Genomic DNA, 283,754 nt, shown 5'->3' on the forward strand with positions numbered 1-283,754 from the left:
AATAAATAGAAAATGGTAAAATTATAAAAAAACCAAAACAAAAACAAATCTACAAGCAAACCGCTCCTCCTCTGTGGCCTCAGCTCCCCGCACAGTGCAGTGGGGGTGCAGGCTCCGGGTACCCCCCGGGCACTGCCAGGACACAGCCCCTGGGGGTCCAAGCCCAGCCTCTGTGCCAGGGCCGCAGCGTCCTCGGGGAGAGGGCCCGCCGTGCGCCCGTGGCCTGTGTCACCACGTGCCCTGGTAAGTGGAAGTGACGCCTCCTCAGATAGCACGGTGGCTCTGATAACGCTCCGGCCGCCTGCCACCCACTGGCCTCAGGCCGCCCGGAGGGCAGGACGCAGGGCACAGAGAGAAGCCACATGGCCCCCTGGGCCTTGGAGCGGCCGGGAATCAGGACCAGAGATGGAGAGAGACGCCGTCCCCTAGCCCAGCCCGGCTGGTGTCCTCACCGCTGTCTCCGGGAAGTCTCGGGAGCCACAGGTGGGGTCTCAGGACGGCTGATGGGCTCTCGGATGGCGTGTGTGTGCATGTGTGTGTGTGTGTGTGTGTGTGTGTGTGTGTGTGATGGGGAGGGGGTGCCTCCTCCATCCCTTAGTAAACACTCCCAGTGTCCCGCCCACACCCCCTCACTGTCACTCACTGTTCCTGCCAACGCAGACCTGGCCCATCGGCTCCCTCCTGCCAGTCCTGCTGCTGGAAGCCTTGGTTTTGGGGGGACTGGAGGGTGCTCAGCCCACACACCTGGCTGGCTGGAAAAGCTGGCCGGAGCAGCCTTCACGGGTTAAATACCCCAGCTTGTCGCCCGGGAATGGGCCGACCAAGGCACGGTTTATGTTGCCTCCCAGAGGCCCCCGCAGGCCGCACGCCAGCTGCCCACAGCCGGAACTGCTCCGCATGTCCCCTCCACTCATTTCCTTCCCTTTCCTGCCCCCCCCCCCACTCACCCACCAGGGCTACGAGGGGGCCGCCTCCTAAATCAATGACCTAAATTCAGTGCTTGTTTCAGGTTCAGCTTCTGGAGGAATCCAACATCAACCACCTCAACCAAAGACACCAAACCCAACCAACCATTGAGGCCGCCTCTGGTGCTGTTTCGTACATGTTTCTGGAGCACCAGCTGTGGCACAGATGATATTGGGCACGGTCCCCATGCTGGTGGGAGGGCACACAGACAGCTGTATTGGACAGATACACGAAGTGGTAGAAAGGCGTTCCCTCTGTTGCAGGAGGTAGCTATCAGGGAAGGCTTCCCAGTGGAGGTGACATCTGAAGCTTTGAAGGATGAGCAGGAGCTCTCCAGGTAGACGAGAGGGAGAGGAAAACAGCATATTAAAAACCCAGAGGTGTCCCGAGGCACAAAGCACCCAGGGAACTATTAGTAGCTGAGTATCTCCCGTGTTGCTAGAGAATAAAGCGTAGTTTGGAGGTGGTACAGGGTTTGCAGAAAGAATTAAAATAGCCAGAGAGATGGTTAAACAGACAGGCGGAATCTTGTCTGAATGGCTGAAGGAGCTTAGATATTATCTAGGAAAAAATTAGAGGATTTTAAGAAATTGTGGGTTGTCTTTTTCTGATTGCTGACGTGTCACATGCTCATTGTGCCGGCGTTGTCAGGTAAAGAGAAGGACAAAGAAGAAAATAAAATGACCTCAAATCCAGGCTTAATTAAATCACATGGAGGAGTCGCTGTCTCTCAGGGGTTTTAGGCAGAAGAGTGAGGTGAACAGACTTGAGTTTCAGAAAGAGCTCGGGCAGCTGGTGAGTGTGATGTGGCTGGGAGGCTGGGGGAGGTGGGGGGGGGGCGGTCTTCTGAGGGGACACAGCTGCAGTGGCAGCGCGGGGCCACACGGGGCGTTTGGAAGTGGGGGTTTCCCCAGATGGATGGGGAAGGGCCTAGAGGGCAGGAGGGGAGCGTGACTACTGAAGAGATACTTTTTTTAAAAAAAAAATACTTCGAAGGTGAGAGATATTTCTTTTTTTTAAAAAGTAATCCTTTCTAAATTTTTGACATTTCCTCAAAAAATTAAAAATGGAACTCCCATTTGACCCAGTAACCCCACTTCTAGGAATATATCCCAAGAAACTAGAAACACCAATCAGAAAGGACATGTGCACCCCTATGCTCATAGCAGCACCATTTACTAAGGTTTGGAAACAGCCTAAGTGCCCATCAGCAGATGAGTGGATTAGAAAACTGTGGTACATCTACACAATGGAATACTACGCTGCTGTAAAAAAGAAGGAATTCTTACCATTTGCAACAGCATGGATGGACCTGGAGAGCATTATGCTAAGCGAAATAAGCCAATCACCAGAGAAAGATAAACATCACATGATCTCACTCATTTGTGGACTATAATGAACAGCATAAACTGATGAATGAAAATAGAGCCAGAGGCATAGAAGCATCGAACAGACTGTCCAACTTCAGTGGGAAGGCAGGGGAGGGTTGGGGGTGGGGGATGGGTAAGAGAGCAACCAAAGGACATGTATGCATGCATATAAGCCTAACCAATGAACACAGGACACTAGGGGGGTGAGGGCAGGTGGCTGGGGGGAGGTCAGTAGGGGGGAAAGGAGACATATGTTCTACTATTTCTAATACTTTAAGCAATACACAAAATAATAATTCTTTATTGTTGAAAGTATTACATATGTCCTCTTCCCGCCCCCCCCCCAAGACCCCCTGCAGCCTGCCCTCCCCCTTTACCATCCTATTGTCTGTGTCCATGGTTATGCACATATGCACACAAGGTCTTTGGTTGATTACCTCCCACCCACCCACCCTCCCTCCCCCGCCTTCCCGCCGAGATTCTGTACCCTGTTCCCTGCTTCCATGTCTCCGGATCCACTCGGTTCATCTGTGTATTTTGTTACTTTGATTCCACATGTGAGTGCGATCAGGTGGTGCCTGTCTTTCTCTGATGGATTTATTTCACTCAGCACGACCCTCTACTCCTGGAGAGACTCAGTGTTTCCATCCATGAACTGGTGGGAGAGCCAGGCGCCAGGAGCCGAGAGAGCTGCATTCTCCTCTCAACCTGGTCACTTCCAACCTGCGGGACGTCCGACGGGTCCCCTGAAGCCTTGGACCTGAAAACGGAAATGAGATTCCATTCCTGCTTTGCTCACGGGCTCCTCAGCATAACCCCTGGTCAAAGGAGACTTTCCTTGATCCCAGGCTCTCCCGAAACTTTGCTCATTTCCTCCCTGGGCCTCCTGCCTCCCATCATTAGCCCGCAGAAGGCCAGGACAGACCCATCGCCCCACTTCTCCTTCCTCTCCTCCCTGCACACGCCCCACAGGACATCTGTGAAACATGCCCTAAACACCCCTGCACCCCACTGATCCGTTCCCTTCCTGCACCAATTGATGCCCCAGTATGTTTGGGGTGCGAGGCATACAGTCCAAGTCCCTGCCTTCACGGAGCCCGTAGGCCACCCCACAGGACACGTATAATAAACAAGCAAACATAAATTCGGAGAGTGATGTCATGAGGGAGTACAATAGGGTGATGTGATGCGGGGGGGGGGGGGGCGGGTATTTGAGATCAGGCAGAGGAAAGCGCCAGCATAAAGGTCCTGGTGTGGGTCTGAGCTTGGAATGTTTAAAGGTCAGCAGGCCTGGGCTTCTAGAAATGCCCACCCGGCCTACGTAAGTGTTGTCACTTCTTGGGTCACCACCCCACCCCTCACTCGCTGACTCAGCCTCACCAACTCCCAGATCCCTGGGGTCCCAGCCAGTCCTGAGGGGAGCGTGGCCATGGAGAGATTCTGAGTGTTTCCATCCATACCCTGGTGCAGGGGCCAGGGGCCAAGAGAGCCGGCTCTTTCTCATCTCAACTGGGTCACTTCCAACCTTGGGGCTTCAGAAAGGTCCCTTGAATCCTCAGACCTGAAAATCCTCCTCATTGGATTAATGCAATCGGCCCCTTACCTGGGGCGCAGGCTACATCACCAGCCCGGGTCCTCGCCTGGTGCGGCCAGAACCAGCCAGCCTGGGCGCGCCCGCCGCCCGCACCTTCAGCGCTCCTCCAGCGCTCCTCCACTGACAATGACCGCTTCCCACATCCCCACTAGCCAGGACGGTTCAGGTGTGAAATAGGTAATCTGCATCCGTCTGATGAATGAATCAATCAGTGGATAAATGAGTGAGTGAGTGAGTGAATGCCAGGGCTAAATGACTCACTCCTTTACTTGCTTAAAGGCCGCCTTCTCAAATTCTCTGGCCAAACAGCAACCCCACCGCCCCACCCACAGCCCCCCCCCCCCCCTTCCCTGACCCTGCCCTGCCTTTCCCCACAGCCAAGATCTCCTTCTCACATGCCAGGTCGTGTATTTATTTATTTATGACGCTTCTCGTTTTCCGCTGTCTCCCCCTGACAGGCTGTAAACTCCATCGTGTCAGGGATCTTTGAGTAAGTTGCTCACGGCTGTATGCCCAGTGCCTGGAACACAGCAGGCCTGTGTAGGAACAGGAGCGAAGGGGTGAATGAGCGCATGAAGAGATGAGTGGCTAACAGTTCTCAGCCTCCTACAACAGGAGTCTCACCCCCCAGCGCCTTGCTCGCCTGCCCATAACAGACACAGGACTAAGGGCCTGGGCTGGGCCCTTTCGACCCAGGCCGGCCAAGCAAAACCCACCCCCAGGCCTGCCGGCATCACTTGGCCATCCTAGCCACTGAGTTTTGTTGTGGGGAGCTGATATAGGGTTAAGCCTCCGGACTGACCTGTTGGTAAAGTCACAAACAATTTCCAGCTTAGAGGGCACAGTCCTCTTAGCATAATTAGGCTTGACCCTATGAGGCTCTCTAGATCTTATCTGGGAGCTCATGGGCTGAGGGAAGTGCAGGAAGTGGCCAAAACAAGTGAAACTCACAAGAACTGTGTAACTATGGAAACCACTACTTTGTTTACCTGTCACTATAAAATCAAGGCTCAGTTTGCCTGGGGATCTTCCTCTGTGGCCTCAGCCAGGCACAGGGAAGATCCATGGAGACTAAAGAAAGCTAGAGAGTTCTGAACGCTGTCTCCGTGTAAAACAGTCTTCGCCGACTCCATCCACACCTGTGGGAACCCCTGGACCGCTGGGGCTGGCCCCCAGCATCTGGCGCCTGAACAGGATTCCCCTAGGTAAGCCCCACCCCCCACTCGGGACAGATAGGACTCCACCATAGGGTGCTGTGGACCCCCCTATAGAGGATAAGTAGGGCAAGAAGGTGGATAGTACAGAACTTAGGTTGAGAAGATGTGCCATACTGATTCTAAAGGAAAAAGACTCTGTATTGATCTTTAAACACATATGCTTGCTAGCAGAGGAGTTAAGGTTACTCCCAGTCAGACGGAACGTTTTATTCAAGTGTGTCCATGCTTTTCTGAGGAAGGAAAGGTGCCGGAAAGGTAAATGTAGAGGCATGGGAGGAGGTAGGCCCAAGGAGCCTTATCCTTAACCCCACTGCAGCCTTTCCACCCCGGGAAAGTGCAGGATTGGAAAGCTCTCCCTGGGGTGATAGATCAGGACTCGGGTAATAGCGGAAAGCGCCAATCCTACTCTTAAAATGGACACAAGAGAGCATTTGGGGTTTTTCTTTTTAATGCCTGTTTTGGATTGAGTAAGTGGATTTTACCTAGTTTTAACATATCAAAGTTAGCTCTTGACACAAAAGTAAAAACTAACAGTTTGGCTCGAAATTGGGGTTTTGTTTTGAGGGGCTGAGGCTCGGGGGTGGAGCCAATTCACGGTAGAAATGTGAAGCTGCGGCTTTTGGGGTTGAAGTGGGAAGTTGTGAATACAGAGGAGGATGTGTGTTTATATATGGTCAGAATTCCATCAATGTAAACCTTTTCTATAAAAACAAAAAAGGGGGAGAAGAATGTTATATGTTAAATTTTTAAAAAAAATACATTGCAGAGGGTTGTCCAGCAGCCAAAAGGCATCGGGCCTCCTGGGCAATAGCCTCTGCCGACTTAGCCCAGTGGAAGGATGCAAACCAGACAGGAGTTTTACCAGATCCAGTAATGATGTGGGGAAGAGGTTGTGTTTTGTATCTTTCCAGAAGGAGCAGCCTCTGCCTCCCTCCTGGGGACCGTCACCCCTGGGAGGCCGAGTCAGCACACCTGACCAGTGCCCGTCTGCAGCAGATGTGCAGCCCTGAGCTGGAACCACCTGCCCATTGGAAGGATCACATGTGCCTCCTTTTTGTCTGTCCTTATGTCCCAGCTTTGCCCCACATCTCCTTTCCTTTTTCTTTTTTTCTTAATCTGACTACTTGTTTGCTGATTCTTTGGCCTTTCTCCTTCTCTCCTGAACACAGCCTTTCCTAGAATCTCTCTACCCTACTCTTCCAGGAAAGGCACCTCCCTTTTCTGCCATGACTGGGAGTGTCTGGTGTATGCCCCATATGTGGAGTTGTCTTGTACCAAGAGCCTGACATCCTGGGCTGAGAAAGCCCTGTCCCAGGCCCACAGCTGTTGCCTGAGTTCTCTGTTCTTACTGAGGTCATGGTGGCTGGTACCATGGATCTGTCTCTCACCCAATGGTGAGCTGGACCCTCCCTGGAGAAGAAACCTGGGTTCCCCAAGATATGTGACCAGAGCCGGGGCCCCACCAGCAGGTGAGGGGAACCCAAGGCAGGTGCTGGGCGTGGAGGCCACAGGGGCATAGGCTAACAAGGAGACAGAACTGAACCGCACATCATCCTGCTTGGCCCCAGAAGATGGCTGGTTAGCCAAAGACGGGTAAGATTCCTCAGGGAGGAACGACCTAAGACAGGCACAGTCGCAGAGGGGGACAGCAGGAGAGAACTTGGGGGTCAACAGAGGTAGGGCACAGATCCTCACCCCCCCCCCCCAGTTATGCAGGGGCCTGAACACTCGCCCCTTCTGAGGGAGGTCTCCTGCCCCCATGGCTGCTTCTCGCTTCCCACGCCCAGCTCAGATCGGGACCCAGATAACAGAAAGAGACTTGGCCCAGCTCAGATCGGGACCCAGGAAAAGACAGAGACTGGCTGATAGCAGCTGCCCTCTCACTGCAACAGGACTTGTTTCCCATTTCTACCTTGGACCACAGGGAAAGGGGCAGCTGAAGGAAAGGGCTGTGTCAGGATGCTGCCTTCTTTATTTCTTCTTCCCCTTTTTTCTAAACACTTCCATGCCTTGTAGTTCTTTTGCTTTCTCTTCTTTTTCTCTCTACTACCCTCCATCTCCGCCTCCTCCTCCTCCTCCCCAGTATCATCCATATCAGCTGACCCAGAGGGCACAGCTGACTCCTCCCCAGACACCGACACCACCATCAAACGCGGCCCTGATGGACCCTTTGATCCAGCCATACAATGCGCTGACACTTCAGGAAGCCTGTTGCCAGCGACGCTGCCCGCTAGCCAGATCAACAAGGACAACCAAGCCACCGACTTGGGGTCAGCTGAAGAGGTTAACAGCTGAGGCCCAGCAGATGGTAGAAAAGCAAGAAGTGGAAGCGACTCTCTCAGCCAAGTCGGAGGACTCTGAGTAAATCGGCAAAAGAAACTTTCATTTGGTAGAAAAATGTTACTGTGGTTTGATTTCTCACTTATTGCTGTTTTGCATTGCCATTGTTTTATTATTCTTACTAGTTTTAAAAATGTTACGTTCAAGTTTTAAAATGTTTTGGGTTTTGCATGGGCATTGTTTTGTTATTGTTTTAATAGCCAGAGTTTTGTTCTTGATGCTTAAGTTTGATGCTTAAGTTTTATCGTCATTATGATAGCTTAAAAAAAACTCTCATTATAGTAGCTTAAAAAATAAAAGGGTGAGATGTGGGGAGCTGATATAGGGTTAAGCCTCCGGACTGACCTGTTGGTAAAGTCACAAACAATTCCCAGCTTAGAGGGCACAGTCCTCTTAGCATAATTAGGCTTGACCCTGTGAGGCTCTCTAGATCTTATCTGGGAGCTAATGGGCTGAGGGAAGTGCAGGAAGTGGCCAAAACAAGTGAAACTCCCAAGAACTGTGTAACTATGGAAACCACTACCTTGTTTACCTGTCACTATAAAATAAAGGCTCAGTTTTCCTGGGGATCTTTCTCGGTGGCCTCAGCCAGGCACAGGGAAGATCCACCGAGACTAAAGAAAGCTAGAGAGTTCTGAAGGCTGACTCCATCCACACCTTTGGGAACCCCTGGACCTGATGGGGCTGGACCCCGGCATTTTGTTGCGGGAGAAATTCTAGCAAGGTAGTTTAAGAGGCCTGCGACGGATGGTGGAGCTGGGATTGAACTGAGATTTGCTTTTCTGGGCCCCCTCTCAGAAGCGACTAGCCAGCCCGCAGCTCTGGGAGGCCCGTTCTCCCCGGTGGTAGGAATTCAGAGCCCGGTGCCCCAGGAGCCGCGTGTGGGACTTCAGCCTGGTACCCCAGGAGCCGCGTGTGGGACGTAGGTGCGTGCTGGAGAGGGAATGCACACCTAGCTCCGCAAGTGGCGGGTGTCCGGGATAACGCCACCTCCGGAGCCCGCGCCGCGCCCCCGCCCCTCCCCATCCTCGGCCACGCTGTCACTCTCCATTAGTGCTAACAGGCTCCAGACGAAGCGGCCCGGCTCGGGGTTAATGCAATCGGCGCGTTACCTGGGGCGCAGGCTACATTACCAGCCCGGTCCCCGCCTGGCGCGGCCAGAACCGGCAGCCTGCGCCCCGCCGGCCGCCCCGCGTCTCCTGCGCTCCCCGAGCGCCACGCGGCGGAACTTGGGCCCGGCCGGCGCCCCACAACCGAGGAAGCGAGGCGGGTGCCGGGCGGGCGGGCGGGCAGGGTGCACGGCATCCGGGATCCCGTCGCTGCCGGACACGTGAGTGCGCCCCGCTCGCGGGACCCACTGGATGGGCCGGGGAGACCCAGGCTGGGGCGCGCGGAGCTAGAGCGCCAGCGACTTGGACGTGCGGAGGCGCGCGCGTCCGCGGAGGCTCCCGGGGCTGGGGGAGGTGGCGCGGCCCGAGCTGGCGGGGAAGAGGGTACAGCCAGCGGCACCGGGCGGGTCACCGCCCTAGGAAACCTCTGCCTTCGGCGCGTCCAAACCCCGTCCTCTGGGACCGAGAGGGGGCGACCGAAAGAGGGAAGGGCTGCCAGGTCCCAAGCCGGACCTACAGGGCGGGCAGGAGCGGTCTCCGCCTCCGAGTTCCGGCACAGCCCCCCGCGCCACCACCTCTGTTTCCAAATTGTCCCAACAGACGCGCGCCCTTTCCTGGGCGCCCGCGTCTGCTCAGCGCACGCGGAGCGAGGTGTCCCCGGCGATCTCGGGCGGCATCGGGAGGCGAATGGCCCCGTGACCACATCTTTTCCTTTTCTCCGCGCAGCGCCTCCCAGGACCGCCGACGGCGCGGCCGCCCGCCGCAGCCATGCTCCTGGCGCGGATGAGCCCGCAGGTGCAGCCGGAGAGCGGCGGGGCGGACCCCGAGGCCGCGCAGCCCCTGCAGGCGCGCAAAGCCGCGGAGCTGCTGGTGGTGAAGGAGCGAAACGGGGTGCAGTGCCTGCTGGCGCCCCGCGGGCGCGAGGAGCCGCCCCGGGAGACCTGGGGCAAGAAGATCGACTTCCTGCTGTCGGTGGTGGGCTTCGCGGTGGACCTGGCCAACGTGTGGCGGTTCCCGTACCTCTGCTACAAGAACGGCGGCGGTGAGCCCTGCGGGCCGGGGGTGTGGCCTGGGGAGGCTGCCTGTGCAGCAGCGGCTGGGAGGGGGCTGGGATACACACCCAGGGGAGAGGAAGCGCACGGGCAAGTTTGGGGCGCAGGCAGGGACCGGGCAGGGCTCACAGAAAAAGCATTGGAGTTCCCGGTGGCAGAGGGAAATTGAGGCATGAACTTGGACAGGGACCAGCGCTTGGCTGGAAGGAGGGGATCGGGCACAGGTTGGGTGAGGATCCCTGACGTTTGATGGTCCACAGGAAGGGGGTGGAGATTTGGAAAGCTCTGGAAGGGGCGCTAAAGTGCACAGCAGGTGACAGCCAGGCACAGGGGGGTCCCTAAACCCAGCACCCCCAGCTTGAGAGAGGACCAGGCTTCCTGCATTCCTGGGACAAAGAGAACCCCACTCACAGGTGGTGTTGTTTGCCTGGAGGGGCCAGAGGGCACAGGCTAGGAGGGATTGGGGACTGGGATGGGGTCTGGCACCATGGCAGCGTGGAGGGGGCCCGGGGCCTGGGAATACAGCCAGGCGCTCTCCTCCCGCTCCCTGCTGGGGGACATACCCCCCTGCCCTGGGCTGAGCGCCTAGAGACGAACTGCAGCCCCACACAGGATACCGGGGCCTTTGCTCCTCCGTGCCCAAACCACTCATCCTGCCCCTTTTGCTGGGATGAGCTAAGGGGTGCCCTGCAGAAAGCCCGGGGGAAATGACGCAGAGGCAGAGGTTGGTGCAGGGAGACCCAGGTCTGGAAACCTCTCTATCCACTGGACCATCCTGCCTGGCAGAGGAGCTGGCTCAGGATTCCAGGGGGACAGAGGCAGTTTCAGTCGCACTGTAAGTGCGTACCCACACGTGGTATTTTGTGGAAGAGCCACACTCAAGGGGCCAAAGAGCCGCATGTGGCTCGCGAGCCAGGGTTTGCTGACCACAGCCCTAACCCGCGCCATCCAGCATGACCTCACACTTGTCCCTGGGCAGTGGAGGGCTCCATCATGAGTCAGCAGTATCCATGGGTTCTTCCCAGGGAGCCCCAGAGCTAGGCTCCGTTGGGTCCTCCAGATCATTCCCCCTCCCCGCCTGCCTGCCAGGAGCTGTAGCTGCTCAGGGCTTCGCTGCAACAAGTTGTTTTCATTGTTCTAAGTGTGGAAACCGAAAGCAGCCGGGTGGCCAGGTGGACACATCGGCTGGATGGACATTCTGGAACTTTCCGTGGCACTGTGTGCACTGGCCGTGGCCACCAGCACCGAGTGCCTGCCGTGTGCAAGGTGGCATGCCAGGTGCCCTGGGCACAAGATGGAGCACAGATTCCCTTCTTATAAAATATTTTTTTTATTGATTTCAGAGAGGAAGGGAGAGGGAGAGAGAGGTAGAAACATCAGCGATGAGGGAGAATCATGGATTGGCTGCCTCCTGCACGCCCCCCACTGGGGATCAAGTTCACAACCCGGGCATGTGCCCCGACTGGGAATTGAACTGTGATCTCCTGGCTCATAGGTTGGCAATCAACCACTGAGCCACACTGGCCGGCAGGTTCCCATGTTGAAGGGACGTGATCGGGAAGCCCCTCGCCTAGGCTGGCTAGCCCTGCCCGCAGCCCATCCCGACTTGTTCGGTCATTTGTCTGTTGACACCTTGAGAGCAGAGACCGTGGTTTGTGTATTTCCGACGCCGAGATAAGGCCTGGATGCCAGGACTGTGGTAGGAGGTGCCCAGCAAACGTCTATGGGATGAATGCGTTCATACGAGGACCTTACGCCTCTCCAGGAGGAGCAGACCCGCTGTGGGCTGGGGTGAGATCAGGAGCCTGGTGCTAACGCCCAGCCATGTGCCTCTGGGGGACGCAGCCTGCCTCCGGCTCCTCATCTGTCAAATGGAAACCATGGTGCTCAACTCAGAGCTTGTTGTGAGGACGGAGTGCGCCCCAGGGAGCCAGGCAGGGAGGATGGCCTCTGTCCAGGTCGCGGTGCCTCCTCGTTGACATCCTCACGATGACCTGGGTGATGGGTGGCAGGGGGTGGGGGGCAAGCACTGCTGCGGGAAGCCTGGAGAGGGGGGGGGCTGTGGGTGGTGCTCAGCTTCTGGGAATGGGAGGGGCATGGTCAAGCCTTGAGGGGTAGAAGGAGATATTCTAGTTGATGGCGAATGGAAGTGGGGTCACTCAGAGACACGCGTGAAGGCTGAAGGACAAGCTGGGAGCGGAAAGGGTGCAGAGGCAAGTCGGGGCCTGGCTGTGGAGACCTCGGGCACCAGGCTAGGGTGGGGAGGTATCACCCGTGAATTTCCATGTCTGGCTGGGATGCCCCTGGTTGGCACAACGCAGCAGGGCAGCTGCCGTCTCCGAGCCCAAGGTGGCTCCTTTCCTAACTTACTCCTCACCCAGCTCTGTTACCCCGGGCATGGCCCTGCCCCTCTCTGAGCCCAGGTTCCCCACTGCTGCTGGAGGTGAGCTCAGAGGACCCCCAAGGTCCACCCCTCTCCTGGCCCAGCGCTGTGCTCCAGCCCGGACTCACCGCCCTGGTCCTTGGCAGCCCCTGGTCATTCCTCTGGTGCCGGGACTAACACGGTGACGCTCCGCGGCCAAGGGTCCGTGGCGTCTCAGACGGGAGGCCGCTGTGCTATGACAGAGGTGCCGTAGGTCCGACCCCCGGCTACTATCTCCTGCATGACCTGCTGGGAGAGATCAGCCCAGTGGCCTTCCTGTGGGCCAGCTGCTGGAGTACAGGTGTGTGGGAGGCTTCCGGTTGGGGAAAGGCACTCGAGAACATTCCAGGGCTCCATCACAACCTTCTCCAGCAGGGAGGCAGTGGGGCTGTCTCCAGGGTTCTCCATCCCCCCTCGGCACCTGTGGGCTTGGGCGTGGCCTGTTCCTGGGAAAGGACCGGGCCAGTGGGCTGGGCCCCGGCATCTTCCTCCCTGCGGGGGGCGAGGCCACTGGGAACCATCCTTTGCAAGTGGCTGCTTCCGTGGGACAGGTCGTGTCGACGGCTCTTTAGGTTCAGACAGACCTGGGTCTGAACCGGGCCTGACATTTCTGGGAGATGTGGCTTTGGACAAGTCCCTCGTCCGCTCTGGACCTCAGGTTCCTTGTGCAGAAAAGCAGAGGAGCTGTGCCTCCCTGTCGGTGAGGTGTCATGACAGAGAATATACACAGGACGCCCCGCACCGCGTAGGAGCTCGGTAAACGGAGTTGTTACGCTTGGTGTTACTGGTCAGTGATTTCTAACCACGGGCTGGACCCAGGAGCAGGGCGGGGTCCTGCCTTTGGAGGGAGCAGAGCTGATTCTAAGGGGACATTGGCGAAGGGAAAATGATGGGAGCAGTCATGCTTGGGCCTGGGGAATTATTCATTATTCATTAAGAATGGAGGCTGGGCGTCGCTCTGTATTCTGACAGCCTACCCCGTCTCACTGTCGTCTCCTCGCCCGGAGAATGGGGACTAACGTTCCCTCCACCATTCATGCGGCCCCAAATGGGGTTCCCCTCCTTTCCCAAGTAAGTTCCAGGTCTCGGGTACCCACAGCCCGATAGGGACTCTCTTGGCCAAAATAGCTGGGGTTGTTGAGGCCAGGCAGGAGGTGGTGGCCGGTGCCGGGGGCAGCAGTTTGCAAACTCAGTGCCCTCACCACTGGCCTGGCCGTCAGGGTGCTGCCTACACCCGGAGCTCGGCAAGCAAGCTCAGTTCCGATGCCCACGAGCCAGCCAGCTGGGGTGCCCTTCATCTGACAGGTGTGCAGCAATGAGACGCGCACTGGGGGCTGGAGCTGGGACCTGGGGTCGAGGTCACCAGCATGATTTGGCCCGTGGCTCTGAGCTGGCCCAAACGTCTAGGGGGGCCCTTCCCAGCAAGATGGCATTTCACGGGCATCAATGTTACCTCCTACCCTGCGGTCCCAAACCCAACTGCCTAGGTCACCGCATGAGGGGAGGAAGGCCCGGGGCTTTCATTAGCTGCGTGTAAGTCACTGCTGGCATCCGTTTGTTTAACCAAAAAACATTTACAAAAAGAATGCCCATCGTGTGCCAGGAACATCAAGATGATGGCCTGCAGTCCAGTTCTGACATTGTCTACTCGCTGTGAGTGGGGAACCCCACAAGGCCGTCCACACTTCAGGTCCCCGTCGCTAGCCGGCTGCGTATCGGGGCTTCCCACCGTCCCATCTTCAGATTTGATCATTTGCTTGAACAGCTCAGAGAACCCAGTAAAAACCACGTATTTACATTTACCCGTTTATTAGAAGGGAGACCGATGAGCCGCCAGATAAAGAGGTACATGGAGTGAGGTCTGGAAGGACCCCAAGTACTGCAGCTTCTGTCCCCAGGAAGTCGGGGTGCGCCAACCCCTGGCACGTGGACATGTCCGCCCACCTGGGAGTCCTCCCAGCTCTGTCGTTCGGGGTTTCCGTGGCGGCTTCATCACCCAGACGTGGTCCCTATTCCGTCCATCGCCAGCCCGTCTCCTCTCCAGGGGCTGGGGGGCTGCCGAAAGCCCCCAATCTTCTAATCAGGGCTTAGTCTGTCTAGTGGACCGTCACCATGCAGCAGCCCCCCGAGCCATTTCACCAGAACAAGGGACACTGCTACCCCCAGAAAATTCCAGGGGGCCTGGGAGCTCTGTTAGGCCTTCCTGTTACCCACATCTCGGGAGAGAGTGCAAGGGATTTGGGAGCGGAGAGCAAATACATACATTTCTTATTATGTCACAGGGGCCTGCCCTGGGCCCTGGGCCATAGAGAGGCCCTCCCCCTCCCCGAACCCCCTGCTCTCCCCTCCTACTCTTCTCACACAGTCAGAGCCAGGCAGGCCAGCCCACCCAGAACACTGCCTCCCGACCCACCACACCCAGGTACCAGGACCTTGGACTTCCCTGCCCAGGCACCCCACCCCCTCCGGCTCCCCGTGGCCCTTTTGCCTGGCTCCTTCGCAACATGGACTGTGCGAGACGCTGGCTCAGCCCCAGGCCCGAGGGGAGGCCGGGGCCCACTCTTGGCCCACTCTCCGCAGAGGCTGTAGCCTGGCGCCTCTCTGGTTGGAGCTGAGGTGGGGAAAAGGGGGAGCCAGGCAAACGGGGCTCCCCAGTTCCGCCACTTTCCAGGGCGGAGACCGATGGAGAGCTGCCGGCTCCAAACTGGAACTTCACACTCGCTCCATGGCCAAGGTCTGGTCATCAAGACAGGAGGGGAGAGCGTGTTTCATTTAGCAGCTGTGGCCTGGCGCGTCCTCTTGCATCTGTAGCCTCGAGAGCCTTTGTCCCCCCAGCAGGGGCCCGGCCACCAGCTGGAAGCAGCTCTGTCTTCTCTTGTTACCTTACTCCCCTTGCACTTGGCCTTCACCGTGCCCTGGGGATGTGCGGAGCGGGGAGAACCCAGCTGCCCCCGGCACCGAGCCGGGTTTTGTTGGGACTCTCGTGAAAGCCTTGGGCAGAGGCAACCGGGGAGCAGGGCTGCAGGCACCCGGGCGCCCGGAGAACAGCTCTGGGGCGGCGGGGGGAGAGGGGGGGGTTGCTCCTCCAAATACGAAGGTGTGGCTGGAACTCAGTTCGGGGAATCGTGCCCTCCGTAGTCTGGGGAGCTGGTCCAGCTTGGTCTCAGGGGACCCTCCTCTCCTCCTCGCAGCCCCTCCCTGGTCACACTCCCTCCCCCACCCCTTCATTCCCCACTGGCCTGGGCCCTCGGCCCCCTGCTGCCCCCCTCCCTGGGGCCTGCATGAAAGGGAAGGTCTGTGCTTATAGAAGTTTGGCAGACTCCCCTGTGGCCTCCTCCTGGCGCTTCACAGCGCGCTTGTGTGTCGAAGGCTGGGAGGTCCTGCGAGAAACAGGTCTGTGTTGCTTTGATTAACCCAGATTTTACTAAATTTGATGACGGACGCTCGTTATGATATTACCACGGCCACTACGGTTGTGACTGCCGTTGTGATGATTTGCACTAATCGCCCTGCGTACCCCCTACGTGCCTGCCACACAGTCCCCCTCGGGGAGTGGCGGGGCGGGGGGGAGGAGTGAGGGCCCTCGCAGCTCTGGGCCCTGGTGCTCCGTGGGCTCAGGCCCCGCCTCTGTCCTGCAGGTGCCTTCCTGATCCCGTACACGCTGTTCCTCATCATCGCCGGGATGCCCCTCTTCTACATGGAGCTGGCTCTGGGCCAGTTCAACCGGGAAGGGGCAGCCACGGTGTGGAAGATCTGCCCGTTCTTCAAAGGTAAAAGATGGGGCTGGGGGCGCCCGAGGTTGTCCAAGAACCTGCCCCGGGGGCGGGGGGGGGGATCCGAGGCGGACAACTCTCCTGTGGGATCCGGTGCGCGCGTCCATGCACAGTTACCTGGAGGGCATTGGGTGTTTCAGGAGTAGCTTTGGCCCAGAGCAGGGGTGGGCAACCTTTGTGTGAGTGCGTGCCAAAACCAGCAAAATCTCTGACTCAAAATTCTTCTGCGTGCCAACCCTAATTTTTTGAGAACATGTTACGCCTACTTGATATCTCTTAAGGTGTACGTATGTGAAGAACTTTGAAGAAATAATAAAATTCATTCGAGCGACAAAAACACAGTCTATGATGATGAAAAATACATTTGTTTTTTAATTTATACATGTACACTGATAGTCCGACAGAAAACTTCATGACTCCGTTTGACGTTATCAGTGGGACTTTTGCTGCTGCATCACTGGTGACAGAGATATTACATCAGGGTTATATTTCGTGACCTTCAGAGATATGCACGAGCTACTTTTTTCGCCCATCAGGCTACTCCTATTACAAGACTTAACAAAATTCATCACTGAGAACACAGATTCGCAATTGTAAATGGAAGATTATAAGAGAGGGTTTCGCGTGCCAGCAAAAGTTACTGGCGTGCCCTGGTTGGCACGCGTGCCAAGGGTTGCCCACCCCTGGCCTAGAGCGTCTGCAAACCCGACTTCACAGTCCAGCCGAGTGACAAGAGGAGGGCGCCCCTTTCGGGAAATGCAGACGTGTCAGAGGTACCCAGCACACGTACCACCGCTCGCTACTCTCCCTGCCCTGGTGAATGGGTACATTGACCACAGAGCCGTCCGGGCTCAGCCAGCAAGCTGCCTCGCAGTCCTTACCACAACAGCCACAGCGAGTGGATCGCAGCTGGGATAGAAGAGGAAGCCCGCTGGCCTTTGGGACTTAGGGCGCATCTGGAGGAAGCGGCCACAGCAACTGCCATTTCTTGGCCCCTTTGAGGCTGTGAGAAGGACGTTGAGTAAGAATCAGTCTCCCACGCACAGCTGAGGGAGCTGGGCCCAGGGGCACCGGGCACCAGTGTGACTCCTCGAGCCTCTTCTCCGCTGTCGTGTGTCTCTGAGTGCCTCCTGTGTACTCTGAACTGTAGGTGACACAGGCTGGCACAGGACGCTCACAAGACATGAGTGCATTCGTTAGGAACTGTTCTCTTCTTTCCAGAAACCCCACTCCAAGTGGCTCGGCTATAAAAGAGAATGTATTGGCTGATGATTTGGTAAAGTCCAGGAATTTCTGGCTAGCTTCAGGTACAGCTTGATCCAGGTTCTTGAATCATTTATCTGGAGTCTCTCCCGTTCCTTCTCAAGTCTTTTTCATCAGCGTTAGCATCACTCTCAGGCACACTCTCCCTAAACACTCTCCCTAAAACTGGCCATCAGCAACAAGATTAAACGCCACCAAGTTGAACAGTGGCAAAATAAACCAAAAACATCCTTATGTCATCATAGCTTTATTCAAGGTCCCAGAAAGGACTCTCATTGGCTTGACGTGAGTCATGTGCTCCTCTATCAGCCAATCACTGCGGCTGTGGGGAAGCAGAGCTCTGCTTGGCCAGGCCTGAGTCATGTGCCTACAGCTACAAGAAGAGCGTAGGGATGAGCTTCATCAAGCCTTATAAGATAAGAATACTTACGGCTTCTCTCTTAAGCCATGCTGAGCAGGCAAAAAACACGTCTACGGGGGGCAAGGGCCATCGAACCAGCCCTGTAGGAGCTCCTGATACGTTCAGGAAGATGAGGGCGCATAGCACAGGCAATTGCAAATAGGACCCCGAGAACACGGGCTGAAGTTCTGGCCAGCGAGGGTTGGTTTGTGGGTCCCCAGAAGCAGGTCCTGAGACAAGGGCTTCCATGTAAGGAGTTATTTGGGGAGGTGATCCCAGGAAACCCCACAAGGGGAGAGGGAAGGGGAGGCAGGCAACAAGCCAGCGCCCCCGCGGGCCGGGGGTCATCCCCACGCCTCAGCGTTCTCCTGCCCAAGGCGAGGGAGCCGGGGCACTTAGGCTCCAGTGGGGACGTTAAGGTCCTGGCACCCCTGCCTGCCCGATGTGCGGGCCTAGGGGACTCCATGGGCCAGAGAGAGCCCTCGGGCAAAGGGGTGGTGGGTGCCTAGGAGATACAGATGGGGCTGTGACAATGCGACAGAAAAAGAAAGGTGTGGGTCGGGTGGTGCAGTGGTTGGAGTCGGCCCTCTCCCCCCCCCCCCCCCCCCCGAGGAGAGCTGGCTCTGGGCCGGGCCTGGGGGAACCCTGCTGAGCCCCCTGCCTCCCACCCAGGAGTCGGCTACGCCGTGATCCTCATCGCCCTCTACGTCGGCTTCTACTACAACGTCATCATCGCCTGGTCCCTCTACTACCTCTTCTCCTCGTTCACCTTCCGCCTGCCCTGGACCGACTGCGGCCACCCCTGGAACAGCCCCAACTGCACCGACCCCAAGCTCCTCAACGCCTCCGTGCTGGGCAACCACACCAAGTACTCCAAGTACAAGTTCACGCCGGCCGCAGAGTTTTACGAGTGAGTCCTCCACCCGCGTCCTGTCCCCTGTGCTGGGCGGACCGGAGCCAGACGCTCAGGAAAACCACAGGGGGAGGGGGACACGCCGGTCATCCTTCGCGATGGGCACTGCCCTGGGCGAGGAGCTGAGGGTACAGCCCTGGACAAGGCGGTGGGAGGAGCGCGGGTTCTGGTGCAGGGGAGTGGGGGCGGGGAGACAGTCCCCGTACACGTCCCCCAGGCCAGCTGTGAGCAGAATGTAGCGGAAAAAGATGACACCGTCAGCGCGGGGCTGAGTGGAAGCAGAATCTAAGGCTATTTTAGCAGCTTTCCGCTCTGCAGACTTCCCCTTCCCTCCCCTCCCCTTCGCTCCCCTCTCTTGTTAAGCCCCCGCCCCCAAGCTTCATAGCTACCATGAGCCAGGCACCAAGCATCCCTTCCCATCCGAGGCCCATTGAGTCTCCACAGTTCATGTTGGTGGTAATTATCCCCATTTCACAGTTAAGAATGTGGAGGCCCAGTTTTTAGGTACGAGGCAGAGCTGGGACCAGAACCCAGGTTGTCCGCTATTCTCCTCACCCCGTGCACGGGCCGCCCTCCTGCCCTCCTCATCCTGTCATCGGGATGTATTGGGGGCAGGTGTGCAGGACCCTGTGGGTGACAGGACTCCATCCCGCGCCTCCCTTTCTCACCTGGAGTCTCCTTTTGTGAGCTCCCAAGTCACCAAGCCACGGCTGCCTCTGCATTTTTTTTTTTTTAATGGCACATGTCCCTGTTAGCCAGATGTTTCTGCTTTAAAAGCCATCCCAGCTCCGTCTGGGGACCAGCAAGCAGGACTCGGAGTGCCAACCCTGAGGAGGTTAGTGGTTGCTCTTTCCTCAGCGCCTGCTGGCCAGCGCTGTTGCCATCTTGTGCTCATTGAGGCTGAGGGATTGCACCCATCATCCAAGGAAACAAAACCGCTATTCTCTGCAGGCTCCGCGCCCGCAGCCAGACAGCCGGCAGCTAAAAGCAACGCTGAGGCTCAGACCTTCCTCTGTCAGAGGGCGCCCTTGGGGAGCACGCCGGGCAACCAAGAACTCTCCCCCTGCCTGATCCTGGGGCGAGAGAAGGGAGACGCCCCCTCCGCCCTACCACCCACCAACCCCCAAGCTTAAATGTCAAGTGAGAAATGAAGCCCATTTGGCCCGCAGACTGTGGAAAGCCTGGACCGCGTACTTCCCGATTCACTTTCATTAACTTTCTGGAAAAACGGCAACAAACCCAAGCAACATGTGCTAACAGCCCCCAAGGCCTGGGCCTGCTGGAGAGGGGGGAGGGGGTTGCATTCCTTCTCTGGGGAATTAGCTCGGAGTCTAGCATTTTATCCCAGGGGCCTGGCAGGGGGCATTTCTGCCACCCGATTGGAGGCTAGGGGCTTTCAACATTTAGCCCATAGAGCAGTTCGAAGCAGAATGAAGTCAGACAGGTCCAGCTGCTGATTCCGGTTCTGTCATTTTAGATACGTTCAGTGTCTGCCATCCTCCCCTTTTTATGTCCCCCCTCCCCCCCTTGCTCTCTCTCTCTCCATAGGAAAGGGGCCTAAGTCAGGGCATCATTTCTGAGTTGCGACCAGCAGGATGAGAAGTTTGCCAAGCAGACAAATTGGGCCGGGAAGCGTGTTCTGGCCCAAAGCGCTGAGCGCCTAATGTGATTAGGGGATGACAACTGGCTGGCCGCTGCCAGGAGCCACAGGCAGGGTGCGGTGAGGGAGGGGCTGCCCTGCACCCGGGCCCACCGCGAAAGGCCTCAGATTCTGAAAGGCTGACGTTTTTGTGCTGCAGACAAGGATTTCGCAAACTCGAGATTTTTGACATTTGGGGCTGCATCATTTGATGCTGGGGGTGAGGGAGGACCGTGCTGGGCACGTTGGGTGTGTAGCAGCATCCCTGGCCTCTGCCCACTAGATACCATGGGAAGTCTCCCATGTGACTGGCCGGTCCCATAGGGCAGTCCTGGGCACAGGCTGGGATGGACAGAACAGTCCCCGATGGTGCCGGGCTGTGGCCAGGCAGCCCAGGGCCCGTCTCCCTCACTGTGCACCTTCGGGACTGGCCAGTGGCCCAGGCCTTGGGTGTCCTCCCTGACGGATGGCGTCTTCCCTGGCCCCGTCCCCGTCCTCCTGGCAGGCGCGGCGTCCTGCACCTCCACGAGAGCGGCGGCATCCACGACATCGGCCTGCCCCAGTGGCAGCTCTTGCTCTGCCTGATGGTGGTGGTCGTCGTCCTGTTTTTCAGCCTCTGGAAAGGCGTGAAGACGTCAGGAAAGGTAACGCCTCTGTTTCGCGTTCAGTCGGCCTCAAAACAATTCATTTTTTCTCGATGCAACTGTTAGTCAGTGAAAAGAGAAGGTGGAACGGGACGCGCAAAGCCTGGGTTTGCTCCCAGCTCCGCCCCCTGTCTCCCTGGGAGACCTTGGACAAGTCCCTTCCCTTCCCCAAGCCCAGGCTCCCCAACAGGAGGTGGGGGCCTCAAGCAGACCAAGGCTCCCACACGTTTCCACCCAAGCTCCTCTCAGGGACCTGGGGACGGGACACCCCAAGGGCCTTGGGGTCAAGCCTGTTGGTCGCCGGCCACAAAAAGCGACCTGTTGACCTGTATTTGATGGACCTTGAAATTCTGGCCTGACGCTTCATGCACATGTTCCCTCCTACTTATGGCTTCGCTATAAAGCCAGTCATTCCCCCTTCGGAATTTTTTAGTGAAAGAGAATGCTCTACCTTCCTAATGCCGCTACCCTTTAACCCTTTGAGTGCCAACCAATATCCTAGGAACTATGCTAAAATTGCCAAGGCATTTTTGCCGATTTTACAGCGGTTTAGGAAAAAAAAATTATGAATCGCAAGTAAATGAAGTTACATATTCAAAAACTTAAGGAAACCTTTACTACATTGACATATTTAGCAATATCATCATCACTAATAAAGGCAGACTTAGAACTGGACGCCATTTCGAAGCTTTGATAGCGCTCCCGGCACTTTTGGCGAAAGACAGGAGGAGCGCGATTGCGCTCCCCGGCACTCTAGGGGTTAATACAGTTCCTCATGTTGTGGTGACCCCCAACCATAAAATTATTTTCGTTGCTACTTCATCACTGTCATTTTGCTACTGTGATGAATCATCATATAAATATCTGATCTGCAGGATGTATTTTCATTGTTACAAATTGAACATAATTAAAGCATAGTGATTAATCACAAAAATAATATGTAATTATATATGTGTTTTCCGATGGTCTCAGGCGACCCCTGTGAAAGGGTCATTCGACCCCCAAAGGGGTCTCCACCCACAGGTTGAGAACCGCGGGGCTAGTTAGTAACAGAGTGCGTTGCACACAGTGTAAAGGAAGTGCTGCCTGGCGGACTAGGTGTTTTAGCAGAGCATCTATACGTCTACGTGTATTCTGTCTCAACGCAGAAGGTATTTCGTACCATGAGGCCTCATGGTCACAGAAATGTAAGAGGCTGCGTCAGTGGAGGAAGGAAATTCTTTCTACCGAGAGGGTCTGCAAAGACCCCGGGGAAGGTGGCGTCTGGGCTGGGTCTCTAAGGACAGGTGTAGGTGGAGACAGGGTAGAGGGAAGGGGTTTGCAATGGGTGGAACAGCCTGAGCAAAGGCAGAGGTGCAGAGGTCCAGGCCTGTCTTGTCCGGCCTCTCGGTGCCTTTCCTGGGCAGCAGGGGAAGGGCTGTCCTGGCCTCCGCAGGTGGAAGAGCTGAAGGTGTAGAAGCCTCACTATTGCCGCTGGCCTGGGGGCGGGGGGGGGAGAGGCGGGGCGGCACCCCAGGCTTCTAACGCTGCACCCTAGATTAAGTCCCCTCCAGCCATGCCGGAGGGGTAGAGCCTGCCCCACCCTGTTTAGCACTTGGCCAGGGCAGAGCGTGAGTTGTCTGCGGGGAGAGCGATGCTGAAGGGAGAAGGAGCTGAGCGTGCTCGGTCCCTCTGTGCAAAGGGACTTCCGGAGGAGTCATCACCCGGTGGGAGTCACGAGGGTGGGGCTCCCGCGCAGCCCCCCACGTGGAAACACGTCAACAGAAGCCACAGCCCCCATTTGCGTCAGGGCCCCAGCCTGTGGGGAGGGGCTGCACATAGGACATTCCTGTGCCTTGTCTCTAATTGTTTTCGTAAACCTCTGGCTCCGGAGGCAAACAAGAGCGAGCCCTGCTTATTCCTTCCAGATTGCTTCTGGAACGGAGCTTTCCGTAGCTGCCCCACAGCACGGAGCAGCCCGAAATGAATTGCACATGTTCACACTTCCTGCCTTGGCGCGTGCAAGCTCCGTGCCTGGGAAGATGTGTGCTCCATTGCCCACATGTGGGACGGTGGGGGGAGGGTGCGCTCTGATCCAGGGAAGGAGGTTCCCCCAGACCACACACTCGGTGACCTTGACCCATGGACCACCTCAGGGCAGAGGGTGCAGGTCTGAGTCAGGAGGTAGCCCCCAGGGAGCCGGGCTGGCCCTCCGGGGGTCCTGCCTGGATCCCCATCTCACAGCCCTTGGCTGACCTGGCCCTTAGCAGCCACAAGCCTAGGAAGCCGGAACCTACATGTGGACCTGGAAGATACTTAGGGACCATCTGCGCCCATCTGCTTGTAGAAATGGGGAAATGGGGGCCGAGAGAGGGTGGGGGATTCAGAGTGGTCCTTAGCAGGGCCAGAGTTAAACCTGGGTCTCAGATCTACAGGTGAGTGAGTGAGTGAGCATGAGGCCTGGTGGTCAGACCGCCTGGGCTGGAGTCCAGGTGCTATCACTTCTCCTGGGTGACCTCACGGTGAGTGATGCTCCCTCGGCTTCAGCGTCTCCAGCTGCAAAGTACTGATCGTGCCGGCCTCTGGGGCTGTTGGGATGATGGAGCCAGGGGCCCCCAGTGCAGGGCTGGCAGAGGGAAGCTGCTCAATAAATGATCCTTGTCCCTCTTTGTCCCTGTCATCAGGCCCCTTGCCAGTGCTCAGTGTGGTTTTTTTATATTTATTTAAAAATATTATAAATATATATATTTTTTAATTTTTTTATTGCTTAAAGTATTACAAAGGGTATTACATATGTGTCCATTTTATCCCCCCGCCCTAGACAGTCCCCCAGTCTCCCCTATCCCCCAGTGTCTTATGTCCATTGGTTATGCTTATACGCATGCATACAAGTTATAAATATATTTTTATTGATTTCAGAGAGGAAGGGAGAGGGAGAGAGAGAGAGAGAGAAACATCAATGATGAGAGAGAATCGTGGATTGACTCTCTCCTGCACACCCCACACTGGGGATCGAGCCCACAACCCGGACATGTGCCCTGGCCGGGAATTGAGCCATGACCTCCTGGTTCATAGGTCGACGCTCAACCACTGATAGCCACGCCGGTAGGGGCATTTTGGGGGATGGGAAAAGACAGAGCACCCTCTCCACTTCTGGCAAAGTAATGGGGTCAGGGAGAGAGAAAGCTGGACCAATTCAAAGCAATCCTGAGTTCTAGCGTCTTTAAAGGAAAGATCCTTTTTGTTAACGTTTGAGTTCAAGTCGTAATCCTAGCCAAACCTTCTCACTAATTTGTCGGCACAGGCTGGCCTGGCTGGCTTTAGTGACCCTGGGACCCCGTTACGATGAAGAGCATCATTTTCGTAGGAACGATGAATGGGCTAAAATATTTACAGCTCAGCATTTTTTTTTCTCTCAGCCCGCCACTGTCCACCACACCAACCCTTCCCACCGTCAGCATTTTCTTAAGTAGCATCAGTGCGTTCCCCTCACCCCATGAATCTTAGGATGCCTTCATTGTTAGTGCAAATGTCCCTGAACCCCAGTTCAGGGGATCACCAATGAGAAATCACTAGAGGTTTGTGCCGCGCCAGCACGGCCAAGGGTGAACCCGAGTGGGGCGGCTGAAAGGCTTAGAAAAGGACAGACAAGAGAATGAAAGCTGGGTCTCGGTGGGACGCTGCTTCTCTGAGAGACAGCGATGCCGCCCACAAGCCGTGTCTTTATTTTATAGCAGATGCCACGAGGCAAAGTAAGGGTGTGATCAAGATGTTTACAACCTTCTCCTGGGTTTCAATCCTACTCAACTACATGCACCTGAACTCTATCAAGCCCACATCACTCAGGCACGTGGGGCCACGTGTTTGGACCGTAGGTGCAAGCTCACAACTACAGCTGTTGGCTATCATTGTGCTGGGAGGGCCCTGCCCTCCAAGCTGGGACTTGCACGTGGCCACGTGAGGACTGTGCCCTCTCATCAGTCCAAGGCTTGAACCTGTCCAAACACTGTAGCTTGTATCATCTCTGTCTTAGGGGAGACCTTAGAGGTGACCTTGGACTTCTCAACCTTTAGTGCTCATAAGAATCACACAGAAGGCTTGTTAAAACTCACATGCCCAGGTCCCTCCCTGAGAGTGATTCTGTGGGGACGAGGCGGGAATTGCATTTCTGACCTAGGAGTTAGGCCAATTTGGGAGAATAAATCCAGGATTGGTGTGAGGCCGTCCTGGGTGCTGTTGCTGCTGCTGGTGCAGGGGCCTCACCTTACGTGGTTGGCAAACTGCGGCTCTTGAGCCACATGCGGCTCTTTGGCCCCTTGAGCGTGGCTCTTTCACAGAATACCACGTGCGGACGCACGTACAGTGCGATTGAAACTTCGTGGCCCATGCGCAGAAGTCGGCTTTCGGCCTGGGCGAGTCTATTTTGAAGAAGTACCGTTGGTATTTGGCTCTGTTGACTAACGAGTTTGCCGACCACTGCCTTAGGCGATCCTTTGCCTCACGCCTGGATCCGAGCAAGGCTTACACACTTGCAATGACAGGGACCTCAACCCCTTCCCGGGCAGCTCATTTCCTCCTTAGAGAGCTCTCTTCGTTAGAAAGCTCTTCTTTTTATGGAGCCAAGATCTTCCTCATTGGGAGTATCAGCCATTGAGTTCGGCACCCGGGAACCATGCAAATTCTAACCCGTATCCACAGAAACACAAGGGTGGAGAAGAATTGGGATTTGAGGGGATAGAGAGCAGGGCCTTCCCCTGGGCCTGATGACTCTTGCCAAAACCAATGGGCCTCTCATTGTTCTTTTCATCTCATGCTCAGAGAGAGACTACGTCTGGCTTCCCGTGGCCAGAGAGTCACTGCAAGTTGCAAATCTGGGAGCAGAGGAGCCTGGGGTGGGGCTGACCCAGCCCAAAGGCCCCCTCCCCTCACCCAGCGTGCAGACAGGGCGCGTGTGAGCATGAGCGAGCTATTGGCCAAGGATCCAAGAGCCTCCCCCTCAACACAAGCTCTTAGGCAGCAGAACGCCCCTGCCATCGATTCTGAGAACTTTCAACAAGCCTCCGATCGTTGACTTGGAACACGTGTGCATGGGCAAAGCTTCTTGATGCCTGACTGCAGTCGGGGTCAGCTTAGTCATGCCCTGGTGTGTTCCTGGGGAAACTGAATCCATGTTGGAGCCTCAGGCATGGCCAGTGCAGGGCTGCCTCCAGACCCCAGGGGAGATTCCGCAGTCAGACTAGGGATGTGGTGTTCTGGTGGGTGGAGTGGTGTTTGGCTGGGCTGGGTGGTGGACCTGCAGCTATTGACATGAGTTGTAGGGGAACACAGCAGTTAGGACCCAGCGAGGATATCTGAGGGCGCTCCTTGCGCCTGTCACCGAGGAGTTAGGCCAGTTTGGGAGAATAAATTCAGGATTGGTGTGAGGCCGTCCAGATGCAATGACTTCACTTTCTGAGGCATGTTTTCCTCCTCCTTTGTTTTTTGGCCATTTGTTCTTCTTGTTCCTATGCCCCTGGGAGAAATCTAAAGCCTGTGTCTGCAAAGACCCCCCATGTTGCAAGGGAGGGATGGGGAAACAACTGGATAACTTGAACCAGAGGAGCCTAATTCCTCTATTGATTCCCTCAGAAGATATAAACAACCACTGATTCACTTAATTACTCCGAGTCATTTGTTTATTTATTCCTTTATGCATTGGTTGACTAACTTAGTCATTCACTAACCCTCTGATGTATTACTGACCCACTCACTCATCTATCTACCCACTCAACCATGTACTCACTTAACCATCCAGCTATCTGCTTAACCATCTACCCAACCGTCTATTCAACCATCCATGGCAGGTCGTGTGGATCACGGCCACGCTGCCTTACCTGGTGCTGTTCGTGCTCCTGGTCCATGGCATCACGCTGCCCGGCGCCTCCAACGGCATCAGCGCCTACCTGCACATCGACTTCTACCGCCTCAAGGAGGCCACGGTGAGCGCCCACGGGGACCACCGCCCGAGGCCAGGACTGGGGAGGGCCCTCGGGGAAGGCAGCCATAGGAACTCTGGCCCCAGCTTCCTGTCCGGGCTGTGGCTTCTCCACCTGACGGTGCGGGTTGGATTTGCACCTGCAGGTCTCCACCAGCCCGCCCATCTCCGATGGCTGGGATTCTGTGGTTCTATTGGGGGGCCTTTGTAGACCCCTATTTTCAAGGGAATGATGCTCTGTCCTGGGGGTTTACCTCTACCCTGTGCCATGGCCCCCCAACCTACCTAGACACGCCAGTCCTATTTCCATCTCTAGTCCCCAGTGCTAGCCTTTGCCACCAATCCATGATGACCGTGTCGGGGGCAGCACTAGCCACAGGGACACCTAGACCCTCCCCCTCCTCCCCACAGAAGCCTGGACAAGATAACCAGGCATAGAGGCCGGGATCTCTCTAGCACAGTGGTTCTCAACCTGTGGGTCGTGACCCCTTTCGCGGTCCAACGACCCTTTCACAGGGGTCGCCTAAGACCATCCTGCATATCAGATATTTACATTATGATTCATAACAGTAGCAACATTATAGTTATGAAGTAGCAACGAAAATAATTTTATGGTTGGGTCACAACATGAGGAACTGTATTTAAAGGGCCAGAAGGTTGAGAACCACTGCTCTAGCACAAGGGCCATTTGGGTGTTTATCACATCATTCGCAGACCATACAAAATTATCAGCTTAAAATGTAGCCTGCTATACTCGGTCAAACACTTGATTACCTCACCCCAATGCCTTGGCAGGGCCAGACCAAATGATTTCGAGGGCCTTATGCGACCTGTGGGCCGGACGTTCCCCACCCCCTGCTCTAGCACCTCCCGGTCTTGGGTGGTCATGAGGAAGCTGACCCTGGAGGAACTTCATTTAATGTCCTGATTGTAAAGAACGTTAATACACTAGCTGTTCCGGGCTGTGTAGATGGAGTGAGGGCAAAGGGCCACGACCCTCTCAGGAGTTATGGAGATGGCATCTTCAGAAAGGGCATATGCTTCCTGGCAGCTCATGCCAGCCCACACAGGGGTGACTCCTGGGGCCGGTGGGGTTTTACTTCCATCTTTTGAGTGATAACAGCACATGGCTGGAAGCCTGGAGATCTGAGCCAGCTCCGATCGGAGATCTGCTGCCATCGCCATTCGGACCTCATTTCCCTGGGTCTCAGAGCATCCCTGAGGGTCCTACAGACTGCCCCCCGGGCACCCAGTCATCCCACTCTGTCTAGTCCTAGAGGGGCTGTGAGCTCCCAGGTGCCTCCTCATGGAAGCAGCGGGTGATGGCTTTTGTCTGCTCATCTCAGGTATGGATTGATGCTGCCACTCAGATATTTTTTTCCCTGGGGGCTGGATTTGGAGTCTTGATTGCATTTGCCAGTTACAACAAATTTGACAACAACTGCTACAGGTAAGAGCCTTCTCGTGGCTCTGGAAAGCTCTGAATCTGGGGATGGACGGTGGCAGGGATGGGAGACGGGGCTCTGGTCTGGGACAAGTCAACCTTTCTTCTGGGATTTCTTCCTCCGTGAAATGACCACCTGGGTGTTCCTGAGCGCTGACATGGCCAATGGGGTCCTGATGGACTCATTTCCATTCAGGGCACCTCTGATGAAGCAGATGCTGGGGGAGAGGAGGAGAAAGCGGGAGCCACTAGTGCTGGGATGCGGAGCTGGGACAGAGGGACACTGCGTGGCTTTCAGAGCAGGCAGCACTGTCTGTCTGTCCACCTGATGCCCAGGCAGGCAAGGGTGGGATGTCTAGGCTGGTTGCATGAGTGGTGAGTGCCTGGTGGGGCATCAGAGTCCGCACGTGGGTACACATGGGGCCTCCATCGCTCTCTGTCAAAGGCTGAGGACAGAACCACACCCCTCTAGGACTAGACAGAGTGGGATGACTGGGTGCCCGGGGGGCAGGCTGTAGGAAGGCTAAGGAACTGGGTGATCTGCCTTCTGACGGGGGATTAGCGAGAGCATGGAGGACAGTTAGGGCTGTGACAGGCAGAACGGGATGGGTGGCATGCATATAGGGGTTGCCATCCCCTCCCAAGCAGCGCCAGGCAGGTGATAGCTTGTGGCCAGCAAGTTGACTGGTCGACTTGTCTGAAGAGTGTGTCTCAGGGGCTCATGGAACACGAGCCTGCAAGAAAGGTTGGCTCATCTTAGCTCCCAGGTGCCTGGGTGAGATGTGGGGAGACACTGGGGAGCCATGGGAAGTCGGCTGAAGGGGATGGTGACTCAGTTCCCCGACAGGAACTTGATTCCAGACTTTGGTCTCGGAGTATCTCACCCAGAAGCTGTTGACCTATCCCTGCACCTGCAGGTCCTCACGCAACGAGGGCAGGGCCCTGGGGCCCACGGGCCTGCAAGGCCACTGGAGACATCGGAAGCTGCAGATCCCATAGGTGGCCCAGTGGTCCCTGAGCAGTGTCAGTGACTTGAACTAACAGGGATTCTTCCCCCCCAGGGACGCCCTGCTCACCAGCACCATCAACTGCGTCACCAGCTTCGTCTCGGGGTTTGCCATCTTCTCCATCCTCGGGTACATGGCCCATGAGCACAAGGTCAACATCGAGGATGTGGCCACTGAAGGTGGGTGGGCAGACGGAGCACGCGGGGGAAGCGGGGCTGGGGAACTCGCCTCCCTCTGCAGGCTGTGGGACTGAGGGCTGGACGCGGAGGTTTCCAAACTGCCCACGTGACGGACCCTCTTGCAGTCTGTCCATGGGAATCCCAGGCAGTCCTGGGCCCTGCGGGTGTGGCAGGACCGCCCTCTGAGTGCCTTGCAGCAGGACAGCCTTGGGAGCATCCGCTCTGTGCCAGCAGCCCCCGTGCTGAGCTCTCGACATACCTCCATTCAGTTCTCCCGCGTGATAGTGTGAATAGACCCACTTTAGAGATGAGAAAGCTGAGACCCAGGCTAAGTTGCCCCAGGTCACCCAGCTGGCCAGGCCAACCCAGGGGCCTGTGTCCTTTCCTCCTGCTTCCCATATTCTCGTGGCCACAGAGAAGCTGAGGCCTGGGGTGGGGCTGCCTCTAGTGGCCCCGGAGGAGCTTGTGAAGTAAGAGGCTTGCTCAGGGCGGGCAGGAGGAGGGTGCGAGGCGCTGCCCTCTGGTCTGGCTGCTGGGGGCCTGCCTCCCTGGTGCCTGGTGAACTGCAGGCCGGGGCTGGCCTCATCTGTCAGCTCACACAGGACGGACCAGGTGCCACGGCCTGGCCTGGGGCCCACGGGGCCTTCGAACGCTCTCGGCCCTCCTGCAGCTCAGACCCCCCTTCCCAGCAGTGCTGAGGCCTGGGTGTTTCTTGCAGGAGCTGGCCTGGTCTTCATCCTGTACCCGGAAGCCATCTCCACCCTGTCGGGGTCCACCTTCTGGGCTGTCGTGTTCTTCATCATGCTCCTGGCTCTGGGGATTGACAGCTCAGTGAGTGACCCTGCTCAGGACCCGCCCCCAGCACACACACACACACACACACACACACACACACACACGCAGTACTCAGCCTGAAGTCCCCCCATTCAAACTAATTAGCAGTCCGTCCCAGAGGCCCTATTTAAATGCAGACAAGGAAGTGAGCCCTCACTCAGAAAGGCTGTCGGATGAGACCGCCTGCCCTCCTCAGAGACCTGTGTGCTCCTGTAGGGTCAAGCCTGGCGTTTGCAAGAAGTCTCAGAGCAGGGCTGGCGGAGGGGTTTACTCTCTCTGCCTGTCCGTGGGGACATTGCGGGGCAGGGTGCTGAGAAGGGTTCTGAGGAAGGAACCCTGATTTCCCTGAGCAAATGCCTGCCGAGGGGCGAGAGGCAGGCCCGTGGCTGAGCGTGGTGCCTGCGTGCACCTGCCTGCCCTCCCAGGCTCGGTGTCACTTAGGCAAACATGTGATTGTGACTCATTTGAGGCCATAGAATACATGTGCACGTAGCTGTGGGCTAGGAGACGCCTTCTCGCTGAGGGTGGAGCTGGAGGTGACCAGTTGGTGGCCAGAACCCCCAGCGGAAGCTCTGCCTGAAGTTCCAGCTCTGGGGGCTCCCCGCTGGGGGCTGTCTCCTCCAGGAGACCCCGTTGGCATGCAAATACCTTGCCTGGGGGTTGGGCATTTTACTTCATTTAAGCTCTTGTGGGCTCATCAGAACCCCCGGGGCTGAGCAAGGGGCAGGAGACAGGTGCCGTCGATTAGGGGAGACGGCACTAGCTAACTCTGCACCACCACCCCCGTCGTGTCTGAGTCCTGAGTTTGGTTGGGAAGGGGGCAGAGTGGGTGAGAGGCTGGGGAGAGGGCAGTGCCTGCTGATTTCCCCAGAGCGGCCAGGCAGTCGGTGGGAGACCGCGGGAGGCCCCAGGGTGCCCCCTCCTTCCCATGCCCACCCTGCCGGGCTCCCTGCAGATGGGAGGCATGGAGGCCGTCATCACTGGCCTGGCTGACGACTTCCATGTCCTGAAGCGACACCGGAAGCTCTTCACATTTGGCGTCACCTTCGGGACCTTCCTCCTGGCCCTGTTTTGCATAACCAAGGTGAGCGGGGCTGCGCTGGGTCGCCTGGAGCTCGGGTGCTGCTTTTCCCTGCGGTCAGACATTCCCAGCCTCCTGGGTGGGGCCAGGTGAGCTCAGGGCAGGGCCAGGCACCCTCAACCCCGTGGCCCGACCCCTAGGGGGACACCCCCCTCTGTCGTCTCCCACCCCTGAGCCTGAGGACCTCCAGGCACCCCTGGTGTGACAGCAGCGAAAGTCCCTTGACACCCACCTCGCTTTTTCTGGCTGAAACACCCACCCTCAGGCCCGTGACTCCCAGGGCCTTTGTGGGGACACAGATACGTAACATCAGCACAGTAGCACCCAGCCCTGTCCCCCGCGTCCTCACACGGGGCTCTGAGCGAGGGGGGCAGGGGCCGGGGCTGGGTGTGTGGTGATGGACGTAACCGTCGGTGGCCACCGCCAGCCGTGGCCTCAGGCGTCGTCCCTCCCTGCCCAGGGCGGAATCTACGTGCTGACGCTGCTGGACACGTTCGCGGCGGGCACCTCCATTCTGTTCGCTGTGCTCATGGAGGCCATCGGCGTCTCCTGGTTTTACGGTGCGTGCTGGGCCCTGCGCGCCTGCAGACTTCTCGCCCGGGCGCGGAGGGCCTTCCGTTGCCATGGCGGCCCCTGGCCGGTGGCTCGTCTTTGCATGAACCCCCTTCAGCAGGTGCTGCAAAGGCCCGAAGGCATCCAGTGTCCACTTTGAAGGAGGAGCTGGGGGGGGGGGGGGGCGTGTGGCTCCGCTGGCTGAGCCTCATCCATGCCCTGAGGTCACTGTTCCGTTCCCGGCCAGGGCACGTGCCCGGGTTGGTGGCTCTATCTCTGGGAGGGGTTGTGCAGGGCAGCCGATCAATGTTTCACTCACACACACACACAAAAAAAATCAATAAAAAATATTTAAAAATAAAAATAAGTCAAGGGGAACTGGAGGAAGCGGCTGCTCCACAGGTAACTCATTCTAGAGCAGTGCTGTCAGATCCAGCAAAGTGAAGGCAAGGGCCCAGTTAGACTTGAGTTTCAGATCAAAGCTCTGTGATTGTGCCAGTGTATGTCCTAGGCCAGTGATGGCGAACCTTTTGAGCTCGGCGTGTCAGCATTTTGAAAAACCCTAACTTAACTCTGGTGCCGTGTCACATAGAGAAATTTTTTGATATTTGCAACCATAGCAGAACAGACTTATATTTTTGATATTTATTTTATACATTTAAATGCCATTTAACAAAGAAAAATCAACCAAAAAAATGAGTTCGTGTGTCACCTCTGACACGCGTGTCATAGGTTCGCCATCCCCGTCAGCCGAGGCCGTGTCCACCGTCTGAGATTCAGACGCGGGGCCTGTGCTGCAGCTGGCGCCCGACTCTGCCGGGGACGGGAGAGGCGTTACCGAGCGCCCACGTGTCGGCACCGTTCCTTCCCCGCGTGGCCCGTCCCAGGGTCTGTCCTGCTCGCAGTCTTTCTTACGAATCGGAGAGAGATTTCGGTGTGAACCTGGGCCCCTCCACCAGACTGAACTCAGGGAAGTCTCGTGTTTAAGAGCGTGCACAAGAGGGGAAGACCAGGCTTCAGAGTCAGGCTGACCTGGGGTGTGGCCTGGGGCGTGTGCCTGCCCCTCCCAGGGTCCTGTCTCCCTCTGAAAAATGAATCGGAGGGCACATGGGTGACACTCTCCGTGAGGGTGTCCTCTCCCTTGGTCTAGCAGGGCACCCATCCCCAGGAGTAAGTGCCAGGGGTGGCCTCGCTGCCCTGGGGCGGGGCCCTGGGGGTGGGCAGCAGGGGTGGCCGCGGTGACAGGCCTGTCCGTGTGTGCGCAGGGGTGGACAGGTTCAGCAACGACATCCAGCAGATGATGGGGTTCAAGCCCGGCCTGTACTGGAGGCTGTGCTGGAAGTTTGTGAGCCCTGCCTTCCTCCTGGTGCGTAGTTTGGGGGCGCGCATCCTGGGGAGGGTGCTGTGTGGGGGTGGGGTGGGGGTGGGGGGCATCCTGGGTTCTTGGGGGAGGAGGTTCTGGGATACAGAGCCCTGCTCCGCGGGCAGGACATGGGGACGCTCAGGCTGCTGACACCATGGGGACGCCCACCCCCGCGGGTCTCCAGCCTGGGCCAGGGCCCCGGTGGCTGTGTGCCCAGCCCAGCCCAGCTTCAAGGTCACCTTTCTTTCTCACACTCCTCCCTCCCGTTTCTCCACTCCTCCCCTCCCTCCCGCTCTCCTGCTCTCCCCACCCCCCCTCCCCAGTTTGTGGTGGTGGTGAGCATCATCAACTTCAAGCCACTCACCTACGATGACTACATCTTCCCGCTCTGGGCCAACTGGGTCGGGTGGGGCGTCGCACTGTCCTCCATGGTCCTGGTGCCTGCCTACATCGTCTACAAGTTCCTGAGCACCCGGGGCTCCCTCTGGGAGGTGAGCTGGGGCCCGAAGGGGGGGCGGGGCGCGGGGGACAGCATGGGAGGGGCATGGAGTCATTCCTGTGGGGGTGAGAGGGGAGGCTAGGGTCAGATGGACCCCCCACACTGGCCAGTTGGGTATCCCCTTGAACCTCCATTTCCACACTGGCAACCTGGGGACAATGATCTTGAAGGAAGAGAGAGTGCTTAGCACAGGGCCCGGCACAGGGCCAACATTCTACGCCTGTTCCCGGCCACCATTCCTGTGGGACTTTAGGGCCAAGTAGCAGGTGGCCCTTATCTGGAGGTGAAAGGGGGGACGCTGGGCCCCGGGGAGGGTGTCCTGGGCCTAGCTGAGGCCTCCCCCTTCTCCAACCTCTCCCAGAGACTGGCCTATGGCCTCACGCCGGAGAACGAGCGTCACCTGGTGGCCCAGAGGGACGTCAGGCAGTTCCAGGTGGGTGCAGCCGGACCGCTCGTGGGGGGGGGCGCTGTGTGCTGGTGGCCCTGGGCAGGATCCCACGCCCCATGCCAGAGTCCCGCAGCAGCCGCGGCCATGGCTCCCGGGGGCCTGGCGTTCGGTCGGGGTGGGGCTGTCCCCTGCGCCTGCCGGCGTCCGCTGGCCTCTGCATCTGGGTCCTGGCCTGCACCGGCCACAGCTCTGCTGAGCTCTGCCTGCACTGAGTTGTCCCCTGGGAGAGACACCAAGCTAGCTGAGGGCGTCTTATGTTGAAGGAAGTGCTGTGAGCACATCAGTGACGGGGTGGCCTGAATCCTACCTTTGCCCCCTCAGAAACGTGCCTGCCAGGGGCTGGGGCGGGTCCCAGTGAGCTCCCTGCTGCAGACACGCTGTGTGACTTGGGCACGGTGCCTTTGCCCTTTCGGGGTGTTGGTGGCCATGAGGGGATCAGCCTGCATGTCCTCGGGGTCCTGGAGGGAAGGGGTGGTTCCTGCTTCCCCTGTGCTGCTCCCCAGCTGGCCCTGGGTGCTCCCCCCACCCCCGCCCGCCCCGGACAGACACTGAGGCCCGGTCTTTCCGCAGCTGCAGCACTGGCTGGCCATCTGAGCCCGGCCCCAGGAGGAGGGGGAGCCCCGCCCGCCAACGTCCAGGTCCAGGCGCCCGCTTCGCCGCCACCCAGACGCTGTCCGCTGTCCGGGATCCCTCTCCCGGCAGATGCTCCCCCGCCCCCCTTCCTCCCGTCCCCGTGACCCATGATTTTGTGACCCGGTTTTCCTTCGCCTTCTGTTCGTCGGGCCCCGGGGCTGTGAGCGTGGACTGGTGAGCCTCGGGGAGAAGAGGAGAGGTGGGAGCAGCAACGACGACTTCTGTGGAACCCCTTGGGTTGGGGGGACGTCGCACTCAATCAGAGAGCCAGCCGGCCCCAGCGGAGCCCACGCCTCGGGCCGAATTCCCCACCACGTCTGCTTGTCCTTTGGGCCAAGAAGAAACCTCGGTCCACCCAGTTGAGGGGGTCAGCCACCCCCCCAAACCCGACCAAGACGCCTGCTGCGTTAGGGGTGGCCACACAGACCCTCCGTCTCCTGCCCCCCACCCTCACCCCAGCCGCCCTCTGGTGTCTGACCCGCGGTCAGGGAGCTTGCGTGTGTCTGTCCCGTCATGAAGGTCCGTGGAGAGATGCTTTGGGGACCTCAGACAGAAACCTCACCGTGGGTTTTCACTCTGGCTAATCTGGGTCTGACAGGTGCCATCTGGAACATCCTTCCGGCCCCTGGCGGTCAGCTGGTCCAGAGCCACGGCTGTCACGGGAAGAACACAGATGAGCCCCAGTGAGCCGCCTCCACAGGGGTGCCAGGCAGGCCCCCTAGAGGCCACACGAGGCCTCGCTCTGCTGGGCACAGGGGGCCCGGAAACCCACCCGGGGCTCCTGGGACCTTGGGGAGACTTGAGTCAGGAACCCGGTGAGGCCAGACAGGTGTCTTACTACGGACCCTCTGTTGTCCTCCCAGGCCAGGTGGCGCCCGAGGGTGTCTGTTGATGTATTGTTCCCTGGAAACCCCACCCAGCGTGGACCACGGGTCTCCACGGATGGGGGGGTGGTCCCTGAAAACTCCCTTTGTCTCTCACTATGGACGACACTTGGTACATGGAGGGCAGGCTGGGCCCGGACACATAGCTACCTGGTTAAGGGGACCGGATTCTGGGTGGGTGGAGCAGGTTGGAATTTCCAGGTTGGCTTCCATAGCGACCCGCAAGTGGTGCCCTCTGGTGGCGAGGGTGGTCAGTTCCAGCTCGTTGGGAGAAATGATGGGTTCCACTGGCCACGCCCGATGTGGGGCTTCTGCTTCTGGGTTGAGTCTCTTGCACCCGTGTTGGAACTCTAGACTGGCGGGTTGTTACTCTGATGCTGGGAGTCCCTGTAGCAGAGTCTTGGGGAGAAAAAGAGGCCACTTTACTTCACAAACCTAGGGAGGGTGTCGCGAGCCGGATCGTGCTGACTGTGGAAGAAGGTTCTATGGGAGCCAGCTGGGGGCAGGGAGATGGTTTTCCGCGGAGCCAGGGTCGTCGGGGCATTCTTTAGGGGGAGGGGGCCTTTTTCTGCCAAGGGCCATTTGGATATTTACATCATCCGTGGGCCATGCAACATTACCAGCTTAAACATGATGTCGCAGTGAAAAAGTCCCCAGATTTAGTCCTGCCTGAGGTTGCCTTGGCAGGGCCAGACCAAATGACATGGCCCGTGGGCCGGAGGTTCCCCACCCCTGCTTTAGAGATAAGAGGGAAGTCGGGAGACTTTCGATCTTTCCATATAGAAACTCCAGCTCAGTGTCAGGCAGCCCAATGGCAGGGGGAGGTGGGGGGAGGCTGGGAGCATCCAGCGGAGTGGACAGTAGGTGGAGGCCTGGGGGACGAGAGCAGGGTGGCCTGTCACTGACGGGGCCACGAGTGACTTCGAATCCCCCCAGGAAGGGCCATTGCTCCCTGGCTGTTACAGTGATTTCTGCAAACACACTTTCCCCCACATCGCCTCCCATCCGTCCCACGAGGACTGCAGGGCTGGCTTCTGTCTCCCCATTTCCCAGGTGAGAAAACCTAGGCCCGACGTTTCAGATTCCCAGCGACGAAGGCGGACCCGCAAGTCAGACGCCCTGCCCCTCAGCCCAGGGCCCTCGGACATTCCCTGCCCCGTGGGGCTCACCCACCCTGGGCTGTCCTCACAGGCGGACAGAAATGCGGTCAGGGGGCCAAGGAGGGTTTCTGAGCAAAGGACAGGGTGTTGGGAGAAGGGGGGAGGAGAGCGATGCCATTTCTTCCCCTCGAGCGGGTGGCGGGGAGGAAGGGATGACGTGGCTGCTGTCTTTTGGTGACAAGAGCAGCTCTGGGGCAGTGGGTGCGAGAGCGGAGTCTGCTTGGCTGAAATGAAGGGTCAGGGAAGCCGCGTGTCCGAACAGGGTGCCTGGAGGGAGAGCGCTTGCAGCTTTGCCGCCTCTGCCTGTGGCCCCTCTGCCTCCAGACGTGTCCCCCAGGCGAATCGGTGATGCGGTGCTAGCTTAACCCACGCCACGGTGCTGCCTCGCTGCGGAAGCTGGCTCCCGAGCCTGGGGTGGGGCAGCAGAGGCATCCGGAAGCCCTTGGAAGTTCTCGGGGAGGCGTGGGGAGACCCCGGTTCACCCTCCACCCCCGCGTAATGTGCTTTCTCATGAGTAAGGCTCAACTTCTTCATGCCCCCCCCCCTTTTTTTTGATAGCAGAGGTTACCCGGGATAAGGGTGCTCCTGTGTATTGTACATGACACTTGATACTTTACAAGACGTTTAAAGAATTATTTTCCACAAAATGTACAATATCTGTTCAAGAGCATCGTGGTAACATCTCCTCACAACGTCCAGATACTTGGCGTCCACCTGTCAGCTGGCCTTCGCTCCAGATGCCGGGGAGACTGGAGTGGCCCGCTCGTGCCAAATATCCTGCTGGATAGACATCCCCAAAGCTGCCTTAATTCTCAGAGGGGGTTCCTGCCCGGGCGGGAGGATCCATTTTGCAGCCCTGGTAACGCGAGGCTAAAGCATTCTTACCAAAGAAGTCATTTCTTAGCCAAGAGGCCCCCTCGAGCTCATTTCATTTATTTATTTCCTTTGAAAGCCCTGGGATGGAGAAGAACAGAGGGAGTGTGGGGTGGCGGAAACGGCACAGCATTGAGAGTTGCAGCTGACCAGCTGGGTTCCCGGGAGAGGGGGTGCATTTTAAGTTCTTTGCCCATAAAAGCAGGTTTGGATCAGATAATCAAAGGTCCCATCCAGTGTAGAAAGTTTCATGCCTCCCTGACAACGTTCTTGTGCTCAATTTACAACGAACGAAGCCCGTTGCTTATGATAGAACTTTCCAGGATGATCTGGTGACTTAATAACCTGTGGAGCAGAGAAAGGTCAGACATCTGGCCTCCAGAATTTTGTTTGCTTTTTTTTTTTAGACATTCAGTACTTTCTCCCGTATTTCTTCGCCTGATGCCAGAAACATTTGGTATTTGAAAAATAAAATCCAACCCTTTTGTTTTGAGGACTTTGAAGGAAACCCGTGGCCGCGAGTCCCGGGATCCACAGGTCTGTGGCTACGGCCACAATCGAGACGTGACCAAACTACGGGTGCCCTTGAACGTGCTCTCGGGGTGCCCGCCCTCGCCCCTCTGTTTCTCCACTTCCGTGTAAATAAGGACCGTCTCAGTGGTGCCCTCTCTGTGTCATGGACTGTTCCGACGTCATGCAGATTTCTATGTCTGGTGTGGGTTTATTTCACAAGCTGTTCTCTTCATGGAAAAACAACTGTATAGATAATAAAGGATATTCCTGTGCCATGGATCTGCTAGTGGCGTTCTTTCTGCCATGAGTGTAAAATGCTATGAATTGCTGAATTTTTCTTTTAAAAAAAGATTTTTAAAATTGATTTTGAGAGGAAGAGAGAGAAAAATCGATGTTTTTAAAAGAAAAATTCAGCCCTAGAAATGGAAAAAGCAAAACTAGATAACTAAGCTGGTGTCACTTGGTCTGCACTTTCCATTTAAATATAAATGTGCCCATCTCAGAGCGAGGAGGAGCGGTCTAAGCCCCTTCGGTGTCTCGCTCCAAGGGCTGTAAGAAGTTACATGGGTGAAAGGTGGGCCACTCTGACCAGAGGCTCTTCTGTACCAGCTGGGGGCTGGCCAGAGACAAGCCTCTGTGATTCATGGCAGAGGAGAAGCCCACGTGTTTGCTAATTAAAGGCCGATGGGTGTGTTCGCCTCGTCCAAGGTGCTGACTGATGCTCCTCAGGTCTCAGTCCTGGGGATCCTTGGCTGTGAGACTGGGGTGCCCCCATCCTCCCTTTGAACAAGGCTGGGCAACTTGAAGAATTAGAAAGAGAGCAACAAGAAAAGCCCAGAGTGAGCAGGAGGAAGGAAATAAGTGACATAGAGACCAAAAAACAACAACAAAAAATCAAAAGATCTATGAAGCCAAGAGCTAGTTCTTTAAAAGGATAAACAAGATTGATGAACCTCTAGCCAGACTCACCAAGAAGAGAGAGGACCCAAATAAACAAAATCAGAAAAGAAAGAGGTGAAATAACAATAGACCCCACAGAAATACAAAAAATCATAAAAAAAAAATACTATGAGCAATTTTACTCCAACAAACTGGTCAACCTAGAAGAAATGGACAAATTCCTAAAAAAATACAACCTTCCAAAACTCAACCAGGAGTAATAAAAAAATATAAATGAGGCCGATAACTATGGAGGAATTGAAGCAGTAATCAAAAATCTTCCAACGAACAAAAGCCCAGGACCAGATGGCTTCACAGGGGAGTTTTACCAAACATTCAAAGAAGAAATAAAACCTATCCTCCTCAGACTATTCCAAAAAATTCAAGAGGAAGGAGCACTTCCAAGCTCTTTCTACAAAGCCAGCATCACCCTAATCCCAAAACCAGATAAAGACACCACAAAGAGAGAGAATTACAGGCCAATATTTCTCATGAACCTTTCACCTTTGACCCTTGACAACTGACCTTTGACATTTGGCTCTCGTCCTTTTGACCTCTGACCTTTGGCTCTTGTCTTCTGACCCTTGACCTTTAAACAATAACCTTTTGCCCACTTGGCCTGATATCTGACCTTTGACATCTGACATTTTGGGCACTTGACTTGACCTTTGACCTCTGACACCCGACCCATTTACGTAGACTTCTGACACTTTATCTTTGACCTCCAACCCTTGACCTTTGACTCCATACAAACCAAACAGAAAACCTAGCCCTAACCCAACCCCAAACCACTAAACCCTAAACCTAGCCTGAGCCCTAGGCAAGCTGGAGCCCTAGACCTAAAAACTAAACCATAACCCTAACCCTAGCCTTTTACTTCTGACCTTAACCATTGACTTCTGAACTCTGACCTTTGACCCATTTCCATCAACCCGTGACCTTTGACCCCAACCTTTTACTTCTGACCCTTTGACATTGAGCCTTTGACCAATGACCTTATATCTTTAATGTTTACACTCACCTTGAAATTTGACCTTTGACTTCTGAACTTTGATCTATGAGCTTTACTCTCTGACCCATGACCCTAACACACAAATCTAACTGAAACACTAGCCCTAGCCCTAACATTAAATATAACCCTTGCCCTAACCCCAGCCCTAGCCCTAACAGGCAGTCGCTGCTATCTGGGCACTTTGCTGGGAGTCTTGGTCTGGGGTTACGGTCCTGGCTCCACCCCTGAAGCAGGTGTGGCTATATGGATGCTGAACACACGAGGGCAGCAGAGAATCACCCTCAGCCCCATGGGTGCCTCTGGCCTTGACTTTAGAGACACGCCCAGATAAGGCTTTTGAACCCATGCCCAGTGTGGGAAGAAAGGATAGCTTCGCACTTAAGGACTCAGACTCTGGAGCCAGACTGCCCAGGCTAATGTCCCAGCTCTGTCTCCCGGGGCCCAGCTTCACAGGCGTGACACCCAGCAGGCACACAGGGACCCTCTCGCTCAGAGAGGCTCCTCCATTGCTTGTCACCATCTTAATAATTTGTACAATAAGGGTGTTTTTTTCGTGGTTTTACTTTTGCACAACAAATTATGTAGCTGGTCTTATCTGTCACTAGTTGAATTTTCTTGGGCCTCGGGTCACTGTGAAGATTCTTTGAATTAATATGAAAATTTATTATGAAGACACAATCTCAGTTACTATATTATTACAGCATTTAAAAATATAATCGCCAGATTACCGAAGGCTGCCGTCACATCCACCTTGTGATGAGCCACCGACCGGCCATCTGTCAGTCCATCCACCTAGTCCCACTGCCAATCACTGGCTGGGGGACCATAAAAGTGAATCTGACCTTGGTCCTGACCCTGAGAAGCCCATGGTCTAAGAGCCAAGCCTCTGGTCACTGGCTAACACACCTTCCTTCCCATTCCTGGTGCCAGTGTACAGGTGAGCACAGGTGAGCTGGCAGCCACAAGGACTGAATTGCTACAGCCACCAGGGTCTGAAAACGGACTCCTGATCCTGCAGGTACCGGCTGTGCCAGCTGTGTGACCTTGGGGAGGGCATTCCTCCCGCTGAGCCCCATCTCATGAAGATAAACACTCTTCCTGCCCTAGGCAGTTTGGCTCCGTGGATAGAGCATGGGCCCATGGACTGAAGGGTCCTGGGTTTGATTCCCGTCAAGGGCACGTACCTCTGTTACAGGCTTGATCCCCGGCCCTGGTCAGGGCACGTGTGGGAGGCAACCAATTGATGTGTCACTTTCACATCAATGTTTCTCTCTCTCCCTCTCCCTTCCATTCTCTCAAAAAAAAAAATCAATGGAAAAATATCCTTGGGTGAGGACTAACAAAATAACCACCTCCCTGCTCCTGGCTTGTCAGAAGACGGGGAGGAGACATGGGTTGTGGACAGGTTGGATCTGTCACTGGGGGCTGTGTGTGATGGCTACCACCAAACTGAGGGTCTTCGAAGGGCGTCCCCTCTCCATGCCTCTGCTCAAAGCCTCGGGCCTCTCCCGGCTCCCGGAATGAGGGGCAATCTATGTCTGAAAGAGCTGGTTTCAATCCCTGGAGCTTGGGGAGCGTGGAAAGCAGCTGTAGGCAGGGGCAGAGGGACAGGTGGTAGGGTGTGGTCAAGAGGACAGTGCCCTTCCCGCACGGAGGGGGTCCCTCTGGGGATGGCCAGGCAATGCGGTAGAAAGAACCCCATCTTAGGGGAAGGAGGCCTCAGTTCAGCTCCAGGAGTTGAGACAATGACTCTGGGAGACTGGGAGCCAGGTTCTTGCCCTCTCTGGGCTCCCTGTGTGCCCATGTAGAGGTGGTCAGTGGCCACCTTGCTGCTCTTCTAGCTTGAGTTCAGTAGGAGATACTGCCAATGCTTGGCTCATGTCCCCTCTGTGCTCAATGCCCCCCCTCCCCCCACTACACACACACACACACACACACACACACACACACACACACACTCTTGGCTATACTCTACGGGCACCTGTGACTCTGCCTGAGGGCTTTCTCCATGGAGCAGAGCAGAGAATCCCCTGATGAGTGATAGTGTGACTGTCCCAACCATCCCCCAGGAGGATGGGGTAGACTCCAACCAAGACACAGACACTGACTTGGTCACCGAAAGAACATTATTTCCAAAATTCAGGCTACAGGTGTAGAAGCTCCCCCTCTGCGGTCTCTGCCCACTCCCACCAGACACTAAGGTACCTTTTTGGCCATAAACACCTTCTGTAGAATTACCCCTAAGCTCCCCATATACTAGAGGCTGGATGGGCCTCTCCTTCACAGGTCAATATGCTCTGTTTGGGGTGACATCCTGGCTGTGTCCTGGGCAAGGAGCTTGGTGAAGAACGCCACTTCCTCATCTTTCAGCTTCTGGGCTGCCTGGGTGGGGACGCCAATCTGTAGGTACCCTTCCTTCTGGTCATACACGGGCCAATGGGGCAGCCCCTCCCCGTTGGGGTTTCTGGAAACAGAAAAAACATCAAATAGAAAAGCCCCAACACTACTGTGTGGTCACAACAACTCCCAGAGATTTGCAGGGACACCCCCCACCCCCACATACACACACCAGCTTCATCTCTCCCAAAAGACTCAGACGCCACCAGAGGCAGGGACCTCCCCATCTCCTGGGAAGCCGGTCCCTTTGAGAGCTCTCATGTCACAGGTCTCAGGGCCAGGAGTTTGACCATCAGTGTCAGAAGCTACCCCTCCCACCAGATACGCCCTGCCCCTCCCCAGCCCTGCCTGGCTGCTCACCCATTCCGAGCGAAGTTGGCCCAGAATTTCATCACCATCTTGCTGAGTTTGATCTCCGATTCGGAGGCTCCGTCTGGAGGGAAGAGGAGGAAAAGTCTTTGCTACTCCACGTGTGGTCGTGGGCCGGCAGCAGACACACCACTTGAGTGCTTGTTGGAAATTCAGAGTCTGAGCCCCGACTCCACACCCACAGCGGTGAGAGCTGTGTTTTAAGAGGACACTGGGTGGTCCGTGTGCACTGGACTCTGGGGCGGTGCTGATGGAGGCCTCAGCCCAGGGCTGCAGTCACACAGAGGCCTTGCTGTTCTCTGCCCGCCCCCCACCCCCCCCCCTCTTCAGAGTGGAAAGGCCACGCCCAGGGGCTCCCCTACAGCCACCCGCCTCCCAGGATTGTCCTTCTGGGGTGTGTTTTTGATCTCAGCCACCCACTCACATTCTCATTGGATCTGAAAAATAATAGAATTGCAATGACCCTAAGCAGTCATCCGGTCAGGATATGGCACTGCTGTGTCCCATACAGGCCTGAGGTGGGTCACACGCAAGTGGTCCATCTCTGCTGATAGTTACGGTATTAAAGACATTTAGGATTATGACCCTTTAGAGAAAGGTTAACACCTTATAATTCTAGCCTTACTCTGACACTCTGATAGACCCTTGTGAGTGCGACCTGACTGGGGACATTCTAGCCCGTGAGCAGGCCCTGTCTTACTGATGCCCACTGTGCACGGCAGAGCAAGAGAGAGGGGACCTTTGTCGTTCAAAATGTCATGGTGAATTCAGGAAATGAAGTCTCAGAGAAAAGAAGAAACCTGCCCAAGGCCACCAAACCGACCCTGACCCCAGACCCCCTACCTCCAAGGGCCATCACCTTTTAAAAATGGAGCCCCGAAGACTGAGAAGATTTCATCCCCGTGGTCCCCTATCACCGTCTTGGGCCTTGTGGCTGCCGAGAAGCTTGGGCGATACCGAAACTCATACATGTAGGTGGGGGCGCCGGCATCTGAGAAGACATGATTGACGCACGTTCATTTTACCCGTTCCACACCTGCATGGTGTCTAGGCTTCCGGGGGCCCAGGCACCCAGGGAATTAGTGGCACACCTGGGTACTGAGCACAAAAAAAACAACGTGAACAGCAGCTGCCCATGTGAGTGCCTGCGGTGTGCTGGACAGTGTCCCGCACTTGAGGGATCCGCATCATGGACACATGAGATTCTGCAAAGTCTCCTGGAATGAAGACTAGGTGAAGAGGGACCCTAGAAAAGGAAGGACCCAGAAGGAACACCTCCTCGCTAGGTGACCTCACACCCCACCCACACAGCTCTGGGTCAATGCCATAATTCCCGTGATAGACCTAACACACAAAGGGATGGACAAGAGCTGACCACAGACATGGAATTCTCCAGAACACCTGCCCCCACACCTGCCACTGCTCACCCCTTTGGGCTTTGCTGGTTACAGACAACACTCCTGATCCTATGCTTGGTTTCACTCCTCCCCCGGCTCCACTGGATTTGACCTTGGAAATCTTCCAAGACACATCTCCAAGATTAGCCATCCAGCCCCACAGACCCCATCATTCCAGGTGAGGAGCGCCTGTGGTAGATGCTGTCGGTGCCTCGCCGTATCCCTACTTCTGGGCTTGCCAGCCCGGCTTCACCTCCAGCATCTGGAGCTCTTGGCCTGAGGTCTTCAGCCAGCAGAGACCACTCTGCCCCTAAGTACAGCAGGCCGGAGCCCTAGGGAAGCAGCCACCCCTTGGGAACAGCCTTTAACCAACAACTCATGCAGTTGGAGGCTAAGTACCCCAGCTCCCTCGTCGCTCAGGATGACCCTGAGACACGTCTTCTGCTGGGCCCCAGAGCACCGGCTCCAGGTGCCCACGGGGCACACGTGCTGGACCGTGCAGCAAGTTTGGCTCCCCCTCCTTCCCACGCCACTTCTCCACTCCTCTCCTGGTGTCCCTGGGGTCACCTCCAAATAAACTAGCGGCATTTGGAACCTTTTCTCAGAGTCTACTTCTGGCAGAAACCAAAACAGGACAGCGACCCATCCCAGGCCACATGGAACCAGCCTCGGAGACCTGTCTATGCTGAGGGGTGGGCTGGTGGTTGGAGGCAGGTGGGTGGTGTTGGTGTCCCTTCCTGTCCAGTCTCTGGGACTCACCTCTGTGGCCACGCGCCACAGTCACAGCTGGGACACCAAATACCAGATCTCCCATCAAATCCAAGAAGCGGTCTTTCTTTTTGACAGGGTCGTCTGTCCCTCCTAAATACTTCTCAATGACCGCTGGGATCAGTGCCTCAGGGATGTTCTGAAACGGAACCAAGAGTGAAAGGGGCTTCCACCCCGGTTCGGCGACACGGCTTCTCCCGCCAGTGAGCAGGGCTGTCAAACCCTCCCTCCCGCAGTGTCCACAGTGATGCTCTCAAATCCTGTGCAAACCCACCCTCCCCCAGTGGGAATGTAGGAAAGGCCAAAAGTGGGAAGAAAACCCTCTGGCCCCAGTCTACATTCTGCCATTTAAGTGCTCAGTGACCGGGGGCAATCCCCTGTCCCTCCGCGGGTCTCAGCCCATCCCAGGAATTCCCTAGACACTTACAGTGTGAGAATTCAACAAAAGTGACGTGGCCGTCTTCTCATCCAGCTTGCCTTCAGAGATCGGGTAACCTATCATCTATTAAAACACCGGGTTAGCAGTCGTGACTCATTTGGGAACTAACGGGAAGAATCAATCTGACCAAACAACCAAACCAATGCAGGCTGGGAGACAGCTTGTCACGTCTTTACGGGCAAGGTCTCTGATGAACTGGGCAAAACCAATGAATAAAAGGGACTTGTATCCAGAAACTCAAGGAGAGTGAAGAAGATGAAGTAAATGTTAAAAGAAGCCGATTCAGCCCTCTGCAATGTAATGCAAGCTAGTGTTGAAAGACAGAGCCCTGGGGGATGACACAGACCTCACAAATACCCCGCACATCTAAGATGACCCAGGAAGCCGCCATCCTGTCATCATGGCTTCGTTACTTCAACATAACCTTTGAAACCGGGCTCAGGTGAGAAGTGCACAACAGCTCTGCACATAACCATCCCATCCAAACCTCCGCTCTAAGAGCCTTGACCAAACTCTAACACTGCTCCCAGCAGCATAGGCTGGGTCCCTGGGTGACTGATCCCAGCCCCCTGAGAAGGCTCTGTGCAGCCAGGAGAAGGCACTGTTTGCTCCAGCCAAAGCCTGTCTCTGCCCTTAGAACTGTACATCTACCACCCAAGCTGTCGCTCAAGGACCTGGGAGCTGTCCCTCCAAAATGCAGACATGCAGGGGATAACTCTGCTCTCTCTCCCGATCCCTAACTTCAGTGGGCACCTCGCTGCAACTGACACCCCCGCCTGCTGACATACACACAGGAGAGGTGTGCTTCTCCTCCAGATAAGTGCCACTTCATAATCCAGGGGCCTGGTCTCATGGCCAACCCCCCATCACCCCTGCACGGCAGACTTTACAGGGCTCCAGCCTTGTGCTACAGGGTTTGAGTGGAGTTCACACTGGATCTTACCCCTGCTGCAGTAATATAACTGAATGAAACCTGTTCCTACCACTTCCACTAGTATCCGGCTTTATCTCTGTCAGAAGGGAAAGCCCTTCCTAACATTTAGAAGTCAATTTTACCACAAGAGGTAGGAAGCTGCTCTGACTCTTTCTAATTGGATGACAAAGAGCATGCCTGGAGATTTATGGAGAAACTGGAAAGCATGGAGCCCAGGGGGAGAGGCTGCAGGGCCTCAGGCCTTACTCCTGAGCTCCCCTCCTTCCCAGTGCTCAGTTTCTCCATATGCACAATAATTCTCTCTACCAGCACCGACCTTCCAAGGTTCATAGACTGGAGACAATCAGAGTTTGGTAGTGGGGGCCCCAGAACTTCACCACCCAGCTATCAGTTCGGCCATCCATGGAAGGTTTCCATGGAAATGTCAACTCATGAAGAGGGAACAGCTGCCCTGGACCCCCAGGCGTCGCTGGGGGGGTGGCGGGGGGAGGAAGAGATCCTCTGATCAGAGATGGGAGGCTGGTAGGATGGGCGCAAAGGCAGGTCTCAAAGGCCCACACAGGCTCACCATTGGAAGAATCCATCCGAACTCTTGCTGGTTGATTCCGACGATGTACGGAACTGTGTTGAGCTGCCTTTCAGCTAGAAGCTCCTCCGGCATCTTCGGCAGCAGCACTCCATCAATCACAGAGGACAGGAAGGGCTGGCTCTGGGAAGAGGACATTACAGTGTCCATGCTGCCCTCACCGCTCGCACCCACGTCCTTCTCTCAGCTCGTCTGAGCAAAGCCAGCTCCACACACCTGTGTGCCTGTGGGCCGTGGCACAGAGCTCAGGGTCTAACAAAGCAGCTAAGTGTGTGACCCCAGGGGATTAGCAGTGGGCAGGTGATGGGGGGGATCTCCCTCAAATTGAAATATGTAAAAATATTATGTTAATATTTGTGGTTTATATAAAACCTTAAGCTTGAACTTTATGTCTATCTATATGTATCTCTCTCATGACAGTCAATTCTCATTATTCACGGTGGTTACGCTCTGTAAAGTCACTGTGGACTCTGAGTTAGTGAACCCTGAGCCACGGCTCCCAAATCCCACTGTGTACACCCAACCCACCAGCAAACTCCATCCCCAGTTCCCAGTTTCCTTTTCTCCGAAACACTAGCCATCATCAAACACACTCCATATTTTATGTGTTTACTGTACTCCCTCTCACTCCTAGAGGGCCGGGAATTGTGTCTGCTTACTTTGCCCATGTCACTGGTCTATCCCTCCCCTCCTCCACCCACCCGCACTCCCACTCCCCGCTCAAAACTCAGGTTCCAGCACGTAGTACTCGGTGCTAATGAAATCTTTGCTGAATGACTAAATGCATTTCATTCAATCCTCAAGACACCTTCTAGGGTAAGTGCTACTGTCCCCAGAGAGAAAGCAGAGGGGGTAGGACTGGGAGACGTTGCAGAGGTAAAGGCATGGGAGCCTGGTGGCCCTCTGGAAGGTAGGAGGAGAGGAGGAAGGAGAGGGGAGGATGCTGTTGGAGTTTCCTGCGTGGCTGGGAGCAGTGTCCTCAGGACTGAGGCTCCTGGCTCCCTTCCTGGTGACCCTGCACATAGTGGCTAATCAGCCCTGCAGCCTCGCAGGAGATCTGGGCTCCTCTGTGCAGGCTCCTGAACCCCTGATGCAGTTACCTCCCTCTCCCCGAGGTGGGAGTTTCTAGTGCAGCCTTCTCCCCGTGGGAGCAGGAAATAAAAAGAAGAAAAAATGTAGAGCCCAGCCAGCCTGGCTCAATGGTTGAGTGTCGACCTATGAACCAGGAGGTCACAGTTCAATTCCCAATCAGGGCACAAGCCCAAGTTGCAGGTTCAGTCCCCAGTGTGGGGTGTGCAGGAGGCAGCCAATCAATGATTGTCTCTCATCACTGATGCTTCTATCTCTCTCTCCCTCACCCTTCCTCTCTGAAATCAATAAAAACATATATCTTTTTTAAAAGAAAGAAAGAAAGAAAGAAAGAAAGAAAGAAAGAAAGAAAGAAAGAGAGAAAGATAGAAAGAAAGGGAGAGAGAGAGAAAGAAAGGAAGAAAGAGACAGAAAGAAGCGAAGAAAGGAAGGAAGGAAGGAAGGAAGGAAGGAAGGAAGGAAGGAAGGAAGGAAGGAAGGAAGAAAGAAAGATAGGAAGGGTGTAGACCGAGCCCAGGAGACACAGAGTTAGTGACGAAGAGCACTGGACCGGGAGTCATAGGAACAGGCTGTGGTCCGACATCTGGTCCTCCTGGCTGTGTTACCCAGGCAGGTCACTGCCCCTCTCTGGGCCTCAGCAATATAAACACAAGGAGTTACTATGCATCCACAGGGAGCAGTCTTTCATTCATCTTCAACTGGAGCTTAAAGGTGTCAAGATTTGAAACGTGTGACCCAGAAACCAAGGGTCCTTACCTCTCGGGGGTCTCCATGTAAATCAAGACGCAAAAAATTCTGTGAAAACAAAGGCAGGGGATGTGGGTGAGAGGCTGCCTGGGAGAAAGGCCGGTCTTGGTCAGCTGCCGCCAAAGGTATCAGGTTCTCCCTCCCGGTGCCGCCCTGACTGGCCAAGAGGAAGTGGGCAGGACATTGGCTCCCCTTGGCATGAGCTCAGGGTCTAGGTGTGGGGAGGGGAGCTCTGGGGAGGATTTCTGTTGCGTGTGCCTGCCCTGCCCTCCATCCATTTCTCCTTCTTGTTCCCCAGGCAACAACACCCGCTTTTTAAGGGGGCCTCCCTCATCCTCACTCCATGAGTCCAGACATGTATAGAAGACCTGGGTGCTCCATCTTCCTGACCACAGAGATTAACTCATGGATTGGCACGGGGCCCATGTCAGGACAGTAGACATTACCCCAAACTCTTGCTAGAATTATTGGGAAAGGGGGTTTCTAAGCAGATCGGGTATATGTCTAGACTAGAGTGTTGCCGTTGCCTTGAACCACCCCAGGGGACCAACCTGCCTGAGAGAAAACCAACACTAAGAGGCAAAAGTTGAGGGGTAGAGACAGATTCTCAATACTAGATGTGTGCCTGGGTCCAGCCATGCCTGAAGCCATCCACTCCTGAACTTTTCAGTCACCTGAAGGTTGTGTGACAACACATTCCTTTTTCTCCTAAAGACACTTTGCAAAGAGTTTTCCCATCTTGCATCAGAAAGTTCTCACTCATGTAACCTCACTGAAATTCACCCCACCCCTTGCTTCTCTCTGTATGTGCTCAACACTACTGTGCTGGTTGTCACCCTACATGGTAGCTAACAGGTCTGACTAGTAGTAGAAACTAACCAGTAGGGTCCCTTCATTATGGGTTGTAATTCTACAGACCAGGTGTTTATGGGGTATGTGTGTGTGTGTGTGTGTGTGTGTGTGTGTGTGTGTGTGTGTGTTGGGAGAGTGGATAAACATGGAAAGACTTCCACATGATCCCAGAAAGTCTCAGAAGGGTAACATGGGTTCTCTGAGTTTTCCCCAAGTGACCAGTCCTCCCCTTAGAACCTTACAAGCTGGGTCCTCTTGTGCCACGTGGAATCAATGTGTCTCTTTCCAGGCATCAGGAAACAGCTGTGTTTTAATTCCTTCAAAACACTGGTCACCTTTATTGAGTCTGAGAAACCGGAACCCAAGCCCTAAGGCTGCCCTGGGTTCAACCCATGGACACAGAGTGGAGCTCCACGTGAGAGGCCTGCCTTGGGGGCCCAGGAATGTCTCCGGAAGCCCATAGGGTCCAAATAGCAAGTGCAGGGACTCAGGTTACTTTTGGGCTCACACTCACCCCATCTTTGAAAAAAAGGGAAGAGTTCCCATTGGCCCTAGATGCTATATTCTCTGGGTGTCTGTCCCTGTAATGACCCATGTCATAGCCCCCCTTCAGTCCTCTAATGTCAACTTCTCTGTGAGTTATCCCTAATGATTATAATGAATGATTCTCTTCTCTGTACTCCCACCACATTGGCGGATGGATGGATGAATGGATGGATGGCTGGATGGCTGGATGAATGAATGGACTGATGGATGGATGGAGTGATGGATGGATAAATGGATGGATTTGGTCAATACATGGAATATGGGTGCACTGGATGGTTGAGTGGATAAAAGGGTGATAACTAGTATATACATGATTAATGGATCATTGATTTTAGAGGGATGTATGGTGAAGTAAAGATATATGGTGGCTGGATGATGCATGAGCGATTGATAATAGATAAATGAAAGTTATGGATAGATTGGTATTAGGATGAGGAAAGGATATTGATGAAATGGATATATGTGTAGAGGGATAGACATAATATGATGATGAATGGATGGATGGTCAGCCTAGGATCACAACTGAGGCAGGGTCTCAGAAAATCTAGAACCTTGAGCCACCACTGGGTCATAACTGATCATTTCTAAATTAAGCAATAATCATTTTGACAACCTTTCTGAAATCTTTGTCCTTGATATCCCCCTTCCCCACATTCAGGATGGTAGTTACCTCTAGGAGTAAATAGTGTCTAATTTGTTTAAAAATATATCTCTGAAAATAAGAATGGCGCCATAGTACATTTTGACCGAGCTGGAGGATTGTTACACGATTGACCACTATGTTAGTTTTTGACTTTGCTAACATTTCAGGCATTTCATAATAAAAGAGAAGAAAAGAAATTCCCTATTTAGGTTGAGAGGTGCCATTACTCCAGAGAGGAGAGACCCTGACTCGGGCAGTGTTTCTGGGACAAGGAGGCAGCTGAGATGTTAAAGCCTGAGGCCAAGTTCCCAGGGCGAGAATGGCGGGGGGGGGGGGGGGGGGGGGGCCTGTGTGGAACATGAATGGAGGCACCTACCACCTTCAGCAATGTCTCCAGGAGCTCCTCTTCTGACTTCTGGCGCAGGCAGTGCACCATGACCGCTGAGGTGGTGGTTTTACAGCCGGCAAATGTAGCAATTTTCTGCAGAAATCACAGGGACAGCAGCATTCAAGAGCCATGTCCCTCCTGTCAACCAGTCGATGTTCCATCCCAACCTCAACTTCTAAAGGCAGAGGGGCGGGGGGGAGGGGGGTGGTAGCAGACATTTCTCTGGACCAGCAGGCGTGGGCCCTGGGCCTCAGTCATGCCAATTCTGACACCTCTGTGCCAGTTTCCTTCTCTCTCTTAAAATGAGCCAAAGGCTCTCAAAGCCGATGGCTGCAGAGGGGCAGCTTGGAGTGGGCTTTAGGGCATGGCGTCCAGAATCCCAGTGTCTGGTTTCAAATCTCGGCTCATCCTCTCACCAGCCTTTGGCCTCTATCTAGCAAAATGTGCACAGTGCGGCCAGAGAAGTGACACAGAGAGAAGAAAGCAGGCTCTTCCATGGTGGGTGTGGAGAGCGTACATTAAGGGGAGCTTGGGAGAAGGTGCTATGAAGAATAAAAAGCCTTAAATTCCCTTTGTTGGCCAATTTCTAGTTCCTGTGTGACAGCAGAATCTGCCCCATCTCTGCCACCTATTTCCTCTCAATAAATCGCCCCTTTCCTGACCTAAGCCTGGCCAAGTGGACTTCTGCTGTTTACAACCAAAGAGTTCTGGAAAACCTCAAATTCTCACCATCTTCGTTTCCTCCCCTCCTCTCTACCAGCCAGCCCCTTTCAACCTGGAGGCTGCCTCCACTGAGCCACGAACCAGGAAACCACTCTCACAGCCCAACTAAAACGCTCCCACCCCAGACCCCCATGGGCGCTCATCAGCAGACCCCACCCCTCCCCTGCCACCCGTTGGGCTCCCTTCCTTGAATCCCTAACTGTCTCCAGATAAAGACAAAGTCCTCCCCTGGGTCCCAGGCAGCAGGGCCCCTGCCAATGTCCCCAACCTCAGCTCACTCCAGGTTCCCTCTGCTCTTTCTGCTCTGGCCTAATCAGTCTCTCTCTCTGTCTCTCTCTCTCTCTCTGTCTCTGTCTCTCTCTCCCTCTCTCTCTCTCTCTCAGACACTTCCTCCTGCCACAGGACATTTGCACACGTCCCTCCCCTTCCTCGGACATTCATTTCTCACCAAGCACATTATGCTCTTCCTGGGGATCTCATGTTAGTGATCACTTTCTTCAGGGAGCCTTCCCCCTACACCCTGGACTAAGGGCTCCTTCTGAACTCTGTCATGATGTTAAGTACCTCTCCTTCCTGCTCCTGCCATGGCTGACATTGTATGACTGTGTGATTATGTAGTCGTTAAAACGTCCCCTTCATTAAATGGAAGCTACACAAGACTGCTAGGTGTCTGGCTGTATCAAAATTATTTGTTGCCCGGCCAGCATGGCTCAGTGGCTCAGCGTCGACTTATGAACCAGGAGGTCACCGTTTGATTCCCAGTCATGGCACATGCCTGGGATGAAGGCTCGATCCCCAGTGTGGGGCCTGCAGAAGGTAGCCAATCAATGATTCTCTCTCATCATTCATGTTTCCATCTCTATCTTTCTCTCTTCATCTCTGACATCAATAAAAAATGTGTATATTTTAAAAAATTATTTGTTGAGGCAACAAATGAACTGACAAATAAATTCTCCAAGAACCCAGCCTAGTCACAAGGCCCCTCGGGGAGAAACCACTCCAGGCCCATACGTGGCCAGGGGCAGGGTCCCCAGAACTCAGGCCCTCTGAGAGATGACACGTGGTGACAGTCCACTCCCCACGCTCTGTCCGGAGGCCCACTGTGCACACTCTGGGGAGTGTGGTCCCTGGACAGTGATGGTGCTGGCAGGCCAGTCAGGAGCCTGAGTCCCCGCTCTGCCCTGATGCCTCGCTGACCTCGGTGAGGGGCCTCTGCTCTCTGGCCCACTTTGCTCACAAGTAAAACTGGGAGGGAGGGTGAGGTGTCTCCTTGCTGCTCCACTCAGCCATTCTTCTGGGATGATCTGGGTGTGCCAGCTGAATCCCATGGCAATGCAGGCCCCCGAGGACTCCAGGGGAGCAGAGCAAAGGGGGTCAGGGCTGCCCAGCATGAGACCTACCTGAGCTGTGTCCTTGATATCTTTCCTGACCAGGGCAGAGGTGATGTACACGCCACTCTGGGAGATGGCCCGGTGGAAGAGATTCTTGGCCAGGGGAGATAACACCTGGGAGGGGGGGAGCAGAGACAAACAGAGTTGAGGCTCATGGGGAAGGGTCTTCAAGAGCTTCCCTAGCTCCATCCTGGCCCATTCCCCTGGGCTCAGTGGACATAACAGGGCCCCGCCTGGCCTGTTCCCCAGGCTGACCCTGAGGCCCTATTTTTGTAAGAAAACCTCAGCTGGTAAGAGCCAAAGGAACAGAGCAAGGAACACAACAGGAAGTGTGAGGCAAGCGCCAACTGTAACCATCAAAACTATCTGAAAGACAGTTTGGCAATTCCTGGTAACACTTTCAAGACAGACTTCTGAGTCTACATTTCCATTCCTAAGAACTCACCCTAAGGAAAGTGATCCTGGAGGCACACGATGACGTCTAGGGGTGCCCGTGCTGCTCATGATGGGGAACGTGGGCAGGGACCCCAGGTTCCAACATGATGGCATTGAGTAAATAAGCTACTTTTTAGTTCTTACCATGGAATACTATGAAAATAAAATTATGGGAGAGCTCTTCATGGTGAGGAAAATATTTATATAAGATTGTAATGTTAACAACTTGTTTTTTTATTTAAAAAATCGTAGATAAATGATAGCCAGCTAGATAGATAGATAGATAGATAGATAGATAGATAGATGATAGGGTGAGTCACCAAAAAAAGACTAGAAAAGTAAGGGTCAACATGTCCATGGTGACGATCCCTGGGTAATAACATTGTAGGCCCACTTCCTTTCTTCTTTGGGCGTATCTGTACCTCTCCTCTTTCTCCCCTTCACAAAATGTAAAAGCTTCCTCTGAGTATTTAACTATGAAAGCAAACGTGTTTTAAAATATGGTAGCAGCACAGACACTCTGCTCAGCTCTGAGGCAGATGGAGGGGTTCTGGCAGCTCCCAGCGCCTTCTCATCTGGTTCTCCGTCTTTGATTCTCTCCATGTCCTCTCCGGCCCCATCTCCCACACCAGGCTCCCAGGTGTGTCTGTGTCCCCTGTCCCATCCCCACCCCTACACCCCCCTCCCCTCCCCTCCCCCACTCACTTGCTTCCCCCAGCCCAGCTCCCACCAGCGTTCACAGAGACTGCCTTCCTCCTTCCTGGGTGTGAACAAACCACAAGACCCCCTGTTCTTAGTGAGTGCTCATGGCCTCCTGACATGTGGGTCTGGCTTGAGGCCCCACAGCAACACTCAGTCCAACTCTCACAGCTGCCTCCTCTTCCTCATAATTTATACCCACCCTGCTCCCCAGGAGAAGTGAGGAGAGTCCTCATGGAGAAGGGATTAGGAACTCAACCAAGTCAGGAGGAATGTTGCAGGCTGGGGCTGGAGATGATTATGGCCCCAGGATGCTAGCGGAGCCCTAAGCTCCTGGGGGAGAGTTGGGCCATTAGGTTTCCACTATCTGCTCTGTGCAGAGGAGGGCCAGCCTTGAACCCAGGTCTTGTTAATAAAGGTCAGTGGGTCTCCCAGGGAGCCCATCTGTACCCACATCGGGGCCAGGAACACTTACAAGAACAGAGACACTTTCACCTCCCGCAGACTGTCCGAAGATGGTCACGGAGCCTGGGTCCCCTCCAAAGTTGGCAATGTTCTCCTGGACCCAGCGCAGTGCGGCCAGCTGGTCTAAGTGACCCCAGTTGCCCCGGCTGTGTTCATCCCCTGTGCTGTGGGTAAGAGAATGGGGGGAAAGGGAGGTAGAGTCATCATGGCGGGATTCCCAGGACCATAGCTTGGGCTAGGGCCTCTAGGTGAGCCCTCCACAACCCAGACTCACAGGTGTAGCATTGTTTGTTTAGCTCTCCATTCATTCACCTGGCATGTACTTACTGAGTATCTGCTATGTGCCAAACACTGTTCTAAGAGCCCGAAGCAAAATAGGCAAAATCTCTAACTACACGGAGCTCACACTACAGATCGTCAACAAACAAACAGGTACATATCTACTTATATAAAAACCCTGGGTTAAGTTCATCAGGAATGGGTCTGGCGACCAAGTGGAAGGAAGTCAGTCCTGCAGGAGTTGTCTTGGAAACAGCTGCGCCCTCCCCCGAGTTGTTTCCTAGAGCTGTTTCTGGTGAGGGTGGGGTTTGAGGCAAGAACCCACCCTCGGAACATGTACCCACTGAATCCTGGGTCGATTAGCCAAGGGCTGCGCCCTCCCTGAGCTCTTTCCCAGACCTATTTGGGTGTAACATCAAGCCAGAACCGTGACCAAGCAGAAGGAAGTCAGTCCTGCAGGGGTTGTCTTGGCAATGGCTGCACCCTCCCCCGAGCTATTTCCAGGAGATGTTTCCAGTGAGGGCGGGGTTTGAAGCAGGAACCCGCCCTCGAAGTGTGGACCCACTGAATCCTGGGTCCTTTTGCCAAGGGCTGTGCCCTCCCCAGCTGTTTCCCATGCGGCCTGAGGGAAGAGCCCACCCTCAGAGCACCAGGAGCACCCAGCAGCAATCAGTCCTGGGTTGCTGAGGTGGAGGCCACGGCGTGGTAGAACTCTGGTTCTGGCCCATCAGGGGGCATGGCCGACCTTCAAACCAGACCCTGACAGTAGAAAGGAGGGAGCCCCATTCCTCACAGAATCCGCTGTTGGATAGCTTGCTGTCAGTGGCCTGCAAGCCAGGAACCCCATTCTCCTGCACCCCAGACCCTGACCACAGGGAGGAGGGAGCCCCTTTCCTCAAGAAATCAACAGGTGGCCAGTTTGCTGTCAGGGGCCTGCCAGCTACCAATCCTATTCACCTGCACCCTGGCCCCTGACAGCAGGGAGGAGAGAATATGTTTAAAGACCAACTACTGGAAAAAAGTACCTCTGAAGCCAAAAGAAGCCATTGTTGGTAACAGAAATAGAGAGTTAGAAACATTGATGAAAGAGAAACATTGACCAACTGCCTCCTGCACACTCCCCACTGGAGATTTGCCCGCAACCAAGGTACATGCCCTTGACTCCGCACTGGGGATGTGCCTGTAACCAAGGTACATGCCCTTGACCGGAATCGAACCTGGGTCCCTTGAGTCTGCAGGCCGATGTTCTATCCACTGAGTCAAACCAGTTAGGGCAATTAATTCCCTTTTAATGTGCACAAATTTCGGGCACCAGGCTACTAGTAAGAATATAACACCAGTTGGCAAAAATGCTCTCAGGATAAATCAAACAGGGTCAGGGAAAAGGCAGGGGTGGGGCAGTGGGGTCTTATTTCAGATCAGATGTCTAGGAAAGGCTTCTCGGAGGCAGCCGCATGGGAGTAGAGATCTGAATGAATGAGCACAAGAACCTTGCAAATATCCAAAGAAAGGAATTCCAGGTGACAGAGATAGCACGTGAAAAGGCCCCAGGGTCCAGTGAACAAACGTGTGAATGCAGAACATGCAGCCAAGAGAAGGAAGTATTTCAAAGAGGTGTGAGGGGTCATGTGTGGATGCTGCCATGGTTGGGCCCACTGATCGTGGGTCACTGGAGACCTCCACCAGAACAGTCCAGTGGCATGGTTTGAGTAGAAACCTGACTAGTGTAGGGAGAGGAGAGACTGGAAGGAGAGAAGGCATGAAGAGCTGATGGAGCAGTTTTATGTAACGGGGAGCAGAGAAACGGGGAGGGGGGGCAGTGAAAGAGATGAAGAGTCTCAATGAGGGCATTGCATGCTGGGACATGACTCCCCTAATACCCTCCTCCAGCCCTACAGGTCTTTCCAGTGAGTGTCCACCCCACCGCCTGTCCATCAGCCATCGCAGGATCCAAGGTCCAGGGACCAGTGCATTGAGAAAACCTACCAGTAACTGCCCTAAGGAACCCTGGCTCCTGTCTGCATGGAGATTCCATGGAGAAGACTCCAGCCTTGGCTCATGCACATGCCAAATGCGGAAGCAATCAGGGCGAGTGACCATGACATTCCTCCTGGGAGGTCTTCCTAGGGAATCAGATGCTCTGACACCTCCCATCTCCAGCCACACGTTCCATCACCTGAAGCATTCACCGAGCTCCCGCCCAAGTCTGCGCTTCCCTCCTTCCCCATGAGAGGGGAGGTGTTGAACCTGCCGCTCTAACTGCTGTGCTGCTGTCATTCCCCAGGTGTGCCGTGTGCTGTGGCAGCACAGGTAAACAGGAGGTGAGCATTTCAGAGGCGGGAACATTTGAGTTGGGCCTTATGGGATGCATAGGAGTTGGTCAAGTAGAACCGGCATTCCAGGCAGAGGGAAGAGCACATGCAAAAGCTCAGAGGCAGGTGGACCAGCAGGGTTGGGAAATGAGACAGTGTGTGGAGCCCAATTATAAAGGGATTTGGACGCCTTCCTGAGGAGCTGACATGACATGACACAGAGCTGGGTCCTGCCACCCTCACTTTAAGGGCCCATGTGCTGTGCGGAGTCCAATATCTTACCTGAAGAATCCGCAGATGCCCAGGCGGTACTGAATGATCACCACCACCACGTTTTCATGGGCAGAGAGGGGCAGCCCGTCATAGGTTGATGCCCCGCCCGCCACCAAACTTCCTCCATGGATCCACACCATCACCTGGACAGGGAGGAAGCAACCACACAGGTCACAGATTGGAGCAGAGCTGGGAAGGACCTCCAAGGGTTGTCTGGTTGATCAGGACTGAAGGAGGCTGTTCTCTGAAGCTCATCAGCCCCCAGCAAAGGTGAGGCAGGCAATTGCTCTCCTCCCCACTCCCCCAGCCAGGGCCAGGCCACCCCCCACCCATGCACCTGGCTGCCTCTGCCTGTCTCTCCAGCCCCAGTGCTGCCTGCTCCCAAGGCTCTTCATGCTGAGAACAGCATCACGGGAACGGCCGAGGCCAACGGGGTCATCTTCCCCCAACACTCCCATCATCCTCATGCCTGGGCCCCTCACTGTGCTCACCACACTCTGCCTGGGCAGCCCTTGAATTTCAGCGTCATTAGTCACCTCTGTGCGGTGAATTAAAGTCCTCTCATGTGTGTGAGTGACTATCTCAAGAAGCATCCATGCCCCCAGTGGTATCTCTTGCTCACATCCCTCCCTCTGCACCCCAGGGACTGCCCCCAGCAGACCCACCCCCACCTTCAGGCTGCCCTTCTCTGGGCCTCTACCTATTGAGGAAATGCTGACTCACTGGGACACTGCCCTAGCCAAAGACAATTAGGAAGGGAAATTAGCCAAGAACATCTCAGATATTTAGGCAAAGGACAAGAACAAAGGACACTGCTTCTTGGACTGCCCCGACTCTGCCTCCACACCTCTGTGCCACCCTGGGACACTGGTCAGAGCAGCATCTTTGCGGCTGACAAACACCACCCTTTGGCTCGATTTTTCAGAGAACCCTTGCCCTGGTACTGCCTACCGGACTTGGTGGCCTTGCCTTCCTGGTTTCTTTGTCTGTAAAAGGAGGGTTGGGGTGTTGCCTTCTCGGTGAGGTTCCTTCAAGCTCTAACTTGACTGGAAAGCATGCCTTAGCTTCTCTGGCAATCAGATTCCTAACCTTGCAACTATCAGTAGTCACACTTCTCCCTCTGTTCGCATGAGAGAACATGGAAAGAAGTGACGATAGGTTACAGATGTAAAGCAAAGTCCCCGGAGGCACCATGACTATCGCTGGGGGAAACTGAGGGATGGAAAACATGTGTTTCTTGGGGTCACATGGCCTGGCCAGGGAGAGCAAAGGAAGCCCAGGGCCCCTGAAATAACCATGGCTGGGATACTCCCCCCGACGCTGCCTTCCTCCTCCCCAGTCCACACCAGGAGATCGCTCCTATATGGAATGCACACCTTACCGGCAGCCTGCTCTTCCTGCTCAAGTCTGCGGGAGTGTAGATGTTTAGGTAAAGGCAGTCTTCAGAGAACTTGAGAGGAATGTTCTCCTTTCTGTTGGTAAAGAGCTTGGAGAGCGCCTGGGCCGACATGGCATCTTGGGAGCACCTTGGGGAGGTGTGTGGAGGGGGAGAGAGATATATTCAGGTTCAGCTGGAGCTGCGCACAGAGCCGTGGCCTGGGAGCTCTGTGCCTATGCAAAGCTGCTCTTACCAGAGAGAAGACGTTGAGTGGGTAGGAAGCCATGAGCGGGGGCCCTGGGGCTCACTAAAGCCTCCCAGCATCATGTATAGCGAGAAGGTCTGGCTCCTCTCATCGTCCTGGCAATTTCGGATGCACCTGGTCATGGACAGGAGTCTGCCTAGCTACTGCCCACCTGGGCCATGGTCGCCCTGCATACCCTGGACGCAGCCCAGCTCTGTACTGGGCTTCCGTGGAGGGTGCAGTGGAGCCATGCAACTCCACTAAGTAACCCAGGTGGTCGAGTCCACAGGAAACTCCCATTTTTTTCAAAAGCACTTAGTATCCTATCTATACTAATAAAAGGGTAATATGCTAATTAGACCAAATAGAATGGACATCGACAAAGCTGCAGTGGCTGCGAGGGCTGAGGAGGGCCAGAGGCTGGCAGTGGTTGAGGGGCACCCCTCCCCAGTGCACAAATTTTTGTGCACCAGACCTCTAGTTCAAACATATTACATAATGTATGTATTAATTTGCATATTGTTATCATCTCTCTCTCCCAGCTGGAACACAAGCTCCATGAAGGTAGGAATATCTGTTTCCTTCACTAATGGAGTCCAGGAGCCTAGAATATGCCTTGCACACAGAGGTGCTCAATAAATACTTGTTGGATAAAAGGCTCTAGTATGCTATGGGAGTTCTGGAATTTGTTGTTGTTGTTTATAAATATATTTTAATTGATTTTAGAGAGGAGGGAAGAGGGAGAGAGAGATAGAAACATCAAGGATGAGAGAGAATCATGGATTGGGTGCTTCCTGCACACCCCATACTGGGGATCCAGCCAGCAATTTGGGTGTGTGCCCTGACCGGGAATCAAACCGTGACTTCCTGGTTCATAGGTTGATGCTCCACCACTGAGCACCACTGGCTGGGCTGGAATGTTTTTAAGGATCTACCTTATCTTAAGGATCCAGAACAATGGAGAAGGCACTCAGAAGCGTGCCTTGGCGCTTGCCCACATCCCTTTGAGGCAAACGTTCCACTAAAAGATGCCAACACTTACATAGGAGGGTAGGAGGTGGTGTTCTTCACGAAGGACCACGGCTCTGCAGGCTGCGGAGGAGCAAACCTCAGGGGTCCGAGCGGCGGCTTGGCAAAGGGGACTCCCAGGAAAACGGCCACGGGCTGTGCAAAGCCTTCTAGGCTGACATACTCCCCCAGGACCTGGCCCTGCACGGTGTCCACCACAGGTGGTGAAGGTGGGTGCCCTGTGGGCGTGGAGAGGAAATGAGGACACACCCGCGGTGAGAGGTGGGAACTGGACTCCAGGTGGGTCTTGCCCCAGGTGACCCTGAAAGAGTCCCCTCAACTCCTAGGCCTCCATTTCTTCTTACATCAAAAAGAGAGGAGGTGAACCGGCCTTCCTAACTCATAGGGTCCTAAGGAGCCCGTGGGAATTGGAGGAATCACAGCATCAAGTACAACATCAATGCAAGGAGAGCTGCTGGGTGCAGACAAGACATATGGTTTCCATGCTTAGGAGCCTCTGGAAAACATTTTCCATTGAGGTGCTGGTGCTGAGCTACAGGAGGAAAGGGGGAGCAAGAGGCAGCCCCTCTTCTTAGCAGCCTGGACCTTGCAGGGGGAATGAGCCACATGCACACTGGACCCTACTGCTGGGAAGGAAGAAGGAAGGGGTGGGTGTCATGAGGGAGGTATCTGTTAGGTGTTACAGGAACAGAATAGGGAGCCAGGCCTTCTGATTGGTGGCCTCATGGAGGTGGTGCCCTTGGTGCTAGGACTTGTGGGGAAGACTGAACAAGGGAACATGGAATGGGGCGGGTGAGGTTGGGGTGTGGGGGAGAGACACCACAAGGCAAGACCTGCCCAAAGAGAGAATGACTCATTGGGCCAGAGCGATCTAAGGAGAGTGGAAAATTATCCCGGAATGAGAAGCTTCATGTCTGAAAGGGCCTCGTGTGCCTGGCTAGGGGTCTGGGCTTTACACAGTGGGTACATGAGCAGAGCAGCCATGAATATTCTGGAGAACGAGAGAGCAGCACGGTGGGCGTGACGAGGTTCTGGTGGTTCTGAGCAGGGTCACCGAGGGGGGAGAGAGTCCTTCCTCACTGGGCTGAATTCACCTCCTGCAGCCTCCTTATCAGCCCTGGTTCTACCTGCCATGGACCATCCTCAACTCGCAGCCAGGATGGGCCCTTCCTCCCATCTCCTCTTGCCCATCCCCGCAGCTCCAGTGCGTTCAAACATTCCCCTTCGGAAATGGTTCCTAGCCTCTCAGCCTCCAATGGCTCCCCTGCAGGTCCTGACAGAAGGCCAACATCTCGCTCAAAGTGTGTGGCCAGAACAACAGCAGCAACAACAAAAAGAGTAAATCAAATCCGGACTTAGAAAACTCCCCAGTGACACTGGAGACACTGTTATGCAAAGGAATGTTACAAAACAGCACCCAAGGCTCTGGTCATGAATAGCCAATCGCATATTAATGGGCCGTTTAGGTTGTTCTCCTTTGTTGTGGTGGCTAATGATTACAATGAGCATGGAGAGGGACTTCCTTGGAAGCGTGAGCCTCAAGCTATCAAGGAGTGGTGTCACTGCAGGTGATGGTTTTTCTATGCAGTTTCCAAGTTTTCTGCACTGAGCATAGATTCCATTGTATAATTAGAAGGATTTTTACGAATGAATACAGTGATGTCTATATGGAATGCTGCAGAAGGGCGTGGCCCCTGATCAGATGTGGGCGACACTGAAGGGAAAGAAGCTGAAAGAGCTGCCCCAGACCCCGAGTTCCGTTTCAGACAGGTGCAGGGGAGAAGTCAATGAACTACTGGGTGAGAAGACACCACAGGAAGTGAGCCCTTCAAGACCGGAAGAGGCCAGGTGAGCAGCCCGAGTAGAGTCATCTCCCTGAAGGTGAAGGTGCAAACCACGGATGTGTGTGACGTCACTGAGGAGGCCAGTGGGAGAGAGAAGAGAAAAAGCTGCAGAGAACGCACAGGGGAAATTGTGGCTGAGGCTGAGTGGAGGGAGGCGGGCACCCTGGTGTGGGCAGGGTGGAGGTGAGCAGTGTGGAGGCCACGGGAAAACGGGTGCCACGCGGGCTGAGTGCTTCAAAGAGGGGAAGGAGGGTGACGTCTGAGAAGAAACCAGACTTGATAAGAGCCTGGCCTTTAAGAAGTCAATGATAACCTTCAAGAGACATGAAGTGCCCAGCAGTCCAATTGGCCAGGGTGAAAAAGAGGGTGACTGGTTTGGGAGACCCATGCAGTAATGGTAACAGCGGCAGTTCCCACGTATATTGTAGGTCATGTTTACATGCTGGGCATTTCCTGTGTATCAGATGGGCATCCCGGTCCATTTAATCTTCCCCAGAATGTAGCCCACGCATGTCAACCTCATGACCGGTGTCCTGCGAGTTGGACATGCTTGATGTAGCCCTCAGGACAACTGGTCAGCATCCAGCAGTCTTAGGAACAAGGTCCTGGTTCAATTGACTACTGATTCAATTTATTTAATCCTAACCTGACAACATGTTTGGAGAAAGGAAGGGAGGCAGGGAGGGAGGAAAGAAGGGAAACATCAATGTGAGAAACATCAATCTGTTGCCTCCTATACACGCCCTGACCTGGTATTAAACCCACAACCCAGGTATGTGCCCTGACTGGGTATCAAACCTCAACCTTTCAGTGCACAGGACGATACTCAACGGACTGAGCCGCCCCAGTGGGGCTCAATGGATTATTTAGACCGAGTTTTCAATCAAACGGAACACAATATCTTGGCCTCAGTTATGTTTTAGCTCCAGACCCAGGAAAGCGAAACGATCCCATAGAACAAATCCTCACCATGTCTTTTATTTTCTGTTCTGAGACATTGACTGACATCCCAGGTATGGCTGACTCTGGAGGGACTGCCCCTGCCCCTCTCAGAGTGAACCAATTCCTACAGATAGTCATCAAATTGCCCTTCTAGCATGCCAGAGTCTGTACCCCTGCCTCCCCCTCCCTCAATAGCTTCTCAGGCTACCACGCCACAGCCACTATTTTCCTGCCCTAATTACTTCAGGGCCAGATCCCTGCCAACCTGGCAACTGCCACTGAAACTGGCTATTTACATAGCTTGCCCTGACCTGCAACCACCACCAAGACTCTTGCCACACTCCCTCCCTCCTCCGTCTCCTGTCCTTCTCGCTGTTTACCTTGTGGCAATCATGGTGGTGGCCCCCTCTGCCTCTTGGAAACTGAGAGTAACAACCTATTTTCTCAATGAAGTGGCTCCTGATCTGCAGGCCCTCCAGCAGTTTCTATTAAAACAGGACACTTTAAAACAACCCCTTCATTAAAGGATTCTTCCGTGGCACTTCCTTCAACCCCAAAGAAACAACCCATTTCATCCTCAGGAGAACCCCTCTTCCTCCCCCCACCCCCGCCCCCAGGGAGGTGTACCATCATCACACATTTAAGAGAAGGATGTGCCCTGACTAAGGACACACACGCCCGTGGAGTCGATGTTAATATGCTGCTAAGCCGCTCTCCACGATTTGGCCACATGTGGACCAATAAGCGGGAAAATAGATGAGCACCTGCAGGTCCTCGTGCACAGGGGCGAGGTGAGCGGTGGTCCGTCTCCACGGTCCCTCACCCCTGGGTCTGCTGCAGACTCGGGGATGCACTCCCATCACACTGTTTCGGAACCACACCCATCACAGTTTTGCCCAGTACACAGCTCCCCACCTCGCACCAGACACGGATTTCCAAATGTGCCCCCCTCCCCCCCTATTTGTATTTCAGAAGGACTCACCCCACGCTGTGCAAGCAGTCAGGGAGCTCAGGACCAGAGCCAAGCACCGCATCGTGGGAGGACAGCAGCTCCTGGGCCACAGGTCTCCTCTCCTTGCAAGTGCCTCTGCCTCCATGGGCTGTGGGCCCGCCCCTCAGCTACCTGTCAGCAGCTCCCGCCCCACTGCTGCCCTATCACCTAATCAGGATGCAACACAGAAGCTCCTGTTCTCCTAAAGACTTACTTAGGGCACAGCCAGGGCCTCTAGGCCACGCCCACCCAGAGTTGACCCTCTTTCCCCTAAACACCCTGGGCACAGCTCTCAGGTTACCTGATTGTCAAAAAACTTGTTACATTAGGGTTTCTCATTGGACACTTCAACCTGAGCGGCAGTGAGCTCCTCAAGACAGCAGACAAGGGGAGGCGGTGGTCTGGGGGTCCTCCCAACAAGGCTGCAAACTTTGTGAGCAACTCTCAGCCCCACAGCTGCTCACCTGGGGAATTTAGGACAAATCTCTTAGATTCCCATTTGGTGTGTGTGTTGGGGGTTGGGGAGCGGGGAGGAGGTGGTGGTCAGTCCCCAGAGGTAACTGCTTCTATAAAGATTGCAGTTTGGCTCAGTGGATAGAGGGTCAGCCTGAAGACTGAAGGGTCCCGGGTTTGATTCTGGTCAAGGGCATGTACCTCCGGTTGCAGGCTCCTCCCTGGTCCAGACCCTGGTTGGGTTCAGAGGTAGGGGGCAACCAATCGGTGTGTTTCTCTCACGTCAATATTTCTCTCTGTCTCTCCCTCTCTCTTCCACTCTCTTTAAATATCAACAGAAAAATATCCTCGGGTGAGGATAAAAAAAATTAAAAAGAAAAAAAAAAGATTGCCCTGGGGTGGGGTTCCTTAATTTATCAGGGGAAAAACACGGGTCATGAAGCGCACCCGGGTAAAGAGCACCCATATCTCTACCCACATGGGACAATCTGGGTTGTCCTCTAAGCAGAGGCTATTTCTAATCACGACACCACACACACACACACACACACACACACACACACACACACACACACACAAGCACGGGCCTTTGCAACCTGGGAACACCGCCTGGCTGCTAGCCTCTGAAGACTGTAGGGTGCTGTATCAGCATCTTCAGAGCCCCAGGGTGAATTATTCTTCTGGTCCCACTGTTCAGCCACACCAGGGACACCAACCCGTTCTGCAAGGGCAGCCGCCTCCAAACCTCGCCCCGTTCCCGCCTGGCTCAGAGTCCTCTGCAGAAGGGATGGGTGAGGCTGGAGTCTGAAGCCAGACCTCAGCGTGGCTCCCATGCATAAGCCCCCTGCCTCACGTGAACGAGATGCAGTGTTTCTTGTGTCAGTGGGAGGCGGCTGGGAACACAGCTTTCCCTTGGGGAACTCCCTCAGGTTTGCCGTGTGGAAATGGATTATCCGGAGAGTAAAATCCTAGGAATTGACCTTAACTCCTAAGCTGCTGGACAATCTTAGGAGAGAAGACACCCCCAGGGGCTCCAAATGAGCCTCCCAACCCATCTATGTCCATCAATTTACTCAACAGATATATACCGAGCATGCAAGCAAGCAAGCACTGGACAAGTGTGAGCCCATGAGCTACTGTGCCCTTCATTTGGCTTTGTCCTTCACTTGGCTTTGCCCTCTCATCATGGCATGAATCGGCACAGGCTTTGTGGTGGAGAACAGGGCACAGGCAGACCAGGGGTTGGGGGGCCCACTGGGTGACACTGGGGGTCCCTTTCTGGAGAAAGAGAGGCTCATGTACCATCCCCTCCAAACCAAAATTCTGTGGATCTAGAATTCTGTGACATTTTCCAGTGGAGCCTAGAAGATAGGCAATGTTTCTGGAACCTCAGTTATTTTCATATTAACATTCCGTTTCTGCCATGTCAGCTCACCATCTGTACTATTGCTAGCAATTTCCCTCCAGTGTCTTTTACTTTAAACACTCATTCAACACGAAAATGTTACATCATGGCCAGACGTGGAAGACCTGGATCACTTGCCACAAATAAAGGTGAGCATGGAAGGTGTGTCACTGCATTTTAAAAAAGTAAAATGATGGCAAACATAAGAAGAGAATAATAAGTAATAACACCGCTAACTGATTTACAAAAGTGCAGACCCGAATAAGTCACCCAATGGGAAAAGTGGACGGTGGGCGGTCAGTAACATCAGGGCAGGGACACCTTGTCCACCACCATGACCACCAGTTTGGGGACCAGGCACCAGCCTGATCAAGGGTCACCCTTTCTGCAGCCAATTCACTGAGCCTCAGGGAACCAGATAAGGCTTTTGAACCCATGCCCAGTGTGGGAAGAAAGGATAGCTTCGCACTTAAGGACTCAGGCTCTGGAGCCAGACTGCCCAGGTTCATGTCCCAGCTCTGTCTCCAGGGCCCGAGCTTCACAGGCATGACACCCAGCAGGCACACAGGGACCCTCTCACTCAGAGGGGCTCTTCCGTTGCCTGTCACCATCTTAATATATTTTACAATAAGGGTGTTCTTTTGTGGTTTTATTTTTGCACAACAAATTATGTAGCTGGTCTTATCTATCATTAGCTGAATTTTCTTGGGCCTCGGGTTGCTCTGAAGATTCTTTGAATATGAAAATTTATTATGAAGACACAATCTCAGTTACTATATTATTACAGCATTTAAAGGTATAATCGCCAGACTACCAAAGGCTGCCATCACCTCCACCTTGTGATGAGCCACCGACCGGCCATCTGTCAGTCCATCCACCTAGTCCCACTGCCAATCACTGGCTGGGGGACCATGAAAGTGAACCTGACCTCGGTCCTGACCCTGAGAAGCCCATGGTCTAAGAGCCAAGCCTCTGGTCACTGGCTAACATACCTTCCTTCCCATTCCTGGTGCCAGTGTACAGGTGAGCACAGGTGAGCTGGCAGCCACAAGGACTGAATTGCTACAGCCACCAGTATCTGAAAACAGACTCCAGTTCCTGCTGGTACACTCGGCTGTGCCAGCTGTGTGACCTTGGAAGGGCATTCCTCCCACTGAGCCCAATTTCATGAAGATAAACACCCTCCCTGCCCTAGGCAGTTTGGCTCAGTGGATAGAACATGGGCCCATAGACTGAAGAGTCCCGGGTTTGATTCCCATCAAGGGCACATATCTCTGTTGCAGGCTTGATCCCCGGCCCTGGTCAGGGCACGTGTGGGAGGCAACCAATTGATATGTCACTTTCACATCAGTGTTTCTCCCTCTCCCCTCTCCCTTCCATTCTCTCAAAAAAAAAAATCAATGGAAAAATATCCTTGGGTGAGGACTAACAAAATAACCACCTCCCTGCTCCTGGCTTGTCAGAAGACAGAGAGGAGACGTGGGCTGTGCACAGGTTGGGTCTGTCACTGGGGGCTGTGTGCGATGGCTACCACCAGATGGAGGGTCCTCGAAGGGCGTCCCCTCTCCATGCCTCTGCTCAAAGCCTCGGGCCTCTCCCGGCTCCCGGAATGAGGGGCAATGTATGTCTGAAATAACTGGTTTCAATCCCTGGAGCTTGGGGAGCGTGGAAAGCAGCTGTAGGCAGGGGCAGAGGAACAGGTGGTAGGGTGTGGTCAAGAGGACAGTGCCCTTCCCGCACGGAGGGGGTCCCTCTGGGGATGGCCAGGCAATGCGGTAGAAAGAACCCCATCTTAGGGGAAGGAGGCCTCAGTTCGGCTCCAGGAGTTGAGACAATGACTCTGGGAGACTGGGAGCCAGGTTCTTGCCCTCTCTGGGCTCCCTGTGTCCCCATGTAGAGGTGGTCAAGTGGCCACCTTGCTGCTCTTCTAGCTTGAGTTCAGTAGGAGATACTGCCAATGCTTGGCTCATGTCCCCTCTGTGCTCACTGCCCCCACCTTCCCCCCACTACACACACACACACACACACACACACACACACACACACTCTTGGCTATACTCTACGGGCACCTGTGACTCTGCCTGAGGGCTTTCTCCATGGAGCAGAGCAGAGAAGCCCCTGATGAGTGATAGTGTGACTGTCCCAACCGTCCCCCAGGAGGATGGGGTAGACTCCAACCCAAGACACAGACACTGACTTGGTCACCGAAAGAACATTATTTCCAAAATTCAGGCTACAGGCGTAGAAGCTCCCCCTTTGTGGTCTCTGCCCACTCTCACCAGACACTAAGGTACCTTTTTGGCCATAAACACCTTCTGTAGAATTGCACCTAAGCTCCCCCAGATCGTGGAGGCTGGATGGGCCTCTCCTTCACAGCTCAATATGCTCTGTTTGTGGTGACGTCCTGGCTGTGTCCTGGGCAAGGAGCTTGGTGAAGAACGCCACTTCCTCATCTTTCAGCTTCTGGGCTGCCTGGGTGGGTATGCCAATCTGCAGGTACCCTTCCTTCTGGTCATACACGGGCCAATGGGGCAGCCCCTCCCCGTTGGGGTTCCTGGAAACAGAAAAAACATCAAATAGAAAAGCCCCAAGGTACTGTATGGTCCCAACAACTCCCAGAGATTTGCAGGGACCCCCCGCCCCCACCACCCGCCCACAGCTTCCTCTCTCCCTAAAGACTCAGACGCCTCCAGAGGCAGGGACCTCCCCATCTCCTGGGAAGCCGGTCCCTTTGAGAGCTCTCATGTCACAAGTCTCAGGGCCAGGAGTTTGACCATCAGTGTCAGAAGCTACCCCTCCCACCAGATACGCCCTGCACTCCCCAGCCCTGCCTGGCTGCTCACCCATTCCGAGCGAAGTTGGCCCAGAATTTCATCACCATCTTGCTGAGTTTGATCTCCTCTTCGGAGGCGCCGTCTGGAGGGAAGAGGAGGAAAAGTCTTTGCTACTCCACGTGTGGTCGTGGGCCGGCAGCAGCCACACCACTTGAGTGCTTGTTGGAAATTCAGAGTCTGAGCCCCGACTCCACACCCACAGCGGTGAGAGCTGTGTTTTAAGAGGACACTGGGTCGTCTGTGTGCACTGGACGCTGGGGCGGTACTGATGGAGGCCTCAGCCCAGGGCTGCAGTCACACAGAGGCCTTGCTGCTCTCTGCCACCCCACCCCCCCTCCCTCTTCAGAGTGGAAAGGCCACGCCCAGGGGATCCCCTACAGCCACCCCAGCTCCCAGGATTGTCCTTCTGGGGTGTGTTTTCAATCTCAGCCACCGCTCACATTTTCATTGGTTCTGAAAAATAACAGAATTGCAATGACCCTAAGCAGTCATCCGGTCAGGATATGGCACTGGTGTGTCCCATACAGGCCTGAGGTGGGTCACACGCAAGTCGTCCATCTCTGCTGATAGTTACGGTATTAAAGACATTTAGGAATATGATCTTTTAGAGAAAGGTTAACACCAATTCTAGCCTTACTCTGACACTCTGATAGACCCTTGTGAGTGCGACCTGACTGGGGACATTCTAGCCCATGAGCAGGCCCTGTCTTACTGATGCCCACTGTGCACGGCAGAGCAAGAGAGAGGGGACCTTTGTCGTTCAACCTGTCATGGTGAATTCGGGAAATGAAGTCTCAGAGAAAAGGAGAAACCTGCCCAAGGCCACCAAACCGAGCCCTGACCCCAGACCCCCCTACCTCCAAGGGCCATCACCTTTTAAAAATGGAGCCCCGAAGACTGAGAAGATTTCATCCCCGTGGTCCCCTATCACCGTCTTGGGCTTCGTGTCTGCCAAGAAGCTTGGGCGATACCGAAACTCATACATGTAGGTGGGGGCGCCGGCATCTGAGAAGACATGATTGACACACGTTCATTTTACCCGTTCCACACCTGCATGGTGTCTAGGGTTCAGGGGGCCCAAGCACCCAGGGAATCAGTAGCACACCTGGGTCCTGAGCACAAAACAACAACAACATGAACAGCAGCGGCCCCTGTGAGTGCCAGCGGTGTACTGGACAGTGTCCCACACGTGAGGGATCCGCATCATGGACAACTGAGATTCTGCAAAGGCTCCTGGCTTGCAGACTAGGTGAAGGGGGACCAGTAGAACAGGAAGGACCCAGAAGGAACACCTCCTCTCTAGGTGAGCTCACCCATCGCTGACCTCACACCCCACCCACACAGCTCTGGGTCAATGCCATAAGTCCCAGGGTAGACCCAACACACACAGGGATGGACAAGAGCTGACCACAGACATGGAATTCTCCAGAACACCTGCCCCCACATCTGTCACTGCTCACCCCTTTGGGCTTTGCTGGTTACAGACAACACTCCTGATCCTATGCTTGGTTTCAATCCTCCCCCGGCTCCACTGGCTTTGAACTTGGAAATCTTCCAAGTCACATCTCCAAGATTAGCCATCCAGCTCCACAGACCCCATCATCCAGGTGAGGAGTGCCTGTGGCAGATGCTGTCGGTGCCTCGCCGTATCCCTACTTCTGGGCTTGCCAGTCCGGCTTCACCTCCAGCGTCTGGAGCTCTTGGCCTGAGGTCTTCAGCCAGCAGAGACCACTCTGCCCCTAAGTCCAGCAGGCCAGAGCCCTAGGGAAGGAGCCACCCCTTGGGAACAGCCTTTAACCAACAACTCATGCAGTTGGAGGCTAAGTACCCCAGCTCCCTCGTCGCTCAGGATGACCCTGAGACACGTCTTCTGCTGGGCCCCAGAGCACCGGCTCCAGGTGCCCACGGGGCACACGTGCTGGACCGTGCAGCAAGCCTGGCTCCCTCTCCTTCCCACGCCACTTCTCCACTCCTCTCCTGGTGTCCCTGGGGTCACCTCCAAATAAACTAGCGGCATTTGGATCCTTTTCTCAGCGTCCACTTCTGGCAGAAACCAAAACAGGACAGCGCCCCAGCCCAGGCCACATGGGACCAGCCTCGGAGACCTGTCTATGCTGAGGGGTGGGCAGGAGAGACAGTGAAGTGGGTGGGGTTGGTGTCCCTTCCTGTCCAGTCTCTGGGACTCACCTCTGTGGCCACGCGCCACAGTCACAGCTGGGACACCAAATACCACATCTCCCAGCAAATCCAAGAACCGGTCTTTCTTTTTGACAGGGTCGTCTGTCCCTCCTAAATACTTCTCAATGACCGCTGGGATCAGTGCCTCAGGGATGTTCTGAAATGGGACCAAGAGTGAAAGGGGCTGCCACCCCGGTTGAGCGACATGGCGTCTCCAGCAGTGAGCACGGCTGTCAAACCCTCCCTCCCCAAGTGGCAACGTGGGAAGAAAACCCTCTGGCCCCAGTCTTCATTCTGCCATTTAATTGCTCAGTGACCTGGGCCAATCCCCTGTCCCTCCAAGGGTCTCATCCCATCCCGGGAATTCCCTAGACCCTTACAGTGAAGGAGAAGGACTGCCATAAGAGTGACGAGGCCGTCTTCTCGTCCAGCTTGCCTTCAGAGATCGGGTAACCCATCATCTGTTAAAACACAGGTTAGCAGTCGTGACTCGTTTTGGTACTAACAGGAAGAACCAAACTGACCAAACAACCAAACCAATGCAGGCTGGGAGACAGCTTGTCATGTCTTGACAGACAAGGACTCTGATGAACTGGGCAAAACCAATGAATGAAAGGGACTTATATCCAGATACTCAAGGAGAGTGAAGAAGATGAAGTAAATGTTAAAAGAAGCCGATTTAGGCCTCTGCAATGTAATGGAAGCTAGTGTTGAAGGACAGAGCCCTGGGGGATGACACAAACCTCACAAATACCCCGCACATCTAAGATGACCCAGGAAGCCCCCATCGTGTCATCATGGCTTCATTCCTTCGTCATAATCTTTGAAACCGGGCTCAGGTGAGAAGTGTACAACAGCTCTGCACATAACCATCCCATCCAAACCTCTGCTCTAAGAGCCTTGACCAAACTCTAACACTGCTCCCAGCAGCGTAGGCTGGGTCCCTGGGTGACTGATCCCAGACCCCTGAGAAGGCTCTGTGCGGCCAGGAGAAGGCACTGTTTGTTCCAGCCAAAGCCTGTCTCTGCCCTTAGAACTGTACATCTACCACCCAAGCTGTCGCTCAAGGACTTGGGAGCCGTCCCTTTGAAACACAGACATGCAGGGGATAACTCTGCTCTCTCCCGGTCCCTAACTTCAGTGGGCACCTCGCTGCAACTGACACCCCTGCCTGCTGACATACACACAGGAGAGGTGTGCTTCTCCTCCAGATAAGTGCCACTTCACAAATCCAGGGGCCTGGTCTCATGGCCACCTTCCCAACCCCTCTGCACAGCAGCTTTTACACGGCTCCAGTCTTGTGCTTCAGCGTTTGAGTGGAGTTCACACTGGATCTTACCCCTGCTGCAGTAATATAACGGAATGAAACCTGTTCCTACCACTTTCACTAGTATCCGGCTTTATCTCTGACAGAAGGGAAAGCCCTTCCTAACATTTAGAAGTCAATTTTACCACAAGAGGAAGGAAGCTCCACTGATTCCTTCTAATTTGATGACAAAGTGCATGTCTGGGAATTTATGGAGACACTGGAAAGCATGGAGCCCAGGGGGAGAGGCTGCAGGGCCTCAGGCCTTACTCCTGAGCTCCCCTCCTTCCCAGGGCTCAGTTTCTCCATATGCACAATAATTCTCTCTACCAGCACTGGTATTCCAAGTTTCTTAGAATAGAGACAATCAAGTTTGGGGGAGGGGGCCCCAGAGCTTCACCACCCAGGTGTCTGTTGGGCCATCCCAGGAAAGGTTTCCATGGAAATGTCAACTTGTGCATAGGGAACAGTTGCCCTGGACCCAGAAGGGAAGGGTGGTCTGGAGAAGGAAGAGATCCTGCGACCAGAGATGGGAGGCCGGTGGGATGGGCGTGGAGGCGAGTCTCAGAGGCCCACGCAGGCTTACCATTGGAATCATCCATCCGAACTCTTGCTGGTTGATTCCGATGATGCACGGAACGGAGTTGAGCTGCTTTTCAGCCAGAAGCTCTTCAGGCATCTTCGGCAGCAGCACTCCATCAACCACAGAACACATTACGGGCTGGCCCTGGGAAGAGGACATAACAGTGTCCATGCTGCCCTCCCCGCTCACACCCACGTCCTTCTCTCAGCTCGTCTGAGCACGGCCAGCACCACACACCTGTGTGCCTGTGGGCCGTGGCACAGAGCTCAGGGTCTAACAAAGCAGCTAAGTCTGTGACTCCAGGGGATTAGCAGTGGGCAGGTGATGGGGGGGATCTCCCTCAAATTGAAATATGTAAAAATATTGTGTTAATATTTGTGTATTATATAAAACTTTCAGCTTGAACTTTATGTCTATCTATATGTACCTCTCTCATGACAGTCAATTCTCATTATTCGCGGTGGTTACGCTCCGTAAAGTCACTGTGGACTCTGAGTTAGTGAACCCTGAGCCACGGCTCCCAAATCCCACTGTGTACACTCACACCGCCAGCAAACCCACCCCCAGTTCCCAGTTTCTTTTCTCCGGAACACTGCCATCATCAAACACACTCCATATTTTAGTTGTTTACTGTACTCTCTCCTCACTCCTAGAAGGCCAGGGGTTGTTTCTCCTTTCTTTGCCTGTGTCACTGGTCTATCCCTCCACCACATCCACCCACACCCACCCCCCGCTCAAAACTCAGGCCCCGGCACGTAGTACTCGGTGCTAATGAAATCTTTGCTGAATGACTGAATGCATTTCATTCAATCCTCAAGACACCTTCTAGGGCTGTGGTTCTCAACCTTCCTAATGCCGCAACTCTTTAATACAGTTCCTCATGTTGTGGTGACCCCTAACCATAAAATTATTTTTATTGCTACTTTATCACTGTAATTTTGCTACTGTTAAGAATCATAATGTAAATATCTGTTATGCAGGATGTATTTTCATTGTTAAAAATTGAACATAATTAAAGCATAGTGATTAATCACAAAAACAATATGTAATTATATATGTCTTTTCCGATGGTCTTAGGTGACCCTTGCGAAAGGGTCGTTCGACCCCAAAGGGGTCGCGGCCCACAGGTTGAGAACCACTGTTCTAGGGTAAGTGCTACTGTCCCCAGAGAGAAAGCATAGTGGTTAGGACTGGGAGACGTTGCAGAGGTAAAGGCATGGGAGCCTGGTGGCCCTCTGGAAGGCAGGAAGAAAGGAGGAAGGGGAGGGGGAGGATGCTGTTGGAGTTTCCTGTGTGGCTGCGAGGAGTGTCCTCAGGCTGAGGCTCCTGGCTCCCTTCTTGGTGACCCTGCACATAGTGGCTAATCAGCCCTGCAGCCTTGCAGGAGATCTGGGCTCCTCTGTGCAGGCTCCTGAACCCCTGATGCAGTTACCTCCCTCTCCCCGAGGTGGGAGTTTCTAGTGCAACCTTCTCCCCCTGGGGCATTTTTGGGAGCAGGAAATAAAAACAAGAAAAACTCTAGAGTCCAGCCAGCCTGGCTCAGTGGTTGAGTGTTGACCTATGAACCAGGAGGTCACAGGTCGATTCTCAATCAGGGCACATGCCCGAGTTGCAGGCTCAGTCCCCAGTGTGGGGCATGCAGGAAGCAGCTGATCAATGACTGTCTCTCATCACTGATACTTTTATCTCTCTCTCCCTCTCCCTTCCTCTCCGAAATCAATAAAATTATATCTTTTTTAAAAACTACTAAAAAGAAAGAGAGAGAGAGAGAGAGAGAGAGAGAGAGAGAGAGAGAGAGAGAAAGGAAGGAAGGAAGGAAGGAAGGAAGGAAGGAAGGAAGGAAGGAAGGAAGGAAAAAAGGAAGAAAGAAAGGAAGAAAGAAAGAAAGAAAGAAAGAAAGAAAGAAAGAAAGAAAGAAAGAAAAGAAGGAAGGAAGGAAGGAAGGAAGGAAGGAAGAAAGAAAGAAAGAAAGAAAGAAAGAAAGGAAGGAAGGAAGGAAGGAAGGAAGGAAGGAAGGAAGGAAGGAAGAAAGAAAGAAAAGAAAGGGTGTAGACTGGGCCCAGGAGACACAGAGTTAGTGACGAAGAGCACTGGACCGGGAGTCATAGGAACAGGCTGTGGTCTGACATCTGGTCCTCCTGGCTGTGTTACCCAGGCAGGTCACTGCCCCTCTCTGGGCCTCAGCAATATAAACACAAGGAGTTACTATGCGTCCACAGGGAGAAGTCTTTCATTCATCTTCAACTGGAGCTTAAAGGTGTCAAGATTTGAAACTTGTGACCCAGAAACCAAGGGTCCTTACCTCTCGGGGGTCTCCATGTAAATCAAGACGCAAAAAATTCTGTGAAAACAAAGGCAGGGGATGTGGGTGAGAGGCTGCCTGGGAGAAAGGCCGGTCTTGGTCAGCTGCCGCCAAAGGTATCAGGGTCTCCCTCCCGGTGCCGCCCTGTCTGGCCAAGAGGAAGTGAGTAGGGCACTGGCTCCCCTGGGCATGAGCTCAGGGTCTAGCTGTGGGTGGGGGAGAGGAGCTCTGGGGAGGATTTCTGTTGTGTGTGCCTGCCCTGCCCTCCATCCATTTCTCCTTCTTGTTCCCCAGGCAACAACACCCGCTTTTTAAGGGGGCCTCCCTCATCCTCACTCCATGAGTCCAGACATGTATAGAAGACCCGGGTGCTCCACCTTCCTGACCACAGAGATTAGCTCATGGATTGGCACGGGGCCCATGTCAGGACAGTAGACATTACCCCAAACTCTTGCTAGAATTACTGGGAAAGGGGGCTTCTAAGCAGATCGGATATATGTCTAGACTAGAGTGTTGCCGTTGCCTTGAACCACCCCAGGGGACCAACCTGCCTGAGAGTAAACCAACACTAAGAGGCAAAAGTTGAGGGGTAGAGACAGATTCTCAATACTAGATGTGTGCCTGGGTCCAGCCATGCCTGAAGCCATCCACTCCTGAACTTTTCAGCCACCTAACGATTCTGTGACAACACATTCCTTTTTCTACTCAAGACACTTTGCAAAGAGTTTTCCCATCCTGCACCAGAAAGTCCTCACTCATATACCCTCACTGAAATTCCCGGATTGGAGAGAGTGCAGGTTGGGCTGAGGGACTCCCTAACCCCCATGCACGAATTTCATGGACCGGGCCTCTAGTAGTGTAATAACCCTCCAGCTTGGCCAAAATGTACTATGGTGCCATTCTTGTTTTCAGAGATATTTTTGAATATCCATCCGGTGGCTCGTCCCTCTCCCAGGCTGCAGCCTGGCTGGTCCCCACCCCATGGTTCTCTCTGTGTATGCTCACCACTATTGCGCTGGTTCATGCTACACTATAGCTAATAGGTCTGACTAGTAGGTAGAAACTAACCAGTAGAGAACCTTCATTATAGGCTGTAGTTCTACAGACCAGGTGTTTATGGTGTGTGCGTGTGTGTGTGTGTGTGCGTGTGCGTGTGCGTGTGCGTGTGTGTGTGTGTGTGTGTGTGTGTGTGTTGGGAGAGTGGATAAACATGGCAAGACTTCCACATGATCCCAGAAAGTCTCAGAAGGGTAACATGGGTTCTCTGAGTTTTCCCCAAGTGACCAGTCCTCCCCTTAGAACCTTACAAGCTGGGTCCTCTTGTGCCACATGGAATAAATGTGTCTCTTTCCAGGCATCAGGAAACAGCTGTGTTTTAATTCCTTCAAAACACTGGTCACCTTTTTTGAGTCTGAGAAACCGGAACTCAAGCCCTAAGGCTACCCTGGGTTCAACTCACGGACGCAGAGTGGAATTCCGTGCAAGAGGCCTGCCCTGGGTGCCCAGGAATGTCTCCCGAAGCCCATAGGGTCCAAACAGCAAGTGGAGGGACTCAGGTTACTTTTGGGCTCACACTCACCCCATCTTTGAAAAAAAGGGAAGAGTTCCCATTGGCCCTAGATGCTGTATTCCCTGGGTGAATGTCCCACTGTAGCTTCCCTGTAATGACCCTTGCCATAGACACCCTTCAGTCCTCAAATGTCACCTTCTCTGTGAGTTATCCCTGCTGATTATAATGAATGATCCTCTTCTCTGTACTCCCACCACAATGGCAGATGGATGGATGGATGGATGGATGGATGGATGGATGGATGGATGATGGATGGATGAATGGATGGACTAATGGATGGATGGACTATGGATGGGTAAATGGATGGATTTGGTCAATAGATGGAATATGGGTGCATTGGATAGTTGAGTGGATAAATAGGTGATACCTGGTATATACATGACAAATGGATCATTGATTTTAGAGGGATGAATGGTGGATATAGATATATGGTGGCTAGATGATACATGAACAATTGATAATAGATTAATGAAGTTATGGATAGATTGATATTAGGATGAGAAAAGGATATTGATGAATTGGATATATTTGTAGAGGGATAGACAGATAATAAGATGATGAATGGATGATGGTTAGCCTAGGATCACAACTGAGGCAGGGTCTCAGAAATTCTAGAAACTTGGGCCATCACTGGGTCATAACTGATCATTTCTAAATTAACCAACCTTTCTGAAATCTTTGTTCTTGATACCCTCCTTCCAAATCAGGATGGTAGTTACCTCTAGTGTCTAATTTCTTTAAAAAAAATATCTCTGAAAACAAGAATGGCACCATAGTATAGTTTGACCGAGCTGGAGGATTATTGATCATTATGTCAGTTTTTGACATTGCTAACATTTCAGGTATCTACACTGATAAAAGACAAAGATGCTAATTGACCGTACCTTTGCCATGCCCACCAGCCAGTCAGAGCTACTATATGCAAATTAACCCAACCAAAATGGCGGCTGGCAGCTATGGGGCTGGAGCAAGCAGAAGGCTTGGTTGCCCTGGCAATGGAGGAAGCCAAGCTTCCTGCCTGCCAGAGCTGGCTGGGGCCTCCGCAAAAGGCAACAAAGTTTCAATCATAAAAGCTAAATAAATCCCAGATACCTGCTTCCAGCCAGCCTCCACTGGGAGCTTGGGTGGCTGGGGGCTGTGGCCAGCCTATAACAGCCATCAGCCCCTCACCCAGGCTGGCCAGGCACCCCAGCAGGAACCCCCACCCTGAAGGGGCAGTGGTCAGCCTGCAGACAGCCATCAGCCCCTCACCCAGGCTGGCCACATCCTCATGGGGTAAAGGTCCCTGCTGGGGGGGTTGGCCAGCCTGAAAACAGCCATCAGCCACTCACCAAGGCTAGCCAGGGGCCCAAGCAGGACCCCTTTCCCTGAAGGGGGTGAGGCCAGCCTGCAAACCACCCTAAGCCCCTCACCCAGGCTGGCCAGGCACCCCAGAGGGGACACTCACCCTGAAGGGGGTGTGGCCAGTCTGAAAATGGCCCTCAGCCCCTCACCCAGGCTGGCCAGGCAGCCCAGTGGGACCCCCACCCTGATCCGGGACACACTTCAGGGCAAACCAGCCAGCCCCCACCCAGGCCTCTTTCCTCTATAATAAAAGGGTAATATGCAAATTGACCCTAACAGCAGAGAGACTGGGAATCACTGGTCACTATGACACGCACTGACCACCAGGGGGCAGACACTCAGTGCAGGAGCTGCCCACTGGTGGTCAGTGTGCTCCCACAGGGGGAGTTCTGCTCAGCCACAAGCCAGGCTGTCGGCTGCTGGTATAGCAGTGGTGGGGAGAGCCTCTCCCGCCTCCTCAGCCGCACTAAGGATGTCTGACTGCAGCTAGGGCTGCTCCCCGCTGGCAAGTGGACATTCCCCGATGGTTCCCGGGCTGGCAGAGGGATGTCTGAGTGCTAGATTAGGCCCAATCCCCCAGGGAGCGGGCCTAAGCCAGTAAGTGGTCATTCCCCAAGGGGTTCCAGACTGTGAGAGGGTAGAGGCCGGGCTGAGGGACCTCCCAAGTGCACAAATTTTTGTGCACCAGGCCTCTAGTTTCATAATAAAAGAGAAGAAAAGAAATTCCCTATTTAGGTTGAGGGGTGCCATTACTTCAGAGAGGGGAGAACCTGTCCCAGGCAGTGTTTCTGGGAAAACGGGGCAGCTGAGATGATAAAGCCTGAGGCCAAGTTCCCAGGGTGGGGCAGGCCTGTGAGGAAGGAGAAGGGAGGCCCCTACCATCTTCAGCGACGTCTCCAGGAGCTCGTCCTCCGACTTCTGACGCAGGCAGTGCACCATGACCACCGAGGTGGTGGTCTGACAGCCAGCAAAGGTAGCGATTTGCTGCAGAAATCACAGGGACAGCAGCATTCAAGAGCTGTGTCCCTCCTGTCAATGAGTTGATGTTCCATCCCAACCTTAACTTCTAAAGGCAGCAGGAGAGGAGGGGGAGGGGGAGTGGGGGGGCGGGGGTAGGGTTGCAGATATTTCTTTGGACCAGCAGGCGTGGGCCCTGGGCCTCAGTCATGCCAATTCTACCACCTCTGTGCCAGTTTCCTTCTCTCTTAAAATTGCCAAAGGCTCTCAAAGCCAGATGTCTGCAGAGGGGCAGCTTGGAGTGGGCTTTAGGGCATGGCATCCAGAAACCCACTGTCTGGTTTCAAATCTCGGCTCATCCTCTCACCAGCCTTTGGCCTCTATCTAGCGAATCGTGCACAGTGCGGCCAGAGAAGAGGTTGAAACAGAGAGAAGAAAGCAGGCTCTTCCATGGCGGGCGTGGAGAGGGTACATTAAGGGGAGCTCAGGGAGAAGGTGCTATGAAGAATAAAAAGTCTTAAATTCCCTTCGTTGGCCAATTTCTAGTTCCTGTGTGACAGCAGAATCCTACCCCATCTCTGCCACCTGTTTCCTTTCAATAAATCCCCCCTTTCCTGACTTAAGCCTGGCCAAGTGGACTTCTGCTGTTTACAACCAAATAGTTCTGGAAAACCTCGAAATTCTCGCCCTCTTCGTTTTCTCCCCTCCTCTCTACCAGCCAGCCCCTTTCAGCCTGGCGGCGGCCTCCACTGAGCCACGAACCAGGAAACCACTCTCACATCCCAAATAAACGCTCCCACCCCACTCCTGTGTGCGCTCGTCAGCAAAGCCTAACCTGCTCCGTGATGCACTCCCTTCCTTGGATCCCTATCAGTCTCTAGATAAAGACAAATTCTTTCCCGGGATCCCTGGCAGCAGGGTCCCTGGCAATGTGCCCAACCTCAGCTCACTCCAGGTTCCCTCTGCTCTTTCTGCTCTGGCCTAATCAGCCTCCCCACCCCCCCACCCCCCGCCCCTCTGACACTTCCTCCTACCGCAGGACATTTGCACACATCGCTCCTGCTTCCTTGGACATTCATATCTCACCAAGCAGGTTACTGCTCATCCTGAAGATTGCACATTAGTGATCATTTTCTTCAGGGAGCCTTTCCCCCTACAACCGGGACTAAGGGCTCCTTCTGAACTCTGTCATGATGTTAAGTACCTCTCCTTCCTGCTCCTGCCATGGCTGACATTGTGTAACTATGTGATTATGTAGTTGTTAATCAGTCTCCTCCATTGGAATGGAAGCCACACAAGGCTGCTAGGTGTCTGGCTGTATCAAAATTATTTGTTGCCCGGCCAGCATGGCTCAATGGTTGAGCATCCACTTATGAACCAGGGGGTCATATGCCTGGGGGGCATGTTCGATACTTAGTGAGGGGCCTGCAGAAGGTAGCCAATCAATGATTCTCTCTCATCATTCATGTTTCCATCTCTCTCTATCTCTCTCTCTTCTTCTCTGACATCAATAAAAAATATGTATATTTTTAAAAATTATTTGTTGAGGCAACAAATGAATTCACGAATAAATTCTCCAGGAACCCAGCCTAGTCACAAGGCCCCTCGGGGAGAAACCACTCCAGGCCCATATGTGGCCAGGGGCGGGGTCCCCAGAACTCAGGCCCTCAGAGAGACGAGATGTGGTGACAGTCCACTCCCCACACTCGGCCCGGCAGCCCACCGTGCACACTCTGGGGAGTGTGGTGCGTGGACAGTGATGGTGCTGGCAGGCCAGTCAGGAGCCTGAGTCCCCGCTCTGCCCTGATGCCTTGCTGACCTCGCTGAGGGGCGTCTGCTCTCTGGCCCACTTTGCTCAGAAGTAAAACTGGGAGGCAGGGTGAGGTGTCTCCTTGCTCCTCCACTCAGCCATTCTTCTGCAATGATCTGGGTGTGCCAGCTGAATCCCAGGGCAATGCAGGCCCCCGAGGACTCCAGGGGAGCAGAGCAAAGGGGGTCAGGGCTGCCCAGTAGGAGACCTACCTGAGCTGTGGCCTTGACATCTTTCTTGACCAAGGCAGAGGTGAGGGACACACCACTCTGGGAGATGGCTCGGTGGAAGAGATTCTTGGCCAGGGGAGATAATAGCTGGGAGAGGAGTGGAGATGAAGAGAGTTGAGGCTCATGGGGAAGGGTCTTCAAGAGCTTCCCTAGCTCCATCCTGGCCCATTCCCCTGGGCTCAGTGGACATAACAGGGCCCCGCCTGGCCTGTTCCCCAGGCTGACCCTGAGGCCCTGTTTCTGTAAGACAACCTCAGCTGGAAGAGCCCAGGGCACAGAGCGAGGAACACAACAGGCAGTGTGTGGCAAGCGCCGACTGTAACCATCAAAAGATCTGAAAGACAGTTTGGCAATTCCTGGTAACACTTTCAAGACAGACTTCTGAGTCTACATTTCCATTCCTAAGAACTCACCCTAAGGAAAGTGATCCTGGAGGCACACGATGGTGTCTGGGGTGCCCGTGCTGCTCATGATGGGGAACGCGGGCAGGGACCCCAGGTTCCAACATGATGGCATTGAGTAAATAAGCTACTTTTGTATTCTTAACATGGAATATTATAAAAAATAAAATTACTGGAGTGTATCATGGTTAGGAAAATATTTATGTTAGACTGTAATGTTAAGGATGTTTTTTATTTTAAAAAATCATAGATACTTGATAGATAGATAGATAGATAGATAGATAGATAGATGGATGATAGGGTGATTCATCAGAAAAAGACTAGAAAAGTAAGTGTCAACATGTCCATGGTGACGATCCCTGGGTAATAACATTGAAGGTGACCTGCTTTTCTTCTTTGGGCGTATCTGTACCTCTCCTCTTTCTCCACTTTACAAAATGTAAAAGCTTCCTCTGAGTATTTAACTATAAAAGCAAACGTGTTTAAAATATGGTAGCAGCACAGACACTCTGCTCAGCTCTGAGGCAGCTGGAGGGGTTCTGGCAGCTCCCAACGGCTTCTCATCTGGTTCTCCGTCTTTGATTCTCTCCATGTCCTCTCCGGTCCCATCTCCCACACCAGGCTCCCAGGTGTGTCTGTGTCCCCTGTCACATCCCCACCCCTGAGCCCCCCTCCCCTCCCCTCCCCCTCTCACTTGCTTCCCCCAGCCCAGCTCCCTCCCGCGCTCACAGAGACTGCCTTCCTCCTTCGTGGGCATGGACAAACCACAAAACCCCCTGTTCTTACTGTGTGCTCATGGCCTCCTGACATGTGGATCTGGCTTTAGGTCACACAGCGACACTCGGCCCAGCTCTCACAGCTGCCCCCTCTTCCTCATAATTTATACCCACCCTGCTCCCCAGGAGAAGTGAGGAGAGTCCTCATGGAGAAGGGATTAGGAACTCAACCAAGTCAGGAGGAATGTTGCAGGCCTGGGCTGGAGATGATTATGGCCCCAGGATGCTAGCGGAGCCCTGAGCTCCTCGGGGAGAGTTGGGCCATTAGCTTTCCACTATCTGCTCTGTGCAGAGGAGGGCCAGCCTTGAACCCAGGTCTTGTTAATAAAGGTCAGCAGGTCTCCCAGGGAGCCCATCTGTACCCACATCGGGGCCAGGAACACTTACAAGAATAGAGACACTTTCAGCTCCCGCGGACGCTCCGAAGATGGTCACGGAGCCTAGGTCCCCTCCAAATTTGGCAATGTTCTCCTGGACCCAGCGCAGTGCGGCCAGCTGGTCTAAGTGACCCCAGTTGCCTCGGCTGTGTTCATCCCCTGTGCTGTGGGTAAGAGAATGGGGGAAGGGGAGGTAGAGTCATCATGGTGGGATTTCCAGGACCATAGCTTGGGCTGGGGGCTCTAGGTGAGCCCTCTACAACCCAGACTCACAGGTGTAGCATTGTTTGTTTAGCTCTCCACTCATTCACCTGGCATGTACTTACTGAGTATCTGCTATGTGCCAAACACTGTTCTAGGAGCCCAAAGCAAAATAGGCAAAATCTCTAACTACACGGAGCTCACACTACAGATCGGCAACAAATAAACAGGTTCATATAAGAACATAACACCAGTTAGCGAAAGTGCTCTCAGGGTAAATAAATAGGCTCACGGAAAAGGCAGGGGTGGGGCAGTGGGGTCTTATTTCAGAGCAGATGTCTAGGAAAGGCCTCTCAGAGGCAGCCTCATCTGAGTAGAGATCTGAATGAATGAGCACAAGAACCTTGCCAATATCCAAAGAAAGGAATTCCAGGTGACAGAATAGCACGTGCAAAGGCCCCAGGATCCAGTGAACAAAAGTGTGAATGCAGAACATGCAGCCAAGAGAAGGAAGTATTTCAAAGAGGTGTGAGGGTCATGTGTGGATGTTGCCAAGGATGGGCACAGAGCAGGTGGGTCACTGGAGACCTCCTCCTCCACCAGAAGAGTCCGGTGGCGTGGTCTGAGTAGAAACCTGACTGGTGTGGGGAGAGGAGAGACTGGAAGGAGAGAAGGCGTGGAGAGCTGATGGAGCAGTTTTAATGTAACGGGGAGCAGAGAAACGGACCGGGGGGTGAAAGAGATGGAGAATGTGAATGAAGGCTTTGCATCCTGGGACATGAGTACCCTATCGCCCTCCTCCAGCCCTACAGGAATTTCCAATAAGTGTCTATCCCACCTCCTGTCCACCATTCATCGCAGGGTCCAAGGTCCTGGGGCCGGTACATTGAGAAAACCTACTAGTAACACTGCCCTAAGGAACCCTGTCTCCTGTCTCCAGGGAGACTCCATGGAGAAGATTCTAGCCTTGGCTCATGCACGTGCCAAATGCGGAAGCAAACGGGGCGAGTGAACACGACATTCATCCTGAGAGGCTTGTCCTCTGGAATCAGATGCTCTGACACCTCCCAGCTCCAGCCACACGTTCCCTCACCTGAAGTATTCACCGAGCTCCCGCCCAAGTCTGCCCTTCCCTCCTTTCCCATGAGAGGGGAGGTGTTGAAACTGCTGCTCTAACTGCTGTGCTGCTGTCATTCCAGAGGTGTGCCATGCGGTGTGGCAGCACTGGCAAAAAGGACGTGAGCATTTCAGACGCGAGAACATTTGACTTGGGTCTTCAGGATGTATAGGAGTAGGTCAAGTAGAACAGGCATTCCAGGCAGAGGGAAGAGCACATGCAAAAGCTCAGAGGCAGGTGGACCAGCGTGGTTGGGAAATGTGACAGTGTGTGGAGCCCAATTATAAAGGGATTTGGACGCCTTCCTGGGGAGCTGACATGACATGACCCAGAGCTGGGTCCTGCCACCCTCACTTCAAGGGCCCATGTGCTGTGCGGAGTCCAATATCTTACCTGAAGAATCCCCAGATGCCCAGGCGGTACTGAATGATCACCACCACCACGTTTTCATGGGCAGAGAGGGCCAGCCCGTCATAGGTTGATGCCCCGCCCACCACCAGACCTCCTCCATGGATCCACACCATCACCTGGACAGGGAGGAAGCAACCACACAGGTCACAGATAGAGGCAGAGCTGGGAAGGACCTCCAAGGGTTGTCTGGTTGATCAGGACTGAAGGAGGCTGTTCTCTGAAGCTCATCAGCCCCCAGCAAAGGTGGGGCAGGCAATCGCTCTCCTCCCCACTCCCCCAGCCAGGGCCAGGCCACCCCCCACCCATGGACCTGGCTGCCTCTGCCTGTCTCTCCAGCCCCAGTGCTGCCTGCTCCCAAGGCTCTTCATGCTGAGAACAGCATCACGGGAATGGCCAAGGCCAATGGGGTCATCTTCCCCCAAACACTCCCATCATCCTCATGCCTGGGCCCCTCACTGTGCTCAGCATACTCTGCCTGGGAAGCCCTTGGATTTCAGGGTCATTAGTCACCTCTGTGCGGTGAATTAAAGTCCTCTCATGTGTGTGAATGACTATCTCAAGAAGCATCCATGCCCCCAGTGTTATCTCTTGCTCAGATCCTTCCCTCTGCACCCCAAGGACTGCCCCCAGCAGACCCACCCCCACCTTCTGGCTGCCCATCTCTGAGCCTCTGTGTATTGAGGAAATGTTGACTCACTGGGACATCTCCCCAGCCAAAGATAATTAGGAAGGGAAATTAGCCAAGAACATCTCAGATATTTAGACAAAGACAAAGACAAAGGACACTGCTTCTTGGGCTGCCCCTGGCTCTGCCTCCACACCTCTGTGCCACCCTGGGACACTGGTCAGAGCAGCATCTTTGCGGCTGACAAACACCACCCATTGGCTCAATTTTTCAGAGAACCCTTGCCCTGGTCCTGCCTACCGGACTGGGTGGCCTTGCCTTCCCTGATTCTCTGTCTGTAAAGGGAGGGTTGCGGTGTTGCCTTTTCGGTGAGGTTCCTTCAAGCTCTAACTTGACTGGAAAGCATGCCTTAGCTTCTCTGGCAATCAGATTCCTAACCTTGCAACTATCAGTAGTCACGCTTGTCCCTCTGTTCACATGAGAGAACGTGGAAAGAACTGACGATATGTTACAGATGTACAGCGAAGTCCCCGGGAGGCACCATGACTATTGCTGGGGGAAACTGAGGGATGGAAAACATGTGTTTCTTGGGGTCACATGGCCTGTCCAGGGAGAGCAAAGGAAGCCCAGGGTCCCTAAAATAGCCGTGGCTGAGACACTCCCCCACCACGCTGCCTTCCTCCTCCCCAGTCCACACCAGGAGATCGCTCCTATATGGAATGCACACCTTACCGGCAGCCTGCTCTTCCTGCTCAAGTCTGCGGGAGTGTAGATGTTTAGGTAAAGGCAGTCTTCGGAGAACTTGAGAGGAATGTTCTCCTTTCTGTTGGTAAAGAGCCTGGAGAGCACCTGGGCTGACATGGCATCTTGGGAGCACCTTGGAGAGGTGGGGGGAGTTGGAGAGAGATATACTCAGGTTTTCTGGAGCTGCGCACAGAGCCGTGGCCTGGGAGCTCTGTGCCTGTGCAAAGCTGCTGTTACCAGAGAGAAGACGTTGAGTGGGTAGGAAGCCATGAGCGGGGGCCGTGGGGCTCACTAAAGCCTCCCAGCATCATGGATAGCGAGAAGGCCTGGCTCCTCTCCTCGTCCTGGCAATTTCCGATGCACCAGGTCAAGGACAGGAGGCTGCCTAGCTACTGCCCTCCTGGGAGATAGTGGTCCTGACACCCTGGACGAAGCCCAGCTCTGGGCTGGGCTCCCACGGAGGGTGCAGTGGGGCCATGCACCTCGACCAGGTAACCCACGTGGTCCAGTCCACAGGAGCCTCCCATTCACTCGAATGTGGGGCCTGGGACAGGTCAGGGGTGAAATATTTGCAGGGCGACATCAGGAGAACTGCTGCAGCCCCAGGTTTCCTAGGTGACCTTTGGTGACAATATGACAATTGGTGAGTCCTCCCCGTGAGTCTGGCATTCACTATTCCTGGTGGCCAGGTAACTAGACACACCTGGGAACTGAGAATTTGCCAGGTCCACACCCCAAAGCACTCCCACCCACACACCTGCTGGCGCACCCCACTCTCCAAATATAGCAAAGTCCAAGTCAGGAGAATATAGAGTTAGTACCTCTGATCCCCATCACCTGCTTAATTTTTTTAAAAATATATTTTATTGATTTTTTACAGAGAGGAAGGGAGAGGGATAGAGCGTTAGAAACATCAATAAGAGAGAAACATCCATCAGCTGCCTCTTGCACACCTCCCACTGGAGATGTGCCCACAACCAAGGTACATGCCCTTGACTGGAATCAAAGCAGGGACCTTTCAGTCCACAGTCCAATGCTCTATCCACCAAGCCAAACCAGTTAGGGCAGCTGCTTAATTTTAAAAAAATTTTTTTACAAAGCACTTAGTATCCTATCTATACTAATAAAAGGGTAATATGCTAATTAGACCAAATAGAACGGACATCTTCCAGATGTCCTTCCAGACAAAGCTGCAGTGGCTGCGAGGGCCGAGGAGGGCCAGAGGCCGGCAGTGGCTGAGGGACACCTCTTCCCAGTGTACAAATTTTCGTGCACCGGACCTCTAGTTCCAACATATTACATAATGTATGTATTAATTTGCATGGTGTTTATCATCTATCTTTCCCAGCTGGAACACAAGCTCCATGAATGTAAGAATATCTGTTTCCTTCACTAATGGAGCCCAGGAACTTAGAACATGCCTAGCAGACAGTAGGTGCTCAATAAATACTTGTTGGAGAAAGGGTGCTAGCATGCTGTGGGAGTTCTGGAATTTGTTATTGTTGTTCATAAATATATTTTTTTGATTTCTGAGAGGAGAGAAGAGGGAGAGAAAGATAGAAACATCAAGGATGAGAAAGAATCATGGATTGGGTGCCTCCTGCACACCCATACTGGAGATCAAGCCGGCAATTTGGGCATGTGCCCTGACCCGGAATCAAACCGTGACTTCCTGGTTCATAGGTTGACGCTCCACCACTGAGCCATGCAGGCTGGACTGGAATGTTTTTAAGGATCTACCTTATCTTAAGGATCCAGAACAATGGAGAAGGCACTCAGAAGCGTGCCTTGGCACCAGCCCGCATCCCTTTGAGGCAAACGTTCCACTAAAAATGCCAACACTTACATAGGAGGGTAGGAGGTGGTGTTCTTCACGAAGGTCCATGGCTCTGCAGGCTGCGGAGGAGCAAACCTCAGGGGTCCGAGCGGCGGCTTGGCAAAGGGGACTCCCAGGAAAACGGCCATGGGCTGTGCAAAGCCTTCTAGGCTGACATACTCCCCCAGGACCTGGCCCTGCACGGTGTCCACCACAGGTGGTGAAGGTGGGTGCCCTGTGGGCGTGGAGAGGAAATGAGGACAAGCACGCGATGAGAGGTTGGAACTGGACTCCAGGTGGGTCTTGCCCCAGGTGACCATGAAAGTGTCCCCTCAACTCCTAGGCCTCCAATTCTTCTTACGTCAAAAAGAGAGGAGGTGAACTGGCCTTCCTAACTCATAGGGTCCTAAGGAGCCCGTGGGAATTGGAGGAATCACAGCATCAAGTACAACATCAATGCAAGGAGAGCTGCTGGGCGTGGACTGGACATATGGTTTCCATTCTTAGGAGCCTCTGGAAACCATTTCCAATTGAGGTGCTGGTGCTGAGCTACAGGAGGAAAGGGGGAGCAAGAGGCAGCCCCTCTTCTTAGCAGCCTGGACCTTGCAGGGGGAATGAGCCACATGCACACTGGATACTACTGCTGGGAAGAAAGAAGGAAGGGGTGGGTGTCATGAGGGAGGTATCTGTTAGGTGTTACAGGAACAGAATAGGGAGCCCGGCCTTCTGATTGGTGGCCTCATGGAGGGGGTGCCCTTGGTGCTAGGACTTGTGGGGAAGACTTAACAAGGGGAGTTGGAATGGGGCAGGGTGGGGTGGAAGTTGGGGGGGAGAGACACCACAAGGCAAGACCTGCCCGAAGAAGAGAGAATGACTCATTGTGCCAGAGCGATCTAAGGGGAGTGGAAAATTATCCTGGAATGAGAAGCTTCATGTCTGAAAGGGCCTCGGGTGCCTGGCTAGGGGTCTGGACTTTACACAGTAGGTCCATGAGCAGAGCAGCCATGAATATTCTGGAGAATGAAAATAAACTCCAGATGGGGCCTGGGCTGTCAGGGTATTGATGGCCACAGAACTGTGGGTCCAGGAGCCACAGATAGTATAACCATGCAGAAACTTTATTTTCCTTAATCTGGCCTTTATTTATTTTTTATTGATTTTAGAGAGGAAGGGAGAGGGAAACATCAATGATTAGAGAGAATCTTTGACCAGCTGCCTCCTGCATGCCCTCATTGGGTATCAAGCCTACAACCTGGGCATGTGCCCTTGACTAGGATCAAACCCAGGATCCTTCAGTTCACAGGCCGATGCTCTATCCCCTGAGCCAAACTGGCTACGGCTGGCCTTTATTTTTTCCCCCCTTTGATTCTAACTGGCCTTACCGAGCACCCTCACTCACTCAACTTCCCTCTCCCTAGCTCAATCATGTAGCCGAAGCATATCAACCTCGTAACCGGTGGCCTGTGAGTTGGACATGCTTGATGTAGCCCTCATGACAACTGGTCAGCATCCAGCAGTCTTAGGAACAAGGTCCTGGTTCAATTGACTACTGATTCAATTTTTTTAATCCTCACCTGACAACATGTTTGGAGAAAGGAAGGGAGGCAGGGAGGGAGGAAAGAAGGGAAACATCAATGTGAGAAACATCAATCTGTTGCCTCCTATACACGCCCTGACCTGGGATTGAATCCACAACCCAGGTATGTGCCCTGACTGGGTATCAAACCTGCAACCTTTCAGTGCACAGGACGATGCTCAACCAACTGAGCCGCCCCGGTGGGGCTCAATGGACTATTTAGACAGAGTTTTCAATCAAATGGAACACAATATCTTGGCCTCAGTTGTGTTTTAGCTCCAGACCCAGGAAAGCAAAATGATCCCATAGAACAAATCCTCACCACGTCTTTTATTTTCTGTTCTGATACATTGACTGACATCCCAGGTATGGCTGACTCTGGAGGGACTGCCCCTGCCCCCCTTAGAGTGAACCAATTCCTAGAGATAGTCATCAAATTGCCCTTCTAGCATGCCAGAGTCTGTACCCCTGCCCCCCTTGCTCAACAGCTTCTTTCTCAGGCTACCACGCCCCAGCCACTATCTTCCTGCCCTAATCACTCCAGGGACAGATCCTTGCCAACCACCACTGAAATAGCCTATTTGCATAGCTTGCCCTGACCTGCAACCACCACCAAGACTCTTGCCACACTCCCTCCCTCCTCCGTCTCCTGACCTACCCACTGTTTACCTTGTGACAATCATGGTGGTGGGCCCCCTCTGCCTCTTGGAAACTGAGAGTAACAACCTATTTTCTCAATGAAGTGGCTCCTGATCTGCTGGCCCTCCAGCAGTTTCTATTAAAACAGGACACTTTAAAACAACCCCTTTACTTAAGGATTCTTCCGTGGCATTTCCTCCATCCCCAAAGAATGAACCCATTTCATCCTCAGGAGAACCCCTCCTTCTCCCCACCCCACCCCCAGCCCCACCCCCAGGGAAGTGTACCACCATCACACATTTAAGAGAAGGAGGCGCCCTGACTAAGGACACACACGCCTTTGGAGTCGATGTTAATATGCTGCTAAGCTGCTCTCCACGATTTGGCCACATCTGGACTAATCAGTAGGGGAAATAAACAAGCTCCTGCAGGTCCTCGTCCACAGGTGTGAGCTGAACGGTGGTCCGTGCGCCTGCCGCGTGCCCAGCGGTGGTCTCCACGGTCCCTCACCCCTGGGTCTGCTGCAGACTCGGGGATGCACTCCCATCACGCTGTTTCAGAACCACACCCATCACAGGTTTGCCCAGCACGCAGCTCCCCCACCTAGCACCAGACACAGATTTCCAAATGTGCCCGCTCCCCCGCTATCTGTATTTCAGAAGGACTCACCCCAAGCAGTGCAAGCGGCCAGGGAGCCCAGGACCAGAGCGAAGAACCGCATTGTGGGAGGACAGCAGCTCCTGGGCCACAGGTCTCTGTGCAAGTGCCTCCGCCTCCAGGGGCTGTGGGCCCGCCCCTCAGCTACCTGTCAGCAGCTCCCGCCCCACTGCTGCCCTATCACCTAATCAGGATGCAATACAGAAGCTCCAGGTCTCCCAAAGGGCTGCTCCGGGCACAGCCAGGGCCTCTAGGCCACGCCCACCCAGAGTTGACCCTCTTTCCCCTAAACAGCCTGGACACAGCTCTCAGGTTACCTGATAGTCAATCAACTTGTTACATTAGGGTTTCTCCCTTGGACCCTTCAACCTGAGCAGGCAGTGAGCTCCCCAAGGCAGCAGACAAGGAGAGGCGGTGGTCTGGGGGTCCTCCCAACAAGGCTGCAAACTTTGTGAGCAACTCTCAGCCCCACAGCTGCTCACCTGGGGAATTTAGGACAAATCTCTTAGCTTCCCATGTGGTGTTTGGGCGGGGGGGGGGGGGGGGGGGGAGGTGGTGGTCAGTCCCCGAGGTAACTGCTTCTATAAAAATTGCCCTGGCCCGAGCCAATTTGGCTCAGTGGATAGAGCGTCAGCCTGCAAACTAAAGCGTCCCAGGTTCGACTCTGGTCAAGGGCATGTACTTAGGTACCTCCGTTCAGGCTTGGAGGCAGGGGGCAACCAATCGATGTGTTTCTCTCACATCAATATTTTTCTCTCTCTCTCCCTCACTCTTCCATTCTCTTTAAATATCAATAGAAAAATATCCTTAGGTGAGGATTAAAAAAATTAAAAAGAAAAAAAAATATTACCCTGGGTAGGATTCCTATCTTTTATCTAGCAGGGAAATAAACACAGGGCATGAAGCTCACGCAGATAAAAAGCACCCATATCTCTACCCACATGGGACAATCTGGGTTGTCCTCTAAGCAGAGGCTATTTCTAATCACACCACACACACACACACACACACACACACACACACACACACATACACACGCGCGCGCATGCGCACACGGGCATTTGCAATCTGGGAACACCGCCTGGCTGCTAGCCTCTGAAGACTGTAGGGTGCTGTATCAGCATCTTCAGAGCCCCAGGGTGAATTATTCTTCTGGTCCCACTGTTCAGTCACATCAGGGACACCAACCCGTTCTGCAAGGGCAGCCGCCTCCAGACCTCGCCCCGTTCCCGCCTGGCTCAGAGTCCTCTGCAGAAGGGATGGGTGGGGCTGGAGTCTGAAGCCAGACCGCAGCGTGGCTCCCATGCATAAGCCCCCTGCCTCACGTGAAAGAGATGCAGTGTTTCTTGTGTCAGTGGGAGGCGGCTGGGAACACAGCTTTCCCTTGGGGAGCTCCCTCAGGTTTCCCGTGTGGAAATGGATGATCTGGAGAGTAGAATCCTAGGAATTGGCCTTAACTCCTAAGCAGCTGGACAAGTGTTAGGAGAGAAGACACCCCCAGGGGCTCCAAATGAGCCCCCAATCCCTCTATCTCCATCAATTTACTCAAGAGATATATGGCAAGCATGCACGCAGCAAGCACTGGACAAGTGTGAGCCCATGAGCTACTGTGCCCTTCACTTGGCTTTGCCCTTCACTTGGTTTTGCCCTCTCATCATGGCATGAATTGGCATAGGCTTTGTGGTGGAGAACAGGGCACAGGCAGACAGGAGTTGGGGGGCCCACTGGGTGACACTGGGGGTCCCTTTCTGGAGAAAGAGAGGCAGTGGGTGGCTCGTGTACCATCCACTCCAAACCAAAATTCTGTGGATCTAGAATTCTGTGATATTTTTCTGGAACCTCAGTTATTTTCATATTAACATCCCATTTTCTGCCATGTCAGCACACCATCTGTACTATTATTAGCAATTTCCCTCCAGTGTCTTTTACTTTAAACACACTCATTCAACAAGAAAATGTTACATCATGGCCATACGTGGAAGACTTGGATCACTTGCCACAAGTAAAGGTGAGCATGGAAGGTGTGTCACTGTATTTTAAAAAAGTAAAATGATGGCAAACATTAGATATCCTATCTAATAAAAGAGAAACATGGTAATTAGCTGTACATCCGCTACCCTTCCCATTGGCTAATCAGGGTGATATGCAAATTAACTGCCAGCCAAGATGGCGGCTGGCAGCCAGGCAGCTTGAAGCGAACATGAGGCTTGCTTGCTTCAGTGACGGAGGACTGCAACGTTCCCCGCCTGCCTTGCCGGCCTCTGAGCTTGCAGTTTGAAACATTGTTACAAATATAGAAACTAAACAAAACCCCAGAAACCTGCTTTCAGCCAGCCGGGATCTCAGAGCTGGAGTTGAAACCGTGTTTCGATTATAGAACCCAAACAAACCAGACACCTGCATTCAGCAGCTGAGGCCTCAGAGCTGGAGCCAGAGCTAAAGCTGGCCCAGAATAAAAAAAAAAAGAAAAAGAAAAAAAGGAGTGGTTGGGAGCTTCAGTCACCCACCAGCCTGAAAACAGCCCTCAGCCCCTCACCCAGACTGGCCAGGAACCCCAGTGGGGACCCCCACCCTGAAGGGTGTGTGACCACCTGCAAACAGCCATCATCCCCTCACCCAGGCTGGCCAGGCACCCAAGCAGGACTGCCACCCTGATCCAGGACACACTTCACGGCAAACCAGCCGGCCCCCACTCATGCACAAGGCCTCTATCCTATATAGTAAAAGGGTAATATGCCTCCTGGCACCGGGATCAGCGGAGCCAAGAGGCCTCCCAGCACCGGGATCAGCGTGACAGGGGGCAGCGCCCAAACCCCCTGATCGCCCTGCAGCTCTGTGTGTGACAGGGGGCGGGGCCACAACCTCCTTATCCGCCCTGCTCTGTTCGTGACAGGGGAAGGTGCCTCAACCCCCTGATCAGCCCTGCTCTGTGCTCGATAGGGGTAGCTCCCCAACCCCCTGATCGCCCTGTGGCTCTGTGTGTGACAGGGTGCGGTGCCACCCCCCCCACGGGCCCTGCTCTGTGTGTGATGGGGTAGAGCCATAACCTCCCCATCGGCCCTGCCCTGAGTGTGACAGGGGGCGGCATCCCAACCCCCTGATCCGCCCTGCTCTGTGTGTGACAGGGGGCGGTGCCCCAACTCCCCTATTGGCCCTACTCTGTGAGTGACAGGGGGGAGCTCCTCAACCCCCCGATCAGCCATGCTCTGTGCATGACAGGGGCTGCACCTAGGGATTGGGCCTGCCCTCTGCCACCCGGGAGCAGGCCTAAGCCAGCAGGTCGTTATCTCCAGAGGGGTCCCAGACTGTGAGAGGGTACAGGCTGGGCTGAGGGACCCCCTCTACCCCCCCCCCGAGTGCACAAATTTTTGTGCACCGCACCTCTAGTCTATACTAATAAAAGACAATGATGATAATTGACCATACCTTCGCCACAGCCACCAGCCAATCAGAAGAGTATGCAAAATTACCCAACAAAGATGGCAGTTAATTTGCATACACAGGTGCCCAGCGAAGACTGAATACAGTGTAGAAGGAAGCCAAGCAGTGCAGAAGGGAGCCATCGACAGAGAAGGGAACGGATCGGAGGTAGCAGAGATCAAAGTGGAATGAGGCAGCAAACATGGGAGGGAGCGAAGTGGCAGAGAAGGGAGGGATTGAGGCAGCGGAGAGGGGAGAGAGGCGAAGCAGAGGACACAGGAGGGAGCCGAGGCAGTGGAGATGGGAGGGAGCCGAGGTGGCAGAGATGGGAGAGAGGCGAAGCAGAGGATATGGGAGGGAGCCTATGCAGCCGGGAAGGGAGGGAGCTGAGGCACTGGGGAAGGGAGGGAGCCGAGTTGGTGGAGATGGGTGGGAGCCGAGGCAGAGGGGAAAGGAGGGAGCCGAGGTGGAGGGTAAGGGAGGGAGCTGAGGCGGCGGAAATGGGAAGGAGCGAAACAGTGACAGGGGAGGAAGCGAGGCAGTGGGGAAGGAAGGGAGTGAGGCAGCGGAGAAGGGAGGAAGCAAGGCACTGGAGAAGGGAGGGAGCCGAGTCGTCCGGGAAGGGAGGGAGCCGAGGCAGCAGAGAAGGAAGGGAGCTGAGGGCAAAAGCGGAGAAAGAAGGGAGGGAGGCAGCAGAGAAGGGAGTGAAGCCTGCCTCGGTGGGCTTCACTCCCTTCTCTGCTTCGCTCCAGTCTCAGGAAGCCCTATTCTTGCAGGAATCTGTCTGCAACGGGCCTCTAGTGGACATATAAGTAATAACAACGCTAATTGATTTACAAAAGTGCAGACCAAAAATAAGTTACCCAACAGGGAAAGTGGATGGTGGGTGGTCAGTAACATCAGGGCAGGGACTCCTTATACACCACCATGACCACCAGTTTGGGGACCAGGCACCGGCTTGATCAAGGGTCTCCCTTACTGCAGCCAATTCACTGAGCCTCAGGGAACCAGATAAGGATTTTTAACCTATGCCCAGTGTGGGAAGAAAGGATAGCTTCACACTTAAGGACTCAGGCTCTGGAGCCAGACTGCCCAGGTTAGTGTCCCAGCTCTGTCTCCAGGGCCCCGGCTTCACAAGTGTGACACCCAGCAGGCACACAGGGATTTTCTGTTGCTTTACGACTTTGCTTGTCGCCATCTTAATATTTTTTTACAATAAGGGTGTTTTTTGGTGGTTTTATTTTTGCCACAACAAATTATGTACCTGGTCTTATCTGTCACTTACTAGTTGAGTTTTCTTGGGCCTCAGGTTGCTGTAAAGATTCTTTGAATATGAAAATTTATTATGAAGACACAATCTCAGTTACTGTACTATAATAGCATTTAAAGGTATAATCACCAGATTACCAAAGTCTGCCATCACCTCCACCTTGTGACCAGCCACCGATCTGCCATCTATCAGTCCATCCATTTAGTCCCACTGCCAATCACTGGCTGGGGGACCATGAAAGTGAATCTGACCTCGGTCCTGACCCCGAGGAGCCCATGGTCGAACAGAAAAGCCTCTGGTCACTGGCTAATACACCTTCCTTCCCATTCCTGGTGCCAGTGTACAGGTGAGCACAGGTGAGCCGGCAGCCACAAGGACTGCATTGCTACAGCTACCAGGATCTGAAAACAGACTCCTGTTCCTGCAGGTACACTCAGCTGTGTGACCTTGGGGAGGGCATTCCTCCCACTGAGCCCCATGTCATGAAGATAACCACCCTCCCTGCCCTAGGCAGTTTGGCTCAGAGCATATAGCATGGGCCCATAGACAGAAGGCTCCCAGGTTTGATTCTCGTCAAGGGCACGCACCACTGTTCCAGGCTTGATCCCCGGCCCTGGTCAGGGCATGTGTGGGAGGCAACCAACTGATGTGTCACTTTCACGTCGATGTTTCTCTCTCTCTCCCTCTCCCTCCCATTTTCTCAAAAAAAAATCAATTGAAAAATAACCTCAGATGAGGACTAACAAAATAACCACCTCCCTGCTCCTGGCTTGTCAGAAGACAGAGAGGAGACGTGGGCTGTGCACAGGTTGGATCTGTCACTTGGGGCTGTGTGCGATGGCTACCACCAGATGGAGGGTCCGCCAAGGACATCCCCTCTCCATGCCTCTGCTCAAAGCCTCGGGCCTCTCCCGGCTCCCAGAATGAGGGGCAATGTATGTCTGAAAGAGCTGGTTTCAATCCCTGGAGCTTGGGGAGCGTGGAAAGCAGCTGTAGGCAGGGGCAGAGGGGCAGTTGGTAGAGTGTGGTCAAGAGGACAGTGCCCTTCCCGCACGGAGGGGGTCCCTCTGGGGATGGCCAGGCAATGCGGTAGAAAGAACCCCATCTTAGGGGAAGGAGGCCTCAGTTCGGCTCCAGGAGTTGAGACAATGACTCTGGGAGACTGGGAGCCAGGTTCTTGCCCTCTCTGGGCCTCCCTGTGTCCCCATGTAGAGGTGGTCAAGTGGCCACCTTGCTGCTCTTCTAGCCTGAGTTCGGTAGGAGATACTGCCAATGCTTGGCTCATGTCCCCTCTGTGCTCACTCCCCCGCCCCCCCTTCCCCCCCCCCCCCCACTGCGTGCGCGCGTGCGCGCGCGCGCGCGCGCGCGCACACACACACACACACACACACACACACTCTGGCTTCTCTCTACAGGCACCTGTGCCTCTGCCTGAGGGCTTTCTCCATTGAGCAGAGCAGAGAAGCCCCTGATGAGTGATAGTGTGACTGTCCCAACCGTCCTCCAGGAGGATGGGGTAGTCTCCAACCCAAGACACAGACACTGACTTGGTCACCGAAAGAACATTATTTCCAAAATTCAGGCTACAGGTGTAGAAGCTCCCCCGTTGTGGTCTCTGCCCACTCCCACCAGATACTAAGGTACCTTTTTGGCCATAAACACCTTTTGTAGAATTACCCCTAAGCTCCCCCATATCCTAGAGGCTGGATGGCCTTCCCTTCACAGCTCAATATGCTCTGTTTGGGGTGACATCCTGGCTGTGTCCTGGGCAAGGAGCTTGGTGAAGAACGCCACTTCCTCATCTTTCAGCTTCTGGGCTGCCTGGGTGGGTATGCCAATCTGCAGGTACCCTTCCTTCTGGTCATACACAGGCCAATGGGGTAGCCCCTCCCCATTTGGGTTCCTGGAAACAGAAAAAACGTCAAATAGAAAAGCCCCAACGCAACTGTGTGGTCCCATCAACTCCCAGAGATTTGTAGGGACACCCCCCCACCTCAGCTTCATCTCTCCCAAAAGACTCAGATGCCCCCATAAGCAGGGACCTCCCCATCTCCTGGGAAGCCGGTCCCTTTGAGAGCTCTCATGTCACAGGTCTCAGGGCCAGGAGTTTGACCATCAGTGTCAGAAGCTACCCCTCCCACCAGATACGCCCTGCCCCCCCCCCCCCAGCCCTGCTCTGGCTGCTCACCCATTCCGAGCGAAGTTGGCCCAGAATTTCATCACCATCTTGCTGAGTTTGATCTCCTCTTCGGAGGCGCCGTCTGCAGGGAAAAGGAGGAGAAGTCTTTGCTACTCCACGTGTGGTCGTGGGCCGGCAGCAGCCACACCACTTGAGTGCTTGTTGGAAATTCAGAGTCTGAGCCCCGACTCCAGACCCACAGCAGTGAGAGCTGTGTTTTAAGAGGACACTGGGTGGTCCGTGTGCACTTGGGTTAGCCTGGGTCGTCTGTGTGCACTTGGGTTAGCCTGGGTGGTCCGTGTGCACTTGGGTTAGCCTGGGTGGTCCGTGTGCACTTGGGTTAGCCTGGGTGGTCCGTGTGCACTTGGGTTAGCCTGGGTGGTCCGTGTGCACTTGGGTTAGCCTGGGTGGTCCGTGTGCACTTGGGTTAGCCTGGGTGGTCCGTGTGCACTTGGGTTAGCCTGGGTGGTCCGTGTGCACTTGGGTTAGCCTGGGTGGTCCGTGTGCACTTGGGTTAGCCTGGGTGGTCCGTGTGCACTGGACGCTGGGGCGGTGCCCCACCCCCCCCCTCCCTCTTCAGAGTGGAAAGGCCACCCCCAGGGGATCCCCTACAGCCACCCGCCTCCCAGGATTGTCCTTCTGGGGTGTGTTTTCGATCTCAGCCACCCACTCACATTTTCATTGGATCTGAAAAATAACAGAATTGCAATGACCCTAAGCAGTCATCCAGTCAGGATATGGCACTGCTGTGCCCCAAACAGGCCTGAGGTGGGTCACACGCAAGTGGTCCATCTCTGCTGATAGTTACGGTATTAAAGACATTTAGGATTATGACCCTTTAGAGAAAGGTTGTCTCTAAAAGATCATATTCCTAAATATATTATATTTATAAAAATATGAGCTTTAAATAGATAGATAGTTGGGTAGATACACAGAGGGATGTATGTTAGCCATGATTGAAGGTTAACACCAATTCTAGCCTTACTCTGACACTCTGATAGACCCTTGTGAGTGGGACCTGACTGGGGACATTCTAGCCCGTGAGCAGGCCCTGTCTTACTGACGCCCATTGTGCACGGCAGAGCAAGAGAGAGGGGACCTTTGTCGTTCAACCTGTCATGGTAAATTTGGGAAATGAAGTGTCAGAGAAAAGAAGAAACCTGCCCAAGGCCACCAAACCGAGCCCTGACCCCAGATCCCCCTACCTCCAAGGGCCATCACCTTTTAAAAATGGAGCCCCGAAGACTGAGAAGAGTTCATCCCCGTGGTCCCCTATCACCGTCTTGGGCCTCGTGTCTGCCGAGAAGCTTGGGCGATACCGAAACTCATACATGTAGGTGGGGGCGCCGGCATCTGAGAAGACATGATTGACACACGTTCATTTTACCCGTTCCACACCTGCACGGTGTCTAGGCCTCCGGGGGCCCTGAGCACCCAGGGAATTAGTGGCACGCCTGGGTCCTGAGCACAAAAAAAAAAACAACGTGAACAGCAGCTGCCCTTGTGAGTGCCACGGTGTGCTGGAGAGTGTCCCACACGTGAGGGATCCGCATCATGGACACCTGAGATTCTAAAAAGGGTCCTGGAATGTAGACTAGGTGAAGAGGGACCCTAGAAAAGGAAGAACCCAGAAGGAACACCTCCTCTCTAGGTGACCTCACACCCCACCCACACAGCTCTGGGTCAATGCCATAATTCCCGTGATAGACCTAACACACACAGGGATGGACAAGAGCTGACCACAGACATGGAATTCTCCAGAACACCTGCCCCCACACCTGCCACTGCTCACCACTTTCACTTTGCTGGTTACAGACAACACTCCTGATCCTATGCTTGGTTTCACTCCTCCCCCGGCTCCACTGGATTTGAACTTGGAAATCTTCCAAGAAACATCTTCCAAGATTAGCCATCCAGCCCCACAGACCCCATCATTCCAGGTGAGGAGCGCCAGTGGCAGATGCTGTTGGTGCCTCACCGTATCCCTACTTCTGGGCTTGCCAGCCCAGCTTCACCTCCAGCGTCTGCAGCTCTTGGCCTGAGGTCTTCAGCCAACAGAGACCACTCTGCCCTAAGTACAGCAGGCCAGAGCCCTAGGGAAGGAGCCACCCCTTGGGAACAGCCTTTAACCAACAACTGATGCAGTTGGAGGCTAAGTACCCCAGCTCCCTCATCGCTCAGGTGACCCTGAGACACGTCTTCTACTGGGCCCCAGAGCACCGGCTCCAGGTGCCCACGGGGCACACGTGCTGGACCGTGCAGCAAGCCTGGCTCCCTCTCCTTCCCACGCCACTTCTCCACTCCTCTCCTGGTGTCCCTGGGGTCTCCTCCAAATAAACTAGCGGCATTTGGATCCTTTTCTCAGAGTCCACTTCTGGCAGAAACCAAAACAGGACAGCGTCCCACGCCAGGCCACATGGAACCAGCCTCGGAGACCTGTCTATGCTGAGGGGTGGGCTGGTGGTTGGGGGCAGGTGGGTGGGGTTGGTGTCCCTTCCTGTCCAGTCTCTGGGACTCACCTCTGTGGCCACGCGCCACAGTCACAGCTGGGACACCAAATACCACATCTCCCAGCAAATCCAAGAACCGGTCTTTCTTTTTGACAGGGTCATCTGTCCCTCCTAAATACTTCTCAATGACCGCTGGGATCAGTGCCTCAGGGATGTTCTGAAATGGAACCAAGAGTGAAAGGGGCTGCCACCCCGGTTCGGCGACATGGCTTCTCCCGCCAGTGAGCACGGCTGTCAAACCCTCCCTCCCACAGTGTCCACAGTGATGCTCTCAAATCCTGTGCAAACCCACCCTCCCCCAGTGGGAATGTAGGAAAGGCCAAAAGTTGGAAGAAAACCCTCTGGCCCCAGTCTTCATTCTGCCATTTAAGTGCTCAGTGACCTGGGGCAATCCCCTGTCCCTCCGCGGGTCTCAGCCCATCCCAGGAATTCCCTAGACACTTACAGTGTGGGACCTCCACAAGAGTGACGTGGCGGTCTTCTGGTCCAGCTTGCCTTCAGAGATCGGGTAACCCATCGTCTGTTAAAACACCGGGTTAGCAGTCGTGACTCATTTGGGAACTAACGGGAAGAATCAATCTGACCAAACAACCAAACCAATGCAGGCTGGTAGACAGCTTGTCACATCTTTACGGGCAAGGTCTCTGATGAACTGGGCAAAACCAATGAATGAAAGGGACTTGTATCCAGAAACTCAAGGAGAGTGAAGAAGATGAAGTAAATGTTAAAAGAAGCCGATTCAGCCCTCTGCAATGTAATGCAAGCTAGTGTTGAAGGACAGAGCCCTGGGGGATGACACAAACCTCACAAATACCCCGCACATCTAAGATGACCCAGGAAGCCACCATCCTGTCATCATGGCTTCGTTACTTCAACATAACCTTTGAAACCGGGCTCATGTGAGAAGTGCACAACAGCTCTGCACATAACCATCCCATCCAAACCTCCGCTCTAAGAGCCTTGACCAAACTCTAACACTGCTCCCAGCAGCATAGGCTGGGTCCCTGGGTGATTGATCCCAGCCCCCTGAGAAGGCCCTGTGCGGCCAGGAGAAGGCACTGTTTGCTCCACCCAAAGCCTGTCTCTGCCCTTAGAACTGTACATCTACCACCCAAGCTGTCACTCAAGGACCTGAGAGCCGTCCCTCCAAAATGCAGACATGCAGGGGATAACTCTGCTCTCTCTCCCGGTCCCTAACTTCAGTGGGCACCTCGCTGCAACTGACACCCCTGCCTGCTGACATACACACAGGAGAGGTGTGCTTCTCCTCCAGATCAGTGCCACTTCACAAATCCAGGGGCCTGGTGTCATGGCCATCCCCCCATCACCCCTGCACGGCAGCCTTTACAGGGCTCCAGCCTTGTGCTTCAGGGTTTGAGTAGAGTTCACACTGGATCTTACCCCTGCTGCAGTAATATAACTGAATGAAACCTGTTCCTACCACTTCCACTAGTATCCGGCTTTATCTCTGACAGAAGGGAAAGCCCTTCCTAACATTTAGAAGTCAATTTTACTGCAAGAGGTAGGAAGCTGCTCTGACTCTTTCTAATTGGATGACAAAGAGCATTCCTGGAGATTTATGGAGAAACTGGAAAGCATGGAGCCCAGGGGGAGAGGCTGCAGGGCCTCAGGCCTTACTCCTGAGCTCCCCTCCTTCCCAGGGCTCAGTTTCTCCATATGCACAATAATTCTCTCTACCAGCACCGACCTTCCAAGGTTCATAGACTGGAGACAATCAGAGTTTGGTAGTGGGGGCCCCAGAACTTCACCACCCAGCTATCAGTTCCGCCATCCATGGAAGGTTTCCATGGAAATATCAAATCGTGAAGAGGGAACAGCTGCCCTGGACCCCCAGGCGTCGCTGGGTGGGTGGCGGGGGGAGGAAGAGATCCTCTGACCAGAGATGGGAGGCTGGTAGGATGGGCCAAAGGCAGGTCTCAAAGGCCCACACAGGCTCACCATTGGAAGAATCCATCCGAACTCTTGCTGGTTGATTCCGACGATGTACGGAACGGTGTTGAGCTGCTTTTCAGCTAGAAGCTCCTCCGGCATCTTCGGCAGCAGCACTCCATCAACCACAGAGGACAGGAAGGGTTGGCTCTGGGAAGAGGACATTACAGTGTCCATGCTGCCCTCCCTGCTCGCACCCACGTCCTTCTCTCAGCTCGTCTGAGCACGGCCAGCACCACACACCTGTGTGCCTGTGGGCCGTGGCACAGAGCTCAGGGTCTAACAAAGCAGCTAAGTCTGTGACCCCAGGGGATTAGCAATGGGCAGGTGATGGGGGGGATCTCCCTCAAATTGAAATATGTAAAAATATTATGTTAATATTTGTGTTTTATATAAAACTTTCAGCCTGAACTTTATGTCTATCTATATGTATCTCTCTCATGACAGTCAATTCTCATTATTCACGGTGGTTACGCTCTGTAAAGTCACTGTGGACTCTGAGTTTGTGAAACCTGAGCCACAGCTCCCAAATCCCACTGTGTACACTCAAACCACCAGCAAACTCCATCCCCAGTTCCCAGTTTCCTTTCTCCGGAACACTAGCCATCATCAAACACACTCCATATTTTATGTGTTTACTGTACTCTCTCCTCACTCTAGAGGGCCGGGGGTTGAGTCTGCTTTCTTTGCCCATGTCACTGGTCTATCCCTCCCCTCCTCCACCCACCCGCACTCCCACTCCCCGCTCAAAACTAAGGTTCCAGCACGTAGTACTCGGTGCTAATGAAATCTTTGCTGAATGACTGAATGCATTTCATTCAATCCTCAAGACACCTTCTAGGGTAAGTGCTACTGTCCCCAGAGAGAAAGCAGAGGGGGTAGGACTGGGAGACGTTGCAGAGGTAAAGGCATGGGAGCCTGGTGGCCCTCTGGAAGGTAGGAGGAGAGGAGGAAGGAGAGGGGAGGATGCTGTTGGAGTTTCCTGCGTGGCTGGGAGCAGTGTCCTCAGGACTGAGGCTCCTGGCTCCCTTCCTGGTGACCCTGCACATAGTGGCTAATCAGCCCTGCAGCCTCGCAGGAGATCTGGGCTCCTCTGTGCAGGCTCCTGAACCCCTGATGCAGTTACCTCCCTCTCCCCGAGGTGGGAGTTTCTAGTGCAGCCTTCTCCCCCTGGGAGCAGGAAATAAAAAGAAGAAAAAATGTAGAGCCCAGCCAGCCTGGCTCAATGGTTGAGTGTCGACCTATGAACCAGGAGGTCACAGTTCAATTCCCAATCAGGGCACAAGCCGGAGTTGCAGGTTCAGTCCCCAGTGTGGAGTGTGCAGGAGGCAGCCAATCAATGATTGTCTCTCATCACTGATGCTTCTATCTCTCTCTCCCTCACCCTTCCTCTCTGAAATCAATAAAAACATATATCTTTTTTAAAAGAAAGAAAGAAAGAAAGAAAGAAAGAAAGAAAGAAAGAAAGAAAGAGAGAAAGAAAGGGAGAGAGAGAGAAAGAAAGGAAGAAAGAGACAGAAAGAAGCGAAGAAAGAAAGGAAGGAAGGAAGGAAGGAAGGAAGGAAGGAAGGAAGGAAGGAAGGAAGGAAGAAAGAAAGATAGGAAGGGTGTAGACTGGGCCAGGAGACACAGAGTTAGTGACGAAGAGCACTGGACCGGGAGTCATAGGAACAGGCTGTGGTCCGACATCTGGTCCTCCTGGCTGTGTTACCCAGGCAGGTCACTGCCCCTCTCTGGGCCTCAGCAATATAAACACAAGGAGTTACTATGCGTCCACAGGGAGCAGTCTTTCATTCATCTTCAACTGGAGCTTAAAGGTGTCAAGATTTGAAACTTGTGATCCAGAAACCAAGGGTCCTTACCTCTCGGGGGTCTCCATGTAAATCAAGACGCAAAAAATTCTGTGAAAACAAAGGCAGGGGATGTGGGTGAGAGGCTGCCTGGGAGAAAGGCCGGTCTTGGTCAGCTGCCGCCAAAGGTATCAGGTTCTCCCTCCCGGTGCCGCCCTGACTGGCCAAGAGGAAGTGGGCAGGACATTGGCTCCCCTTGGCATGAGCTCAGGGTCTAGGTGTGGGGAGGGGAGCTCTGGGGAGGATTTCTGTTGCGTGTGCCTGCCCTGCCCTCCATCCATTTCTCCTTCTTGTTCCCCAGGCAACAACACCCGCTTTTTAAGGGGGCCTCCCTCATCCTCACTCCATGAGTCCAGACATGTATAGAAGACCTGGGTGCTCCATCTTCCTGACCACAGAGATTAACTCATGGATTGGCACGGGGCCCATGTCAGGACAGTAGACATTACCCCAAACTCTTGCTAGAATTATTGGGAAAGGGGGTTTCTAAGCAGATCGGGTATATGTCTAGACTAGAGTGTTGCCGTTGCCTTGAACCACCCCAGGGGACCAACCTGCCTGAGAGAAAACCAACACTAAGAGGCAAAAGTTGAGGGGTAGAGACAGATTCTCAATACTAGATGTGTGCCTGGGTCCAGCCATGCCTGAAGCCATCCACTCCTGAACTTTTCAGTCACCTGAAGGTTGTGTGACAACACATTCCTTTTTCTCCTAAAGACACTTTGCAAAGAGTTTTCCCATCTTGCATCAGAAAGTTCTCACTCATGTAACCTCACTGAAATTCACCCCACCCCTTGCTTCTCTCTGTATGTGCTCAACACTACTGTGCTGGTTGTCACCCTACATGGTAGCTAACAGGTCTGACTAGTAGTAGAAACTAACCAGTAGGGTCCCTTCATTATGGGTTGTAATTCTACAGACCAGGTGTTTATGGGGTATGTGTGTGTGTGTGTGTGTGTGTGTGTGTGTGTGTGTGTGTGTGTTGGGAGAGTGGATAAACATGGAAAGACTTCCACATGATCCCAGAAAGTCTCAGAAGGGTAACATGGGTTCTCTGAGTTTTCCCCAAGTGACCAGTCCTCCCCTTAGAACCTTACAAGCTGGGTCCTCTTGTGCCACGTGGAATCAATGTGTCTCTTTCCAGGCATCAGGAAACAGCTGTGTTTTAATTCCTTCAAAACACTGGTCACCTTTATTGAGTCTGAGAAACCGGAACCCAAGCCCTAAGGCTGCCCTGGGTTCAACCCATGGACACAGAGTGGAGCTCCACGTGAGAGGCCTGCCTTGGGGGCCCAGGAATGTCTCCGGAAGCCCATAGGGTCCAAATAGCAAGTGCAGGGACTCAGGTTACTTTTGGGCTCACACTCACCCCATCTTTGAAAAAAAGGGAAGAGTTCCCATTGGCCCTAGATGCTATATTCTCTGGGTGTCTGTCCCTGTAATGACCCATGTCATAGCCCCCCTTCAGTCCTCTAATGTCAACTTCTCTGTGAGTTATCCCTAATGATTATAATGAATGATTCTCTTCTCTGTACTCCCACCACATTGGCGGATGGATGGATGAATGGATGGATGGCTGGATGGCTGGATGAATGAATGGACTGATGGATGGATGGAGTGATGGATGGATAAATGGATGGATTTGGTCAATACATGGAATATGGGTGCACTGGATGGTTGAGTGGATAAAAGGGTGATAACTAGTATATACATGATTAATGGATCATTGATTTTAGAGGGATGTATGGTGAAGTAAAGATATATGGTGGCTGGATGATGCATGAGCGATTGATAATAGATAAATGAAAGTTATGGATAGATTGGTATTAGGATGAGGAAAGGATATTGATGAAATGGATATATGTGTAGAGGGATAGACATAATATGATGATGAATGGATGGATGGTCAGCCTAGGATCACAACTGAGGCAGGGTCTCAGAAAATCTAGAACCTTGAGCCACCACTGGGTCATAACTGATCATTTCTAAATTAAGCAATAATCATTTTGACAACCTTTCTGAAATCTTTGTCCTTGATATCCCCCTTCCCCACATTCAGGATGGTAGTTACCTCTAGGAGTAAATAGTGTCTAATTTGTTTAAAAATATATCTCTGAAAATAAGAATGGCGCCATAGTACATTTTGACCGAGCTGGAGGATTGTTACACGATTGACCACTATGTTAGTTTTTGACTTTGCTAACATTTCAGGCATTTCATAATAAAAGAGAAGAAAAGAAATTCCCTATTTAGGTTGAGAGGTGCCATTACTCCAGAGAGGAGAGACCCTGACTCGGGCAGTGTTTCTGGGACAAGGAGGCAGCTGAGATGTTAAAGCCTGAGGCCAAGTTCCCAGGGCGAGAATGGCGGGGGGGGGGGGGGGGCCTGTGTGGAACATGAATGGAGGCACCTACCACCTTCAGCAATGTCTCCAGGAGCTCCTCTTCTGACTTCTGGCGCAGGCAGTGCACCATGACCGCTGAGGTGGTGGTTTTACAGCCGGCAAATGTAGCAATTTTCTGCAGAAATCACAGGGACAGCAGCATTCAAGAGCCATGTCCCTCCTGTCAACCAGTCGATGTTCCATCCCAACCTCAACTTCTAAAGGCAGAGGGGCGGGGGGGAGGGGGGTGGTAGCAGACATTTCTCTGGACCAGCAGGCGTGGGCCCTGGGCCTCAGTCATGCCAATTCTGACACCTCTGTGCCAGTTTCCTTCTCTCTCTTAAAATGAGCCAAAGGCTCTCAAAGCCGATGGCTGCAGAGGGGCAGCTTGGAGTGGGCTTTAGGGCATGGCGTCCAGAATCCCAGTGTCTGGTTTCAAATCTCGGCTCATCCTCTCACCAGCCTTTGGCCTCTATCTAGCAAAATGTGCACAGTGCGGCCAGAGAAGTGACACAGAGAGAAGAAAGCAGGCTCTTCCATGGTGGGTGTGGAGAGCGTACATTAAGGGGAGCTTGGGAGAAGGTGCTATGAAGAATAAAAAGCCTTAAATTCCCTTTGTTGGCCAATTTCTAGTTCCTGTGTGACAGCAGAATCTGCCCCATCTCTGCCACCTATTTCCTCTCAATAAATCGCCCCTTTCCTGACCTAAGCCTGGCCAAGTGGACTTCTGCTGTTTACAACCAAAGAGTTCTGGAAAACCTCAAATTCTCACCATCTTCGTTTCCTCCCCTCCTCTCTACCAGCCAGCCCCTTTCAACCTGGAGGCTGCCTCCACTGAGCCACGAACCAGGAAACCACTCTCACAGCCCAACTAAAACGCTCCCACCCCAGACCCCCATGGGCGCTCATCAGCAGACCCCACCCCTCCCCTGCCACCCGTTGGGCTCCCTTCCTTGAATCCCTAACTGTCTCCAGATAAAGACAAAGTCCTCCCCTGGGTCCCAGGCAGCAGGGCCCCTGCCAATGTCCCCAACCTCAGCTCACTCCAGGTTCCCTCTGCTCTTTCTGCTCTGGCCTAATCAGTCTCTCTCTCTGTCTCTCTCTCTCTCTCTGTCTCTGTCTCTCTCTCCCTCTCTCTCTCTCTCTCAGACACTTCCTCCTGCCACAGGACATTTGCACACGTCCCTCCCCTTCCTCGGACATTCATTTCTCACCAAGCACATTATGCTCTTCCTGGGGATCTCATGTTAGTGATCACTTTCTTCAGGGAGCCTTCCCCCTACACCCTGGACTAAGGGCTCCTTCTGAACTCTGTCATGATGTTAAGTACCTCTCCTTCCTGCTCCTGCCATGGCTGACATTGTATGACTGTGTGATTATGTAGTCGTTAAAACGTCCCCTTCATTAAATGGAAGCTACACAAGACTGCTAGGTGTCTGGCTGTATCAAAATTATTTGTTGCCCGGCCAGCATGGCTCAGTGGCTCAGCGTCGACTTATGAACCAGGAGGTCACCGTTTGATTCCCAGTCATGGCACATGCCTGGGATGAAGGCTCGATCCCCAGTGTGGGGCCTGCAGAAGGTAGCCAATCAATGATTCTCTCTCATCATTCATGTTTCCATCTCTATCTTTCTCTCTTCATCTCTGACATCAATAAAAAATGTGTATATTTTAAAAAATTATTTGTTGAGGCAACAAATGAACTGACAAATAAATTCTCCAAGAACCCAGCCTAGTCACAAGGCCCCTCGGGGAGAAACCACTCCAGGCCCATACGTGGCCAGGGGCAGGGTCCCCAGAACTCAGGCCCTCTGAGAGATGACACGTGGTGACAGTCCACTCCCCACGCTCTGTCCGGAGGCCCACTGTGCACACTCTGGGGAGTGTGGTCCCTGGACAGTGATGGTGCTGGCAGGCCAGTCAGGAGCCTGAGTCCCCGCTCTGCCCTGATGCCTCGCTGACCTCGGTGAGGGGCCTCTGCTCTCTGGCCCACTTTGCTCACAAGTAAAACTGGGAGGGAGGGTGAGGTGTCTCCTTGCTGCTCCACTCAGCCATTCTTCTGGGATGATCTGGGTGTGCCAGCTGAATCCCATGGCAATGCAGGCCCCCGAGGACTCCAGGGGAGCAGAGCAAAGGGGGTCAGGGCTGCCCAGCATGAGACCTACCTGAGCTGTGTCCTTGATATCTTTCCTGACCAGGGCAGAGGTGATGTACACGCCACTCTGGGAGATGGCCCGGTGGAAGAGATTCTTGGCCAGGGGAGATAACACCTGGGAGGGGGGGAGCAGAGACAAACAGAGTTGAGGCTCATGGGGAAGGGTCTTCAAGAGCTTCCCTAGCTCCATCCTGGCCCATTCCCCTGGGCTCAGTGGACATAACAGGGCCCCGCCTGGCCTGTTCCCCAGGCTGACCCTGAGGCCCTATTTTTGTAAGAAAACCTCAGCTGGTAAGAGCCAAAGGAACAGAGCAAGGAACACAACAGGAAGTGTGAGGCAAGCGCCAACTGTAACCATCAAAACTATCTGAAAGACAGTTTGGCAATTCCTGGTAACACTTTCAAGACAGACTTCTGAGTCTACATTTCCATTCCTAAGAACTCACCCTAAGGAAAGTGATCCTGGAGGCACACGATGACGTCTAGGGGTGCCCGTGCTGCTCATGATGGGGAACGTGGGCAGGGACCCCAGGTTCCAACATGATGGCATTGAGTAAATAAGCTACTTTTTAGTTCTTACCATGGAATACTATGAAAATAAAATTATGGGAGAGCTCTTCATGGTGAGGAAAATATTTATATAAGATTGTAATGTTAACAACTTGTTTTTTTATTTAAAAAATCGTAGATAAATGATAGCCAGCTAGATAGATAGATAGATAGATAGATAGATAGATAGATGATAGGGTGAGTCACCAAAAAAAGACTAGAAAAGTAAGGGTCAACATGTCCATGGTGACGATCCCTGGGTAATAACATTGTAGGCCCACTTCCTTTCTTCTTTGGGCGTATCTGTACCTCTCCTCTTTCTCCACTTTACAAAATGTAAAAGCTTCCTCTGAGTATTTAACTATGAAAGCAAACGTGTTTTAAAATATGGTAGCAGCACAGACACTCTGCTCAGCTCTGAGGCAGATGGAGGGGTTCTGGCAGCTCCCAGCGCCTTCTCATCTGGTTCTCCGTCTTTGATTCTCTCCATGTCCTCTCCGGCCCCATCTCCCACACCAGGCTCCCAGGTGTGTCTGTGTCCCCTGTCCCATCCCCACCCCTACACCCCCCTCCCCTCCCCTCCCCCACTCACTTGCTTCCCCCAGCCCAGCTCCCACCAGCGTTCACAGAGACTGCCTTCCTCCTTCCTGGGTGTGAACAAACCACAAGACCCCCTGTTCTTAGTGAGTGCTCATGGCCTCCTGACATGTGGGTCTGGCTTGAGGCCCCACAGCAACACTCAGTCCAACTCTCACAGCTGCCTCCTCTTCCTCATAATTTATACCCACCCTGCTCCCCAGGAGAAGTGAGGAGAGTCCTCATGGAGAAGGGATTAGGAACTCAACCAAGTCAGGAGGAATGTTGCAGGCTGGGGCTGGAGATGATTATGGCCCCAGGATGCTAGCGGAGCCCTAAGCTCCTGGGGGAGAGTTGGGCCATTAGGTTTCCACTATCTGCTCTGTGCAGAGGAGGGCCAGCCTTGAACCCAGGTCTTGTTAATAAAGGTCAGTGGGTCTCCCAGGGAGCCCATCTGTACCCACATCGGGGCCAGGAACACTTACAAGAACAGAGACACTTTCACCTCCCGCAGACTGTCCGAAGATGGTCACGGAGCCTGGGTCCCCTCCAAAGTTGGCAATGTTCTCCTGGACCCAGCGCAGTGCGGCCAGCTGGTCTAAGTGACCCCAGTTGCCCCGGCTGTGTTCATCCCCTGTGCTGTGGGTAAGAGAATGGGGGGAAAGGGAGGTAGAGTCATCATGGCGGGATTCCCAGGACCATAGCTTGGGCTAGGGCCTCTAGGTGAGCCCTCCACAACCCAGACTCACAGGTGTAGCATTGTTTGTTTAGCTCTCCATTCATTCACCTGGCATGTACTTACTGAGTATCTGCTATGTGCCAAACACTGTTCTAAGAGCCCGAAGCAAAATAGGCAAAATCTCTAACTACACGGAGCTCACACTACAGATCGTCAACAAACAAACAGGTACATATCTACTTATATAAAAACCCTGGGTTAAGTTCATCAGGAATGGGTCTGGCGACCAAGTGGAAGGAAGTCAGTCCTGCAGGAGTTGTCTTGGAAACAGCTGCGCCCTCCCCCGAGTTGTTTCCTAGAGCTGTTTCTGGTGAGGGTGGGGTTTGAGGCAAGAACCCACCCTCGGAACATGTACCCACTGAATCCTGGGTCGATTAGCCAAGGGCTGCGCCCTCCCTGAGCTCTTTCCCAGACCTATTTGGGTGTAACATCAAGCCAGAACCGTGACCAAGCAGAAGGAAGTCAGTCCTGCAGGGGTTGTCTTGGCAATGGCTGCACCCTCCCCCGAGCTATTTCCAGGAGATGTTTCCAGTGAGGGCGGGGTTTGAAGCAGGAACCCGCCCTCGAAGTGTGGACCCACTGAATCCTGGGTCCTTTTGCCAAGGGCTGTGCCCTCCCCAGCTGTTTCCCATGCGGCCTGAGGGAAGAGCCCACCCTCAGAGCACCAGGAGCACCCAGCAGCAATCAGTCCTGGGTTGCTGAGGTGGAGGCCACGGCGTGGTAGAACTCTGGTTCTGGCCCATCAGGGGGCATGGCCGACCTTCAAACCAGACCCTGACAGTAGAAAGGAGGGAGCCCCATTCCTCACAGAATCCGCTGTTGGATAGCTTGCTGTCAGTGGCCTGCAAGCCAGGAACCCCATTCTCCTGCACCCCAGACCCTGACCACAGGGAGGAGGGAGCCCCTTTCCTCAAGAAATCAACAGGTGGCCAGTTTGCTGTCAGGGGCCTGCCAGCTACCAATCCTATTCACCTGCACCCTGGCCCCTGACAGCAGGGAGGAGAGAATATGTTTAAAGACCAACTACTGGAAAAAAGTACCTCTGAAGCCAAAAGAAGCCATTGTTGGTAACAGAAATAGAGAGTTAGAAACATTGATGAAAGAGAAACATTGACCAACTGCCTCCTGCACACTCCCCACTGGAGATTTGCCCGCAACCAAGGTACATGCCCTTGACTCCGCACTGGGGATGTGCCTGTAACCAAGGTACATGCCCTTGACCGGAATCGAACCTGGGTCCCTTGAGTCTGCAGGCCGATGTTCTATCCACTGAGTCAAACCAGTTAGGGCAATTAATTCCCTTTTAATGTGCACAAATTTCGGGCACCAGGCTACTAGTAAGAATATAACACCAGTTGGCAAAAATGCTCTCAGGATAAATCAAACAGGGTCAGGGAAAAGGCAGGGGTGGGGCAGTGGGGTCTTATTTCAGATCAGATGTCTAGGAAAGGCTTCTCGGAGGCAGCCGCATGGGAGTAGAGATCTGAATGAATGAGCACAAGAACCTTGCAAATATCCAAAGAAAGGAATTCCAGGTGACAGAGATAGCACGTGAAAAGGCCCCAGGGTCCAGTGAACAAACGTGTGAATGCAGAACATGCAGCCAAGAGAAGGAAGTATTTCAAAGAGGTGTGAGGGGTCATGTGTGGATGCTGCCATGGTTGGGCCCACTGATCGTGGGTCACTGGAGACCTCCACCAGAACAGTCCAGTGGCATGGTTTGAGTAGAAACCTGACTAGTGTAGGGAGAGGAGAGACTGGAAGGAGAGAAGGCATGAAGAGCTGATGGAGCAGTTTTATGTAACGGGGAGCAGAGAAACGGGGAGGGGGGGCAGTGAAAGAGATGAAGAGTCTCAATGAGGGCATTGCATGCTGGGACATGACTCCCCTAATACCCTCCTCCAGCCCTACAGGTCTTTCCAGTGAGTGTCCACCCCACCGCCTGTCCATCAGCCATCGCAGGATCCAAGGTCCAGGGACCAGTGCATTGAGAAAACCTACCAGTAACTGCCCTAAGGAACCCTGGCTCCTGTCTGCATGGAGATTCCATGGAGAAGACTCCAGCCTTGGCTCATGCACATGCCAAATGCGGAAGCAATCAGGGCGAGTGACCATGACATTCCTCCTGGGAGGTCTTCCTAGGGAATCAGATGCTCTGACACCTCCCATCTCCAGCCACACGTTCCATCACCTGAAGCATTCACCGAGCTCCCGCCCAAGTCTGCGCTTCCCTCCTTCCCCATGAGAGGGGAGGTGTTGAACCTGCCGCTCTAACTGCTGTGCTGCTGTCATTCCCCAGGTGTGCCGTGTGCTGTGGCAGCACAGGTAAACAGGAGGTGAGCATTTCAGAGGCGGGAACATTTGAGTTGGGCCTTATGGGATGCATAGGAGTTGGTCAAGTAGAACCGGCATTCCAGGCAGAGGGAAGAGCACATGCAAAAGCTCAGAGGCAGGTGGACCAGCAGGGTTGGGAAATGAGACAGTGTGTGGAGCCCAATTATAAAGGGATTTGGACGCCTTCCTGAGGAGCTGACATGACATGACACAGAGCTGGGTCCTGCCACCCTCACTTTAAGGGCCCATGTGCTGTGCGGAGTCCAATATCTTACCTGAAGAATCCGCAGATGCCCAGGCGGTACTGAATGATCACCACCACCACGTTTTCATGGGCAGAGAGGGGCAGCCCGTCATAGGTTGATGCCCCGCCCGCCACCAAACTTCCTCCATGGATCCACACCATCACCTGGACAGGGAGGAAGCAACCACACAGGTCACAGATTGGAGCAGAGCTGGGAAGGACCTCCAAGGGTTGTCTGGTTGATCAGGACTGAAGGAGGCTGTTCTCTGAAGCTCATCAGCCCCCAGCAAAGGTGAGGCAGGCAATTGCTCTCCTCCCCACTCCCCCAGCCAGGGCCAGGCCACCCCCCACCCATGCACCTGGCTGCCTCTGCCTGTCTCTCCAGCCCCAGTGCTGCCTGCTCCCAAGGCTCTTCATGCTGAGAACAGCATCACGGGAACGGCCGAGGCCAACGGGGTCATCTTCCCCCAACACTCCCATCATCCTCATGCCTGGGCCCCTCACTGTGCTCACCACACTCTGCCTGGGCAGCCCTTGAATTTCAGCGTCATTAGTCACCTCTGTGCGGTGAATTAAAGTCCTCTCATGTGTGTGAGTGACTATCTCAAGAAGCATCCATGCCCCCAGTGGTATCTCTTGCTCACATCCCTCCCTCTGCACCCCAGGGACTGCCCCCAGCAGACCCACCCCCACCTTCAGGCTGCCCTTCTCTGGGCCTCTACCTATTGAGGAAATGCTGACTCACTGGGACACTGCCCTAGCCAAAGACAATTAGGAAGGGAAATTAGCCAAGAACATCTCAGATATTTAGGCAAAGGACAAGAACAAAGGACACTGCTTCTTGGACTGCCCCGACTCTGCCTCCACACCTCTGTGCCACCCTGGGACACTGGTCAGAGCAGCATCTTTGCGGCTGACAAACACCACCCTTTGGCTCGATTTTTCAGAGAACCCTTGCCCTGGTACTGCCTACCGGACTTGGTGGCCTTGCCTTCCTGGTTTCTTTGTCTGTAAAAGGAGGGTTGGGGTGTTGCCTTCTCGGTGAGGTTCCTTCAAGCTCTAACTTGACTGGAAAGCATGCCTTAGCTTCTCTGGCAATCAGATTCCTAACCTTGCAACTATCAGTAGTCACACTTCTCCCTCTGTTCGCATGAGAGAACATGGAAAGAAGTGACGATAGGTTACAGATGTAAAGCAAAGTCCCCGGAGGCACCATGACTATCGCTGGGGGAAACTGAGGGATGGAAAACATGTGTTTCTTGGGGTCACATGGCCTGGCCAGGGAGAGCAAAGGAAGCCCAGGGCCCCTGAAATAACCATGGCTGGGATACTCCCCCCGACGCTGCCTTCCTCCTCCCCAGTCCACACCAGGAGATCGCTCCTATATGGAATGCACACCTTACCGGCAGCCTGCTCTTCCTGCTCAAGTCTGCGGGAGTGTAGATGTTTAGGTAAAGGCAGTCTTCAGAGAACTTGAGAGGAATGTTCTCCTTTCTGTTGGTAAAGAGCTTGGAGAGCGCCTGGACCGACATGGCATCTTGGGAGCACCTTGGGGAGGTGTGTGGAGGGGGAGAGAGATATATTCAGGTTCAGCTGGAGCTGCGCACAGAGCCGTGGCCTGGGAGCTCTGTGCCTATGCAAAGCTGCTCTTACCAGAGAGAAGACGTTGAGTGGGTAGGAAGCCATGAGCGGGGGCCCTGGGGCTCACTAAAGCCTCCCAGCATCATGTATAGCGAGAAGGTCTGGCTCCTCTCATCGTCCTGGCAATTTCGGATGCACCTGGTCATGGACAGGAGTCTGCCTAGCTACTGCCCACCTGGGCCATGGTCGCCCTGCATACCCTGGACGCAGCCCAGCTCTGTACTGGGCTTCCGTGGAGGGTGCAGTGGAGCCATGCAACTCCACTAAGTAACCCAGGTGGTCGAGTCCACAGGAAACTCCCATTTTTTTCAAAAGCACTTAGTATCCTATCTATACTAATAAAAGGGTAATATGCTAATTAGACCAAATAGAATGGACATCGACAAAGCTGCAGTGGCTGCGAGGGCTGAGGAGGGCCAGAGGCTGGCAGTGGTTGAGGGGCACCCCTCCCCAGTGCACAAATTTTTGTGCACCAGACCTCTAGTTCAAACATATTACATAATGTATGTATTAATTTGCATATTGTTATCATCTCTCTCTCCCAGCTGGAACACAAGCTCCATGAAGGTAGGAATATCTGTTTCCTTCACTAATGGAGTCCAGGAGCCTAGAATATGCCTTGCACACAGAGGTGCTCAATAAATACTTGTTGGATAAAAGGCTCTAGTATGCTATGGGAGTTCTGGAATTTGTTGTTGTTGTTTATAAATATATTTTAATTGATTTTAGAGAGGAGGGAAGAGGGAGAGAGAGATAGAAACATCAAGGATGAGAGAGAATCATGGATTGGGTGCTTCCTGCACACCCCATACTGGGGATCCAGCCAGCAATTTGGGTGTGTGCCCTGACCGGGAATCAAACCGTGACTTCCTGGTTCATAGGTTGATGCTCCACCACTGAGCACCACTGGCTGGGCTGGAATGTTTTTAAGGATCTACCTTATCTTAAGGATCCAGAACAATGGAGAAGGCACTCAGAAGCGTGCCTTGGCGCTTGCCCACATCCCTTTGAGGCAAACGTTCCACTAAAAGATGCCAACACTTACATAGGAGGGTAGGAGGTGGTGTTCTTCACGAAGGACCACGGCTCTGCAGGCTGCGGAGGAGCAAACCTCAGGGGTCCGAGCGGCGGCTTGGCAAAGGGGACTCCCAGGAAAACGGCCACGGGCTGTGCAAAGCCTTCTAGGCTGACATACTCCCCCAGGACCTGGCCCTGCACGGTGTCCACCACAGGTGGTGAAGGTGGGTGCCCTGTGGGCGTGGAGAGGAAATGAGGACACACCCGCGGTGAGAGGTGGGAACTGGACTCCAGGTGGGTCTTGCCCCAGGTGACCCTGAAAGAGTCCCCTCAACTCCTAGGCCTCCATTTCTTCTTACATCAAAAAGAGAGGAGGTGAACCGGCCTTCCTAACTCATAGGGTCCTAAGGAGCCCGTGGGAATTGGAGGAATCACAGCATCAAGTACAACATCAATGCAAGGAGAGCTGCTGGGTGCAGACAAGACATATGGTTTCCATGCTTAGGAGCCTCTGGAAAACATTTTCCATTGAGGTGCTGGTGCTGAGCTACAGGAGGAAAGGGGGAGCAAGAGGCAGCCCCTCTTCTTAGCAGCCTGGACCTTGCAGGGGGAATGAGCCACATGCACACTGGACCCTACTGCTGGGAAGGAAGAAGGAAGGGGTGGGTGTCATGAGGGAGGTATCTGTTAGGTGTTACAGGAACAGAATAGGGAGCCAGGCCTTCTGATTGGTGGCCTCATGGAGGTGGTGCCCTTGGTGCTAGGACTTGTGGGGAAGACTGAACAAGGGAACATGGAATGGGGCGGGTGAGGTTGGGGTGTGGGGGAGAGACACCACAAGGCAAGACCTGCCCAAAGAGAGAATGACTCATTGGGCCAGAGCGATCTAAGGAGAGTGGAAAATTATCCCGGAATGAGAAGCTTCATGTCTGAAAGGGCCTCGTGTGCCTGGCTAGGGGTCTGGGCTTTACACAGTGGGTACATGAGCAGAGCAGCCATGAATATTCTGGAGAACGAGAGAGCAGCACGGTGGGCGTGACGAGGTTCTGGTGGTTCTGAGCAGGGTCACCGAGGGGGGAGAGAGTCCTTCCTCACTGGGCTGAATTCACCTCCTGCAGCCTCCTTATCAGCCCTGGTTCTACCTGCCATGGACCATCCTCAACTCGCAGCCAGGATGGGCCCTTCCTCCCATCTCCTCTTGCCCATCCCCGCAGCTCCAGTGCGTTCAAACATTCCCCTTCGGAAATGGTTCCTAGCCTCTCAGCCTCCAATGGCTCCCCTGCAGGTCCTGACAGAAGGCCAACATCTCGCTCAAAGTGTGTGGCCAGAACAACAGCAGCAACAACAAAAAGAGTAAATCAAATCCGGACTTAGAAAACTCCCCAGTGACACTGGAGACACTGTTATGCAAAGGAATGTTACAAAACAGCACCCAAGGCTCTGGTCATGAATAGCCAATCGCATATTAATGGGCCGTTTAGGTTGTTCTCCTTTGTTGTGGTGGCTAATGATTACAATGAGCATGGAGAGGGACTTCCTTGGAAGCGTGAGCCTCAAGCTATCAAGGAGTGGTGTCACTGCAGGTGATGGTTTTTCTATGCAGTTTCCAAGTTTTCTGCACTGAGCATAGATTCCATTGTATAATTAGAAGGATTTTTACGAATGAATACAGTGATGTCTATATGGAATGCTGCAGAAGGGCGTGGCCCCTGATCAGATGTGGGCGACACTGAAGGGAAAGAAGCTGAAAGAGCTGCCCCAGACCCCGAGTTCCGTTTCAGACAGGTGCAGGGGAGAAGTCAATGAACTACTGGGTGAGAAGACACCACAGGAAGTGAGCCCTTCAAGACCGGAAGAGGCCAGGTGAGCAGCCCGAGTAGAGTCATCTCCCTGAAGGTGAAGGTGCAAACCACGGATGTGTGTGACGTCACTGAGGAGGCCAGTGGGAGAGAGAAGAGAAAAAGCTGCAGAGAACGCACAGGGGAAATTGTGGCTGAGGCTGAGTGGAGGGAGGCGGGCACCCTGGTGTGGGCAGGGTGGAGGTGAGCAGTGTGGAGGCCACGGGAAAACGGGTGCCACGCGGGCTGAGTGCTTCAAAGAGGGGAAGGAGGGTGACGTCTGAGAAGAAACCAGACTTGATAAGAGCCTGGCCTTTAAGAAGTCAATGATAACCTTCAAGAGACATGAAGTGCCCAGCAGTCCAATTGGCCAGGGTGAAAAAGAGGGTGACTGGTTTGGGAGACCCATGCAGTAATGGTAACAGCGGCAGTTCCCACGTATATTGTAGGTCATGTTTACATGCTGGGCATTTCCTGTGTATCAGATGGGCATCCCGGTCCATTTAATCTTCCCCAGAATGTAGCCCACGCATGTCAACCTCATGACCGGTGTCCTGCGAGTTGGACATGCTTGATGTAGCCCTCAGGACAACTGGTCAGCATCCAGCAGTCTTAGGAACAAGGTCCTGGTTCAATTGACTACTGATTCAATTTATTTAATCCTAACCTGACAACATGTTTGGAGAAAGGAAGGGAGGCAGGGAGGGAGGAAAGAAGGGAAACATCAATGTGAGAAACATCAATCTGTTGCCTCCTATACACGCCCTGACCTGGTATTAAACCCACAACCCAGGTATGTGCCCTGACTGGGTATCAAACCTCAACCTTTCAGTGCACAGGACGATACTCAACGGACTGAGCCGCCCCAGTGGGGCTCAATGGATTATTTAGACCGAGTTTTCAATCAAACGGAACACAATATCTTGGCCTCAGTTATGTTTTAGCTCCAGACCCAGGAAAGCGAAACGATCCCATAGAACAAATCCTCACCATGTCTTTTATTTTCTGTTCTGAGACATTGACTGACATCCCAGGTATGGCTGACTCTGGAGGGACTGCCCCTGCCCCTCTCAGAGTGAACCAATTCCTACAGATAGTCATCAAATTGCCCTTCTAGCATGCCAGAGTCTGTACCCCTGCCTCCCCCTCCCTCAATAGCTTCTCAGGCTACCACGCCACAGCCACTATTTTCCTGCCCTAATTACTTCAGGGCCAGATCCCTGCCAACCTGGCAACTGCCACTGAAACTGGCTATTTACATAGCTTGCCCTGACCTGCAACCACCACCAAGACTCTTGCCACACTCCCTCCCTCCTCCGTCTCCTGTCCTTCTCGCTGTTTACCTTGTGGCAATCATGGTGGTGGCCCCCTCTGCCTCTTGGAAACTGAGAGTAACAACCTATTTTCTCAATGAAGTGGCTCCTGATCTGCAGGCCCTCCAGCAGTTTCTATTAAAACAGGACACTTTAAAACAACCCCTTCATTAAAGGATTCTTCCGTGGCACTTCCTTCAACCCCAAAGAAACAACCCATTTCATCCTCAGGAGAATCCCTCTTCCTCCCCCCACCCCCGCCCCCAGGGAGGTGTACCATCATCACACATTTAAGAGAAGGATGTGCCCTGACTAAGGACACACACGCCCGTGGAGTCGATGTTAATATGCTGCTAAGCCGCTCTCCACGATTTGGCCACATGTGGACCAATAAGCGGGAAAATAGATGAGCACCTGCAGGTCCTCGTGCACAGGGGCGAGGTGAGCGGTGGTCCGTCTCCACGGTCCCTCACCCCTGGGTCTGCTGCAGACTCGGGGATGCACTCCCATCACACTGTTTCGGAACCACACCCATCACAGTTTTGCCCAGTACACAGCTCCCCACCTCGCACCAGACACGGATTTCCAAATGTGCCCCCCTCCCCCCCTATTTGTATTTCAGAAGGACTCACCCCACGCTGTGCAAGCAGTCAGGGAGCTCAGGACCAGAGCCAAGCACCGCATCGTGGGAGGACAGCAGCTCCTGGGCCACAGGTCTCCTCTCCTTGCAAGTGCCTCTGCCTCCATGGGCTGTGGGCCCGCCCCTCAGCTACCTGTCAGCAGCTCCCGCCCCACTGCTGCCCTATCACCTAATCAGGATGCAACACAGAAGCTCCTGTTCTCCTAAAGACTTACTTAGGGCACAGCCAGGGCCTCTAGGCCACGCCCACCCAGAGTTGACCCTCTTTCCCCTAAACACCCTGGGCACAGCTCTCAGGTTACCTGATTGTCAAAAAACTTGTTACATTAGGGTTTCTCATTGGACACTTCAACCTGAGCGGCAGTGAGCTCCTCAAGACAGCAGACAAGGGGAGGCGGTGGTCTGGGGGTCCTCCCAACAAGGCTGCAAACTTTGTGAGCAACTCTCAGCCCCACAGCTGCTCACCTGGGGAATTTAGGACAAATCTCTTAGATTCCCATTTGGTGTGTGTGTTGGGGGTTGGGGAGCGGGGAGGAGGTGGTGGTCAGTCCCCAGAGGTAACTGCTTCTATAAAGATTGCAGTTTGGCTCAGTGGATAGAGGGTCAGCCTGAAGACTGAAGGGTCCCGGGTTTGATTCTGGTCAAGGGCATGTACCTCCGGTTGCAGGCTCCTCCCTGGTCCAGACCCTGGTTGGGTTCAGAGGTAGGGGGCAACCAATCGGTGTGTTTCTCTCACGTCAATATTTCTCTCTGTCTCTCCCTCTCTCTTCCACTCTCTTTAAATATCAACAGAAAAATATCCTCGGGTGAGGATAAAAAAAATTAAAAAGAAAAAAAAAAGATTGCCCTGGGGTGGGGTTCCTTAATTTATCAGGGGAAAAACACGGGTCATGAAGCGCACCCGGGTAAAGAGCACCCATATCTCTACCCACATGGGACAATCTGGGTTGTCCTCTAAGCAGAGGCTATTTCTAATCACGACACCACACACACACACACACACACACACACACACACACACACACACACAAGCACGGGCCTTTGCAACCTGGGAACACCGCCTGGCTGCTAGCCTCTGAAGACTGTAGGGTGCTGTATCAGCATCTTCAGAGCCCCAGGGTGAATTATTCTTCTGGTCCCACTGTTCAGCCACACCAGGGACACCAACCCGTTCTGCAAGGGCAGCCGCCTCCAAACCTCGCCCCGTTCCCGCCTGGCTCAGAGTCCTCTGCAGAAGGGATGGGTGAGGCTGGAGTCTGAAGCCAGACCTCAGCGTGGCTCCCATGCATAAGCCCCCTGCCTCACGTGAACGAGATGCAGTGTTTCTTGTGTCAGTGGGAGGCGGCTGGGAACACAGCTTTCCCTTGGGGAACTCCCTCAGGTTTGCCGTGTGGAAATGGATTATCCGGAGAGTAAAATCCTAGGAATTGACCTTAACTCCTAAGCTGCTGGACAATCTTAGGAGAGAAGACACCCCCAGGGGCTCCAAATGAGCCTCCCAACCCATCTATGTCCATCAATTTACTCAACAGATATATACCGAGCATGCAAGCAAGCAAGCACTGGACAAGTGTGAGCCCATGAGCTACTGTGCCCTTCATTTGGCTTTGTCCTTCACTTGGCTTTGCCCTCTCATCATGGCATGAATCGGCACAGGCTTTGTGGTGGAGAACAGGGCACAGGCAGACCAGGGGTTGGGGGGCCCACTGGGTGACACTGGGGGTCCCTTTCTGGAGAAAGAGAGGCTCATGTACCATCCCCTCCAAACCAAAATTCTGTGGATCTAGAATTCTGTGACATTTTCCAGTGGAGCCTAGAAGATAGACAATGTTTCTGGAACCTCAGTTATTTTCATATTAACATTCCGTTTCTGCCATGTCAGCTCACCATCTGTACTATTGCTAGCAATTTCCCTCCAGTGTCTTTTACTTTAAACACTCATTCAACACGAAAATGTTACATCATGGCCAGACGTGGAAGACCTGGATCACTTGCCACAAATAAAGGTGAGCATGGAAGGTGTGTCACTGCATTTTAAAAAAGTAAAATGATGGCAAACATAAGAAGAGAATAATAAGTAATAACACCGCTAACTGATTTACAAAAGTGCAGACCCGAATAAGTCACCCAATGGGAAAAGTGGACGGTGGGCGGTCAGTAACATCAGGGCAGGGACACCTTGTCCACCACCATGACCACCAGTTTGGGGACCAGGCACCAGCCTGATCAAGGGTCACCCTTTCTGCAGCCAATTCACTGAGCCTCAGGGAACCAGATAAGGCTTTTGAACCCATGCCCAGTGTGGGAAGAAAGGATAGCTTCGCACTTAAGGACTCAGGCTCTGGAGCCAGACTGCCCAGGTTCATGTCCCAGCTCTGTCTCCAGGGCCCGAGCTTCACAGGCATGACACCCAGCAGGCACACAGGGACCCTCTCACTCAGAGGGGCTCTTCCGTTGCCTGTCACCATCTTAATATATTTTACAATAAGGGTGTTCTTTTGTGGTTTTATTTTTGCACAACAAATTATGTAGCTGGTCTTATCTATCATTAGCTGAATTTTCTTGGGCCTCGGGTTGCTCTGAAGATTCTTTGAATATGAAAATTTATTATGAAGACACAATCTCAGTTACTATATTATTACAGCATTTAAAGGTATAATCGCCAGACTACCAAAGGCTGCCATCACCTCCACCTTGTGATGAGCCACCGACCGGCCATCTGTCAGTCCATCCACCTAGTCCCACTGCCAATCACTGGCTGGGGGACCATGAAAGTGAACCTGACCTCGGTCCTGACCCTGAGAAGCCCATGGTCTAAGAGCCAAGCCTCTGGTCACTGGCTAACATACCTTCCTTCCCATTCCTGGTGCCAGTGTACAGGTGAGCACAGGTGAGCTGGCAGCCACAAGGACTGAATTGCTACAGCCACCAGTATCTGAAAACAGACTCCAGTTCCTGCTGGTACACTCGGCTGTGCCAGCTGTGTGACCTTGGAAGGGCATTCCTCCCACTGAGCCCAATTTCATGAAGATAAACACCCTCCCTGCCCTAGGCAGTTTGGCTCAGTGGATAGAACATGGGCCCATAGACTGAAGAGTCCCGGGTTTGATTCCCATCAAGGGCACATATCTCTGTTGCAGGCTTGATCCCCGGCCCTGGTCAGGGCACGTGTGGGAGGCAACCAATTGATATGTCACTTTCACATCAGTGTTTCTCCCTCTCCCCTCTCCCTTCCATTCTCTCAAAAAAAAAAATCAATGGAAAAATATCCTTGGGTGAGGACTAACAAAATAACCACCTCCCTGCTCCTGGCTTGTCAGAAGACAGAGAGGAGACGTGGGCTGTGCACAGGTTGGGTCTGTCACTGGGGGCTGTGTGCGATGGCTACCACCAGATGGAGGGTCCTCGAAGGGCGTCCCCTCTCCATGCCTCTGCTCAAAGCCTCGGGCCTCTCCCGGCTCCCGGAATGAGGGGCAATGTATGTCTGAAATAACTGGTTTCAATCCCTGGAGCTTGGGGAGCGTGGAAAGCAGCTGTAGGCAGGGGCAGAGGAACAGGTGGTAGGGTGTGGTCAAGAGGACAGTGCCCTTCCCGCACGGAGGGGGTCCCTCTGGGGATGGCCAGGCAATGCGGTAGAAAGAACCCCATCTTAGGGGAAGGAGGCCTCAGTTCGGCTCCAGGAGTTGAGACAATGACTCTGGGAGACTGGGAGCCAGGTTCTTGCCCTCTCTGGGCTCCCTGTGTCCCCATGTAGAGGTGGTCAAGTGGCCACCTTGCTGCTCTTCTAGCTTGAGTTCAGTAGGAGATACTGCCAATGCTTGGCTCATGTCCCCTCTGTGCTCACTGCCCCCACCTTCCCCCCACTACACACACACACACACACACACACACACACACACACACTCTTGGCTATACTCTACGGGCACCTGTGACTCTGCCTGAGGGCTTTCTCCATGGAGCAGAGCAGAGAAGCCCCTGATGAGTGATAGTGTGACTGTCCCAACCGTCCCCCAGGAGGATGGGGTAGACTCCAACCCAAGACACAGACACTGACTTGGTCACCGAAAGAACATTATTTCCAAAATTCAGGCTACAGGCGTAGAAGCTCCCCCTTTGTGGTCTCTGCCCACTCTCACCAGACACTAAGGTACCTTTTTGGCCATAAACACCTTCTGTAGAATTGCACCTAAGCTCCCCCAGATCGTGGAGGCTGGATGGGCCTCTCCTTCACAGCTCAATATGCTCTGTTTGTGGTGACGTCCTGGCTGTGTCCTGGGCAAGGAGCTTGGTGAAGAACGCCACTTCCTCATCTTTCAGCTTCTGGGCTGCCTGGGTGGGTATGCCAATCTGCAGGTACCCTTCCTTCTGGTCATACACGGGCCAATGGGGCAGCCCCTCCCCGTTGGGGTTCCTGGAAACAGAAAAAACATCAAATAGAAAAGCCCCAAGGTACTGTATGGTCCCAACAACTCCCAGAGATTTGCAGGGACCCCCCGCCCCCACCACCCGCCCACAGCTTCCTCTCTCCCTAAAGACTCAGACGCCTCCAGAGGCAGGGACCTCCCCATCTCCTGGGAAGCCGGTCCCTTTGAGAGCTCTCATGTCACAAGTCTCAGGGCCAGGAGTTTGACCATCAGTGTCAGAAGCTACCCCTCCCACCAGATACGCCCTGCACTCCCCAGCCCTGCCTGGCTGCTCACCCATTCCGAGCGAAGTTGGCCCAGAATTTCATCACCATCTTGCTGAGTTTGATCTCCTCTTCGGAGGCGCCGTCTGGAGGGAAGAGGAGGAAAAGTCTTTGCTACTCCACGTGTGGTCGTGGGCCGGCAGCAGCCACACCACTTGAGTGCTTGTTGGAAATTCAGAGTCTGAGCCCCGACTCCACACCCACAGCGGTGAGAGCTGTGTTTTAAGAGGACACTGGGTCGTCTGTGTGCACTGGACGCTGGGGCGGTACTGATGGAGGCCTCAGCCCAGGGCTGCAGTCACACAGAGGCCTTGCTGCTCTCTGCCACCCCACCCCCCCTCCCTCTTCAGAGTGGAAAGGCCACGCCCAGGGGATCCCCTACAGCCACCCCAGCTCCCAGGATTGTCCTTCTGGGGTGTGTTTTCAATCTCAGCCACCGCTCACATTTTCATTGGTTCTGAAAAATAACAGAATTGCAATGACCCTAAGCAGTCATCCGGTCAGGATATGGCACTGGTGTGTCCCATACAGGCCTGAGGTGGGTCACACGCAAGTCGTCCATCTCTGCTGATAGTTACGGTATTAAAGACATTTAGGAATATGATCTTTTAGAGAAAGGTTAACACCAATTCTAGCCTTACTCTGACACTCTGATAGACCCTTGTGAGTGCGACCTGACTGGGGACATTCTAGCCCATGAGCAGGCCCTGTCTTACTGATGCCCACTGTGCACGGCAGAGCAAGAGAGAGGGGACCTTTGTCGTTCAACCTGTCATGGTGAATTCGGGAAATGAAGTCTCAGAGAAAAGGAGAAACCTGCCCAAGGCCACCAAACCGAGCCCTGACCCCAGACCCCCCTACCTCCAAGGGCCATCACCTTTTAAAAATGGAGCCCCGAAGACTGAGAAGATTTCATCCCCGTGGTCCCCTATCACCGTCTTGGGCTTCGTGTCTGCCAAGAAGCTTGGGCGATACCGAAACTCATACATGTAGGTGGGGGCGCCGGCATCTGAGAAGACATGATTGACACACGTTCATTTTACCCGTTCCACACCTGCATGGTGTCTAGGGTTCAGGGGGCCCAAGCACCCAGGGAATCAGTAGCACACCTGGGTCCTGAGCACAAAACAACAACAACATGAACAGCAGCGGCCCCTGTGAGTGCCAGCGGTGTACTGGACAGTGTCCCACACGTGAGGGATCCGCATCATGGACAACTGAGATTCTGCAAAGGCTCCTGGCTTGCAGACTAGGTGAAGGGGGACCAGTAGAACAGGAAGGACCCAGAAGGAACACCTCCTCTCTAGGTGAGCTCACCCATCGCTGACCTCACACCCCACCCACACAGCTCTGGGTCAATGCCATAAGTCCCAGGGTAGACCCAACACACACAGGGATGGACAAGAGCTGACCACAGACATGGAATTCTCCAGAACACCTGCCCCCACATCTGTCACTGCTCACCCCTTTGGGCTTTGCTGGTTACAGACAACACTCCTGATCCTATGCTTGGTTTCAATCCTCCCCCGGCTCCACTGGCTTTGAACTTGGAAATCTTCCAAGTCACATCTCCAAGATTAGCCATCCAGCTCCACAGACCCCATCATCCAGGTGAGGAGTGCCTGTGGCAGATGCTGTCGGTGCCTCGCCGTATCCCTACTTCTGGGCTTGCCAGTCCGGCTTCACCTCCAGCGTCTGGAGCTCTTGGCCTGAGGTCTTCAGCCAGCAGAGACCACTCTGCCCCTAAGTCCAGCAGGCCAGAGCCCTAGGGAAGGAGCCACCCCTTGGGAACAGCCTTTAACCAACAACTCATGCAGTTGGAGGCTAAGTACCCCAGCTCCCTCGTCGCTCAGGATGACCCTGAGACACGTCTTCTGCTGGGCCCCAGAGCACCGGCTCCAGGTGCCCACGGGGCACACGTGCTGGACCGTGCAGCAAGCCTGGCTCCCTCTCCTTCCCACGCCACTTCTCCACTCCTCTCCTGGTGTCCCTGGGGTCACCTCCAAATAAACTAGCGGCATTTGGATCCTTTTCTCAGCGTCCACTTCTGGCAGAAACCAAAACAGGACAGCGCCCCAGCCCAGGCCACATGGGACCAGCCTCGGAGACCTGTCTATGCTGAGGGGTGGGCAGGAGAGACAGTGAAGTGGGTGGGGTTGGTGTCCCTTCCTGTCCAGTCTCTGGGACTCACCTCTGTGGCCACGCGCCACAGTCACAGCTGGGACACCAAATACCACATCTCCCAGCAAATCCAAGAACCGGTCTTTCTTTTTGACAGGGTCGTCTGTCCCTCCTAAATACTTCTCAATGACCGCTGGGATCAGTGCCTCAGGGATGTTCTGAAATGGGACCAAGAGTGAAAGGGGCTGCCACCCCGGTTGAGCGACATGGCGTCTCCAGCAGTGAGCACGGCTGTCAAACCCTCCCTCCCCAAGTGGCAACGTGGGAAGAAAACCCTCTGGCCCCAGTCTTCATTCTGCCATTTAATTGCTCAGTGACCTGGGCCAATCCCCTGTCCCTCCAAGGGTCTCATCCCATCCCGGGAATTCCCTAGACCCTTACAGTGAAGGAGAAGGACTGCCATAAGAGTGACGAGGCCGTCTTCTCGTCCAGCTTGCCTTCAGAGATCGGGTAACCCATCATCTGTTAAAACACAGGTTAGCAGTCGTGACTCGTTTTGGTACTAACAGGAAGAACCAAACTGACCAAACAACCAAACCAATGCAGGCTGGGAGACAGCTTGTCATGTCTTGACAGACAAGGACTCTGATGAACTGGGCAAAACCAATGAATGAAAGGGACTTATATCCAGATACTCAAGGAGAGTGAAGAAGATGAAGTAAATGTTAAAAGAAGCCGATTTAGGCCTCTGCAATGTAATGGAAGCTAGTGTTGAAGGACAGAGCCCTGGGGGATGACACAAACCTCACAAATACCCCGCACATCTAAGATGACCCAGGAAGCCCCCATCGTGTCATCATGGCTTCATTCCTTCGTCATAATCTTTGAAACCGGGCTCAGGTGAGAAGTGTACAACAGCTCTGCACATAACCATCCCATCCAAACCTCTGCTCTAAGAGCCTTGACCAAACTCTAACACTGCTCCCAGCAGCGTAGGCTGGGTCCCTGGGTGACTGATCCCAGACCCCTGAGAAGGCTCTGTGCGGCCAGGAGAAGGCACTGTTTGTTCCAGCCAAAGCCTGTCTCTGCCCTTAGAACTGTACATCTACCACCCAAGCTGTCGCTCAAGGACTTGGGAGCCGTCCCTTTGAAACACAGACATGCAGGGGATAACTCTGCTCTCTCCCGGTCCCTAACTTCAGTGGGCACCTCGCTGCAACTGACACCCCTGCCTGCTGACATACACACAGGAGAGGTGTGCTTCTCCTCCAGATAAGTGCCACTTCACAAATCCAGGGGCCTGGTCTCATGGCCACCTTCCCAACCCCTCTGCACAGCAGCTTTTACACGGCTCCAGTCTTGTGCTTCAGCGTTTGAGTGGAGTTCACACTGGATCTTACCCCTGCTGCAGTAATATAACGGAATGAAACCTGTTCCTACCACTTTCACTAGTATCCGGCTTTATCTCTGACAGAAGGGAAAGCCCTTCCTAACATTTAGAAGTCAATTTTACCACAAGAGGAAGGAAGCTCCACTGATTCCTTCTAATTTGATGACAAAGTGCATGTCTGGGAATTTATGGAGACACTGGAAAGCATGGAGCCCAGGGGGAGAGGCTGCAGGGCCTCAGGCCTTACTCCTGAGCTCCCCTCCTTCCCAGGGCTCAGTTTCTCCATATGCACAATAATTCTCTCTACCAGCACTGGTATTCCAAGTTTCTTAGAATAGAGACAATCAAGTTTGGGGGAGGGGGCCCCAGAGCTTCACCACCCAGGTGTCTGTTGGGCCATCCCAGGAAAGGTTTCCATGGAAATGTCAACTTGTGCATAGGGAACAGTTGCCCTGGACCCAGAAGGGAAGGGTGGTCTGGAGAAGGAAGAGATCCTGCGACCAGAGATGGGAGGCCGGTGGGATGGGCGTGGAGGCGAGTCTCAGAGGCCCACGCAGGCTTACCATTGGAATCATCCATCCGAACTCTTGCTGGTTGATTCCGATGATGCACGGAACGGAGTTGAGCTGCTTTTCAGCCAGAAGCTCTTCAGGCATCTTCGGCAGCAGCACTCCATCAACCACAGAACACATTACGGGCTGGCCCTGGGAAGAGGACATAACAGTGTCCATGCTGCCCTCCCCGCTCACACCCACGTCCTTCTCTCAGCTCGTCTGAGCACGGCCAGCACCACACACCTGTGTGCCTGTGGGCCGTGGCACAGAGCTCAGGGTCTAACAAAGCAGCTAAGTCTGTGACTCCAGGGGATTAGCAGTGGGCAGGTGATGGGGGGGATCTCCCTCAAATTGAAATATGTAAAAATATTGTGTTAATATTTGTGTATTATATAAAACTTTCAGCTTGAACTTTATGTCTATCTATATGTACCTCTCTCATGACAGTCAATTCTCATTATTCGCGGTGGTTACGCTCCGTAAAGTCACTGTGGACTCTGAGTTAGTGAACCCTGAGCCACGGCTCCCAAATCCCACTGTGTACACTCACACCGCCAGCAAACCCACCCCCAGTTCCCAGTTTCTTTTCTCCGGAACACTGCCATCATCAAACACACTCCATATTTTAGTTGTTTACTGTACTCTCTCCTCACTCCTAGAAGGCCAGGGGTTGTTTCTCCTTTCTTTGCCTGTGTCACTGGTCTATCCCTCCACCACATCCACCCACACCCACCCCCCGCTCAAAACTCAGGCCCCGGCACGTAGTACTCGGTGCTAATGAAATCTTTGCTGAATGACTGAATGCATTTCATTCAATCCTCAAGACACCTTCTAGGGCTGTGGTTCTCAACCTTCCTAATGCCGCAACTCTTTAATACAGTTCCTCATGTTGTGGTGACCCCTAACCATAAAATTATTTTTATTGCTACTTTATCACTGTAATTTTGCTACTGTTAAGAATCATAATGTAAATATCTGTTATGCAGGATGTATTTTCATTGTTAAAAATTGAACATAATTAAAGCATAGTGATTAATCACAAAAACAATATGTAATTATATATGTCTTTTCCGATGGTCTTAGGTGACCCTTGCGAAAGGGTCGTTCGACCCCAAAGGGGTCGCGGCCCACAGGTTGAGAACCACTGTTCTAGGGTAAGTGCTACTGTCCCCAGAGAGAAAGCATAGTGGTTAGGACTGGGAGACGTTGCAGAGGTAAAGGCATGGGAGCCTGGTGGCCCTCTGGAAGGCAGGAAGAAAGGAGGAAGGGGAGGGGGAGGATGCTGTTGGAGTTTCCTGTGTGGCTGCGAGGAGTGTCCTCAGGCTGAGGCTCCTGGCTCCCTTCTTGGTGACCCTGCACATAGTGGCTAATCAGCCCTGCAGCCTTGCAGGAGATCTGGGCTCCTCTGTGCAGGCTCCTGAACCCCTGATGCAGTTACCTCCCTCTCCCCGAGGTGGGAGTTTCTAGTGCAACCTTCTCCCCCTGGGGCATTTTTGGGAGCAGGAAATAAAAACAAGAAAAACTCTAGAGTCCAGCCAGCCTGGCTCAGTGGTTGAGTGTTGACCTATGAACCAGGAGGTCACAGGTCGATTCTCAATCAGGGCACATGCCCGAGTTGCAGGCTCAGTCCCCAGTGTGGGGCATGCAGGAAGCAGCTGATCAATGACTGTCTCTCATCACTGATACTTTTATCTCTCTCTCCCTCTCCCTTCCTCTCCGAAATCAATAAAATTATATCTTTTTTAAAAACTACTAAAAAGAAAGAGAGAGAGAGAGAGAGAGAGAGAGAGAGAGAGAGAGAGAAAGGAAGGAAGGAAGGAAGGAAGGAAGGAAGGAAGGAAGGAAGGAAGGAAGGAAAAAAGGAAGAAAGAAAGGAAGAAAGAAAGAAAGAAAGAAAGAAAGAAAGAAAGAAAAGAAGGAAGGAAGGAAGGAAGGAAGGAAGGAAGAAAGAAAGAAAGAAAGAAAGAAAGAAAGAAAGAAAGGAAGGAAGGAAGGAAGGAAAGAAGGAAGGAAGGAAGGAAGGAAGAAAGAAAGAAAAGAAAGGGTGTAGACTGGGCCCAGGAGACACAGAGTTAGTGACGAAGAGCACTGGACCGGGAGTCATAGGAACAGGCTGTGGTCTGACATCTGGTCCTCCTGGCTGTGTTACCCAGGCAGGTCACTGCCCCTCTCTGGGCCTCAGCAATATAAACACAAGGAGTTACTATGCGTCCACAGGGAGAAGTCTTTCATTCATCTTCAACTGGAGCTTAAAGGTGTCAAGATTTGAAACTTGTGACCCAGAAACCAAGGGTCCTTACCTCTCGGGGGTCTCCATGTAAATCAAGACGCAAAAAATTCTGTGAAAACAAAGGCAGGGGATGTGGGTGAGAGGCTGCCTGGGAGAAAGGCCGGTCTTGGTCAGCTGCCGCCAAAGGTATCAGGGTCTCCCTCCCGGTGCCGCCCTGTCTGGCCAAGAGGAAGTGAGTAGGGCACTGGCTCCCCTGGGCATGAGCTCAGGGTCTAGCTGTGGGTGGGGGAGAGGAGCTCTGGGGAGGATTTCTGTTGTGTGTGCCTGCCCTGCCCTCCATCCATTTCTCCTTCTTGTTCCCCAGGCAACAACACCCGCTTTTTAAGGGGGCCTCCCTCATCCTCACTCCATGAGTCCAGACATGTATAGAAGACCCGGGTGCTCCACCTTCCTGACCACAGAGATTAGCTCATGGATTGGCACGGGGCCCATGTCAGGACAGTAGACATTACCCCAAACTCTTGCTAGAATTACTGGGAAAGGGGGCTTCTAAGCAGATCGGATATATGTCTAGACTAGAGTGTTGCCGTTGCCTTGAACCACCCCAGGGGACCAACCTGCCTGAGAGTAAACCAACACTAAGAGGCAAAAGTTGAGGGGTAGAGACAGATTCTCAATACTAGATGTGTGCCTGGGTCCAGCCATGCCTGAAGCCATCCACTCCTGAACTTTTCAGCCACCTAACGATTCTGTGACAACACATTCCTTTTTCTACTCAAGACACTTTGCAAAGAGTTTTCCCATCCTGCACCAGAAAGTCCTCACTCATATACCCTCACTGAAATTCCCGGATTGGAGAGAGTGCAGGTTGGGCTGAGGGACTCCCTAACCCCCATGCACGAATTTCATGGACCGGGCCTCTAGTAGTGTAATAACCCTCCAGCTTGGCCAAAATGTACTATGGTGCCATTCTTGTTTTCAGAGATATTTTTGAATATCCATCCGGTGGCTCGTCCCTCTCCCAGGCTGCAGCCTGGCTGGTCCCCACCCCATGGTTCTCTCTGTGTATGCTCACCACTATTGCGCTGGTTCATGCTACACTATAGCTAATAGGTCTGACTAGTAGGTAGAAACTAACCAGTAGAGAACCTTCATTATAGGCTGTAGTTCTACAGACCAGGTGTTTATGGTGTGTGCGTGTGTGTGTGTGTGTGCGTGTGCGTGTGCGTGTGCGTGTGTGTGTGTGTGTGTGTGTGTGTGTGTTGGGAGAGTGGATAAACATGGCAAGACTTCCACATGATCCCAGAAAGTCTCAGAAGGGTAACATGGGTTCTCTGAGTTTTCCCCAAGTGACCAGTCCTCCCCTTAGAACCTTACAAGCTGGGTCCTCTTGTGCCACATGGAATAAATGTGTCTCTTTCCAGGCATCAGGAAACAGCTGTGTTTTAATTCCTTCAAAACACTGGTCACCTTTTTTGAGTCTGAGAAACCGGAACTCAAGCCCTAAGGCTACCCTGGGTTCAACTCACGGACGCAGAGTGGAATTCCGTGCAAGAGGCCTGCCCTGGGTGCCCAGGAATGTCTCCCGAAGCCCATAGGGTCCAAACAGCAAGTGGAGGGACTCAGGTTACTTTTGGGCTCACACTCACCCCATCTTTGAAAAAAAGGGAAGAGTTCCCATTGGCCCTAGATGCTGTATTCCCTGGGTGAATGTCCCACTGTAGCTTCCCTGTAATGACCCTTGCCATAGACACCCTTCAGTCCTCAAATGTCACCTTCTCTGTGAGTTATCCCTGCTGATTATAATGAATGATCCTCTTCTCTGTACTCCCACCACAATGGCAGATGGATGGATGGATGGATGGATGGATGGATGGATGGATGGATGATGGATGGATGAATGGATGGACTAATGGATGGATGGACTATGGATGGGTAAATGGATGGATTTGGTCAATAGATGGAATATGGGTGCATTGGATAGTTGAGTGGATAAATAGGTGATACCTGGTATATACATGACAAATGGATCATTGATTTTAGAGGGATGAATGGTGGATATAGATATATGGTGGCTAGATGATACATGAACAATTGATAATAGATTAATGAAGTTATGGATAGATTGATATTAGGATGAGAAAAGGATATTGATGAATTGGATATATTTGTAGAGGGATAGACAGATAATAAGATGATGAATGGATGATGGTTAGCCTAGGATCACAACTGAGGCAGGGTCTCAGAAATTCTAGAAACTTGGGCCATCACTGGGTCATAACTGATCATTTCTAAATTAACCAACCTTTCTGAAATCTTTGTTCTTGATACCCTCCTTCCAAATCAGGATGGTAGTTACCTCTAGTGTCTAATTTCTTTAAAAAAAATATCTCTGAAAACAAGAATGGCACCATAGTATAGTTTGACCGAGCTGGAGGATTATTGATCATTATGTCAGTTTTTGACATTGCTAACATTTCAGGTATCTACACTGATAAAAGACAAAGATGCTAATTGACCGTACCTTTGCCATGCCCACCAGCCAGTCAGAGCTACTATATGCAAATTAACCCAACCAAAATGGCGGCTGGCAGCTATGGGGCTGGAGCAAGCAGAAGGCTTGGTTGCCCTGGCAATGGAGGAAGCCAAGCTTCCTGCCTGCCAGAGCTGGCTGGGGCCTCCGCAAAAGGCAACAAAGTTTCAATCATAAAAGCTAAATAAATCCCAGATACCTGCTTCCAGCCAGCCTCCACTGGGAGCTTGGGTGGCTGGGGGCTGTGGCCAGCCTATAACAGCCATCAGCCCCTCACCCAGGCTGGCCAGGCACCCCAGCAGGAACCCCCACCCTGAAGGGGCAGTGGTCAGCCTGCAGACAGCCATCAGCCCCTCACCCAGGCTGGCCACATCCTCATGGGGTAAAGGTCCCTGCTGGGGGGGTTGGCCAGCCTGAAAACAGCCATCAGCCACTCACCAAGGCTAGCCAGGGGCCCAAGCAGGACCCCTTTCCCTGAAGGGGGTGAGGCCAGCCTGCAAACCACCCTAAGCCCCTCACCCAGGCTGGCCAGGCACCCCAGAGGGGACACTCACCCTGAAGGGGGTGTGGCCAGTCTGAAAATGGCCCTCAGCCCCTCACCCAGGCTGGCCAGGCAGCCCAGTGGGACCCCCACCCTGATCCGGGACACACTTCAGGGCAAACCAGCCAGCCCCCACCCAGGCCTCTTTCCTCTATAATAAAAGGGTAATATGCAAATTGACCCTAACAGCAGAGAGACTGGGAATCACTGGTCACTATGACACGCACTGACCACCAGGGGGCAGACACTCAGTGCAGGAGCTGCCCACTGGTGGTCAGTGTGCTCCCACAGGGGGAGTTCTGCTCAGCCACAAGCCAGGCTGTCGGCTGCTGGTATAGCAGTGGTGGGGAGAGCCTCTCCCGCCTCCTCAGCCGCACTAAGGATGTCTGACTGCAGCTAGGGCTGCTCCCCGCTGGCAAGTGGACATTCCCCGATGGTTCCCGGGCTGGCAGAGGGATGTCTGAGTGCTAGATTAGGCCCAATCCCCCAGGGAGCGGGCCTAAGCCAGTAAGTGGTCATTCCCCAAGGGGTTCCAGACTGTGAGAGGGTAGAGGCCGGGCTGAGGGACCTCCCAAGTGCACAAATTTTTGTGCACCAGGCCTCTAGTTTCATAATAAAAGAGAAGAAAAGAAATTCCCTATTTAGGTTGAGGGGTGCCATTACTTCAGAGAGGGGAGAACCTGTCCCAGGCAGTGTTTCTGGGAAAACGGGGCAGCTGAGATGATAAAGCCTGAGGCCAAGTTCCCAGGGTGGGGCAGGCCTGTGAGGAAGGAGAAGGGAGGCCCCTACCATCTTCAGCGACGTCTCCAGGAGCTCGTCCTCCGACTTCTGACGCAGGCAGTGCACCATGACCACCGAGGTGGTGGTCTGACAGCCAGCAAAGGTAGCGATTTGCTGCAGAAATCACAGGGACAGCAGCATTCAAGAGCTGTGTCCCTCCTGTCAATGAGTTGATGTTCCATCCCAACCTTAACTTCTAAAGGCAGCAGGAGAGGAGGGGGAGGGGGAGTGGGGGGGCGGGGGTAGGGTTGCAGATATTTCTTTGGACCAGCAGGCGTGGGCCCTGGGCCTCAGTCATGCCAATTCTACCACCTCTGTGCCAGTTTCCTTCTCTCTTAAAATTGCCAAAGGCTCTCAAAGCCAGATGTCTGCAGAGGGGCAGCTTGGAGTGGGCTTTAGGGCATGGCATCCAGAAACCCACTGTCTGGTTTCAAATCTCGGCTCATCCTCTCACCAGCCTTTGGCCTCTATCTAGCGAATCGTGCACAGTGCGGCCAGAGAAGAGGTTGAAACAGAGAGAAGAAAGCAGGCTCTTCCATGGCGGGCGTGGAGAGGGTACATTAAGGGGAGCTCAGGGAGAAGGTGCTATGAAGAATAAAAAGTCTTAAATTCCCTTCGTTGGCCAATTTCTAGTTCCTGTGTGACAGCAGAATCCTACCCCATCTCTGCCACCTGTTTCCTTTCAATAAATCCCCCCTTTCCTGACTTAAGCCTGGCCAAGTGGACTTCTGCTGTTTACAACCAAATAGTTCTGGAAAACCTCGAAATTCTCGCCCTCTTCGTTTTCTCCCCTCCTCTCTACCAGCCAGCCCCTTTCAGCCTGGCGGCGGCCTCCACTGAGCCACGAACCAGGAAACCACTCTCACATCCCAAATAAACGCTCCCACCCCACTCCTGTGTGCGCTCGTCAGCAAAGCCTAACCTGCTCCGTGATGCACTCCCTTCCTTGGATCCCTATCAGTCTCTAGATAAAGACAAATTCTTTCCCGGGATCCCTGGCAGCAGGGTCCCTGGCAATGTGCCCAACCTCAGCTCACTCCAGGTTCCCTCTGCTCTTTCTGCTCTGGCCTAATCAGCCTCCCCACCCCCCCACCCCCCGCCCCTCTGACACTTCCTCCTACCGCAGGACATTTGCACACATCGCTCCTGCTTCCTTGGACATTCATATCTCACCAAGCAGGTTACTGCTCATCCTGAAGATTGCACATTAGTGATCATTTTCTTCAGGGAGCCTTTCCCCCTACAACCGGGACTAAGGGCTCCTTCTGAACTCTGTCATGATGTTAAGTACCTCTCCTTCCTGCTCCTGCCATGGCTGACATTGTGTAACTATGTGATTATGTAGTTGTTAATCAGTCTCCTCCATTGGAATGGAAGCCACACAAGGCTGCTAGGTGTCTGGCTGTATCAAAATTATTTGTTGCCCGGCCAGCATGGCTCAATGGTTGAGCATCCACTTATGAACCAGGGGGTCATATGCCTGGGGGGCATGTTCGATACTTAGTGAGGGGCCTGCAGAAGGTAGCCAATCAATGATTCTCTCTCATCATTCATGTTTCCATCTCTCTCTATCTCTCTCTCTTCTTCTCTGACATCAATAAAAAATATGTATATTTTTAAAAATTATTTGTTGAGGCAACAAATGAATTCACGAATAAATTCTCCAGGAACCCAGCCTAGTCACAAGGCCCCTCGGGGAGAAACCACTCCAGGCCCATATGTGGCCAGGGGCGGGGTCCCCAGAACTCAGGCCCTCAGAGAGACGAGATGTGGTGACAGTCCACTCCCCACACTCGGCCCGGCAGCCCACCGTGCACACTCTGGGGAGTGTGGTGCGTGGACAGTGATGGTGCTGGCAGGCCAGTCAGGAGCCTGAGTCCCCGCTCTGCCCTGATGCCTCGCTGACCTCGCTGAGGGGCGTCTGCTCTCTGGCCCACTTTGCTCAGAAGTAAAACTGGGAGGCAGGGTGAGGTGTCTCCTTGCTCCTCCACTCAGCCATTCTTCTGCAATGATCTGGGTGTGCCAGCTGAATCCCAGGGCAATGCAGGCCCCCGAGGACTCCAGGGGAGCAGAGCAAAGGGGGTCAGGGCTGCCCAGTAGGAGACCTACCTGAGCTGTGGCCTTGACATCTTTCTTGACCAAGGCAGAGGTGAGGGACACACCACTCTGGGAGATGGCTCGGTGGAAGAGATTCTTGGCCAGGGGAGATAATAGCTGGGAGAGGAGTGGAGATGAAGAGAGTTGAGGCTCATGGGGAAGGGTCTTCAAGAGCTTCCCTAGCTCCATCCTGGCCCATTCCCCTGGGCTCAGTGGACATAACAGGGCCCCGCCTGGCCTGTTCCCCAGGCTGACCCTGAGGCCCTGTTTCTGTAAGACAACCTCAGCTGGAAGAGCCCAGGGCACAGAGCGAGGAACACAACAGGCAGTGTGTGGCAAGCGCCGACTGTAACCATCAAAAGATCTGAAAGACAGTTTGGCAATTCCTGGTAACACTTTCAAGACAGACTTCTGAGTCTACATTTCCATTCCTAAGAACTCACCCTAAGGAAAGTGATCCTGGAGGCACACGATGGTGTCTGGGGTGCCCGTGCTGCTCATGATGGGGAACGCGGGCAGGGACCCCAGGTTCCAACATGATGGCATTGAGTAAATAAGCTACTTTTGTATTCTTAACATGGAATATTATAAAAAATAAAATTACTGGAGTGTATCATGGTTAGGAAAATATTTATGTTAGACTGTAATGTTAAGGATGTTTTTTATTTTAAAAAATCATAGATACTTGATAGATAGATAGATAGATAGATAGATAGATAGATGGATGATAGGGTGATTCATCAGAAAAAGACTAGAAAAGTAAGTGTCAACATGTCCATGGTGACGATCCCTGGGTAATAACATTGAAGGTGACCTGCTTTTCTTCTTTGGGCGTATCTGTACCTCTCCTCTTTCTCCACTTTACAAAATGTAAAAGCTTCCTCTGAGTATTTAACTATAAAAGCAAACGTGTTTAAAATATGGTAGCAGCACAGACACTCTGCTCAGCTCTGAGGCAGCTGGAGGGGTTCTGGCAGCTCCCAACGGCTTCTCATCTGGTTCTCCGTCTTTGATTCTCTCCATGTCCTCTCCGGTCCCATCTCCCACACCAGGCTCCCAGGTGTGTCTGTGTCCCCTGTCACATCCCCACCCCTGAGCCCCCCTCCCCTCCCCTCCCCCTCTCACTTGCTTCCCCCAGCCCAGCTCCCTCCCGCGCTCACAGAGACTGCCTTCCTCCTTCGTGGGCATGGACAAACCACAAAACCCCCTGTTCTTACTGTGTGCTCATGGCCTCCTGACATGTGGATCTGGCTTTAGGTCACACAGCGACACTCGGCCCAGCTCTCACAGCTGCCCCCTCTTCCTCATAATTTATACCCACCCTGCTCCCCAGGAGAAGTGAGGAGAGTCCTCATGGAGAAGGGATTAGGAACTCAACCAAGTCAGGAGGAATGTTGCAGGCCTGGGCTGGAGATGATTATGGCCCCAGGATGCTAGCGGAGCCCTGAGCTCCTCGGGGAGAGTTGGGCCATTAGCTTTCCACTATCTGCTCTGTGCAGAGGAGGGCCAGCCTTGAACCCAGGTCTTGTTAATAAAGGTCAGCAGGTCTCCCAGGGAGCCCATCTGTACCCACATCGGGGCCAGGAACACTTACAAGAATAGAGACACTTTCAGCTCCCGCGGACGCTCCGAAGATGGTCACGGAGCCTAGGTCCCCTCCAAATTTGGCAATGTTCTCCTGGACCCAGCGCAGTGCGGCCAGCTGGTCTAAGTGACCCCAGTTGCCTCGGCTGTGTTCATCCCCTGTGCTGTGGGTAAGAGAATGGGGGAAGGGGAGGTAGAGTCATCATGGTGGGATTTCCAGGACCATAGCTTGGGCTGGGGGCTCTAGGTGAGCCCTCTACAACCCAGACTCACAGGTGTAGCATTGTTTGTTTAGCTCTCCACTCATTCACCTGGCATGTACTTACTGAGTATCTGCTATGTGCCAAACACTGTTCTAGGAGCCCAAAGCAAAATAGGCAAAATCTCTAACTACACGGAGCTCACACTACAGATCGGCAACAAATAAACAGGTTCATATAAGAACATAACACCAGTTAGCGAAAGTGCTCTCAGGGTAAATAAATAGGCTCACGGAAAAGGCAGGGGTGGGGCAGTGGGGTCTTATTTCAGAGCAGATGTCTAGGAAAGGCCTCTCAGAGGCAGCCTCATCTGAGTAGAGATCTGAATGAATGAGCACAAGAACCTTGCCAATATCCAAAGAAAGGAATTCCAGGTGACAGAATAGCACGTGCAAAGGCCCCAGGATCCAGTGAACAAAAGTGTGAATGCAGAACATGCAGCCAAGAGAAGGAAGTATTTCAAAGAGGTGTGAGGGTCATGTGTGGATGTTGCCAAGGATGGGCACAGAGCAGGTGGGTCACTGGAGACCTCCTCCTCCACCAGAAGAGTCCGGTGGCGTGGTCTGAGTAGAAACCTGACTGGTGTGGGGAGAGGAGAGACTGGAAGGAGAGAAGGCGTGGAGAGCTGATGGAGCAGTTTTAATGTAACGGGGAGCAGAGAAACGGACCGGGGGGTGAAAGAGATGGAGAATGTGAATGAAGGCTTTGCATCCTGGGACATGAGTACCCTATCGCCCTCCTCCAGCCCTACAGGAATTTCCAATAAGTGTCTATCCCACCTCCTGTCCACCATTCATCGCAGGGTCCAAGGTCCTGGGGCCGGTACATTGAGAAAACCTACTAGTAACACTGCCCTAAGGAACCCTGTCTCCTGTCTCCAGGGAGACTCCATGGAGAAGATTCTAGCCTTGGCTCATGCACGTGCCAAATGCGGAAGCAAACGGGGCGAGTGAACACGACATTCATCCTGAGAGGCTTGTCCTCTGGAATCAGATGCTCTGACACCTCCCAGCTCCAGCCACACGTTCCCTCACCTGAAGTATTCACCGAGCTCCCGCCCAAGTCTGCCCTTCCCTCCTTTCCCATGAGAGGGGAGGTGTTGAAACTGCTGCTCTAACTGCTGTGCTGCTGTCATTCCAGAGGTGTGCCATGCGGTGTGGCAGCACTGGCAAAAAGGACGTGAGCATTTCAGACGCGAGAACATTTGACTTGGGTCTTCAGGATGTATAGGAGTAGGTCAAGTAGAACAGGCATTCCAGGCAGAGGGAAGAGCACATGCAAAAGCTCAGAGGCAGGTGGACCAGCGTGGTTGGGAAATGTGACAGTGTGTGGAGCCCAATTATAAAGGGATTTGGACGCCTTCCTGGGGAGCTGACATGACATGACCCAGAGCTGGGTCCTGCCACCCTCACTTCAAGGGCCCATGTGCTGTGCGGAGTCCAATATCTTACCTGAAGAATCCCCAGATGCCCAGGCGGTACTGAATGATCACCACCACCACGTTTTCATGGGCAGAGAGGGCCAGCCCGTCATAGGTTGATGCCCCGCCCACCACCAGACCTCCTCCATGGATCCACACCATCACCTGGACAGGGAGGAAGCAACCACACAGGTCACAGATAGAGGCAGAGCTGGGAAGGACCTCCAAGGGTTGTCTGGTTGATCAGGACTGAAGGAGGCTGTTCTCTGAAGCTCATCAGCCCCCAGCAAAGGTGGGGCAGGCAATCGCTCTCCTCCCCACTCCCCCAGCCAGGGCCAGGCCACCCCCCACCCATGGACCTGGCTGCCTCTGCCTGTCTCTCCAGCCCCAGTGCTGCCTGCTCCCAAGGCTCTTCATGCTGAGAACAGCATCACGGGAATGGCCAAGGCCAATGGGGTCATCTTCCCCCAAACACTCCCATCATCCTCATGCCTGGGCCCCTCACTGTGCTCAGCATACTCTGCCTGGGAAGCCCTTGGATTTCAGGGTCATTAGTCACCTCTGTGCGGTGAATTAAAGTCCTCTCATGTGTGTGAATGACTATCTCAAGAAGCATCCATGCCCCCAGTGTTATCTCTTGCTCAGATCCTTCCCTCTGCACCCCAAGGACTGCCCCCAGCAGACCCACCCCCACCTTCTGGCTGCCCATCTCTGAGCCTCTGTGTATTGAGGAAATGTTGACTCACTGGGACATCTCCCCAGCCAAAGATAATTAGGAAGGGAAATTAGCCAAGAACATCTCAGATATTTAGACAAAGACAAAGACAAAGGACACTGCTTCTTGGGCTGCCCCTGGCTCTGCCTCCACACCTCTGTGCCACCCTGGGACACTGGTCAGAGCAGCATCTTTGCGGCTGACAAACACCACCCATTGGCTCAATTTTTCAGAGAACCCTTGCCCTGGTCCTGCCTACCGGACTGGGTGGCCTTGCCTTCCCTGATTCTCTGTCTGTAAAGGGAGGGTTGCGGTGTTGCCTTTTCGGTGAGGTTCCTTCAAGCTCTAACTTGACTGGAAAGCATGCCTTAGCTTCTCTGGCAATCAGATTCCTAACCTTGCAACTATCAGTAGTCACGCTTGTCCCTCTGTTCACATGAGAGAACGTGGAAAGAACTGACGATATGTTACAGATGTACAGCGAAGTCCCCGGGAGGCACCATGACTATTGCTGGGGGAAACTGAGGGATGGAAAACATGTGTTTCTTGGGGTCACATGGCCTGTCCAGGGAGAGCAAAGGAAGCCCAGGGTCCCTAAAATAGCCGTGGCTGAGACACTCCCCCACCACGCTGCCTTCCTCCTCCCCAGTCCACACCAGGAGATCGCTCCTATATGGAATGCACACCTTACCGGCAGCCTGCTCTTCCTGCTCAAGTCTGCGGGAGTGTAGATGTTTAGGTAAAGGCAGTCTTCGGAGAACTTGAGAGGAATGTTCTCCTTTCTGTTGGTAAAGAGCCTGGAGAGCACCTGGGCTGACATGGCATCTTGGGAGCACCTTGGAGAGGTGGGGGGAGTTGGAGAGAGATATACTCAGGTTTTCTGGAGCTGCGCACAGAGCCGTGGCCTGGGAGCTCTGTGCCTGTGCAAAGCTGCTGTTACCAGAGAGAAGACGTTGAGTGGGTAGGAAGCCATGAGCGGGGGCCGTGGGGCTCACTAAAGCCTCCCAGCATCATGGATAGCGAGAAGGCCTGGCTCCTCTCCTCGTCCTGGCAATTTCCGATGCACCAGGTCAAGGACAGGAGGCTGCCTAGCTACTGCCCTCCTGGGAGATAGTGGTCCTGACACCCTGGACGAAGCCCAGCTCTGGGCTGGGCTCCCACGGAGGGTGCAGTGGGGCCATGCACCTCGACCAGGTAACCCACGTGGTCCAGTCCACAGGAGCCTCCCATTCACTCGAATGTGGGGCCTGGGACAGGTCAGGGGTGAAATATTTGCAGGGCGACATCAGGAGAACTGCTGCAGCCCCAGGTTTCCTAGGTGACCTTTGGTGACAATATGACAATTGGTGAGTCCTCCCCGTGAGTCTGGCATTCACTATTCCTGGTGGCCAGGTAACTAGACACACCTGGGAACTGAGAATTTGCCAGGTCCACACCCCAAAGCACTCCCACCCACACACCTGCTGGCGCACCCCACTCTCCAAATATAGCAAAGTCCAAGTCAGGAGAATATAGAGTTAGTACCTCTGATCCCCATCACCTGCTTAATTTTTTTAAAAATATATTTTATTGATTTTTTACAGAGAGGAAGGGAGAGGGATAGAGCGTTAGAAACATCAATAAGAGAGAAACATCCATCAGCTGCCTCTTGCACACCTCCCACTGGAGATGTGCCCACAACCAAGGTACATGCCCTTGACTGGAATCAAAGCAGGGACCTTTCAGTCCACAGTCCAATGCTCTATCCACCAAGCCAAACCAGTTAGGGCAGCTGCTTAATTTTAAAAAAATTTTTTTACAAAGCACTTAGTATCCTATCTATACTAATAAAAGGGTAATATGCTAATTAGACCAAATAGAACGGACATCTTCCAGATGTCCTTCCAGACAAAGCTGCAGTGGCTGCGAGGGCCGAGGAGGGCCAGAGGCCGGCAGTGGCTGAGGGACACCTCTTCCCAGTGTACAAATTTTCGTGCACCGGACCTCTAGTTCCAACATATTACATAATGTATGTATTAATTTGCATGGTGTTTATCATCTATCTTTCCCAGCTGGAACACAAGCTCCATGAATGTAAGAATATCTGTTTCCTTCACTAATGGAGCCCAGGAACTTAGAACATGCCTAGCAGACAGTAGGTGCTCAATAAATACTTGTTGGAGAAAGGGTGCTAGCATGCTGTGGGAGTTCTGGAATTTGTTATTGTTGTTCATAAATATATTTTTTTGATTTCTGAGAGGAGAGAAGAGGGAGAGAAAGATAGAAACATCAAGGATGAGAAAGAATCATGGATTGGGTGCCTCCTGCACACCCATACTGGAGATCAAGCCGGCAATTTGGGCATGTGCCCTGACCCGGAATCAAACCGTGACTTCCTGGTTCATAGGTTGACGCTCCACCACTGAGCCATGCAGGCTGGACTGGAATGTTTTTAAGGATCTACCTTATCTTAAGGATCCAGAACAATGGAGAAGGCACTCAGAAGCGTGCCTTGGCACCAGCCCGCATCCCTTTGAGGCAAACGTTCCACTAAAAATGCCAACACTTACATAGGAGGGTAGGAGGTGGTGTTCTTCACGAAGGTCCATGGCTCTGCAGGCTGCGGAGGAGCAAACCTCAGGGGTCCGAGCGGCGGCTTGGCAAAGGGGACTCCCAGGAAAACGGCCATGGGCTGTGCAAAGCCTTCTAGGCTGACATACTCCCCCAGGACCTGGCCCTGCACGGTGTCCACCACAGGTGGTGAAGGTGGGTGCCCTGTGGGCGTGGAGAGGAAATGAGGACAAGCACGCGATGAGAGGTTGGAACTGGACTCCAGGTGGGTCTTGCCCCAGGTGACCATGAAAGTGTCCCCTCAACTCCTAGGCCTCCAATTCTTCTTACGTCAAAAAGAGAGGAGGTGAACTGGCCTTCCTAACTCATAGGGTCCTAAGGAGCCCGTGGGAATTGGAGGAATCACAGCATCAAGTACAACATCAATGCAAGGAGAGCTGCTGGGCGTGGACTGGACATATGGTTTCCATTCTTAGGAGCCTCTGGAAACCATTTCCAATTGAGGTGCTGGTGCTGAGCTACAGGAGGAAAGGGGGAGCAAGAGGCAGCCCCTCTTCTTAGCAGCCTGGACCTTGCAGGGGGAATGAGCTACATGCACACTGGATACTACTGCTGGGAAGAAAGAAGGAAGGGGTGGGTGTCATGAGGGAGGTATCTGTTAGGTGTTACAGGAACAGAATAGGGAGCCCGGCCTTCTGATTGGTGGCCTCATGGAGGGGGTGCCCTTGGTGCTAGGACTTGTGGGGAAGACTTAACAAGGGGAGTTGGAATGGGGCAGGGTGGGGTGGAAGTTGGGGGGGAGAGACACCACAAGGCAAGACCTGCCCGAAGAAGAGAGAATGACTCATTGTGCCAGAGCGATCTAAGGGGAGTGGAAAATTATCCTGGAATGAGAAGCTTCATGTCTGAAAGGGCCTCGGGTGCCTGGCTAGGGGTCTGGACTTTACACAGTAGGTCCATGAGCAGAGCAGCCATGAATATTCTGGAGAATGAAAATAAACTCCAGATGGGGCCTGGGCTGTCAGGGTATTGATGGCCACAGAACTGTGGGTCCAGGAGCCACAGATAGTATAACCATGCAGAAACTTTATTTTCCTTAATCTGGCCTTTATTTATTTTTTATTGATTTTAGAGAGGAAGGGAGAGGGAAACATCAATGATTAGAGAGAATCTTTGACCAGCTGCCTCCTGCATGCCCTCATTGGGTATCAAGCCTACAACCTGGGCATGTGCCCTTGACTAGGATCAAACCCAGGATCCTTCAGTTCACAGGCCGATGCTCTATCCCCTGAGCCAAACTGGCTACGGCTGGCCTTTATTTTTTCCCCCCTTTGATTCTAACTGGCCTTACCGAGCACCCTCACTCACTCAACTTCCCTCTCCCTAGCTCAATCATGTAGCCGAAGCATATCAACCTCGTAACCGGTGGCCTGTGAGTTGGACATGCTTGATGTAGCCCTCATGACAACTGGTCAGCATCCAGCAGTCTTAGGAACAAGGTCCTGGTTCAATTGACTACTGATTCAATTTTTTTAATCCTCACCTGACAACATGTTTGGAGAAAGGAAGGGAGGCAGGGAGGGAGGAAAGAAGGGAAACATCAATGTGAGAAACATCAATCTGTTGCCTCCTATACACGCCCTGACCTGGGATTGAATCCACAACCCAGGTATGTGCCCTGACTGGGTATCAAACCTGCAACCTTTCAGTGCACAGGACGATGCTCAACCAACTGAGCCGCCCCGGTGGGGCTCAATGGACTATTTAGACAGAGTTTTCAATCAAATGGAACACAATATCTTGGCCTCAGTTGTGTTTTAGCTCCAGACCCAGGAAAGCAAAATGATCCCATAGAACAAATCCTCACCACGTCTTTTATTTTCTGTTCTGATACATTGACTGACATCCCAGGTATGGCTGACTCTGGAGGGACTGCCCCTGCCCCCCTTAGAGTGAACCAATTCCTAGAGATAGTCATCAAATTGCCCTTCTAGCATGCCAGAGTCTGTACCCCTGCCCCCCTTGCTCAACAGCTTCTTTCTCAGGCTACCACGCCCCAGCCACTATCTTCCTGCCCTAATCACTCCAGGGACAGATCCTTGCCAACCACCACTGAAATAGCCTATTTGCATAGCTTGCCCTGACCTGCAACCACCACCAAGACTCTTGCCACACTCCCTCCCTCCTCCGTCTCCTGACCTACCCACTGTTTACCTTGTGACAATCATGGTGGTGGGCCCCCTCTGCCTCTTGGAAACTGAGAGTAACAACCTATTTTCTCAATGAAGTGGCTCCTGATCTGCTGGCCCTCCAGCAGTTTCTATTAAAACAGGACACTTTAAAACAACCCCTTTACTTAAGGATTCTTCCGTGGCATTTCCTCCATCCCCAAAGAATGAACCCATTTCATCCTCAGGAGAACCCCTCCTTCTCCCCACCCCACCCCCAGCCCCACCCCCAGGGAAGTGTACCACCATCACACATTTAAGAGAAGGAGGCGCCCTGACTAAGGACACACACGCCTTTGGAGTCGATGTTAATATGCTGCTAAGCTGCTCTCCACGATTTGGCCACATCTGGACTAATCAGTAGGGGAAATAAACAAGCTCCTGCAGGTCCTCGTCCACAGGTGTGAGCTGAACGGTGGTCCGTGCGCCTGCCGCGTGCCCAGCGGTGGTCTCCACGGTCCCTCACCCCTGGGTCTGCTGCAGACTCGGGGATGCACTCCCATCACGCTGTTTCAGAACCACACCCATCACAGGTTTGCCCAGCACGCAGCTCCCCCACCTAGCACCAGACACAGATTTCCAAATGTGCCCGCTCCCCCGCTATCTGTATTTCAGAAGGACTCACCCCAAGCAGTGCAAGCGGCCAGGGAGCCCAGGACCAGAGCGAAGAACCGCATTGTGGGAGGACAGCAGCTCCTGGGCCACAGGTCTCTGTGCAAGTGCCTCCGCCTCCAGGGGCTGTGGGCCCGCCCCTCAGCTACCTGTCAGCAGCTCCCGCCCCACTGCTGCCCTATCACCTAATCAGGATGCAATACAGAAGCTCCAGGTCTCCCAAAGGGCTGCTCCGGGCACAGCCAGGGCCTCTAGGCCACGCCCACCCAGAGTTGACCCTCTTTCCCCTAAACAGCCTGGACACAGCTCTCAGGTTACCTGATAGTCAATCAACTTGTTACATTAGGGTTTCTCCCTTGGACCCTTCAACCTGAGCAGGCAGTGAGCTCCCCAAGGCAGCAGACAAGGAGAGGCGGTGGTCTGGGGGTCCTCCCAACAAGGCTGCAAACTTTGTGAGCAACTCTCAGCCCCACAGCTGCTCACCTGGGGAATTTAGGACAAATCTCTTAGCTTCCCATGTGGTGTTTGGGCGGGGGGGGGGGGGGGGGGGGAGGTGGTGGTCAGTCCCCGAGGTAACTGCTTCTATAAAAATTGCCCTGGCCCGAGCCAATTTGGCTCAGTGGATAGAGCGTCAGCCTGCAAACTAAAGCGTCCCAGGTTCGACTCTGGTCAAGGGCATGTACTTAGGTACCTCCGTTCAGGCTTGGAGGCAGGGGGCAACCAATCGATGTGTTTCTCTCACATCAATATTTTTCTCTCTCTCTCCCTCACTCTTCCATTCTCTTTAAATATCAATAGAAAAATATCCTTAGGTGAGGATTAAAAAAATTAAAAAGAAAAAAAAATATTACCCTGGGTAGGATTCCTATCTTTTATCTAGCAGGGAAATAAACACAGGGCATGAAGCTCACGCAGATAAAAAGCACCCATATCTCTACCCACATGGGACAATCTGGGTTGTCCTCTAAGCAGAGGCTATTTCTAATCACACCACACACACACACACACACACACACACACACACACACACATACACACGCGCGCGCATGCGCACACGGGCATTTGCAATCTGGGAACACCGCCTGGCTGCTAGCCTCTGAAGACTGTAGGGTGCTGTATCAGCATCTTCAGAGCCCCAGGGTGAATTATTCTTCTGGTCCCACTGTTCAGTCACATCAGGGACACCAACCCGTTCTGCAAGGGCAGCCGCCTCCAGACCTCGCCCCGTTCCCGCCTGGCTCAGAGTCCTCTGCAGAAGGGATGGGTGGGGCTGGAGTCTGAAGCCAGACCGCAGCGTGGCTCCCATGCATAAGCCCCCTGCCTCACGTGAAAGAGATGCAGTGTTTCTTGTGTCAGTGGGAGGCGGCTGGGAACACAGCTTTCCCTTGGGGAGCTCCCTCAGGTTTCCCGTGTGGAAATGGATGATCTGGAGAGTAGAATCCTAGGAATTGGCCTTAACTCCTAAGCAGCTGGACAAGTGTTAGGAGAGAAGACACCCCCAGGGGCTCCAAATGAGCCCCCAATCCCTCTATCTCCATCAATTTACTCAAGAGATATATGGCAAGCATGCACGCAGCAAGCACTGGACAAGTGTGAGCCCATGAGCTACTGTGCCCTTCACTTGGCTTTGCCCTTCACTTGGTTTTGCCCTCTCATCATGGCATGAATTGGCATAGGCTTTGTGGTGGAGAACAGGGCACAGGCAGACAGGAGTTGGGGGGCCCACTGGGTGACACTGGGGGTCCCTTTCTGGAGAAAGAGAGGCAGTGGGTGGCTCGTGTACCATCCACTCCAAACCAAAATTCTGTGGATCTAGAATTCTGTGATATTTTTCTGGAACCTCAGTTATTTTCATATTAACATCCCATTTTCTGCCATGTCAGCACACCATCTGTACTATTATTAGCAATTTCCCTCCAGTGTCTTTTACTTTAAACACACTCATTCAACAAGAAAATGTTACATCATGGCCATACGTGGAAGACTTGGATCACTTGCCACAAGTAAAGGTGAGCATGGAAGGTGTGTCACTGTATTTTAAAAAAGTAAAATGATGGCAAACATTAGATATCCTATCTAATAAAAGAGAAACATGGTAATTAGCTGTACATCCGCTACCCTTCCCATTGGCTAATCAGGGTGATATGCAAATTAACTGCCAGCCAAGATGGCGGCTGGCAGCCAGGCAGCTTGAAGCGAACATGAGGCTTGCTTGCTTCAGTGACGGAGGACTGCAACGTTCCCCGCCTGCCTTGCCGGCCTCTGAGCTTGCAGTTTGAAACATTGTTACAAATATAGAAACTAAACAAAACCCCAGAAACCTGCTTTCAGCCAGCCGGGATCTCAGAGCTGGAGTTGAAACCGTGTTTCGATTATAGAACCCAAACAAACCAGACACCTGCATTCAGCAGCTGAGGCCTCAGAGCTGGAGCCAGAGCTAAAGCTGGCCCAGAATAAAAAAAAAAAGAAAAAGAAAAAAAGGAGTGGTTGGGAGCTTCAGTCACCCACCAGCCTGAAAACAGCCCTCAGCCCCTCACCCAGACTGGCCAGGAACCCCAGTGGGGACCCCCACCCTGAAGGGTGTGTGACCACCTGCAAACAGCCATCATCCCCTCACCCAGGCTGGCCAGGCACCCAAGCAGGACTGCCACCCTGATCCAGGACACACTTCACGGCAAACCAGCCGGCCCCCACTCATGCACAAGGCCTCTATCCTATATAGTAAAAGGGTAATATGCCTCCTGGCACCGGGATCAGCGGAGCCAAGAGGCCTCCCAGCACCGGGATCAGCGTGACAGGGGGCAGCGCCCAAACCCCCTGATCGCCCTGCAGCTCTGTGTGTGACAGGGGGCGGGGCCACAACCTCCTTATCCGCCCTGCTCTGTTCGTGACAGGGGAAGGTGCCTCAACCCCCTGATCAGCCCTGCTCTGTGCTCGATAGGGGTAGCTCCCCAACCCCCTGATCGCCCTGTGGCTCTGTGTGTGACAGGGTGCGGTGCCACCCCCCCCACGGGCCCTGCTCTGTGTGTGATGGGGTAGAGCCATAACCTCCCCATCGGCCCTGCCCTGAGTGTGACAGGGGGCGGCATCCCAACCCCCTGATCCGCCCTGCTCTGTGTGTGACAGGGGGCGGTGCCCCAACTCCCCTATTGGCCCTACTCTGTGAGTGACAGGGGGGAGCTCCTCAACCCCCCGATCAGCCATGCTCTGTGCATGACAGGGGCTGCACCTAGGGATTGGGCCTGCCCTCTGCCACCCGGGAGCAGGCCTAAGCCAGCAGGTCGTTATCTCCAGAGGGGTCCCAGACTGTGAGAGGGTACAGGCTGGGCTGAGGGACCCCCTCTACCCCCCCCCCGAGTGCACAAATTTTTGTGCACCGCACCTCTAGTCTATACTAATAAAAGACAATGATGATAATTGACCATACCTTCGCCACAGCCACCAGCCAATCAGAAGAGTATGCAAAATTACCCAACAAAGATGGCAGTTAATTTGCATACACAGGTGCCCAGCGAAGACTGAATACAGTGTAGAAGGAAGCCAAGCAGTGCAGAAGGGAGCCATCGACAGAGAAGGGAACGGATCGGAGGTAGCAGAGATCAAAGTGGAATGAGGCAGCAAACATGGGAGGGAGCGAAGTGGCAGAGAAGGGAGGGATTGAGGCAGCGGAGAGGGGAGAGAGGCGAAGCAGAGGACACAGGAGGGAGCCGAGGCAGTGGAGATGGGAGGGAGCCGAGGTGGCAGAGATGGGAGAGAGGCGAAGCAGAGGATATGGGAGGGAGCCTATGCAGCCGGGAAGGGAGGGAGCTGAGGCACTGGGGAAGGGAGGGAGCCGAGTTGGTGGAGATGGGTGGGAGCCGAGGCAGAGGGGAAAGGAGGGAGCCGAGGTGGAGGGTAAGGGAGGGAGCTGAGGCGGCGGAAATGGGAAGGAGCGAAACAGTGACAGGGGAGGAAGCGAGGCAGTGGGGAAGGAAGGGAGTGAGGCAGCGGAGAAGGGAGGAAGCAAGGCACTGGAGAAGGGAGGGAGCCGAGTCGTCCGGGAAGGGAGGGAGCCGAGGCAGCAGAGAAGGAAGGGAGCTGAGGGCAAAAGCGGAGAAAGAAGGGAGGGAGGCAGCAGAGAAGGGAGTGAAGCCTGCCTCGGTGGGCTTCACTCCCTTCTCTGCTTCGCTCCAGTCTCAGGAAGCCCTATTCTTGCAGGAATCTGTCTGCAACGGGCCTCTAGTGGACATATAAGTAATAACAACGCTAATTGATTTACAAAAGTGCAGACCAAAAATAAGTTACCCAACAGGGAAAGTGGATGGTGGGTGGTCAGTAACATCAGGGCAGGGACTCCTTATACACCACCATGACCACCAGTTTGGGGACCAGGCACCGGCTTGATCAAGGGTCTCCCTTACTGCAGCCAATTCACTGAGCCTCAGGGAACCAGATAAGGATTTTTAACCTATGCCCAGTGTGGGAAGAAAGGATAGCTTCACACTTAAGGACTCAGGCTCTGGAGCCAGACTGCCCAGGTTAGTGTCCCAGCTCTGTCTCCAGGGCCCCGGCTTCACAAGTGTGACACCCAGCAGGCACACAGGGATTTTCTGTTGCTTTACGACTTTGCTTGTCGCCATCTTAATATTTTTTTACAATAAGGGTGTTTTTTGGTGGTTTTATTTTTGCCACAACAAATTATGTACCTGGTCTTATCTGTCACTTACTAGTTGAGTTTTCTTGGGCCTCAGGTTGCTGTAAAGATTCTTTGAATATGAAAATTTATTATGAAGACACAATCTCAGTTACTGTACTATAATAGCATTTAAAGGTATAATCACCAGATTACCAAAGTCTGCCATCACCTCCACCTTGTGACCAGCCACCGATCTGCCATCTATCAGTCCATCCATTTAGTCCCACTGCCAATCACTGGCTGGGGGACCATGAAAGTGAATCTGACCTCGGTCCTGACCCCGAGGAGCCCATGGTCGAACAGAAAAGCCTCTGGTCACTGGCTAATACACCTTCCTTCCCATTCCTGGTGCCAGTGTACAGGTGAGCACAGGTGAGCCGGCAGCCACAAGGACTGCATTGCTACAGCTACCAGGATCTGAAAACAGACTCCTGTTCCTGCAGGTACACTCAGCTGTGTGACCTTGGGGAGGGCATTCCTCCCACTGAGCCCCATGTCATGAAGATAACCACCCTCCCTGCCCTAGGCAGTTTGGCTCAGAGCATATAGCATGGGCCCATAGACAGAAGGCTCCCAGGTTTGATTCTCGTCAAGGGCACGCACCACTGTTCCAGGCTTGATCCCCGGCCCTGGTCAGGGCATGTGTGGGAGGCAACCAACTGATGTGTCACTTTCACGTCGATGTTTCTCTCTCTCTCCCTCTCCCTCCCATTTTCTCAAAAAAAAATCAATTGAAAAATAACCTCAGATGAGGACTAACAAAATAACCACCTCCCTGCTCCTGGCTTGTCAGAAGACAGAGAGGAGACGTGGGCTGTGCACAGGTTGGATCTGTCACTTGGGGCTGTGTGCGATGGCTACCACCAGATGGAGGGTCCGCCAAGGACATCCCCTCTCCATGCCTCTGCTCAAAGCCTCGGGCCTCTCCCGGCTCCCAGAATGAGGGGCAATGTATGTCTGAAAGAGCTGGTTTCAATCCCTGGAGCTTGGGGAGCGTGGAAAGCAGCTGTAGGCAGGGGCAGAGGGGCAGTTGGTAGAGTGTGGTCAAGAGGACAGTGCCCTTCCCGCACGGAGGGGGTCCCTCTGGGGATGGCCAGGCAATGCGGTAGAAAGAACCCCATCTTAGGGGAAGGAGGCCTCAGTTCGGCTCCAGGAGTTGAGACAATGACTCTGGGAGACTGGGAGCCAGGTTCTTGCCCTCTCTGGGCCTCCCTGTGTCCCCATGTAGAGGTGGTCAAGTGGCCACCTTGCTGCTCTTCTAGCCTGAGTTCGGTAGGAGATACTGCCAATGCTTGGCTCATGTCCCCTCTGTGCTCACTCCCCCGCCCCCCCTTCCCCCCCCCCCCCCACTGCGTGCGCGCGTGCGCGCGCGCGCGCGCGCGCGCACACACACACACACACACACACACACACTCTGGCTTCTCTCTACAGGCACCTGTGCCTCTGCCTGAGGGCTTTCTCCATTGAGCAGAGCAGAGAAGCCCCTGATGAGTGATAGTGTGACTGTCCCAACCGTCCTCCAGGAGGATGGGGTAGTCTCCAACCCAAGACACAGACACTGACTTGGTCACCGAAAGAACATTATTTCCAAAATTCAGGCTACAGGTGTAGAAGCTCCCCCGTTGTGGTCTCTGCCCACTCCCACCAGATACTAAGGTACCTTTTTGGCCATAAACACCTTTTGTAGAATTACCCCTAAGCTCCCCCATATCCTAGAGGCTGGATGGCCTTCCCTTCACAGCTCAATATGCTCTGTTTGGGGTGACATCCTGGCTGTGTCCTGGGCAAGGAGCTTGGTGAAGAACGCCACTTCCTCATCTTTCAGCTTCTGGGCTGCCTGGGTGGGTATGCCAATCTGCAGGTACCCTTCCTTCTGGTCATACACAGGCCAATGGGGTAGCCCCTCCCCATTTGGGTTCCTGGAAACAGAAAAAACGTCAAATAGAAAAGCCCCAACGCAACTGTGTGGTCCCATCAACTCCCAGAGATTTGTAGGGACACCCCCCCACCTCAGCTTCATCTCTCCCAAAAGACTCAGATGCCCCCATAAGCAGGGACCTCCCCATCTCCTGGGAAGCCGGTCCCTTTGAGAGCTCTCATGTCACAGGTCTCAGGGCCAGGAGTTTGACCATCAGTGTCAGAAGCTACCCCTCCCACCAGATACGCCCTGCCCCCCCCCCCCCAGCCCTGCTCTGGCTGCTCACCCATTCCGAGCGAAGTTGGCCCAGAATTTCATCACCATCTTGCTGAGTTTGATCTCCTCTTCGGAGGCGCCGTCTGCAGGGAAAAGGAGGAGAAGTCTTTGCTACTCCACGTGTGGTCGTGGGCCGGCAGCAGCCACACCACTTGAGTGCTTGTTGGAAATTCAGAGTCTGAGCCCCGACTCCAGACCCACAGCAGTGAGAGCTGTGTTTTAAGAGGACACTGGGTGGTCCGTGTGCACTTGGGTTAGCCTGGGTCGTCTGTGTGCACTTGGGTTAGCCTGGGTGGTCCGTGTGCACTTGGGTTAGCCTGGGTGGTCCGTGTGCACTTGGGTTAGCCTGGGTGGTCCGTGTGCACTTGGGTTAGCCTGGGTGGTCCGTGTGCACTTGGGTTAGCCTGGGTGGTCCGTGTGCACTTGGGTTAGCCTGGGTGGTCCGTGTGCACTTGGGTTAGCCTGGGTGGTCCGTGTGCACTTGGGTTAGCCTGGGTGGTCCGTGTGCACTTGGGTTAGCCTGGGTGGTCCGTGTGCACTGGACGCTGGGGCGGTGCCCCACCCCCCCCCTCCCTCTTCAGAGTGGAAAGGCCACCCCCAGGGGATCCCCTACAGCCACCCGCCTCCCAGGATTGTCCTTCTGGGGTGTGTTTTCGATCTCAGCCACCCACTCACATTTTCATTGGATCTGAAAAATAACAGAATTGCAATGACCCTAAGCAGTCATCCAGTCAGGATATGGCACTGCTGTGCCCCAAACAGGCCTGAGGTGGGTCACACGCAAGTGGTCCATCTCTGCTGATAGTTACGGTATTAAAGACATTTAGGATTATGACCCTTTAGAGAAAGGTTGTCTCTAAAAGATCATATTCCTAAATATATTATATTTATAAAAATATGAGCTTTAAATAGATAGATAGTTGGGTAGATACACAGAGGGATGTATGTTAGCCATGATTGAAGGTTAACACCAATTCTAGCCTTACTCTGACACTCTGATAGACCCTTGTGAGTGGGACCTGACTGGGGACATTCTAGCCCGTGAGCAGGCCCTGTCTTACTGACGCCCATTGTGCACGGCAGAGCAAGAGAGAGGGGACCTTTGTCGTTCAACCTGTCATGGTAAATTTGGGAAATGAAGTGTCAGAGAAAAGAAGAAACCTGCCCAAGGCCACCAAACCGAGCCCTGACCCCAGATCCCCCTACCTCCAAGGGCCATCACCTTTTAAAAATGGAGCCCCGAAGACTGAGAAGAGTTCATCCCCGTGGTCCCCTATCACCGTCTTGGGCCTCGTGTCTGCCGAGAAGCTTGGGCGATACCGAAACTCATACATGTAGGTGGGGGCGCCGGCATCTGAGAAGACATGATTGACACACGTTCATTTTACCCGTTCCACACCTGCACGGTGTCTAGGCCTCCGGGGGCCCTGAGCACCCAGGGAATTAGTGGCACGCCTGGGTCCTGAGCACAAAAAAAAAAACAACGTGAACAGCAGCTGCCCTTGTGAGTGCCACGGTGTGCTGGAGAGTGTCCCACACGTGAGGGATCCGCATCATGGACACCTGAGATTCTAAAAAGGGTCCTGGAATGTAGACTAGGTGAAGAGGGACCCTAGAAAAGGAAGAACCCAGAAGGAACACCTCCTCTCTAGGTGACCTCACACCCCACCCACACAGCTCTGGGTCAATGCCATAATTCCCGTGATAGACCTAACACACACAGGGATGGACAAGAGCTGACCACAGACATGGAATTCTCCAGAACACCTGCCCCCACACCTGCCACTGCTCACCACTTTCACTTTGCTGGTTACAGACAACACTCCTGATCCTATGCTTGGTTTCACTCCTCCCCCGGCTCCACTGGATTTGAACTTGGAAATCTTCCAAGAAACATCTTCCAAGATTAGCCATCCAGCCCCACAGACCCCATCATTCCAGGTGAGGAGCGCCAGTGGCAGATGCTGTTGGTGCCTCACCGTATCCCTACTTCTGGGCTTGCCAGCCCAGCTTCACCTCCAGCGTCTGCAGCTCTTGGCCTGAGGTCTTCAGCCAACAGAGACCACTCTGCCCTAAGTACAGCAGGCCAGAGCCCTAGGGAAGGAGCCACCCCTTGGGAACAGCCTTTAACCAACAACTGATGCAGTTGGAGGCTAAGTACCCCAGCTCCCTCATCGCTCAGGTGACCCTGAGACACGTCTTCTACTGGGCCCCAGAGCACCGGCTCCAGGTGCCCACGGGGCACACGTGCTGGACCGTGCAGCAAGCCTGGCTCCCTCTCCTTCCCACGCCACTTCTCCACTCCTCTCCTGGTGTCCCTGGGGTCTCCTCCAAATAAACTAGCGGCATTTGGATCCTTTTCTCAGAGTCCACTTCTGGCAGAAACCAAAACAGGACAGCGTCCCACGCCAGGCCACATGGAACCAGCCTCGGAGACCTGTCTATGCTGAGGGGTGGGCTGGTGGTTGGGGGCAGGTGGGTGGGGTTGGTGTCCCTTCCTGTCCAGTCTCTGGGACTCACCTCTGTGGCCACGCGCCACAGTCACAGCTGGGACACCAAATACCACATCTCCCAGCAAATCCAAGAACCGGTCTTTCTTTTTGACAGGGTCATCTGTCCCTCCTAAATACTTCTCAATGACCGCTGGGATCAGTGCCTCAGGGATGTTCTGAAATGGAACCAAGAGTGAAAGGGGCTGCCACCCCGGTTCGGCGACATGGCTTCTCCCGCCAGTGAGCACGGCTGTCAAACCCTCCCTCCCACAGTGTCCACAGTGATGCTCTCAAATCCTGTGCAAACCCACCCTCCCCCAGTGGGAATGTAGGAAAGGCCAAAAGTTGGAAGAAAACCCTCTGGCCCCAGTCTTCATTCTGCCATTTAAGTGCTCAGTGACCTGGGGCAATCCCCTGTCCCTCCGCGGGTCTCAGCCCATCCCAGGAATTCCCTAGACACTTACAGTGTGGGACCTCCACAAGAGTGACGTGGCGGTCTTCTGGTCCAGCTTGCCTTCAGAGATCGGGTAACCCATCGTCTGTTAAAACACCGGGTTAGCAGTCGTGACTCATTTGGGAACTAACGGGAAGAATCAATCTGACCAAACAACCAAACCAATGCAGGCTGGTAGACAGCTTGTCACATCTTTACGGGCAAGGTCTCTGATGAACTGGGCAAAACCAATGAATGAAAGGGACTTGTATCCAGAAACTCAAGGAGAGTGAAGAAGATGAAGTAAATGTTAAAAGAAGCCGATTCAGCCCTCTGCAATGTAATGCAAGCTAGTGTTGAAGGACAGAGCCCTGGGGGATGACACAAACCTCACAAATACCCCGCACATCTAAGATGACCCAGGAAGCCACCATCCTGTCATCATGGCTTCGTTACTTCAACATAACCTTTGAAACCGGGCTCATGTGAGAAGTGCACAACAGCTCTGCACATAACCATCCCATCCAAACCTCCGCTCTAAGAGCCTTGACCAAACTCTAACACTGCTCCCAGCAGCATAGGCTGGGTCCCTGGGTGATTGATCCCAGCCCCCTGAGAAGGCCCTGTGCGGCCAGGAGAAGGCACTGTTTGCTCCACCCAAAGCCTGTCTCTGCCCTTAGAACTGTACATCTACCACCCAAGCTGTCACTCAAGGACCTGAGAGCCGTCCCTCCAAAATGCAGACATGCAGGGGATAACTCTGCTCTCTCTCCCGGTCCCTAACTTCAGTGGGCACCTCGCTGCAACTGACACCCCTGCCTGCTGACATACACACAGGAGAGGTGTGCTTCTCCTCCAGATCAGTGCCACTTCACAAATCCAGGGGCCTGGTGTCATGGCCATCCCCCCATCACCCCTGCACGGCAGCCTTTACAGGGCTCCAGCCTTGTGCTTCAGGGTTTGAGTAGAGTTCACACTGGATCTTACCCCTGCTGCAGTAATATAACTGAATGAAACCTGTTCCTACCACTTCCACTAGTATCCGGCTTTATCTCTGACAGAAGGGAAAGCCCTTCCTAACATTTAGAAGTCAATTTTACTGCAAGAGGTAGGAAGCTGCTCTGACTCTTTCTAATTGGATGACAAAGAGCATTCCTGGAGATTTATGGAGAAACTGGAAAGCATGGAGCCCAGGGGGAGAGGCTGCAGGGCCTCAGGCCTTACTCCTGAGCTCCCCTCCTTCCCAGGGCTCAGTTTCTCCATATGCACAATAATTCTCTCTACCAGCACCGACCTTCCAAGGTTCATAGACTGGAGACAATCAGAGTTTGGTAGTGGGGGCCCCAGAACTTCACCACCCAGCTATCAGTTCCGCCATCCATGGAAGGTTTCCATGGAAATATCAAATCGTGAAGAGGGAACAGCTGCCCTGGACCCCCAGGCGTCGCTGGGTGGGTGGCGGGGGGAGGAAGAGATCCTCTGACCAGAGATGGGAGGCTGGTAGGATGGGCCAAAGGCAGGTCTCAAAGGCCCACACAGGCTCACCATTGGAAGAATCCATCCGAACTCTTGCTGGTTGATTCCGACGATGTACGGAACGGTGTTGAGCTGCTTTTCAGCTAGAAGCTCCTCCGGCATCTTCGGCAGCAGCACTCCATCAACCACAGAGGACAGGAAGGGTTGGCTCTGGGAAGAGGACATTACAGTGTCCATGCTGCCCTCCCTGCTCGCACCCACGTCCTTCTCTCAGCTCGTCTGAGCACGGCCAGCACCACACACCTGTGTGCCTGTGGGCCGTGGCACAGAGCTCAGGGTCTAACAAAGCAGCTAAGTCTGTGACCCCAGGGGATTAGCAATGGGCAGGTGATGGGGGGGATCTCCCTCAAATTGAAATATGTAAAAATATTATGTTAATATTTGTGTTTTATATAAAACTTTCAGCCTGAACTTTATGTCTATCTATATGTATCTCTCTCATGACAGTCAATTCTCATTATTCACGGTGGTTACGCTCTGTAAAGTCACTGTGGACTCTGAGTTTGTGAAACCTGAGCCACAGCTCCCAAATCCCACTGTGTACACTCAAACCACCAGCAAACTCCATCCCCAGTTCCCAGTTTCCTTTCTCCGGAACACTAGCCATCATCAAACACACTCCATATTTTATGTGTTTACTGTACTCTCTCCTCACTCTAGAGGGCCGGGGGTTGAGTCTGCTTTCTTTGCCCATGTCACTGGTCTATCCCTCCCCTCCTCCACCCACCCGCACTCCCACTCCCCGCTCAAAACTAAGGTTCCAGCACGTAGTACTCGGTGCTAATGAAATCTTTGCTGAATGACTGAATGCATTTCATTCAATCCTCAAGACACCTTCTAGGGTAAGTGCTACTGTCCCCAGAGAGAAAGCAGAGGGGGTAGGACTGGGAGACGTTGCAGAGGTAAAGGCATGGGAGCCTGGTGGCCCTCTGGAAGGTAGGAGGAGAGGAGGAAGGAGAGGGGAGGATGCTGTTGGAGTTTCCTGCGTGGCTGGGAGCAGTGTCCTCAGGACTGAGGCTCCTGGCTCCCTTCCTGGTGACCCTGCACATAGTGGCTAATCAGCCCTGCAGCCTCGCAGGAGATCTGGGCTCCTCTGTGCAGGCTCCTGAACCCCTGATGCAGTTACCTCCCTCTCCCCGAGGTGGGAGTTTCTAGTGCAGCCTTCTCCCCCTGGGAGCAGGAAATAAAAAGAAGAAAAAATGTAGAGCCCAGCCAGCCTGGCTCAATGGTTGAGTGTCGACCTATGAACCAGGAGGTCACAGTTCAATTCCCAATCAGGGCACAAGCCGGAGTTGCAGGTTCAGTCCCCAGTGTGGAGTGTGCAGGAGGCAGCCAATCAATGATTGTCTCTCATCACTGATGCTTCTATCTCTCTCTCCCTCACCCTTCCTCTCTGAAATCAATAAAAACATATATCTTTTTTAAAAGAAAGAAAGAAAGAAAGAAAGAAAGAAAGAAAGAAAGAAAGAAAGAGAGAAAGAAAGGGAGAGAGAGAGAAAGAAAGGAAGAAAGAGACAGAAAGAAGCGAAGAAAGAAAGGAAGGAAGGAAGGAAGGAAGGAAGGAAGGAAGGAAGGAAGGAAGGAAGAAAGAAAGATAGGAAGGGTGTAGACTGGGCCAGGAGACACAGAGTTAGTGACGAAGAGCACTGGACCGGGAGTCATAGGAACAGGCTGTGGTCCGACATCTGGTCCTCCTGGCTGTGTTACCCAGGCAGGTCACTGCCCCTCTCTGGGCCTCAGCAATATAAACACAAGGAGTTACTATGCGTCCACAGGGAGCAGTCTTTCATTCATCTTCAACTGGAGCTTAAAGGTGTCAAGATTTGAAACTTGTGATCCAGAAACCAAGGGTCCTTACCTCTCGGGGGTCTCCATGTAAATCAAGACGCAAAAAATTCTGTGAAAACAAAGGCAGGGGATGTGGGTGAGAGGCTGCCTGGGAGAAAGGCCGGTCTTGGTCAGCTGCCGCCAAAGGTATCAGGGTCTCCCTCCCGGTGCCGCCCTGTCTGGCCAAGAGGAAGTGAGTAGGGCACTGGCTCCCCTGGGCATGAGCTCAGGGTCTAGCTGTGTGTGGGGGAGAGGAGCTCTGGGGAGGATTTCTGTTGTGTGTGCCTGCCCTGCCCTCCATCCATTTCTCCTTCTTGTTCCCCAGGCAACAACACCCGCTTTTTAAGGGGGCCTCCCTCATCCTCACTCCATGAGTCCAGACATGTATAGAAGACCCGGGTGCTCCATCTTCCTGACCACAGAGATTAGCTCATGGATTGGCACGGGGCCCATGTCAGGACAGTAGACATTACCCCAAACTCTTGCTACAATTATTGGGAAAGGGGGTTTCTAAGCAGATCGGATATATGTCTAGACTAGAGTGTTGCCGTTGCCTTGAACCTCCCCAGGGGACCAACCTGCCTGAGAGAAAACCAACACTAAGAGGCAAAAGTTGAGGGGTAGAGACAGATTCTCAATACTAGATGTGTGCCTGGGTCCAGCCATGCCTGAAGCCATCTACTCCTGAACTTTTCAGTCACCTGAAGGTTGTGTGACAACACATTCCTTTTTCTCCTAAAGACACTTTGCAAAGAGTTTTCCCATCTTGCATCGGATAGTTCTCACTCATGTAACCTCACTGAAATTCACCCCACCCCTTGCTTCTCTCTGTATATGCTCAACACTACTGTGCTGGTTGTCACCCTACATGGTAGCTAACAGGTCTGACTAGTAGTAGAAACTAACCAGTAGGGTCCCTTCATTATGGGTTGTAATTCTACAGACCAGGTGTTTATGGGGTGTGTGTGTGTGTGTGTGTGTGTGTGTGTGTGTGTGTGTGTGTGTTGGGAGAGTGGATAAACATGGAAAGACTTCCACATGATCCCAGAAAGTCTCAGAAGGGTAACATGGGTTCTCTGAGTTTTCCCCAAGTGACCAGTCCTCCCCTTAGAACCTTACAAGCTGGGTCCTCTTGTGCCACCTGGAATAAATGTGTCTCTTTCCAGGCATCAGGAAACAGCTGTGTTTTAATTCCTTCAAAACACTGGTCATCTTTATTGAGTCTGAGAAACCGGAACCCAAGCCCTAAGACTGCCCTGCGTTCAACCCATGGACACAGAGTGGAGCTCCACGTGAGAGGCCTGCCTTGGGGGCCCAGGAATGTCTCCGGAAGCCCATAGGGTCCAAATAGCAAGTGCAGGGACTCAGGTTACTTTTGGGCTCACACTCACCCCATCTTTGAAAAAAAGGGAAGAGTTCCCATTGGCCCTAGATGCTATATTCTCTGGGTGTCTGTCCCTGTAATGACCCATGCCATAGCCCCCCTTCAGTCCTCAAATGTCAACTTCTCTATGAGTTATCCCTGCTGATTGTAATGAATGAGTCTCTTCTCTGTACTCCCACCACATTGGCGGATGGATGGATGAATGGATGGATGGCTGGATGGCTGGATGAATGAATGGACTGATGGATGGATGGAGTGATGGATGGATAAATGGATGGATTTGGTCAATACATGGAATATGGGTGCACTGGATGGTTGAGTGGATAAAAGGGTGATAACTAGTATATACATGATTAAGGGATCATTGATTTTAGAGGGATGTATGGTGAAGTAAAGATATATGGTGGCTGGATGATGCATGAGCGATTAATAATAGATAAATGAAAGTTATGGATAGATTGATATTAGGATGAGGAAAGGATATTGATGAACTGGATGTATGTGTAGAGGGATAGACATAATATGATGATGAATGGATGGATGGTCAGCCAAGGATCACAACTGAGGCAGGGTCTTAGAAAATCTAGAACCTTGAGCCACCACTGGGTCATAACTGATCATTTCTAAATTAAGCAATAATCATTTTGACAACCTTTCTGAAATCTTTGTTCTTGATATCCCCCTTCCCCACATTCAGGATGGTAGTTACCTCTAGGAGTAAATAGTGTCTAATTTGTTTAAAAATATATCTCTGAAAATAAGAATGGCGCCATAGTACATTTTGACCGAGCTGGAGGATTATTACACGATTGACCACTATGTTAGTTTTTGACTTTGCTAACATTTCAGGCATTTCATAATAAAAGAGAAGAAAAGAAATTCCCTATTTAGGTTGAGGGGTGCCATTACTCCAGAGAGGAGAGACCCTGTCCCGGGCAGTGTTTCTGAGACAAGGGAGCAGCTGAGATGATAAATCCTGGGGCCAAGTTCCCAGGGCAGTGGTGGGGCGGGGGGGTGGGGGGCCTGTGTGGAACATGAATGGAGGCACCTACCATCTTCAGCGATGTCTCCAGGAGCTCGTCTTCTGACTTCTGGCGCAGGCAGTGCACCATGACCGCCGAGGTGGTGGTTTTACAGCCGGCAAATGTAGCAATTTGCTGCAGAAATCACAGGGACAGCAGCATTCAAGAGCCATGTCCCTCCTGTCAACCAGTCGATGTTCCATCCCAACCTCAACTTCTAAAGGCACCGGGGGGGGGGGGGGGGGGCAGGGTGGTAGCAGACATTTCTCTGGACCAGCAGGCGTGGGCCCTGGGCCTCAGTCATGCCAATTCTGACACCTCTGTGCCAGTTTCCTTCTCTCTCTTAAAATGAGCCAAAGGCTCTCAAAGCCGGATGTCTGCAGAGGGGCAGCTTGGAGTGGGCTTTAGGGCATGGCGTCCAGAATCCCAGTGTCTGGTTTCAAATCTCGGCTCATCCTCTCACCAGCCTTTGGCCTCTGTCTAGGGAACCGTGCACAGTGTGGCCAGAGGAGAGGTTGAAACAGAGAGAAGAAAGCAGGCTCCTCCATGGCAGGCCGTGGAGAGGGTACTTTAAGGGGAGCTTGGGAGAAGGTGCTATGAAGAATAAAAAGCCTTAAATTCCCTTCGTTGGCCAATTTCTAGTTCCTGTGTGACAGCAGAATCTGCCCCATCTCTGCCACCTATTTCCTCTCAATAAATCCCGCCTTTCCTGACTTAAGCCTGGCCAAGTGGACTTTTGCTGTTTACAACCAAAGAGTTCTGGAAAACCTCAAAATTCTCACCGTCTTCGTTTCCTCCCCTCCTCTCTACCAGCCAGCCCCTTTCAGCCTGGAGGCAGCCTCCACTGAGCCACGAACCAGGAAACCACTCTCAAAGCCCAAATAAAACGCTCCCACCCCAGAGCCCCATGGGCACTCATCAGCAGACCCCACCCCGCCCCCGCCACAGGTTGGGCTCCCTTCCTTGAATCCCTAACAGTCTCCAGATAAAGACAAAGTCCTCCCCTGGGTCCCAGGCAGCAGGGCCCCTGCCAATGTCCCCAACCTCAGCTCACTCCAGGTTCCCTCTGCTCTTTCTGCTCTGGCCTCATCAGTCTCTCTCTCTCTCTCTGTCTCTCTCTCTCTCTCTCTCTCTCTCTCTCTCTCTCTCATCTCTCTCTCTCCCTCTCTCTCTCTCTCAGACACTTCCTCCTGCCACAGGACATTTGCACACGTCCCTCCCCTTCCTCGGACATTCATTTCTCACCAAGCACATTATGCTCATCCTGGGGATCTCATGTTAGTGATCACTTTCTTCAGGGAGCCTTTCCCCTACACCCTGGACTAAGGGCTCCTTCTGAACTCTGTCATGATGTTAAGTACCTCTCCTTCCTGCTCCTGCCATGACTGACATTGTATGACTGTGTGATTATGTAGCCGTTAAAACGTCCCCTTCATTAAATGGAAGCTACACAAGACTGCTAGGTGTCTTGCTGTATCAAAATTATTTGTTGCCCGGCCAGCATGGCTCAGTGGCTCAGCGTCGACTTATGAACCAGGAGGTCACCGTTTGATTCCCAGTCATGGCACATGCCTGGGATGAAGGCTCGATCCCCAGTGAGGGGCCTCCTGAAGGTAGCCAATCAATGATTCTCTCTCATCATTCATGTTCCTATCTCTATCTTTCTCTCTTCATCTCTGACATCAATAAAAAATATGTATATTTAAAAAAATTATTTGTTGAGGTAACAAATGAATTGACGATTAAATTCTCCAAGAACCCAGCCTAGTCACAAGGCCCCTCGGGGAGAAACCACTCCAGGCCCATATGTGGCCAGGGGCAGGGTCCCCAAAACTCAGGCCCTCCGAGAGATGACACGTGGTGACAGTCCACTCCCCACGCTCTGTCCGGAGGCCCATCGTGCACACTCTGGGGAGTGTGGTCCGTGGACAGTGATGGTGCTGGCAGGCCAGTCAGGAGCCTGAGTCCCCGCTCTGCCCTGATGCCTCGCTGACCTCGGTGAGGGGCCTCTGCTCTCTGGCACAGTTTGCTCACAAGTAAAACTGGGAGGGAGGGTGAGGTGTCTCCTTGCTGCTCCACTCAGCCATTCTTCTGGGATGATCTGGGTGTGCCAGCTGAATCCCATGGCAATGCAGGCCCCCAAGGACTCCAGGGGAGCAGAGCAAAGGGGGTCAGGGCTGCCCAGCAGGAGACCTACCTGAGCTGTGGCCTTGATCTCTTTCTTCACCATGCCAGAGGTGAGGGACACACCACTCTGGGAGATGGCCCGGTGGAAGAGATTCTTGGCCAGGGGAGATAACACCTGAGGGGGGGAGCAGAGACGAACAGAGTTGAGGCTCATGGGGAAGGGTCTTCAAGAGCTTCCCTATCTCCAACCTGGCCCATTCCCTGGGCTCAGTGGACATAACAGGGCCCCGCCTGGTCTGTTCCCCAGGCTGACCCTGAGGCCCTATTTTTGTAAGACAACCTCAGCTGGTAAGAGTCAAAGAAACAGAGCAAGGAACACAACAGGAAGTGTGAGGCAAGTGCCAACTGTAACCATCAAAAGATCTGAAAGATAGTTTGGCAATTCCTGGTAACACTTTCAAGACAGACTTCTGAGTCTACATTTCCATTCCTAAGAACTCACCCTAAGCAAGGTGATCCTGGAAGCACACGATGGTGTCTGGGGTGCCCGTGCTGCTCATGATGGGGAACGCGGGCAGGGACCCCAGGTTCCAACATGATGGCATTGAGTAAATAAGCTACTTTTTAGTTCTTACCATGGAATACTATAAAAATAAAATTATGGGAGAGCTCTTCATGGTGAGGAAAATATTTATATTAGATTGTAATGTTAAGAACTTTTTTTTTATTTAAAAAAACATAGATAAATGATAGATAGATAGATAGATACATAGATACATAGATAGATGATAGGGTCAGTCACCAAAAAAAAGACTAGAAAAGTAAGTGTCAACATGTCCATGGTGACGATCCCTGGGTAATAACATTGTAGGACCACTTCCTTTCTTCTTTGGGCGTATCTGTACCTCTCCTCTTTCTCCACTTTACAAAATGTAAAAGCTTCCTCTGAGTATTTAACTATGAAAGCAAACGTGTTTTAAAATATGGTAGCAGCACAGACACTATGCTCAGCTCTGAGGCAGCTGGAGGGGTCCTGGCAGCTCCCAGCGCCTTCTCATCTGGTTCTCCGTCTTTGATTCTCTCCATGTCCTCTCCGGCCCCATCTCCCACACCAGGCTCCCAGGTCTGTCTGTGTCTCCTGTCCCATCCCCACCCCTACACCCCCCTCCCCTCCCCTCCCCCTCTCACATGTTTCCCCCAGCCCAGCTCCCTCCCGCGTTCACAGAGACTGCCTTCCTCCTTCGTGGGCGTGGACAAACCACAAAACCCCCTGTTCTTACTGAGTGCTCATGGCCTCCTGATATGTGGGTCTGGCTTGAGGCCACACAGCGACACTCAGTCCAACTCTCACAGCTGCCTCCTCTTCCTCATAATTTATACCCACCCTGCTCCCCAGGAGAAGTGAGGAGAGTCCTCATGGAGAAGGGATTAGGAACTCAACCAAGTCAGGAGGAATGTTGCAGGCTGGGGCTGGAGATGATTATGGCCCCAGGATGCTAGCGGAGCCCTGAGCTCCTCGGGGAGAGTTGGGCCATTAGCTTTCTACTATCTGCTCTGTGCAGAGTAGGGCCAGCCTTGAACCCAGGTCTTGTTAATAAAGGCCAGTGGGTCTCCCAGGGGGCCCATCTGTACCCACATCGAGGCCAGGAACACTTACAAGAACAGAGACACTTTCACCTCCCGCAGACTCTCCGAAGATGGTCACGGAGCCTGGGTCCCCTCCAAAGTTGGCAATGTTCTCCTGGACCCAGCGCAGTGCGGCCAGCTGGTCTAAGTGACCCCAGTTGCCCCGGCTGTGTTCATCCCCTGTGCTGTGGGTAAGAGAACAGTGTGGGGAGGGGGCGGGTTAGAGTCATCATGGCAGGATTCCCAGGGCAATAGCTTGGGCTGGGGGTTCTAGGTGAGCCCTCCACAACCCAGACTCACAGGTGTAGCATTGTTTGTTTAGCTCTCCATTCATTCACCTGGCATGTACTTACTGAGTATCTGCTATGTGCCAAACACTGTTCTAAGAGCCCGAAGCAAAATAGGCAAAATCTCTAAGTACACGGAGCTCACACTACAGATCGTCAACAAACAAACAGGTACATATCTACTTATATAAAAACCCTGGGTTAAGTTCATCAGAAATGGGTCTGGCGACCAAGTGGAAGGAAGTCAGTCCTGCAGGAGTTGTCTTGGAAACAGCTGCGCCCTCCCCCGAGCTGTTTCCTAGAGCTGTTTCTGGTGAGGGTGGGGTTTGAGGCAAGAACCCACCCTCGGAACATGTACCCACTGAATCCTGGGTCGATTAGCCAAGGGCTGCGCCCTCCCTGAGCTCTTTCCCAGAACTATTTGGGTGTAACATCAAGCCAGAACCGTGACCAAGCAGAAGGAAGTCAGTCCTGCAGGGGTTGTCTTGGCAATGGCTGCACCCTCCTCCAAGCTATTTCCAGGAGATGTTTTCAGTGAGGGCGGGGTTTGAGGCAGGACCCCGCCCTAGAAGCGTGGACCCACTGAATCCTGGGTCCTTTTGCCAAGGGCTGTGCCCTCTTGAGTTGTTTCCCGTGTGGCCTGAGGGAAGAACCCACCCTCAGACCACCAGGAGCACCCAGCAGCAGTCAGTCCTGGGTTGCTGAGGTGGAGGCCACGGCATGGTAGAACTCTGGTTCTGGCCCATCAGGGGGCATGGCCGACCTTCAATCCAGATCCTGACAGTAGAAAGGAGGGAGCCCCATTCCTCACAGAATCCGCTGTTGGATAGCTTGCTGTCAGTGGCCTGCAAGCCAGGAACCCCATTCTCCTGCACCCCAGACCCTGACCACAGGGAGGAGGGAGCCCCTTTCCTCAAGAAATCAACAGGTGGCCAGTTTGCTGTCAGGGGCCTGCCAGCTACCAATCCTATTCACCTGCACCCTGGCCCCTGACAGCAGGGAGGAGAGAATATGTTTAAAGACCAACTACTGGAAAAAAGTACCTCTGAAGCCAAAAGAAGCCATTGTTGGTAACAGAATAGAGAGTTAGAAACATTGATGAAAGAGAAACATTGACCAACTGCCTCCTGCACACTCCCCTCTGGAGATGTGCCCGCAACCAAGGTACATGCCCTTGACTCCGCACTGGGGATGTGCCTGCAACCAAGGTACATGACCTTGACCGGAATCTAACCCAGGACCCTTGAGTCTGCAGGCCGATGTTCTATCCACTGAGTCAAACCAGTTAGGGCAATTAATTCCCTTTTAATGTGCACAAATTTCGGGCACCAGGCTACTAGTAAGAATATAACACCAGTTGGCAAAAATGCTCTCAGGATAAATCAAACAGGGTCAGAAAAAAGACAGGGGTGGGGCAGTGGGGTCTTATTTCAGATCAGATGTCTAGGGAAGGCTTCTCGGAGGCAGCCGCATGGGAGTAGAGATTTGAATGAATGAGCACAAGAATCTTGCAAATATCCAAAGAAAGGAATTCCAGGTGACAGAGATAGCACGTGAAAAGGCCCCAGGGTCCAGTGAAGAAAAGTGTGAATGCAGAACATGCAGCCAAGAGAAGGAAGTATTTCAAAGAGGTGTGAGGGGTCATGTGTGGATGCTGCCACGGTTGGGCCCACTGATGGTGGGTCATTGGAGACCTCCACCAGAACAGTCCAGTGGCATGGTCTGAGTAGAAACCTGACTAGTGTAGGGAGAGGAGAGACTGGAAGGAGAGAAGGCGTGGAGAGCTGATGGAGCAGTTTTATGTAACGGGGAGCAGAGAAATGGGCCGGGGGGTGGGGAGGGGGGGCGGTGAAAGAGATGAAGAGTCTCAATGAGGGCATTGCATGCTGGGACATGACTCCCCTAATACCCTCCTCCAGCCCTACAGGTCTTTCCAGTGAGTGTCCACCCCACCGCCTGTCCATCAGCCATCGCAGGGTCCAAGGTCCTGGGACCAGTGCATTGAGAAAACCTACAAGTAACTCTGCCCTAAGGAACCCTGGCTCCTGTCTGCATGGATATTCCATCAGAAGACTCTAGCCTTGGCTTATGCACGTGCTAAATGCAGAAGCAATCAGGGCGAGTGACCACGACATTCCTCCTGGGAGGGTCTTCCTAGGGAATCAGATGCTCTGACACCTCCCAGCTCCAGCCACACGTTCCCTCACCCAGAAGCATTCACTGAGCTCCCGCCAAAGTCTGCCCTTTCCTCCTCCCCATGAGAGGGGAGGTGTTGAACCTGCCGCTCTAACTGCTGTGCTGCTGTCATTCCCCAGGTGTGCTGTGTGCTGTGGCAGCACAGGTAAACAGGAGGTGAGCATTTCAGAGGCGGGAACATTTGAGTTGGGCCTTATGGGATGCATAGGAGTGGGTCAAGTAGAACAGGCAAATCAGGCAGAGGAAACAGCACATGCAAAAGCTCCGAAGCAGGTGGACCAGCGTGGTTGGGAAATGAGACAGTGTGTGGAGCCCAATTATGAAGGGATTGGGATGCCTTCCTGGGGATCTTGCCGGGGTCCAACCCCAGCAGGTCCAGGGGTTCCCAAAGGTGTAGACGGAGTCGGCGAAGAAGGAATGACACGGAGACAGCGTTCAGTTGATCAGCAGCCTAGCCAGGATCTCCAGCCAAGTTCTGGTCTCGATCTCCAGAGAGGTTCTGCTTAGGATCTCCAGCCAGGTTCTGTGTCCATTTTCTCTTGCTAGGTTCTCCAGATTCTCCAGCCAGGTTCTGTAGCCATGTTCCCTCGCTAGGTTCTCCAGCCAGGTTCAGTCACCAGATTCTAGTCAGGTTCTCTTGCCAATTTCTGTAGTCAGGTTCAGTCCAGGATCTTTTGCCATGTTCTCTCGCTAGGTTCTGTCTCTAGGTTCTGAGGCCAGTTTCTGTCCAGGATCTTTTGCCATGTTCTCTCCAGCGAAGTTCTTCTGTCTCTAGAGAACGTTCTGTGTAGGTTCTGTGCCTAGGTTCTGTCTCTCTCGGTTCTGTGTTCTAAGTTCTGTGTTCTAAGTTCTGTGTTCTAAGTTCTGTGTGTAGGTTCTGTCTTCTTCGTTCTGTCTTCTTACATCTGTATTTATACCAGTTGATTCCAATCCTATCAATCTCTATTCCAAAGGTTAGGGCGTTTCTTATCTCCATTCCAGGGAGTAAAGATTATGTAGCTTAAGCATGACTGTTCATAATTAAAGTGATTAATTACCCTCCTGGCACTTAGGTAAGAGGTTTTATTCCCTCCCTAACTTCAGGGGAAAATCCCTACCTGGGGAAACAACCTTTCTCAGAGACCTTGGTTAAAACACATAGTGCCAAGAAGGTGAACAAACATATTAAGAACAGTATGCCATATATGCCAGGTCCCTTGAAACAGTAAGCATGGACCGGCTCCCGGCAGGACCTGACATGACATGATCAGAGCTGGGTCCTGCCACCCTCACTTCAAGGGCCCATGTGCTGTGCGGAGTCCAATATCTTACCTGAAGAATCCCCAGATGCCCAGGCGGTACTGAATGATCACCACCACCACGTTTTCATGGGCAGAGAGGGCCAGCCCGTCATAGGTTGATGCCCCGCCCACCAAAAGAGCACCTCCATGGATCCACACCATCACCTGGACAGGGAGGAAGCAACCACACAGGTCACAGATAGGAGCAGAGCTGGGAAGAACCTCCAAGGGTTGTCTGGTTGATCAGGACTGAAGGAGGCTGTTCTCTGAAGCTCATCAGCCCCCAGCAAAGGTGAGGCAGGCAATTGCTCTCCTCCCCACTCCCCCAGCCAGGGCCAGGCCACCCCCCACCCATGCACCTGGCTGCCCCTGCCTGTCTCTCCAGCCCCAGTGCTGCCTGCTCCCAAGGCTCTTCATGCTGAGAACAGCATCATGGGAATGGCCAAGGCCAACGAGGTCATCTTCCTCAAAACACTCCCATCATCCTCATGCCTGGGCCCCTCACTGTGCTCACCACACTCTGCCTGGGCAGCCCTTGAATTTCAGCGTCATTAGTCACCTCTGTGCGGTGAATTAAAGTCCTCTCATGTGTGTGAGTGACTATCTCAAGAAGCATCCATACCCCCAGTGGTATCTCTTTCTTACAGTTCTCCCTCTGCACCCCAGAGACTGCCCCCAGCAGATCTACCCCCACCTTCTGGCTGCCCATCTCTGTGCCTCTGCGTATTGAGGAAATGTTGACTCACTGGGACATCTCCCCAGCCAAAGAAAATTAGGAAGGGAAATTAGCTCAGGAACATCTCAGATATTGAAGCAAAGACAAAGACAAAGGATAATGCTTCTTGGACTGCCCCGACTCTGCCTCCACACCTCTGTGCCACCCTGGGACACTGGTCAGAGCAGGATCTTTGCAGGTGACACACACCACCCATTGGCTCGACTTTTCAGAGAACCCTTGCCCTGGTCCTGCCAACCCAACTGGGTGGCCTCACCTTCACGGTTTCTCTGTCTGTAAAGGGAGGGTTGGGGTGTTGCCTTCTCGGTGAGGTTCCTTCAAGCTCTAACTTGACTGGAAAGCATGCCTTAGCTTCTCTGGCAATCAGATTCCTAACCTTGCAACTATCAGTAGTCACGCTTGTCCCTCTGTTCACATGAGAGAACGTGGAAAGAACTGACGATATGTTACAGATGTACAGCGAAGTCCCCGGGAGGCACCATGACTATCGCCAGGGAAAACTGAGGGATGGAAAACGTGTGTTTCCTGGGGTCACGTGGCCTGGCCAGGGAGAGCAAAGGAATCCTGGGGCCCCTGAAATATCCGTGGCTGGGACACTCCCCCCCCCCCCCCACGCTGCCTTTCTCCTCCCCAGTCCACACCAGGAGATCCCACCGACATGGAACGCACACCTTACCGGAAGCCTGCTCTTCCTCTTCAAGTCAGCAGGAGTGTAGATGTTTAGGTAAAGGCAGTCTTCGGAGAACTTGAGAGGAATGTTCTCCTTTCTGACCAAAAAGAGCTCTGAGAGCACCTGGGCTGACAGGGCATCTTGGGAGCACCTTGGGGAGGTGGGGAGAGAGATATACTCAGGTTCAGCCAGAGCTGCTCACAGAGCTGTGGCCTGGGTGCTCTGTGCCTGTGCAAAGCTGCTCTTACCAGAGAGAAGACATTGAGTGGGTAGGAAGCCATGAGCGGGGGCCCTGGGGCTCACTAAAGCCTCCCAGCATCATGTATAGCAAGAAGGTCTGGCTCCTCTCCTCTTCCTGGCAATTTCGGATGCACCAGGTCAAGGATAGGAGGCTGCCTAGCTACTGCCCACCAGGGCAATGGTAATCCTGCTCAACCTGGACACAGCCTGGCTCTGAGCTGGGCTCCCATGGAGGGTGCAGTAGGGCCATGCACCTCCACCAGGTAACCCATGTGGTCGAGTCCACAGGAGACTCCCATTCACTCAAATGGCAGAAAATGTGTGGGGCCCGTGACAGGTCAGTGGTTACATATTTGCAGGGCGACATCAGGAGAACTGCCGCAGCCCCTGGTTTCCGAGGTGACCCTGAGTGAATTTCTTCCCTGTTCTGGGCCCTCATCTGCTAGGTCTGAGTGAGGGGAGTGGTTTCTGGAAGAATCTTGCAGCCCAGACATGCTAAGAGTCTATCACCAACACATCCGTCCCAGGCGAGCGCTGTTGTTTGCCCTAATAACAGACAGTGATCAGCCGGCACAGATGACAATTGGCGAGTCCTCCCAGTGAGTCAGGCATTCATTACTCCTTGTGACCAGGTAACTAGACACAACTGGGCACTGAGAATTTGACAGGTCCTCACCCCAAAGCACTCCCACCCACACAACCTCCTGGCTCACCCCCCACTCCAAATAGAGCAAAGTCCAAGTCAGGAGAATAAATAGAGTCAGTACCTCTGATTCCCATCACCTGCTTAATTAAAAAAATATTTTTTCCAACGTACTTATCTTTTTCTAACATATTACACAACTAGAGGCCTGGTGCACAAAAGTTTGTGCACTTGTGGGGGGTCTCTCAGCCCAGCCTGTGCCCTCTCACTGTCTGGGAGCCCTCGGGAGATGCCCACCTACTGGCTTAGGCCCGGGGAGTGGGCCTAAGCTGACAGTCAGACATCCCTCTGGCAGCCCAGGAGTCCTTGGGGGATGTCCACTTGCCAGTGGGAAGCAGGCCTCAGCTGCAGTCAGACATACTTAGTGCTGCTGAGGAGGTGGAAAAGGCTCCCATCACCACCGCTGTACTGGCAGCCGTTAGCCTGGCTTGTGACTGAGCAGAGCTCCACTTGTGGGAGCGCATTGACCGCCAGGGGCAGCTCCTGCATTGAGCGTCTGCCCCTGGTGATCAGTGTGTGTCATAGTGACCAGTCATTCCCAGTCGTTCTGCTGTTAGGGTCAATTTGCATATTACCCTTTTATTACATAGGATAGAGGCCTGGTGCACAGGTGGGGGCCAGCTGGTTTTCCCTAAATAGTGTCCGGGATCGGAGTGAGGGTCCCGCTTGGGTGCCTGGCCAGCCTGGGTGAGGGGCAGAGGGCCATTTTCCAACTGGCCACAACCACTTCAGGGTGGGGGGGCCCACTGGGGAGCCTGGCCAGCTTGGGTGAGGGGCTGATGGCTGTTTGCAGGCTGGCCAAGCCCCCCAGTGGGGACCCTCACCCTATGGGTGTGTGGCCAGCGTGGGTGAGGGGCTGAGGTCTGTTTGCAGGCTGGCCACACCCTCTTCTGGGTGGGGGTCTCTACTGGGGTGACTGGCCAGCCTGGGTGAGTGGCTGAGGGCCGTTTTCAGGCTGGCCACACATCCGAGCGACCCTAGTTCCCAGCCTCTCCTTTTTTTCTTTTTTTTCCTGGGATTTATTTATCGTCTATAATTGAAACTTTGTAGCCCAGAGCGGAGCCCAGGGCCAGCAGGGCAGGCGGGAAGCTTGGCATCCTCCATCACTGGGGGCAACCCAAGCCTCCTGCTCGCTCCAGCTCAGTGGCCGCCACCATCTTAGTTGGGTTAATTTGCATACTCACTCCTGATTGACTTGTGGTCATGGCTTGTAAGTGTGGCTTGAGCATAGCGGAGGGACAGTTAATTTGCATGTTTCTCTTTTATTATATAGGCTGTATGTATTAATTTGCATGGTGTTTATCATCTATCTCTCCCAGCTGGAACACAAGCTCCATGAAGGTAGGCATATCTGTTTCATTCACTAATGGAGCCCAGGAGCCTAGAATATGCCTGGCACACAGTAGGTGCTCAATAAATACTTGTTGGGTAAAAGGCTCTAGTATGCTATGGGAGTTCTAGAATTTGTTGTTGTGGTTTATAAATATATTGTTATTGAGTTCAGAGAGGAGGGCAGAGGGAGAGAGAGATAGAAACATCAAGGATGAGAGAGAATCATTGTTCAGCTGCCTCCTGAACACCCCTTACTGGGGATCCAGCCCACAACCCAGGCATATGCCCTGACCGGGAATCAAACCATGACTTCCTGGTTCGTGGGTTGATGCTCAACCACTGAGCCAGCCGGGCTGGGCTGGAATGTTTTTAAGGATCTACCATATCTTAAGGATCCAGAACAATGGAGAAGGCACTCAAAGGTGTGCCTTGATGCTTTCCCGCATCCCTTTGAGGCAAGCGTTCCACTAGAAGATGCCAACACTTACATAGGAGGGTAGGAGGTGGTGTTCTTCACGAAGGTCCATGGCTCTGCAGGCTGCGGAGGAGCAAACCTCAGGGGTCCGAGCGGCGGCTTGGCAAAGGGGACTCCCAGGAAAACGGCCACGGGCTGTGCAAAGCCTTCTAGGCTGACATACTCCCCCAGGACCTGGCCCTGCACGGTGTCCACCACAGGGGGCGAAGGTGGGTGCCCTGTGGGTGTGGAGAGGAAATGAGGACACGCCCACGGTGAGAGGTGGGAACTGGACTCCAGGTGGGTCTTACCCCAGGTGACCCTGAAAGGGTCCCCTCAACTCCTAGGCCTCCATTTCTTCTTACGTCAAAAAGAGAGGAGGTGAACCGGCCTTCCTAACTCATAGGGTCCTAAGGAGCCCGTGGGAATTGGAGGAATCACAGCATCAAGTACAACATCAATGCAAGGAGAGCTGCTGGGTGCAGACAAGACATATGGTTTCCATGCTTAGGAGCCTCTGGAAACCATTTTCCATTGAGGTGCTGGTGCTGAGCTGCAGGAGAAAAGGGGGAGCAAGAGGCAGCCCCTCTTCGTAGCAGCCTGGACCTTGCAGGGGGAATGAGCCACATACACACTGGACCCTACTGCTGGGAAGGAAGAAGGAAGGGGTGGGTGTTATGAGGGAGGTATCCCTTAGGTGTTACAGGAGCAGAAGAGGGAGCTAGGCCTTCTGATTGGTGGCCTCATGGAGGCGGTGCCCTTTGTGCTAGGACTTGTGGGGAAGACTGAACAAGGGGAGATGGAATGGGGTGGGGGATGGGGGTTGGGGGGAGAGACAACACAAGGCAAGACCTTCCTGGGCCACAGCGATCTAAGGGGAGTGGAAAATTATCCTGGAATGAGAAGCTTCATGTCTGCCAGGCTTCAGGTGCCTGGCTAGGGGTCTGGGCTTTACACAGTGGGTACATGAGCAGAGCAGCCATGAATATTCTGGGGAACGAGAGAGCAGCACGGTCGCCGTGACATAGTTCTGGTGGCTCTGAGCAGGGTCACCGAGGGGGGAGAGAGTTTTTCCTCACTGGGCTGAATTCACCTCCTGCAGCCTCCTTATCAGCCCTGGTTCTACCTGCCATGGACCATCCTGAACTTTCAGTAAGAATGGGCCCTTCTTCCCATCTCCCCTTGCCCATCCCCGCAGCCCCAGTGCGTTCAAACATTCCCCTTCGGAAATGGTTCCTAGCCTCTCAGCCTCCAATGGCTCCCCTGCAGGTCCTGACAAAAGGCCAACATCTCTCTCAAAGTGTGTGACCAGATTAACAGCAATTAAGAAAGAGTAAATCAAATCCGGACTTAGAAAACTCCCCAGTGACACTGAAGACGCTGTTACAACAAAGGCATGTTACAAAACAGCACCCATGTCTCTGGTCATGAATAGCCAATTGCATATTAATGGGCCGTTTAGGTTGTTCTCCTTTGTTGTGGTGGCTAATGATTACAATGAGCATGGAGAGGGACTCCCTTGGAAGCGTGAGCCTCAAGCTATCAAGGAGTGGTGTCGCTGCAGGTGATGGTTTTTCTATGCATTTTCCAAGTTTTCTGCACTGAGCATAGATTCCGTTGTATAATTAGAAGGATTTTTATGAATAGATACAGTGATGTCTATAAGGAATGCTGCAGAAGGGCGTGGCCCCTGATCAGATGTGGGCGACACTGAAGGGAAAGAAGCTGAAAGAGCTGCTCCGGACCCGGAGTTCCGATTCAGACAGGTGCAGGGGAGAAGTCAATGAACTACTGGGTGAGAAGACACCACAGGAAGTGAGCCCTTCAAGACCGGAGGAGGCCAGGTGAGCGGGCCGAGTAGAGTCATCTCCCTGAAGGTGAAGGTGCAAACCACGGATGTGTGTGACGTCACTGAGGAGGCCAGTGGGAGAGAGAAGAGAAAAAGCTGCAGAGAACGCACAGGGGAAATTGTGGCTGAGGCTGAGTGGAGGGAGGCGGGCACCCTGGTGTGGGCAGGGTGGAGGTGAGCAGTGTGGAGGCCACGGGAAAACGGGTGCCACGCGGGCTGAGTGCTTCAAAGAGGGGAAGGAGGGTGACGTCTGAGAAGAAACCAGACTTGATAAGAGCCTGGCCTTTAGGAAGTCAATGATAACCTTCAAGAGACATGAAGAGCCCGGTAGCCCAATTGGCCAGGGTGAAAAAGAGGGTGACTGGTTTGGGAGACTCATGCAGTAATGGTAACAGTGGCAGTTCCCAGGTATGTTATAGGTCATGTTTACATGTTGGGCATTTCCTGTGGATCAGATGGGCATCCTGGTGCATTGAATCTTCCCCAGAGCCTTGCCAGGTAGGCAGTAGTCTGCCCATTTTACAGATGAGAACTCAGAGGAAATGGAGGCAGCCAAGAATGGGCTTTCTAAAGAGAGAAACAGGATGGCCTTGCCAGGAGGTGGCAGCAGTGAGGGAATGTTCCACTCCTAACTTGGCTCCTTTCTTACTCTGCCCTGTCACTCAGTTCCTGGCCTCGGGGAGAGCCTGCCACCAGAAAGAAATAAAGTCCAGATGGGGCTGGGCTGTCAGGGTACCGATGGCCACAGCACTGTGCGTCCAGGAGCCACAGATAGTATAACCAGGCAGAAACTTTATTTTCTTTAATCTGGCCTTTATTGTTTTTTAATATATTTTTTATTGATTTCAGAGAGGAAGGAAGAGAAAAACATCAACGATGAGAGGAAATCACTGATCAGCTGCCTCCTGCACACCCCTCACTGGGGATCGAGCTTGCAACCTGGGCATGTGCCCTTGACTGGGATCCAACCCAGGATCCTTCAGTTCACAGGCCGACACTCTATCCACTGAGCCAAGGGGCTATGGGTGGACTTTATTTTTTTTCCTATGATTCTAACTGGCCTTACCCAGCACCCTGATTCACTCAACTTCCCTCTCCCTAGCTCAATCATGTAGCCCAAGCATGTCAAACTCATGTCTGGTGGCCTGCGAGTTGGACATGCTTGATGTAGCACTCAGGACTACTGGTCAGCATCCAGCAGTCTTAGGAACAAAGTCCTGGTTCAATTGACTACTGATTCAATTTATTTAATCCTCACTTGAGAAACATGTTTGGAGAAAGGAAGGGAGGCAGGGAGGGAGGAAAGAAGGGAAACACCAATGTGAGAAACATTAATCAGTTGCCTCCTATACACGCCCTGACCTGGGATTGAACCCACAACCCAGGTATGTGCCCTGACTGGGTATCAAACCTCAACCTTTCAGTGCACAGGACGATACTCAACGGACTGAGCTGCCCCGGTGGGGCTCAATGGACTATTTAGACAGAGTTTTCAATCAAACGGAACACAATATCTTGGCCTCAGTTGTGTTTTAGCTCCAGACCCAGGAAAGCGAAACGATCCCATAGAACAAATCCTCACCATGTCTTATTTTCTGTTCTGAGACATTGACTGACATCCCAGGTATGGCTGACTCTGGAGGGACTGTCCCTGCCCCCCTTAGAGTGAACCAATTCCTAGAGATAGTCATCAAATTGCCCTTCTAGCATGCCAGAGTCTGTAACACTGCCCCCCCCCCACCCCCTCCGTCAACAGCTTCTTTCTCAGGCTACCACACCCCAGCCACTATCTTCCTGCCCTAATCACCTCAGGGACAGATCCCTGCCAACCGCCACTGAAATAGCCTATTTGCATAGCTTGCCCTGACCTGCAACCACCACCAAGGCTCTTGCCACACTTCCTCCCTCCTCCGTCTCCTGACCTATCCATTGCCTCACCTTGTGGCAATCATGGTGGTGGCCCCCTCTGCCTCTTGGAAACTGAGAGAAACAACCTATTTTCTCAATGAAGTGGCTCCTGATCTGCAGGCCCTCCAGCAGTTTCTATTAAAACAGGCCACTTTATTTTATTTTTTATTTTTGGTGCTCTTGGCCGGTATCGAACCTGGGACCCTTCAGTCCACAGGCCAATGCTCTATCCACTGAGCCAAACCAGTCAGGGCAATAAAGGACACTTTAAAACAACCCCTTCATTTAAGGATTCATCCGTGGCACTTCCTCCATCCCCAAAGAAACAACCCATTTCATCCTCAGGAGAACCCCTCCTTCCTCCCCCCCCCACCTCCAGGGAAATGTACCATCATCATACATTTAAGAGAAGGAGGCGCCCTGACTAAGGACACACACGCCTTTGGAGTCGATGTTAACATGCTGCTAAGCTGCTCTCCACGATTTGGCCACATCTGGACTAATCAGTAGGGGAAATAAACAAGCTCCTGCAGGTCCTCGTCCACAGGTGTGAGCTGAACGGTGGTCCGTGCGCCTGCCGCGTGCCCAGGGGTGGTCTCCACGGTCCCTCACCCCTGGGTCTGCTGCAGACTCGGGGATGCACTCCCATCACGCTGTTTCAGAACCGCACCTGTCACGGGTTTGGCCAGCACGCAGCTCCCACACCTCGCACCAGACAGGGATTTCCAAATGTGCCCCCTCCCCCCGCTATCTGTATTTCAGAAGGACTCACCCCAAGCTGTCCAAGCGGCCAGGGAGCCCAGGACCAGAGCCAAGCACCGCATTGTGGGAGGACAGCAGCTCCAGGGCCACAGGTCTCTGTTCAAGTGCCTCTGCCTCCAGGGGCTGTGGGTCCGCCCCTCAGCTCCCTGTCAGCAGATCCCGCCCCACTGCTGCCCTACGGCCTCATCAGGAAGCAACACAGAAGCTCCAGGTCTCCCAAAGGGCTGCTCAGGGTACAGCCAGGGCCTCTAGGCCACTCCCACCCAGAGTTGGCCCTCTTTACCCTAAGCAGCCTGGACACATCTCTCAGGTTACCCGATTATCAAACAACCTGTTACATAAGGGCTTCTCATTGGACACTTCAACCTGAGCAGGCAGTGAGCTCCCCAAGGCAGCAGACAAGGGGAGGCGGAGGTCTGGGGGTACTCAGAACAAGGCTGCAAACTTTGTGAGCAACTCTAGCCCCATAGCTGCTCAACTGGGGAACTTAGGACAAATCTCCTAGCCTCCCATGTGGGGTGTGTGTGTGAGGGATGGGGCAGGCGGGGAAGTGGTCCTCAGTCCCCAGAGGCAACTGATTCTATAAAGATTTCCCTGTCCCTAGCTGGTTTGCCTCAGTGGATAGAGCGTGAGCCTGCAGACTGAAGGGTCCCAGGTTCGACTCTGGTCAAGGGCACGCACTCAGGTACCTCTGTTTGGGCTCAGAGGCAGGGATCAACCAATCGGTGTGTTTCTCTCACATCAATATTTCTCTCTGTCTCTCCCTCCCTCTTCCACTCTCTTTAAATATCAATAGAAAAATATCCTTGGGTGAGGATAAAAAAAATTAAAAAGAAAAAAAAGGATTGCCCTAGGGTGGTGTTCCTATCTTCTATCGGGGAGGGGGGGGGGGCGGAACGGGTCATGAAGCACACCCAGATAAAGAGCACCCTTATCTCTACCCACATGGGACAAACTGGGTTGTCCTCTAAGCAGAGGCTATTTCTAATCACACCACACACACACACACACACACACACACACACACATACACACACACACACACAAGCACGGGCCTTTGCAACCTGGGAACACCGCCTGGCTGCTAGCCTCTGAAGACTGTAGGGTGCTGTATCAGCATCTTCAGAGCCCCAGGGTGAATTATTCTTCTGGTCCCACTGTTCAGCCACACCAGGGACACCAACCCGTTCTGCAAGGGCAGCCGCCTCCAGACCTCGCCCCGTTCCCGCCTGGCTCAGAGTCCTCTGCAGAAGGGATGGGTGAGGCTGGAGTCTGAAGCCAGACCGCAGCGTGGCTCCCATGCATAAGCCCCCTGCCTCACGTGAACGAGATGCAGTGTTTCTTGTGTCAGTGGGAGGCGGCTGGGAACACAGCTTTCCCTTGGGGAACTCCCTCAGGTTTCCCGTGTGGAAATGGATTATCCGGAGAGTAAAATCCTAGGAATTGGCCTTAACTCCTAAGCAGCTGGACAATCTTAGGAGAGAAGACACCCCCAGGGGCTCCAAATGAGCCCCCCAATCCCTCTATCTCCATCAATTTACTCAAGAGATATATGGTGAGCATGCATGCAAGCAAGCAAGCACTGGACAAGTGTGAGCCCATGTGGGACTGTGCCCTTGACTTGGCTTTGCCCTTCACTTGGCTTTGCCCTCTCATCATGGCATGAATCGGCATAGGCTTTGTGGTGGAGAACACGGCACAGTCAGACCAGGGGTTGGGGAGCCCACTGGGTGACACTGGGGGTCCCTTTCTGGAGAAAGAGAGACAGTGGGTGGCTCGTGTACCATCCACTCCAAACCAAAATTCTGTGGATCCAGAATTCTGTGACATTTTTCTGGAACCTCAGTTATTTTCATATTAACATTCCGTTTCTGCCATGTCAGCACACCATCTGTACTATTGCTAGCAATTTCCCTCCAGTGTCTTTTACTTTAAACGCACTCATTCAACAAGTAAATGTTACATCATGGCCATACATGGAAGACCTGGATCACTTGCCACAAATAAAGGTGAGCACGGAAGGTGTGTCACTGCATTTTAAACAAGTAAAATGATGGCAAACATAAGAAGAGAATATCTAAACTAATAAAAGACAAGGATGCTAATTGACCATACCTTTGCTACAACCACCAGCCAATCAGAAGAGTATGCAAATTAACCAAAGATGTAGGTTAATTTGCATACACAGGCGCCCAGCAATGATTGCTGACAGTGTAGAAGAAAGCCAAGCACTGCAGAAGGGAGCCAAGCAGCAGAGAAATAAATGGATCGAAGGTAGCAGAGACCGGAGCGGAGCTGAGGCAGCGGACACGAAGGGAGCAAAGTGGCGGAGAAGGGAGGGAGCAAGGCAGCGGACATGGGAGAGAGGCAAAGCATAGGACACTTGAGGGAGCCGAGGCAGTGGGGAAGTGAGGGAGCTGATGAGGCGGGGAAGGGAGGGAGCCAATGAGGTGGGGAAGGGAGGGAGTTGATGAGGTGGGGAAGGGAGGGAGCCGATGAGGTGGGGAAGGGAGGGAGACAAGGTGGCGGGGAAGGGAGGGAGCCGAGGCAGTGGGAAAGGGAGGGAGCCAAGGCAGCAGAGAAGGGAGGGAGCCGAGACAGCGGAGAAAGGGAGGAAGGAAGGCAGTGGAGAAGGAAGGGAGCCGAGGCAGTGGAGAAGGGAGCAAAGCTTGCCTCAGTGGGCTTCACTCCTTTCTCTGCTTCGCTCCAGGATTAGGAAGCCCTATTCTTACAGGAATCTTCCAGCAATGGGCCTCTAGTGGACATATCCTATCTAATAAAAGAGAAACATGGTAATTAGCCGTACCTCTGCTACCCTTCCCATTGGCTAATCAGGGCAATATGCAAATTAACTGCCAGCCAAGATGGCGGCCGGCAGCCAGGCAGCTTGAAGTGAACATGAGGCTTGCTCGCTTCAGTGACAAGGGAATCCAACGTTCCCCGCCTGCCACTGCCGGCCTCTGAGCTTGCAGTTTGAAACATTGTTACAAATATAGAAGCTAAACAAAACCCCAGAAACCCGCTTTCAGCCAGCTGGGATCGCAGAGCTGGAGTTGAAACAGTGTTTCAATTACAGAACCCAAACACACCAGATACCTGCTTTCAGCAGCCGAGGCCTCAGAGCTGGAGCCAAGCCTCAGAGCTAAAGATGGCCCAGAATAAAAAAAAAAGAAAAAAAGGAGCGGTTGGGAGCTTCAGTCACCCGCCAGCCTGAAAACAGCCCTCAGCTCCTCACCCAGACTGGCCAGGCACCCTAGTGGGGACCCCCACCCTGAAGGGTCTGTGACCAGCTGCAAACAGCCATCATCCCCTCACCCAGGCTGGTCAGGCATCCCAGTGGGGACCCCCACCGTGATCCAGGACACCCTTCAGGGCAAACCAGCCGGCCCCCACCCATGCACCAGGCCTCTATCCTATATAGTAAAAGGGTAATATGCCTCCCAGCACCGGGATCAGCAGAGCCGCGAGGCCTCCCAGCACCGGGATCAGCGTGACAGGGGGCAGCACCCAAACCCCCTGATCGCCCTGCAGCTGTGTGTGTGACAGGTGGCGGGGCCACAACCTCCCTATCCGCCCTGCTCTGTTCGTGACAGGGGAAGGCGCCACAACCCCCTGATCAGCCCTGCTCTGTGCCTGATAGGGGGGAGCTCCCCAACCCCCTGATCGCCCTGCAGCTGTGTGTGTGACAGGGTGCGGTGCCCCAACCCCCTGATCGGCCCTGCTCTGTGTGTGACAGGGTGCAGCGCCCCAACCCCCCCGCCCCCCCGCCACGGGCCCTGCTCTGTGTGTGATGGGGTAGAGCCATAACCTCCCCATCGGCCCTGCCCTGAGTGTGAGAGTGGTGTCGCCCCAACCCCCTGATCGGCCCTGCTCTGTGGGTGATAGAGGGCGGCATCCCAACCCCCTGATCCGCCCTGCTCTGTGTGTGACAGGGGGCGGTGCCCCAACTCCCCTATTGGCCCTACTCTGTGAGTGACAGGGGGAAGCTCCTCAACCCCCTGATCGGCCCTGCTATGTGCGTGACAGGGGGGAGCTCCCAACCCCCTGATGGACCCTACTCTGTGGGTGATGGGGTAGAGCCATAATCTCCCTATCGGGCCCTGCCCTGAGTGTGACAGGGTGCGGTGCCCCAACCCCCTGATCCGCCCTGCTCTGTGTGTGACAGGGGGCGGTGCCCCAACTCCCCTATTGGCCCTACTCTGTGAGTGACAGGGGGGAGCTCCTCAACCCCCTGATCAGCCCTGCTCTGTGCGTGACAGGGGGGAGCTCCCCAACCCCGATGGGCCCTGCTCTGTGCATGACAGGGTACAGAGCCCCAACCCACCTGATGGGCCCTGCTCTGTGACAGTGGGCAGTGCCCCAACCCCCTGATTGGCCCTGCTCTGTGCATGACAGGGGGTGGTGCCGCAACCTCCCCATCGACCCTGCCTTGAGTGTGACAGGGGGCGATGCCCCAACCCCCCAATCGGCCCTACCCTGAGCGTGACTGAGCGTGGCATCGCAACCTCCCAATCCACCCTGCTCTGTGAATGCCAGGGGGCGGTGCCCCAACTCCCCATCAGCCCTGCTCTGAGCCCGACCTGGGGCTGCACCTAGGGATTGGGCCTGCCCTCTGCCACCCAGGAGCAGGACTAAGCCAGCAGGTCATTATCTCCCGAGGGGTCCCAGACCGTGAGAGGGCACAGGACGGGCTGAGGGACACCCCCCCTCCCCCCCGAGTGCACAAATTTTTGTGCACTGGGCCTCTAGTATGTAATAACACCACTAATTGATTTACAAAAGTGCAGACCCGAATAAGTCACCCAATGAGAAAAGTGGACGGTGGGCGGTCAGTAACATCAGGGCAGGGACACCTTGTCCACCACCATGGCTACCAGTTTGGGGACCGGGCACCGGCCTGATCAAGGATCACCCTTACTGCAGACAATTCACTGAGGCTCAGGGAACCAGATAAGGCTTTTGAACCCATGCCCAGTGTGGGAAGAAAGGATAGCTTCACACTTAAGGACTCAGGCTCTGGAGCCAGACTGCCCAGGCTCATGTCCCAGCTCTGTCTCCCGGGTCCCAGCTTCACAGGCGTGAAACCCAGCAGGCAAACAGGGATCCTCCATTGTTTTAACTCCGCTTGTTGCCATCTTAATATATTTTACAATAAGGGTGTTCTTTTGTGGTTTTATTTTTGCACAACAAATTACGTAGCTGGTCTAATTTGTCACTTACTAGTTGAGTTTTCTTGGGCCTAGGGTTGCTGTGAAGATTGTTTGAATATGAAAATTTATTATGAAGACACAATCTCAGTTACTATATTATTACAGCATTTAAAGGTATAATCGCCAGATTACCGAAGGCTGCCGTCCCCTCCACCATGTGACCAGCCACCGAACAGCCGTCTATCAGTCCATCCACCTAGTCCCACTGCCAATCACTGGCTGGGGGATCATAAAAGAGAATCTGACCTTGGTCCTGAGCTGAGGAGCCCATGGTCAAACAGCCAAGCCCTGGTCACTGGCTAACACACCTTCCTTCCCATTCCTGGTGCCAGTCAACAGGTGAGCTGTCAGCCACAAGGACTGAATTGCTACAGGCACCAGGATCAGAAAACAGACTCCAGTTCCTGGGGGTACATTTGGTTGTGCCAGCTGTGTGACCCTGGGGAGGGCATTCCTCCTATTGAACCACTTCTCATGAAGATAACCACCCTCCCTGCCCTAGGCAGTTTGGCTCCGTGGATAGAGCATGGGCCCAAGGACTGAGGGTCCTGGGTTTGATTCTCGTCAAGGGCACGTACCTCTGTTGCAGGCTTGATTCCTGGCCCTGGTCAGAGCACATGTGGGAGGCAACCAATTGATGTGTCACTTTCATATCGATGTTTCTCTCTCTCCCCCTCTCCCTTCCATTCTCTCAAAAAAAAAAATCAATCGAAAAATATCCTCAGGTGAGGACTAACAAAATAACCACCTCCCTGATCCTGGCTTGTCAGAAGACAGAGAGGAGACGTGGGCTGTGCACAGGTTGGGTCTGTCACTGGGGGCTGTGTGTGATGGCTACCACCAGATGGAGGGTCCTCGAAGGGCGTCCCCTCTCCATGCCTCTGCTCAAAGCCTCGGGCCTCTCCCGGCTCGCGGAATGCGGGGCAATGTATGTCTGAAATAACTGGTTTCAATCCCTGGAGCTTGGGGAGCGTGGAAAGCAGCTGTAGGCAGGGGCAGAGGGACAGGTGGCAGGGTGTGGTCAAGAGGACAGTGCCCTTCCCGCACGGAGGGGGTCCCTCTGGGGATGGCCAGGCAATGCGGTAGAAAGAACCCCATCTTAGGGGAAGGAGGCCTCAGTTCGGCTCCAGGAGTTGAGACAATGACTCTGGGAGACTGGGAGCCAGGTTCTTGCCCTCTCTGGGCTCCCCGTGTCCACATGTAGAGGTGGTCAGTGGCCACCTTGCTGCTCTTCTAGCTTGAGTTCAGTAGGAGATACTGCCAATGCTTGGCTCATGTCCCCTCTGTGCTCACTGCCCCCCCCTCCCCCCACTACACACACACACACACACACACACACACACACACACACACACTGCTGGCTTCTCTCTACTGGCACCTGTGACTCTGCCTGAGGGCTTTCTCCATGGAGCAGAGCAGAGAAGCCCCTGAGGAGTGATAGTGTGACTGTCCCAACCATCCCCCAGGAGGATGGGGTAGACTCCAACCAAGACACAGACACTGACTTGGTCACCGAAAGAACATTATTTCCAAAATTCAGGCTACAGGCGTAGAAGCTCCCCCTCTGTGGTTTCTGCCCACTCCCACCAGACACGAAGGTACCTTTTTGGCCATAAACACCTTCTGTAGAATTACCCCTAAGTTCCCCCAGATCGTGGAGGCTGGATGGACCTCCCCTTCACAGCTCAATATGCTCTGTTTGGGGTGACATCCTGGCTGTGTCCTGGGCAAGGAGATCGGTGAAGAACGCCACTTCCTTATCTTTCAGCTTCTGGGCTGCCTGGGTGGGGACGCCAATCTGCAGGTACCCTTCCTTCTGGTCATACACGGGCCAATGGGGCAGCCCCTCCACGTTGGGGTTCCTGGAAACAGAAAAAACATCAAATAGAAAAACCCCAACACTGTGTGGTCACAACAACTCCCAGAGATTTGCAGGGAAAACCCCAACCCCCACATACACACACCAGCTTCATCTCTCCCAAAAGACTCAGACACCTCCAGAGGCAGGGACCTCCCCATCTCCTGGGAAGCCAATCCGTTTGAGAGCTCTCATGTCACAGGTCTCAGGGCCAGGAGTTTTACCATCAGTGTCAGAAGCTACCCCTCCCACCAGATACGCCCTGCCCCTCCCCAGCCCTGCCTGGCTGCTCACCCATTCCGAGCAAAGTTGGCCCAGAATTTCATCATCATCTTGCTGAGTTTGAGCTCCTCTTCGGAGGCGCCGTCTGGAGGGAAGAGGAGGAAAACTCTTTGCTACTCCACGTGTGGTCGTGGGCCGGCAGCAGCCACACCACTTGAGTGCTTGTTGGAAATTCAGAGTCTGAGCCCCGACTCCAGACCCACAGAGGTGAAAGCTGCATTTTAAGAGGACACTGGGTCGTCTGTGTGCACTGGAAGCTGGGGAAGTACTGATGGAGGCCTCAGCCCAGGGCTGCAGTCACACAGAGGCCTTGCTGTTCTCTGCCACCCCACCCCCCCTCCCTCTTCAGAGTTGCAATGCCACGCCCAGGGGCTCCCCTACAGCCACCCGACACCCAGGATTGTCCTTCTGGGGTGTGTTTTCAATCTCAGCCACCACTCACATTTTCATTGGATCTGAAAATTAATAGAATTGCAATGACCCTAAGAAGTCATCCAGTCAGGATATGGCACTGGTGTGTCCCAAACAGGCCTGAGGTGGGTCACACGCAAGTCGTCCACCTCTGCTGATAGTTACGGTATTAAAGACATTTAGGAATATGATCTTTTAGAGAAAGGTTAACACCTTATAATTCTAGCCTTACTCTGACACTCTGATAGACCCTTGTGAGTGCGACCTGACTGGGGGCATTCTAGCCCATGAGCAGGCCCTGTCTTACTGATGCCCACTGTGCACGTCAGAGCAAGAGAGAGGGGACCTTTGTCGTTCAACCTGTCACGGTGAATTCGGGAAATGAAGTCTCAGAGAAAAGAAGAAACCTGCCCAAGGCCACCAAACCGAGCCTTGACCCCAGACCCCCCTACCTCCAAGGGCCATCACCTTTTAAAAATGGAGCCCCGAAGACTGAGAAGATTTCATCCCCGTGGTCCCCTATCACCGTCTTGGGCCTCGTGACTGCCGAGAAGCTTGGGCGATACCGAAACTCATACATGTAGGTGGGGGCGCCGGCATCTGAGAAGACATGATTGACGCACGTTCATTTTACCCGTTCCACACCTGCATGGTGTCTAGGCCTCCGGAGGCCCTGAGCACCCAGGGAATCAGTGGCACACCTGGGTCCTGAGCACAAAACAATAACAATATGAACAGCAGCAACCCCTATGAGTGCCTGCGGTGTACTGGACAGTGTCCCACACGTGAGGGATCTTCATCATGGACAACTGAGATTCGGAAAAGGGTCCTGGCTTACAGACTAGGTGAAGGGAGACCCCTGGAACAGGAAGGACCCAGAAGGAACACCTCCTCGCTAGGTGACCTCACCCATCGCTGACCTCACTCCCCACCCACACAGTCCTGGGTCAATTCCAGGGAAGACCCAACACACACAGGGATGGACAAGAGCTGACCACAGACATGGAATTCTCCAGAACACCTACCCCACACCTGCCACCGCTCACCCCTTTGGGATTTGCTGGTCCCAGACAACACTCCTGATCCTATGCTTGGTTTCACTCCTCCCCCGGCTCCACTGGATTTGACCTTGGGAATCTTCCAAAAAACATCTCCAAGATTACCCATCCAGCCCAACAGACCCCATCATTCCAGGTGAGGAGCGCCTATGGCAGATGCTGTCGGTGCCTCGCCATATCCCTACTTCTGGTCTTGTCCGGCTTCACCTCCCGCATCTGGAGCTCTTGGCCTGAGGTCTTCAGCCAGCAGAGACCACTCTGCCCTAAGTACAGCAGGCCGGATCCGTAGGGAAGAAGCCACCCCTTGGGAACTGGCTTTAACCAACGACTCATGCAGTTGGAGGCTAAGTACCCCAGCTCCCTCGTCGCTCAGGATGACCCTGAGACACGTCTTCTGCTGGGCCCCAGAGCACCGGCTCCAGGTGCCCACAGGGCACACGTGCTGGACCGTGCAGCAAGCCTGGCTCCCTCTCCTTCCCACGCCACTTCTCCACTCCTCTCCTGGTGTCCCTGGGGTCACCTCCAAATAAACTAGCAGCATTTGGATCCTTTTCTCAGAGTCCACTTCTGGCAGAAACCAAAACAGGACAGCGACCCATCCCAGGCCACATGGAACCAGCCTCGGAGACCTGTCTATGCTGAGGGGTGGGCTGGTGGTTGGGGGCAGGTGGGTGGGGTTGGTGTCCCTTCCTGTCCAGTCTCTGGGACTTACCTCTGTGGCCACGCGCCACAGTCACAGCTGGGACACCAAATACCAGATCTCCCAGCAAATCCAAGAACCGGTCTTTCTTTTTGACAGGGTCATCTGTCCCTCCTAAATACTTCTCAATGACCGCTGGGATCAGTGCCTCAGGGATGTTCTGTGATGGAACCAAGAGTGAAAGGGGCTGCCACCCTGGTTCAGCGACACGGCTTCTCCCGCCAGTGAGCATGGCTGTCAAACCCTCCCTCCCCAAGTGGCAACGTGGGAAGAAAACCCTCTGGCCCCAGTCTTCATTCTGCCATTTAATTGCTCAGTGACCTGGGCCAATCCCCTGTCCCTCCGAGGGTCTCATCCCATCCCGGGAATTCCCTAGACCCTTACAGTGAAGGAGAAGGACTGCCATAAGAGTGACGAGGCCGTCTTCTCGTCCAGCTTGCCTTCAGAGATCGGGTAACCCATCATCTGTTAAAACACAGGTTAGCAGTCGTGACTCGTTTTGGTACTAACAGGAAGAACCAAACTGACCAAACAACCAAACCAATGCAGGCTGGGAGACAGCTTGTCATGTCTTGACAGACAAGGACTCTGATGAACTGGGCAAAACCAATGAATGAAAGGGACTTATATCCAGATACTCAAGGAGAGTGAAGAAGATGAAGTAAATGTTAAAAGAAGCCGATTTAGGCCTCTGCAATGTAATGGAAGCTAGTGTTGAAGGACAGAGCCCTGGGGGATGACACAAACCTCACAAATACCCCGCACATCTAAGATGACCCAGGAAGCCCCCATCGTGTCATCATGGCTTCATTCCTTCGTCATAATCTTTGAAACCGGGCTCAGGTGAGAAGTGTACAACAGCTCTGCACATAACCATCCCATCCAAACCTCTGCTCTAAGAGCCTTGACCAAACTCTAACACTGCTCCCAGCAGCGTAGGCTGGGTCCCTGGGTGACTGATCCCAGACCCCTGAGAAGGCTCTGTGCGGCCAGGAGAAGGCACTGTTTGTTCCAGCCAAAGCCTGTCTCTGCCCTTAGAACTGTACATCTACCACCCAAGCTGTCGCTCAAGGACTTGGGAGCCGTCCCTTTGAAACACAGACATGCAGGGGATAACTCTGCTCTCTCTCCCGGTCCCTAACTTCAGTGGGCACCTCGCTGCAACTGACACCCCTGCCTGCTGACATACACACAGGAGAGGTGTGCTTCTCCTCCAGATAAGTGCCACTTCACAAATCCAGGGGCCTGGTCTCATGGCCACCTTCCCAACCCCTCTGCACAGCAGCTTTTACACGGCTCCAGTCTTGTGCTTCAGCGTTTGAGTGGAGTTCACACTGGATCTTACCCCTGCTGCAGTAATATAACTGAATGAAACCTGTTCCTACCACTTCCACTAGTATCTGGCTTTATCTTTGACTGAAGGAAAAGCCCTTCCTAACATTTAGAAGTCAATTTTACCTCAAGAGGAAGGAAGCTCCTCTGACTACTTCTAATTGGATGACAAAGAGCATGCCTGGGGATTTATGGAGAAACTGGAAAGCATCGAAGCCAAGGGGAGTGGCTGCAGGGCCCCAGGCCTTACTCCTGAGCTCCCCTCCTTCCCAGGGCTCAGTTTCTCCATATGAACAATAATTCTCTCTACCGGCACCGACATTCCAAGGTTCATAGACTGGAGACAATCAGAGTTTGGGAGAGGGGGCCCTAGAACTTCACCACCCAGCTGTCAGTTCGGCCATCCCAGAGGTTTCCATGGAAATGTCAACTCATGCAGAGGGAACAGTTGCCCTGGACCCAGAGTGGGCAGGGGGAGCGGGGAGGTCTGGAGAATGAAGAGATCATGCGACCAGAGATGGAAGGCTGGTGCGATGGTCGCGGAGGCGAGTCTACAAGACCCACGCAGGCTCACCACTGGAAGAATCCATCCGAACTCTTGCTGGTTGATTCCGACAATGTATGGAACGGTGTTCAGCTGCTTTTCAGCTAGAAGCTCCTCCGGCATCTTCGGCAGCAGCACTCCATCAACCACAGAGGACAGGAAGGGCTGGTTCTGGGAAGAGGGCATAACAGTATCCATGCTGCCCTCCCCACTCACACCCACGTCCTTCTCTCAGCTCGTCTGAGCACGGCCAGCACCACACACCTGTGTGCCTGTGGGCAGTGGCACAGAGCTCAGGGTCTAACAAAGCAGCTAAGTGTGTGACCCCAGTGGGCAGAACTGGTCCCCAAGGGATTAGCAGTGGGCAGGTGATGGGGGGTTGGGGGGGAATCTCCTTCAAATTGAAATATGTAAAAATATTATGTTAATATTTGTTTTACATAAAACTTTCAGCTTGAAGTTTATGCCTATCTATATGTATCTCTCTCATGACAGTCAATTCTCATTATTCACGGTGGTTACGCTCTGTAAAGTCACTGTGGACTCTGGGTTAGTGAACCCTGAGCCACGGCCCCCAAATCCCACTGTGTACACTCACACCGCCAGCAAACCCACCCCCAGTTCCCAGTTTCTTTTCTCCGGAACACTAGCCATCATCAAACACACTCCATATTTTATGTGTTTACTGTACTCTCTCACTCCTAGAGGGCCGGGGGTTGTGTCTGCTTTCTTTGCCCATGTCACTGGTCTATCCCTCCCCTCCTCCACCCACCCGCACTCCCACACCCCGCTCAAAACTCAGGTTCCAGCACGTAGTACTCGGTGCTAATGAAATCTTTGCTGAATGACTGAATGCATTTCATTCAATCCTGAAGACACTTTTCAGGGTAAGTGCTACTGTCCCCAGAGAGAAAGGAGAGGGGGTAGGACTGGGCAATGTTGCAGAGGTAAAGGCATGGGAGCCTGGTGGCCCTCTGGAAGGTGGGAGGAGAGGAGGAAGGTGAGGGGCGGACCCTGTTGGAGTTTCCTGTGTGGCTGGGAGGAGTGTCCTCAGGACTGAGGCACCTGGCTCCCTTCCTGGTGACCCAGCACACAGTGGCTAATCAGCCCTGCAGCCTCACAGGAGATCTGGGCTCCTCCGTGCAGGCTCCTGAACCCCTGATGCAGTTACCTCCCTCTCCCCAAGGTGGGAGTTTCTAGTGCAGCCTTCTCCCACTGGGAGCAGGAAATAAAAACAAGAAAGGGTGTAGAGCCCAGCCAGCCTGGCTCAGTGGTTGAGTGTTGACCTATGAACCAGGAGGTCACGGTTCGATTCCCAATCAGGGCACAAGCCTGAGTTACAGGCTCAGTCCCCAGTGTGGGGCGTGCAGGAGGCAGCCAATCAATGATTCTCTCTCATCACTGATGTTTCTATCTCTCTCCCTCTCCCTTCCTCTCTGAAATCAGTATAAGTATATATCTTTTAAAAAAACTACTAAAAAAAAAAAAGAAAGAAAGAGTGTAGACCGAGCCCAGGAGACACAGAGTTAGTGACAAAGAGCACTGGACCGGGAGTCATAGGAACAGGCTGTGGTCTGACATCTGGTCCTCCTGGCTGCGTTACTCAGGCAAGTCACTGCCCCTCTCTGGGCCTCAGCAATATAAACACAAGGAGTTACTATGCGTCCACAGGGAGCAGTCTTTCATTCATCTTCAACTGGAGCTTAAAGGTGTCAAGATTTGAAACTTGTGATCCAGAAACCAAGGGTCCTTACCTCTCGGGGGTCTCCATGTAAATCAAGACGGAAAAAATTCTGTGAAAACAAAGGCAGGGGATGTGGGTGAGAGGCTGCCTGGGAGAAAGGCCGGTCTTGGTCAGCTGCCGCCAAAGGTATCAGGGTCTCCCTCCAGGTGCCGCCCTGACTGGCCATGAGGAAGTGAGTAGGGCACTGGCTCCCCTGGGCATGAGCTCAGGGTCTAGCTGTGTGTGGGGGAGAGGAGCTCTGGCGAGGATTTCCGTTGCGTGTGCCTGCCCTGCCCTCCATCCATTTCTCCTTCTTGTTAGGACTGATGGATGGATGAACTGATGGACCGGTAAATGGATGGATTTGGTCAATACATGGAATATGGGTGCATTGGATGGTTGAGTGGATAAATGCGTGGTAACTAGTATATACATTATAAATGGATCACTGACTTTAGAGGAATGAATGGTAAAGATATATGGCAGCTTGATGATGCATGAGCAATTGGTAATAGATAAAAGAAAGTTATGGACAGATTGATATATGGATGAGGAAAGGATATTGATGAAATGGATATATTTGTGGAAGGATAGACATAATATGATGATGAATGGATGGATGGTCAGCCTAGGATCACAACTGAGGCAGGGTCTCAGAAAATCTAGAACCTTGGGCCACCACTGGGTTATAACTGATCATTTCTAAATTAACCAAGAAACATTTTGACAACCTTTCTGAAATCTTTGTCCTTGATAGCCCCCTCCCAAAATTCAGGATGGTAGTTACCTCTAGGAGTAAATAGTGTCTAATTTGTTTAAAAATATATCTCTGAAAACAAGAATTGCGCCATAGTACATTTTGACCGAGCTGGAGGATTATTACACGATTGATCACTATGTTAGTTTTTGACTTTGCTAACATTTCAGGCATTTCATAATAAAAGAGAAGAAAAGAAATTCCCTATTTAGGTTGAGGGATGCCATTACTCCAGAGAGGGGAGACCCTGTCCCGGGCAGTGTTTCTGAGACAAGGGAGCAGCTGAGATGATAAATCCTGGGGCCAAGTTCCCAGGGCGAGTGTGGCGGGGGGGGGGGGGGGGGGGGAGCCTGTTTGGAACATGAAGGGTGGAACCTACCATCTTCAGCGACGTCTCCAGAAGCTCGTCTTCTGACTTCTGGCGCAGGCACTGCACCATGACCGCTGAGGTGGTGGTTTTACAGCCGGCAAATGTAGCAATTTGCTGCAGAAATCACAGGGACAGCAGCATTCAAGAGCCATGCCCCTCCTGTCAACCAGTCGATGTTCCATCCCAACCTCAACTTCTAAAGGCAGAGGGGCGGGAGGAGCGGGTAGCAGACATTTCTCTGGACCAGCAGGCGTGGGCCCTGGGCCTCAGTCATGCCAATTCTGACACCTCTGTGCCAGTTTCCTTCTCTCTCTTAAAATGGGCCAAAGGCTCTCAAAGCCGATGTCTGCAGAAGGGCAGCTTGGAGTAGGCTTTAGGGCATGGCGTCCAGAATCCCAGTGTCTGGTTTCAAATCTCGGCTCATCCTCTCACTGGCCTTTGGTCTCTGCCTAGTGAACCATGCACAGTGCGGCCAGAGGAGAAGTTGAAACAGAGAGAAGAAAGCAGGTTCTTCCATGGCAGGCCATGTAGAGTGTACATTAATGGGAGCTTGGGGGAAGGTGCTATGAAGAATAAAAAGTTTTAAATTCCCTTCCTTGGCCAATTTCTAGTTCCTGTGAGACAGCAGAATCTGCCCCATCTCTGCCACCTATTTCCTCTCAATAAATCCCCCCTTTCCTGACTTAAGCCTTGCCAAGTGGACTTCTGCTGTTTACAACCAAAGAGTTCTGGAAAACCTCAAAATTCTCACCGTCTTCGTTTCCTCCCCTCCTCTCTACCAGCCAGCCCCTTTCAGCCTGGAGGCTGCCTCCACTTAGCCAGGAACCAGGAAACCACTCTCACAGCCCAACTAAAAAGCTCCCACCCCAGACCCCCATGGGTACTCATCAGCAGACCCCACCCCTCCCCCGCCACCCGTTGGGCTCCCTTCCTTGAATCCCTAACAGTCTCCAGATAAAGACAAAGTCCTCCCCTGAGTCCTAGGCAGCAGGGCCCCTGCCAATGTCCCCAACCTAAGCTCACTCCAGGTTCCCTCTGCTCTTTCTGCTCTGGCCTCATCAGCCTGCCTCTCTCTCTCTCTCTCTCTCTCTCTCTCTCTCTCTCAGACACTTCCTCCTGCCACAGGACATTTGCATACGTCCCTCCCTTTCCTCCGACATTCATTTCTCACCAAGCACATTATGCTCATCCTGGGGATCTCATGTTAGTGATCACTTTCTTCAGGGAGCCTTTCCCCTACACCCTGGACTAAGGGCTCCTTCTGAACTCTGTCATGATGTTAAGTAGCTCTCCTTCCTGCTCCTGCCATGGCTGACATTGTATGACTGTGTGATTATGTAGTCGTTAAAACGTCCCCTTCATTAAATGGAAGCTACACAAGACTGCTAGGTGTCTGGCTGTATCAAAATTATTTGTTGCCCGCCCAGCATGGCTCAGTGATTGAGCATCGACTTATGAACCAGAAGGTCACCGTTTGATTCCCAGTCAGGACACATGCCTGGGATGCAGGCTCGATCCCCAGTGTGGGGCCTGCAGAAGATAGCCAATCAATGATTCTCTCTCATCATTCATGTTTCCATCTCTATCTTTCTCTCTTCATCTCTGACATCAATAAAAAAATATATGTATGTTTAAAAAAATTATTTGTTGAGGCAACAAATGAATTGACGAATAAATTCTCCAAGAACCCAGCCTAGTCACAAGGCCCCTCGGGGAGAAACCACTCCAGGCCCATATGTGGCCAGGGGCAGGGTCCCCAGAACTCAGGCCCTCTGAGATATGACACGTGGTGACAGTCCACTCCCCACGCTCTGTCCGGAGGACCACTGTGCACACTCTGGGGAGTGTGGTCCCTGGACAGTGACGGTGCTGGCAGGCCAGTCAGGAGCCTGAGTCCCCGCTCTGCCCTGATGCCTTGCTGACCTTTCTGAGGGGCGTCTGCTCTCTGGCCCACTTTGCTCACAAGTAAAACTAGGAGGGAGGGTGAGGTGTCTCCTTGCTCCTCCACTCAGCCATTCTTCTGGGATGATCTGGGCGTGTCAGCTGAATCCCATGGCAATGCAGGCCCCGGAGGACTCCAGGGGAGCAGAGCAAAGGGGGTCAGGGCTGCCCAGCATGAGACCTACCTGAGCTGTGGCCTTGATGTCTTTCTTGACCAGGGCAGAGGTGAGGGACACACCACTCTGGGAGATGGCCCGGTGGAAGAGATTCTTGGCCAGGGGAGATAACACCTGGGAGGGATAGCAGAGACGAACAGAGTTGAGGCTCATGGGGAAGGGTCTTCAAGAGCTTCCCTAGCTCCATCCTGGCCCATTCCCTGGGCTCAGTGGACATAACAGGGCCCCGCCTGGCCTGTTCCCCAGGCTGACCTTGAGGACCTATTTTTGTAAGACAACCTCAGCTGGTAAGAGCCAATGGAACAGAGCAAGGAACACAACAGGAAGTGTGAGGCAAGCGCCAACTGTAACCATCAAAACTATCTGAAAGACAGTTTGGCAATTCCTGGTAACACTTTCAAGACAGAGTTCTGAGTCTACATTTCCATTCCTAAGAACTCACCCTTAGCAAGGTGATCCTGGAGGCACATGATGGTGTCTGGGGTGCCCGTGCTGCTCATGAAGGGGAACGCGGGCAGGGACCCCAGGTTCCAACATGATGGCATTGAGTAAATAAGCTACTTTTTAGTTCTTACCATGGAATACTATAAAAATAAAATTATGGGAGAGCTCTTCATGGTTAGGAAAATATTTATATTAGATTGTAATGTTAAGAACTTTTTTTTTTATTTAAAAAATCATAGAAAAATGATAGATAGATAGATAGATAGATAGATACATAGATAGATGATAGGGTGATTCATCAAAAAAAGACTAGAAAAGTAAGGGTCAACATGTCCATGGTGACGATCCCTGGGTAATAACATTGTAGGCCCACTTCCTTTCTTCTTTGGGCGTATCTGTACCTCTCCTCTTTCTCCCCTTCACAAAATGTAAAAGCTTCCTCTGAGTATTTAACTATGAAAGCAAACGTGGTTTAAAATATGGTAGCAGCACAGACACTCTGCTCAGCTCTGAGGAAGATGGAGGGGTTCTGGCAGCTCCCAGCGCCTTCTCATCTGGTTCTCCATCTTTGATTCTCTCCATGTCCTCTCCGGCCACATCTCCCACACCAGGCTCCCAGGTGTGTCTGTGTCCCCTGTCCCATCCCCACCCCTACAACCCCCTCCCCTCCCCTCCCCCTCTCACATGCTTCCTTCAGCCCAGCTCCCTCACACGTTCACAGAGACTGCTGTCCTCCTTCGTGGGCGTGGACAAACCACAAGACCCCCTGTTCTTACTGAGTGCTCATGGCCTCCTGACATGTGGGTCTGGCTTAGGCCACACAGCGACACTCAGTCCAACTCTCACAGCTGCCCCCTCTTCCTCATAATTTATACCCACCCTGCTCCCCAGGAGAATGAGGAGAGTCCTCATGGAGAAGGGATTAGGAACTCAACCAAGTCAGGGGGAATGTTGCAGGCCTGGGCTGGAGATTATTTTGGCCCCAGGATGCTAGCGGAGCGCTAAGCTCCTGGGGTAGAGTTGGGCCATTAGGTTTCCACTATCTGCTCTGTGCAGAGGAGGGTCAGCCTCGAACCCAGGTCTTGTTAATAAAGGCCAGTGGGTCTCCCACGGAGCCCATCTGTACCCACATCTGGGCCAGGAACACTTACAAGAACAGAGACACTTTCACCTCCCGCAGACTCTCCGAAGATGGTCACAGAGCCTGGGTCCCCTCCAAAGTTGGCAATGTTCTCCTGGACCCAGCGCAGCGCGGCCAGCTGGTCTAAGTGACCCCAGTTGCCCCGGCTGTGTTCATCCCCTGTGCTGTGGGTAAGAGAACAGTGTGGGGCGGGGGCGGGTTAGAGTCATCATGGCAGGATTCCCAGGACCATAGCTTGGGCTGGGGGCTCTAGATGAGCCCTCCACAACCCAGACTCACAGGTGTAGCATTGTTTGTTTAGCTCTCCATTCATTCACCTGGCATGTACTTACTGAGTATCTGCTATGTGCCAAACACTGTTCTAAAAGCCCGAAGCAAAATAGGCAAAATCTCTAACTACAAGGAGCTCACATTATAGATCGTCAACAAATAAACAGGTACATATCTACTTATATAAAAACCCTGGGTTAAGTTCATCAGGAATGTGTCTAGCGACCAAGTGGAAGGAAGTCAGTCCTGCAGGGGTTGTCTTGGCAAAGGCTGCACCCTCCCCCGAGCTGTTTCCGGTGAGGGTGGGGTTTGAGGCAGGAACCCGCCCTCGAAGCGTGAACCCACTGAATCCTGGGTCCTTTTGCCAAGGGCTGCGCCCTCTCCAGTTGTTTCCTGTGTGGCCTGAGGGAAGAACCCACCCTCAGACCACCAGGAGCACCCAGCAGCAGTCAGTCCTGGGTTGCTGAGGTGGAGGCCACGGCATGGTAGAACTCTGGTTCTGGCCCATCAGGGGGCATGGCCGACCTTCAATCCAGATCCTGACAGTAGAAAGGAGGGAGCCCCATTCCTCACAGAATCCGCTGTTGGATTGCTTGCTGTCAGTGGCCTGCCAGCCAGAAACCCCATTCTCCTGCACCCCAGACCCTGACCACAGGGAGGAGGGAGCCCCTTTCCTCAAGAAATCAACAGGTGGCCAGTTTGCTGTCAGGGGCCTGCCAGCTACCAATCCTATTCACCTGCACCTTGGCCGCTGACAGCAGGGAGGAGAGAATATGTTTATAGACCAACTATTGGAAAAAGTACCTCTGAAGCCCAAAGAAGCCAATGTTGGCAACAGAATAGAGAGTTAGAAACATTGATGAGAGAGAAACATTTATCACCTGCCTCCTGCAAACTCTCCACTGGGGATGTACCCGCAACCAAGGTGCATGCCCTTCACTTCCCACTGGGGATGTGCCTTCAACCAAGTACATGCCCTTGATTGGAATCGAACCTGTGACCCTGGAGGCCGCAGGCTGATGCTCTATCCACTGAGGGCAATTAGTTAGTTTAGGGCAATTAATTCCCTTTTAATGTGCACGAATTTCGTGCACCAGGCTACTAGTATGAATATAACACCAGTTCGCAAAAATGCTCTCAGGATAAATAAAACAGGGTCAAGGAAAAGGCAGGGGTGGGGCAGTGGGGTCTTATTTCAGATCAGATGTCTAGGGAAGGCTTCTCGGAAGCAGCCGCATCTGAGTAGAGATCTGAATGAATGAACACAAGAACGTTGCAAATATCCAAAGAAAGGAATTACAGGTGACAGAGAGAGCACATGCAAAGGCTCCAGGGTCCAGTGAACAAAAGTGTGAATGCAGAACATGCAGCCAAGAGAAGGAAGTATTTCAAAGAGGTGTGAGGGTCATGTGTGGATGCTGCTACCGTTGGGTGCAGAGCTGGTGGGTCATTGGAGACCTCCTCCTCCACCAGAAGAGTGCGGTGGTGTGGTCTGAGTAGAAACCTGACTGGTGTGGGGAGAGGAGAGACTGGAAGGAGAGAAGGCGTGGAGAGCTGATGGAGCAGTTTTAATGTAACGGGGAGCAGAGAAATGGGCTGTGGGGAGAGGAGGTGAAAGAGATGAAGAGTCTCAATGAAGGCATTGCATCCTGGGACATGACTCCCCTAATACCCTCCTCCAGCCCTAAAGGTCTTTCCAGTGAGTGTCCAACCCACCTCCTGTCTATCAGCCATCGCAGGGTTCAAGGTCCTGGGGCCAGTGCATTGAGAAAACCTACACGTAAATCTGCTCTAAGGAACCCTGGCTCCTGTCTGCACGGAGATTCCATCAGAAGACTCTAGCTTTGGCTTATGCACGTGCCAAATGTGGAAGCAAATGGGGCAAGTGACCTCAACATTCCTCCTGGGAGGGTTGGCCTCTGGAATATGATGCTCTAACACCTCCCAGCTCCAGCCACTTGTTCCATCACCCAGAAGGATTCACCGAGCTTCCGCCAAAGTCTGCCCTTCCCTCCTTTCCCATGAGAGGTGAAGTGGTGAACCTGTCGCTCTAACTGCTGTGCTGCTGTCATTCCAGAGGTGTGCCGTGTGCTGTGGCAGCACAGGTAAAAACGAGGTGAGCATTTCAGAGGCGGGAACGTTTGAGTTGGGCCTTATGGGATGCATAGGAGTGGGTCAAGTAGAACAGGCATTCCAGGCAGAGGGAAGAGCACATGCAAAAGCTCATAAGCAGGTGGACCAGCGTGGTTGGGAAATGAGACAGTGTGTGGAGCCCAATAATGAAGGGATTTGGATGCCTTCCTGGGGACCTGACGTGACATGACCAGAGCTGGGTCCTGCCACCCTCACTTCAAGGGCCCATGTGCAGTACGGAGTCCAATATCTTACCTGAAGAATCCCCAGATGCCCAGGCGGTATTGAATGATCACCACCACCACGTTTTCATGGGCAGAGAGGGCCAGCCCGTCATAGGTTGATGCCCCGCCCACCACCAGACCTCCTCCATGGATCCACACCATCACCTGGACAGGGAGGAAGCAACCACACAGGTCACAGATAGGAGCAGAGCTGGGAAGGACCTCCAAGGGTTGTCTGGTTGATCAGGACTGAAGGAGGCTGTTCTCTGAAGCTCATCAGCCCCCAGCAAAGGTGGGGCAGGCAATTGCTCTCCTCCCCACTCCCCCAGTCAGGGCCAGGCCACCCCCCACCCATGCACCTGGCTGCCTCTGCCTGTCTCTCCAGCCCCAGTGCTGCCTGCTCCCAAGGCTCTTCATGCTGAGAACAGCATCATGGGAATGGCCAAGGCCAACGAGGTCATCTTCCTCAAAACACTCCCATCATCCTCATGCCTGGGCCCCTCACTGTGCTCACCACACTCTGCCTGGGCAGCCCTTGAATTTCAGCGTCATTAGTCACCTCTGTGCGGTGAATTAAAGTCCTCTCATGTGTGTGAGTGACTATCTCAAGACGCATCCATGCCCCCAGTGGTATCTCTTCCTTACAGTTCTCCCTCTGCACCCCAGGGACTGCCCCCAGCAGATCTACCCCCACCTTCTGGCTGCCCATCTCTGGGCCTCTGTGTATTGAGGAAATTCTGACTCACTGGGACATCTCCCCAGCCAAAGACAATTAGGAAGGGAAATTAGCTCACGAACATCTCAGATATTTAGGCAAAGGACAAGGACAAAGGACACTGCTTTTTGGGCTGCCCCGACTCTGCCTCCACACCTCTGTGCCACCCTGGGACACTGGTCAGAGCAGCATCTTTGCGGCTGACAAACACCACCCATTGGCTCGACTTTTCAGAGAACCCCTGCCCTGGTCCTGCCTACCGGACTGGGTGGCCTCACCTTCACGGTTTCTCTGTCTGTAAAGGGAGGGTTGGGGTGCTGCCTTCTCGGTGAGGTTCCTTCAAGCTCTAACCTGACTGGAAAGCATGCCTTAGCTTCTCTGGCAATCAGATTCCTAACCTTGCAACCATCAGTAGTCACTCTTCTCCCTCTGTTCGCATGAGAGAACGTGGAAAGAAGTGACGATAGGTTACAGATGTACAGCGAAGTTCCCGGGAGGCACCATGACTATTGCCGGGGAAAACTGAGTGATGGAAAACATGTGTTTCCTGGGGTCACGTGGCCTGGTCAGGGAAAGCAAACGAATCCCGGGGCCCCTGAAACAGCCGTGGCTGGGACACTCCCCCCCACGCTGCCTTCCTCCTCCCCAGTCCACACCAGGAGATCACTCTGATATGGAACGCACACCTTACCGGAAGCCTGCTCTTCCTCTTCAAGTTGGCGGGAGTGTAGATGTTTAGGTAAAGGCAGTCTTCAGAGAACTTGAGAGGAATGTTCTCCTTTCTGTTGGTAAAGAGCTCCGAAAGCACCTGGGCTGACACCGCATCTTGGGAGCACCTTGGGGAGGTGGGGAGAGAGATATACTCAGGTTTAGCCGAAGCGGCGCACAGAGCCATGGCCTGGGAGCTCTGTGCCTGTGCAAAGCTGCTCTTACCATGGAGAAGACGTTGAGTGGGTAGGAAGCCATGAGCGGGGGCCCTGGGGCTCACTAAAGCCTCCCAGCACCATGTATAGCGAGAAGGCCTCGCTCTTCTCCTCATCCTGGCAATTCCGGATGCACCAGGTCAAGGACAGGAGGCTGCCTAGTTACTGCCCACCTGAGCGATGACTGTCCTGACACCCTGGACGCAGCCTGGCTCTGTGTTGGGCTCCCATGGAGGGTGCAGTAGGGCCGTTGTACCTCGACCAGGTAACCCATGTGGTAAAGTCCACAAGAGACTCCCATTCACTCAAATGACAGCAGACGTGTGGGGCCCCTGACAGGTCAGGGGTGAGATATTTGCAGGGCGACATCAGGAGAAATGCCAGAGGCCCTGGTTTCCCTGCTCTGGGCCCCCATCTGCCAGGTCTGAGTGAGGGGAGTGGTTTCTGGAAGAATCTTGCAGCCCTGACATGCTAAGAGTCTATCACCAACTCATCCTTCCCAGGCAAGTGCTGTTGCTTGCCCTGATAACAGACTGTGAGTAGCCTGCACAGATGACAATTGGCGAGTCCTCCCAGTCAGTCAGGCATTCATTACTCCTTGTGACCAGGTAACTAGACACACCTGGGAACTGACAACTTGCCAGGTCCACACTCCAAAGCACTCCCCCACACACAACCTCCTGGCTCACCCCACTCTCCAAATAGACCAAAGTTCATGTCAGGAGAATAAATAGAGTCAGTACCTCTGATCACCATCAGCTGCTTAATTAAAAAAAATTTTTCTCCAACATACTTATCTTATTCTAAAATATTACATAACTAGAGGCCTGGTGCACAAAAGTTTGTGCACTTGGGGGGGGTCCCTCAGCCCAGCCTGTGCCCTCTCACTGTCTGGGAGCCCTCGGGAGATGCCCACCTACTGGCTTAGGCCCAGGGAGTGGGCCTAAGCTGGCAGTCAGACATCCCTCTGGCAGCCCAGGAGCCCTTGGGGGATGTCCACTTGCCAGTGGGAAGCAGGCCTCAGCTGCAGTCATACATACTTAGTGCTGCTGAGGAGGTGGAAAAGGCTCCCATCACCACCGCTGTACTGGCAGACATTAGCCTGGCTTGTGGCTGAGCAGAGCTCCACTTGTGGGAGCGCATTGACCACCAGGGGCAGCCCCTGCATTGAGTGTCTGCCCCTTATGATCAGTGTGTGTCATAGTGACCAGTCATTCCCAGTCATTATGCTCTTAGGGTCAATTTGCATATTACCCTTTTATTACATAGGATAGAGGCCTGGTGCACAGGTGGGGGCCAGCTGGTTTTCCCTAAATAGTGTCCGGGATCAGGGTGAGGGTCCCGCTTGGGTGCCTGGCCAGCCTGGGTGAGGGGCAGAGGGCCATTTTCCAACTGGCCACAACCACTTCAGGGGGGGGGGGGCACTGGGGTGCCTGGCCAGCTTGGGTGAGGGGCTGATGGCTGTTTGCAGGCTGGACCACCCCCCCAGCGGGGACCCTCACTCTATGGGTGTGTGGCCAGCCTGGGTGAGGGGCTGAGGTCAGTTTGCAGGCTGGCCACACCCTCTTCAGGGTGGAGGTCTCTACTGGGGTGCCTGGCCAGCCTGGGTGAGTGGATGAGGGCCGTTTTCAGGCTGGCCACACACCCAGGGACCCAAGTTCCCAGCCTCTCCTTTTTTTTTTTTTTCTGGGATTTATTTATCTTCTATAATTGAAACTTTGTAGCCCAGAGCGGAGCCCAGGGCCAGCAGGGCAGTTGGGAAGCTTGGCTTCCTCCATCGCTGGGGGCACCCAAGCCTCCTGCTCGCTCCAGCTCAGTGGCCGCCGCCATCTTAGTTGGGTTAATTTGCATACTCACTCCTCACTGACTTGTGGTCATGGCTTGTAAGTGTGGCTTGAGTTGAGCATAGCGGAGGAACAGTTAATTTGCATGTTTCTCTTTTATTAAATAGAATGTATGTATTAATTTGCATATTGTTTATCATCGATCTCTCCCAGCTGGAACACAAGCTCCATGAAGGTAGGAATATCTGTTTCATTCACTAATGGAGCCCAGGAGCCTAGAACATGCCTGGCACACAGTAGGTGCTCAATAAATACTTGTTGGGTAAAAGGCTCTACCATGATATGGGAGTTCTAGAATATGTTGTTGTTGTTTATAAATACATTGTTATTGATTTCAGAGAGGACGGCAGAGGGAGAGAGAGATAGAAACATCAAGGATGAGAGAGAATCATTGATCAGCTGCCTCCTGCAACCCCTTACTGGGGATCAAGCCCACAACCCAGGCATATGCCCTGACCAGGAATCAAACCGTGACTTCCTGGTTCGTGGGTTGATGCTCAACCACTGAGCCAGCCGGGCTGGGCTGGAATGTTTTTAAGGATCTACCATATCTTAAGGATCCAGAACAATGGAGAAGGCACTCAAAGGTGTGCCTTGATGCTTTCCCGCATCCCTTTGAGGCAAGCGTTCCACTAGAAGATGCCAACACTTACATAGGAGGGTAGGAGGTGGTGTTCTTCACGAAGGTCCATGGCTCTGCAGGCTGCGGAGGAGCAAACCTCAGGGGTCCGAGCGGCGGCTTGGCAAAGGGGACTCCCAGGAAAACGGCCACGGGCCATGCGAAGCCTTCTAGGCTGACATACTCCCCCAGGACCTGGCCCTGCACGGTGTCCACTACAGGTGGCGAAGGTGGGTGCCCTGTGGGCGTGGAGAGGAAATGAGGACACGCCCGCGGTGAGAGGTGGGAACTGGACTTCAGGTGGGTCTTGCCCCAGGTGACCCTGAAAGAGTCCCCTCAACTCCTAGGCCTCCATTTCTTCTTACGTCAAAAAGAGAGGAGGTGAACCGGCCTTCCTAACTCATAGGGTCCTAAGGAGACCGTGGGAATTGGAGGAATCACAGCATCAAGTACAACATCAATGCAAGGAGAGCTGCTGGGCTCGAACAAGACATATGGTTTCCATGCTTAGAAGCCTCTGGAAACCATTTTCCATTGAGGTGCTGGTGCTGAGCTGCAGGAGGAAAGGGGGAGCAAGAGGCAGTCCCTCTTCTTAGCAGCCTGGACCTTGCAGGGGGAATGAGCCACATACACACTGGACCCTACCGCTGGGAAGGAAGAAGGAAGGGGTGGGTGTCATGAGGGAGGTATCCCTTAGGTGTTACAGGAGCAGAAGAGGGAGCTAGGCCTTCTGATTGGTGGCCTCATGGAGGTGGTGCCCTTGGTGCTAGGACTTGTGGGGAAGACTGAACAAGGGGAGATGGAATGGGGTGGGGGATGGGAGTTGGGGGGAGAGACAACACAAGGCAAGACCTGCCTGGGCCACAGCGATCTAAGGGGAGTGGAAAATTATCCTGGAATGAGAACCTTCATGTCTGCCAGGCCTCAGGTGCCTGGCTAGGGGTCTGGGCTTTACACAGTACGTACATGAGCAGAGCTGCCGTGAATATTCTGGAGAACGAGAGAGCAGCACGGTGGGCATGACATAGTTCTGGTGGCTCTGAGGAGGGTCACCGAGGGGGGAGAGAGTCTTTCCTCACTGGGCTGAATTCACCTCCTGCAGACTCTGTATCAGCCCTGGTTCTACCTGCCATGGACCATCCTCAACTCGCAGCCAGGATGGGCCCTTCCTCCCATCTCCTCTTGCCCATCCCCGCAGCCCCAGTGCGTTCAAACATTCCCCTTCGGAAATGGTTCCTACCCTCTCAGCCTCCAATGGCTCCCCTGCAGGTCCTGACAGAAGGCCAATATCTCCCTCAAAGTCTGTGACCAGATTAACAGCAATTAAGAAAGAGTAAATCAAATCCGGACCTAGAAAACTCCCCAGTGACACTGAAGACACTGTTACAACAAAGGCATGTTACAAAACAGCACCCATGTCTCTGGTCATGAATAGCCAATCGCATATTAATGGGCCATTTAGGTTGTTCTCCTTTGTTGTGGTGGCTAATGATTACAATGAGCATGGAGAGGGACTCCCTTGGAAGCGTGAGCCTCAAGCTATCAAGGAGTGGTGTCGCTGCAGGTGATGGTTTTTCTATGCAGTTTCCAAGTTTTCTGCACTGAGCATAGATTCCATTGTATAATTAGAAGGATTTTTACGAATAAATACAGCGATGTCTATATTGAATGTTGCAGAAGGGCGTGGCCCCTGATCCGATGTGGGGGACACAGAAGGGAAAGAAGCTGAAAGAGCTGCCCCGGACCCCGAGTTCCATTTTAGACAGGTGCAGGGGAGAAGTCAATGAACTACTGGGTGAGAAGACACCACAGAAGTGAGCCCTTCAAGACCGGAGGAGGCCAGGTGAGCGGCCCGAGTAGAATCATCTCCCTGAAGGTGAAGGTGCAAACTATGGATGTGTGTGACGTCACTGAGGAGGCCAGTGGGAGAGAGAAGAGAAAAAGCTGCAGAGAACGCACAGGGGAAGCTGTGGCTGAGACTGAGTGGTGGGAGGCGGGCACCCTGGGGGGGGGCAGGGTGGAGGTGTGTAGCGTGGAGGCCACGGGAGAAAGGGTGCCACACTTGCTTAGTGCTTCAAAGAGGGGAAGGAGGGTGACGTCTGAGGAGAAACCAGACTTGATAAGAACCTGGCCTTTAGGAAGTCAATGATAACCTTCAAGAGACATGAAGAGCCCGGTAGTTCAATTGGCCAGGGTGAAAAAGAGGGTGACTGGTTTGGGAGACCCATGAAGTAATGGTAACAGCGGCAGTTCCCACGTATGTTTTAGGTCATGTTTACATGTTGGGCATTTCCTGTGGATCAGATGGGCATCTCAGTGCATTGAATCTTCCCCAGAGCCTTGCCAGGTAGGCAGTAGTCTGCCCATTTTACAGATGAGAACTCAGAGGAAATGGAGGCAGCCAAGAATGGGCTTTCTAAAGAGGGAAACGGGATGGCCTTGCCAGGAGGTGGCAGCAGTGAGGGACTGTTCCACTCCTAACTTGGCTCCTTTCTTACTCTGCCCTGTCACTCAGTCCCCTGCCCCTCAGAGTGCATGCCACCAGAAAGAAATTAAGTCCAGATAGGGCTGGGCTGTCAGGGTACCGATGGCCACAGCACTGTGGGTCCAAGAGCCAGAGGTAGTATAACCATGCAGAAACTTTATTTTCTTTAATCTGGGCTTTATTTTTTAAAATATATTTTTTATTGATTTCAGAGAGGAAGGAAGAGAAAAACATCAATGATGAGAGGAAATCACTGATCAGCTGCCTCCTGCACACCCCTCACTGGGGATCAAACCCGCAACCTGGGCATGTGCCCTTGACTGGGATCGAACTCAGGATCCTTCAGTTCACAGGCCGACACTCGATCCACTGAGCCAAACTGGCTAGGGCTGGAGTTTATTTTTTTTCCTTTGATTCTAACTGGCCTTACCCAGCACCCTGATTCACTCAACTTCCCTCTCCCTTGCTCAATAATGTAGCCCAAGCATGTCAACCTCGTGACCGGTGGGCTTCGAGTTGGACATGCTTGATGTAGCCCTCAGAACTGCTGGTTAGCATCCAGCAGTCTTAGGAACAAGGTCCTGGTTCAATTGACTACTGATTCAATTTTTTCAATCCTCACCTGACAACATGTTTGGAGAAAGGAAGGGAGGCAGGGAGGGAGGAAAGAAGGGAAACATCAATCGGTTGCCTCCTATACACGCCCTGACCTGGGATTGAACCCACAACCCAGGTATGTGCCCTGACTGGGTATCAAACCTGCAACCTTTCAGTTCACAGGACGATACTCAACGGACTGAGCCGCCCAGTGGGGCTCAATGGACTATTGAGACAGAGTTTTCAATCAAATGGAACACAATATCTTGGCCTCAGTTGTGTTTTAGCTCCAGACCCAGGAAAGTGAAACGATCCCATAGAACAACTCCTCACCATGTCTTTTATTTTCTGTTCTGATACATTGACTGACATCCCAGGTATGGCTGACTCTGGAGGGACTGCCCCTGCCCCCCTTAGAGTGAACCAATTCCTAGAGATAGTCATCAAATTGCCCTTCTAGCATGCCAGAGTCTGTACCCCTGCCCCCCTCACTCAACAGCTTCTTTCTCAGGCTACCACGCCCCAGCCACTATCTTCCTGCCCTAATCACTCCAGGGCCAGATCCCTGCCAACCTGCCAACCACCACTGAAACTGGCTATTTGCATAGCTTGCCCTGACCTGCAACCACCACCAAGACTCTTGCCACACTCCCTCCCTCCTCTGTCCCCTGACCTTGTGGCAATCATGGTGGTGGCCCTCTCTGCCTCTTGGAAACTGGGAGTAACAACCTATTTTCTCAGTGAAGTGGCTCCTGATCTGCTGGCCCTCCAGCAGTTTCTATTAAAACAGGCCACTTTATTTTATTTTTTATTTTTGGTGCCCTTGGCCGGAATGGAACCTGGGACCCTTCAGTCCACAGGCCAACACTCTATTTACTGAGCCAAACCAGTCTGGGCAATACAGGACACTTTAAAACAACCCCTTCATTTAAGGATTCTTCCGTGGCACTTCCTCCATCCCCAAAGAAACAACCCATTTCATCCTCAGGAGATGCCCCCCCCCCCCCCGCCCAGGGAGGTGTACCATCATCATACATTTAAGAGAAGGAGGTGCCCTGACTAAGGACACACACGCCCGTGGAGTCGATGTTAACATGCTGCTAAGCTGCTCTCCACAATTTGGCCACATCTGGACCAATGAGCAGGGGAAATAAACAAGCTCCTGCAGGTCCTCGTCCACAGGTGTGAGCTGAAAGGTGGTCCGTGCGCCTGCCGCGTGCCCAGCTGTGGTCTCCACGGTCCCTCACCCCTGGGTCTGCTGCAGACTCGGGGATGCACTCCCATCATGCTGTTTCGGAACCGCACCTGTCACGGGTTTGGCCAGCACGCAGCTCCCACACCTTGCACCAGACACGGATTTCCAAATGTGCCCCCCTGCCCCCCCTATTTGTATTTCAGAAGGACTCACCCCAAGCTGTGCAAGTGGCCAGGGAGCCCAGGACCAGAACCAAGAACCACATCCTGGGAGGACAACAGCTCCAGGGCCACAGGTCTCTGTGCAAGCGCCTCTGCCTCCAGGGGCTGTGACCTCTGCCACTCAGCTCCCTGTCAGCAGCTCCCGCCCCACTGCCGCCCTATGACCTAATCAGGAAGCAACACAGAAGCTCCAGGTCTCCCAAAGGGCTGCTCAGCGAACAGCCAGGGCCTCTAGGCCACGCCCACCCAGAGTTGACCATCCTTTGCCTACACAGCCTGGACACAGCTCTCAGGTTACCTGAGTTGTCAAGAAACTTGTTACATAAGGGCTTCTCATTGGACACTTCAACCTGAGCAGGCAGTGAGCTTCCCAAGGCAGCGGACAAGGGGAGGCGGTGGTCTCAGGGTCCTCCCAACAAGGCTGCAAACTTTGTGAGCAACTCTCAGCCCCACAGCTGCTTAACTGGGGAATTTAAGACAAGTCTCTTAGCTTCCCATTTGGTGGTGTGTGTGTGTTGGGGTGGAGGGGGAGGTGGTGGTCAGTTCCCAGAGGTAAATGCTTCTATAAAGATTGCCTTGGCCCTAGCCGGTTTGGCTCAGTAGATAGAGTGTCAGCCTGTAGACTGAAGGGTCCTGGGTTCGACTGTGATCAAGGGCACGTACTCAGGTACCTCCAGTCAGGCTCGGAGGCAGGGGGCAACCAATCGGTGTGTTTCTCTCATGTCGATATTTCTCTCTGTCTCTCCCTCTCTCTTCCACTCTCTTTAAATGTCAACAGAAAAATATCCTCGGGTGAGGATTAAAAAAAAAAATTTAAAAAAAGGGATTGCCCTGGGGTGGGGTTCCTATCTTTTATCTAGGGGGGAAAAAACATGGGTCATGAAGCACACCCAGATAAAGAGCACCCTTATCTCTACCCACATGGGACAATCTGGGTTGTCCTCTAAGCAGAGGCTATTTCTAATCAACACACACACACACACACACACACACACACACACACGCACACGGGCCTTTGCAATCTGGGAACACCGCCTGGCTGCTAGCCTCTGAAGACTGTAGGGTGCTGTATCAGCATCTTCAGAGCCCCAGGGTGAATTATTCTTCTGGTCCCACTGTTCAGTCACATCAGGGACACCAACCCGTTCTGCAAGGGCAGCCGCCTCCAGACCTCGCCCCGTTCCCGCCTGGCTCAGAGTCCTCTGCAGAAGGGATGGGTGGGGCTGGAGTCTGAAGCCAGACCTCAGCTTGGCTCCCATGCATAAGCCCCCTGCCTCATGTGAACGAGATGCAGTGTTTCTTGTGTCAGTGGGAGGTGGCTGGGAACACAGCTTTCCCTTGGGGGAACTCCCTCAGGTTTCCCGTGTGGAAATGGATGATCTGGAGATTAAAATCCTAGGAATTGGCCTTAACTCCTAAGCAGATGGACAAGTTTTAGGATAGAAGACACCCCCAGGGGCTCCAAATTAACGACCCCACCCCTCTATGTCCATCAATTTACTCAACAGATATATGGTGAGCATGCATGCACGCAAGCAGCACTGGACAAGTGTGAGCCCATGAGCTACTGTGCTCTTCATTTGGCTTTGTCCTTCACTTGGCTTTGCCCACTAATCATGGCATGTATCGGCACAGGCTTTGTGGTGGAGAACAGGGCACAGGCAGACCAGGGGTTGTGGGGCCCACTGGGTGACACTGGGGGTCCTTTTCTGGAGAAAGAGAGGCTCATGTACCATCTCCTCCAAACCAAAATTCTGCGAATCTAGAATTCTGTGACATTTTTCAGTGGAGCCTTGAAGACATGCAATGTTTCTGGAACCTGTTATTTTCATATTAACATTCCGTTTTCTGCCATGTCAGCACACCATCTGTACTACTCTTAGAAATTTCCCCCGAGTGTCTTTTACTTTAAACACACTCATTCAACAAGAAAATGTTACATCATGGCCATACGTGGAAGACCTGGATCACTTGCCACAAATAAAGGTGAGCATGGAAGACGTGTCACTGCATTTTTAAAAAGTAAAATGTTGGCAAACATAACAAGAGAATAATAAGTAATAACACCGCTAACTGATTTACGAAAGTGCAGACTCCAAAATAAGTCACCCAATGGGAAAAGTGGTCGGTGGGCGGTCAGTAACATCAGGGCAGGGACACCTTGTCCACCACCATGACCACCAGTTAGGGGACCAGGGTCACCCTTAATGCAGCCAATTCACTGAGCCTCAGGGAACCTCTCCTTGTTGACACTCAGATCATTGGGCACAAATCACATTACGTTCTCCAATCTCAATGACCTTGAGGCTGCGTTATTAGGTGGTGACCCCCAGGGGTCAACCTGGTCCTAGGACCTACCGGGACAGAACAGGTGTGGAAAATTTTAGCCTGGGGGTGGGTCCCGGAGAGGAGAGCTGCACCCCCTCCCCCATGGGCATAGATGGTCATCTGACATGGCACAAACCACTGCCAGTGGGGCCGCCGCCAGCAGGCAGGCTCTAGGGCCTCCTAGTTTAGCTCCTGCTGAGTAAGCATGCCTTGTGAAATCAGGGTAAATGATGGTGTGAGAGTCCCAGAATCTCAGAGGTTGGTTTCTTGCTTATGAAAAGGACTGGGGTGCCGTTGTTCTCCACAGGGTCCCTTGGGGACCTACCAGGGGGTCGGCAAACTTTTCCTATAAAGAGCCAGCCAGTAGGCATTTTAGACTTTTGGGGTCATAGGGTCTCTGTGGCAACTACTCAACTCTGGTAGCAAAAGCCAAGTAGGCACCCCCAGGGAAGTGGGCACGGCTGTGTCTCAATAAAACTGTATTTTAAAAACAGGTGCTGGGCTGGATTTCGGGCAGGGGTCAGAGGTTACTGACCCTGATCTACATGGCGTGGCTTTGCCACCCTTACCTCATGGTTTCACATGCTTCCTCTCTGCTCCTCCAAACCTTGTCACCTCTTAATTCCCAGGACAACCAGGAGAAGGCGTGGACAGTTTGGGGCACTGATGCGCTCTGGCAATCCTCGGGGTAAGAAAACACACAAAACGCATTTTAGTGTGAGGTCACTGTATTCGCCCAGATGTCTATAAGACAATCTACAACAATTTGAGTTTGCTGAGCCCTTTCCAGAATATAGTTCAATCTTAACTTTTCTGGGCCTAAATTTGTACATGTTTTTCTGACTTACTCTTTCTCCTCTTCTTAAAAGGCTGAAGGAAACTCTTGAGAGCAGTTCTAGCAAGCAGGGACTGAGTCTACAATCAGGCTCTTATTATTGAAGGCAAAGAAGTACAAAAGTTCAGTGTTCAGCAAAGTGGAGTACGTTTATTCCTGGAGTTAACCTCTGGAAGGTTATTTAAGACGGTGTGCGAACACACCTTAAAGTATTTATGTAACGGTTATGTATTGACTTTGCTGCATACTAGAAAACAAAATCCCTAATGTCAAAGTCCATGATTGAATGGATATTATTTATGGCAGGAAATTGCTAGCTGTGCATTAAAATCCATCCCGCACGGGGAGGTGAACACACAATGCAGGGTACAGATGATGTGTTGTAGGACTGTGCACCTGAAACCTGTATCAGTTTGTTAACCAGTGTCACCCCAGTAAATTCAATGGAAAGGAAAAATGTAGAAACCCATAGAACACTGTTTTTAAATGTTCATTTAAAAAGGTTCTCCACTTCCTAATAAAGGAGGATCGAGCACTTGCATTCATTTCCACTCCATCCCCAAATTCTGCTTCAAGGACATGAAATAAAGTCTTGAAAGGCACACGCCGCCATATACCAACAGAATGGCTGAGGGGACGAAGGCAACAGCAGGATGAAGCTGGGAGAGGCCAAGGCAATGACCACTGTGTGTTGAGCAGAGAAAGTGGAAGCTGACGCATGGGGAGGAGGGAGCCCGGGACAAAGGGATTCAACATGGAGAAGTCTCTGGAAGTGGGGGTGCAGAGTCCCCCATGTGTGCACCTGGGGAGTGCAGCTCTCCGCCCCAAGGCCCAGCCCCAGGGCAGCGTTCCCACAGGAGCTCGGTCTCTGCCAGTCCTGGAACTGAACGGAACCCAGGGAACCCAATCACCTGATTACAACAGAGATCAGAAGCCTTGGCAGCAGTAACATAATATGATTTCTGCCCAGAAATCTGAGGGTCAAAAGGAGGCAGTGGCCTGAAGCTCAAGAAATGGCTGCAGTAACAGTGATCCCTGGCAACGCCAACGCCTGGCCGCCTCCCTCCTCATGGTCCTGAGGGTGGACTGCCGGGGCTCTTGTCCCAGCATCAGGAAGGGTTCAGGAATCTAGAGAAGGCTGTGTGTAGATGACACAGGAATCCAGAGGCTAATAAAGAGTCCGGAGACGAAAGATAATTTTTTTTTAAATATATTTTATTGATTTTCCACAGAGAGGAAGGGAGAGAGATAGAGAGTTAGAAACATCGATGAGAGAGAAACATCGATCAGCCGCCTCCTGCACATCTCCCACTGGGGATATGCCCGCAACCCAGGCACATGCCCTTGACCGGAATCGAACCCAGGACCCTTCAGTCCGCAGGCCTACGCTCTATCCACTGAGCCAAACCGGTTTCGGCACGAAAGATAATTTTGAAAGGCATTGGGGATCAGAGGACCTTCAGCTAAAGGAACTGAAGACTCCCTCCTTGTCTAGAACCCTTGCTTTTTATTAACACAATTTGTCCTAAGGCAAGGCAGAGATAATACACTTCAAAGGGTAAGATTTCAAAGGGTACAGAAGCATTGTCAGTTTGGGGAATAGCCTACGGCTGTACAGGTGTTTGGCCAGCAGGAGGCAATAACATGTAGATTAAGATGCCTTTTAACTGTCTGGCAGCCAAGCAACCAATTTAATGTATCCTATTCAGGTTTGGGGAAATGCCTTTAGCCATTCCCAAAGGGTGACTACATGTGTGATTCAACCCTGTTGAGTCCCCAAGTCTCATCAACCTTTTGGTGAAACTCTTGAAATTATGACATGCTGGAATTGTTCTACAGCAGTGGACAACATTGTCCCTGCTCTTGTATTACCAACTGATCTTCCATGGCCCTCTCTTCCTATCAAGTAACTTGTTTTGTGGAATGCAATTTTGTAAATAAATTGTTATACCTAACCAAACGAATCAAGGAAATATGCAGTCATTAATAAGAATGAACGTGTCATAGTCCTCTGGAGATACCAAAGTATTGACAACAACACGGAGCAGCCAGAAATCTCTCAGTCTGCTGGTAAGGAGGGCACATTTGTGTAACCATTTCAGGAAACTTTGGGTGTGTTGAATAAAGTTGCCGTAGACGACCGCCCGGGACCCAGAAAAGCCAGTGGTCGATAAAGATCCAAAAGAAAGGCATGCAGGTTGTCACTGAATGCCAGTTCTAGAATATTCATAATATTCTACTCATAATACCCGGAAACTGGAAAGTATCCAAGTGCCCAACAAGAGTAGAATGGGTAATTGATGACCTATTCACACACATAATGAGTCCACAGCAATGATGAAAACCTGCAGCCACATACGGACATTGTCACACACATGATGTGGAGGGAAAGAAGCCAGATGCAGGAGTACGCGATTCTGTTTATATAAAGCACAACACCCAGGATGATGACAGCACGCTGCTACAAGTCAGGATGGAGGTGACCTGCCGGGAGCCAGTCCATCCTTGCTGTTTCAAGGGACCTGGCATATATGGCATACTGTTAATATGTTTGCTCACCTTCTTGGCACTATGTGTTTTAACCAAGATCGCCTCTCTGAGAAAGGTTGTTTCCCCAAGTAGGGATTTTCCCCTGAAGTTAGGGAGGGAATAAAATCCCTTAACTAAGTGCCAGGCGGGTAATTAATCACTTTACGAATAATCATGCTTAAGCTACATAATCTTTACTCCCTGGAATGGAGATAAGAAACGCCCTAACCTTTGTAATAGAGATTGATAGGATTGAATCAACTGGTATAAATACAGATGTAATAAGACAGCAGAACACAGAACTTAGGAGACAGAAAGAAGACAGCACCTACACAGAACCTACAGACAGAAGAACTTCGCTGGAGAGAACATGGCAAAAGCCGTGTCATTCCTTCTTCGCCGACTCCGTCCACACCTTTGGGGACTCCTGGACCTGCTGGGGTTGGACCCTGGCAGTGACCATCTTGGACTGATGGGGTGGGGCAGGGACTGGACCTGAGCTCCAGATGCTGGGATCCTGACCATCTTCTGTGCCTTGATCTAGGGGCTGGGTACACAAGCATCACCAGTCAGTGACAATTCATCAGGGCACCATATATAATATATATAGAACATATATACTATGCTATATATTATATATCACTAAATTATCCTATATAATAAAAGCCTAATATGCTAAGTGTCCGGTCGTCCAGTCATCCGTTCAACCAACCAAAGCATAATATGCTAATGATATGCTAACGCCACTCAACTGCTAGCTATGATGTGCACTGATTACCAGGGGGCAGACACTCTGACCGGTAGGTTAGCTTGCTGCTGGGGTCTGGCTGATTGGGACTGAGTGAGACATGCACTGGAGCCCTCCTGTGGTCTGGCTGGCCAACCTCCCACTTCCCTCCCCAGCCCAGATGGGATCCAGTGCACCAGTGGGGTCCCTCAACCTGGCCTGTGCCCTCTTGCAATCCGGGACCCCTTGGGGGATGCCGGAGAGCCAGTTTTGGCCTGATCCCAAAGGCCGGGCCGGGGGACCCCACTGGCGCATGAATTCATGCACCAGGCCTCTAGTATGTGATATAATATTGTTACACTAATTTACATATTAACCTATGTATCATATTATACTCTATATCATTTCTTACATGTATATTATATTCCATTAAAAACTTAAAAATGTGTTCCAGGCCTTCGGAACATACTATCTAATGGAGACAAGACTGTTACAGAAATATTACTAAAGACTATGTAAGTATTAGAAATAGAATAGAATGCAAATAGTCAACTGCAATTATTTTGATGAGGACTATAGTGTATGTACTCACAGAGATCCTATTTACCTTACCTAAAGCATATATTGAATATATTGGCTCTTACACAAGAAATTCCATGAGGTATATAGAGCTTCAAGTGTAATTATATAAAGGGGCCCAGATAGATTAGATAATGATGGATGGATGGATGGACAGCCAGATGGGTAGATGAATTCACTTTTTATCAATCATCTCCCCTCCAACCCCCGAAAAGAAAGAAGTCTGTTTCCTGCAGGTCAAGGTTAAAAGCTACCCTCTAGGCCTCCAAGGTATGCTCCAGCCACCTTGCCAAATGCAGCCACGCTGCCCACTAGGCTGCCCCGCCTCCCCCTCCCCCATGGCTATTTCCACCACACCTTGCTGGCCTTTATCCTCCTGTCCAACCTTAAAGGCCCAACTTGAACTCTGACCCGTCCATGGAGAACAAGTCTCTTTGCCAACAAATTGCTTTGTACTGTGACAAATCCCCTTACTTCCCAGGGAATAAAATGAACTCTTAAAACAAACTTTTAGCAGAACACATGGCTGTGCCCAATGGGTCCATCCTGCTATGGGAAGGAGGTTTGTCTTGTGTACGTGTTGTCTGGGGCAGCGCCAGGCAGGGCAGCTTCCCCGGGTGCATGGGTGAGTCCGCCTCCCCCTCTGCCCAGGGAAAAACCTTGACCTGCAGCCAGGCCCAGAGGCTGAGGGGGAGGAGAACTGGGCTTTGGGATTGGGCAGAAAGGTCCAGAGTCCAAAGTGCCCCTGAGGGAGGAACAGGGCGCCATAGGGGAGAGGAGGCGGTGCTTAGATTTGATGGGGACTTATGAACTTCAGGAAAGAAAACTACGGCTGGCCCTGCCTCTGCTCTGCCTGCGAGTGCTTCCAGTCAGACTTTTCAGGTCAGAGAACTGTATTTAAAGGGCCAGAAGGTTGAGAACCACTGTTCCAGATGCAACAGGGGAAAGGGACAAGGATAAATGGTAGTAGTTGGTAATTTAACTGTTTTGACTTGTGTTCTTTTCCTTCCAGGGTCTACATGCTCCATCCCCTCACACCCACCTAAAAGCCTGGGAGGGAAGCCCTTTTTCCCCTTTTGTGATGCTGCCCTCTGCTGGACATTAGGAAATTCACAGGCAAAAACATCTGGTTTGTTTCTGCAGTTTTGTTTGGGTTTGATTTACGCAGTGATTCAGATCCAAGATTGTTTGGGAGGGGAAGAAAAGGATTTTCTGTAAACCTACATGTTTAATTAGAAAGAAATTAAATATCTTGTTTTCTCAATTATGAGAAACCAGAGGTGACTGTGAAATGCATGTGTTTCCCATGAATATGAAGTGACACGACCCTTTTGGGAAGTGAATTTGTAGGACATAAGAATAATTTTAAAAGGGCATGGCCTTTGACCCTGCACCTCTCCTGTAAATCCAGATGCCAGAAAGAAGTTTAACTAAAAGCACTCACTCTCAAAGCTGTTCATCAAATGATGCCCACAGATGCCCAGGAGCCGGCTCGTGGCTAAAGAGGCTTCGATGTCGCCACACCAGACAGGTGTGCAGGCTGGGTTTTTTTAAAGATCCTTCAGCAACTTGGAAAATGCATATGACACAATATTAATCATTTCTTTTTAAAATATACTTGTAAATATATTTTTATTGATTTCCGAGAGGAAGGGAGAGAGAGATAGTAACATCAATGATGAGAGAGAATCATTGATCGGCTGCCTCCTGCATGCCCCACACTGGGGATCGAGCCCACAACCTGGGCCTGTGCCCTGACCAGGAATAGAACCGTGACCTCCTGGTTTGTAAGTCGATGTTCAACCACTGGGCCACGCCGGCCTGGCTCACTAAGGAATTTTGGGGGGAATCCCTGCACCTTTTCAGATTATTGTAAAACTAGAGGCCCAATTTGTGCCCCAATGGGGGGTCCCTTGGCCTGGCCTGCAAGATTGGGCCGAAACCAGCTTTCCAATATCCCCCAAGGGGTCCCAGACTGCAAGAGGGTGTAGGCCAGGCTGAGGGACCCCCACAGGTGCATGATCAGGGTGAGGCCGTGGGAGGGTTCCAGGGCGTGTCAGGCCCGTCTCGCTCAGTCCCGATCAGCCAGACCCCAGCAGCAAGCCAACCGACCTGTTGGACCATCTGCCCCCTGGTGGTCAGTGCACATCATAGCGACTGGTCGACCCTCTGCCCCCTAGTGTCGTGCATGTGGTAGTGAGCAGCGGAGTGGCTTTAGCATATCATTAGCATATTACCCTTTGATTGGCTGAATGGACGACGGGACACTTGGCACATGAGGCTTTTATTACATAGGATGAGAGGTCAGGGGTCCCAACTTAAATACCTCCCGAGGCCAGGCACTATCAGTGAGTGAAGAAGGCCAGGCACAGGCCTCGGGGGGAGCCGTGGGGAGCTGAGAGCTGGTGCCTGTGCCGTGGGGGTATCCCCACTCAGGCCTGCGGGCTGTGCTCTCGGGGCCCTGAGGACAGCGAGCCTGTAAGACACCTGCGAGGGCGGAGCGGAGCGGCTGCTCTCATTTACACAAAGGTGCTGTGTGAGCTGTCGCAGTCCCGGTTCCGGGTGAGAAAGCAGCCCCGCTGCGGCTAGCTCTTTTTTTTTTCTTCTTCCGGAGAAACTAGAAACACGGCCTTTAATATGAAAGTCCCCGGATTTAAAATTGGCTGGAAGCTAGTTCCAAAGCCATGCTGTGACCCGATGTGGGCTGAAGAGAACCATTCTGGGGACCGGATTCGGACGATGAGTGAGTGGATGCACCTGAGGAGCCCTAAGTGACTGGCGCCTCAGAGACCCTCTTATTCTGCGTCCCCCGTGTGCCATCGTGAAGCCGTCACAGAGACACATGAATGGCCCCGGGCCCCTGCGATCGGGGTGTGACGGGGATGGTGCGGATATAAAAAGTCAAAGCGGAGGTGACGCGCTGCGGGAGGCACAGGCGGCCGAGGGCCCAAGGCTGCAGACTTGACAAAGGCGAGCGGAGTAGCGAGGTGAGGAATCCCCCGCTGGCCCCAGCCTCCCCCTGCTGCCCCCCGCACCCCCAGCCCCACCCTGGGGGCCCTCACTCCCCGCTGACGCAGCCTCCTCTGTCCGCGCACCCGCCCCGCCAGCCTCCACCGGCGCCTCCTCATGGCCGTTCCCCACGCTGAGACGCAGGTGCCCTTACCTTCCCGCCTCCCGGTCCCCGTCCGCTCCGGGCCTGAGGCCACGGTCCTCTTCCCGGCGCCCCTGCTCCGCGGACGGACGCGCCTCTCCAACTCCCCTGTTCCCAGGGGCTCCCCACCTACTCCGCGTGGCTCCTGACGGAGGGAAAGAAAATGGCGTCTCCCCGCCCGTGCGCCTCAGTGGTCGAGCGCCGACCTCTGAACCGGAAGGTCACAGTTCATTTCCGGTCGGGGCACATGCGTGGGTGGTGGGCTCCATTCCCAGTGTTTGGTGTGCAGGAGGCAGCCGGTCAGTGACTCTCTTATCATTGGTGTTTCCCTGTCTCCCTCCCTTCCTCTCTGAAATCAATAAAAAGATATATTTTAAGTGACACCTCATAAAAAAAAAAGTAAAAGTGCATCCTTTGAATGATGGTATGCATAATTCTCCCTGCCCATCTTCTGGTTAACGGCAATGCCTCCTTTTGAAAATGATAAATGTTTCCAGAGACAGCGCCCTAAGACTTCAATCTAAAGCAGATTTCCTTGTTACAACTTTCTTAAAACACCTTACTTCCACAGAGTGAAATGAACAAACATACACAGTAAGATAATCACTTGGGTGAATGCTGGCTCCCTGTCTGTCTGCTCACCAGTTGAAGGAGAGCCTGTCTTGGCTCACTGTTGTCTCCCAGTGGGGATACGCTGGTACACAGCAGGCACCCAGTGTAGATTTCCTGAACGATGGATTTGCCTCCACCCCATCAGGGAAACATCTCTTCCCCTTGGTGTCCTTGACCTGACCTTGCTGCCTGGAGTGTGACTTCTGGGTTCCTGACCTTAGCGGGTGTCTAGTTTCCATTGCTGAAAAGGAGGCTGGCTGGCTGGCATGCCTCCCTCCCCCACCTCTCTCTGAGCCACAGAAGAACCCTGTTCAAGCCAGTGATGGTCAGGACATCCAAGCTTGGCTGTGCCTGCAACATGCCTAGAGGGGGGTTGGAAGACTCACATTTCAGGTAACACAAGCAGACATCTTTTCTGATAGACCAGTGGTTCTCAACCTTCCTAATGCCACGACCCTTTCATACAGTTCCTCATGTGGTGGTGACCCCCAATTTCATTGTTACAAATTGAACGTAATTAAAGCATAGTGATTAATCACAAAAACAGTATGTAATTATATATGTGTTTTCCGATGGTCTTAGGCGACGCCTGTGAAAGGGATGTTCGAGCCCCAAAGGGGTCGTGACCCACAGGTTGAGAACCGCTGTGATAGACAGTCTACTTCCTCTTGGGTGTTGGGTGTGTGTTTGGGGGAGAGGGGGTAGTTTTCAGCCCAGAATTAAATTCTGTTCCCCACACGTATTTTACATTCTGCTTTTATTTCATATGCATAACACGATCATTATTATGCCAACTAAGAAGCCAGCCCCCCTGCAGATGTATTGAAGAGATCTGGTAGCCTTCGAGGCAAATTGCACTTTTTTTGATGTTGCAAAGAATTCCCTAAGGATCAGCGGAAGCAGCTGATTCTGTAAAGTAGCTGAACAACAGAAAGAAGCCAAGGATAGCGGGAGACATTGAAGCAGGAGGAGGAAAATCAAATTCACACAGAGATACCCCCTCCGTGAGAAAAAGAGGAAAAGAAAGGCAGAAGCAGAGAAAGGAAGATGAAGGAGAAAAGAGGACCCAGTTGGGCCCCCCCAGAAGTGGCCATGATCAAAGGGAGGGTTTCCATCCAAAACTCCACCTTCTGCGCTCTCAATCCCTGCCCCACACTCAGGTTCAAATCCAGCTGCAGGTACTGCTCCTTCTGATCGTAAGCTGGCCACCGAGGCAGGCCAGCTCCATTAGGGTTCCTGGGAGTGAGAGCAGAAACGGGGGGTTGGAGGGTGTTGGGGGATGGGGGTGAGCTTTTCATCCTCAAGTGCCCGGCTGTGGGGAGGCCCCTGAGGTGTACTTACCCTGTCCGAGCAAAGTTGGCCCAGTATCTCATCATCTTCCTGCTCAGCAACTTCTCCTCCTCGGTGGCTCCTTCTGAGGGAGAGAATCACAAAATCCGGCTCCCAGGAAGGTGCACCGGAAGCCGAGGTGCCTTGAATGTGATGAATGCCTTTCCCATCCCTCCTCCCGTTTCACTCATTTTGCATTTGCAGGTACTGAGGCTCCGGGCACCTGCAACTTGCGGGAGAAAGCATCGCTTCCAAGTAGTGGAGGCCAAACACACATCTTCCCTGGGCACCAATGCTCTTCCGACCACCCTCCTGAGGCTACCAGTGCCTGGGGGACAGGGACCCTCGCTCTCTCCTCTCTCTAATGATTGCATTTTTTTATTTGAAGGAGTAATGCTCAAATATGTTCAAAGCACAAAACCTGAAGTGCAGAAAGAGTATCTAATAAAAATTAGTTTCCCTCCATCTCTTCTCTCCACTGTTACAGGCCTGTGGCAGCGACTGCTACCAGGTTCTTGGGCGCCCTCTGAAGGCCGACGAGGCACGTACAAGGGTTAGGCGGACACATTTTTATACTGGCAGTAGCATAATGGACACGGATTCTGCATCTCCCTTTTTGCTAAAATTCTATCCAGGAGATAGTTCCACAATGTCGCCTATACGACTTCCATTTATTATCATTTATTGTTCTATAAGTACAGGGTGTCCCCCCCAAAATGTATACACACTGTAACCGCTGGTAGCTCAGTTTTGAAAACGAAATGTATTTTCATAAACACTGCCTCTATAAACATTCAAAGCGTGTGTATACATTTTCGGAACACCCTACATGTATGTTTATATGCAGTTAGATAAATATATAATTCCTGCAGCCAATACTCTATTAATGTATCTTTACATTATTTCTGGACTTTTGCTAATAAAAGCAATGTGTTCGTGAGCAGGTTTATTTTTGCACACATGGAAGTATAATTGCACACGCACACACACACACACACAACCCTAGAAGTTGAATTGCCAGGCTAAAGACCATATGCATTTCAGATTTTCATCAACTTTTCCGTTAACACATGAGGTTGCCTGTTTCCCCACACCTGCCCCAATAATGATGGAAAATGTCTTGTTCTCCCCAATGAAAAATGACTCCTCAGTCAAGACAAGTCCTCAGTCCCCTTGTGGTCAGTGAGGCTGAGTGGGTTTTCACATTTAAAAGCCAGTCACATTTCCTTCCCCACAGACTGTCTGTCTCTACCTGTTACCCAGTTTCTGTTCTCATTGATTTAGGGAGCTCTTTAGAAAACTCGGAATTTAACCCTTTGACACATACACCATCCTGTTTTTTTCCCATTAGGAGAGTCTGTGTACCCATCAATAGTCCAGGCTCTGTCATGGTTGCTGAGTAATAACAAAAGTGTGCTTGTGAGAATTACTTCATTTCATCCCCATGGCGACCTAGGAGGTGGTTGCTATGATCGGTGTTATAAGACGAGAATGAACAAATGAAGGGGTGAATAAGCCGCCGCGCACACACACTCTATAGGAGCACCTCTGTCCTCATGGCCAGGAGGCCGGCGGGAACTGGCCCAGAGCCTGCCTTGCGCAACTGTCTAAAACGAAGTATTTTAGGGATAGTTTCTGTGAGCAGTTCCTGTAACCTTTTCTATTGATAACCTCATCTGATTGGCACCAAACGGGTCATAAATTCAGGAATACGCGAGTGAACCTCAGCAGTTACAGTCCACAAGCGTTTAAATGAGAGCACCAGGATCCAGGCCACTTTGGGCTGTGATGATGGAAAAGGTGGTTCTTGCCTTTTAAAGCCCTGGGATGTAGCCCCGTGGGGGTTTCAGAAAAGGGCAGGGCGGGCGAGACCAGCAGTCAGAGAGATAGAGAAAGCCGTTCTGATTTTTTCTAATTAGACTGCATGAGTGCCCCCAAGCGCCCGTCCCTTAGGCTTTAGTACAATGAGAAGCACTCATCCAGCCGGCGGTGGCAGCTCTTTCTCATCATCGTGGTTTCTAAAAGCGCCCGGGAAGGGTAGTTCCCAGGGGAAGGTCACGTTTGTAAGCCAGAGAGTAAATAAATAAGTTAAAACTAGTCCTCCAGTGCTTGCATCGTGTTGGGGTGGGGAGTCCTGTCTTCTCCCACCTCACCCCCCCACCCCCATGTTCCTGCAAGACCAGGAGAGCTCCCCCCCGCCCCCCAAACCAGGCGAGCTCCTTACCGAACATGACGACATCCCCCTTCAGGAAGGCACCTCCGAAAACAAAGCGGATTTCATCCGTGTGGTCGGCCTTGACGAAAGCCGGCTTGCTGTCCTTGAAGCAGTGAGGCCGGTGCTGAAACTCGTAGAAGTACACAGGTGCACCCGCGTCTGCAGCGATGGAGAGAGAGCCCGTGGCAGCGCCCCTGCAGGGGGAGCGGGGCTGGCGCTGCATCCCCACCCCGCTCGTCCCGGATTCCCAAACCTATGGGTGGGGGCCGCCCCCATACAAGAGGCGACGTGAACAAGCTACCTTCCCGCTTCCTTCCTGGAGACTAGCGGTTCCTGCTCCAGAGGCCCTCGCAGCCCTGGTGACAGAGAGCTCGATGCCCGTCCAGGGCAGGCTGCCCGGGCAAGGGTTCTAGTTTTCACAAAAGCCCTTCACACGGACCCAAGGTCTACCTCCCCGTGACCTCCTCTCATTGACCTGGGCCCATGGCCTATGACAGACAGAACGAAGCTATTCCTGCTTCCGAGATGCCCCCTGCCCCCCCACATTCCCTCACCTCTCTTCTACGAAAGGTCTTTGCGCTCCAACTTCCTCCTCTTTCTCTGAATCATCTTTCTGTTTTCCTCTACTGGATAAGGGCGATCATGCTTACAAAGTCTCCCACTAAAGCACCAACATCACTAATCACTAGGGAAATTGCCTGTGTTTTGTAGAGCATTTCCAGCTATTATGAAAAGTGGGGTTGAAGTCTCCAACTATGGATGCACAACTATTTCTCCCTTCAACTCTGTCAGCTATTGCTTTATATATTTGGGGGCTCTGTGGCAAGATGCCTATGGATTGATAATTGTTATAGCTTCTGGATGAACTTACTCTTCTATCTTTCTATGATGTGCTTCCCTTTTAGTCTGTAACAATTCTCTGTACCAATGTCATCCTAAAGCCTCTTTTGTCTGACATTAAGATAGCCATGCCCGCTCTCTTTTGGTTACTGCTTGCATAGAATACCTTTTTTCATCCTTTCACTTGCAACCGATTTGCATCTTTAGTTTTAAAGTGAGTCTCTTATAGGAAAGGAAAGGAGAACAGAAGGAAGAGAGGAAGGAAGGGGGGAAGGAGGGAAGGAAGGAAGTAGGAAGGAAGGGAGAGGGAGAGAAGAGTGGGTGTGTGTCCTCACAAGTAATCTTCTCTTTCTGAATGCTCCAGCCCTCCTTATGCTAAGACATTTGAGAAGACACTTCCGAACAGAAAGTAACCTGGAAGTTGGGCCCCGGAAAATTATGGGGAGGTGGGAGTGTTCTCCACCGCCCTGAAGAAGCAGGAGGAACACAAACAATAAGAACTGATCAGCTTTCCTGAACTCTGAAAGGCAGGGGAAGTACACAAGTTGGCCCTCAGGGCTATACCCCCAACACCCCTGAGAGGTCCCTCTCAGTGAGGGCACAGAGGGCTGAGCAGGGGGCCGGTCCCCAGGCAGCAGGATGCCTGCCGCCACCGGCCTTGCTGTGCTGTGGCCCCGCCGGGGGGTGGCTCGGGGACTCACCTCTGTGACATCGAGCCGTGATCAGCCCAGGGACCACAAAGAACACATCTCCAAGCAAGTCCAGGAAATTATTTCGTATTTCAAAAATGGACTGCTCGCCGTGGAAATACTCATCCGCCACGAAGTGTAAATGCTGGCTGGGGATGTGCTGCAAAAGATCAGTCACAGGAGGTCCAGGTCAGCGACAACAGCCCACACGTGGAGCACCCGCCTGTGCAGGCATGTTCTGAGCGCTCTACACGCACCGCCCCATGGAATCCACACAGCGAGCCTGTGGTGCAAATGGGCAAAATCAGTCCCATTTCACAGATGGGGGGACTGAGGCTTGGAGAGGTAACGTGGTTGGCCCCAAACTGGTGGAACCAGGATTCTTTCACAAGACCATTCTCATCTAAATCCCAGGCTCTCAATCATAGTACACACACCTCTCTGAAATGTTTCAGAAACAGCCACCCCTGGGCAGAGCTGGCTACGCCACTTGCGGGATCCAGTGCCAAGTGAAAATGCTCAATGCCAAGTGAAAAATGGTTCCACAATGACAAGAATTTCAAGATGGTGACAACAGGACATCCAACCACGTGTAGGACTCTTCTCAGCAAAAGGCCCTTTGAACTACACCGATCCCCTGCCCGTGAAGCCAGCCCCACCCCTGGTACCAGCGCTGCCTCCGGGCCCTCGCTCACACTTTAGTCCCAACTGTCATCACCAGGCAGCCAAGACTCATCCAACGTCCTGTCTGAGCCTTAGCACCTGCAGCATCCCTGCCTCCAGCCTGGACCACGCTGCAGACACCGGACCCTTTGTCAAATGGACATTGAACCATGTCGCTCTTCTGTTCCCAGCCCCTGGGATGGAACCTTATATGCCTTCCGCTGACCTCTTCACACGGCTCTGCCCGCTCCCTGGTTCTCTCGGTTCCGCCCGCTCCTCTCAGCCCTGCTCCTCCATTCGCCAGACAAACCTAACTCCAACTCCAAAGCCCTCCCCTGAGCGAGCCAACTGCTCCCCGCAACGGACACCATGGACACCACGGAGTCCTGGGCATCCCTCTGCCCTGACTGGTGCAGCGACGCACGGAAGTGTCCTGTCAGGTTTGTCCGTCCCAACAGCCCACAGCTTCCTCAAGCGCAGAGACACGCCTGCGCATCATGGCAGCCCAGTGTTAGGGAAGGTGGGGGACGTGGGCTCTCACTTAACACCTGATCAACGAATAAGCGGGTGAAACGAACCTGGCAGAGAGCACACACTGAATAGATGCTTAAGGAAAGGAGTCCGCCTCTACATCCTGCTGCCCCGGCGCGTCTGTGTGCAGGGAGGGAATGAGCGAATGGTTGACTAATGGCCCTCAGGATTGCTAGAACCCAGTCCACAGCCTGGCGGGCATGCAGCCAATAGGGGTCCCTGGTCCCAGGTGGGTTTTGGAATCCGGAACGTCCTTACCAGGATTGTGTGCAGCAGCTGCAGGGCGAGGGACTTGTTGGAGCCTCTGAGGATCTCAGGAAACTCCTTCTGCGGAGAGAAGCGGGGCGCCTGTGAGCACCTCAGGTCCTCGGAAGGGAAGCTGGTCTCTGTGGGGGTGCAGGCGCCCGCCTTCCAGGGGGGAGGCTGGGAAAAGCCATGACCCTTCCAGCCCCCGGGGGCCATGTGTAGAAGTAGCTCCCCGTGCATCGGTTAAGCGACAGTTTCTCCTCTCATTTGATAAAAGACAGCCATTCCGTTACACCTGCAGTCTTGTGGGACCCCGGTGGCTGCCCTGTGGCAAGGCCACGTTATGGGCTGTGTGTGTGTCTCCCACAGATTCCTATGTGGAAGCCCTAACCCCAGGACCTCATAATGTGTCTATGTGAGAAGACAGGGTTTTGAAAGAGGTGATGAAATTAAAATGAGGATGTTCTCTGGGCCCTAATCCAATTTGACTGATATCCTCAGAGAAGAGGGAATTGGTGCCTGGCTGGTGTGGCTCAGTGGCTGAGCACTGACCTATGAACCAGGAGGTCCTGGAGGCGTGCGGAAACCTGAATCCATCTGATTCGTTCACTGTTGCCTGCTCGGGTTTTATCAGAGCTCAGAGCGCACGGTACGTGCTCAGTTCATCCTCGTGGGATGAAGGAAAGGAGTCTATTTTGCAGCTTGCACTGGTCCACCAGCTTAGGGAGCATTCTTGGACATCCAAATGCCAGGACAGGAAGGTGTCATGGATTTCAACACCTTCGAAGTAGGAACTATGCTTCTTTGAAACGAGCATTTGTGGTGCTTTGAGCAGAGCTCAAATGGATCCCATTGTCTCTTAGAGTGTTTTACACAGGGATGTTCCTTTCACTGTAAACCTAACGAGGAACAGGGCGGACGCCTGCCCTGGCTGACCCCAATCCCCAGTTGCCTTCCTTCAGAGAGAAGAAGGACGGCCGCTCTGTGCTCGGCAGATGGGTTCCGCCCCTCACAACGCGTGTGCTGTCCGTGGGAGTGACGGGCTGTGGAGCCAACCCCGGCCCCTCTGTGGAGGGAGCGGCAGGAGGCAGAGTCGGGATTCTTACCATGGGCAGCAGGAAGCCACACTCGTGGTTATTGACCCCGATGATCGAAGGAACGGAGCGGAATGTTTTTTTGATCAGCAGTTCTAGAGGCTCGTCGGGAAAGAAAAAACCATCAACCATTCGCGTGAAAGACTTGGCGACCTGAAATGAGAAAGGGCGGAAGCTGTCTCTGTCTGTAAGATCTGCGGGCCCCAAACCAACCCACCCTGAGCCCACCACTCTAGCAAAATGTGGTAGGAAAGGGAAATGAAGCCGGTCTTGGTCCATCCCCATACATCCGGCTGCCTGGGCAAGGGGGTCAGCGTCTCTGTGCCTTAGTTTCCTCATCTGCAGATAAGGGCTAAAAATAGCATCCACGTAAGAGAAACGGTAGCCTAGCCCAGTGGTTCTCAAAGCCTGGCTCCCAGCAGCATCAGTGTTACCTGCGAACTTGTTAGAAATGCAAATTCCCTACTGAATGCAAGCTCTGGGAGTACAGTCCAGCCAACTTTTAAAAAATAAACCCTGCAGCTCAGCTGGCGTGGCTCAGGGGTTGAGCGTCAACCTAGGAACCAGGAGGTCACAGTTCGATTCCCAGGCAGGACACGTGCCCAGGTTGGGGGCTTGATCCCCACTAGAGGGAGTGCAGGAGGCAGCCGATCAATGATCCTCTCTCATCATTGATGTTTCTCTCTCTCCCTTCCTCTCGGAAATCAATAAACGTATATATTTTTAAAATGACCTACGGTCCACGTTTTTACAGCCATTACCACGAATCCCCAGCCCCCATATCTTTCCAAGTCCCATGTCAAAATAAATAAGAGCAGTCAGGTTCGTCCACCATTTCATTCAAAGGGCAGCCCTGCCCCAGGCCCTTCACCTGGCCGATGCCCAGCAGCTCCTGGGAGGACTTTGCCCTCAGGCACCGCAGCAGGGCCTCGGAGTTGTCCGCTCTGCAGCCGCAGATATTTGCGATCATCTGCAACTGGTGGCAGAGAAGGACCGGGTTAGAGCACAGTACGGACAGCCTCTGGGAAAATGAAACGTGGAAACAGTCCTCAGCCCAGTCCCAGGCCCGTCCGTCCTATACGACGTCCAGCCTGCTGGCCCTCCCCATTCTCATGGAATGGACACAGTGAGGGCAGGCTGGCCCCGGGTCATCCTGACGCTCTCGCCTGGCCCTTCTTGTCATCTTTAGCAAGTGCAGGAGCTGGGAGTGAGGACCTGTCAGTCTGTGGCCATGGAATAGTCAGGATTCCTGGTGTCATGGTGGGATCTGTGATGTCACAGACCTGTGATGTTGGCTCCACTGGCACCAGGCCCCACAGAGCCCAGAGCCCCACTCTGGGGTGCCACATGGAGTCAGGAGCCCCCCAAGGGAGAGGAGCAGCTCTGCAAGGTCTGTTGAGGCCTGTGTCCAGCTCAGAGTCTCAGCTGGTCAGCTCTGCTCCAGCCGCACCCTCACCCTCACCCCCAGCCTGGAATGCCCTGGGGTCCTTTTTTCCTGTCTCACTCTTTAAGACCCAAGTCCTACCTTCTCTCAGATGTCCTTTCAGACACGGCAGTCCCTACGATTCCCCTCCTCCTCCGATCTCCCATCACCCCAAGGGCCCCCACCTACCTAGCCCTTTGCTAAGCACCTTCTTGCCCTATCACTGAACTTTCCACGCGTGTAGAATGCGCCCCCTGAAAGTAGTGCCCTTAGTCTTCTGGGATCCCAGATGCTCTGAGAATCCAATGAAAGCCCAAGACCCTCCCCCTGGGAAAATGCACAAACATATATCATAAGCGTTTGAGGACCACCTCCAAACACACCCATGGGCTGCAGGCTTGAAATCCTTACCATAAAAAATGATTACAGTCTATGCCTTCTCCACTTATAAACCCACAGGTCCCAACACAGAGTGGGGAAGCAATGGCACTCACTATCTGTGTGGTGGATGAATGCATACACACCACACCGCACACACCGACACCAGCCTGATAGAGCACGCCACCAAACTCAACTTTCCGTCTGCAGTGACCGTGTTTTTGCAATATTATGACTCTGTTTTTGCTCTCGGTGTATGTTGTTACCTTCTACAAGGTGTTTAAGGAAATGCACCACTAACACGAATGATACCCAGGAGATGGCTCCGTAGCCCATTGTTTCATTAATATTCAGTCAATGAATCAGCTCATTCGTGAACTCATTCCTCGAGTAAGCGTGTAGAGTCGCCTAACATACACCAGACATTATGCTGGGACATGGAAGAGACAGGGGCCTTGGTCTCCAGGTGCTTACTGTCCGGCAGAATGCAAAGACGAGATGACAGATGACGAACATCTGGGACATACGCCTCCCCTCTCCCTCCCAATCTCCTGCCAGACAATATTAACAAGTCACCGTTATTTCCTACTGAGCTGGCAACAGCATCAGAATCTCACCAGGGCACTCTAGGTGGAAGAGAGTAGGTACAGGGGACTAAGATATATATCACAGCAAAGATTGGTGCATACAATGTGAGAACTGTCACACACACACACACACACACACACACACACACACGCACACGCACACACATGCACACCAGCAGCATTGCACTGTGCAGCTGGACCCATTTCCTACGGAACCAGGCCTTCCACGGAGCAACACGTTTCACCTCAAGCCGGCGTCAGATTCTCCGGTCACGGTCAGTCAGGCCAAGCACATGGTCTGCCGACACCTGACCAAGGAGAGGAAGCCGGAGAGGTGCGCACATCTACCTACATCCTCATTCCGCTTTTCCTCCGGGGCCTTCAGGTAGGGGAGGATGGCCACCCCGCTCTCCATGATGGCTTTGTGGAACAAGTCCTGGGCCAGCGGGGACAGGATCTGAGAGAGAGAACACAGGAGACCCCGCAAAAGTTATCCAGGGGCTTCCCGCCCATCACACACACCACCCACCCCTCCTGTAAGGAAAACTTCCCAGGAAGCCTGCTCTAGAGAGCTAACCTTAGAGAAGGAAAAGCCCTGGTTTGGGGATTCGAGGACTAGTTGCGAAGGTTTGGGCAAGTTAAATAACCTCTCTGAGCCCCATGTTCCTCATGAACTTTGAGGGTGAGCATTCTGGTGTGTGGGTGCTAGCCCCTTGACTTCCCGATGGGGCAACCTCAGGCAAGTTGCTGAATATTTCTAAGCATCCATTTACTCTCTTATAAAACCGCAGTAAAACCTGAGCCCACTGGCCCCACCTGGTTTGGCTCAGCGGATAGAGCGGCGGCCTGCGGACTGAAGGGTCCCGGGTTCGATTCCGGTCAAGGGCACATGCTGGGGTTGCGGGCTTGATCCCCAGTAGGGAGCTTGCAGGAGGCAGCCGATCAATGATTCTCTCTCATCATTGATGTTTCTATCTCTCCCTCTTCCTTCCTCTCTAAAATCAATTAAAAAATATGTTAAATAAAAAAAACTGCCCAGCCAGGTGTGGCTCAGCGGTTGAGCATTGACCCAGGAACCAAGAGGTCATCGGTTCAATTCCCAGTAAGGGCATATACCCGGGATGCCGGCTCGATCCCCAGTGTGGGGTGTGCAGGAGGCAGCCAATCAATGATTCTCTCTCATCATTGATGTTTCTATCTCTCTCTCCCTCTCCCTTCCTCTCTGAAATCAATAAAAAAATAAAAAATAAAAATAAATAAAAAAACTGAGCCCACGTCACAAACTTGTCTTGAGGAGCAGGAGAAGTGATGAATACAGAAGGCTTCGCACAGCGCTTGGTTAAGTAATAAGCACTCATGAATAGTGGCTCCTACCACATATGTAAATTAGTATAATCCACCATATAAGGTTATACGGAAGGTAAAGAATACCTTGTATATTGTCAAATGTTATACAGCAGAAGTTTAACCCACTTCCATGTGACTGACTTCTGTGGTTAACATGTTACCTGATGCCCGGGAAGTACTGACCACTCAGAATGCAGAGCCCGGAGCCGTATCCCGGCCCCTCTACACATCTCTCTTCCCATCAATTTCTTGCCACGAGCCAGGCGTCTCTGCTTCCAAATCTGCTTTGTCAGTTTCACTTGCCATTGTCATTACATAACCAGTGAACTATCATGGGAACCAATGGATGTGTGTGTGTAAAAAGAAAACAAAATGATGCTTTTTTTTGGGGGGGGGGTGTAACTTGATAGAGGTAGGTAGCTAAATAACATGGCTATAAAATTAGGGGAGCACAAGATAAGAGTAAACCATGTGAGGGGATAGAAAGCTCCATAAGAGGGCTGCATCCACAGATTTCTTCGCAGCATATTTAAGTGGGTGCTCACTGAAAGGACACTGAGCCCCCAATGTAAGGGCAATGGGTCCTGCGGGGGCTTATGCAGGAGAGCCTTGCTGGACCACCAGTCGGCAGACTGACTCTAGAAAGTAAGACCCTGCATCAAACTACTGGCGAAGGAGGGTACCTTTTATGTTTTGTTTTGTTTGTTTGTTTATAAAATATATTTTATTGATTTTTTACAGAGAGAAAGGGAGAGGGATAGAGAGTTAGAAACATCAATGAGAGAGAAACATCGATCAGCTGCCTCCTGCACACCTCCCACTGGGGATGTGCCCGCAACCAAGGTACATGCCCTTGACTGAAATCGAACCTGGGACCTTTCAGTCTGCAGGCCGACGCTCTATCCACTGAGCCAAACCGGTTAGGGCCCTTTTATGTTTTAAGTGAAAATAAAATGTTTACATGCATCCTTTGCTATTTGATGCTTTTAGCTGAGCTTCTCTATTCAATGATGACCAGTCCTGATAACTGGATGCCAGGCCTTCAACTGTACACATACAAATGAGTTTTCTTCAAACTGTCACTCACTATGTGATCTTGGATGATTCATGTAAACTCTCCAACGACAGTTCTCGTCCTTAAAACGAGACTGAGCCCCTGACTCACGGTGTGAGGCTCCAGGGACACCGTGTGTCTGAAAGCGTTTGTTCAACATGAAGCACCAATCAGATGTACGTGGTTCATCATCCTCTTTTTTGTAACCTCCCCCACCGAAGAGAACTCACAAGGCTGGACACACTTATGGCTCCCGCAGACTCGCCGAAGATGGTCACGGAGTGTGGGTCCCCACCAAAGAACTCGATGTTCTCCTGGACCCAGGTCAGGGCGGCCAGCTGGTCCATGAAGGCCCAGTTCCCCGGCGCGTGCTTGTCCCCTGTGCTGGGAGCAAGAGGTGGAATGAGCATCCTTCGTGGGCCACTGTCTACCTCCCGAAGCCCAGGGGGATGGCGGCCGAGGCTGTGGACAGGTGTCAGGGCATCACCACTCCCTCCGGGGAAGGGCTGACAATCAGACCTGGGGCAGTGGGGAGCACCAGGCTTGGCTCTCTCCCTCTGCTGGGGTTTTGGTTTGAGAATCTGAGGAGAGTTACACACCCCAGAAAAATGCACAGACAATGCAGATGCAATTTCAGGGTATGCACAGGCTCCCCTGAATCCATGGATTCCAGAAGAGTCCTGCTCCTGAGAGTTGGTCTGCACCAGGGAGTGAGACCTGCCTGGGCACAGAGGTTCCAGTGAATGACTAAGTGAATAATAACAACAATGACAATAACGGCAGCACTGTGCATGACACTGTCCTAAGGGCTTTATGGCTGATGCTCCCGTAATCCTCCAAACCAGTGAGGTAGGTGGTGCTGGTCTTTGTCTGTCCCTCTGGGTTTTATCCCCACCTTCTCTACCCTCCTCCTAAAAGGCTGACCTCTATGTGTGCGGTCAGTGGGAGGCAAGGAGCAGGGGCTGAGGGTGGGATATCAAGAGACCAGTATGTTTATGTTTAATACGCCACTCGAGGCCCCCTCTGCTGCGAAGTGGTTTGGGCAGTGGCTGCATTTTTCTGAATTCACTCACACGAATTCCCTTCAATGAAACCTGCAAACAAGCCCTAAGGATACTGCTGGATACATCAGCTCCTTCTCACAGACAGGGAATCAGGACACAGAGAGAGCAAATCCCTTACCCAGGACCTAAAATGCTGCAGATTTGGGATTCAAACACAATGAGTCTGACCCCAGAGTCCATGGTCCTGGCCATGGCCCCGTGCTGCGTGCAGCTCATGCAGAGAGCATGCTTCCCAGGATGGGTGGACAGTTAATGGGATGGGAAGATAATGCAATGGAGTGACTATTCTCAGGCGAGCATTTGAGGAGCCTTGAGACGGGGCCCTACGTCAGGGACGACTGATGGCTCACACACTCTGTGTCCTTGACTTCCAGGGCTACGTTGCCCCGTCTCCCTTGTATTGGGCATGGCCATGTGACTGAGTTCTGCCAATGGTGTGTAAACAGCAGTGATGATCGCCACCTCCAGGCTGACCCAGAAAGCCGGCCTTCACATCCTCCTCTGATCTCTTTCTCCACCTGCTGGCCTGCTGCAGAGCCACAGGTGGAAGGAGCCTGGGTCCCTGATTGACCATGTGGAAGGATGTCTGTCAGTTGGGAACCCTCAATTAGATTTTACTGAAGTGAGAAAAAATGTTTATTTCTCTAAGCCACTAATACGTGTGTGTGTGTGTGGGGGGGGGGGGTTATCTGTCATAGTTGCTAAAATTACCTAATAATCTGGTCCAAATTTGTTCAATGTCCTTGAAGGCTCCTCCTTAGGATGCTGGGCACTGAATCCCCTATGGCTGCTGCACAGCTGCCCCCTGGGGACCAGGGGTGTCAGTCATTTGGGGGTACTCACTTGAAGAAGCCAAACATTCCTAGCCGGTACTGGGTAGTCACAACCAGCACATCCTCATAGGCAGCAAGGGCAGACCCATCGAAGATGGAGGCTGAACCAGTCTGGAAGGCACCTCCCGGAAGCCACACCATGACCTAAGGAGGGGAGAGGAACTTTCCGGTCAGCCTGTCGAGCATTCCGACACCCTCCCAGTGAATCCTGGGTCCTTCTTTCTTTATGAAAATGCAAATGTCTCATTGTCCTTTCTAAAGAGCATGGAAGGTTTTGTATTTAGAAGAAGGCTCAGGGTTAAGCAGGTGGGCTCCAGCATCCGAGTGCCTGAGTTTAAGTCTGAGCTCTGCCACTGACCAGCTGTGTGGCCTTAGGCAGATTACTTAGCCTCTCTGAGCCTCATTCTCCTCAGCTGTAGGATGTGAAGCATCAAAGTATTTCAGTTATGAGGCTATTATGAGGATTAAACAAGATTCTGCATCTGAGGTTCCTAGGACAATGTTGGCACATTCCAAGTGCTTGGAAAGTATTAACTAAATATTGAACTTGTGACCCACAGGAAGATGGAAATCACTGTAAGCCATGTATGGAAGCAAAAGCAGCTTAAGCTTTTTAATCTAAGGCTTTTGTCTACCTGCAAAGAGAAGAGAGAAAAAAGGGGAAGAGAAGTGTGGAGACTTTACTAGGTTGATTAGAAAAACTGGGACTGGGGAACATAAATCATCATTCAAATGCTATTATCACTATTTATACTTAATAATAAATGCCTTCCATTCTCCATTTTTTTAAAAAAATATTTTTATTGATTTTTTACAGAGAAGAAGGGAGAGGGATAGAGAGAAACATCAGCTGCCTCCTGCACACCCCCTGCGCAACCAAGGCACATGCCCCCGACCAGAACCGAACCCGGGACCCTTCAGTCCGCAGGCCGATGCTCTATCCAATGAGCCAAACCGGTTAGGGCTCCATTCTCCATTTTAAAGGTCCTATTAGGGACTGCCACCCTTGGGGCAGGAAGCGAGAAGGAAGCCACTGAGGAAAAAGGAGAACTGGACAAAGCATTAGCTTGGACACAAGAATCTGCCACTGGCTGAGGTAGAGCATGGAGCAAGGCGCTGACGCTCTCTCCCCCTGTGCCTCATCTTCGTCATCTGTAGAATGGGTTCAATAATCCCGACCCTTTGGGTTACTGTGGGGGGCTCGGTGAGCTAATGGACTGTGCCTAGCACACGTCAGCAATCAATAGATGTTGCTGGTATAGTGCAACACAGCAAGTCCTCATTGCACGGACATCAGGGAGAAAAGATGATGGGAGGGTGTGGTAAAAGTTAGACTGTACCTTTTGTACTCACTTACACAGGGATCCTTCACATTCTTACGTGGCATGCTCCGCGCTATTACCTGACTGACTTCATTGCAAACAGAAAAATTGGTGAAGGAAATTATTTTCTTTAACGGAAGGATTTTTCAAGCAAACACAAAAATAATCAGAGTCCTTTTAAGCAGGGCCTTCTCTGACTGTTTACAGGCCGTTAAATACTCAACAGAGGGGGAAACACAACACAACATAAGAATCAAAGGTCAAGCCACTGCCAACAAAGAAGCAAAAAGGAGATAAAGTGAATACGTCGTTCAAATGACTTTTGAAGGAAGTTACTGACCTGCCAATGATTACATTCCCATTTTACCCAATAGGAGGCTGGGGCTGATTCCAGACCCCCAGCCACTCTGCCAGGGTCCCAGCCCCAGCACCTGCCCCCAGCACGGCAGACAGCCTCACCGGGAACTTGGAGCCGGTGTCGGCACGGGCTGGGGCATAGATGTTCAGGTACAGGCAGTCTTCCGACACTCCGAATTCGGGGTAGTGCACCCGGAGAATGTGTTGATTTGAGAACAGCCACTCTGAGTTCTGGAAGCACCTTGGAAAGAGGAGGAGAAACCCCTGGAGTCGCTGTCAGCAAACTTGCCTGGGAGGGGCCAGTTCTTGTCTCCTGGGCCTGAGCAGAAGATGCCTATGGGGGCTTTTGGTACCCCGTTCATCATGCCCCCTCCACCCAGTGCACAAATGAACAAACCATGATTCTCTTTGATCTGGTTCTCAGGAGGGAAAGCACATTGGGTATAATAATTGTACCATTAACCCCCAGCACCCACCATCATAATCCAGGCACACGCATAAAGACCCCGGCTGGCTAAACAATTCCCCAAACTGTAGAGGTTAGGACACTGGGTTGCAAATCAAGAGCTTGGCTCTGGCAGCCCCCTCTTCTGACCCCAGAGGAACAAAAGGACTTTTCCAGGCCTCTCCACCAGGAACCAACTGAGACAGGTTGGCAGAGAGAATCCTGCACCCAGGCCTTTGCTCAAGCTGGTCCCTCTGGCTAGACTGCTGTCTTCCTCTCTTTGCTCATGTTCTTCCCTTTCTTTCAGATTCAGTCTAAATGCTACCTCCTCCAGGAAGCCTTCTGAGATTTCTCCAGATAGACCATAGGTATCTTTGGAAACACCTACATATTTTGCGTTTTTTTTACTAGAACTTCTCCTATAGACTTGTATATGAGTGTAATCATCGTCTCAGCTCAACCGTGAGCAGCTAGAAGCCTAGGGCTCTGTATTAGTCACCTAAGTACCTCAGAGCCCCCATCACCAAGCCTGACACACAGTAAGATCGAATGAGATTGTGTATGTGAATATTTCTACAAAGTGCTCACTTTAATTTCGTGGTAGAATAGTATACAGATTTGCTGCCAATCTACCCCGACAAGTTTTTATGCCCCCTTTCCCCCTTGTAAGTTGTTTATCAGAAATCGAGGCTACAGGCTCCCAAGAAAGCCATCCCTGACCTCCCCTCAGAGCTAGGATAAGTGGTTCTCTGTGCTTCCTCAGCACCTTCTCCGATCCCCTACGGTGGCCCCTGTCACTCTGTATTTTAATTGTCATTGTCGTTTGTGTCCCCACCACCACTACCAGTCTGCAGGTTCCTGAGGGCAGCTATGTCTAACCCATGGTGGTGTCGTCCAGGGCCTAAGGGAATCTAACTATTGATATGAGCTGAATGAATGAATGAATGAATGAATGAATGAATGAACAAACGAACAGATGAGTGTCGGCTTAGTGTCCTCAGTCCCTGAGCCACATGGGGTCTCCTGGCACCAGGGTACTCCTTTGGCCTGTGAAAGCAATGCCAGGAATGTGACCAACCTGAGGACTTGACAAAATTTGACAGTCAGAAGATTCTTGGGGATTTCCAAGTCTCAGCTCCCACCTCACGCGTGAGGCCCCTCCACCATTCCCCAGGGAACTAACTGGTTGCCTACCTAAGCTTGAAAACTTGCAGTGACTGGGAGCTCCTTACCTCCCAGTTCCTCTGTGCCACAGGGACACACTCATGCCAGCATTCCACAGGAAGCTATGGATTTTCCCCTGCGGGCCAGGCTCTGCCTGGGCACGGTGTTGACTGCTAGCACTAACATCCCTTTAGCAGTGGTTCTCAGCCTTCTGGCCCTTTAAATACAGTTCCTCATGTTGTGACCCAACCATAAAATTATTTTCGTTGCTACTTCACAACTGTCATGTTGCTACTGTGATGAACCGTCATGTAAATATCTGATATGCAGGATGGTCTTAGGCGACCTCTGCGAAAGGGTCGTCCGACCGCCAAAGGGGTCGCGACCCACAGGTTGAGAACCACTGCTTTAGTGTGATTCTTCACTCTACAGCCTTTATCCAGTCTGACCAAGGAGCCTAGGCCTGGCTGACCGTCCCTTCCAATCAGTAAGCCCATCACAGTGGCTCCCAAACCTGATCGAACTCAGAATCCTCAGAGAGCTTTCAGACAATCCAGTTTTCTAGGTCTGAAGATTCCAATTCAGGAAGTTTGGATGGGAGCTCAGGGGATCTGCATGTTCTGAACGGTGCCATGTGGTCACGGAAGCCACTTCTGTAGCCCTCTCCTCCTCCCCCGGCCCCCCATTCCCGTCCCCCCCCCCAGATGCTCCCCTCCCCCCCCCCCCGCCCATGGGGCTGCATGTCCTTCATTCATTCCCCCTCAATGCCCTGCCCCCACTCCCAGGTCGCAGGCCACCCATGGGATCAAGCCCGATCTTACAAATTAGGGTAGGATGTGGCGTTTCGGATGCCATTCCAGGGCGACGCAGGCTTTGGGTTTGTAAATCGCAGGGGTCCTAGCGGGGGTGCAGCGTAGGGGACCCCGAGGAACACATTCACAGGCATGGTGTTTCCCAGCACAGTGGCTTGCTTCCCCCGGACCCAGCCCAGCCTGGTGCTCCTGGTGGGTCCATCTCCAGCTGGTCCTGAGGGAACACACACGGGGAGGAATCAGGAGCTGGCTGGGAAGAGGCCAGGAATAAGCCCGACTCAGAGCTGCCCCAGGTGGGGGCGCTCTTTCTGGGCCCAGACGCTGTGCCACGGGAAGTATCTGGATTCCTTCTCCAGGAACCCATGTCCATGGCCTCCTTCAACATCGCCTTAGAAGTCACCTGTATCAGAGCACAAACTTAGTCTCGTCTGGGAACACAGCACCAAGCCACAACATGCCCCCTGGTTACCGTGGAAACCCTTCTCCCTTCTGTGCCCAGAAGCCTCCCTTCCTAGGAGGTGACGATACACACCAGGCCCTGGAGAGCCTAGGACTGCACGGAGTCACCGGGCCCTGAGCTCCCACACGTCCGTCATTTTCATACCCGCCAGCACAACTGCCTGTGCATCACCCGCCTATAGGACGACCGGCATCTTGCTTTTCTTAAAGTGAAATCTAAATGAACTTTTCACATTGGCCAAGAGGAGTCTTAAGCAATCACATCTACGCAGTGCTGGTTTTGCTGAGTTCGGTGTGTGCTTTCGAATAAAGTAAATATTCAGCAATGAAAATAAAAAAATTCTCACGTGGGTGCCACCTGAAATCAGCCTGTCTGCCTCCAGGGGTCCGAGGGTGAGACGTCTGAGACTGAGAGCGTGGGCTGCTCGGTTGCCACATAGAATGTGGAGCTTTCAGAGGTCAGCAGCCCGGCGACTGAGTTAGCGGGACCCAGGAGTGCTGGTGCTACCCCGGCTAATGTCATCTCAATAGTAACATTAAAATCGGCAGCCAGCACCACAAAAGCACAGGCTCTGTTCCAGGACAGAGGGCTCTCCCAGCCCCCCACAGGGTGTGAGCAACTCAAGGGCAGGACTGGGGGTCTTCTGTGCTCTACCGTGTGCTCCAGAAAGAGACCCGGGCCCTGGGGCTTTCAACAACCCCAGGACATCGGTCAGGTGCCCTGAGGTGACTACACAGCCCGCCGTGGGCCCTCAGAGACCCTTGAGCAGTAAACTTCATTTCCACCAGTGGACAATCCTCCAAGATAGGGAAATCCCCCTCCTACCTCACCTTCTGAGAGGCCTGCTCTCCCACTCGGTGTCTCACCCTCGGTGGCAGCTGCAAGGACCCAAACAGCCCAGATCAGGGTCTGGCCTGGGTGCACCCACTCTCCCCTCATCTGGCTGGCCCGCCTGCACGCCCTGGACATCCACGGCTGCTGCTGGCCTCAGAGAGCTTCCGTCAGAGACAAGAAAGAGCCTCCTGTTAGCAGGCAAACGTTGAGCAGGCAGACACAGGTCACAGGACTGGTGAAGCATAGCATCGGGCCAAGATTCAAGAAGGGACTTGGCCAAGCAAGACTTTCCTGTTCTGATTTACATAAACAGCTGAAGACTGGGCCTTGATCTGGAGAAAAATAATTTGTTAGGCGTTGGGCTCACAGAAGAGTAGAAGTAGATTTGGGGTCAGGTAAGCCAGAGACCTCAACTCAGACCTCAGATTCAGGGTCTGGGAAGGCAGCAAACAAGCGGTGAATGCAGCTGGTCCGGAGAGCAATAGGGAGGGGTGGGGACTGTGGAAAACTGGACCACACATGCTCTGTCTAATGGGGCAGTGACTTCTCAACCTCAGGAAACATTTGTTTTGTGACAATGTTGGTAGGCCACACCGGAAGTATACCGTATTACTCGATTTTTAAATGTGGCCTCAATTGTTTAAAAAACTAAAACAACCATAATGTGAGCCCAATGCACCATTTCTACTGGCTTGGGTTGTGTCATGGGTAAAGCCAGCAATTCCAATCTAGGCCCAGGCCCTCCAGTGTAAACATGAGGAGTCTCTGCAGGGACCGGCCCTCAGCACTCTAGGTCCTCACTGCTGTACTCTTTTCGTCACAAAGCCATGCTCTGAGACCCAGCAGGTGGGTCATGGCAGAGGGCCCAGCATGGGGCTTCCCAACTGTTTGGGGCGGGGCTGTTGGGATCAGAATTACCTGGCGCACTTGCTGAAAAGGCATCCTTCTGCCCCACCCTCAGAGATGTTGGGGCAGGAATTTAACAGTATCAATAGTGGCTTTGGGAAGCATCAATCGAACACACAGGAGGTTTCCCAGGGTAGTCACTTCCTGAGAGAGGTGGGGTAGGCACAAGCAGGTATTAAGTGCCTGCTGGATACAGACCTGCAGCTTCACAGTTTGTCCCATTCCCACTATTAACTGGACCAGCAGCGTGCTTGAGATTTCCAAAGCAATCGTTACATATCTCATGCCCTGAGGGTCGTGGTTTGACCTCACCTCCTAGGACCCTGATGTCCTCATCAGTAGTCACACCAGTGGCCTGGATGGCCTCTGAGAGGCACAGACCTTTGATGGGTTCTCTCTGTTCTTCCTGGCTCCTGACACCCCGAGGGGGAAACCAGAACGAGAGGACCTCAGCCCAAGGCCTGGCTCTAAAATACCCTTCTCTACGCCGGCTGGAAAGGCAGTGCAGATCGAAGCCCACTTTCCGATTCTCACAGGAGAGGCTATAGGAAACCTGAAGGCATCAGGGCAATGACAGTCACCTCGGGGTGGAGAGCAGACTCGGTCTGTGACATGCGTGTCCCATGAAAATGCTTCTCCTCATCAAGATCGCCCTCCTCATGAACCGGGAGCCCACGGTATGGGAGAACGTATTTGGCAATGACACATCTGATAAAGGGTTAATATCCAAAATATATAAGGAACTCAGACAACTTAACAAAAGGAAGACAAACAATCCAGTTAAAAAATGGGCAAAGGACCTAAATAGCACTTCTCTAAAGCGGACAGACAGATGGCCAAGAGACATATAAAAAAAAAAGCTCACAGTTACTGATCATAAGAAGGACGCAAATTAGAACAACAATGAGGTGATCACCTCACACCTGTCAGAATGGCTAGCATCAGCAAATCAACAAACAACAAGTGCTGGCTAGGATGTGGAGAAAAGGGAACCCTAGTACATGGCTGGTGGGAATGCAGGCTGGTGCAATCATGATGGAAAACAGTATGGAGTTTCCTCAAAAAAATTTAATATGGAACTGACATTTGATCCCACTTTTAGGAATATATCCTAAGGAACCCAAAACAGAAAGAATGTATGCACCCCTATGTGCATGGCAGCACAATTTACAATAGCTAAGATCTGGAAACAGTCCAAGTACCCATCAGTAGATGAGTGGATAAAAAATCTGTGGTACATTTATACCATGGAATACTATGCAGCAGTAAAGAAGAATCTCTGACCCTTTGAGATAGCATGGAGGGACCTAGAGAGTATCATGCTAAGCGAAATAAGCCAGTCAGAGAAAGACAAGTATCACATGATCTCACTCACATGTGGAATCTAATAAACAAAATAAATTGCCGAACAAAAAAGAGATCCAGAGACACAGAAGCATGGAACAGACCGTGGAATCTCAGAGGGAAGGCGGGGGTAGATGGGTAGGTGGGAAGAGATCAACCAAAGAACTTGTATGCATATAGGCATAACCCATGGACACACACAATAGGATGGTGGAGGCCTGGGGCGGTGGGGGGAGAGAGACCGGGCTATAAGAGGTCAATGGGAGAAAAAGAAGAACATATATAATACTTTCAACAATAAATACTTAAAAAATTAATAAATAAAAAATAATTAAAAAATAAAAAAGATCACTCTACTCCATGCATTGCCCCAGCCTAAGAACTAAGGCCAGGTCTCAGCGTAGCCCTGGCAAGGAATAGAGCCCATCCTCCGGGAGGAAATGGCTTTCACCCTGAGTTAATTACATGACATGGCAAATGTGTCCTGGTAGGAACAGAAAAGCATGTGTGGGAGTGGATCTTGAGGGCGATGGACCTGAGCATGAGGCAGGAGACTGCGTAGGAGAGAACTAGTTGCAAGAGCAATGTTCTTATGACTCCGGATTTATTGTCCTGAACGAATGCCTCGGGGCTGGTCTGATATGCTGCCGGAGTGGCTCTCGGGAGCTCGGACATCATGACAGCTCACAGTAAACGAGATGGAGATGCTGGACTTGCCAAGGCAGAGCTCTGATGAGGAGATCAGAAGGCTGAGGGATGTGGGTCTGCTCGCTGACGGGCAGCTGACCACAGAGGCACGAGTGAGCGTAGCTAAGAGCAGCAGAACTGCCCGAGCAAGCCCAACGCCAACGGCTGACCCACAGAACAAAAGAGCTGACTAAGTGGTTATGTTTGAAGCCACTCTGTTCCGGGCTGGTTTGTTGCACAGCAATATGTAACTGGGACGTACGTTGGGTATGCAGACGTTGGAGGCTGTCATAGCAAAGAACCTATAATTCATGGGACTGAATGCTGTCTCGTTAGTGTGCTCGTGGCTGCTTATGCTAAGATGTAGGAAGGCAGAAAAAGAATCAATTCTGTCAGACACTTCAGTTCTGGACTATTGTTTCCAGAAAGTCAGGCCCCGGAGGAGGCGGAGAGGGTGGAGGAGAGTGGAGAGGAGAACCCTGTGAGTCCTGAACAGAGGGAACTTGCATCGAGGTTCCCAGCTAGTGAGAGGGGGAATCCAGCCCGAGATGGAATGGCAACATGCACCCAGGCAGAGGACTCCGAGAGCCATCGCACAAGCGGCCAAATCCAATGCCCCAAAGGACACACATCTTCTGGGCCTGTAGGATGTAGAACCCTATGGGGACCAGTGTGGGAGAAGTATGTGGCCCTGCAAGCCTCCTGTCTCCAACCCACCCATGCCTTGGCCTGGACGCCCAGGGATTAGGACCCAATTTTCAAAACTGCAGAAGGGGGAAGAAAACCCAGGACAGATTCAGGCTACATTTTCCCACCACTGGGGCAGAGTGAGGGCTCAGCATCCTACTTAGCATTTATAAATAATAAAGAATGTCCTATGTTGGTACCAAGTTTGAGGTAGTGACATTACTTCAGTGATTGTTGTGGGAGTCAAGACCTATGAGTTCAGCTCCTTGCAACTGGAGGAGAATAATTATTTAAAGTGTAGGAGTAATTGTATCAATATACAACTAGAGGCCCAGTGCACAAAATTCATGCATGGGAGGGGGGTCCCTCAGCCCAGCATTCCGGGATATCCCTCTCGCAATTGGAACCACTGGCTCCTAATGGCTTGCCTGCCTGTTCGCCCCTAACCACTCCGCCTGCCTGCCTGATCGCCCCTAACCTCTCATCTGCCTGCGTGATCACACCTAACCGCCTCTGCCTTGGCCCCCGCCACCATGGCTTTGTCAGGAAGGATGGCCGGAATGATATTCGGAAGGTCGTTCGGCTGTCCAGTCTAATGAGCACATTATGCTTTTTATTATTATAGATCATTATGTAATAGTTACTGTTCTTGTTATTATCATGGCCTCCACGGTGCAAAGTGCTTTGCACACGTCCCTTTACTTGATGTTCCTACAACTGTATGAAGTGGGTATTACTACTCCATTTTATAGCTGAGAGCATTAAGGCTTAGGGGAACAAACTACTCAGTTTCCTGACTTCTAAGTCTGAGCTTTTACACACTACTCTACGTTGCAGATTTGTCTCTGGAAGGAACAACTCTGACTGCATGGATTCTAAGAGAATTACAACTAGGGGACGTCTAGAGATGACCAAAGCCAGCTTCCTCCTCAGCATGATGGGGCACTGGGGGATGGAGGGAGTAGGGCTGGGACCAGAACCCAGATTCCTGACTCCTGACCACTATTCTCACACAAACGACACGGGCTTCTCACTTTCCTCCCCCAGGGGGCCAGGGCAACACGCACTGTCTCATTTAATCCTCAAGACAACCCTAAGAGACGCGGTTTATCCTCATTTTAAATATGACAGAACTGATGTTTCCAAAAGTTATTATCTTGCCCAAGGTCCTGGACGCTAAATGGCAGTCAGCATTTGAAAGGAAAACTCTACTAGGAAGCTTGTTGCTCCTAACTCCTACTCTACCGGCCTGGGGGAGGGTAGTGCTCACCCAGGTGGGGACTTCACAAGGTAGAGTGTCTGTGTGTTGGGGGCCCCAGTGCATTCCCACATCCCTAGACCAGCCCCCACCTCCCCAGGCTGCACCGGGAGGCCTGGCCTGCTCACTCACGCATGTGCAAAGAGCTCTCTGCTCTTCTCCAGCGTGTGTCTCCAGGGGATGCTACTTGTTCTGCATGCCCAAGGCCCTTGCCAAGAGCTTCCAACTGCCAGGGACCACTCCCTGAGGTCCTCAGTGAGGAACAAAGCACTTTGCCTGGAGGCAGAGACGGGGGAGGGGAGAGCCAGCAGGAAGCCAGGGGCAGAAGGAGTGATCTGTTTTCTAATCTGACCAAAAGGCCAAGACACCTTCAGGCTAGGGGGACAGGGGATTTCAGGAAAGGAGAAGAAATGGCCCTGGGACACTCTAAGCCATCCACAGTCCAGGATGGTTGGCCTTTCTGGTCTGTCACCCCCAAACCAAAGGGAGTGGTCTATTCAAGTCTGCTGCAATGGTTAATTTTATGCATCAGTTTGACTGGGCCTATTTCTGGGTGTGTCTGTGAGGATGTTTCTGGAAGAGATTAGGGCAACACATAGTTGAAGCAAAAGAAAAAAGAAAGAGCAAACGACTTCAGAATAAAGGAGGAAAGCTCCAGATGAAGTATAAAAGCACAATAAATCTTTGTGGAATAAACGTTTATTCCAGAAGCAGGGTCTGGGAGCAATGAGGAAGTTGCTGACCATCCCTTCACAGTGCCCTCCCCTGCTTTTCCAGTTAAAAATCTGGCCCGGCTGGTGTGGCTCAGTGGTTGAGGGTCAACCCATGAACCAGGAGGTCATGGTTCGATTCCCAGTCAAGACACATGCCTGAGTTGCAGGATTGATCCCCAGTGTGGGGCATGCAGGAGGCATCCAATCAATGATTCTCTCTCATCGTTGATGTTTCTCTCTCTCTCTCTCTCTCTCCCTCCCCCTTCCTCTCTGAAATCAATAAAAATACAAAATAAAGTAAAATAAAAATCTGACTTGGAAAGTGGACCCTGGATTCCCATGGAAGCTTTGAGCTAAGAGACACCCTGGCCTCTGAGGCTATGCGGTTTTAAACGTTGTCTCCTGAAACACTGACGTGTCAGAAGAGTGTCTGGGGCCACAGAGAACGAATATAAATACCACTCCCTCCCACCTCCCTTCAAAGAAAAATCTCCCCTTTTCATTGTCTTATCAGATTAAAATGGTGGGCCTCAACCAGGGCAATTTTGCTGCCACTCCCCCCCCCCCACCCCCGGGGACATTCAGAAATGTCTGAAGACATGCTTGGTTGCCACAACTTGGGGAGGTGCTCCTGGCATCCAGTGAGTAGAGGCCCAGGGTGTTGCTAAACACCTGGCAGGACAGCCCCCCACAATGTCCACCCCCGAGGTCAATAGGGCTGAGGTTGAGAAACCCTGCGCTAAACCCTAGGACACAGCCCATCATTGACATTTTTGACTTACAAAAGCAGTGATTTCCCCTCGTTCGTCCTGGGTTTGTATAGATGTCCCTTTAAGAGAGGGTTCCTTCCAAAGTGTTTTCTTCCTCATTGCAAACTAGTCATCACATCCACACCCCTCATGGCACAGATGGCGAGAGTGTGGTCCAGAGAAGATAAGGAGATTCCCAAGGTCATACAGCAAGTCAGCTGGGTCTGGAGCGGAACACGGCCCCCTGAACCCTGGTCCACCTTCCCTGTCAACACAGAAGCCTGACCTCTGCCCCGGCTCGGTTCTCCAGCTGCGGGAAATGGCTTCTTCCCAGTGTGCTGCTCGGATGCTGGGCCCCAGGAGCTGTTCCAGAAAGAGAGCCTGCTTCCCACCAAAAACCTGGGCTGACATTCATCCAGAACTCAAAAGAAAATCTGTCCGATTAAAAAGAAGAACAAAAAACAACAACAACAACAAAAAACTGTATCCCCAAACAGCCCTGCAAAGCGAGGCCAGCTGCTGGGGACTCAGTGAGATGAATACCCACTCAGGCTGACGGAGGGAGAACAGGCCTCGGAGAAGCACCCAGGGAATGGCAAGGCTTTCCGCTCGAGGAACAATAGCTCTGCCTCAGAAGGACAAGAAGCTGTTCACTCTGAAAGGATGAGCCCGCTGTCATCCCATAATAACGCCGGGCAGGGGGCCCTCCGGGAGCCCAGGGGAACGTGTTCTCCAAGAAAAATGAAATTGTGATGGCCCGGCCACTTCCAGGGGCTGGGGGCTCACAGCCCACAGCAGAGCTCCCTGCTTGTCCGAGCCAGGCAGGCCCTTGGAGATGGATCGGGGGCCCCATGAGGCAGATTGGGGGTCAGGAGCAAGAGTCCAGCCTGCCCACACTCTGCAGCCAGGAACGGGGTGCTGGTGGCAGGTGACACGCCACCTTGAACTCAACACGCATGCACGCATGTTGGTACTGGGACGCTTAAATCCCACCCACCCCGCGCCTCGCCCAAGTTCCATTTAAACACTCCTCTGAAAAGTGCACCCGGAAGGCACTCATCTAGTCTCACATCCTCACTGAATGATGGGGAAACTGAGGCACAAAGAGGGGAGGGGTTTGCCTGAGAGTCAGGGGCAGAGCTTCTGACCTCTCCCATTTCCCACACAGGGGGTGGGGCGTCGGGGGGGGGGGGGGGAGTCAGCAAGCAAACACCTTGTGAGCATCCTAGTCAAACATTTCAAAAAAAGAAAAAAAAGTTTTAGGCCTTGGCCAAGTATCTCAGTTGGTTAGATCATCGCCTGGATACACCAAAGTTTCAGGTTCGATCCCCAGTCAGGGCACATACAGGAATCAACTCTTGCCTTCCTCTCTCTCTCTCTAAAAATCAATCAATAAAATTTTTTTAAAAAAATAAGTAAAAAGGTTTACTGTGAAGGTAAAACAAACCCCCACACAAACAAAATACACAAAGCTGCCGACCACAGAGTGTGGGAGGCAGATTCCCCACCCGCAGCGAGGAAGCCTTCCTCTCACAAAATGCACCGGAGCCTCAGCTCTGGCCTCTCCCCATCGCCTGCTTCCAGAGGCTTCAGTGATTCCCCCTAGTGCCTGCGCTGAGCGCCCGCCCACAACCCTGGCATCAGCTTCCCTCCGACAGTTTCCATGGCGAACGCTCCCACCCTCCCATTTCACATGCAGGATGCAGGCCAACCCAAGGGCTCCCAGAATGGTCTTTCTGACCCCACTAATGTCGATCCTCTTTTCCTCTTATAAATCAATCGACTTTATTTTCATTTCAAGCGTTACAATGACACGGCAGCTGTTGTGGGATGGCCTGTGTGTTAGCAATTGGCTTCAAGGGCCAGCTTTAGCCCAAATTCCTCATCCTCCTTCCTTTCCACAGAGAATGCCGGGAGCCTTGGAGAGGACTGGGATGAGGCTGGGGGGGGGGGGGGGGGGGGTAGACAGGGGGGAGGGAGTTGGCTCTCAAATGAAGCTCTTCCGCTTTGATCTCGGCCTTTCCGATTGCGCCTCTGACTGCTGAGCCCTGCTTTGATCTGTCACCTGCCAGAAGCCACCAGAGATCTCCCACATCCCCTGCTCCGTTTAGAATGAAACGGAAATTCCACCACCTGGCCGGCTAAGGCAGCCAGGGCCAGGGAGTGAGAGGCGTGGACATCCTCTCTCTCTCCTGGTAACTGGACACTCTGGGAGGCTAGGATCAGTGGGGCATGATGGGCTGTAGATATTTTCTTACATGCTGCCTGCTGTCCAGTCGGCCAAGCCCCCAGCACAGGGCTCTTCTCCAGCCTCAGGTGGGACGTGATGGCACAACTTCTTCAGGGACCACCAGGCCTGAGCTCCTGAGGACCTGCCCACAGAAGACATGAAGATGAATGCAAGAAGGGATCACTCTGGTTCCTTCTCTCAGTCCTGACCAACATTCTGTGAGCTCATTGTTGACTCAAACCTTCCCCCAAAGATGTTCACAGTGGAGTAGGGCTTATTGGAGGTATAAGCCACGGCTGCCCGAGTCCTGGGCCTGGGGAGGTAAGAAGGGCACTCAGGGGACACAAAAGTGTGGTCCCTGCCAGATACACCCTGATATGCCTTGATTGACAGGAAAACACGGAGGGCAGCCTATGAATGTCCAGCTCCTCCCGTTGCCTGACATGTCATTGGTGATTTCTTCTTTACAACTCAGATGCCTCAGAGGAGGGTAAGGGGTGGGAAATCTTTGGATGCTTTAAACATGCTATCTCGTTTCATCATTGCAACAACAGTCCCAGGACATATTAACGACTTCACATGACCTATGAGGACACTGAAGCTCAGAGAAGTTAAGCCCCTCGTCCAAGTTCACAGAGGAAGACAGTGACAGGCGGGAGCTGAATTCAGGCCTGTCTACGGACTGTTGCAGAGGGCTGACGCTGGGGTCCTCTGAGTCCCTGGGCCACGGAAAGAAGCCTGGGCTGTCCAAGACAGCATCTCCCTCAGATCATCCCTGTTTCCTGGAAAGAGCATTTGAGGAGAGGGACGTTGATTGATGTGGGTTGTAAGAATACTTATTTGTCTGTAATTACTCCTTGAATTCCAGCCAAAATAGGCCCCGCTGAGCTGCAGCTGTACAAAATGTCTAGATTCTCCCACACAGAGGAGTCGGGAGTGGGGTGGTCAGAAAAGGCGCTAACCAGGGGCAGAAAGATATCTCCAATGCAATAAATATTTACTGAATCCTGACTTCACACCAGACCTTGGCAGGGAAAGGCTTGAAGTTGAACCAAAATGCAGTTTCTTTAGAGGCCAGGTGCACGACATTTGTGCACTCGGTGAGGGGTGGGGGGAGGGGTCCCCTCAGCCAGGCCTGCGCCCTTTAGCAGCCCAGGAGCCCTCAGGGGATGTCTGACTGGTGGCTTAGGCCCACTCGGGCCTAAGCCACCAGTCAGACATCCTTAATGCTGCCATGGAGGTGGGAGAGGCTCCCACCACCGCCTCTGTGCTTACCAGCCATTAGCCGGGCCTGTGGCTGCGCGGCGCTCCCCCCTGTGGGAGTGCACTGACCACCAGGGGGCAGCTCATGCGTTGAGCATCTGCCCTCTGGTGGTCAGTGCACATCATAGCGACCCGTCATTCTGCAGTTTGGTTGATTTGCATATTACTTTTCTATTATATAGGATTATAGGTATACTTAAAGATGCTACAATAAAATTAAAAGAGTGGCTTCTTGCTTTGAGGGAGATAACAGACATATGAACCAAAGCCAGCAGCATACTTGAGGTGTGCTGGTGGAGCCAGCAGAGACTTCCCAGAGAGGTGACTGTGAAGCTAGGTGTTGCAGGCTAGGTCAGGTGGGGCTGTCCACCAGGTGGACGAGAAGCCGAGAATTGGGGAGGCAGTCCAGTAGGGGTGTGCAGAAGGCAGCCGATCAATGTTTCTCTCACACAACAATGTTTCTCTCTTCCGCCCCCCTTTCTTCCCATCCTCCCCCCTCCCTCTCCCTTCCTCTTTCTCTAAAACCAATAAAAACGTATTTTTTAAAGTCCATCAGTCTGGATGAGGAGAAATGATTGCTGTAAATACTTTAAAGCCTCTGCAACAGAAATGGAACGCCACCTACCCATTTCCTGGGCTCCAAATATAGCTGCTCTGCTGCGTACCCTCCATGTGCCGCCTTGTGGAATCCCCACGACACAATGAGAGGGCTACTGCTGTCCTTTACAGATAAGGAAACTGGGGCCGTGAGAAGCTCAGCCCCAGAAGTCACACAGCAGCAGGAAGGGGTAAAGTCAGGATCTGAACCCAGGGCTGACTCGTGGGTTATTTTACTGCACGGTTACTGCCTTTCAGCCCTATAAATGCATTTCATCTGGTTCTCTACCCGAACTTTGAAGGTGGCAAAACTGGGGGGTCAGAGATGGTCAGGGATGCACCCCAACCCACACAGAGAGCTAAAGGTAGAATCGGGCCAGAAGCCAGGAATCCTGGCCACCAGCCAGCCAGCCAGGGCTTGGTCCAGAAAGCCTGCTCTGCTCTGGGCGAACTGCCGCCAAGCAGCGCCTTCTCTGACTCAGACCAGTGCTTCTGGGGCTGCCAAAGGGAAGGATGTGCAAACCGTGGAGTCACTGAGTCCAGAGCCTGAAACCACAGGAGCATCTAAAGTTTCCATAGCTTCGAAACAGGAACTCTACCTACCAAGGTGGCAGGGATGCCTCAGTTTCCCTTGTTAACCTGCACAGCATCCTCTGAGCTCAGCTCCCAGGCCTTGCAGCAGCTTCCTGGCTTCTCCCAGAAGGGGAGGAATGCTTACCCCCCTGGGCCCGGCTGTCGGCATGCTAGAGTTAGACAGTGGAGCAGGATCGGGCAGCCAGGGTCCCGGATCCTCCATGAAGTCATCCCCTTGCTATCGTCAGTGTCAGTTGCCTAGCAACTGCCTTTGGCAGATGGTGGCACGGAGAGCGTGCCAATCTCTCCCACAGCTAAAAATACATCCCGACGACAACCGGTCTATTTTAAAAAGACACAATGCATCCCGATGTCTTCCCTTGTCTGCGAGGGACTGTGCTGGGCCGGGTCTCTTTGGGCTTCTGATTCCGTCTGACAAGTGGAAAGGGAGCATTTCAGGAACGGGACACAAGGCCAGGCTCCATGGTGGTGCTTAGAAAACTGTCATGGAGGAGGAGGCCGGGAGGGGAAGGCGAGGAGAGGGAAGACAGATCGAGCTTGGAAGTAAATATCTAGTAGTCGGCAGCAGACCCTTTAATTTGGCCATATTTTTTAACCTACTCGGGAAGGTGAGGTGAGAAAGCAAAATCATAGACGTGCAGAAGCCTGGAGCTAGAAGAGACCCAATCCCACTTCCCGGTCAGGAAAGCAGGGGTCCTGAAGGGTGAGGGGAAGAATCGGCTGTTTGCCCTTGTTCAGGGTGCAAGGGCTGGGGTTCCCAGGTGTGGGCATGAGGCCTCCGGCCCCCTTGCTCCTCTTGCATTTATGTCAGCAAGGTTGTCTCACATCACCTCCCCAGCTAAGCCTTTCCATTTATTCACCATCATTTGCAGGTTCCATTGGTACAAAGGGAGGAGTGAGTCCGTCCATGTGTGCATTTAGCTGTTCATTTCTTCACCAAATATTTGTTAAACAGCTACTACCACACTGTGCCCACACTGGAGATACAGTGGGGGACAAATGTACATGGTGCCCACCTCCTGGAGTGTATGGTCCAGCAGGTGAGGTGGGGAGTGAGAGAGAGAGAGAGACACTGGAGCCGGATCTAGGATGAGGCCTACTTACCAGCTCTAGAACCAACTTAATTAGGGTTGCAAGATAAAATACAAGAGGCCCAGTGAAATCTGAATTTCAGATGAACACAAGTTTTTTCAGGTACAAGTATGTCCCCAGTATTAGCTGAGGCTCCAATTTAGCTGTGCCTCCTGTATATTTTTATTTACTAAATCTGGCAACCCTGCACTTAATATCACTGTTGTTCAGTTTCCTCATCTTTAAAATGGGGGAAAATAGCATTTACTCACAGGAGTTATTTTGTGGATTAAATGAGAAAGTATATATCCTATATAATAAAAGCCCAGCGACCTAAGGGCAGAACGACCAGTCAACCGGTCGCTATGTTGTGCACTGACCACCAGGGGGCAGACACTCAACGCCGGAGCTGCCCCTGGTGGTCAGTGCGCTCCCACAGCAGGAGCAGCCACTCAGAGGGCGGGTCCACAGCCACTCAGCTGACTGGGATGAGCAGTGCTCCCACAGCGGGCCAATCCCTGCAGGCCACACACCCCCAGTGCACAAATCCTGTGCACCGGGCCTCTAGTATATGCATATATATCTGCAACTGGCAGCTGAATGTTTTCCTCTCCTCTCCAAGCAGGGCTTCTCTGGGGTTTTGCCTCACCCAGCATGTGAGCCCCGTCCTCCTCCCCGCCAGGGTCTGGTTAACGGGTGATGGAGGCGGGTAGCCCTGCTCTGACTAAAGCCCAAGCCAGAGGATGGGGGGACTCTGCAAGCTGACAACTGATTTGCCAAAGAAAATAGGAACCAATCCAACTTTGCTTGGAGTGCTGGTCAGGGCAGCCATTCTCTGCTGCCTTGGGTGCTTGTTAAACATATTGATGTCAAGGTTCTCCCCATGACTTACAGAATCAGCATGTCTAGGGAAGGATGCGCCTTTTAAACAAAATCCCTTTTAAATAAAATTAAAAAAAAAACCACCTAATTCTCAAAGGTTTGAGAACCCCTGCGGGGAGGGATGGCTGTCTCTGCAGAGCCATGATCTCCAACGCCTGCTCTGCAATGTGGGATCCTGGCCTGGATCCTGGCACCGAAAAAGGACATCAGTGGGGAACTGAATGAAATCCGGAAAACGTCAGTAGTTTCGTTAACGGCGCTGCACCCATGCTAATTTCTTGGTTTTGATCATTGTACCGAGGTTACGTAAGATGTTAACATTGGGGAAAGCTCAGTGAAGGGTATATGGGAACACTCTGTTCTATTGTCAGAACTCTGGTGTAAACCTCAAATGATTCCCAAATTAAAAAAAAAGCCGCTTCGGTCCGAAGCCTGCCTGGGGCCGTTCCCCAGCGCCCTGTGCATCAGAAGGCCCAGCACGCCGGCCAGCATTGGTCCAGCCAGTACAGGCAGCTGAGAGGAAGCCCCACACACGAGGTCTGGGAGAGCATTGCTTCTCTTCCCTGCCATTCACACTGGGCTTAAATGTCAGCCTCAATGAATTACATTTTAATCTGTTATCAACCGGGCCACAGCCCTAATTGGATGCCAGGCACACCGCTGAAGGGCATGCATAATTCATCAGCTGGGAGGGAGGCCACAGAAGGCCTTTCATCATGGGCCAGGAAGGAGAAGAGAGAGAGTAGGAGAAGGGAAGAAGGGAAAGGGGAAGGGGAAGGTGTTGGAAAGGAGGGAGAGAGCAGGTGGGGTTGGAGAGGAGGGGAGAGAAGGGCCCTGGAACAATCTTCCCGGCACAGTGCTAGCCACTCAGTCTTTAAGCCTCTGCTTCAGGGCCACCTCCTCCAGGAAGTCTTCATTCGCCGCCACCTCTCCCCCACTCTCCCACCTCCAGACAAGCTCCGGCCTACCTTCCCTCGCTTTCTCATAGAACAGGACATACCTTTGTTATTCTTGACTAATTTCAAGGTCCTATAATGTTTAAATGTCTGTCTTCCCCTAGAATTGCACCCTCTCCCTTTGGGGTGTTTTCTGACCTCTAATAACAGATTGCCCCTGCCTGGCAGAGCCCTACATGAAAGTTAAGGGTTTGTTGAATGACTAAAGGACAGAGTTCTAGCTCAGGCCACACAAAGCATCCACCTTAACTAATGAGCCTCTCCTCTTGAGCTCCCTGGCTCTGCCACCAAACCTCCTCCAGCTGCACCCACTTCCCCAAAGCCAGGCTCCATTCTGCCCAACCTCTGCCTTCTTCTCTGGCCCGCCATCTCCCGAGGCCAAGAGTCTCACAGGAAAGCCAACAAACACAGTTATTCTGGCACTGAAAGGGAAAGCCCATACGTTGGGGGCACGCCTCATGCTACACAGTCAGGTGGGCAAACCCCTCCCCTCCCCGCTGTCCTCAGGTGGGCTTCCACTCCACTCCAATTGCTCTTGTCCAACTCCACGTGGTCGAAGCCGATGGGCATTTCTCTGTCTTCAGGACCTTGACACATGACCTTCTCTTGACTTCCGACACCGTACCCTACTGCTTTTCCTCTTTCCACCTTAGCCGCCTCGGGTCCACTTGCTCTGCTGAGTTTCTCTCCTTTGCCCAACTGTTGAAAGGCTGGGGAGGCCCAAGACTCACGCCTCAGATAGCTGCTCTTCTCTGGCTACTGTTTCTACTTAAATAATATTATCCAGTTCCATGGCTTTAAATACCACGACATATTCATGATTTCTAAACATATATGCCCGCCCTTGACCTTTCCCTTAAGCCTTGAGTCCTAAGCACAAATACCCACTTGAGACTTTGTGTTGGTTATTTACTGCTGCGTAATAAACTACCCCAAAATTGAGCTCCTGTGTTCAACCGCGTGGCTGTTGGCAGGATCCAGTTCCCGGAAGGTCAGTGGCCTGAGAGTCCCAGTTTCTCACTGGCTGTTGACCAGGGGTCTCCCTCAGTTCGTTGCCATGGGAATCTCGCTATAGATTGCTTCCGACATGTCAGCTGCCCTGCTTCAGAGAAAGAGAACAAGCAAGAGCACCCAACACAGAAGCCACGGTCTTTCTGTAACTTCATCTCGGATATGCCATTCCGTCACCTCTGCCAAATTCTATTTGCTAGAAGTGAGTGTCTAAATCCAGCCGGCACTCCAGTGAGAACTGCACAGTATGCAGAGCAGGATACAGGGATCACTGGGGGCCATCTCAAATTAAACAGGTCCATGCTACAACTCCTGCCTTCCCCACCCCAAAAGTGCCCCTCTCCATGTTTTCTCTATCTTGGTAACTCATGCACCAGCAATGGGATGTCGCACTATCCACCTGGATCAGCTGGGACTACATCTCCCAGAATCTCCTTACTGCATGGTTCTGGGATAGAGTTAGCCAAAATGGGAACTTGCACAAGATTTAGAAAAAGGAAGTGAGCATTAGCCGTTATTCTCGAAAGATCGTAACAGTCAGATAGGCCAGTGAGCAGACACAGAGGTACCTGGAGCGTCCCAGCTTGTCCTCACTCTCCTCTGCTCTGTGTCCCCACTGTTGAATGCTGGGCAGCCCCAACTCATCTTGCCAGCTGCAGGCCCTAATGACCAACAGCTACCCAAGGCCCACCTCCAGGTGCCTAACTGTAGGCCCAGGGAGGTGGGAGACACACAGAGGCAACAGCACCCACAGCCTTCCCCATAACCTCCCCTCACGGACATCCCTACACTCCAACTTCTCCACCTACACCGGGTCTCCAGGACTGTTACCGGCTCTTCCCCTGGTCCTCTAATTCTTCCTTCCCCTTCCAGAAGTCACTTCTCCAGTTCCTCCCATTGTCACAGTATAATGAGCTCCTATAATGAGCCCCTTATCCCAGAATGCTCCCTTTTGTCTCAATTCAAGTGTCACCTCCTCAGAGAGGCCTTGCCTGCATTCACCACCCTGTCCGTGTTTCAGTCCCTCTAGCCCACTAGATGCTGAATGAGCTAACTGTCAGCAACTTTTACCTCCTTACTATGTCCCATCTATTGCACTATGGATTTAATTGTGCTACCACGCATACTTTCCACATCCGTCTCCCAAAAAAAGGGTACGTTTATCCCTACTTTTTGAATGAACGCACAAAGGGGTGAAGTGATTTGCCCGTGACCACGGAGAGTAAGTCATGGAAGAGACAGTAAGAGGGGGACAGGGACCTGGTTGGTTCTGCCTGACCGCTGGTCCATTCTCTTCATCACCTTGTGACGCCTCCTCCTGCCTGAAGCTGGAGCTGGGAGTGTCCCCCTCTCTCATTCTCCATGGCATTTATAAACCACAGGTAACCTCAGAGATTGATCGTGAGCGTTCATAGGACTTAATGCACATTTTCCCTTCCCACTTCCCAACCACTACAGATCTCAAAGCCAAGGCTGGTGTCTTCCCCGGGTGGGTCCCCAGGATGCAGTCAAGGATGCCCAGGATTCCTCTGACCAGGTGGCAGATCTCATGCTGTCGCCTTGGCAGTGCCCTGCCAGAGCCCCTCCCTAGCCCTCTCCTGCCTCGGCTGACGGTCTCAGTTGCGCTGGTAGCCCCCCGACTCTTAGCCACACACAGAATCAATAGCAGGAGGCCATGGACCAAGCCTCCTGAGTTATTCCCAGTTATTCCCTTGTCCAGCTTCCAGCCATCACACCCTGAGTTCCCTTGTGTCAGCCAATTAAGGCCCGCTTGCAGCTTTTCTGAAAGCTCATGGAAGCCACACAGTTGGAGAAACAGTTTCCTAACCCAGCAGGGCATAGGGTCACAGAGAAGCCAGGGTCACTATGATTAGTTCTATCTCAGGTGCCTGCCGGGCAAAGCCCAAAATCCTCACCTCCCGCCAGGCCCCTCTGGGGTCTGTCTTCAGCCAGGACAGCCTGTCCAAATGCTCCATGTCTCTCCTGCCTATTATGCTGCCCTTTGACCCTTAGCTCAGAGCACTGGCCCCTCCTGGTGGCCTCTACTCTTGACCTGGCGCCTACCCTGGCTCAAAGGCAACAGGTCAAAACCAACCAACTACTAACGACATACAAATAACACAACCCTTGTGTACAATATTCTTATAAGATTTAGAAAAGTCACGTTTTTATCAATGCACACATTCTAAAAATGGTTCCCATCCATTGTCTCATTTGATCTATCGGAGTTTTTTAGGTTGAGCATAAAGCAGCCACAGCGTAGAGTTGCGGAAATCATCATCACGGGTACATTTTGAGCTCTTCCTCTTTCCCCAAAAGTGTGCCAAGCACTTCCCGTGAGTTCAATTCACCGAGTCCTTTCAAGAGCTTGAGAGGAAGCAACCGTTACTACCCCCCTTCTCCAGAAGAGAAAACAGACAGACGCAGAGATACTTAGAAACGCACCCGTGTTCTTCGCCCCTTAACTCATAAGTAACAAAGCCATGGTTTGGACCCTGGTCTCAAGCTCCAGTCGACTGCTAAACTGGACCCAGTCCCAAAGAAAGGCCAGGGAGGTAGGGGGCCTTGACTTTCTCAACACAAACGCTTTTCAAATTTTAAGGTGCGCAAAACCTCCTGGGGCTCTATTAAAACGTATCAAAATGGAGATGTGGATTCTGCTGATCTGGGGAGAGGCCTAAGATCCTGCATATCGAATATGCCTTCACTGAGGCTAGGACGTACCTGCCCCCCTCCCTCTCACGTGGAGTCCTGGTGGGTAGGTAGGCTCTTGTATTAAGCACTGGCCACTCTTGCCATTGTGACCGAAAACCTAATTCAAATGTTGCTTTAAGACAAAAAAGGAATTTATTGATTCATGTCACTGAGAAGGTCTGGCTTCAGGCACATCTGTATCAAGGGGCTCTGAGGATGGATCAGCACCTGGTCTCTTAGAACTGCTCAGCTTTGCACTTCCCATTGGCTTCATTCCCAGGCTCTGCACAGCGACACAAAGGCTGCCAGAGGAATGAAGCACAAGCTGAAGCCCAGGCTGGTAGGCTGACATAAGGTTTAGGGGAAAAAAGAGCCGGTTAAAGGCGGCTACTGAGTCCTTCTTGGTGTTATCACCGATATGCAAGGCTCCAGGTGCCCTATCACTGCATACCTGACCTGGGTGTTCTTTGAAGCCTGAGTTGGGGCAGATTTGAGACTCAGGTAAGGAGCAGGTAGAGGCAGAGTGGCCACACCCTGATGTGTAGCATCTTTTCCCATCCCCTGAGTTATTCTTGTCTTCCCCAACTGTGGAAGGGTGAATTGCTGGTCCCAGAGCAGAATTACATATCCACACCTTTGCCATGGTTTCATGGTGGGTGCAGTAAACTGCCTAACCTCTTGACTTGGGGGTTGGTGACTTGCTTTGGCTCATAGAAGCTAGAAGATGTGAAGTGTCCAGACACTTGCTTTTCCAGCTTGACTGTTGCCTTGGGCTGTGGTGACCATTGGAGCAGAGCACACATCCTGTCGTCACCAAACCCGCAGCCTAGAGCAGGGGGTCAGCCTCGCCCAGCCAAGTGGCAGCCTCACTCAGAGCTGTGAGTATGAGGATAAATGATTGCTGTGTTATGGTCCTGAGACTTGGTGGGGTTTGATTTGTCACACAGCGTCTTTGTGACACCAGCTGATACTCCTACATTTACACAATCTAATTCTCTCTCTCACATGCATCCCCCAACTCACCTCTCCCATCCACACTGGCCCAGCAAAGTCTCCATTCCCCACAAGTCCTCCCATCACCCCCAAACCAGGGCAGGGACTAGGGTAAGGGGACGGAGGCACAAAATTTATGGAGGCACCAAAAGTACTCAGCAATCAACATATGCAATAACCTCAAACAATATTTTAAAAAATTAATGCAAAAAAGGTCTACGATGAGTAAAATATCAAACTGTGTAGTAGACATTCCGTAAATACTTTTTTTTTCTTTTTTTTAATTAAATCTTTATTGTTCAGATTATTACATTTGTTCCTCTTTTTTCCCCCCCATAACTCCCCTCCTCCCAGTTCCCGCCCCACCCTCCGCCCTCACTCCCCACCCACTGTCCTCATCCATAGGTGCACGATTTTTGTCCAGTCTCTTCCCGCATCTCCCACACCCCTTTCCCCCCCAAGAATAGTCAGTCCATTCCCTTTCTATGTCCCTGATTCTATTATAATCACCAGTTCATTCTGTTCATCAGATTATTTATTCACTTGATTCTTAGATTCACTTGTTGATAGATGCATATTTGTTGTTCATAATTTGTATCTTTACCTTTTTCTTCCTCTTCCTCTTCTTAAAGGATACCTTTCAGCATTTCATATAATCCTGGTTTGGTGGTGATGAACTCCTTTAGCTTTTCCTTATCTGTGAAGCTCTTTATCTGACCTTCAATTCTGAATGATAGCTTTGCTGGATAAAGTAATCTTGGTTGTAGGTTCTTGCTATTCATCTCTTTGAATATTTCTTGCCACTCCCTTCTGGCCTGCAACGTTTCTGTTGAGAAATCAGCTGACAGTCGTATGGGTATTCCCTTGTAGGTAACTGAGTGTCTTTCTCTTGCTGCTTGTAAGATTCTCTCTTTGTCTTTTGCTCTTGGCATTTTAATTATGATGTGTCTTGGTGTGGTCCTCTTTGGATTCCTTTTGTTTGGGGTTCTCCGCCCTTCTTGGACCTGTAAGTCCATTTCTTTCACCAGGTGGGGGAAGTTTTCTGTCATGATTTCTTCAAATAGGTTTTCAATATCTTGCTCTCTCTCATCTTCTGGCACCCCTATAATTCTGATGTTGGTACGCTTGAAGCTGTCCCAGAGGCTCCTTACACTATCCTCGCATTTTTGGATTCTTTTTTCATTTTGCTTTTCCGGTTGGGTGTTTTTTGCTTCCTCGCATTTCAAATCATTGACTTGATTCTTGCGCTCCTCTGGTCTGCTGTCGGGAGTCTGTAAATTATTCTTTATTTCAGTCAGTGTATGCTTAATTTCTAGTTGGTTCCCCAATATACGATCGAGGGTCTCATTAGTTTTCTTGTAGATCTCATTAAGTTTATCGGCGGCTTCTAAACAGTTCTTGAGAGACCTTAAAAGTGTGGTTCTGAACTCTATATCTTCCATTGACAATTTTGTCCTGTTTCTTTGTCTCCGCATTTTGTTATGCTTTCTTGGTGCACCCCCTAGTGGACTTTGTTCGAAGTCTTATAATTAAATCTTGATTGTTGTAGCTAATTCCAGGGAGGGTTTGACCTCCAGGCCAAGTGGCTATGAGAATCAGCTGTGTCAGCAGTGAGAGAACTTCTGTCCTCTGGGGAGGTGCTAATCTAGCCTTTGCCTGAGGCTATCCGGCAAATGCCTCTGTGCAGGGCTTGGGCGGGGCGGGTCGCACAGGATCAACAGGGTGGGCCGGAGAGAGCAGTGATGGCGGCTCTCAGTCCTGTCCCCAGGGGCTCTGCCTCTCTGAGTCCCAGCACTCGCTGCAAAGCTCGGAGAGAAAGCTGCACTCGCTCTGACCGAAGCCAGGCAGACCTGCTTCTCCCGTTTGAGTCTGGGTCCCTAAAGACTCGCCGGGATCTGGAGCTCAGAGTCTGCGACTCCCTCCCGATTGAAAACGCCAACCGCGCCCTCCGCCGCCAGCCGGCTCCCCGCACTCCGCACCTCAGAATTTGACTTCAGCACTGCGCCTCCTCTGAGTGTCCGTATGCGTTTCTCTTTCCTCCTAGTTGTAGGACTTCCACTCAGCCAGCGTTCCTGTGGTTCTGGGTGATGTCCCTTCCGTTTTTTGGTTTCACTTTTGAAGTAGTTGTTCAAAGCAGCAAACTCCGGCGTTAACCTATGCCGCCATCTTGGTTCTCCAGAGCCGTAAATACTTGTTGATTAAATAAATAGGTGAAATGTGTCAACATATGAGATGGAGAAAAACTCTTGTCCATAGTAGGTGCTCAATAAATCTTTGCTAATTACATATTGGTACAGTATTGATCCACAGGCCAGACTCAGCGGTGTATTCCGCCTCTCATGCAGAAAGCAACAAGCACAGTGCTTGGCCCACGGTAAATTCTCAATAAGTATTTATTTATTACAATTTTGCTTCAAAAATTACGGTCTCCATCTTGGAATACCATCCTTCCCATATATCCAGAGTCCCGCCATTCTTCAAGGCCAGTCAAGAACCACCTACTCCTAGAAGTCTTCCAGCTCACTCTCTCCCAGCTCTGCATTCGGCACCTTCTTCTTTATGATCAGGTGACCTCAGATTCTCTCTGGGTAATGTCTGCGTCTAACTGCTTTGTCAGCCCATCTTCCATGAACCCTTCTGGTACCCAGTTTCATTGATTCATGTCTTTTTTTTTTTTTTGGCATAACCTCCCTTTCACACACTCTCCACCTAGTCCTCCTGGGACCATCTGAAATATGAGACAAGTGTGCCTGCCAACACTCTCATTATGAAGTTATCAGGAATAGAATTTAATAAACAGGAAGCAACACATAACAACACTGAGTCAGAGAATGAGACACAAAAGCTGAAACTGCCTTTGCTGCCAAAATCCCAACATGTAGACGGGTCCTTCACAGTTGCCAGAGAGGAGAGCCCATGTCCTCAGGTCTTCCCTCCTGACCGAGTCCAGCACTTCAACTCTCAGCCCTCCTTGCGGCCTCTGTCATCTCTGGTCTTCCCAGGACCCCCAGTTAACTGTGTTGTTATTGGTGGACCCCCCCCTTAGCAGCATTTCTGACTTCCTGTGAGATAGTGTGCTTGCTGGAGAGCCCATCTGAGAATCCGCTGGGTTCTCTCTGCCAAATCAGATAATTCTCCTAAGCGGTGATGGTCTCTGTGTGCAAGGACCTATGAGCTGGAAGTAGGGTTGTCCTGTGGGGTCTCTTTATGGTTGGATCCAAGCGTAGCTAGTGTTTCTCCAACTGGCCCCTCAGCCTTAGAGCCAGGCCTGAGATCTCTTCTTTTGTGTCTCTTTGCCATTTAGGAGTAGGTGCTCCTTCAACCCCGGCTGATCATGGAGTGACACCCGCACAGATCAGAGAATTAGCTCAAAGGGAAGGATGCCCTCTGAGAGTAGGCCTGAGGCTCCCAACAGCCAGAATACAATTTTTACTTCAAATGAGGAGTGACTTGAAGTGAAGGAGCACTTTGGTGAAGGAAATATTTTTGAGCATGTATTATATAGAGAGCATCGTACTTCTTTAACATTTACTGAGTGCCTACCATGTACTGGCTGTTCTCTCACATTCTTCATGCCTATGCAGACATATTAAACGATTTAACCCTCAAAACAATGCTAATGGGGAGCACTGTTATTATACCCATTTTACAGATGAGAAAACTGAGACACAAAGAGGATAAGCATAGCAGCAAATGGGCTGCAGGAGACCTGGCAGACACGTGGGTGACATCAAGAAGAGTAGAGTAAGTTTAATGCCAAAGAGAAGCGAGTGGAGAGGGCAGTTCTCTCGCTGGAATTCCCTACGTGCCTTGCCTATCTGGGGAACCTGACATGGTCTTCAAGTTCCAGCTCAGGTGACTAGCTGAGATGACCATTCTCTTTGCTGGCCCGTCCTGCCTGGAACACAGCACTGGCTGTGTCCTGTGCTCACCCTGTGTGACAACTGCATTCCTATCTGCCCCCTTACTGGGCTGTGAGCTCCTGGAGTTTGTACCCCCAGCGCCTTCCCAACACAGGGCATGGCACGGAATAGGTGCTCAATAAACCCCTGTCACATGCCACAGCAGTAAGCCAGCCCTCCTTGACAACCTCCATCATGAAGCGACGCATGTCACTTCCACTCACATCCCATTGGCCAAAGCAAGCCATATGTTTCTGGTTGCACTTTCTGCACCTCAGACTTTGCCTGGTCAAATTCAACCAGGCTAACCAGACCTTCACGGGGACAGACAGATGGAAGATGGCCAAGCCACCCTGGCATACCCAGACCTTGGAACCTCTCTCCACCCCAAAGGAGCACTTCCGGAAATGTGGGAAAGCTATTGATGAGTTCTGCATTATGTGGGCTTTGCTGGGGAGGCTGTGGGGTAGGGACAGAGAAGCCTACATTGGAACATAATTCTTCTTCTGCTGTTGATTCTCCATGGCACCTTGGGCCCAGCCCTTTTCCCTCAAGGGTCCTTTTTCTCTCCATGAGTAAAATCCTGGGCTATAAGCTCATGGTCTCTATGGTTCTAAGGCTCCAGGATTGTGACAACCAAGCTGGGCATATGCTTCAAGGACCTGCCGAAAATGTTATCTACCCCATAGTTTGGGAGCCTGATGAATCTTAGCAAATGCAGCAAAGCACTACAGAGAAACGGATCATATTCCTTTCCTGTCTTTCTTTTCCAGCCTCACTCCTTCTTAATTTTTTTTTCCTTCCTGAATATTGAGTCCCAGGGTGAATTCGCTATGTCATCTCCAAATCCCCAGAAAGTTAGGTTCCACAGGGTGAGGGAAAGGAGGGATGAACCATCTTTTCCCTGTTGTCATAGGCAGCACATTTCAAAAATAAGATGGGCTTCTGATTATTAAAAATAAACCCTGGCCCGCAACCTGCCTGGTACATTAATCTTGCCAACAGATGCAGACTCGCACACACACTCTCTCGGGCTCTGTGCTTCTCCAGCCAGTCTTCATGGTGAGACTCTCTAGGGACAACCGTTCCTGTTTGGACAATTATGAAATCAGCGGTTTGCTATCTCAAGGAAGGGAATTCTACCCTAAGGCTTGCGGGGACAATGGGTCCCTAGAATCTTGACTAAGGAACTTAAGAGGGTTGAAAGGAAACGAAAATATATATTCTGATGCTTTCAGTATTAAGTGGTAGAAACACCCGCTGATAATGGCTAATGCAGAGGAAGTGACTTTTTTTTCTCGTGTACCTGAAAACTCTAGAATGCCGGGGATTCCTGCTGGCTTCAGGAATTGCTGGATCTAGGTGCTTGGGCAAGCTCAGTGGACATTTGTCTCGCTCCCTCTCCAGCCCACTTTTCCTCAATGTACCTTTTCACACTCGGGCAAACTCTCCCCAAGCTTGGCAAGATTCTATCCTCATGGTTAACTCCAGTGGCAAGAAATTTTGGTTCCCACAAAAGTCTCAGAAATAACTCTTGTTGCATAATGTGAGTCACATGCCCATTCCTAAGCCAATCGTTGTACCCTGAGGGTAGAATACACTAACTGGGCAGAGTAGGGCACATGGAACTGGGAGTCAAGGCCAGGCCATTCTCACCTCATGTACAGAAGGTATGAGGGGGTAGTTCCCCCAAGGAAAAGGCAACTTGGAAACCTGGGCTATATACATGGAGTGTTCTAAGGACTAAATGCTTTCCCCTCAAATTGAGAAGAAGGCGTGGGTACCCACCAGAATGGCTATAATCAAAAAGACCCACAGTACCAAATGTCAAGTGTATGGACTAACTGGAACCCTCATGCATTGCTGTAGGAATGTAAAATGGTACAGCCATGTTGCACATCAGTTTGGCCGCCTGTAATAAAGTTAAACATACATCTATATATGCTCCAACACTCCACTCCCATTTCAACAGGAATGTAGACATATGTGCACTGAAAATATGCACAACAATGCTCACTGCAGCCTTAAGCATGATGGCCCCAAATCAGAAATAACCCAAATGATGCTTTCAACGGGAAAAGAGACAACGGTAGGTCCATACAATGGAATAGTACTCAGCAGTAAAGGAAAGAACACCTGGATGAATCTCAACAACACTATGGTGGACAAAAGAAGTCAGGCACAAGAGTGTACATACTGTGATTTCATCCACGCAACGTTCTAGAACAGGCACAATGAAGCTGTGATGATAGAAATCGGAACAGGAGTTGCCTGAGGGAAAGGCTGACCAGCAATGAGCGCTGGAGGACTTTCTGGAGCGAGGGAAATGCTGATTTCTATCTGGTTTTGAAGAGTTGATTTCACAGCTGATTACAACGGTCTGAACTCACAGAACCGAACGTTTAAGAGCTGTGCATGTCAGTTGCCTATAAATTGTACCTCAGGGAGTAAAACGAAAAGAAACCCTTTAGGAATACAGCCTTGACATTCTGCAAAACACATTCACACCCATTCATTCCCCTCTTCCCTCCATCGGATCTTCTCCACAACCCTGGGAAGTCGGAAGACTGGGTCATCTTATGAATGAGGACACTGGGAGAGAGGATCGGAGTCAGGGGGTCCATCTCAAGACCAGACAGCGTGTGCCAGGGCCAGGCCCGGAGCCCAGGTGTCAGGACCCCGTACCCAGGGCTCCTTACACAATGCCTTGGTTTTCAGCATGAGCTTTCCCTGGCTCTCAGGCATCACAGAGACACCCAGCAGCCTCCGCGCTCCTCACCACTCATCCCTCCTACAGACTCAGGTTCTGCCCGGGATTTCATCTGAACCGTTTGAGCATTGCTGATGTTACAGATGCCAAAACAAACCTAATTGTCCAGGGGCTCCTCTCTCCCTTTGAGCCCTGTGTGGTTTGACTTGTAAGACACGAGTCTGATTTTCACTCTGGGCTGAAACAGTTATGTCTGCCGCAAACAGTGCAGCCTCCACGCCCCAGCTATTCCATTGGCGTGCGTAAAACAGGAAGACCAGATGGAGAGGGAAGGCTTCAACCGTGGTTCCGTCACGGTGTGATGTCAGTCCTGTCACCACCCCACCCCCCTGAATCTTGGGTTTCCCATCTTTAATATAAGAGACCCGAACCAGATAAGCTCTAAGCAACTGCCCTGTACTCACGTCCGCAGCTGGACAGGTAGTCATCTTCTTCCGAAACCTTTCTAGGAACACTATGGACCCGGATGTTCCACCGGAGGATTCCCATTCCAAGGAAAAATTTCAACAGTCATTGTGCTGAAAAGGACCCCCTCTTCAATATGGAGAAGTGGCCAGACCTCCAGGATAAGTTCTTTTTCATTCCTTTGTCCAAGGAGATGTCACAGGACCTGACAGTGCCTCTGTATGTGAGGAATTGGGTCCTAGTCCCATTAATAGCTGGCAATGCAGCTCTTAAGCAAGGCCCTTCCCCTATAGGGACCTGTTGCCTCATCCATAAAACCGAGTCAACCTCCCTGGATTGGTGAGAAGACATACTGAAGTAAAAAGTATGGCTATGCTTTGAACAGAATAAAACTCCCTACTAAGATAAAGGGCTCTATCTTTTAAAAAAAATCTTTTTGTTGAAAGCATTACAACTGCCCCCTTTTTCCCCCCCATTGACCTCTTCTAGCCCGCCCCTGCCCCCTACCCAGGGCCTTCACCACCCTATCGTCTGTGTCCGTGGGTTATGCATATATGCATACAAGTCCTTTGGTTGATCTCTTCCCGCCCACACCAGAGCCATCTTCCAAGTCAACGGGGTCCAACCTTTCTTCCCCATGCCTGTCAGTGCCTGCGCACACCACTAGATGGCGGTCGATGTCACTTACAGATTCAGAAAAGGGTGTGGGAGAGCCAGGGGGCTGCCTGCTGAAGAAAACTAGGCCAAAGCCGGCCTGTTACATCACTTCTAATGGAAGCAGCCTGCGCAGTCCGGATTTTTCCTTTATCGCAGGCGGGCGACAATGCAAGGAAACGTCCTGGCTCCTGAGCATTGTGATGCTAATTATTGCACCTGCAATCGGTCTTTATTTCCCAGGGATCGGTCCTGGGAGTCCCTGCTCCGTTCCAGGGAACAGGCCCTTTTACCCAAAGGCCTCCTGCCCTCTCTCTCCAAAAGCCCATGCCCCGCCCTCCCGCATGCTGGAAGTGACTTTCTTGTCCGGTCTTTAAAGCTCAACTGAGCCCTGACAGGTTTGGCTCAGTGGATAGAGCATCAGCCTTCGGACTGAAGGGTCCCAGGTTCGATTCCAGTCAAGGGCATGTACCTTGGTTGCGGGCACATCCCCAGTGGGGGGTGTGCAGGAGGCAGCTGATTGATGTTTCTCTCTCATCAATGTTTCAAACTCTCTATCCCTCTCCCTTCCTCTCTGTAAAGTCAATGAAATATTTTTTAAAAAAATCTCAACCGTGTTGAGACAGCTTGAGTTCAAATTCACCTCTGCTTCACTTGAAATACGCATGATCTTGAACAAGTCATTCCAATTCTGTGTTCCCACGTTCCTTAATTTAAAACTGGGGTTAACAACAGACTTTTAAAGTATTAAACAAGTTAACACTGGTTATTACGGAGCTTGGAAGAGGATCTGCCACTTTGGAGGCCATTATGTATTGAATGCCTACCAGGTATAGGTACATGATCTGATTGAATGCCCCTATCAATGGCTCAGAGAAGTTAAACCATTTTCCCAAGGTTGCTCAGAGAGACAGAAGGAAAGGCAGGATTTGAACCTGGTCCTGTCTGACTTCAGGACCCCTGCCTTCCACTGCTCTTAAAGACAGAAAATGAGCATCCAAAGGCAAGGAATCCAGAGGCCAGCGAAGCTGCAGACGACTCTGTCAGGCCCAGGGCGGCTGCACACCAGCCCTCTGAAACTGTGCCGCTCGGCTCTCAGAGATCCGTTCCTGGACTACCTCGAGCACTAACTGGGGCTTCGCGATCTGGGGCAAAGTCCCTCCTTGGGGCTTCATTTATTCCTCTATAAAATGGGGCAGCTTGAGGGGTCACTGTTTTCCACCCGTGCCTCGTGGTCAAAATCAACCAGGGGTCCCCACAAAAAGTATGGGTGTTTGGGCCCCATTTTATGTGGCTGAAATAGAGTCTCCAGAGGAGAGACCTGACATCTGGATTTTTAGCAAGTGACCTCTGATTCCCAGGACCAGGAAAGTCAGAAAAATATCGTAGGCCCAGATCATCGGAGAGGTTCTGCCAGCTCTGTCCACACTGATCCCTCTACCACTCAGCCAGGCTCCTGGCCGCCTGCCGACAGACACCACCAGGAACCTCTCAGACCTCTCCCCACGCCCTTCGATCCAACCCCTGAACTCCCTCTCCCTCCGCATGGACTTGCTGCTCCTTTCTTCCTGTAAGGCATGCGGGCTCTCCAGGGAGCTGGAGCTGTATAAATAATAGATGGAATTTACAGTACCATTTGGAACTCACTTAAGCACTAGAAACATCATCTATCTTTCCACTGGGTGAGAAGAGAAAAGGAGCTTCTTCTGTGACTCCTAAGAGGCAAAGCACGAAGCTCTGACAAGACTTGGTTCTACATGTCCGTGATTTCCATTTGGAAGGTGTCATCTCCTCTCCCAGAACAGCAGTGCCCTGCTGCCCAGTCTCACAGACCCAGGAGCCCTAGGTCAGACCACACTTCAGGCCAAGGGCAAGGTGACCATCCCCCTGTCCTGGAGGGAGGCCTTGTGGAAAGAATGGGAAAGAAGCCCCAAAGCACAAAGCCATCCCCAGCCTCAGCAAACCTACTCCTCCTGTAAATCCCTTCTATCTTTGCTCTTCTTGTTTGCAGTCATCACCTGGTACAATTGGGCGATAGTGGCCCCTTTTTTCCATTACAGACCACAAATCATTGACCCCACTGACTTGAAAGAGACCTAAAATTCTTACTGTTAGGCAAAGTCTTTGCATTAAGGGAATTTTTTCCAGGAGAGTGAGTACTCTGGGCTGGGTTTTGGAAGACTGGTGTATCAGTCAGCTATGGCCATCATAGTGCCATGTAACAAATTGCCCCGGATAACAGGGTTTAAAACAATAGTATATTCTTACTCATATATGTGAGGGTTGGCTGGGACAGCTCTGCTTATCTCGCTCGATTGATCTCAACTCAGTGGAGTTTGGCTCTGACCTTGGGTTTGGTTCAGGTATCCCTTCATTCCTCTTGGACCAGTGGCATAGCTGACCGTATTTTTCTTATGGTGATGACAGACGCCCAAGAATGCAAGTCCACAGCCCGAGTTTATTTCAGGCAACTGCTGGCATTGCATCTGCTCACATCCCATTGATCAGAGCAAAAGGCAAGGGCATACGCTCTGTTCAACATGAGGCCAAAGCAAGTCACAGAAGACTGGAAGGTGAAAGTGGACACCAAGAGTCAAGCAGGTAGGATGACGCAAGGAAGGGCTCCTGGACCCAGGCTTCACAGGGAACTTACTCAAGCAATAGAAACACCCTGCAGCCATGTCTCCAAGGGCAGGTATGGGGGTGGGAGAAAAGGAGAAACTGTCCCTTTGAAGAAGGCTGACAGGGGCCATGGAAGGACTTGGGGTTTTGCTTCAAATGAGACGCGAAGCATTGAATGAAGGCTTTGAGCCAAGGAGACACAGGATTAGACACAGGATTGGATTTAAAAGGTCCCTTTGGCTGCTGTGTGGAGAGCAGACTGTAGAGGTTAAGGATGGAAGCTAAGAAGAGTCTGATTGGGAGGCTCTCAGCTCTCAGAAATCACCAGATTAAGTAGCTGTAGACCAAGTACAAATAGAGAGGACGTGAATAGCATGTATACTACCATTATCATGTGTGATTTAACAGATAAGATGTTAATAAAAAGAGACTGTTATATTTACTCGCCCATGAAACGTTCAAAAAAGCAATTCATATATTAAGTTATATGGGAAATCTCAACAAATCCCCTAAGAAAGAAGTCAAACAGGTGACCTTCTAGCCAAAATGCAATAAATTAGAAATTAATAACACAGAAATAGCCAACACTTCTACGCATCTGAAAATGTTAAGTTCCTTTTAAATAATTCTTAGGTTAACGAGGAGAAATTAATATCACTATTTAAAAATGTATGACAAGGAGAGGCCATATATCAAAAACCTAAGGTATATTCCTAACTCAGGAAAATTTAGTCTTCAGTGAAGTTCTTAGAAATGAGAAAAAGTTGAAAACACAGTAACCAAGCTTTTCAACTCAAGAAGTTAGAAAAACAAAAACAAAATAACACAATGAAATTTGAGAAAGGTATTCATAAAGACCAAATTCAAAAAGTAATGAGCTAGAAAACAAACGCATCAATAGTGTTGATGAATAAAATTAAAAGCTGGTTCTCTGGAAATACAAATAAACTAGAATAGCTTATGGCAAGACTGAGAAACCGGGGGTCGGGTGGGAAAGAATGACAGAAAAATACAACATTAAGAGTGAGAAAAGAGACAATAGACAAAGCATATTTTAAATTAAGGAGAAAATACGTGCAAATTTATGCCAAAGCATTTGAAAATCGAGAGGAACTGGGTAATTTTCTGGAAAAAAAATAAATCACAAATAATGAGCTCAAAAAAATCATGGAAGACCAATAATGATGATAGAAGAAACTGAGACACTAATTAAAGCTCTGCCCTCCTCTAGTTCACTAAGGTGAGAACGTTTACAGTCTTGAATGTTCTACAAAACATTTGAGGAATCTAGAATCCCATGCAACACACTCTCCTAGGGTTTAGAAGAAGATAGGAACCACCCAGCTCATTCTATGTGGCTGGAACAACCCAATTCCAACACTGGAACAGGGAAACACAGACAAAAGGGATAAAAACCATGAGTCAATATCATTTATGAGCAAAGACACAAAAGCCCTAAACAAAGTATTAGAAATTCAAAGCCAGCAGTGCATTATGAGCAGAAATATAAGAATGGGTCACCATTAGAACACCTTCCATGTTTTTGACTGGAATGAAATCATCTCAATGGATGCCAAAATTTAATAACATGTATTACCCATTTCTGCCTTTTAAAAAATAAAATCTGATACTGTGTTCTACTGTGGACACACAGCACACATCATAGTTAATAGTAAATGATCAGAAACAACCCCCATTACAGTCAGGGCCAAGGTAGGGCTGCCTATAATTGTTGCTACTTTTTTTTTTAAGTGTTTTAAATTGATTTTAGAGAGAGAGGAAGGGAGAGGGAGAAAGAAACATCGATGTGAGAGAGAAACATTAATGGGCTGCCTCCTGCACGCCCCCTACTGGGGATCGGGTCTGCAATCCTGGCATGTGTCCTGACCAGGAATCCAACCAGCGACCTTCTGGTGCATGAGATGATGCTCAACCATCTAAGCCACACCAGCCAGGGTGTACTGCTACTTTTAAATATTGTACAGAGGGCTCACCCATGGAGAAGGACAAGAGCAGAAAATGGGAAATGTAACACTGAACAGAAAGAGACAAAAGCCCTTAGTATTTGCAGTCAATAGAACCACCTACCAAGAAAGTCCACAGAAACCAAAAGGATGTTACAGCAAATATGAATTGAGCACAGTGGCAGATATAAAATCAACATACAAATTAATAACTGTCCTATGCCACAGAGGTAACTAATTAGAATATGCATCGTATAACCTTCTTCACCAAAAAGAAAAAAAGAACCTGAAAAATTCCTCAGACAAACCTAAGAAGAAATATCAGCGGAATTGAAAAGTATAACGCTTTTCAATGGGGGACCTTAAGAACATGTCTTTTCGGGAAGCTAAAAGGAGGGCATGCATCAGGAAGAGAAAGGGGCAGGAAGGAAGGCTGGGAGACATGAAGAATAAAACTTGCAGACCTGACCCATCTGCTCATGGTGGGCCCTGACCACGGTGAGACCCAGGAGTGAGAGAGGGGAAGGTCCCTCTCCCCACACACACTCGAAAAGCCGTGGTGGCCCAACAGATGGCACACACACTTTTAAGCCACTTTTTAACAGTTCTTTTTTTTTTTTAATGCCTTCTTGCTCTTTATCCCTTTAGTTAAAAGTCCCACCAGCTGTCACTGTGTGGAAGGAAATGTCAGGGCTGTGGCTGCCTGTGCATCTCCTCAGCTCAGGGCCCTGGGAGGGGGCAGGGGAGGACCAGGGAGGAGAGGGGAGGAGGATTTCCTGGGGATCTCAGCCAGCTGTGGTCCTGGCTGCAGAACTAACTGGTGAAAAGGCTGAAGGGCGGGCCCCTCACCAAGATGAACCCACCACAGAGGTTCAGAGCCAATCCTTCACCCATAACAACCCTTCCAGGTATTAACTGTGTACACGTGCCAAAGCACTTCCCTTCCTGTTTCCTGGTGTCCTCCCCCCACACTCCTGTGAGGTCGGCATTCTTATTCCCATTTCGTAGAGAGAGCAATGAGGAAGCCTGGCTTCCAGCCGTACCGTCTACCGACAAGCTGTGTGACCTTGGAGCGGTCTCTTGCCTTCTCTGGGCCTTACCGCATTCGCACAATGAAACTCACCAAAGGTCCTCCCAAGTCCTTGCAGCTCAGGTCGGAACCCGCTGCAGGACGCTACCAAACTAGGCCCTGTTCCCTTAGCTTTTCTTTCCACCTCCAGAAACACCCATCGGCAACCTCTTTAAATGGCAGCCAACCCGAGTAGTTGATTTCTTGTAGAAGAAAACAAAACAAATAAAACAAAAAAAACTTGATGAGTCATTTGTTGAAACGAATCCCCCCAGCCTTTTAAAATCACACATTTAAACTAATGTTGAGAGCTTTAAAGATGCATTTACATCTTCTTTCCTCCTTGTGTAACTATACAATTGTTTTCACTCACAGTCATCGTCTCCCAGAGGTGGATGCCTGGTTTATTTAATAAACCTTTCTCCACATCCGAACTCATCCATTAGCAAATAAGGAGCGTGACACTCCATTACCCACAATAAATTTACTGCCACGAAGTCACCACGTGCCACGTGGAGAAAAGGCGACACCAGGATGGCCTCCGGGAGCCAAGCCTGCCTCTGGGTTCCTTCCTCCTGGATCCTCCTGGGAGTCGAGGTATTAATCTAGCTACCAAGGGGGCTGCCCCAGAGAGAGAAGTAGGGTGCGTGAATTCACACCTGCTCTTCTCAGGCTCATCTCTGTCATGCCAGTGGGTTTGGGGCTGGGTTCAGGCAGTGGCTGCCTGTAGCTACTGCCCACCTTGGGATGGAGGCAGGAGGAGGGAAAGAGAGCAGGGGCCAGGCCTGCCTTTGGTCCTCACACCAGGCCTCCCTGGCCTTCACACGGAGACCCCGTCCTCTTGAGCATCCTGTACACGGCACAGATGATAAAGAAAGGTCTAAGGTGTTTACCACTTTCCTCCGATGCTGCCAGCTGGCTGCATTCTCAAAGGGCACGGAAGCTTAGCTTACACGCCGATGAGCTAGAGACAGCCAGACCCTCTGAGGGTTCGCCCAAGTTCAGAGGGAGGACCCTACCTTGCTCCTGGCCATCTTCAAAGGGCAGAGACCCTATAACACCCCTACCTGCCAGAGTGACTGCAAGCCTGGGGATATGCCTGAATCAGACAAACCCAGAGGGAGACCATGGAGACCAGCATCTCTGCTTCCCACCACCTGGGTGTTCTGGCCACCTGCAAGGGAGTGCTGGCCCCTCCCCAGAGGGCGTGGCTTTGTTCTTGCCTGTCTCCTGGGACAATGCAGTAAACCTCAGACTCGTGTGTGTGTGTGTGTGTGTGTGTGTGTGTGTGTGTGTGTGTACAGGATGGGCTCATCTCCTTACAGTCTCCCACAGGACTTGCTGTCAAGCAGTAGGACACACTACCCGGGAGGGTGGGGCAGTGAAAGAGGAGAGAGTGAGTAGAATTGGACCAGAGCACTTCTCCCCACCTCTGGTAGCCAGTGGAATGCTGTTCTGCTGGTTCCATGTGAGGAATCTGAATTGCCACTTCACTGAGGAATGAACAGACCTTAAAAAGGCAGCTAATGTAAGATAATGGTTCCGACAAAACGCAGCCTATCAAAGGGACCATAAAAGAAAGTGGGGTTAATGCTTAATGGTTACGCTGCGGAGAACCTAGGGAGCAGTTCTCAAGCACTGAATCCCGAGGAAACCTCCCAGGCACCTACCATGAGCTGGTCCCCTTGCCTCTCCCAATAAGCTGGCAGGACTCCCTCTCCCCGCTTCACAGAAGGGGACATGGATCCTTAGAGGCCACAATATGAACCAGCAGGAAACGACTCCTTCCAACACATCCACACCGCCCGTTCGGTTTACAGACGAGGAACATGAGTTCCAGAAACGGCGATGCACTGGACCCCAGTCAGACGCTGGGAAGACGCCCAGGTGCAATTTTGGCTGGAAGTCCAGTGCCCTTTCCATGACCCTGCACGATGCTGTGGTCTGAGGCTTGTCCCGGTGCCCATGGTGAGCGGGTTTTAGAGTGGAGACTTCAACCAGGGTCTTCCAACTCCTGGTTCAGCCTTCTTCCCTCTTCCTTTTGGGTTTCGAAGGGAAGGTTCACCCACTCACCAGCTCCATCTCCCCCTCTTGTTTCACCCTCATAAGATGGTTGCTCTAGGACTCTCACCGAGGGGCTGGGAGGTGGCGGGTCCACGTAGGATGGAAGGCCCCATGATGGAGCACTGCTCACTGGGAGGACAAGTCCTAATCTTCACTACATGACAGGCTGTGTTCCCAAACCGGGCCAGAGGATCTGTTATTTTGCATCAACTCCGACACGGAATGGAAGGGGGAAAGTGGGGCACTTTGGAACTGGCTTTCCTCGGTGCCAACCAAGTGCCATTATTTTAACTTCATTTGTGTGCTACAAATGAGAAGGAGATAAATGCCGTGTTCCAGCCGGAGTCTATTAGTGGTTATCAACTGCAACATAAAAAGATTGTGCAATCTGGCCACGTCAGGAAAGGGGAGGAGCTGTACCCAAGAATCTCAGCTCTGAAATTCCTCTGCCTGGGATTTCTGAACCATGAAGCAAAATAAAAACACATACTGTGAATTATACACCTACAGCCAGTTGCCTATAATTTTTTAAACGGTACATACAAATTCTAGCTGGGTAACCTTGGGCATGTCCGTCAAAGTTCTTTGAGCACCCAAGAGTTTCAGGGGAAAGCCAATATGTGGGAGGCTCTGAGGGCCTTCACTGGGAGGTCAATCCACTTTTCCAGTGTGGTAATTTTACAGTGTGCATGAAAAGAATTCATGGTCTGTTCTCTCCGTTTGGGTGGAGTTCAAACCTATTAAAGCACGCAATTCTGTATCTAAGGAACGACAAGTTACAAAAGGCATTCTTTGCACAAAGATAAATACATCTGGCAAACATCCCAGTCCACCTGCACCCCCAACTTCTTCTACAGAATCTTTCTTTAAAGGGGAAAATTCTAGAGAAGAGACTCCTATTACTTTGGGAAATGTTTTCCAAGTATCTCAAGCATATATCTCCTTTTTCTTTCCCTTACCTAGAATGAGTTGTTCATTTGCCTAATCCTTCTGTAAACTCCACCCAGGTAGACCAGGGGTCAGTAAACTTTCCTTGTAAAGGGCCAGGTAGCAAATACTTTGGGCTTTGCAGGCCATATGATAGCTGTTGCAACTATTCAACTCTGCAGCTGTAGTGCAAGAACTGCCAGAGACCATACATAAACAAATGGGCATGGCTGTGTTCTAATATAATTGTATCTATGAACACTGAAACTTGAATTTGAATTTTATATAATTCCTAGAGGCCCAGTGCATGAAATTTCTGCACTCGGGGAAGGGGGTCCATCAGCCTGGCCTGCGCCCTCTCGCAGTTCAGGAGTCCTCAGGGGATGTCCGACTGACGGCTTAGGCCTGCCCCAGGGAGCGGGCGTAAGCCATCAGTCTGACATCCTTAGCACTTCCACAGAGGCAGGAGAGGCTCCTGCCACTGCCACTGCATTGCCAGCCGTGAGCCCGGCTTCTGGGTGAGTGGTGCTCCCCCTGTGGATGCGCACTGACCACCAGGGGGCAGCTCCTGAGTTGAGTGTCTGCCCCCTGGTGGTCAGTGCATGTCATAGTAACCTGTCCTTCTGCCTTTTGGTTGATTTGCATATTAGCCTTTTATTATATAGGATTAGAGTTCACAAAATATTCTTCTTCTTTTGATTTTCTTTCAACCACTCGAGAATATAAAACCATTCTTAGCTAGCAGATTATAAAATACAGGCAGTAGGCCAAATTTGGCCTCTGGGCCATAGTTTGCCAACCCTTTCTCTATATCGTGAGCAACTTGAGTAGAGATGGAATCATAATCATCTCACTATCTCCTAAGGTTTGCTCCAGTGCCTGACACCTAGGAGACATCCAAACCATGGAGGAAGATGGGAGAGAAAGAGACCATGGAAAGAACAAGAGATGCATCCATCAAGTACAACAAAATAAGCCCTTCACCTTGCTCGGTATGGGAGTTGGAAGGGAGCAGGCACAGAAGCTAATAGAATTGCTTTGGGGTTAGAAAGATCTGGGTTTGAATCCCAGCTCCACTATTTCCTAGCTTGAACATCAGGGCACATTTGTCTGCAACTAACAGAAAACCCAACCAATGGTGGCAGATACTTACTGTCTCCCTGTTCAAGAAACCTGGATGTAGTGGTTCTAAGGCTGGCTCCGTGGCTCAACGATGTCATGGAGGTCACGTACCCCTTCTGTCTCCTGCTCTGACATCCCAAGGCTTTTCATCTTCCTGTGTGTCACCTGTGGCTGCAAGTGGCTGTCTCAGCTTTAAGCATCACACCCAGCATGTTCACGCCATCCAGGAGGGGACAGCGGAAGTGCCAGCTCAGACTCCTCCTACATGGCTTCCTTCTCCCAGGAAGCCTGTGTCTCACCTGGAGCCCTCTAAGCAGATGCCATTTACACTCTCACTGTCCAGACCCGGGTTAGGTGGCCACCCCTGCTGCAAGGGAGGCCAGTCTTTACTGTAGGAAGGGAGGGAAGACGGGGTTGGAAGGGTCCATCTCACAGATTGTGGTGAGGACAAGCGAGGTGATGTGTGAAAAGCATTGGCACATAAGTCAATCACAGCTACTGTGATTAGTAGGACTAGCTTAGATATTGTCAAAATCCTAAAATGTAATTCCTACACTGTCAGTATGAAAACTGTAACTTTTGAGATGCAGACAGAAAGCTTCATATCCTTATCTCACAAGACCCATAACTACATCTACTTAAAATGAGTGAAGACTGAAGTGGAATAGAGTGTGTGTGTGTGTGTGTGTGTGTGTGTGTGTGTGTGTAGAGAGAGAGAGAGAGAGAGAGAGAGAGAGAGAGAGAGAGAGATATCAGGCTATTGGTTTATTTAATAGTGTTCTATATGTACATGGAGCTGTACTGATAGATAACTCAGCCACTTTCCCCAGGTGGAAAACCTGAGTCATCCCGCCCTTTCCCTCTGCCTTTCCTGGCCAGACAGTAACTCCTGTAGATCTCACACCGCAATGTGTGTCATGTTTGTTCTCTATTTTCCATGACCCAAGCACAACATTTATTGCCTCTCATCCAGACAGTTGCAACAGACAGCTCCGTATTCTCCCATCTCTGGTGTTCAGTCCCTACCAAAGCAATCCATTCTCACCTTCTTGCCCGTTATCTTCCTGAGGCAAAGCTCTAACCGTGCCATTTCCTTGCTCAAAAACTTTCAATGGTTCCCCAATGCCTACAAAGTTCCAACCCCTCATGTTATTCCAGGCGCTCTTTGCCTGCCCCCTTTCTCACCTTCTCTTCTGCCCACACCAATCACAGTCCAGCTCACTTAGAAACTGCTCTTTTCTCTGAACACCCCCGTACCCCCCAAACACACACACACTTTCTGCATCTGTCTTAGCTCACGCTGACCCACCTCTGCAAATCAGGATGGGAGTTTCCATCTTAAGTCACACTGGCACTCTGGTTGTGGAAGACTCTTGGGAGCTCAGAATTTTATGGACCATCATTTGTGCAAAACTATCTGATTAAATCAATAAAATGATCGATAATTGCCTTTGATGTTTTCTTGCTCCTGAGACATTTAAATGTGCTGACAATATGGAAATGCCCCATCAGGTGACCTGGGAAGGAGATGGCTGACTCAGACCAGCAGGCCCAGCAGCCGGGCTGCACATGGAAGGGGCGCAGTTGGAGCTCAGCTCATTTCTCCCCCTCCCTCTTCACAGCATCATCAGAAGAGCTTTCGCCTGGCAGAGGGCGGTGCGCCCCGTGCTGCTCCAAAGTAGGAGGGGACAGCCATTTCAGCTGGTGCCAGGCGCTGGGCTGTCCAGTTAACTCTCCCAATAGCTCTGTAAGGTGGACATTCTCACGATCCCTATCTTCTAGCAAAGATGAGTAAGTTCTTAAGGTCACAGTGTTGGGATGTAAAATATGGGAGTTGGGGTGATGATGAAGTCTGTCTCATTTCAAAATCCCCCACACACACAGTCTTTGTAGTTATCCAAGATCCCACAGCAGGTAAGTGACTAAATTTGGATCAGCTCCCGTCAGGGATGCTACAGAAACCATTTGTGCAGGGGACAAAATGCAGGGCCAGATCGGCTCTGGGACTCTCTCCAGTGAGAAGACCCTAGGAGCCCCTGTGTGGAATGGGCCCTCTTCACTCTGACTGTTGGAGGATAGCAGGGGAGCTCAGCTGTCACCCTTCGTACAACATGACTTTTAATTTATTTTACCCCAAACCCCATATTTCAGCAATGCCACCCTTTAAATTTTCCCTATGATGTATTGCTTGCTATTGTTTCATGTTCATATGGCTAGTCCTTAAAGCTGGGCCGTGAAAACTAGAAGGTAGTAATCAGTTCTTTTCCTCTTACATTAAGCACGTGTAACTCGGCTTTCCCTGTTTAACAGACCACCATGTAACTTAGGAGATAAGAGGGCTGTTTAAATGTTTTTATTGATTTTAGAGAGAGAGCAAGGGAGAGGAATAGAGACACAGAAGCATTGGTGAGAAAGAGACATCAGTTGGCTGCCTCCTGCATGCCCCTTACTGGGGATTGAGCCCACAACCCAGGCATATGCCCTGACCGGGAATCAAACTGGGGACCAATTGGTTCATGGGTGGATGCTCAACCACTGAGCCACACTAGCTGGGCTAGATTAGAGTTTTGCTGATCTAGGCTAGACTCAATGAGACTTGACTCCAGGCCATGGGTTAGATTTCAGTCTGCTTCACATGGTTCTCACTCTCTGGGACCAACCTCCAGGGCATGTCTTTTTTATGATGATGAAATAAGCTCAAGAAGGTAAACTCAGTTACACAGACATTTACAGCCTCTTCTGAATCACATTCTCTAATATTCCAGTGGCCAACAAGTTATAGGGACAACCCCAAAGTCCAGAAAAGGGGAGTGGCACTCTGTCCACCATGAGGCCACGGAAAAGGCATGGATATCTGCTACAGGAGAATAAAAACTTGCGACCAATAATTCAAACTACCACACCATTCAACCAAACAGGCCTTGATTGCCTACTATACACTGAGTTGTGTTTTCACCAGCAGCAACTTAACAAAATCGGAACCAGCCATACACTAGACACAGAGCTTAGGCATTTGGGCTAGCAAGATAGTCAACTCATACCTGTATGTATATGCACACATGCATGTGTATGTGTACATGCATATATACATGTATGTAGGTATGTACATGCATGTATATATAGGCACATATATATCAAAGTTGACACACAGCTGCTGCCATCACTGCAGCCACGGACAACACTCTGTATCCCAGAGTCGCACAGGCCACCCAGGAACTATGGGGCTTCTTCACACTCACACATTCTTTTTGAAAACAGGCAGAAAAGCCATTTATAACCTGTGGTCAAATATGAACCTCTTCTCTAGATTTTTCTCCCTCTCCTGGACATCTAAGACCCCAGAGTTGTCCCCAAGAAGGTGGCCAAGGTATGGAACTGTGCAGCTTCATTCTTCAAAAGCAAGAGACAGGCTTCAGGGGTTTGATTCCCCAGCCAAAAGCATAAGACAGGAGGGAAGGGGAGCGTCCTCAGGACAGCTCAGCGATCGGTTAGTAGCGGAAACCTGCAGCCCTTCTGTTGACGCTCTTAACTACCATTTACAATCTATGATGAACCCCTACTGCTTGGATGTTTGGAGGGAAGGATCAGGGAGTCAGTCTCTCTCTCTCTCTCTCTCTCTCTCTCTCTCTCTCTCTCTCTCTCTCTCTCTCTCTCTCTTCCTGGAGTACAGAATGCCTATCTGCTCCCTCACAAAACTTTGATTCTTCATCTTCTCTTTGATTTCCTTCTATTGCTGCTTCCTTGCAATGGAAGCTACGAATACTTGTGGGCAGTTTCTAAATTATTTAACACATTTGCAGCCGATTTCCTGGATCTGACGAGAGAGTGCCATCCAGGATCCCTGAGGGCTCTCGGAGTGCTCTTCTTGAAGCCCAGGCCTCAAGGGGTTTAACATCCAACCCACCAGCCCCCGTCCTCAGGGGATTTAACATCCAACAGTTCTCTCATCACCTATCCTTCACCAGTCTGACTTACCATACCTGGGACTTGGTTCAGAAAAGATTTCCAGCTGCATATTTTGCAACTCAGTGGCAGATCTCTAATTGATGACAGCTTCCTTTATGTACAGCAGCACACATTCAAATGCCCTCTCTCCTAGTTTTCCTGAGTGTCTTGGTGTGTCAGTAATGAAAGTTTGAGTTCCTAGAAATCTAAATTATTTTCAAAAATCTGATCTTCAGACAATTTCTGAAGCTAGTAGATTAATCCAACAAGTATGTGTTGTATACCTACTATGTGTAACATAATGGTCTGGAGCAAGAGTGGACCACAGGTTTTTGTAAATAAAGGTTTATTGGGACACAGGCATACTCATCAATAATGTGTTGTTTATGTCGGCTTTTAAGCCAAATGTCAGATGTAAGTACTTGCAATAGGGATCCATAGGGCTGGCAAAGCCTAAAACAGTTACTTTCTGGCCCTGGTCTAGACATTGGGCATTTGGGTGCAAGCTGTCTGAAGGGTCTTACTGGTTCTCATGATGTTCACTGCACACATTGGTGACTCATAAACCTATCGCTCTATTGGGACCACTCGCCCAAGTTCCAAAGTGGCAATTACAACACTGTTAGGCATTTCCACTTACTATGCCATTATTCTACTGACTGCTCAAGCTGACCTCCCAAGTGAACCTCTTTCTATGATGTCGCTTGTCTTACTATGGCATCACCACCCACAGATCCCTATCTCAGTCACCTGGAAGCCACCTCTGGATCCCCCCTTACCCTCAGATGCATATGGAACCACCGTGATTCCTCCTCTATACCCACAACTTTGCCCCTTCATTCCGCCCTCACGGCCACAGCTCCCTTGCCTCCTGCCTGGAAGTGAGCAGAGCTTCCCTTTTCCATTCCCAGGTTCACCTCACTGCAGAGGGCTGAGGATCAGCCACGCTGAGGCACAAAAGAAGCACATGACACACAGCTTTTCTCACGCTTTGGAAGAATAGCCCTTACGGCTCAAAAATCATAATAGGCAACCCTTACAGAGCATTTACCATATTCTAGGTGCAGTTCTAGGTAACGTGTGTACTGTAACACCTTTGTTTCTTATAAACACCCTACAGGGTAGACACTCTTACCACCATAAGCCCATTGGACAGATAGAGACACTGAGGCTCAATGAAATTGATTGACTTGCCTACGATTACCAGGAAGCAAGGGGAGGAGATGGGTTATAAACCCAGAGAGTCTGGCTCCAGAGTCCACGTGCTTAACCATTGTGCTATGCCACCTCTGCTAAGCCCAAAGCTTTCGTTATCCTGCCCTGGTCACCAACATGGAACTCAGTCAGCTTGGGTGACAGCTTCCTCACTCCTGAGAAGCATGCAGATAATTCTTGCCTGGAGGGCCTCACGCTGGCATCCCAGGCGAGGGGCTTCCCAACCACCAGGCCTCTCCCTCCACCATCAGCAATGAGGACCGGGGACTCCTGATGAAAATGAAACCCAGGAACTCCAGAGTGGCCATTGTGAGAAAGCAGGATTTCAGAAGGAGCTGGAGCGGTTGGGACAATTACAGCCCTTCCTCCTCCATTTGTCTGAAGCAACTCCATTACCAAGCTGTTTTTCTGCTCCCTGATCTGTTGCTCTACAAGCTTTTATCATGAATAGCAACATACTTAAATATTCAGCAAGTGCCCTGCGGAGTGCTAAATACCAAAAGCTCGCAGAAAAGGTCACGGTTTCCATCCCGTCCCCACTCCCAGGGACTACAGTGTAAGAGGAAAGACCCCAACGCTGAAATCTACACCATGTGCCAAAAAATATAGAAAAACGGTATTTCTCACCCTGTGGTGTGGTGTGTGGGTTTTTTCAGTTTGTTTGTTTTTAACAGTGACTTTCTTCTGTCTTTGTTGGGTGTTACAAACAAAGGGAAAATGACATGGTTAATTCATCTGAACAGAATATGTTAAGAACAAAATATATTTTGTCCAGTGCTCTGCGCTTAGCATAGAAAATGATAAACAGGAGTGCTAAAATAAGTCCTATCTGCAAGAAGTTATATGTCTACAAAAATATAGTACTATGTTACTGCCCCCAAAAGATATACATTGATGGTCCAGATGTTGGGCACTGTATTCAGTGCTGCAAGCCTCCTGCCATTTCACATCATCTTTACAGTAGCCCTGCCAGGCTGGTATCGTTAGGCCCATTTTAAAACTGAGACTAAAAGAAGTTAAGTGTCCTAGAGGTAGAAGAGCTTGGATTTAAGCCCAAGTCATTCAGAATCCAAAGCCCATAGCAGAGGCACCATTTGAGCTCCTCTTTTGCCCCAAAGAGTGAGTAGAATGTTAATAGAGGCGACATGAGCCAGTGCATCCCAAGCGTAGGGAAGAACATCAGGGAAAACGCAGAGCCTGTAGGCAGGCTGGGGTTTTGGCTGGACATATTAAGAAGGTTCTATCACTTGGTGGCCACTGGCTAGCCAGAATGGTGGCTTCTACAGAGGACCTCACAGTCTAGGACATAAAACCCCCTTGGCAAGCTTCTGGCTTTTCTGGTTTTAAGCCAAATCATGTCCACCTCCCTCAACACTGTTCTTTAACTTTTTTCAGCACAAACAAATCTCCAGCAATTTGGGGCTGAGCAAACATGGACCTCCAGGACAGACTGACTGCTTGTCCTTGCAATGGGCCTTCACGCTCTGGGGAGAGAGATAAAAGGGACTCAGCAGCCCTCCAGCTAATCATTCCTCCCTCCTAGATGAGTAGTCCAAGGAGAATCCAATTGGTGTGTGGGCATTCTGTTGGGGTGGGTCTGTGGCATGTTACCTTAATAGAGTGTTTGAAGTACAGCCTTCAGAAAGTATGCTTCTATCTGTTGAGCTCTGCCATCATCAGAGACTTTGAGCGTCAATCAACATGAGGAACAGGGTCTGAAGTCCACTTCTTGGATGAAAAGAAGGAGATAAGCAGGGGATAGGGCAGACGGCAGACTGTGAAAGACCCAATCCATGTTTTCAATAACAATACACATTTCAACACTGTTTCAATGATGTCTTATGAGCAGGAATATTCGGGGTCATTGGGGAGAATGAACATGAATTGACCAAATTTCCACAGTCTCTAAAGTGATGGACACGAGTGACCTCCCAGGTCAAAGGACTTAGATAATAGAAGCGTGGCTGGAAGGAACCATGGAGGTCAGCCTCTCATTTTAAAATTGGAGAAGCTAAATCTCAGGGGACGGAAGGACTTCAACAAGGTCACAGAGATGGTTAGCCATGGACAAGATTTGAAGTGTCTTGATTTCCAGGCGAGGGTCTGCCAATGACATTATGCTACCCTCTAGGTCACAGTGGTCGGCAAACTGCGTGAGATTATAAGTGCTTTTTAAATCTTTTGCAATAATCGTCATTATAATTATGTGACTTAACTAATTTGTATCAACCGTGCTTGCTTTTCTCTCCAACCTACCCTCAACCTATACTAAGCTAGTAAAGGAAGTAGGCAAAGTATTTTTTAATATATTTTTATTCTTGATAGTATTACAGATATCTCCCATTTCCCCCCCTTTTTCCCTCCCACCTTCTAGCCCCTACCCACCCTCCCATGTCTTCACTACCCATTGCCCATGGCCATGAGCTATGGCAAAGTATCTCTTGAGCACTCACTACCACATACACACTTTCGCTAGTATCCTTATTTTATAACTTATATTATCCCCCCCCCCCCCCGAGCCTAATTCCTAACTGTTATCTCAAACTACTGATTTCTCCCTCTCCTTCTTCCTAGGATCAAAGCCATCCCCATGCTCAGCAGTCCAGAAGCTAATCCGGTGAAAGGAGGTGCTCATAGAGATAGGTTAATCTCAGGATAATATATGTGTTCAATAGCTGGATAGTCTCAAAGACAGACACTGTCAATGCCTTCCCTCTCTGCGTGCATCCGCTACTCCTCTCCTTATCATTGAGCTCATTTTAGTAACCTGCTTGACCAATAAAGTGCAGTGGAGCTAACTTTCTGGGCCCTGAGGCCAAGTGATAAGAAACCTTGTAAGTTCCTCCTGGTTCTCTCAGAATATTCTCTTTCAGGATGCTCTCTTCAGGAGCCCAGCTGCCACGCTGTAAGAAGCCCAAGCCATCTAGCGAGACTAAGTATAGATAGTTCAGTCTAGTCAACGAGTGTAGGTGGCCCAACAGCTGGCATCAATGCCAGCCATGTGAATGTGCCATCTTGGACCTCCAGCCCCATTCCAGCCTCAGATGTCTGCAGCCCCAGCTCCCATCTGACTAAATCTGTATGACAGACCTCAAGTGAAAAACACCCAGCTAAGTTCATTTAGTCCACAGAACCCAGAGAGATAATAACTTGGTGTTTTAAGACACTTATTTGCGGGTGTTTTTATGAGGTAGCAACAGAGGAGAACATTTTTAAATACTTTTTAAAAAGTGGGATGACAAAACCGCAGGTTCTGCGGTCCTTGATCTGGTAAAAGATTCTGCAAAGGATTGCATTTTTGTTCAATCATTTATTTAATCACGCATTCATTCATCCAGCGTACGCATAATGAAGAACACCTCTGTATAAGGCACTGTGGCAGAGGCCAAGGGGCATAGCACAGTGGATGCCAAAACTGTATTTCATCAAAGGCATTATTCATATGTTACATAAAAGGGGCATGATTACTTGAATTTGGATGGGCCAAGTTACCAGGATGTGAATATATTCATTCTGGGGTGCAAGGTCATGGAAGAAAATGGGAATAATATGATCAAAGCAAGGCCACTGAAGGGAGACAGCATGGAAGAGGCAAGGGAAACAGGAGAAAGCCCTCCATTTTGATTAGAAAGTGAGGGGCCTCCAGGAGAATGGTGGGCCATAGGGCTGGCTGGGAAGGTCTCAACAGGTGGCAGTTCTCTGAGCCACACCGTCAATATGTCCCTGAAGACCAAGGTCAATGTGATATACGCTCTCTGCCACAGACCAGTCACCGACTATTCCCAGGTGCAAGCTCCTTGCTTTGCTGAGAGACTACAGAATTCGAGAACCAAGTCTAAATAAATCTCCAAGGGATTAAAACGGCACATCTTTCAGTGCCTGGAGTGCGGCCCCTGTTGCATGTCTGAGCGGTAGCACCATCCACACATTCGCCACCCATTACTATTGATGATGGCCCCATGAAGATGCTATTAGATGAGAGAGCATGATCATAGCTCAGAGCTAATGGGTGAAAGAATCAATCCCATTTCAGCCGCTAGGGAAAGGCTGAAGTTGGAACGGAACAAGGGTCACACACACTGACCAAGTCCTAATGGCACCCGGGCCTGATTAGTGCTGTGCACGGCTTAGTGCGTGGCGGAGAGTAAGATCAAACCTCGGATCCCCAAGTAGCTGCCTGTTCCCCAGGGAAGGGATTTGCTGACCACCACGGCCGCTGTGCCCTTTGGAAACCCTGACTGGTAGCCCTCATGCCTGCTTCACCACCCAGGACTGGACTTTTTCCAGGTCTTAGCTGCCTCCGATTCATACCTGCCTCTGACTTAAGATGCAATGATGGCACTGGAAAGGTGGTGTCCATTACGCCGGCCACATTTGTAGAATCCCCACCTTCCTAAGTACCCCAAAGTGTCTGAAACCCAATGGACCACAGCCTAGTGATCACATCCTTTTTGCCTTCAGTAATGTTAACTTTTTCCAGGGGGAAATGCTGAAATAACAAGAACAACAAAAACACTTGCTTTTCTTCCTTGCCCAAAATGACAGCAGGTTTTCTGGGTTATGCTAGCTCACTGAGCTGTCAAAGACACTTGAGAGAAATCGAATGTTTTTCATGGATGGTGTGCCACACACTTACACACACACACACACACACACACACACACACACACACACAATTCTTTCAATCTCCATGCAGTAAGAGCAGTAAAATATGGAGGGCAGAGAGGATAATTTTTTATAAGCCCTGACTCATTCTTCCCCCAGGTTGAATCTGTGGGCTTTGAAAATCCAGCTGAATCCTGATTCTTATCTGCTTCAAGCTGAGTAAAATGTGTGGCAATCAGGATTCAGTAAGAAACTTGGCTGAGTGGGCAAAAAGGAGACCGGGCCACACCTGATGCTTCCCCTGCTCTCCTGTCTCAGCAGGGTGAATGAGCCATGCAGTGATTGGCAGGGCCTAGAGTGACCCCCAACCCAGCATCTGCACTATAATGTGAATGTCTGATTTGGGGAGCTTTCTTGGATTTTAGGCAGGCGAGTGATAGCCCTCTCACATCTGGAGCTCACATCAAATGTTTCCTGACTGATTGGGGTCTTCTCTCCTTCTATGGGCTCCCTGGAGGAATAAATCCAGTTGAAAAGAACAACACACAGTTTCTACTTAATGAGACACGTTTCTTATAAAACTAGAATCCTTTATTAAATACATAAGTATAGGTGTTGATTTGAATTAGCATAAATGCCATACTTAAACGGGCTGCTTATTTTAAGCTCTGATACATGTTCACGGAGGTGTTTTCAGATACTTTGCTCACTGAGACTTAACTTTCTGGAGGGGTTATTTAAACCAACGGGTCTTTACCTTATGGATGGATATTCCTGGACATTTTTTTTAGAACCTCTTGAAAGTTACCAGCCCTTCCCTGTAAAAAATGCATCCAAAAACAACATGTTGCTACACTTTTGAAAGTATACACGGATTTCCCGAAGTCGTTCGTGAGCCTCTCTCCTCTCCCCATCTCCAGAGTCTACGGACCCAGGTGGAGAACCACTGACTTGGTCCTCATCCCCAGTCCTAGCTTAGAAACTCTGCTCCTCTCCCCTTGAGTTTCTGTAACACTGGCGTGAGAGCAAAGTCCCTTCCCCA

General features: G+C 52.4%; 8 protein-coding genes across 9 annotated transcripts; 1 reads left to right on the forward strand and 7 right to left on the reverse strand.

The window, feature by feature from the left end:
* Window positions 1–8,581: 8,581 nt before the first annotated feature.
* On the forward strand, window positions 8,582–34,656 carry SLC6A2 (solute carrier family 6 member 2; the record flags this gene model as incomplete). Its single annotated transcript, XM_081107820.1, has 15 exons — window positions 8,582–8,817; window positions 9,323–9,638; window positions 15,709–15,840; window positions 18,179–18,416; window positions 20,564–20,702; window positions 26,525–26,659; window positions 28,002–28,105; window positions 29,161–29,285; window positions 30,004–30,116; window positions 31,075–31,203; window positions 31,661–31,760; window positions 33,018–33,118; window positions 33,439–33,606; window positions 33,976–34,047; window positions 34,633–34,656. The coding sequence occupies exons 2-15, from the start codon at window positions 9,365–9,367 to the stop codon at window positions 34,654–34,656; spliced, it is 1,854 nt and encodes a 617-aa protein (XP_080963946.1). The 5' UTR covers window positions 8,582–8,817; window positions 9,323–9,364.
* A 7,530-nt stretch (window positions 34,657–42,186) lies between these two features.
* On the reverse strand, window positions 42,187–64,279 carry LOC308531400 (liver carboxylesterase 1-like; the record flags this gene model as incomplete). Its single annotated transcript, XM_081108342.1, has 14 exons — window positions 42,187–42,540; window positions 42,834–42,906; window positions 43,702–43,833; window positions 44,999–45,146; window positions 45,435–45,509; window positions 46,949–47,089; window positions 48,812–48,850; window positions 51,220–51,324; window positions 53,355–53,459; window positions 54,955–55,108; window positions 57,818–57,951; window positions 59,190–59,334; window positions 60,473–60,677; window positions 64,228–64,279. 14 exons carry the CDS (start codon window positions 64,277–64,279, stop codon window positions 42,357–42,359), a joined length of 1,692 nt encoding a protein of 563 aa, XP_080964468.1. The 3' UTR covers window positions 42,187–42,356.
* A 4,014-nt stretch (window positions 64,280–68,293) lies between these two features.
* LOC308531401 (liver carboxylesterase 1-like) lies at window positions 68,294–90,612 on the reverse strand (the record flags this gene model as incomplete). Its single annotated transcript, XM_081108343.1, has 14 exons — window positions 68,294–68,648; window positions 68,938–69,010; window positions 69,802–69,933; window positions 71,116–71,263; window positions 71,487–71,567; window positions 72,999–73,139; window positions 75,298–75,336; window positions 79,091–79,195; window positions 81,191–81,295; window positions 82,773–82,926; window positions 84,474–84,607; window positions 85,849–85,993; window positions 87,707–87,911; window positions 90,561–90,612. 14 exons carry the CDS (start codon window positions 90,610–90,612, stop codon window positions 68,465–68,467), a joined length of 1,698 nt encoding a protein of 565 aa, XP_080964469.1. The 3' UTR covers window positions 68,294–68,464.
* Window positions 90,613–96,787: 6,175 nt separating this feature from the next.
* On the reverse strand, window positions 96,788–119,201 carry LOC308530925 (liver carboxylesterase 1-like; the record flags this gene model as incomplete). 2 transcript variants are annotated; one of them, XM_081107704.1, is made up of 14 exons in its annotated part: window positions 96,788–97,141; window positions 97,427–97,499; window positions 98,639–98,770; window positions 99,937–100,084; window positions 100,367–100,447; window positions 101,887–102,027; window positions 103,740–103,778; window positions 106,142–106,246; window positions 108,277–108,381; window positions 109,877–110,030; window positions 112,740–112,873; window positions 114,112–114,256; window positions 115,395–115,599; window positions 119,150–119,201. In XM_081107704.1, 14 exons carry the CDS (start codon window positions 119,199–119,201, stop codon window positions 96,958–96,960), a joined length of 1,698 nt encoding a protein of 565 aa, XP_080963830.1. In that variant the 3' UTR covers window positions 96,788–96,957. The 2 variants fall into 2 exon arrangements, with proteins under 2 accessions (XP_080963830.1, XP_080963829.1); XM_081107703.1 differs by having other exon boundaries at window positions 99,937–100,111.
* Window positions 119,202–123,213: 4,012 nt separating this feature from the next.
* Window positions 123,214–145,524, reverse strand: LOC308531402 (liver carboxylesterase 1-like; the record flags this gene model as incomplete). The annotated part of the gene is made up of 14 exons (XM_081108344.1): window positions 123,214–123,568; window positions 123,858–123,930; window positions 124,722–124,853; window positions 126,036–126,183; window positions 126,407–126,487; window positions 127,919–128,059; window positions 130,210–130,248; window positions 134,003–134,107; window positions 136,103–136,207; window positions 137,685–137,838; window positions 139,386–139,519; window positions 140,761–140,905; window positions 142,619–142,823; window positions 145,473–145,524. The coding sequence occupies 14 exons, from the start codon at window positions 145,522–145,524 to the stop codon at window positions 123,385–123,387; spliced, it is 1,698 nt and encodes a 565-aa protein (XP_080964470.1). The 3' UTR covers window positions 123,214–123,384.
* A 6,175-nt stretch (window positions 145,525–151,699) lies between these two features.
* LOC308530923 (liver carboxylesterase 1-like) lies at window positions 151,700–177,478 on the reverse strand. The gene is made up of 14 exons (XM_081107701.1): window positions 177,203–177,478; window positions 172,708–172,912; window positions 169,951–170,095; window positions 168,570–168,703; window positions 164,807–164,960; window positions 163,220–163,324; window positions 161,053–161,157; window positions 158,648–158,686; window positions 156,799–156,939; window positions 155,285–155,359; window positions 154,849–154,996; window positions 153,551–153,682; window positions 152,339–152,411; window positions 151,700–152,053 (listed from the first exon to the last, which is right to left on the reverse strand). Exons 1-14 carry the CDS (start codon window positions 177,252–177,254, stop codon window positions 151,870–151,872), a joined length of 1,692 nt encoding a protein of 563 aa, XP_080963827.1. The 5' UTR covers window positions 177,255–177,478; the 3' UTR covers window positions 151,700–151,869.
* Window positions 177,479–183,909: 6,431 nt separating this feature from the next.
* Window positions 183,910–206,459, reverse strand: LOC308530922 (liver carboxylesterase 1-like). Its single transcript, XM_081107700.1, has 14 exons — window positions 206,358–206,459; window positions 201,902–202,106; window positions 199,173–199,317; window positions 197,798–197,931; window positions 195,150–195,303; window positions 193,564–193,668; window positions 191,447–191,551; window positions 190,342–190,380; window positions 188,618–188,758; window positions 187,096–187,176; window positions 186,724–186,871; window positions 185,422–185,553; window positions 184,555–184,627; window positions 183,910–184,264 (listed from the first exon to the last, which is right to left on the reverse strand). Exons 1-14 carry the CDS (start codon window positions 206,407–206,409, stop codon window positions 184,081–184,083), a joined length of 1,698 nt encoding a protein of 565 aa, XP_080963826.1. The 5' UTR covers window positions 206,410–206,459; the 3' UTR covers window positions 183,910–184,080.
* An 11,413-nt stretch (window positions 206,460–217,872) lies between these two features.
* Window positions 217,873–235,727, reverse strand: CES5A (carboxylesterase 5A). The gene is made up of 12 exons (XM_081107702.1): window positions 235,529–235,727; window positions 233,201–233,339; window positions 231,430–231,563; window positions 229,753–229,906; window positions 227,474–227,578; window positions 225,605–225,709; window positions 224,746–224,886; window positions 223,652–223,720; window positions 222,212–222,359; window positions 220,680–220,829; window positions 218,468–218,540; window positions 217,873–218,362 (listed from the first exon to the last, which is right to left on the reverse strand). The coding sequence occupies exons 1-12, from the start codon at window positions 235,651–235,653 to the stop codon at window positions 218,110–218,112; spliced, it is 1,596 nt and encodes a 531-aa protein (XP_080963828.1). The 5' UTR covers window positions 235,654–235,727; the 3' UTR covers window positions 217,873–218,109.
* Between the last annotated feature and the right edge of the window lie 48,027 nt (window positions 235,728–283,754).

The sequence above is a fragment of the Myotis nattereri genome (assembly GCF_964212035.1).
Source record: "Myotis nattereri genome assembly, chromosome: 15".
In the NCBI taxonomy this organism is placed as follows: domain Eukaryota; kingdom Metazoa; phylum Chordata; class Mammalia; order Chiroptera; family Vespertilionidae; genus Myotis; species Myotis nattereri.

Bases quoted from the DNA above. Each gene is read 5' to 3' on its own strand.
- LOC308530923 (XM_081107701.1), bottom strand. From the start codon at position 177,254: ATGCGGTGCTTGGCTCTGGTCCTGGGCTCCCTGGCCGCTTGGACAGCT. The intron at 164,961-168,569 runs GTAAGATATTGG...TCTTACCCACAG, and splicing joins GGCATCTGGGGATTCTTCAG to CACAGGGGATGAACACAGCC. The intron at 152,412-153,550 runs GTGATGGCCCTT...TTTTCCCTGCAG, and splicing joins CGGGGCTCCATTTTTAAAAG to ACGGCGCCTCCGAAGAGGAG.
- LOC308530922 (XM_081107700.1), bottom strand. From the start codon at position 206,409: ATGTGGTTCTTGGTTCTGGTCCTGGGCTCCCTGGCCACTTGCACAGCT. The intron at 202,107-206,357 runs GTGAGTCCTTCT...CCACGCCCACAG, and splicing joins GGCCACTTGCACAGCTTGGG to GGCACCCACCTTCGCCACCT. The intron at 193,669-195,149 runs GTAAGTGTTCCT...TATCCCTCCCAG, and splicing joins GTGAAAGTGTCTCTGTTCTT to GTGTTATCTCCCCTGGCCAA.
- CES5A (XM_081107702.1), bottom strand. From the start codon at position 235,653: ATGCCTGTGAATGTGTTCCTCGGGGTCCCCTACGCTGCACCCCCGCTA. The intron at 224,887-225,604 runs GTGAAGGGCCTG...TTCTCATTTCAG, and splicing joins AGCTGCTGGGCATCGGCCAG to GTCGCCAAGTCTTTCACGCG. The intron at 218,541-220,679 runs GTAAGGAGCTCG...TCTCTCCCTCAG, and splicing joins GGGGGATGTCGTCATGTTCG to AAGGAGCCACCGAGGAGGAG.